At 41.4% G+C, this 209154-nt stretch overlaps 3 protein-coding genes and 6 long non-coding RNA genes across 18 annotated transcripts; 6 read left to right on the top strand and 3 right to left on the bottom strand.

Moving 5' to 3' along the window:
- Positions 1-18374: 18374 nt before the first annotated feature.
- vangl2 (VANGL planar cell polarity protein 2) lies at positions 18375-31051 on the top strand. The gene is made up of 7 exons (XM_088634019.1): positions 18375-18506; positions 20354-20474; positions 21508-22115; positions 23397-23533; positions 24365-24500; positions 25904-26135; positions 26874-31051. Exons 1-7 carry the CDS (start codon positions 18436-18438, stop codon positions 27132-27134), a joined length of 1566 nt encoding a protein of 521 aa, XP_088490145.1. The 5' UTR covers positions 18375-18435; the 3' UTR covers positions 27135-31051.
- A 402-nt stretch (positions 31052-31453) lies between these two features.
- LOC148659997 (uncharacterized) lies at positions 31454-55464 on the top strand. The gene is made up of 10 exons (XM_088638131.1): positions 31454-31608; positions 36298-36615; positions 36848-37114; positions 37454-37585; positions 38652-38701; positions 39322-39514; positions 52546-52881; positions 53573-53839; positions 54592-54709; positions 55345-55464. The coding sequence occupies exons 1-10, from the start codon at positions 31569-31571 to the stop codon at positions 55409-55411; spliced, it is 1788 nt and encodes a 595-aa protein (XP_088494257.1). The 5' UTR covers positions 31454-31568; the 3' UTR covers positions 55412-55464.
- On the bottom strand, positions 45153-50731 carry LOC148659998 (uncharacterized). 3 transcript variants are annotated; one of them, XR_015939348.1, is made up of 5 exons: positions 50068-50731; positions 48528-48637; positions 47604-47924; positions 47091-47369; positions 45153-46625 (listed from the first exon to the last, which is right to left on the bottom strand). It is a non-coding gene; the product is annotated as an uncharacterized LOC148659998 (long non-coding RNA). The 3 variants fall into 3 exon arrangements; XR_015939347.1 differs by lacking the exon at positions 48528-48637 and having other exon boundaries at positions 50068-50643; XR_015939349.1 differs by lacking the exon at positions 48528-48637 and having other exon boundaries at positions 47149-47369; positions 50068-50643.
- A 10498-nt stretch (positions 55465-65962) lies between the features above and the next one.
- LOC148659996 (uncharacterized) lies at positions 65963-69356 on the bottom strand. The gene is made up of 2 exons (XR_015939356.1): positions 67836-69356; positions 65963-66921 (listed from the first exon to the last, which is right to left on the bottom strand). It is a non-coding gene; the product is annotated as an uncharacterized LOC148659996 (long non-coding RNA).
- Positions 69357-78782: 9426 nt separating this feature from the next.
- LOC148659995 (uncharacterized) lies at positions 78783-93304 on the top strand. Its single transcript, XR_015939357.1, has 4 exons — positions 78783-80297; positions 83622-83960; positions 85496-85622; positions 93007-93304. It is a non-coding gene; the product is annotated as an uncharacterized LOC148659995 (long non-coding RNA).
- Positions 93305-100503: 7199 nt separating this feature from the next.
- LOC148659994 (uncharacterized) lies at positions 100504-112078 on the top strand. 2 transcript variants are annotated; one of them, XR_015939354.1, is made up of 3 exons: positions 100504-100839; positions 102186-102524; positions 111317-112078. It is a non-coding gene; the product is annotated as an uncharacterized LOC148659994 (long non-coding RNA). The 2 variants fall into 2 exon arrangements; XR_015939353.1 differs by lacking the exons at positions 100504-100839; positions 102186-102524 and adding exons at positions 105086-109549; positions 110265-110600.
- Positions 112079-112082: 4 nt separating this feature from the next.
- LOC148659993 (uncharacterized) lies at positions 112083-113782 on the top strand. Its single transcript, XR_015939355.1, has 2 exons — positions 112083-112177; positions 112800-113782. It is a non-coding gene; the product is annotated as an uncharacterized LOC148659993 (long non-coding RNA).
- Positions 113783-124753: 10971 nt separating this feature from the next.
- LOC148659992 (uncharacterized) lies at positions 124754-188477 on the top strand. Of its 5 annotated transcripts, XM_088634014.1 has the most exons (9): positions 124754-125106; positions 125633-125905; positions 126197-126311; positions 174536-175580; positions 180669-180989; positions 181688-181975; positions 185540-185638; positions 186999-187015; positions 187422-188477. In XM_088634014.1, exons 4-9 carry the CDS (start codon positions 175508-175510, stop codon positions 188100-188102), a joined length of 1479 nt encoding a protein of 492 aa, XP_088490140.1. In that variant the 5' UTR covers positions 124754-125106; positions 125633-125905; positions 126197-126311; positions 174536-175507; the 3' UTR covers positions 188103-188477. The 5 variants fall into 5 exon arrangements, 4 of the variants coding, with proteins under 4 accessions (XP_088490140.1, XP_088490143.1, XP_088490141.1 ...); XM_088634017.1 differs by lacking the exon at positions 180669-180989; XR_015939346.1 differs by lacking the exon at positions 186999-187015 and having other exon boundaries at positions 124755-125106.
- A 3188-nt stretch (positions 188478-191665) lies between these two features.
- Positions 191666-208649, bottom strand: LOC148659991 (uncharacterized). 3 transcript variants are annotated; one of them, XR_015939351.1, is made up of 8 exons: positions 207644-208649; positions 199122-199460; positions 198145-198414; positions 197922-198056; positions 197537-197595; positions 196659-196718; positions 194463-194975; positions 191666-193874 (listed from the first exon to the last, which is right to left on the bottom strand). It is a non-coding gene; the product is annotated as an uncharacterized LOC148659991 (long non-coding RNA). The 3 variants fall into 3 exon arrangements; XR_015939350.1 differs by lacking the exon at positions 191666-193874 and having other exon boundaries at positions 193907-194975; positions 207644-208638; XR_015939352.1 differs by lacking the exons at positions 191666-193874; positions 198145-198414 and having other exon boundaries at positions 193907-194975; positions 207644-208629.
- Positions 208650-209154: the final 505 nt, after the last annotated feature.

Below are 209154 nucleotides of genomic sequence, written 5' to 3'. Positions count from 1 at the left end.
GTCTATCACAGGCACACAGACACTCACACCACGGCCAATGTTTCCCAGAAGCCAATTAACCCACCTGTATGTCTTTGGACTGTGGGAGGAAACCCACACAGACGTGGGTTGGGAAAGCATGGAGAACATGCAAACTCCACACAGACGTGGATCCAGAATAGAACCCAGGGCCCCAGTGCTGTGAGGGTGCACTGCTCACCACCGCACCACCATGTTACCCTTGTCTGGCTATATTAAGCGTTATTGTAAATACATGCCTAATATGCTCATGTGAGTTATTACCAAATTGACTAAAGAACTGAGATAAGATGGATAAGACTTTATTGATCCCGAAGGGAAATTGAGGTAAAATTGAGATAAAAACACCTTGCGCTATTATGCCAGGCCACTCCTATCCAGGAGTCTCTGTGCCCGGCCTTAGCAGCTGTTCATCTTAATTACACTCCCAAATAAGTGCATTACGTGGGCTGGGAGTGCAGTTTTATTGCTTATATGAAGTGTTTAAGCCTGGTGCACTGGAGAAACTAAGCTGATTGATTATCGCTTTAAACTTTGCATTAAATATTTAATCCATTCTATTGTCTGTCCGACCACATAGGGTTCTGTGGGTTAGATTTCCAGAAAAAAACGGTGTAGGCTTTTTCTAATTCTAGTGAAAGGAGAGAGATCACGATCGGGGATTAATCTCCCAGGTGCACTGATGTTGTCCCGGTCTTACCCTTAGTTTTTTTTATTATTTTAAATTCCGGTTTCAGGATGATTGAAAAAGTCATTAAAGCCCACACTGCTTCATAGACTTTTTAGTTTTTGCCTGCGGATGATTAACATTTCCTTTTGTAGTAAGCAAGACAAAGATAGAGTAGAATACAAAAATGAAAGCTTAGATGTCCCGCGAGTTGTGCAGTATTGCCCATGTCTTTTTGCAGTGAGTTTTTAAAGGCCAGTGGGCGATGTTTTAGGTGCCTCTCCGGCTGCATACAAGCTACACGTTACCAAGGTGAAACAAGGTCATTGTAGGGTTGAACAAAACTGCCTAGTTCAAATGTCTGTTCCATGTGGAATGATGACAAGGGCTCAGGACCAGTGACAACAGGGCCAAACGTTCACGTCACCAGTGTGAACTAGCTGGATCACCCATTTGCTCCTGGCCAACCAGCTGTATGAAGATGGGTGCCGTTTTTTGGCAAAGAATTATAATCCCAGTCCCGATGGGGTCTCTCACTTTGGTGAATGCCTCAGGACCTAGGATGTACACTCCTCTGGTTAGCCCCAATGGTAGGAATGGTTTTAGAACCTTTCAAACTAAGACCACAGCCGAAGGTAGCCTGACCGCTTTCTTCCATCTTGTGTAAAGGTCACTGCTGGCGTGGCAACGCTGCAAAGCATGCTGGTTCCTGCTGTGCCATGGGTCAGGCCTGCCAGTTCCTGGAGAGTTGTAGTCTACAGGTCAAATACTAGGATACAAAACAATAGAATGGGTCATACATCCAATAACAAGTAACATGTTGCTGAAGTGGCTTCTGTCTCCTTGTAAGCAGAATTGAGGGGCAGCACTATGCACAGTGTTTAGCATTGCTGCCTCACAGCCCAGGGGCCCTGGGTTCAATTCCGGACCTGTGGTGCTGTCTGTGTGGAGTTTCTATGTTCTCCCCATGTTTTTGTGTAGGTTTCTTCCCACAGACCGAAGACATAATAATAATAATAATAATAATAATAATTGCTTACACTTTTATATAGCGCTTTTCTGGACACTCCACTCAAAGCGCTTTACAGGTAATGGGGACTCCCCTCCACCACCACCAATGTGCAGCCCCACCTGGATGATGCGACGGCAGCCATAGTGCGCCAGAACGCTCCCCACTCATCAGCTCTCACTGGGGAGGAGAGCAGAGTAATGAAGCCAATTCATAGAGGGGGATTATAAGGAGGCCATGATTGGTAAGGGCCAATGGGAAATTTTGGCCCTACTCTTTTCGAGAAGCGACCTGGGATTTTTAATGACCACAGAGAGTCAGGACCTCGGTTTTACGTCTCATCCGAAGGACGGCGCCTGTTTACAGTATAGTGTCCCCGTCACTATACTGGGGCATTAGGACCCACATGGACCGCAGGGTGAGCGCCCCCTACTGGCCCCACTAACACCTCTTCCAGCAGCAACCTTAGTTTTACCTTACATACTGGTAGCTTCTGAAAAACATTGGCCCTGGTGAGAGTGTGTGTGCCCAGTGATTGACTGGTGTCCCGTCCAGGGACCCAGCCTTGTGCCCATTGCTTGACGGGATTGACAGTGGCTCCCCTGTGACCATGAATTGGCTGAAGCAGTTGGAAGTGGTGCAAAATGGAAATGCACTCTGAAAAAACATCAGTTCCATTGAGTTGGAACGGTTTCATTGTTTCTCAGACCCGCTTGTGTTGGCTGTCACTTAGAAAACAGTCTACCAAGGCGCACATCTTGTGCAGTGAATGATGGGATTGATTGCCCACCTCGGGTCAAGGTAAATAGGCAGGCTTTTTTTGCCGCAAGATGATTTGCGGTAGCCTCAGTTTGAGGTGATCGGGTGTCCCTTGATCAGTGCAAGCTGATGCAGGGGCAAAAGTGAGGGTCGCAATATCATTTAATCCTCCCTGTTATGGGAAATTAACTCGACCTGCGTTAACCTATGATATTAACCGTTGCTACACGCTTCATCTTAGAGATGCACATAGCCATCACAGATGGCTGGGAGCTTCTTTGACAGCCTGATAAAAAGATGGGAATCTCAGGACAACTCATCTCGCAGTTATGGGCGTTGGGATTGGATTCTGTCCACTTGAGTGTCACACCTGTCAAGATTGTCACGCTGAAGAGGATTATGGTGCTCAGACCAACGCTGACAGCCTCGAGAGACGCTATACAAAACTGTCGTGGATGAAGGAGCTTCCTGTCTTTTAGCCTCAGGGAGCTCGTACAGTATATTTCTTATCTTGGTGTGAAACATTGGGAACGGAGGAAATTTAGAAGAGTGGTCGTTTGTGTGCGTGACGTTAGACTCTCCATCGCGCAGTCTTCCTTCCTTTCTTTGCTGCTGTCTCCTTTATTAGATGTACAAGGGGCCTTTTCAGAGTTTGGACATTTTTAATTGAACATTTTAAAGCCGCGCATCTGGCTAGGGAAGGCACAGATGCAAGAAAACAATCTCTGGTTTTCAGCTCTCCCCTCTTCTCGAGGTCTGGAGCCGTGCGGCGATGTCAGTGTTGTTCAAAAGTTGATTCGTTTTAACAATGATCTTGTTTGAGGTTTCCTAGGTTATGATCTCCATATCTGCCAGGTAGCTAAAGAGGCTGAATTTGTAGTCAAAAGTTTAAGAACATCAGATGTTAGGCTTCAGGTAATGATCTTTTTTTCATGCTTAAAAGTTTTAAGTTTTATTTTCTGCTTATAAGCAGCATTTCTGGTAAGAAGTGGCAGCCAGGATCAGTCTGATCCTTCAAATAGGAGAGTTGTTCCCCCTTTAAGCTGAACACAAACCCACAATGGAGCCGACTCCCTCTGGTTTCAGGATGGGCAGGGGAGAAGCTGGAAGATCTGTTAAAGCCCAAGTCCTCCTCTCAGATCCTTCCTAATTGTTTTTCTCCTCAAAAGCCTTAATCCTTCCACAAAGAGCCCAGTTTTGTGGGTTATCAAAGGGAAACTGCTGCACTATTTTTATATTTTGGAATTAAAAAGAATCTAGAAATAGGTTTTCTGCTTCATCTGAAATGTGTACATTTTTTTCTTCTATAACGTCGATTAATTCATTTTGTGACCGAGATTTAATAACCGGTCTGAGAAACTGGAACTGCAGTACCCCTTTAAGGGGGTGCTTCTTGACCACACACATTTCTGTGGCGTTAGACAAATCTCATTGGGAGCAAATAAAGGTTAAAGATATGCTATAACACAATATTATATGTAGAACACCATCTCCTTGTTAGCAATTTGCATATTACCTGCAGAACTCCCTACAGTGCGTGAGCTTGCAGCCAATCAAACGGCAGACCAATCAGGGCACAGCTCAGCGGGTTAATGAAATGTGCTTCATTTCCTTTGTTTCCTGTTGAGGAAATATTTTAAAAAGATGGGGTTTCCAAGCCTTCTGCTTTCAATGGATGCCATCAATGATTACATTTAGTATAATCGGCGATTGGAACGTTTAGTCTGGTTTGATCAGTTGCGACTGAAGCTCTTAAGTCTCGCTGTGCTGTGATCACCCATTGTTTTAAGTTTAAAGGGTGCAAGTGGATGACATTCAGAATATCCCTGTTGGGGTATGGAAGCCCAGTCATTAAGCATTGTGCCTCCCACACTTCGAATGGAATCCATGAAATTAGCTGAATTAGCAATCAGATGTAATGACTGATGATAACTGGTGGCAATCAGCCGTAATGACTTATAATTGCGTTTTAAAGAGAGATGTTTAGTTATAAGCACCGAACACTACAAATAACACTATAATGGTTAAGCCTAATATTTCAATAGATGATGGCACGTGTCCCACTTGAAGTCCATTTAAATCACGTGGCCCCCCAGATAAATATTGGACACCTCTTAATCCTCCCCCAGCGCGCACACGCGCGCACACACACACACCTTCCAGATCAGTGGGAGCACCGCTGGGTCATTTTAGAGAATCATGTTGCCAAAAGACACCATGAACCAGGCTATACTAAAATAAAAATAAAAAACAGGTGTTTGATGGGGTTAATGGCCTTCTGTGTTTACAAGCCCTTTTTATGTTCCTAAGGAATCCCTAAGGAAGAAAGTGCTTCCGATTGTTTGCTGGAGAAACGGATGGAGGTGAGGCAGTCGGACACTGGCCCTACTCCTGGAAGGGCCTTTCCAGCGCCCTGTCTTTCACTCATCCTTGGAAGCGTATCCGTTACGTCAGACAGAACTAGACAAGTGGCAGTCGTTCTCGAAAGGTGCCCCTGAGTGTTAGAAAGATATGGCCGGTACCCAGCCTGTGAGCGGCCGTACCTGTTCCCTCCTCTCTTTTGTCTTTTAGAGTGTGGACCGGCTGAGCGTTTCATCACTGCCTCTTGCCTCAAGGGGAGACGCGACGCACGTTTTCACATTTCGGGGGTTAGAAAGAATCTGCATCGCTGAGTGCGTTTCAAGCTGCAATCATAGCAAAATGTACACAGTAATGTGTAAAATTCCAGCAGCCATATCACCCTGCAACTCACAACTGGCAACCCACTAAAGCTCAGCAGGTGTGAGCCTGGTCAGTACCTGGATGGGAGACCTCCTGGAAAAAACTAAGGCTGCTGCTGGAAGAGGTGTTAGTGGGGCCAGCAGGGGGCGCTCACCCTGTGGTCCATGTGGGTCCTAATTCCCCAGTATAGTGATGGGGACACTATACTGTAAACAGGCGCCGTCCTTCGGATGAGACGTAAAACCAAGGTCCTGACTCTCTGTGGTTATTAAAAATCCCAGGGCATTTCTCGAAAAGAGTAGGGGTGTAACCCCGGTGTCCTGGCCAAATTTCCCATTGGCCCTTATCAATCATGGCCTCTTAATAATCCCCCTCTGTGAATTGGCTATATTACTCTGCTCTCCTCCCCACTGACAGCTGGTGTGTGGTGAGCGTTCTGGCGCACTATGGCTGTCGTCGCATCATCCAGGTGGGGCTGCACACTGGTGGTGGTGGAGGGGAGTCCCCCTTACCTGTAAAGCGCTTTGAGTGGAGTGTCCAGAAAAGCGCTATATAAGTGTAAGCAATTATTATTATTATTTTTATTATTAAAACCTCCAATTTACACCACAAAATAGACAAAGGTATGCACAGCATCATATCCTGCAATTCACAACAAGGCAACAAAACTTCCGCTGGTGTGTTGTGACCCCATGACACTGTAAACAGGCAGGCTTGCGAATCCATCTCTTTTATTCCAATAGAAATATTGCTCTCGACTTCGAGACGGTTCTGCCAACAAATACTGCTCGTTAACTCTGCAGATCGCACGTTGGAACATTTCTTTGGTGAAATGTCCGCTGCACAACCTGGACTTATTAGTTTGAACATCACATTAGTCATTCCGGTGAATAGTGAGCTGGAAGGGCCACTTCACAGCGCGGTTTGTGGGAACTCGATTGCGAGTTTGTGACGACATGGCCACTTGCAGGACTTTCACGAAAGATCGCGAGTTTGTGCTTCCTTCGAAGTCTGTATGTTTTTTTTTTCTAAACTATCAATGAATTTATTTTGCTACTGAGGTTTAATAATAATAATAATAATTGCTTACACTTATATAGCGCTTTTCTGGACACTCCACTCAAAGCGCTTTACAGGTAATGGGGTCTCCCCTCCACCACCACCAATGTGCAGCATCCACCTGGATGATGCGACGGCAGCCATAGTGCGCCAGAACGCTCACCACACATCAGCTATTAGTGGGGAGGAGAGCAGAGAGTAATGAAGCCAATTCATAGATGGGGATTATTAGGAGGCCATGATTGGTTAAGGCCAATGGGAAATTTGGCCAGGACGCCGGGGTTACACCCCTACTCTTTTCGAGAAACACCCTGGGATTTTTAATGACCACAGAGAGTCAGGACCTCGGTTTTACGTCTCATCCGAAGGACGGCACCTGTTTACAGTATAGTGTCCCCATCACTATACTGGGGAATTAGGACCCACATGGACCACAGGGTGAGCGCCCCCTGCTGGCCCCACTAACACCTCTTCCAGCAGCAACCTTAGTTTTTCCCAGGAGGTCTCCCATCCAGGTACTGACCAGGCTCACACCTGCTTAGCTTCAGTGGGTTGCCAGTTGTGAGTTGCAGGGTGATATGGCTGCTTTAATAACCGATCTAACTTAAAGTGACGGCCGCCACTGGAAAGCAAACCAGTGAGACCCCAGGAGCCTGGGGTCTGTGACCCAGGCTGGGGGAGGCCGAGGCACAGCAGTGGAGTGACTAGGAACCAAAGTCCCCCTTTTTTTTTCCCCCAACACCATGGATTTGCCAATCCTCCTTCAGGACGAAAGGATTACCCGAGCTCTCGAAAATGAAATCGAGACCCATGACGGACTTTGACAGCCACGCTTTCCGGAAGAGTCTTGGACCAACGACGTGGAGAGACGGCGGGGGTTGGGGAAACGTTGGCAGTTTCTGCAGTTCCCATCTTAAAACGTTCAGGAAGATAGGAACTGCCGACGGTTGGGTTCTTGTAAATGCTAAAACTGGGCCGCGACTGAACCTGAGAGTCACGGGCTGCTGGGAGACCTCGCTTTTAACGGAGCTGGTCCTGAAGTGACCGGGGTCCCGGCTGCCGGACCGTTTGCTCCTTACACTCCGGGCCCTAGACGGCAGGAAGAGGAATGCTGGGGAAAGAAACGTCAAAAGAAACTCGGGCCTTTGTTTGCGGTGGGTGTAGCCCGGCTAGGCCATTGTGTGCGAGGCTGCTGTCGTCCGGAGAGCAGGTTATTATAGTATAGCCTTACAGCAGGGCAGTGCTGCTCTTTCCTTGCTGCTCTCAGGAGCAGGGGGGGCACCATCGTGCTAACAGGATATTCCAGGAAGAAGAATGGGAAACTTTATAGGCCTGCTTGAAAAGCGACACCCGTTTGCTCCATTCTGGCAGAAAGCTTCACAATAAGGTTATTCACTTGGGGTATGAAACTGTATTGGGGCCCCCTCCTCCTTGTAGTATTCTTCTCCTCTTGGAGCACAAGAGTTCGTACCACAACTACGAGCTCCCGTTTCAGTTCGTATCTTTTGGCCTAAATATTCGGGCTACAGGTGTCACGTTATGGACTCGAGTAAAAGAACCGAAAGCTGTTACTTCCATAAGCTGGTCTGGATGCCTTTGGGCTCACTGTACGGAGGCTTTCATTCACCTAGATTCCGATTTTCTTCTTATTTGTGTCTTTCATTTTAAAAACGGTGCTTGGAGCTCCAGCTGAATAAATACCGTGCGTTGGTCTGAACTGTTGATGTGGTTTCCCCGATGATTCCTGGTCTGTTAGCGGGATTCGGATAGGGGCTGTCAAAACGTATTTCTGCAGCTCCACTGAGATGAGCTATTGTTATAATGTTATTAATAATACATAATAATTCCTTATACTTATGCAGCACTTTTCTGGACACTCCCCTCAAAGCGCTTTACAGGTCATGGGGATCCCCTCCACCACCACCAGTGTGCAGCCCCACCTGGATGATGCTCCAGTACTCTCACCACACACCAGCTCTCAGTGGGGAGGAGAACAGAGTGATGAAGCCAGTTCAGAGAGGGGGATTATTAATAGGCCATGACTGGTAAAGACATCCTGGTAATACCCCTACTCTTTTTGAGAAATGCCCTGGGGTTTTTAATGACCACAGAGAGACAGGACCTTGGTTTTACCTCTCATCCGGAGGACAGCGCCTTTCTTACAGTATAATGTCCCCTTCGCAATACTGGGGCATTAGGACCCACACAGCCCGCAGCGTGAGTGCCCCCTGCTGGCCTCAGTGTCACCAATAACCCCACTAATACTAATGGTGCAATTATATTGAATAAATATTTAAATCATATTTGATTTCAGCTGAAGGTTTCCGTTGCACTCTTACGAGACAATATACAATACAATATACGAGAGGGGAGCCCAGCTCGGGTCCTCAAGTGCAGGTGTCCAGCAGGGTGTATAGGCTTTTCTTTTGGAAATCTCCCAACTTCTCCAAAACGAGGGAAGGCTTCAACTCGTCCAATTATAAGCAATTACTGAGTTCAATTAAGTAACTTTCCTCTCCACCCCCCGGAGGGTTGGTATATCCCTTGCTCACAGCCTGACTATACTCGGCAAAAGACACAATTGAAAGTTTGAATATGCTGGGCGATGTTAAAGCTCACAAACTTCTGAGTACACAGTCATTTTCCTGAGGGTTTCTGGTGTGTTAGTAGGATTCAGATATGGGAACTTGTACATATTTCTGCAGCTCCAGCTGGGAGCTCAGTGGTTATGGTATGAGCACAGTGCAAGGTACTAGGAGTCCAGCACACTGTCCTTGATGTTTCAGCACTGTTTTTTTCTAAGAAAGACCAGTCCTGGAGCTTCACAATCTGCAGTGCAGCAGGTGTAAAGCCTAGTTACAGTTCGCCCCTAAAACATCCCGTTCATTGCCTTAGCTCTCTCTCGCAACGCAAACGGGAACATTATTAACGTGTGGAATGTATCGCCAGCCTGTGTTCCTCCGGGTGGTCTGATGTCCTCCCGCAGTTATTTGGCTGCTGTGAAAAGTGGCCCTTGTGTGAGCGTTTGTGTTTGTGTCGGCCTGCCCTGCGCTGGACTGGCGTCCCACCCAGGCTGTGCCCTGCCTTGTGCCCGTTACTCTCTGGAGCTGGAGCCTAGCCCCCCCCGTGACCCTGCACTGGATCGAGCAGTTAGAAAATGGCGGCATGCGTCACCAGAGCACTTAGTGAAGAGCTGCTGGCAGCGTGCGAGGCCGGGCTCGATGCGGCGATCGATTTGGTCAGTGAATTGGAAAATGACGGTTTGAATGGGTTTTAGTACAATCCTGTGAGCACTCTAGCTGAAGCCCTGCAGGAACCAAAAGGGGGGGGTAATTTGCAATGTGGCTGAGCAAATTTCCTGTTCTGCAACAAACTGACCTTTATGCCGATCAAAGCTTCGAAATTGCTAATGAAGAATATCCCGTGAAAACCCGTAACACTTCTGTCATCTAGTACAGCAGGGGAACCAGAGAGTGTCATAGTAACTTACATTGATTTCTGTGAAACTGGCGTCTGTGCTGTAGCACAATGCACTGTGTCCCTCCAGGTGCCATCCCATAATCCCCGTCAAACGTGTTCTAATACAGCCCCATAATCTGATTATTCACTTAGTGGGATTGAGCTGTCTGGGAGATGGGTAGATTATTCCTGACTGGGGTGGTGTCTTAGCTCCTCGAATAGAATAGTAGATAGCCTGTACTAGATGACAGAAGTGTTACGGGTTTTCATCTTTGCGACATCTTAATTAAAATTGCCCTCTCTTCCCATGAGCGTTTGGCAAAGAAAAACGTCCGCTCGTGGACCGAAAGAGGGCCATGCTACAGAACATGTTGCAAATTATCAAATTATGCCCCGAGGCCTTGTTCTGTAGCATGGCCCTCTTTCAGTCCACAAGCGGACGTTTTTCTTTGCCAAACGCTCATGGGAAGAGAGGGCAATTTTAATTAAGATGTCGCAAAGATTTTTCAATAATGCGAAGAAGCAGAAACGACGGGGGTGGGGTTTCTGGCAGAGATAAAGATCGAGAAAGGAGAAACAAATCCCGCAGTGGACTTGTCCTACAAATCAACAACTTTGTAATGAGCCGTGTTGTGCTGATATGTGGTGATGTTTCTGCGTAGTACATGTTTGGCAATGGGTTATGTCTGGAAGTGTACAAACACTAAAAAGAAACCGCAGTGACTTCTCTTTTGGATCCTCTCCATCACTGTCAGACAGCTGTGCTATCCGATACACAGAGCTGTGATGCAGGTGAGGCACAGAAACCTGACCTGATAGGACCAGTGACCATGCTTTGGCCTGAGCTAAACCGGTCTGGCTAAATCTGGTCACCTTGTGACAGAAATAGACCTAAGTCTTCTGTGACACCTGTAATAATGAAGACACACGCCATCTGGCCTTTTTAGCTCAAGCAAGAAACTGCTGTAAGAACCTTTGACCCCCAGGTATTTGTAAACTAAACAGTTGCGCAAAGCATTTTTAAAACGCTGTAAGGCCTCAGGCGTGACTTTATTTACTGGAGCAGATGAATGACTCGGCACTTTATGCTTAATGGGGTCTGTGTGAGGCGCACGCTGATGGCTGTGTTCAGTGTCGTACAGATTCACAGATCGGCTCGTTTCCCCCACGCTGTCTGCAGAGAGGCAGGTCACACACACCTGCTGGGTTTCTCTGCGCAGAGCATCAGGATGTGCTGGTTAACGTTCCTCGAGGCTTTCTTCTTTTTGTTTTGGTTTTGCTGGTTCGTTTCACACAGTTCCCCAGAACGTTTTCGTGTCCTTCACCAAAACAAAGCCCTGGCGCACAGAATACCTCTGAATTTAAATGACTGAAATCTCGCCCCTGTCTTTCTGACGTGGAGCCGGTCGAGCAGTCGCAGAGATCGATGTCGTGGTTTGATTAAGGCAGTCATCCATTTTTTTTTTCTTTCAGCAAGCGGAGTTTCAAGGGACTCGGATTTTGGATGTTGAGCTGTGAAAAAGAGAGGCAGGACTCTTCCACAGCAAAGAGAGTTCAAACCACAAGGTAATGGCAGCTTATGGGGTTTTTTTTTGGTGGGGGGAGGATAGGGGATATTCATCTGGTCGTTTGCTGAGCCCTTTGTTTTTCTGGTACAGGCGTGTCCCTCCCCATATTTTTTAGGATTTAATTCATTATTAAAAGCGTTCCTCCCAGCAAATCGACTGCCATGCTTTTGATGGAAGAGGACATTTTTTTTTGGTCTAGTCCATCCATCCATTTTCTAACTGCTTCTATCAATTCTGGGGTCACGGTGGAGTCGGAGCCTATCCCAGCAAGCAACGGGCCACAAGGCAGGGTGTACCCTGGGCGGGACGCCAGTCCACCACAGGGCACACACAGTTCACACCTAGGCTAATGGTCCCAGAAAGGAATGAACCTAACCAGCATGCCTTTGGACTGTGGGAGGACACCAGAGCAGCTGAAGGAAACCCACAAGAACACACAGACCACACACTCAGGAACTGAACCCAAGGGCCAAGCACTGAGTGACATCAATGCTACCCAGTGTGCCGCCCAGTTGCCATAGTGATTTTCCTCACTATTGCTGAAACATTTTATAATGTGAATTCTATTTATTGATGCACCACTTTTAATCCCCAAAAATACCAAAGATCCATCCTAAGGGACAAATCTGCTCATGTGGTCCCGCTCTAATAATTGTTGCTTGATTAAATTATCTCCAAGGGTAGCAGCAACATGTTTTGTTCAACACGTGATTAAATGCCCGTTAGTCTTTCTACTGCAAGACGCAACCAGCAGGATAAATTCTAGGTCAAAAAGTACACGCCGATTGTTGTCGCTTTGCCTGCAGCGTCAAGTCTTCCTCTCTGCAAGCTCTGCTATCAAGTTCTTGTACTCGGGTTTGATGAGATCTCTTTCTCAGTGCACAACGTGCCTGGACCACATCGGACCTGCCCTGGAAGGTCTGGCTTTATAGGAATGAATCTGTTTTCAATTTCAGTGACCAGTCCTCACCAGCTCTTAAGTCTTTTATGGTCAATCATAATACCGTTCATTTGCAGTTGTCCTGTAGGTGCGTGTGAGTAGAGGACGGGGTGTTGCTGTCTGTTGAGGTCGGGTTTTAGGTGGAGCAAATGCAGATTCTGACATAAGAATCTGTTGGCTTTTATAGAGCAAACAGCCCTGGATGAAACCGGAGGAGGTTATAAATGTGAGGGGGCTTTCAGCTCATAAAGCCCGTGTGGTAGTTAGGAGTTAATTGCTCTGAGGATCTCATCCAGCTGTTTCTTGAAAGAAGCCGCAGTACTGGCTTCAACAATGTGGCTGGGCAACGTGTTCCACACACCCACCTCTCTTTGTGTAAAGAACTGCTTCTTGTTCTTGCTTTTCGATGCACTTCCACCTAGTCTCCTGAGTTTGAATAACCCACCATCCCTCAGATCAGCATCGCACTTTTCCCTGTGTTCCTGTGCCTTCCCCTCTGGGAGATGTTTAAAATTTTAGGTTTTGTTTTGGAGCCTTTATCATGGCAAATGGCCAAACCTGTCTGGATTGACAGCCGTGTTCCCCAGCAGGCATGTGTAATGGATTGCAAAGTGCACAAGGGAAAATAAATGTGTTTGACGCAACCCGAGAGAAAAAAGCTCCTCTTGGACATATGTCAACACCGAAAGCACCGTGTTTTGATGCCTGTGCCGTTTAGTCAGCTGAGACCGCTGGCCGGCCCCTCCCCCCGTGCAGAGAGGCCAACACGCTTTAATCTTTGAGCGAGATCGTGCGAGGCGATTCTCTCGGAGAATGCCACCTGATCTCGTGGTCTTCGGGCCGGGCTCTGAAAGAAGGCCGCCACCATCTTTGATGGCTGGGGTGGCGTTTTCCGCCTCATCTGGGCCAGAGACTTTCGCTAGTGCTCTTCAAGAGACTCTGGCGTTGGACTTCCAGCTGAATCTAAGATTTTAAAATGCAAAGTTTGGGGAGGGGTTCCCTGTTGCCTCTGGATTGCTCAGCTAAATAAATTTCCTTGTCTGATTGCTCCATTTCTTCAGCCGCAGTGCTTCTGTCTTGACTCAGGTGTTTTACAGGTGAGCGTGCTTTTAATACAGTGAATGTTTTGAGTGATCAACTGTTAAAAACCCTCAGAAAAGACCTAGAGGCATCCTGTATGTGTATAGTTAAGCAATATCTGATTAATTGGCGGTTCAGTTGACTACTCAGACAGCATCGGAAGACAGGAGAGATTTGACCCTTGGGGAGTTGGTGTTTACACCAGGAGTTACATTCCCTGGTCACCTTTAATGTTTCTCTGAGCAAACCACCTTTTTTTTAACTAGTTGGCATATTTTCAGCCAATTGCTAAGCGCCTGTCGGTTTCCCTGCAAGGGGAGGGAGAATTGAATCGGGGGTTAATTTCCAGACTGCTTTCAGTCTGGGTTTGAGCTAACCAGAGCAAATATTGCTTTTAAAAAAAAAAAAGAGGACTGAAAGTAGTTTCGTGTGTGGCTGTCCTTTCCCCTTTCCTGCGTGGGGAATTCCAGATCCGTTTTCCCCGATGTCGGTTTTTGCCACCCCTGCAAAAGAAAAGGGAAAGGAAACTGGGTGAGAAAGGGACACCTGAATCTGACCCAAGGGCCTGAGCTTTGTTGTCGGCTACCTGCACTGTTTTTTTTAATTGGGTGCAAAAAACCGGGGGAGGTGGTCGCTAAACGGGCCTGCTGTTTGATCGTCGTTTCTGAGCAGGATCCTCGCCATCGGGAGAGAGCCTGAAGGAGTTTCGTGGCAGGCCGAATCGCACGTCTCCCTTCCCTTGCCCCCCTCCTCTTCATCTCTTCGCATTGCTCCACTGTCTGATCTCGTCTCCTGGGTGACGGGGCCTCCTGGTTGCCATGGCAATGAAAGGCCTGGTTTTTTGGGGGGTGGGTGGGGGGGGGGACAGGGGAGGGTTTGTGCGGTTGCCGGGCCGACGTGACCTTGCAGCCACCCTCCCAGCTTTGTGCGGCCCTGTTTAACGATGGGGGCGCCTTGTGGAAAAGAAAAACCTCTTCGCCTTTATTTTGTTCACCTTTCAGGGGGGGTGCGTTTCTGAAAAGTTAAAAACGGGGCCTTTTGTGAGGCGATGTCCCGGCGTAACTGACCAGCCAAGAAAAAAAGCACCAAAATGTGTTTCCAACAAGCCTAATCAGGTTGTAGGCCTCTTTAAACAACAACTGAGATTTTTGCCATACATTGACGCTTCTAAAATGCTGTTCAAAACACGTTTGTTCAGCTGTTCCCACTCTTGTCTGGATTTATAGAAATATTCTCCTGCAATTAAAATATGCCACTGCCTGATTTTCTTTGAATATAACTTTGAATATGCGCAACATCTCCCAGTCAATTAACCCACAGTCTTAAGTTCATAAGACGGGTATCAGATGAGAGGAGCCCATCTAGCTAGTTTGGTAATTAATAGCTTATTGGTGCAAGGGTGTCGTGTCGTCCAGTCGTTCCTTAAAAGAAGGCAGATTTGTTGCAGTCTCCCGCCACTCTTGGCGTAAGAAAGCGCCTCCCATTCTCGATTTTGAGAAAAAAAACATCCCAACGCAGTAAACTGTGAAGGCCCAGATTGACTCACCCAGCACGACCACAGGAAGCCGATTAAATTTGCCCCTGTACCCTGAGGGGCGACAGGCCACCGGCACCTTTTGCTCGTAGCGAGCTGTGGAAAGCTGGGCCCACTCAACACCTCAGCGGGGGGGATGCACAGAGACGCTGCAGAGCGCCGATGTTCCAGTAGGTGGCTGTTTCTTGTGGTCAGGCCCAAGCAGCGCTGGGGGGCTTTGACGCTTTCTAAAAGCAGTTTGGTGATGTGTGTGGGCAAGGTTTCGTTCCACCAGCAGGGCTTGGAAACATAGGTGGGAAATAAGTGTGGAAGGTGAGACAATTAGCACCTTAGTTTCTACACGTAGCAGCAGGCTGTTTTTTACCTTCCGATAACATCTCTTTTTTTCCATGACTGTCTCTTTAAACCACTTCTAAAAGGATTCTTTCTGGGGTCCGGGTGAAGGCCAGTACTGACATCTCAATTCCCCCCCTACACTGGATGTGCACCTCATTTTCCCCACAAGTTCTTGTGGGGCCAAAGCAACAATAACGGTTATTTAGAGCCCCCCGGTGTGTGAATAGCGCTTAATATTTACAGAACGTGTGGTGCATTTCAGCTTGAACGCATGTCTTTGCATGCATGAAGTGCATCTGCGTACATGTGTAGTACGCTCTTAGGACCTCTTAAGAATATCGGTGGCGAAATGCTAGTTCATGAGGTCACTGATCTCTCTTGCACACGTCTCCTTCGGATTCGTTTTTACTAGTTTACGATAATTGTTTTTAGTCTCCCCTCGTGCTGCGGTCAGTGGACGACCCCTTTTTGCAGCCTCCGAGCAGCTGTAAGATCGAAAGCCCCAGGTGCAGGCAAGTTTCGGCACCAGAAGTCAGCTGACTTTACCGTGGCCCTGACTGGCGTTTGTAGGACTGGGGTGCCTTGATCTAACAGGTGGATGTTGTGCCACTGTTGGGCTCCGTCTCCCTCTGCAGATGTCGGTATCTCCCCCCTCTGGGCTGAGAGCACCCAGATATATACGGCTCATGTGATAAGCCTGGCACAAGAGCGGGGAATTCTTAACCGCCTGTCCCTAGGGATTTATTTTATTTCTTTTTTTTTGAGTGAACAACTGCAATTCTGTCAGAAATGGACCGCCAGACTTTTCCGTCCCGGCTGTTAGATAGGCTTGTTATCTTTTCCCTCCTCTGCCAGCAGTAGGATTTCTCCCGCCACTGTTAGTTGTTTTTCCAGTCCTTGATATTTTCTCAGCTCGCCCCCAGGGGCAGTTAGTGCAGCACGGTGGTCGGGACCAGCTGACCTCGTGCATTGGATTACACAGGAGAGGAAGCAGCAGCAGGAGTGAGCGAGCCAGGTTTCCAATCACATTGACACGATGTGCTGAGCCATGCAGGTGGAAGCTCTGTGCTCCTCTCCTGATGGGTTGGATGGGCAGCACAGTCTTCTTGCAGTATGAGCTTTTGTTCAGTCTTCTTTCCTGATGAAAAGGGTTCCAGTAAATAGGGCGGCATGATGGCTTCTGGGATGCTGTCTGTGTGGAGTTCATATGTTCTCCCCGGGTTTGCGTGAGTTTTTTTTCCCCCCCCAGAGTGCTCCTTTTTCCTCCTGCAGTCCAAAAACATACTCATAGGTTAATAGGCTTCTGAAATTGGGCCTTGTGTGTGTGTGTGTGTGTGTGTGTGTGTGTGGGGCATCCTGTACAGGGTGTTACCCTGCTTTGCGTCAGTTGCTTGCTGGGATAGGCTCTTACTCCCCAGCAGCCCTGAATTGGGAGAAGCAGTTTAGAAGGTGGATGCATAGATGGTTCCAATAAATACTGAAACATTGCTGCTCAATGCTTCTTGTTTTTCTTCCAAAAGCCTTTTAGAATCTTTTCAACCCTTTTTTTTTGCGCTTATTTCAAAGCCATCATGCATGCGGGGCATAATATTGACCTATAATCCTGGACTTGGCTCAACGTGAAGGGGGAGGACTGCACCACACAAGGGATGTTAAGTCCCTCTCTCCGAAAGCTATAGCTGTTTGCGGTTCCATAACAGCTCAGACTCTTCACTAGTGGAGGGCCTAGAAGTGGTCGTCAATTAGGCCAGTTAAGTCATTGAAGAGGTTCGAGACGGGGGAGCTGAAGGTAAAAGGTTCCACGCTGTAAAACAAAGCAAAAAGCGTCCCAGCTGTTGGACTTCTTCACACACTTCACCTTTGCTGTCATTCAGTCAGACGTCGGCTGCTCGTCTGTCCTCGACATTAGAAATGCTTCTTGTTGGACGAGGCTTTTTTTTTCCTTCCCACTCCCACCTCGGTGCCAAAGCACAATTTTTTTTGAAACAATTCTTTTGTTAGCTGTTTTTTTTTTCCCCCCCATCTGCTGCTTTCTCGACTCGGCCCCGGAGGTGGTCAGTCGATGGCTCCCAGCTGGTCTTGTCCACTCATTTCAACGGCAGAGGAAGCAGTGCTGAGTGAGCCCCCTTCCAACCACACTGGGTGAGAGTGACGTAGACAGTGTCCTCGATAGTGGCATCGCTGTATGGTCCAGCATTACTGCTGTTCATAACAAAGAGACACTACAAAGGCTTGTGGCAACGGCACAGAGGATTATAGGGTGCGATTTACCATCGATCAGTGAGATTCACACGATCCGCTGCCTCAGTAAAGCCCGGTCCGTCATTCAGGATCCCAGCCATCCCGGCCACAAACTGTTCTCCCCCCTGTGCTCTGGCAAGCGGTACCACACTATTAAAGCACAGACCACTAGGCTGTAGAACAGCTCCTACCTTAAGGCAGTTTATATCCTTAACAGCTAACTGTAAGGCCTCCGAATTCAATGCACCTCTGCTCCTGTTGTGTGGACTGCCATGTTTAATTTCCCCCCACTAACACGTTTATTGTTCTCTCCAACATATTTATTCTGTTGTTACTAGCTATTGTGCACAATCCTGTAATGTTCTGTCTTCATTGTGTTGTTGTCTGTCATATTGCCGTCTTATGTACTGTGTATGTGCCGAGAGACTGTTTGAAACAAGAATTCCAGGGTACACATACAAACTCCAAAACACTCCTCTCGGCTCTCTCTCCTCTCTACAGCTGCTACCCACTCGACAGTTCTCGTACACCTTTTCTGCGATTGCCTGTTACTTGTTCCGTTAACTTGTTGATTGATTCAGTCATGTCTGAACTCTGAAGTAGAGGCGGCAGCTTAAGATCAGGGATCGAGAGTGAGGGGTGCTGATCCCCCTGAGGTCATACAACACAGGACCTTGAGTCGCATCTAAATCCCACCTGGCTTAATGACCACCCCCCGCCCCGCTTCTGTCTTTTTTCCAGGCTCGTCCCCCGCTCCTGGGATTCTCCGGCCCCAGTGTTCGCCCGGGCTTCAAAATAGATTCTCTCAGGAGCAAAGTCGACCTCCTGAAGCTGCCCCTGTCCCTCTCTGCCAAGGCGGTCGGCACTCGGAAGCTGAAGGAGGGGGGTCCGCCGGGGCGCAGTGGGAACGGCCAGAGGGAGGAGGGAGGCAGAGGAGGAGGAGGAGGCGGCGGCGGCGGCGGCGGAGGAGGAGGGGGAGGCGGGGGGACCGGCCACCGCCCCCGCAAGCCCACCTTGAGCGAGGAGAAGTCTCGGAGCAGCACCATGGACACAGAGTCGCAGTACTCGGGCTACTCCTACAAGTCCAGCCACTCGCGCAGTTCACGGAAACACAGGTAAACGCGGGCGAAGGCCCCAAGACCGCGGGTTGACCCCCTACGTCATAGAGCCATCCCGTGACACCGCTGCGGCTGTACATGCCGCCGGAGGTAAAACAGGATCTCGCACACGGGGACCGAACGGCGGACTTCACTTCGTTCCGCTGGTTCTGGGCTTCTCAACGTTTTGAGGCCTTTGTGACAACGTTGTGCGTTAGTGGAGCTTTTCAGTGGCAACCTCTCGTCTGCGGAATATTGTTTCGTTAAAACCCCTCCTGCAGCTGACGTTTCGGAATTTCACCTCAAGACGTGCTGGTTTCTGATGGCCTTCAATTTACATTCGGTTCCTCTGTTTTCATTTCATGTTCACACATGGTTTCACTTCCTTTTCGTTTTTGTTTACTGTCCTCGACTTGCAACTGTAAAGTACCAGTATAAGAGTGCAGTCGATTGGACGGAGATGCTTTGCAATACAAGTGTGTTGCAATTGCTGTTTAAATACTTTTATCACCTGACTGGTGGAATTCATCTAATAACCAATTTCTACTGTAAAATAATTGTTTAATAGAAACGTGGTGTAAGAAAACCCTGATTGTCACCATGTGACACTTCTATGCATTTCCCATTGTTATGTATCCATCCACTTTCTAACTGCTTTATTCAGTACAGGGTCATGGGGAAATCTGGACCCTATCCCAGCACGCAACTGGTGCTATTGCAGGGCACACACACAAACACAGACATACACACTCATACACAGGACCTAGAAACCAATTAGCCTACCAGCATGTCTCTGGACCGTGGACAAGAAACCCAAGTGAGCACAGGGAGAACATACAACCTCCATGCAGATAGCGCCCCAGGAATTGACCCCAGGGTTCCATATCTGGTGCCACTGTGCTGCCCACACACTTGTTTCTAGCATCATTAAAATACAAGTAGTTTAACGAGGTTAAACTTAAATAGGTGAACCTGCTGCTAAATAGTCCATCACAAGACTAAAAGTGCACCCAAACCTTGGGTCACGCTGTTCCCGAGCTGCTCCCCACAGCCAAGGGTGCTAATAAGTTGCGGTGCTGGATTGGTGGCAACATCCTGATGTGTGGATTGTCAAGTAAAGGTTCTGAAGAAATAAGAGGAGAATGCAAGCTTTCGAAGGCTCACAATCTTGTAGGGCGTGTGTCAGATGTTTTTGACATGCCTTGTCTGGATTGGCGGACCACTAAAAGAGCACAGAGTCTTAGTAATGAGCTGACGTGATCAATCACTTGGGCATCTCTTGGTGCTCCTAATTGGTTTGCGATGAACTCTGGAGACATCCCTGGGAATGACCCTAATTAGGTTTTCTCCCGTTTCTGTTGGACGCCAGCTGTTGAACACAAGGCGTTGTAGCAGCAGCACCAGCTCAGCAGTAGGGAACCTTCCAAATTCTTTCATCTCTGGTATTTTGCAGACCCCCCCCCCCCCCCCCACCAGTGTGAGCACCGTGCAACATCTGTCCGGCCCGAGATTAATCTTAGGCGGATTAGGGCATTACGTCATCTGGGGAGATCTGATCGTTTCATCCATCAAGCATATGAAAAAAAGTGTCTGGTTCTGTAAAAAAAAAAAAGGCAGTTTTAGACTTATTTTTTTCAACTGAGACAGCACAGTGGGGTTGCAGTACAAATACAGGATGGAGCCAGGTTAAGGTGCAGTGGGGATTGGCGTCTCATCATTTGTCTCGTGGATTATGTGAAAAATCTACGAGTTTAAGCTTAATTAAGCCCTTAGTCGAGGGGAGAAGGCTACAGCGAATACAGGGGATACGTTTTGAGCCAGAGTTTCTCTTTTTTCTCTTTCTCTCTCCTCCCCCACCCCCTCAGAGAACGGCGGGACAGACATCGTTCGAAGAGCCGAGATGGTAGCAGAGGCGATAAATCTGTGACCATCCAAGCCCCTGGAGAGCCACTGCTGGACAATGAGTCTACCAGGGGGGACGACCGGGTGAGTGCTTCTTTGGGTCTGCTCTCCTCTCTCTCTGTGCGGCCCATGAGACTTGGGTTTGGCTGAACAGAAGTAAAAAATGTCCCCAAAGGAGGGCATCGGTCTTTCACATGGCGAAGATAACGTAGATGCCTACGATCAATTTTCTGTTTCTCCGATTTAGGTCTTTTCCTTGGTCTCTGTGTCTCTCATTCCTCTTACCTTTGTCACTCTCTCCTCCTATCCTCTGCTTCTTTCTCACTCATCGCTGATTCTGCTCTCTTTACCTTTTGTGCTCATCGGTTTCTCTCTGCCTCTAAAAATAAAAAGCCGGAGAGATGAACTGTGGGATCTCAGCATTGTGAGGCAGCCTTTTTATCCCTTGGTTTTGTCCCACGGTGTCAAAGCTCAATGCACGCCGGAGATGAGACAGCGGGGCGAAGCTCTCTCTGAGGGAGCGAGCGCTGATTAATGATCAGCTGCGGGCCCGGCGACAGCATCGGTCTGGCTCTCTTTGTCCGGCGTCTGGGCGGCCAGAAGCTGCCAGGCTTTTCCCGGACAAGGGGGATCAGCCGGGGATACTGCCGGGATTCTTCGCCAGCTGCGAGCGCAGAGGGGCGACGATGTCGCCATTGTCGGGTCTGCAAACCTGGTGATGCTGCATGAACCTGTGGTCCCCAAGCACATCCCAGGAGGCGCCTGCGCACGCAGGAGTGAAGAGGCTGAACTGCATTGTTCTCGCAACAGACGTGTACCTTTGGTGTCCTCTATTGCAGCCCGAGAGAGTGCTCGAAACCAGCACCTGCGATTGTGTTCTTGGTATTGTTAGAACTGGTTAGCTGGAATGATAAGTGGTTCTGCCAAAGGCCTCGAACAGCTCTAATGGATTAAATCGGGATAAATGTTCATCTGAATGAACTTTGGTCCAGTATATATGGACCGTTCCCACGTTTAGACCTACTTCCTCTCTTCCTCCTTCCCTCACTGCGCTCCGTCTCCTTCCTCTTTCCTCTGCTGTCTCTTACGGTCTTGTCCTCTCCCTCCTCCATGCTAGGATGACAACTGGGGCGAGACGACGACCGTGGTAACGGGCACCTCGGAGCACAGCGTCTCTCACGAGGACCTGACCCGCATCGCCAAGGACGTGGAGGAGTCGGCCGCCCCCGACTGCCGCCGCTTCCTGGGGCCGGCCCTCTCGGGGGCCCTGGGCCTCTTCGCCTTCCTCACCCCGCTGGCCTTCCTGCTGCTGCCCCAGCTCCTGTGGCGGGACCAGCTGGAGCCCTGCGGGACGCCCTGCGAGGGCCTCTACGTCTCGCTGGCCTTCAAGCTCCTGGTCCTGCTCATCGCCTCGTGGGCCCTCTTCCTGCGGCCCCCCAGGGCCACCCTGCCGCGGATCTTCGTCTTCCGCTCGCTGCTCATGGTGCTGGTGTTCCTCTTCGTCGCCTCCTACTGGCTCTTCTACGGGGTGCGGGTGCTGGAGCCCCGCGAGCGGGACTACCGCGGCATCGTGGAGTACGCCGCCTCGCTGGTGGACGCGCTGCTCTTCATCCAGTACCTGGCCATCGTCCTGCTGGAGATCCGACAAATCCAGCCGGCTTTCTGCCTCAAGGTGGTGCGGTCCACGGATGGGGCCAGCAAGTTCTACAACATCGGACATCTCAGGTATTTACCGTGCTTGGAACCCACCCCCCTTCCCTCGGTTGTGGACAAGAAGGGATCATCCGCCTCAAGCAAGTTGGGGCAGAAGCACAGCTAAAGCGATCTTCCAGATTTCCATTTTGCTTAGGGGGGGCACAGGAGAGTGTGATGCTACCCAGCGTGGCCAACCCGCTGGAAATAACACGCCAACTCTTACCAGCCCGCTAGATTGTGGGTACCACTGATCATCACTGGGTGAAACGGAGAGCTTCCCATGGATATTTCAGGGGTTGGTCAGGGCACTGTGGCCGAAAAAGCCATCGCTGGGGGGGTAACAAGTTTGTCGGAGCTTTAGAACAGCACAGCTCGTGGTTGCAGAGGAAAAAGTCCGACAGCTCCGTGTATTCCGCAGGAGTGGGTGCCCACAGAACTAGTGACCCATAAAGGAAATAAGTAACTATGAGCTCATGCAGAATGACCAGAAGTCTCTGGAGAGGAAAGCGTGGTTCCAAATCCGCATAAAAACACAGCTCTTTCTCTAGAGTTTTTCCACTTCAGTGCGTTTAGACTTTAAAAGGAACAGCAGGTCCAATTTCTCAGACTGCTTATTAAATTTCAGTAACAAAAGAAATTAATTGGGAGAGGAAAAAAAAGACCAATTTTGAATTAAGCCCAAAATCGCGAATCTTGTTGAAAGTACAATGAGTCACCATGCTGTTGCAAATTGGGACGAGATTGGGCCCTTCTTGCTCATTAGTCACTGAAATGTGATGTATGAACGAAAAAGTCAAGGTTGAGCAGCAGGCATTTCACCACAGAAATATTCTGACTTGATCTGCAGGCAAAGTTAATGAGTTTTTTTTTGTCGAAAGCGATATCTCTATTGGATTAAAAGAGATGTATTCACAAACCTGCTTGTTTACAATGTAATAAGGTTGCTTAAGATCACTTCACAGGCGTTTTGTTGCGTCGTTCTGAATCGCAAACTTGTAAATTGGAATATGAGTTACTGTGTACCTTTTTAGCTTTACTGTGGTTTGAAACGCACTGATCGATACCGAGTCTTTCGGTGTTGCTAAAAATAGTGTTGCAGTTCCTCTTCAAGGGGAAGTCTAAGAGGGGGTTTTATCTTAAGAGTTTCACATCGAGACCATGAGAGCATGGCTTTTAGGCTTGAAATCCAGTTTTAGGGCAGTCAAGTGCTCAACCCCACCAAGCTGTTTTTGTGCCTGTTGCTTTAACATTTGAACATTTCAGAGCCCAAAAGGCATTGAAATGTGTTGCTTCTCTCTGTCCCGGTTGCAGTATCCAGCGAGCGGCAGTTTGGGTTCTGGAGCGCTACTACAGCGACTTCCCGGTCTACAACCCTGCCCTTCTCAACCTGCCCAAGTCCATCCTGTCCAAGAAGATGTCTGGCTTCAAGGTGTATTCTCTAGGAGAAGGTAATGGCTAAAATCGAGCAAGTTCCCGAGCAGGTAATCACAACTGTTCTCGAGATTTGGGCTCGTAATGTGACTGGACGATGTTGGGTCCTGTTGCTCTTGCGGTATACTTTCTGTAAGGTATAGATGCATGATTTTCACAGTATGCGATCCATCCATCTGCAAACTGCTTCCTTCAGTTCAGAGTTGTTGGGGGAGACAGAGCCTATCAAGTTCAAGTTCACATTTATTTGTCACTCCAGTCATATACAAGTATACAGTGGAACGAAATATCGTTCCTCCTGGTCCATGGTGCTAAAACAGACAGGACACTGACATAGACATTGTAGACAGGATACACATAGTGCAAAGTGCGGATAGAGTAAATCACAAGGCAATACATAGTACAATATACACAACACACTGGGGGGATTTAAACCCTGTTTCTGGAATTGGAGTGGGTGCAGTTAGATATCCTGACAGCCTGTGAGAAGAAGCTGTTACAGAGTCTGGTGGAGCTGGCCCGTACACTGCGATATCCTTTCCCAGATGGAAAGAGTTTATGGGAGGGGTCATCTACTATAGTGGAGGCCCTGTGTATCCCAGCAAGCAAGGGGCACAAGTCCATTACGTATATTAATATATTAACCCAGTTAACCCCTAGTTAGGATATTTTGCTGCTTAATGCGTTTTAAGAAAGGATCCTGGGCATCGCTCCAAATGGGTCCATCTGTTAACCGCTGGGGGGGGGGAAACATTTACGGCCGCGCGCTTTGGGTTTTCCCGCGGAAATCTGCAAGGACCGTCGCACTTCCTGCTCATCGTGTGCGCCTGCACTTCTTGCGCTTCCAGAGAACAGCACCAATAACTCGACCGGCCAGTCCCGCGCCATGATCGCCGCGGCCGCGCGCCGGAGGGACAACAGCCACAACGAGTACTACTACGAGGAGGCGGAAATGGAGCGGCGCGTCAGGAAGCGCAAAGCCAGGTAGCGTGCGCTGGCGGGCTCGAGCGCCGACTCGCTGAAGGTCCCGCGGTATCGGGGACGGAACCGGTTCCCTCCTGAAACTTAATCGGGACAGAATGCTTGGTACCCAGCCGATGCAGCATTCGAGCACACCTGAATACGGGCACGTTACAGCTAGGCCACCATATGAAAGTGGAGCTGCAGAGCTAATTTCTCAGAGTGGTCATGAAATCTCAGTTCGAAGAGTTAATTCACGTTCTAGAAGAAACTTAACAGATTTCACATTATGCACAGAACATTTTACAAAAGCACTGCAAATTGCCATGTTGCTGCAAACTCGCATTCAAGTTCCTACGAACATGAAGCAGCCCTTCCTGCTCAATAGTCACCTTAATGACTGATATCATGTGGTTTTTATAATCTGTTCGATTAAAAGATGTGAAAAGAAAATAAAAAAAACGACATTGCAGTTCCCCTTTAAATAGTTAGTGCAACGGATTCAAATGACTTTTTCCCTTTCACCTCTCAAAAATCTGATTGATCTTTTACCGCTTTGTATCTAGTGTTTTATGGGTGCACACGTGCAAATGAACTGAGGCTGGATACACTGCTGTGTAAAAGTAGAATGTGTGTCCAATTAACAGATACTTCCACAGCAAACTAACGGGCTCTGCAGCAAAATCCACCATTTTCCTGGTTAAGGCCCCAGAGAAGCAAGTCATCTGGACTAAGCTGTCTTTATAGGTGCATTGCTGCACAGAAAGCGTTTTCACAGGAAGGCGTAGTATAGAACAAAGTTGTCTCTCTTGCAATAAGGTCAGATCAGTTTGGAGCTGAGTGTGGGAGGCCACAGAATGCGGTTATATACTCGACTCTCCGTTGAGGGTATTTTTTCATTATATCTTGTATTAACAGTGCTTAATATGGACTTTACCACCTGGTGTTTTTTTTACATATTTGGCTTCAGAGAGTTGAAATCCTTAACATCCCATTGTGTTCAAGGATTATTTTTACCTTGATGGAGTGATGGTCACTCACACTTTCGTTTTGCGTTGTCACCAACCATGCTACCAACACCTCTGGTGACTATACCGCTTAAAATGCTTTATTTAGATGTTTGAAAAGGAAATGTGAGGGGGGCCTCTTAAGTGTTTTAACCTATAAAGTTGCCCAGAGCTCGGTGACTCAGATCTCGCTCATTTGAGCTGGTAGCCGATTGTGATCAGATTTCCAGGAAAAGAGGTAATTGGCAGGCTGATTTTTACTTTATTAACTTTAAAAAAAAAAGAAAACCACCATTCATTTTGCTTTATTTTCGAGAGGGTGCTTTGTGCTCATGAGACAATCTCAGAAGCAGATGTGACAAACCTGCCGGCTTCTGTCTTTTATTCAAAACCAGTTCTTGTTGTTGTTGCTCCTCCAAGGCTGGTGGTGGCGGTAGAGGAGGCGTTTACCCACATCAAGCGCCTGCAGGACGAGGACCAGAAGAACCCTCGGGAGATTATGGACCCGCGCGAGGCGGCCCAGGCTATCTTTGCCTCCATGGCGCGGGCCATGCAGAAGTACCTGCGCACCACCCGCCAGCAGCCCTACCACAGCATGGAGAGCATCCTGCAGCACCTGCAGTTCTGCATCACGCACGACATGACGCCCAAGGTACGGCGCTCGACCCTGCAACCGAGGCCCTGAACCTCGGACAGAGGGGCCGAGAGGTTGACAGAACCGCGTAGAGACGGGCTCGGAGAGAGACCGGCTCGTGGGTGGTTAACATAGACCTGCTGACAGACAGGCTAGGTGTTATCATATGCAAGGCAGCAATCTGTCTGAACGAGAGCATGTTGGGAATTCTAATGCGGTTAGGTTCGGCGACTGACCAGATCCTCCAGGACTAACTGTACCGCTCAGGCGACAGAGATAGGTGGCGAAGTAAAACTCATACATGGCCGTATAGAAGTCTCTTTGACGTGCCTCTGCGGTTTTCTTGTTGACGCAGGTCATAAATGAGAGGAAAGGACGATATTGTAGGCCCTTGCTTGGTGGCATCCTCTGTCCCACAGACCGAGGTAGACCCGTTAACAGATGGGCTGCGTGTTATCTTGTTCAAGGCAGCTATTAGTCTGAACAAGAGCATGTAGGGAGTTTTCATGAGCGACTCGCCAAAACCTCCTGCTTACCATACCTCTCTGAGGTTAGAGATAACCGGCAAAGTAAAACACATCCTGACGTCTCTTTTAAGTGCCTCTGCAGTTTCCTCGTCCGTACAGGTAATGAATGAGAGGAAAGGACTGCCTGGCTTGGTTGCATCCTCTGTCCCGCAGTCGGAGCTGAATGGACGAGTTCCGGCATTGGGAGGGGTTCTTAATACTTTTTCCTCCCCTTCCTTCCTAAATTCAGGCCTTCCTAGAGCGCTACCTAACCCCGGGACCCACGGTGCAGTACCACCGCGAGAACACGGCGGGGCGCGAGTGGACCCTGGTGAGCGAGGAGCCCGTGACCTCCGCCCTCAAGGAGGGGGCGGTCTTCGCCCTGCGGCGCCTGGACTTCTCCCTGGTCGTGACAGTGCGGCGCATCCCCTTCCTGCAGCTCCGCGAGGAGTTCATCGACCCCAAGAGCCACAAGTTTGTCATGCGGCTGCAGTCGGAGACCTCCGTCTGAGACCTGCCGCCAGGAAGAGGCGGGAGGGGCTGGGGGGTGGGGGGGTGGGGGAGACGGGCACTGGAATGGGGGCGCAAGGTGAGCTTGAGGGGTTTGGGGGCACAGAGGTGGAGAGGGGCGCCCCGCGTGCCCGCTGCCGCCTGCTTTTTAACGGAATCTGCCGCCTTGTCTGCCTCTGTAACATGGCAGCCCCACAATGCCATGCGACTTTCCTGTGGCTGTAGCAGTGAGCGGGGAGGGAGGGGTGTACCACTTTTGGAGTGAATCGAGTGTGTGTGTGTGCGCCAGAGTGTATGCAGAGTGTATGCATGATTCAAAGAGCCCGCGGACTCAACCTGAACGCAAATGTACTTTTTCTGCAGTTTTAATTCTGACTGTGTGATGGGTTCCGGCAGATCTTTGAGTGTGAACCCCACGTTCCTAGACTCAAACGCCAGCCACTCACACTTCAGATTTCTGCCTCCTCGTATGAGGGGACAAAAAACCATAAAAACTTAAGGACGTTTGTAAACCTGCATTCTGATTGTAATGCCATGTTTGAATAAGCCTAGCTACGTCCACTGAGAAGTTTTGAAACTGCATTGTTGCTCTGTATTTCTGTAAAACAAATCTTGAGTTGCGTTCCACTGACACTTTGGGACTTTTAATTTCTTCCAGGGCTGTGAAGTCCAGTTTTTTCTGAGAACTGGATGACAGTACTCTATGGCAATTTTTAATAGGGACTGTATTGCACACTACAGCAGTTTTTTTTTCCCCCAAACTCACTCTAAACCTCAGACTAATTGTATTCGGTGTGCGTCTTACAACAACAGTTGGTTTAGTCAGAATAGGGAGGATGTGGAGAAATGCTTGCTCTTCAGGCGGTTGATATGAAGTTGCACGCCAATACATTGGCTTACGGCGTGAAATCTTGTCCCTCTCTGCTTTGGCTAGCGTGCACACAAAAAAGAACACTAAAATGTTCAGGTATATACTATTGTCCTGACGCTGCCAAACACATGCTTTGTAGAAGTGTACAGTATGAATTCCAGTGCTGCACTTTATGTGGATTTTAAAGCATTCGTTTACAGAAAAGCTCTCTACAACCGTTATCACCTGTGACGCTAATCAGAAGCACCCTTTACAGCGGTGTGCTGCATGAGCTCATGGGCTGCACCTTATGCCAGTCAATTTAAAACCCAAAATTACTGTTTCCTGGAGTCTTGATTTCACACAGAGGTTTGCGGGTTCGAAAGAATGCAAGGCACAGTTGGGTGGGGGGGATTTTAAGGACTGCACTACGGTTTGAGAGGGCAGCGGTCCACTCAATTGAAAAGAGATGCATCATTTTTTTTACAAACCCCCTGAAAGAATAAATTGGGAGAAGCTTCATATCGACTCTTTTGACTTGCGATTCTCCTAGAAAAATGCTGATCGAAGGTTCTAGTGAAAGTTTTGGGAAGTGTCTGATCTCTATTCTATAGGCTTGTTTGGTTTTTAAAGTATTGTTTTCCAATTGTTTTGACTAACCCCATAGGAAAATAAGCACAGGATTAAGTAAGGATGGGGAGGAGATATACGGTGGGGGGATTGGGTTTTAAGAAGCAGTGTGCATCACGCCTGTGACTCAGCCCTTCGCCTGCAGTGGGCGACGTGTGCAGAAAACTAGCCGAATATCGTCGTTTTTAGTGTGGCAATGATGGCGAATTTCCGTTTGGAAACCGACCTCGGGGAGAGTTTTTGAAAAAGCCCGAAGCGAGGAACATGAATCTGCTGTCATTTAAGCGAAGGGAGATAGAAATGCCTTACACAACCGCTGCCGCCTCCTTCCTCCTCGTTGGTCAGTTTCCTTTGCCCAAGTCTTCCTTCGCCTAAGTTCGGTATCCGCTTGGGAAAACAGACAACTGGTGTGGAGATCGAGCGGTCCTTCATATTGGTTTGGACAGCTGCCCGGGTCCAGCCGAATTCCCCCGCAGAGAAGAGGGCACTGCCCCTGGTGTTGAGGAGCCAGAGGGAAGGACGAGTAGTATCAAGCAGGTGGAAGTGTAACCAAAGCCCGGACTCCTGTTTTAAAACTAAGTGGGGTACGTTGGGGGAGGTAAAGGGAATACGGGGTCGGGTGGGAGCGTTGTGGATTTTTGTGCTTGCGGTGATGGACATTTTGTGGGCTATTTTTATGTAAGCAAACCCGGAGAAGAAGAACGTTGATCCCCGGTGCATCGTGTCGCCTTGTGCAAGAAGTGCGCCATTTTTCGCAGCCCCGGCCTTCCACCCGTTGTTTCGGGGAATGCCAATTGAAATTAGGCTGTTTTTTTTGGGGGGTGAAGAAAAAGGTCGTTCTTCGCCATTACTGCTGCCACGGCGATGTCGTCAGGGTGTTAATGGTGCCTCGGGCCCCAGCTGTATCCCCCTGCTCCGTTTTTTTCCCAAAGAATATCGCAAATATCAGCCGCCTTGGCTGGTGAACGGTTTTTTTTTTTTGCAAAAGCCTTGAAGGTGGCGAAAACTAAACCCTGGCTTTAACGTTGAGGTAAGTCGTCAATGAAATAACGGCCTGGAGACCCTAATAAGAAGCCGACAACGGCCCGTCGTGCGGATTTGACGCTACGCGCTGAGCGGCGCAAGGGATTTTACTTGTTCTTATTTCACTGTTCTTGGGAAGTTTACAGGTGTCCCTCTTAAGATTCGGTTCTACCAAAATAACATCCTTTCTCTCTCTCTTTATTTTTTGCGACCTCCTTATCGAAGTAGGTCCTGCATTTAGGCTCTGCTTTCAGACAGTTGAGAACGAGTCATGGTAAAAAAAAACCCGGCAGCTTTTCCAGGTCTCCTTAGATTATCTTGTGTCCCCCCGTGAAAGGGTTACATGGATCCAAGTCAAGCTTAACTGGACCGATTTGTGGAGAGGGGATAAGTCTTCAGCCGTCCAATATCTAAATATATATATATATGAAAACTGGCTGAAAATCCCAAGCGCTCTGATTTCGAAAGGGTTTTCTTAGGGACGTGTGAGGCACCTGCCCATTATAAAACCCAACATTTTGACTGCCGTACTTAGCTTTCCTTTTTGTGAACTGATGATTAAATTGTGGGATCCTTTAGCGGTTTAATTTTTTTTAATATCCCCCCCATCTTGGGCGTCATAGGATACAGTCTGAGGTCTTTGAGCGCTGGAAGAGTCTGGTGTCCCGCGTCGTGCCAAATAAATGCCTGACATTCCATTACCTTGTAACTTTTCACAGCTGTCCACCAGTAGCAAAAAATCATTGCTGATCTGAATGATGGAGCTCAATACCTACAGTGCTTACTTTGAATTCATGAATGTACCACGAGCTGTGCGTAGTGTTGAGACTGAACACTTTTAGTCTCGTGGGCTATTTGATATTCCCGTCCTCTCTCATGTATCTCAATGGCGTGTGTGGGCTCTTTCTAGAATTTTCCTCCTCCAAATGACAATTTGGGATGGGGAAAACCGCAAAAAGACTGGAAGAATCCAAATTGTTTAAAAATGTTAAAGTCGCCACTTTGAGCCACTGTGTGTAACCGTCACGCATTGTGTATATAGTGTTTGTTTTTTTTATGATGTCGCATTCTGTGAAGCATTTCAAAGGCGGAAACGTTTTTATAAATACTGTAGATTGTTTTAAATAACGGGAAAAAAAGAAAACTTGCATTTTGTTCAAAAAGGTTTTAATGCATGCAAGTAGTATAACGAGAAATGACACTAAGCTTTTCTTGTGTTTTCGTTTTCTATTTTTTTTAATTCTACAAATGTTTTTAAAATGTCGGAAAAAAAAACGTTTTTACATCCACCCAGCGGAAAGACGCTGGCTTTATGATATTTGTAGATTTTTTTTGTGAGTGTGTATGTTTTTTTTTCTTTTGATAATGATAGAACTAAAAGTGTTACCTTTTTTAAATAAACTTTCTCCCTAGAATTCGTTATTTCCTTTTTTTTCATCTGGGCTCATGTAAAGTATTGTAGCGTTTGCAGGTTCTTTTCAGAACAAGGACGAGTGGAGACGCGAATGACAAACAAGTTTAAGCTTTATTCGTTTACAACCACACAAAACCAAACACAAGATCTCCACACACATGAGGAGACTGGCGGAACACGTACACATATTTAGGGTGGTAATTACCTAACAACACACTACACTTTTACAGGACTACACAGGGCACTAGAATTACTAGGACGTTATTTACACAGGTAGAGTCAGCCGCTGGTCATCGTGCTGACCCTCCTCAGACTCTTCCCGGCTACCACTTCCAGCATGCCCATCGCTACTACGAGCCCCCAGGGGCGCTTCCTCCTCACCACCAGGCGAGGGCGTTACAGTATAATTTCCACTCCCCCCGCCCCCAGATAATAATCTGCAGCCCCCGCAGAAGAAACGATAGTACTTTTTTATTGCTTGTAGTTGTCACAAAGCTGGGACGTCTGACTTCAACACAATGCGCTTTCTATCACTGCTTATGATCCTTCGATTCACAGGTACCGTAAACCTTATTTTCTGTGAAAGTTTTCAACTAAAATCACATCTTTAGACGGAAAAAAAAACACTTCTGTGAAATGTACCAGACACGACAAGATGTCTGCGTACATGTTGATGTAGCAGTGTTTGGCTTCGAACAGTGTCTCATTCGCTGACTTTATTTAACGGTTTTGAAAGAGTTTGAGCTCTTGGTTGATAAACCAGTCAGTCAAAATTCAGGAAGCTCAAAGGGAAATAAGTACACGCTATAATCAAGGACAGACAATGGAAAACCTGAGACCTGACACTCCACTGTGGTGTAACTGCTGTATAAAAAACTAATGTACTTAATTTTACTTACTAATTGTACTGTCCAGATACAGTAAGAATCATGTTTAAAATCCAATGTTTTTTTCACATAGGCAGAGTGACTATATACCCATATAAACTTCATTAGGAAAAAGAATCGGAAGACTTTCAAAAGTTAACAGACAGTTAAAAGGAGACCTGATGGTGTTGTGTGCACATAATGTAAACATTTAGTATTTGTAAAGTCAGAAAGACATGTTTTAAATCCATTTATGTTTTGCATTGATTTATGTTTGCAGAATTGAGAGTGATTAGTATACAAATATCTTAACTAAAAATTAAGTGAAACTTAATACCACCATTTTTCCAGTCTTTCTGGACAAAAAGCATCTAGTTCAATCCAAAATACTTTACCCCACTGGGGATGAATAATTTAGTGCTGGAGGTTGCTGATTTCTGACTCTGTCGGAAGCTCTTGAGGGGAAGAAAAGTTAACTGCCAGCACAGTAAACCCAAAATTACAATCTGTTTTGAAATAGTGATCTACCCTATAGGAGCATGTTTAAATAAGTCATTTTAAAATGTCGACTGAAGAAGTCACATCTATAAAGAATTCACCTTTTTAAAACGTCGCTCTTTATAGGACGGCGAAGCTATGCAATGCACTGTTCCTCCTCTCCGGGTCTTGGTTCTGTGCTCCAGCAGCTATTACAGGGCTTCTAGTTATCAACTACACGCTTAGTCCTGCAAAAAGGGCTCGATAAACCCAATTGAATAATTAACTGGCTCGGCCGCAATGAAAAACAAGGTGCTGTGGAACTCCAGAGTAGGCTCGAGGGATGAGGTTTGGGGGGGGAAAAGACCTTCGTTTCTTCGTTCTGTTTGCAATGTGTGGCTTGACTCCAGTTAAGACCTACAGTATTTTGGTTTTCGGTCCAGTAAACCTAGGTTCAAGATTTAGATTAAGATCTTGGATAGGGTGAAAACTCCACAATCACGGGCGCTCTGAGGCTGGAGCTCTAGCGACAGGTGTCTCAAACTCAGTACCCTGAAAGTCACAAAGTCTCGGGGTTCTTCTATTTCTTCCAATCTGGGCAGTCTACCAACTGATTTAACCTGACTCTTTTTGAAATTTCACGTGTGTTAGAGGTTTTGTCGGGTCCTTCCCAGCACCGAAGACATGCATTCACTCATTATCTCCAAATAACGGAGAAGCTCCTTCTAACTTAAATAGTAGCCCTACGGAGAATGCAGTTGATGAAATGCTTTGACCGGCTTTGTAACTAAGTGGCTCTGCGACCTGTCGATGAGCCTACCTCGCAAGCTCTCCCGCAACAAAACTTAACACACAAATAAATGTAAGGGTGAAGAGCTTAATGTTTCAGTCATTCCAGATAGCAGCAAAGTCACCCACATGGTGCTGTCGGAGATGTGACTGACTACATTATTTAAAGATCAATGGTATCTCTATTAATACATTTCTCAGAATTCTCTGACTAACTTAAGGGAAGTTCTTCAGCTCTTAATTAATTTCCAGCTGTTAAATCTGTTGACTGTTGCCTTTCTACTAAGTTATTTCAAAGTTCCAGCTCCCTGCTACAGAAGCTTAAGTGCTTGCCAGAGCTGTAGTGTGTTTTACTGGGTGAAGAGTCAGTTACATCCATCTGAGGTCCCCAGGACCAGGATCGTGGTCCCCTGCTCCAGAAAATAACATGAAAAGTAGGTGTCGAGGGGGAAGAATGATTTTTACAAAATAATTACTCTTCTCCTTTCATTTCTGCCTCACACATAATATAACATAATGACGAATATGAATGCAGAAGTGTTACTGTGGGGCAGCCCTTGGTTTCGGCAGTTCTTCTTGGGATGACCAAGAGAGTTTCTCTTCTGCTCATTCAAATAAAAAGCTATGGCACAATTAAGAAGGCAGAACCGAAAGGCTTGAGCTGTGATTTCCCGCAAAAATGTATCATGTTACCCAATGTAAGTTGAATAGCATGCTTATCAGAAACCTGGGACGTAATTTACTGAATGTCGGGGATAGTAATTTCCCATCCTGGAGGGAGCTAGGCCCTTCTTTATCTTAATCCATTCCTCCACGTTCTCACCCATTCATCCAATTCAGGGTTGCAGGGGAGCCGGACCTATCCCGGCAACAACAGGATACAGCCTGTACGGGCCCCCAGTCCCTCGCAGGGCGCACTCAGACACAGACCGCTCACACTCGCACTCGCACCAGGGTCCGTGTTCCCAGACGCTAGTTTACCCACCAGCATGTCTTCGTACCTTGAGAGGAAACCGCAGCACCCGGAGGAAAACTCCGGCAAACCCAGGGGGAACATGCAAACTCCACACAGACAACACCCCAGCAATCAAACCTGGGTCCCCAGCGCTGCAGGGCAGCAATGTTCCACTGTGCCACCCTGTACCTTAAGAAATCAATTGATTATGTTTTCACAATGTCAAGTGATGCTGCAGAACAGAATTTATACATAGGAAGTATATTATTATTATTATTATTTTTATTAAATGGAATAATGAAATGTCCAACTGGAATTAAACATGTACTACTTCTGTGTTAGGTCAAAGCTGGTCCCGTGATGGTTAAGTTTTTGGTCACCTGCTCACAGCATTCTCTGTGCTGTCTCAATGGAAAATGGACATCAAATAGTGGATTTTGTAGTGATGGGTGGAAAACACTGGTTTAAACAAACACAAATGCTAGATCTTGCCATGGCTAAGATATTCATTTCCTTGACTGGACAAGACTGCTCTTTGCTCCTACAGATATGCTTTACAGCAACCTGCGTTTTGTACGTTAAGGTACTTGTGTCTTTTATTTGAGCCATTGACAAAAAAAGTAAATGTCAATAAACTACATGATACGAAATTTAAGGTTTTGCAGTGGGGAAAATCTAGGTCTTCCCCAAACTTTTAATAAATACGATTCTTTTCTCAATATCACCTTGTAAAGCATTTTCAGCTTCTAGGTTTCTTATTTAGACCATTTTGTGTTTTTTAGATTATTTAGACTCAGGCTGTTAGTGATCAAGGAAGAGAGCACAGCGTGCAGCAATGTCAGAAGACAAAGGGTCTCACACTTCTTGCAAAATGAACTACAAAGGCAGTATAGCTGTCAACAGGAAGCTTGAGGGGAAAAGTCGACATTTCCTGTGTAGCTTGGTGGTCTTGCTGGGGCTGTTAATATGGTGCAATTAGTTCCTTTCTAAAAGCAGACATCAAGTTATAACCTTGATAGCATGGGTGACCATCTACACATCCACGGGAAGCTGTGTCTCATGAAGTTAAGGCTCCCTTTTCTTCCCGCGTTTTCACAACACATTTCTTGGTCCTCCTCAGAAGGCCGGGGGTCTGTCTGTGTTACCTCGAGATCTTGTCCGCAGAGGCGCGCAATGCCGAGTGGGACTGATCTTTAGAAACAGTTTTGTTCAGAAGCCACTTCCCCACAGAAAATCTGCCGAAAATTGAAGGGGCTTAAAAAAAAGTGCGAAACACAGAAGTGCCAAATCTAAACTGTGCCAACATGCACCATGGAGGCCCTGAATAAAAAAAAAAACAAATGTAGAAGGTTGCTGTCTTCTAAGGTTGTCTGAATGAGGTTAACCGGACAAAAACGAGATATTGAAGAAGCTTTACCTTCACTCAGCGCCTCGTGTTTGCATTTAGTTGGTTGATCTCTAAATGAAACTGAACTTTGACAGCTATCAAATTTTAGAACACAGGCGAGCTCTTTGGCGACTACACTTACTCACCGGCTTCCATAAAGCCGACTTTTTGTAAAAAGCTGTGTGCAGTCTCGGGCTTGTTCCACGTTGCCCTGTGTGCGTCTTCACTTGTCGGAATTAATTTCCACTTTGTTTTTCCACAGTGTCACCCTTTTTGAGGTGGCTGAACAAAATGCTGGTGTTGTGAATATTTGCCAACTACACTTGAAAAGTTCAGTTTTCTTATTAAATTACTGCATGGTATACTGTAATAATAATAATAATAATAATAATAATATTGTAATATCTTCATTTTATTGCAATATTATCACTGTCCTCTTGTAATAATATTGACAACAGTGGTCAGTGTGAAGGTTTTAAGAGTAAGAGTGCCTTTCGACGTATGGAAATTGTGTCCTATGTAAAGTTGTGTGGAAAGTGTACCTGAAGTAAGTAGGGAGTTTACTCCCCTTCAGTGTAAACAGCTAAAAAATTCTAAAAATGAGTTCTAAAACTAGCTAATAATGAATTGTGTATTAATTATGCTAAACCTTTGAGAGACACAATTCAGTGAATGCCTCTAAAAGACCTGAGACTGGTACTGTGTTTACGACAAAGACAAAATAATCGAAAAGGCCCCGAATTATTGGTTAATATGTTTCTTTCCATTTGCAGGTGTTGTTACTATGGTTCCTCAAGAGCTCGTCAGATTGAAAGGGGAGTCAGTTCTTCTGACTGTTCCAGGACACAAGCAGCTAAAATTCATCAGAATATCATGGAAGTCTGGAAACAATAACATAGTGGAATACACAAACAACACAGACTCTGTTTTGTTTTACCCAAAATATAAAAATAAGGCGCAGTTTGAAAAGAAGGATTACTCTTTACGCATTGGTCACCTGGAGGAGGGGAACATCGGGCTTTTTAAAGCAGTAATGATTGATATAAATGGAATTGATACAACTGTGGCAGAGTACAGCATAGTAATACAAGGTACATGTCTTCAGCTTCTTATTTTGCTTGACTTTAAAACATTGATCCAGAAACCTTATTGATCCTGGCCCTACAGTACCCTAGGCTGCCTTATTTTGCCTAGTGCGAAGAAGGGACAGTTTTTATCTAGATTGTAATTTCTGTCTGATTGTATTTACAGTCCCTTTATGTCTGCTTATTCATACGACGGTTACTTTTAAGTATGCTTGAGCTTTCAGTATTTCTGTTTCAGAGAAAGTGCGCACCCCAGAACTACTGGTGAATTACATTTCTAACATAAGCCATTCCTGCAATGTATCAGTAACATGCTCCATTGGTAGAGAGGTCTGGGCAACCTACTCCTGCAATCAGTTTAGTTGTCATGCGGTTTTGGAGAATTACACCAAAGCTTCAGGCCTGCAAATTGATGTCTCTCTGGACGGCGGTGCCATTGTGTGTAATGCAAGCAACAAAGTCAGCTGGAATACCACATCTGTGGCACTAAAAGACTCCTGCACAAGTAAGTGTAACAGTACAAGCAAGCATGACAGCACACGTAGGTATGATAGCACAAGTAAGCATGATAGCACACGTAGGTATGATAGCACAAGCAAGCATGATAGCACACGTAGGTATGATAACATAAGTAAGTTTAACAGCACAATTAAGCACGATGGCACACGTAAGAGTGACAGCACAAGTGTGATAGCACTAGTAAGTGTCTGGTGGAAGACTTTTTATGTCTTCTAAAATTTTATGTCTTCTAAAATTCACGTTTTGCCTGACACATCATTTTGTTCTAATCAAGCCTGTTCCCTTCGTTTGTGCTGTCACTGATGAGATTAACCCGTCGTTCCAGGCGAGAAAAAGAATTTCATCTCTCAAATCATCATCATCGGCATAACCCTGGTCATCATCCTCCTCATCATCGTCATCTTAATGTGCATCTGCGCTACAGTAAAGTTCAAAAAGTTCAGCAAAACAAATACAGGTATTCATTCTATAGACAAAATTCAACAGGCAATAGAACTAGAGACAGACATGTTGCCAAATACTCCTTTGGGCTTCTGCACATCAGTATCAGAGATCTAGATTTTGTTATGGTCAATAAACCCTGTTAGATCTGCACCAGCACGTGAAGAACAGAGGACTTGGACTTTCCAGAAGCAGGTGATATTTCGTGCATGATTCTGTAGGCTTTCAATTGCTTGGGATTACAACAGGAAAGTACAGAATGTACTATACAGAGTCATGTCTCTTTAGGGAATGTAGTCATGCATGCACTGGTGATTTTTGTCTCTTAACTTTCCCTCGTAACCATGTATATCACATGGGCTTTTCGAAAAATACACATGACGGTAACACGATTTTCATTTCACGAACATTCTGGAAGCTAAATACAGTCTTGTTATTTTATCAGTGTTTGTAAAAAAAAACCTGATCTAATCCAAGTGATCAGATGAGATCAAGACACTTCTTGAAAGAAAGCTATTTAATTTTCCTTTGTTTTGTAATAGAAGAAATACATATTTTCCTAAAACATTGCATATTTCAATAGCTGTAGACTTGTTTGAAAAAAATCCAATTTTTAAGTGCTGTCTCATTGTGAAAGCGGTGACCAATACATATGACAGTATTTGTTTTCACTTAATTACTGTATTGTCATTCCCTGTCATATGTCCCTAAGCTTTTTAAGAATCAAACTCTTTAATACAAACAAAAGTGATTACACTTTAAAAAAGGAGTCCTTGAGCACTAGATCTTGGGGTTTGGTCCTGTTTTATCTCAACTGGATCAGTTCAACATTTTTCTCAGGTGAAGAGCTGTTTATGACTTAAGGAAACAGAGAAAACCTGCTGGAGTCTGAACCCCAAAGACTAGAGTTGTGACGTTTCCTACTTGGAAAGACTGTCTCCATTTTTGATGAAAAAATAGAATCCTGATGTCAAAGCTGTTTGGAGTTATGGGGGGTATTTCTACAAAAAGTCTTTGTTTCTCACACAGAGTTTCTAACATTTAATACAAATTCAATGACCTCTCTCTTTTTATGTGAATAGACCCAGAGCAAACCAGCAGCATGTATGAAACAGTGAAGAACAATGGGCAGGTAATGTTGTCACTATCGTCAGAACCTTCTCCCCAGACTAGATTTGAAAAACTTTGTATAAGAAAACCAAAATATATATATATATTATTAGAAGTATTGGGCAGCATGGTTGCTCAGTGGTTAGGTTCTAAAGGGCCAGTGTGTCTGCAAGTGCTTTATTCCAGCTCATCATGTTAATGGCTTTAATGGGACTAGCTTGATAACATCGGGTGCTGCCCTTTACAGCTAAAAAACAGCACTCCAGCATCAGGATCGGATACCCCTGCTTGGAAGAGTTATGTGATTCTTATTTACAGTACTTATGTGTTCATGAGCGGGGCCAACCACATGGGGGCGCTGTTGTACAGTAAATGGAGGACACACCAGCTGACAGGAGCCCACTCTGCCCTAGTGGCACAGTTGACAGCTGAGCTCCAAGCCTCTGTGCCTCAAACGAGTGCCATCCATGACTCTCGCCCTCGATTCTTCTGGCTGTTCACATTTACCGCGCAGTTGGCTAGGTGAATCAGGACAGAAGACAGCAGATTTCTAGATTAGAAAGAATGTGGGTCACTTGCTTCTGCCTTTTTTTGTTCTCATTTTTTGGCTAAAGGGTTTCTTTTGTCTCGCCTTTTTTGCAGGAAAGACCTGGGAACCTCCCCTCCTCTGGAATTCAGACTGTGTATGATGTGATGCAGGGGAACAGATACGTTGGAAAGCCACAGAGCCTGGAATCAGATCCCAGAAGTATATACAGCACCGTGCAGAAATTTAATAAAAGAGACAGCCATGCAGTCCTCATCCAGAGTATTGAGGCAAGCAACGCTACTGGGTGACACAGCTGCTTAGTTCCTGGAGGTGACGATACTCTCTTGACCAGGTTGTGGTGCTGGGAAATTCCTAGTGCCTTAAGGAATATACCAAAGCTGGGATGGCAGTATAATAGCATCAGGTATGTAGTCTGTCCAGACCAGACCTGCCAAGTTGTTTCACATCTGATGAAGAGGAGTAGATCTGTGCTTTAATGGACAAGAGGGAACACTGCAGAATAGAGCATGTGATGAAGACGGCCAGGGATGATCACTGTCACACATCATGGCACCATCTGCATTGTGAAGAGTGATTCTCTTCCATTAGTGAGAGATCAAACCAATAAGGGATCCACACACCCTCTGGCTGGTGGGACAGGTGTCACTGCGGGAGATAACCGCTTGTGCTCTGCAAAGTCCGATCATGGTGACCCCAACACTCTTCCTCCCTGATTCGTCCGCCATTTGGTTTGATCGAACAGTATATTCTCCCCGGAACTACCATTGCTCTTTAAATTTGCTTTGACTATATCCCCGGAAGTTCCACTGATGTTGCAATTCTTTAAGATTGCTTTGACTATATCTGTGGGGTTCTCTGGGAGGACAGAACCCTATTTGGGAATACTTTTCATCTTGTCAAGAAAAGCATTTGTGCTGACTTCCCGTTAATAGTTGTGTTGGACAACATCCAAAAACATAGGGATAAATTTGATCTATAAACTTTACCCCTTAAATTACTAACAATACAAATGCAGATGCCAGAATGTACAGTAAATGCTTTCACTGTGACTGTAGCTGAATGATACATACTGCTATTTCTATGCAGTATTTCTTTAAACCGTGTTGTGGTTCACCAGAACTGCATCACTGTCACAATTTTTGCAGTTGCACTTTAATTACCCAGGGGACAGGGGAAACCCACAGAGAACTGAAGACCTGAAAGCTGAAAAGTCCACTCAGAAGGGAGAAATCCACAGTCACAACGCGCCTTATGGACAGCGTGTCAGTAGTATCCTACTGTACATTAGGACATTCCCATACCGGTGGAACTAATAGAGTCTGTGCTACTGAAAACAGCTATAGTACCAAAGCCTGCAAAGTTTTGTCAAGAGACTTATATTTATTCCTCTTCCCCTGTTTATCACTTTTGTCTTTTTAATTTATAAAAATAAAATATTTTTCTAACAAACGTTAGCAATCCCTTGGGATGCCGGCTGATTATTAAAAGGTCTGTTTTGGTGTTAAACCCTGTGGTACGGCCAGGCAGGGAGTAACGCAGCAAGCTGTGGGGGTGACTGTGATTTCTGCTGTCTGTCGAGTTTGCTTCATCTTTTTTCCAGGCTTTGCAAGCTCAACAGTTTTGATTCCCTGTTTTCTAAACAGAGACGTCTTCTGTGGTTGAGAAGTGCAGTTCCCATCCGTACATTGAGCTGTTCCTCTTTCTTTTCCTACAGCTCGGGGATTTCCCAGCAGAAGTGCTCCGTACTGCTTCCCCAACTAAACCTTTACTGAAACCCGATCAGGCAGCTGAGAACAAAGTTCCTTTTCGCCACATCAGCCTGGCGGAACTGTAAGAGTCAAAATCAGTTAGTAAAATAGACACTACAGCATATACACGAATACGGCACCAGCAAGCGCAGGTATCAGTCGGAATAGATTTAATCTCACAACTCAAACCACTCAAATACAAGAGCAGACAGTCTCAGCTCACTCTGCCAGTCACTAGAGCAAACTGTAGCGTCATGCCATACACATACTGTACATTCAATTTCTTCCCTACAGAATGTATATAATTATATATGCATATGCGAGCAAATGTTTATTCCATGCTGAAAAGAGAAGAAAAGAAACACAACGTTTCACTTTGTACAATGCCTTGCAGTTGTACAAAGTGTACAAAAGTGTACACAACGACAATTGATGATGCGTGTAGGACAGTCACTTCAATGGTTCACAGGCAGAGGCCAATGGCGAAGCAGTTATTACCCTCATTAGGGTGATTTTTTTTCACCTTTGGAGCTGCCAGAGCACAGGGGTCTGAATACTTACGGAAGCAGCATATTTCAGCTTTTGACTTCCTTGAAGATACGGCTGACAAATCTTTAAAATCTTTATGCTTGCAGTACAAATAATTGGAGAAAAGACGTGCAAGTCATCATTTGTAATCCAGCAACATTTGAAAGCTTTTAGAGGGTCTGAATACTTTTGCAAGGCTCTGTATATAATATACACACGTGTACTACCATATAGAACTATTTAATACTGAACCCTGACTCTTTTGCATCATTTTACTGTGCTTTTGTGCACATTACCTTCCTTTGACTACAGTAAATGTGGATGAGAACCATGGCATTTTCCTTTAGCTCGTTGACACTACTTAATTGACTATTTTTGTTGCTTTTCTAAGGTATTTTAAATATTTATGACCATATGAGAAATCCATAATTCTAAAAATGAAAAGGAATAATTATGAGAAAACAGACCTCACTTATTTCCCCCGAATTCTTGTTTTCATTTTGATTGAGAGAGAGATAAGCACTAGGTGGCAGCAGAGACATACAAAACTCTGGGTTAGCGCAGGGACCTCCAGCACCTGAAGTGTTTACAGGGCTGTGATGCCTGGGGGGATGCAGGCCTCTGGACCACCCCTCTCTCATACCCCAGTCGTATCACTGCACGGCCTGAAACCACCGCAGGAGCCGTCACCGTGAGGACTGGCTGATTGGCTCAAACTGTTGCCAATCACCTCATTTCTAGAGGCGTTTCATCCTGCTTCCCCGGCTGTGGAACGGCCAATCATCGATGTCTTTCCCTGCCAGTCTTCCTTCCTTCTTTCCTTTCTTCCTTGCTGTCACTCTATCGGTCCGTCAGTTTGTGTCAGTCTGTCAATCTGTGGGTCTGCCAGTCAGTATTTTGATTGACTTTGACCTTCATTTTTCCTCTTCCTGCTGCCCTCTCCTGATTTTTGCCTCGTGGCCTCATGGCCACTCTTTTCGGAAGACCAGCTGTTTGGGGTATATTGGCTTTTTTTGGACAACGGTTTGGGACAACGCTGACTGTACATCCAATCCGCTGTGACCTTAACACTTGGATTTACGTCTCTTCTCCGGTCGCCACATCCTGACCGGTGAGCACAGTGACATAACACGGGCACTATAAAGTCTATATGGAGGCAGTGTAGTGTGGTGGGGATGTTTCTGAACCCATGGGTTGTGGGTTCGAGTCCTCACTGCCAACACTGCTGAATGAGGGACTGTACCCGTTGCTCCCGTCTGCCCAGCTGTGAAAAGGGGGACCACCATGTGCAGAGTCTGATGGGTAGTTGGATAGGGGGCAACACGCTCTCTGATCGCTTTGCCAAAAAAACAGTATAAGTTATATGGGTAATTCAGTTTGACCCACCTATTGGATAATTATTATTTCTAAATACTTGGAACAATTTAGGGCAGCACAATGGCAACGTAGCTATCATTTTTGCTTCACAGTGCTGTTGGGTTCAATTTCTGGGGTGCTATCTGTGTCAGGTTCGCGTTCTCTCCGTGTTTGAGTGGGTTTTCTCTGGGTGCTCCTGTTTCCTCCCACCATCCAAAGCCATGCTGGTAGGTTACTTGGCTCCTGGGAAAATTGGCCCTGCAGTGAGTGCATCTGTCTGTGTGTGCCCTGTGATAGACTGGCGTCCCGTCCAGGTCGTATCCTGTTTCCTCCCACCGTCCAAAGCCATGCTGGTAGGTTACTTGGCTCCTGGGAAAATTGGCCCTGCAGTGAATGCATGTGTCTGTGTGTGCCCTGTGATAGACTGGTGTCCCGTCCAGGCCGTATCCTGCCTTGCACCTGTTGCTTTCTGGGATAGGCTCTGGCTGGCCCTTGACCCTGTATTGGATAAACTGGTTAGAAAATGGATGGATGGAGCAAATTACCTGTGATTTGTTAAACAGATGATTTGTTATATTAAAGTCATCTAGAGATCATTAGGAACACAAATCAGACTTTTTTTTTTGTAAAGCAAGAACACCATTTAGAGGTTAGATCCCATTAAGGGGTAGAGAAAGGGTTCCATTTCAGAGATCAGAGCACAGTTGTTGCTTGGAAAAGGAACTGTAGATGTTGAAATGTTCTCACTAAAGACTGGTTTACTGATTAACATGTTGGCATTCTCCATTCAGGTACAGTATGCAGAAACTTACAAGTCTCAACCAGATAGATTTCACTATGTTTGCTGAAGACAGTCTTATAAGATAGTATCAGATCACTTTATTAGCCCTATACAATTCCTTGCATTAGGAATTGGTCTGTTGGCATACCCCAGCTTGCTCTCCATGAGACACACAGGCAGGGAGAGAGAAGCTGGGGGTCAGAGCGCAGGGTCAGCCATTTATACAGCACCCCTGGAACAGTAGGGGTGAAGGGCCTTACTCAGGGGCCCAACGGGGTATGATTCCTCTGCCGGCCACAGGATTTGAATCGGCAACTCTCTGTAACGGACAGTTCTTTCCGGACCCTATGCGGATGACACGATCCAGGGAAAAGTCATGCAGGAAAAGGGGATGAAAACAGGGAGCGTGTCGCTGGTGTTCGGTGGAGGTGTGGCCGAGGCAAACAATCCAAATGCATAAGTCCAAAACCGGGTGGTCCTTCGGAGACGAAGACAAAAGGGGATTAAAAACAGGGAACCGGGTCGGAACCGGCAGGGGGAACAGGAACAGACACTTAAAACCTTAACGGGACCAGGCGCTTCCGGGTCCCGGACTGGCCTGGTGCAAAAACCAGAGCAGAGCGCTGAACTGAGTGGGCGTCTGGCGTTTAAGGTGGACTGGGAACGGGCTGAAAAAGGGGACAGGTGCACACAATCAAGTCCGAAGTGAAAGAGCCGGAGCGCCCTTAAGGGGGAGGGACTACAGTCGTGACACTCTCTTTCCACAGGCGCAGATCCTTAGCCACAGAGCCACCGTTCCGCCCTGGAACAGTGGCCAGTTCTGTTCCCTGTGAGTCTGGTCGCTTTGTTCGCTTGTGTCTGCTTCAGGGAGAACATTTTGGTCTCCAATTGCATTGAACAGCATAACTCCAATTGAATCGAACATGTGAGCTGAAATCATCTTGGTGAGATAAATACTTCCATACTGTAAGCAATCTATCAAAATTAAAAGTAACAAAAACTACATCCTGAAGGATATTTTTTTCTGTATGCAACTAAAGAGATGATGAATGTCTTTAAGTGTCTACAGGAAATGTTAAAAGACAACAGCATCAATAACAACAGACTAAATTAAATGTTTTAGTTGAATGTAATTACATAATAGTGTGTTAGCATCAGTTTACAATCAATTAATTAGAAATGTTGTATATTCCTTTTGATCTTTTAAAGCTCTTTGCAATTTAATTACTATTTTTGAAGTTTTTTGTTGTGGATATGTTACAGATTTCTATATTGCTTTCTAAATGTGTTGTAATGTACAATATTTAAGCTTATGTATTCTGATAATTTACAAAATAACACTGTAGAAAAAAGAACTGTATACTGTCAAAAAGAAGCTGTGTATCTTTTTCAACGTCTGGCTGCTGGTAATTATAAAATTCTAAAATAACACGTCTGTTGATTTCTGTCAATTTCCATTTTCAGGTTCTGTCTACAAAACACTTTCCTAAATGATCACAAAAAGGCAGAATTGTTAGTAAATTAATTCATAATTTTATTCATTTGATTTGTATTTTCCAAGAAAGAGGAAGAAGCATCATCTATATCACGCTGTGAAATTTGTTTCACAATCTTGTAAGCTGCTGTTTGAACTCACAAAGTACTCATGATGGGAAAAATATTACAACAGTGTGTATACAAACTTGTTCCTGGATACAGTCATTAACAATTAACCTATGAGACACATTTCCAAGAGAAGTTAAGTCTAGTGTCCTGGTCTTTGAAATAAAAAAAAGAACAGATGCCATTAAAAAAAGAAAAAGTACAGTACTAGAACCTAAATACCAATTTCAAATTGAATGCAATAATTTAACATGGTAACCAAAATGTATTACAATTTTAAATTGTAAGACCCCTAGGCCTGACTTCCCCTTTCCTTTTCTACCTCGTGCCCTTGATTCTAGTCTGTTTTCTACATCCTAGACACATTTTTGTGTCAAGCAATAATTCAGATTCTTAGATACTTTTTTGTAAAATTGTAATAATTTATTACAATTTTAAATTTGGGCGACTGTGGCTGGACTCTGTTGCCATTCGGGACACTGTGGAAAATACACCTTGTGTGTCTCTTTAGTGTTCTCTGGAAATAGCCTTTTTCCATCAGTATTAAGCTCATCTCAAACCTTCACTGGACAGTTCCTTGACTCTTTGCATCCCTACAGAGGGACAGACAGTTTAACAACTTGAATGAAAACATACAACAGCTGTCAGGTAACAGTTCTTTTCGTACCCTATGCAGACGACACAATCCGGAATAGTGAGAAAACACGGGGGGATAAGTCATGCAGGAGACGGGAATAAAGACAGGGGGGCGTGTCCAATGGAGTGCTGGTGATCCAGGGAGGTGTGGCCGAGGCAAACAATCCTAGAAGAGGTCCAAAGAAGAATCCAAACGAAAGCAAAAGTCCATGGGTGGGTGATCCATCCAAAACAAGGGATTAAAACCAGGTGCTGGGTCGGGACCGGCAGGGGGAACGGGAACTGGAACGGGAACGGGAGCAGGGGCAAAAAGTTAAAAGCATAACAGGGCCAGACAAATCCAGGTCCCAGGTTCGCACGATGCGGGAATCAGATGCAGAGCCTCGATTGGCAACTGTGTCTGGCTTTTAAAGGGGGACAGGAAGGAGGCTGGAACAAGGGACAGGTGCGGGGAATAAGGCAAACGAGGAAGAGCTGGAGCGCCCTTCAGAGGAGGAGTAGCCATCGTGACAACAGCCTGCATTCCTTGAGATGGGATTGTTGACTTCCAATTCAGACCTTATTTTATTATACCTGGGGCATCTACAGGTGTTTCTGCTTCTGTAAGATGGTTGATTCATATGTACTCAGCTTGATTTAATGCTGACCCAGACATGAACTCCAATAACAGCTGCCACCATGAAGACCAGCCCCACAGAGAGCACGATGATCTTCATGAGACACAGCGGAAAACCAGTAAAGGTGTCTGAAAGGAAAGGGACAGAATTGTATACATTAGTTAATGGGAATCTTTGATCAAAATAGACGTCTGCACCATGACTGATACACTGTCATATTGTCCAAAATTCGGCAGCTAGAATCCTGACCAGGTCTAGTGCAAGTGTTCACATTACTCCTGTCCTGGAGTCCTTGCACTGGCTTCCTGTCAAATTCCGTGTGGACTTCAAAATCCTCATGCTCACCTATAAGGCTCTGCATGGCTTGGCACCTCAGTACCTGTCTGAACTATTATCGCCTTACTCCCCACCTCGCAACCTTCGCTCTTCTAATTCATGTCTCCTAACTGTCCCCCAAGCCCCAATTGTGTTTTATCTTGTGTATTCTTTTTATTTATTGTTGTTGTCATTCTGTAAAGCGCTTTGAGAAGCCATCTTTAAAGGCGCTATATAAAACAAAATGTATTATTATTATCCTGAGAATTCACCCTTACTTCTGGCAGTGAATGGACAGCTGTCGCTCACAGCCACTGAACTGATGCTCCAGCTGACCTGATTGCTGACGTTACACACCACTGATCTCCCATCCGTAGACACGTCGATGAGCAGAGCAGGGGACCTGCTGTAGTTCGCTGTGATCTCAGTGCAGTGAGATTGCCTGCAGGAGTAGGTAGAAGACTCTGCTCCATCAGTGGAGCACATGACTAAGAAGCTGCAGAATTCACTCTTGAGGGAAGTAGAATTGACCAGAAGGGCTGGCGGGGACACCTTCTCTGTGAGGACAGAGAAACAAGCAGTGTAGTGCAGAAATTTGAAGGCTTCATATGAAGCAGATTTTTGTGCCTTGACATAACAGTTTCTTGTGGTCCATATACAAATTTTATTGAAGTGAATGTCCTCTTTGAATCATTATGTGGCATATGCACGATGTACAAGAAAGAAAATTGATCTTATAGATCTTATTCATTACCCAGAATGAATGAGAAATAAAAGTTAAATGCACTTACCACGAACATATACAATATACTCTGCCACAGTTGTATCAGTTCCAAATATATCAATCACCACTGCTTTAAAAAGACCATTGTCCCCCTCCTCCAGGTAATTGATAAGTAAAGAGAAATCCTTCTTGTTAAACTGCACCTTGTTTTTATACTTTGGATACAGCAAAACACGTTCTGAGTCTTTCGTGTATTCGGCTATGTTACTGAATCCAAAAGACCATGATATCCAAAAGAATTTCAGCTGCTCGTTTCCTGGAACAGTCAGATGAGCTGAATCCCCTCTTACTCTGAAGAGCCTGACTGGAAGAATGTCAGTAATGACACCTAGAAACAGAAAGACATACAAGTACTTAAGAGAAAGAAAGTTAATAAAAGACCTTTTCATTTTTACAGTTACTGAACTTAAAACTTAAGAGACTGATTCTGCACCTCAAAGAATTATTAATAACCATACGGAACCTCATGATTTTGTAGTGTGGATCTTAAATATGTGCATAAAAATGCTCAATTATGCTCAATTTAATAACTATTCAAAACAAAGGGCTATCTCTCATACACTGCTAAACTCAGAGTCTGCTAAACCATCATGTTCTCATATAGTCCTCATATTAAACGTAAATGTTTTAGTTGTAAAAATGGGACGCGTCTTTAGAGAATCATCTCCATTAACATAGAGTGATGTCAAACATTTATTTTGAATGGATGATCTCTCTTGTTTTTACATTTGATTCTCATAATAAATGAGAGTTCTGGGAGCTGTAAATTAGTTTCACTAAGTATATTTAAAAAGAGTTCATGATCATTTCTCTCAGACTTTATATGGTAAGGTTTTGCTGTGGTCAAATTATTTTATGAAACAAATGTAGTTTTTAAAAGAGCAGATAGGAGAGTGTAAAATAAACTATGACCAAGTAGCTTAAACATTACCTTGTGCAGAGAAAAAACAGCATTTCAAGTTTTTTCTGAAAGGAGCAGTTTTGTAGCTTATTGAATCAAGTGGAACAGGCAAAGATGATACAGATTCTTAAACGATTCATCTATGTATAAAAAATAAATGAATATTAATTTAATTAATTTTACAGAAACATTCAAATTCCTTTGTGGATCACAGATCTAGTCTGTTCCTTTAATGCAATGCAGAAGAATAAGTCCTTGAATGCAAACACATTTTATGGTATCCGTTTTTAGTGTGTTTCCTTTGAGCAAGGATCTGTGCCCACACACAACTAATTATTCCAAACATTGTGCATACGATGTTGCTCCTGAATACAGTGTCACTAATCACTAACCTGCGAAACACATTTTCTGTAAGTTGCAATGGAAATAATAGAGATTCATTCCAGGTGGAAAAGTGGGAAGACCTAAAAACACTTTAGATGCGAAGCCTCTTAAGGCCACCTGATCACTGTTGTTACAAACGCGAGGAAATGAACATGGAGAAAGTTAGGAAATGACTGAGTGGGTTACTTAATAAGTACAATAAATAATCAGATCCTTGAACTTTCTCCAGGAATATACCCACCCCAGAGGTTGGTATTGTTAGAGACGTGTGAATTCTTTGTTCTCTTGCACAACTTTGGTGAAAGGAGCAATAATTCAGGCACGCTTGGTTAAACAAAAATTTATTAACAATGACAGTGACACACGCTACACTACACACATATAACACAAAAGCTTTCCTATGTACAGTATGTACAGACAAGGCAACCTAGAGACCTACATCTAGACCACCCAGAAAACCCCAGACAGCTACCAAGTATTTGACTCTTACATAATGCCTGCAAAGACCAAAGAAGAGATCATCTGCCTTCTAAACTAAATAGAATACAACCTATGAATGAATCTCTCTCACTCCAAAGCCAGATGTCACAGAAAAAATGTGAATCCATCTCCCTATTTTGAAATACATGTACTAAAAAAGGAGTGGCTGGTTTAAACTGAGCGGTTCTTCACTCAGGAACTCCAAGTCCCCTAAAAAACACAGAACAGCGAGCTATTTTAGCCAGGCTCAAACAGTTAGCTCCAATCAGGTCCGTTCGGATGATCTCGAGCATAGACCTCTCGCCTGGCCCATGCTTTACGTTCTGTCCTCCTGTCTGCCTCTTCTTGTGATCTGTTCTTTTTTTCTCTGTCTTTCGGGACTGTTGATTAGCGCTTAATCATTTCTCCAGAAATCAACTAAGTTAAACCAAGGTCAACTTTACGATTGCTTTGATCCCAAAATCTAGACCCCCTATATCTCAGCAAACATCCGTCCTACTTTGCAGCTGAAAATCTTTACACTGCCTGCTGTGACACACTTCACTGAAACTCTTCGGGACACTTCTTTGTCATTTTACCGGTTAGACTACTGATTACAGCTTTTTTCCCAGGTCATACTTGGAATGTATTTTTCCACAAAATACATTTAACAAGCACTAAGAAAACGTTGTGACAGTGAAAACGGTTAAAAAAATAGTTACATTACCTGAAGACGCCGAAACTACGCTGACAAGCAAAAGGAGAATCATACTTCTGTATCTTAGCATTGGCAAACATCTCAGTGGTCAAATGGAAATGGGCCTGTGAACATTAATCTTTAATTTTTTATATGCTCACCACATCCTGTGTAAAAAGTTGCATTTCTTCTTTTTGCTTTTGAGGGTGATGTCAACCTTCACTCGATTCTTTGCAGCCAACACATGCTGACACAGCTCCCCTCTCAAACCGTTTGTCAACTCTACTACGATTTCCGATACGATTTAGCGTGCAATCTCACACTTCCGCTCGCTGAAGGAGCTTCCCGCATGAAGGTACTATACATGTCTGCTCCTGGAGTAAGAAGTTTCTATGTAAGGTGTAGGAACAGGAACACTCTTCATTCTGAGCACAGTAATTAAAATGTGGTGACGCAGTCATCAGTAGACAAGAGAAATCAAAACGCCTGAAACTAGCATGTCGCAAAACCCATGTTCTTTGTAAGTTACACGTTACGTTAGAGGTGTTCTCTATCATAGTTGAAAAGGGAACACGTAACCGTCTGTAGGAATATTAATGTACCCAATGCCAGTGCTTCATGGTGCACATTTTGTCATGATGCTATCCATGAGGGATAATATTAGCCAGCAGCCATATCACTCTGCAACTCACAACTGACAATCCACTGGAGCTCAGCAGGTGTGAGCCTGTTCAGTACTTGGATGGGAGACCTCCTAGGAAAGCTAAGGTTGCTGCTGGAAGAGGTGTTAGTAGGGCCAGTAGGGGGCGCTCACCCTGCGGTCCATGTGCGTCCTAATGCCCCAGTATAGTGAGGGGGACACTATACTGTAAACAGGCGCCGTCCCTCTGATGAGACGTAAAACTGAGGTTCTGACTCTCTGTGGTCATTAAAAATCCCAGGGTGTTTCTTGAAAAGAGTAGGGTTGTGACCTCGGCGTCCTGGCCAAATTTCCTATTGGCCCTTACCAATCATGGCCTCCTGATAATCCCCATCTCTGAACTGGCTTCATTACTCTGCTCTCCTCCCCACTGAGAGCTGATGTGTGGTGAGCGTTCTGGCGCACTATGGCTGCCGTTGCATCATCCAGGTGGGGCTGCACACTGGTGGTGGTAGTGGGATCCCCCATTACCTGTAAAGCACTTTGAGTGGATTGTCCAGAATATATAGCACTATATAAGTGTAAGCAATATAGAAACTTAATATGGAAAACAGTATGGAAACTTCTGAATCCGCCTGTAAGATAAAAGATAAAGGCATGAGGCTTCCTCTGCCACCAACCCTTGTAGAAATGCAGATCTAATAATACACCCACTTTGAAGAAAGCCCACAGGAAATACTATGGTCTTGCAAAAAGCTGATGTACTGCGGTAAAACAAGGGAATATATGAGACTTGCAGTGTTTTTCAAAGCTGACAGAAGCAGCCAAAGAGGAACTAACAACTAAGAAACTGCGCTGGAAAATGTGTGGGGTTCATCTTGTTCTGATGATGGGACTCTATGTAGTTTTGTATGGTGAGTCCCACAGTTTATTTTAATAACGCTCTTGGAATGTAGGTTTTTCATAACATGCAAAGCAATTCAGCTGCGGACGTCTGTGCTAAGATGTGATGATTGTTGACATATTTAATGATAACGATAACGGTAAAATAAGTTATTGTAAATATGTGAATTACAATATAATCAAATCTAATTTACCACCTTTCCTGGAAAGCACTTGGAAATAAACTATTACTGTTAGAGTTTTCAGAATTTTTAGAATTTTCAGTGTGTCAAAAAAAAGAAAATAAATTAAATAGTTATCTAGATGTGAGAACTTAAAAAAAGAAAATAAAAGCAAAAACACATCCAGTGCTGGGAAAATGTCTACGAACTTTACAGAGTTTTTATAATGAAAGTTCGGGAGGGATGACAACAGCCACACTCAATCATTCCCAGTCGTCAGCGATTAGCAACCACTCCCTTCGTCTTTCCTCCACAGAACACTATAATTACCAACGTGATATCTCTCTCCCTCGCGTGCGACTTTTGCATCCCACCTCCGCCCCAACTCCACCTCTGCAGCTGCCCCTTGGTCACCCTGCGTGGGGGTCCTGGCCTCCTCGTCCTCTGGCCAGGAGGTCGGCCCTCAGCCAAGCGGGTTAAGCCGATATCCGCTCCAGAACAGTTCATCATGCTTTGATCTTGGGCGTTGCCATTCCTAGTGAAATACAAGTATGTGAGTTACAGAAGCTTAACATGATACCCCTAGCTGAAACTGATCTCAAATAAATAACCAAAAGATAAACTAATATGCAATTGACTACTGAAATTCGCAGTCCCCTTAGACTTCATTTGGTTGTTAAAAAATAGGTCATTTATGGATAAATGATATATAATTTTTGGATATATGCAAATAAGCTAATTAGATTGTAACTAACAGTTATTAAAATCATATGAAATCTTTTTTTTTATTTGATTTTGCTTGAGGTGTGAATCTGCCCTTGTCAGTGTCTGCTGAGCAGAATGTCACAGGCGCTGTGGGAGGAACAGTCACTCTGCCTTCTGGTGTGCAGAGTGTGTCTGTCCAAGACGTTGTCTCAATGGATTGGAAATTCAAAGGGAAAGCTATTGCACAGTTTACTGGTGGGAAAACAAACCCAGATCTGTCCCCTCAGTTCAGGGGGAGGATACAGGTGAGTGATCAGAGTGGAGATTTAACACTGACTCAGTTACGCCTGGATGACTCTGGAACGTACACGTTCACTGGGATCAGTCAGGAAGGACCTCGGATCCCTAAAAAGATCATTAACCTGCAGGTGTACGGTAAGAAGTTACTTTATTTTCTTTTTTGATTTTATCTGTTCTTGCAGACATTTAGAATATAAAATGAATTGTTCATATTTTAAACCAGTTATAACTGATATTACACACAGTGAACTTCGTTTTACTAATGGGTTTTAAATGCATCATGACATACTGAGTAAGTGAGGAACAACGCTGGTATTTTTAAGCTTTAAGTTGTTTATGTTTGTCATTGTCACTTTTGTTGCTGCTAAATTAAAATGGTCACAATTGCCACAAACATTTTGCTTTGTGTTTTTGACTACTAATTGTAGTGGAAATGGATTTTGGAATAACTACATTCTGAATCTTTTTCTTACCATGTTCTGTTAAATTATATTGCTGGCAAACACTTCATCTAGTAAGTGTAAACCTAGAAAAATGACAAATTTCACTAATGAATGTTTCATCAGTGTATGTATCTCTTGCACAATCACGTATAGACCAGATATATGTCTGTATCTCATTTCCAGGAACAGCGGCATTTATCTTGCAATGACGTTGGAAGTTTTCTCTTTTAATTTCTCTTAATTTCATTAGGGAAATGACACAGGTCAGCACCTCCAGCCAGGAGAATCTAAATTTTATATTGTTCCAAGATAACAGAAGAAACATTTGAAGACAAACTTGATCATGGGCTGATTGTAATGGCTAATTCTAAATTTCTATTTAGAGCTGATCCAAGCAGTGAGGATTCAGACAGAGGTGGTCTATAGGGATAATGGCAGATGTCTTCTGACTCTGACCTGTCAGGTGACAGGGGGCGGCCATGTTTCTTTTTGTTGGCTGAAAGGTGGGCGTATCATTCCTGGGACAACCAGTGTTGCTGTTCTAGAGCACATAGCTCATCCTACAGACAGTGCTCTCAGCTACAACTGCACAGCCTTCAATCCTGTGAGCAGTCTGTCTGCTTTTGCACTTGCAGACTGCAACACACTAGGTAAGCATCTTAGCATATGGGACTGATGGTCATTTAAGCTAATGTTTATAAGAGCTGTAAAGAATGGATAATACTGTGTGGAAGTTTTAAATGTAGTTTCAACACCCTACAGTATTTAAGCAATATCGAAGATAGTGTGGTAATTGTATATAGTGTGGTATAAGGTATATAGTGTGCTTTGTACAATAAGGCGAATTACAGTTAGAACTCTTTGATTTTACTAACTACAACTAGACAGACATGTTAATATTCACTAGGAGCTTCTGCTCCTGATAATGTACATGTGCCAATGTATTTGTATATATACAGAAAGGTAACACATACTGTATAACCTGTTTATTCCATGCGGTTAATCAATCTTCACATATCTAAAATACGTTTTACACACAAATTAGTTTTAGCTCCCTATGCTATTTAAGTAACATTGAAATGATAGGATATTTCATATTTTGTGATATTTGTGATATTTTCCCATATTTCTAAGTGCAGTTGGGAGGCAGTTTACCAAAATCTACACAGACATATTAAAATAAGTCATTTCAAAACTGGTTTTCTGCCCTCGTATAACGTAGATAGGGTGTTGTTTTTCAATATATACAGAAAAGCAGCATATGAAACCTATTCATTTCATGTCCTGTCGATAACCAATCTCCATTTCCAAAATACATTTTAGATACAAACTGATGTCAGATCAAAGTTCAAAGGCCGTCTAAAGTGTTTGTTCTCCTCAGTGTATTTGTATTTTACTTCAGACTTCAGAACAACAAAAATATCGCTGTGTGTGTGGAAGACAGTTCTGTTCTCTGTAGGTCTGGTCATGATGGTGTCTGCTGTCATTGGCGTCCACATCAGGGAGACCCTCAGGAACAGGTGAATGATACTGTGTCTGAAGTTCTGATCTAAAAGGAGCTCATTAGTATTAATGTTCTATTAACCTTATACAGCACACTGAAATAAAAGGCAAGACATTATTTCTTCTTGGGGAAACTGTTTTCATACTGTACATGAGACAGAAGTATTTTCATTTTTCATAAATATTGGTTTTGGAACTCAGAAAAATGAGTGTAGAGTTCCTTCTGTATGTTATTAAAGTTGTTAGATTGGAGTTTATAAAGCAAAGTTTCCACTACCCTAATCAGACCTACAGATAGTACTTTGACAGATATGACTCCAGATACTGTACTTCACCTACCTAAGGAAGTCACAGAGCAAGAGTTCTTTCTAGTTTCCAACACTTTATGTGCCCAGAGAACTCAGGAGCCCCGATTCTATGGGCCAGCAGTCATGATGTTAACTCCAGGTAAAGACATCATGTACATGGATGGGTTGAATAGAGTGATCAGTTTACAGTATCTTCTGTTAACATAAGAGCTGTGACTGTTCAGAAAGTGTAGTACAGTCTGCATAATAAACAAAAACTGAAGAAAAACAGAGTAGGTACAGAGTAATCTTTTACAGAACAGAATGTGTTATGATAATTTTCTTCTTGGATATTTGTGTTTCAGACCTGAAACTGACCACAAACAGGAAGTGAGGGGTCAAGAACTCAGAAAGGCAGAAACTTCTTTCTGACCACCAGACTCAAGCTGAAACAATCTGGACACTGTGCTCTTAACTAAGGACTTCTTGAGTTTCAGGTTGTTTCATAACTGGTTTTCATAACAGATTTATGGGACGTATTTTAGATCCTACTGTCAGCTGCTTTCACTCTTGTACATATAATATACATTGCATTTACCTTGTATTCTGGACTTCCCTTTGGGCATTTCTCTCACACCTCTACCACCACCCCAGCTTCACCCTTGCAGCAGCTCCCCAGCTCATTCCTTATGAATGTGAGGGAGGGGGGGGTTCAGTCAGATTCATCCTTCAGCCAGGCTGTAGTTCTCTCATCTCTCATCTCAAACCAACCCTAATACATTAATTAAAGGATCTAACCAAATTACTTTGCTTTACTTTGTACCGAGTCCATTTCTTTGCAAGACAAGGTAATTGAACCCCCTTGTAAAATAACTGTTGCTTTACATTTGTAATTTAATATGGGATATACATTACATGTCAGTGTGTGAAGATGTACAGCATCTGGTGCTCTTTCTGCACTGTGTGATGGGATGGGGAGTGAGAGCTCAGATGACTGTAGCAGTGGACTGCTGTGTCCTCTGAGGAGGGTGGCTGAAAGTATGAAGGTTACAATGGTCCTGCACTAGAACTCAGGAGCCTGTGACCAGGCTGTGTAAGGACTCTTCTCAAGACAGAATGCATGATGATGTGGTTTAAAGCAAGTTGTGGTTTGAATACAGAACACCAAGTACAAGAGTACTGGGTGTATAAACATCTTTATTGCACTAAACATTCTACATATGTTTCATATATATTTTTTCTATGAAAGAAAAGATATATTGATTTGTGAACTAGTTACCAATTACTACTCCTCAAAAAAGAAGAATGAACCTATGTCCTTATTGTATACAGTCCTGAAAATAAACACATTTTTTTTATTTCAATAAAGTTCATCTGTCTCTTGTCTCATTTGATCTCTGGCATCGACATCAGGGAATGTCTGAATACGGAGTTGTATCTAGAGTTGTCAATATACCAGTAAGGGAGTTGTAGAGTCTCCCTGTTAAGCGGGGAGTCTGAAATTATTTAGAAGTTGTTCTTGTCAATTGTAAGGACATGAATATTTGTTCTGCTTGTAGACAAGCAAACCACATAGACTGAGAGGAAGTGAGCAGGTCAGACACAGGCCAAGAGCCTCATATACCTTTTCTGCCCCCCCATGCTGTAGAAGATGAGCTTGAACAATGATTTTTAATTCTTCAACTTTAATTTGAAGTCACATTTAGGGCAATTACAGGAAATGCAATGAGCTGCAAGTCATCTTTTAAAACAGCCAATTTTAAAAGCAGTTTTTTCACTGGAGTAAAACAGAACTAAAGAGGAACCTTTCAGGCTCATTCTGCATTCCAAACGTGAATATTCAGTTGAAGAGGCTTTGTTTGATCTGTTTGTTCGTACAGAATGTGTGGAGTTGGAGAATTCCCATATCTCACACGTGCACTGTCAGTCTGTCTTCTTCTGCTGGGTAAGTGACTCACAACCTGTACTCCTAATGCACAGAGATTTGCTGTGTGTAATAACCTGGAGATGTGTACTTTTCTGGTGTTCTAGTGTAAAATCATAATGTATCAAGCACCGTGCAAGAAATTAAGTCTGTTAAAATGATACGAATCTCAAATTATTTTTTTCCCTCAACGTTTGCTATTTAGTGAATAAGTCCTTGCATTCTTGATGTCTGTCTTTCCAATTATGAATGAGATTTTCCCTTCATATCAGCCTTCTTTTGAAAGACACTGCTTTGTGCATAAAAGCAGTTATTATTCAATGATGTCAGTTTTAATAGCGCATATATATACACAAAATATATCAGATCTATTTTATCCTGTTTTGTTCAATTCCTTATACAGGGAGAAATGCAGTTTTAATGTGGTTATCTAGATATGGAAAACTTAACAGGTTAAGTTTCATTAAATTTCTTTTTAAATTTATCAGTGTTCCACAGGGTTTGCTTCTTTAGAAGCTTCAGCTGAAATATCCTCTGTGTGAAGGTACATGTATTTGGCACAAGTCTCATATTAATTTTCATATTAAGGCTTTACACATGACCTCGCGATTTATAAGAGATATACAGTAACTTCTTGAAAAAAAAACTAGTTCTCCCATTTCTAATTAGTCCTAAATACTTTTATCTTCAAGTTGCATTATGCTTTAAAAATTTGTAAAAAAAAAATTAAAAATGTTTCTCTTGGAAAAAATATCACTAGCATGTTTTTTGATTTGAAAGGAATGTGACAGCAGACTAAAAATCATTTTTTACATGCAGGAAAATAGTTAACTTATGTATTTCCTTAAGAAACTCTCCAAATGTGTTTTAACTACAGGTTGTATTATTATAAACGTGCCCTCCATTTGGGAACAGAAAGCCTTTGGAATTTCTATTCAGTAGTAAAAATGAAAGTACACATTTTAGGATGACCATGAAAGTGTTATTATTATTATTGCTCAACTTCTGTTACTAAAATTCTGATCAAAATCAAGAGAATATAACAGTTCTGTTAGTCTTGTTTTTGTTTAAAAACAGGAAAATCATTTTTTTCTTATTTTTTAACCCACCTCCACCCCCCCAACTTTGGAGGACATCTTTAATTTTATTTCACTCTTTCATTTTTGTTCTTCTTAGAAAATAACAAAAAAAACATACATTCACAAAAAAAAATCAAAAACTTCCTACTAATATTCTTAACATCCAGTGCTATTCAAGTATATCTCTAATGGGCCCCAAACATTCCTATAGTCACTAAGTTTCCCCTGTAAATTATATGAAATCTTTTCAGATTTAACTTGTGATACAGCGTCTTTAATCCATTCTTTGTACGACGGTCCTGTACTGTCCACCCATTTTCGCAATATTGTTTTTTTAGCAATAAGTCAAGTCAAAGTTTATTTATCAAATGCACAACAATACAGCGTGCAGCAGTAGTTGCTGGCAATGAAATGTATTTTTCTGCGAGCTCACAAAAATCACAAGAATCACAAAAATCACAAAAATCACAAAACTAAGGTTACATTTTTTAAATGGAATAAAACTCAATATGAGTAGAGCTGTTATGTGTCCATGGTGTGTGCAATATATACAAGTAGTGCAGTTATGCTGAATACAGTGAAAACTGTGTGTCCATGTAACCATTACAGGTGATTTGCTAAAGGAGCTGCAGGTTGGCTATTTAGCAGTCTTATTGCCTGGAGGTAGAAGCTGTTCTGTAGTCTGTTGGACTTGGACCGAATGCTTTGGTACCGTTTACCGGATGGTAGGAGGGAAAACAGTTTGTGACTGGGATGACTGGGGTCCTTGAGAATGGACCTGGCCTTCTTAAGACATCTAGCTGAGTAGATATCCTGGATGTTTGGTAGCTCACAGCTGGTGATAAGCTGCGCTGACTTCACCACCCTCTGCAGTACTTTGCAATCCCGTGCGGAGCAGCTCCCATACCAGGCAGTGATGAAACCAGTCAGGATGCTCTTAATAGTGCACCTGTAGAAGCTGGCCTGGATATGTGAAGGCATGCCGAACTTCTTTAACCTGCGGAGAAAGAACAGGCACTGCCGTGCTGTCTTGACCACGATGTTGGTGTGGTGGGTCCAGGTTAAGTCCTCTGAGATGTTAACTCCCAGGAACTTACAACTGCTGACCCTCTCCACTGAAGTCCCATTGTTGTAAATAGGGATGTGGTCTCCTCCCTGATGTTTCCTATAGTCCACAATATCAATACAGAGAGTCAAAAAAGTAATTTTATATTGAATTGCTACTTTAACCTTTGATAAATCACCAAGGATACATGTAATGGGAGTAAGTGGAAGAGATATTTTGGTGCCTGAGAGCTTTCCTCACCATGGAGGTCCAGAATGACAGTATGTACTGACAATACCATAATAAGTGCAATAGTGATCCTTTATGTGTATTACATTTGGAACACACTCCTGTATTGTGACACTTCATCCTTTTCAATTTTTCTGGGGTATAATAGACTCTGTTTAAAATTTTTTACTGAAGCAGTTTCTTATGTATAGCTCTAAATGGATAATTAACATTATGCCACACAGTATCCCAGTCTATATCATCTGAGATAAAAATATGATGATAATAATAATAATTGCTTACACTTATATAGCGCTTTTCTGGACACTCCACTCAAAGCGCTTTACAGGTAATGGGGATCCCCTCCACCACCACCAATGTGCAGCCCCACCTGGATGATGTGACAGCAGCCATAGTGCGCCAGAACGCTCACCACACATCAGTTATCAGTGGGGAGGAGAGCAGAGGAATGAAGCCAGTTCTGAAATGGGGATTATTAGGAGGCCATGATTGGAAAGGGCCAATGGGAAATTTGGCCAGGACACCAGGGTAACACCCCTACTCTTTTCGAGAAACACCCTGGGATTTTTAATGACCACAGAGAGTCAGGACTTCGGTTTTACATCTCATCCCCCTCACTATACTGGGGCATTAAGACCCACATGGACCACAGGGTGAGCGCCCCCTGCTGGCCCCACTAACACCTCTTCCAGCAGCAACCTTAGTTTTTCCCAGGAGTCTCCCATCCAGGTACTGACAAGGCTCACACCTGTGAGCTCCAATGGGGCTGCCAGCTGTGAGTTGCAGAGTGATATGGCTGCTGGCTATGGCTATTATGAATAATAATCTAAATAACATCTTCTCCTGAGGCTATCAAGGTGGGTAAAATGTACTGTAAGTTAAATGAGCTTTAAGTTCAAAATTGCTTTTGGAATTAAACAACATTTGCTTGTTTCTCCCTGAGGTGTCAATTTGCCCCTGCCAGTGTCTGCTCAAGCGAATGCCACAGGTACTGTGGGAGGATCAGTCACCCTGCCTTCATGTCTGTTAAATGCTTCTGCTGAAGATGTGCTCATAATGAATTGGATGTACGAAGGAAAACTTATTGCAGAAAAGTTGAAAAAAACAAATACAGATTTCTCCCCTCAGTTCAGGGGGAGGACACAGATGAGTGATCTGAACGGGGATTTAACACTGACCCAGTTACTCCTGGATGACTCTGGAACATACATGTTTGGGGGGTTATTAAAAATAAGAAAGAAGATCCCTTCAAAGATCATTAACCTTTAGGTGAACGGTAAGAGCTTTCTTTATTTCTTTATTTGTACTGATTATATATCCAACATAGAAAGGAACAAAAGGTATTTAAATGAATGAAGGAATAAACTCCTGCTAGAAGTTGCAAAAGCGATCACATTACTCCTACTCTGGAGTCCTTGCACTGGCTTCCTATCCAGTTTGATTTCAGGGAAAGGTACATTTTGGGGAATAAGCTCTTTGTAGGGGTTGCAGTAGACATGGAAATGCATCATTGTGCCATATTAAACTATCAATTAAGGTCCACAGCAAGGAAATAAACTGTAACACTTCAAGTTTGTAAAAGTTCAGGCTGCCTCTTAATAAGGGAAACATATGTCCTTACAATTAAGGAATATAAATATCTTTAATGTTTTATGAAGAAATTAGTAAAGGTTTATTCCATGCTGAAAAGAGAAGACACTGAATCCTTCTTCGGGAGTGTCAACATGGTATAAACCTTTTCTTGTTCCCTTGCAGCATACACATGCTGACGCAGCTCCCTACTTTAATATTTCATTACAATTAATTCAGACTCTTCAATTATTTCCTAACCACAAGGTACACAAGTTGGGCATTCTCTGTTTTAAAACAGCTTTGTCTTCAGTGTTGTTGCATCTGCTTTTCACAGAGTTGCAGCACCGGTTCATCCTTTGGGATGGAAAGTACTGTACAAATACGATTATTATAAAAGTTGAAAATATGCTGTGCAGGAGAAAGTGGGAGGAATATAAGTAATTACTGACAGCAGCACTAGATTCCACTAACCAAAAGGCTGTTTCCATCTCATTTGTAATGCTGAGTTACTGTGTGTTCTGGATACTGTAACGAAAGCGTTCTTTCAGGACCCTATGCAGACGACACGATCTGGGGTAGAGTGAGGAAAACATAGGGGAAAAGCATGCGGGAGTCAGGAATGAAAACAGGTTTGCCTGTCCATGGTGCACTGGTGTTCGGGGGAGGTGTGGCTGAGGCAAACAATCCAGAAATAAGTCCAAGGGGGAATCCAAGAGAAGGCGAAAATCTGAAACCGGGCGATCTATCCAAGATGAACAGAATTAAAACAGGAACCAGGTTGGAACCGGCAGGAACAGGAACTTAAAAGCTTGATGGGACCAGGCGCTTCCAGGTCCCGGACTCACCTGGTATGGAAACCAATGCAGAGCCCAGAACAGAGTCTGGCTTTTAAGGGGAACTGAAAAGGGGGGTGGAAGAGGGAGTAGGTGTGGGGAGATGAGTAAAGAACAAGGAAGGGCTGGAGCGTCCTTAAGAGGAGGGGTTTACAAATGTGACCGATACTGTGAGAGGGATAACGTAAGATGAAGCAAGGTATTTTACATGCCTACTAAGGACAATCCTCTTCTCTATTAGAAATTACCGGCATGGATCAAATTGGGATTTCACTATCCCTGCTGAAACTGATCTCGTTCTCTGTGGGTGTGGTCATCATGCTGTCTGTTGTCTTTACGATCCATATCCGAAAGACCATCAGAGACAGGTAAATATTTGTCATATTATATATATAAATTAGGAAGCTGTTGGAGTTTTGGGGTATTGATTTCTGTAATTACCTTCTGTATTAAGTAAAACTTATACGATCTCTTATATATAACTCCTATAACAATTATATCTTGTGTTATTACAGAACAAATAGTTGTCCTACTTAAACAAAAAGAAATGGACTGCTACATTGTCAGTCAGTTTTCTTCTTAATTTTTTTCTAATTTCTTCTGAACTGCAAGCTTTAACTGATTTAACGCCCCTGTGTGACAGTATCTGCTTTGATGAGCAGATTTCATGAAGATGTCCTGTATGATGGTGCCTTGTTTAATTTTTTAACAGGAAAACATGTGAGGAAGAGGGGGAAACTACACAGAACCTGAGGGCGAGCGAAATCATTACATGATCAACTGGTCACACAGAGACACAGCCCAACTCTATTGTCCTTTTGAATCAGAAAAACTGTCCGATCAATATTTTTTACACATTTTTTAGAGTAGATTTTTAGATGTTTTATTTTGATATCTTGTTCACATGACTGCAGTTTAAAGGAAATGACTTTTTTGTATAATGAGATTGGATTTTGTTTTGTTTCCCGTTTCATTTATCTTAAATGGAAATCTAAATAAAAATCAATCAATACACACAGATAAGATTATTAGATTTAAACACAAAGAAATGAACTATTAACTGTCAATAAATTGAGTGCCATTTTATATACCCTAAAGTCTGCTCCTGGCTCCACTTGATGGACTGGTAAGACTCCATTTTCAAACCATAGTCAGGGTCTGCAGACTAACAGAAAATGGCGGAAGAGACAGGAGACAAGGACAACACTGTGGATCCACAACAGGGACGACACAACTACAGAAACAGCCCCTACAGATATGAAACTACCAATACTTATTAATGCTAACAATAGTGAAACAAAAGAAAACGTCCTTTTTTTCCTGTATTCCTGGGATGACGATACTGAATCAGGTAGTTGAAGAAGGATTCTGACAGGTCACACCAGGCCAAAATCGAATCCAGGAGCTATGAGTCAGCAGTGGTAACTGCTGTTGTAAATAACTGTAATTGGAAAAATGAGGGAAGACCCAACACAACGCCAGAGGGCACACAAACACACTCCCTACCAGCACAGCGTGCCTCTCTGAATTATTGTCTTCCTCTAGTACAGCTGCTCTCCGTTGTTTTCTTGGAACTTCAAGGTTATTAAGCTCGAAGCAGTTTGCACAACAGGTTCCCCATGGTTTCACCACGCCCTTACTGTGCAGTTAGTGTGCTTTTCCGTTGCTAACCACAGCCTTTCTTTTCTGTTCCCATTCACTGCTCATTTACTCTGCCTTTACAGAGCACTTTGCAAACATGGGGAGAACATACAAACTCCACACAGACAGCACTCCAGGAATTGAGCCCAGGGCCATAGAGTTTGCGTGAATACAGGGAGGACATGCAAACTCCACACACAGATCAAATCCCAGGGCTTTAGGGCCTTAGGGCCTAAGTGCCGCAGTGCTGCGAGGCTGCAAAGCTGACCACAGCATCAGCGTGCCATCCTATTTATAATACATCAGTAAGAGGGCTCATTACTTTTGAGAGTCCTTATATTTTTCCATTGTCACTCACATGCACATCAGAGGATGTTAGATTGATGTGTTTGCAGTTCAGCATCTATGGTGACTTTCACCAATGTTGTTATTTATCAAGAAACTGTGTTTCATGCTTTTTTTTCAGAGCACAGAGGACTCACAGGAAGTGAACAAGATGACATCACAAGATCCAAAGCCCGCCCTCTCCACCACGTTCTTTGGAAAAGATTTGTGAGACAGAAACAAGTCTCAAAAAACCTGCCCGATCTATGTTTTGGTCGAATTGCATAAAACTCAGAAATGTCTGGGATTCAGGGAATTTTTTACTTGAACTATGTACTAGCTATTAGCACACTCTTACAGGGTAAGTGGCCAGCTTGCTTCTCTAATGGGCATGCATGAATTTACTGAATTATGCTGAATTTACAATGATGTTTTGTTAATTGTTAATGCAGAGCTATATGCATCATGAAATTTAAAGTAGTTAATTCTTTTTATAATCAGTTTGGAAAGAAACACATTTTTTACCTATATGTCTCTGGTAATTTCTGCATATTGCATTTTCAGAACTCCTCCTCCTAGACAAACAAGCCATTTCAGCATTACATGTATTGTTTGAAATATTAGAGTGATTTTTAGTCTGTAAATTGCTAGGTTTTGGTCAGGCAAAAATCAGCATATTAGACTGTAACTTTCCAAACCGATGAACTACTTTGTATAAAGCGCTCTATGAGTTTGTGTTCAGATGTTAGATTCTGTCTTTTTGGCTGAAACTAGAAACCTGCTGCAACATGGTTGAGACTTTTCCATTTTGCTTAACTGAAATTTATTTGATATCTTCTATATAAAAAGTTTAAAACAATAGTTTAGCAAGTCTTGATTGTAAACTTTGATAGATTCATAGTAGATTCTGCACACAGTTGTTACATCATATTGCTTTAAAGCTTGCAGTCACGACACTTTGAAGTAGAATAGAAAAGTCATGATTGCATAAGTATTTAAACCTTTTTCTCTGGCAAATCTAATTTAATTTAGGTGCATAAAATATCATTAAGGAGTCATACAGCTAGCTGAGTGGCTTCTGTCTATATGCAATAATAGTGGTTTACATGATTACATAAATACACTTTTTATGCAAAGTTCTTCAGCCAGGTAGGGAATTTAAAGCAAGGATTCAATGAAGAAGGACAGGGGGCTTTTAAAATAGCTCAGAGATAAAGCTATAGAAAACCACAGATCAGGATAAGCCTATAAAACAGTTGAAAATCCCTGAAAATACCTTTGAGCGCTTAATGAAGTTGATCATGAAAAAGTGGAAAGTCTATTGTACCGCCAAGATACAGCCTACACCTGGCTGTCCCTCCTAACTGAGCAGCCAAGGAAGGAGGAAAGTGGGTAGGTTTTAGGCTTTTCTGAAATTATATAATTGAAGAAAGATACAAGATGTTACCTTTAAGTCCTTTCTGCATGAAGATTAGACTTCTAAGCAACAGGAGTTTATGGCAGGGAAGGGGGTTAACTGATAAGGATTCCAGATGCGAGCTAGGAGAGCTAGGAAACCCCCTGGGGAATTAATCCCTGACCATTTGGCCAAAAAGCTGTAAACTGGTCAAACACGTGACCTCCCCCCTTTACCATAATAACGAGTGACGTCAGAAGTGGAAAGGAAAGGATATATAAACCTAAAGTTTGTACCAGCACTTATTTCGGTTTTGTTGTTTCTTGCGGGAAACAAGACTTCTGCTTTATTGTTCCTTGCATGCAATAAACTCATATGTTTAACTTCATCTCGGGATCCAGAACCTTATTCTTTCTGTTACAACATGTATTCTGATAATTTACAAAATAACACTGTAGAAAAAAGAACTGTCTACTGCCAAAAAGAAGCTGTGTATCTTTTTCAATGTCTGGCTGCTGGTAATTCTAAAATTCTAAAATAGCACGTCTGTCGATTTCCATTTATGGGTTTTGTCTACAAAACTTTTTCCTAAATGATCACAAAAAGGCAGAATTGTTAGTAAAGTAATTCATAATTTGATCATTTGATCTGTATTTTCCGAGAAAGAGGAAGAAGCATCATCTATAGCACGCTTTGAAATATTTTTCACAATCTTGTAAGCTGCTGTTTGAACTCACAAAGTACTCACGATGGAAAAATGATTACAACAGTGTGTATACAAACTTGTTCCTGGATACAGTCATTAACAATTAACCTATAAGACACATTTCCAGGAGAAGTTAAGTCTAGTGTCCTGGCTGCCTTTGAAATAAAAAAAAAAGGACAGATGCCATTAAAAAAGAAAAAATACCAAATACCAATTTAAAATTGAATACAATAATTTAATACGGTAACCAACATTTATTACAATTTTAAATTAGATTAGATTTTAATCTAATAAGAATTAATTCGAATTCGATTTTAAATTAACTGAGAAACACAGCAATGTCTTAACTTTATACCACATCAGCATAACTTAACCAATTTACACAAGTCAAAAATCATGTTGAGATACTCTTTGTCATTCTCACTTGCCAGCTTCATTTATTCAGTTGATAGTCGTAAGAAAAACTGACTCTGGTGTGAGTGTGTGCCTATCCGGCCTGCGTTCGGCTCCCCCCAGGGTTTTGAGCTGGAAGAAGAGGTTAGAAAATGGATGTGTAGAAAGCTGACTCTGGTCTGGGGTCATTAATCCTGATCTGGCTGCTGACTGATGTTGTATGCAACATCCCAACAATGGCTGAAAGGAGGGATAACATCACCAAGAATAGACACCAGGCCTTATGTAGAAGCATTTTGGCAATGGTCAATCAAACACCCATTCATGATAATAGCATTGGGTGACTGTGGCTGGACTCTGTTGCAATTCAGGACACTGTGGGAAATATACCTTGTGTGTCTCTTTAGTAGTCTCCAGAAACGACCTTTTTCATCAGTATTAAACTCATTTCAAATCTTCACTGGACAGTTCCAGTTCCTTGACTCCTTGCATCCCTTCAGAGGGACAGACAGTTTAAGAACTTCAATGAAAGAAAACATACAACAGCCGGTATTCCTTGAGATGGGATTGTTGACTTCCAATTCAGACCTTATTATATTATACCTGGGGCATCTACAGGTGTTTCTGCTTCTGTAAGCTGCTTGATTCATATGTACAGTACTCAGCTTGATCTAATGCTGACCCAGACGTGAACTCCAATAACAGCTGCCACCATGAAGACCAGCCCCACAGAGAGCACGATGATCTTCATGAGACACAGTGGAAAACCAGTAAAGGTGTCTGAAAGGAAAGGGACAAAATTGTATACATTAGTTAATGGGAATCTTTGATCAAAATAGACGTCTGCACCACGACTGATACACTGTCATAATGAGATACACAGATCATTCTCTAATTATACAAGAGGGCCTCCTGTTACGTGACAAAGCTTTGTGCATTTAATCCCCTTCATGCGTGAAAAATCGCACTCCTGTAATCACAGCAGTATAATCACATTTCAAATAAAGAAATAAAGCTCGACATAAAATGTGAAAAATATGTAAATCAATAAATTTTTAGTCTAATAATCTAGACTATAAATCTATACAATCCTTCTTTGTCCCTTAAGTGACTAGAGTAACTTTAGAAATTTGTGACTTTAAGAAGTAGATTAGTAATTGGGAATCTTTGATCAAAATAGAAGTCTGCACCACGACCCATTTTTCTTATGCTTTTGTTATTGCAATACACAGATCATTCTCTAATTATACAGAAAGGCCTTCTGTTGAGTGAGAGAGCATTGTGCATTTAATCCCTTTCATGTGGGGAAAATTGCACACGTGTCACAGACATAATCACATTTCAAGTAAAGACATAGCGCCACAGAAAATGTGATAAATATATCAAGATTTTTTTTATTGTAATAAACTAGACTATAAACCTATGCAGTCCTTTTTTTAGGCTCGTCTTTACATCAGGGACTAGAGTGACATTAAGAAGTACTAAAACCATTAGTCATGAAAGCTTTACATGATAAACCTAATAAATGGAGAAACCAGGTGATAGTCATGAAGAAGAAAGAATGGGCACATTCAATTTTATATGTACACATTGGACAAAATAACGACAATGTCACAAAACATCGACTTGACAAGTTCAAATTAGCGTAGCAGCTTAAACCTCTGCAGCAGGGCATTCTGAGAATTCACCCTTACCACTGGCGGTGAATGGACAGCTGTCGCTCACAGCCACTGAACTGATGCTCCAGCTGACCCGATTGCTGACGTTACACACCACTGATCTCCCATCCGTAGACACGTCGATGAGCAGAGCAGGGGACCTGCTGTAGTTCGCTGTGATCTCAGTGCAGTGAGATTGCCTGCAGGAGTAGGTAGAAGACTCGGCTCCATCAGTGGAGCACATGACTAAGAAGCTGCAGAATTCACTCTTATTGACCAGAAGGGCTGGTGGGGACACCTTCTCTGTGAGGACAGAGAAACAAGCAGTGTAGTGCAGGACTTCATCCAGCCATCCATTTTCTAACTGTTTCTCCCAGTTCATTGGGGGAGCTGGAGTCTATCCTGGCATGTAAAAAATGGGCACAAGGCAGGGTTCACCCTGGATGGGAGGCCACTCCATTGTAGGGTACACATAGACACAAACACAGGAGCGCACTTGCTCACTGCAGGGCCGGTTTTCACAGAAGCCAACTGATTTACCAGTATGTCTTTGGACTGTGGGAGGAAACTAGGGCACCAGGAGGAAACCCATGCAATCTTGGGGAAACATACAAATAATAATAATTGCTCACACTTATATAGCGCTTTTCTGGACACTCCACTCAAAGCGCTTTACAGGTAATGGGGACCCCCTCCACCACCACCAGTGTGCAGCCCCACCTGGATGATGCTCCAGTACTCTCCCCACACTCCAGCTCTCAGTGGGGAGGAGAGCAGAGTGATGAAGCCAGTTCAGAGATGGGGATTATTAGGAGGCCATGATTGGTAAAGGCCAGGAGGAAATTTGGCCAGGACATCAGAGTAACTCCCCTACTCTTTTCAATAATTTTTAATAAAATGGGATTTTTAATGACCACAGAGAGTCAGGACCTCAGTTTTATGTATCATCTGAAGGATGGCACCTTTTTACTGTATAGTGTCCCCGTCACTATACTGGGTCATGAGGACCCACACAGACCACAGGGTGAGTGCCCCCTACTGGTCCCACTAACACCTCTTCCAGCAGCAACCTGAGCTTTCCCAGGAGTCTCCCATCCAGGTACTGACCAGGCTCACACCTGCTGAGCTGAGCTACTGCTGAGCTTCAGTGGGTTGCCAATTGTGAGATGCAGGGTGACTGCTGACTAACTTTTACAGTACTTCCTGTACTTTATGATTCAGTTTATGGGATATATACAATTTACAAATCAAGGAAATTTGTCTATTGCACAGTTTATATTACCAATCAAAATTACCCTGATTACCCAAAATTATACAACATACTCTGCCACAATTATATAACTTCCATTTATATCAATCATTACTGCTTTAAAAAACCTGTTGTTCCCCTCCTCCAGGTGACCAATGTGTAAAGAGAAGTCCTTCTTGTCAAACTGCACCTTGACAGGCATACTTAAAAATAACCATGGTATGAATAAACATGCCGGTAAAGGACTGTAAATACAATCTAGATAAAAACTGTCCCTTCTTAGCACTAGGCAAAATAAGGCAGCCTAGGGTTCTGTAGGGCCAGGATCAATAAGGTTTCTGGATCAATGTTTTAAAGTCAAGCAAAATAAGAAGCTGAAGACATGTCCCTTGTATTACTATGCTGTACTCTGCCACAGTTGTATCAATTCCATTTATATCAATCATTACTGCTTTAAAAAGCCCGTTGTTCCCCTCCTCCAGGTGACCAATGCGTAAAGAGTAATCCTTCTTTTCAAACTGCACCTTATTTTTATATTTTGGGTAAAACAAAACAGAGTCTGTGTTGTTTGTGTATTCCACTATGTTATTGTTTCTAGACCTCCATGATATTCTGATGAATTTTAGCTGCTTGTGTCCTGGAACAGTCAGAAGAACTGACTCCCCTTTCAATCTGACGAGCTCTTGAGGAACCATAGTAACAACACCTGCAAATGGAAAGAAACATATTAACCAATAATTCGGGGCCTTTTTAATTATTTTGTCTTTTTCGTAAACACAGTACCAGTCTCAGGTCTTTTACAGGCATTCACTGATTTTTGTCTCTCAAAGGTTTAGCATACAGTAGGTAATGCAGAACTCATTTGTAGTTTTTCAGCTGTTTACACCGAAGGGGAGTAAACTCCCTATTTACTTAAGGTATACTTTCCACACAACTTTGTGGAAGTTGAAGAGCTGAAGAGCTTGACTGGAGGAACACCTAGAACTAGAAAGAAGTACAATAAATTACTTTTGAGAAAGGAAATAAAAAAACGTCTTTTTTAACTCAAACAATGATTTAACCCTTTAAAGACTTATTATAAATCACATGGAACCTCATGCTTTTCTAATCTGTCTTAATTATCTGCATAAAAAAATAACTCTCACAAACTGCTAAAGACTACCAACCCATTATGTTTACAAAGACTTCATTTACAGTGTTTCAGACTTTGTAAGGTAATATTTTGTTGTAGTCAAATGGTTTTATTAAACAACTGCAGCTTTTATAAGGACCAGACAGGAGAGTGTAAAAAAAAACTAAAGGCAAGTGGCTTTAACATTACATTGTGCAGAGAAACAATTATTTCAAGGTTTTCTGTAAGGAGAAACTTTGTACGTTACTGAATCTAGTGCTATTTATATCAGGCAAGGATGATACAGATTTATGCTAACCTAAAAATAAATACATATACCCCGTATACATCATACCCCGGTATCCAAACCTAATTTTTTCCTGAAAACCTGTTCGGAAGGCAGGAGATTTTAAATGGAAAATAAAAATTCCATTATTCTTCTGGGGAAAATGCCACCCCGTTCTGAATCGAAGACAAGTTCACTCAAAAACCACTCTAAACATATAGTACCATACAGACCATTATAACAAGCTTATTGGAAAACGCAGTTCTACTCAAATAAGCTAACTATACTGTAGCTGTAAAATAATAATTATATTGTAACGCCCTCGCCTGGTGGTGAGGAGGAAGCGCCCCTAGGCGCTCGTAGTACCGCTGGGCATGCTGGGAGTGGTAGCTGGGGAGAGTCTGAGGGTCAGCACGATGACCAGCGGCTGACCCTACCTGTGTAAATAATGTCCTAGTGATTCTAGTGCCCTGTGTAGTCCTGTAAAAGTGTAGTGTGTTGTTAGGTAATTACCACCCTAACTATGTGTACGTGTTCCGTCAGTCTCCTCACGTGTGTGGAGATCCTGTGTTCGGTTTTGTGTGGTTGTAAACGAATGAAGTTAATGCTTGTTTGTTAATCGCGTCTCCACTCATCCTTGTTCTGTAAAGAACCTGCAAACGCTACAATATCATACTGTATTTACATTTTTCATTCTTTCCTAAGCGATCGGCTAGAACAAGGTGCATACTGTTGTCGACTGTTACGCTAAAGAATCCTTTTCCCTTCCTCAAATCCCCATAATGAACAGCAACTAAAAAACAAACACACAAAAAAAAACACTTTCAAAATGAGAGCACAGGCTTTCCCTGTAATCGTAGACAAAGTACTGCTGCCTCACAACTTCATTAACTCCAAAGCCAAAGAAACGAACTGCTGTTTCGGTGACGGTGAATTCAGATGTTCGCAGAAGGTTCTCGTAAAAAAATCGGTCACTTTCGAACTTCAAAGTTCCGTTAAGCGAAATTTCGATTTTATAACGAAATACAAGGTACAAGTTCTTCATGTTCGGATTAGCTAAAATTCGTATACCGAGCTTTCTTATACCAGGGTATGAGTGTATTAATTTACATATGTTCAAACTCCTTTGTGGATCACAAATCTAGTTTACAGTGCCTCTTTGTAGTGTGTTTCGTTATTCCAGTTTATTCCAGTGGTGTGCATATGATGTTTCCGATTAACCTATGAAACACATTTCCCCTAAATTGCAAAGGAAATAATCTAAAATAATTCCAGGTTGAAAAGTAAAAAGACGTAAAAACAGTTTTGCGCAGCCTCTTAAGGCCACCTGGTCACTATTGATGATCAGAAGCATTCATATTTTTTAAAATAAACGTGCACAGTTATAGTATGCCTACTTTTGTGTGATAAGAGTGTATTTTGGACAAAATAAGAATACATTTAATTTAATATTTTTAAATAGACTGAAATTTACATATATATTGCATACAGTCTACTCGGCATATGACAATAAATAATTTTCTATTTGTTCTGTTCATTTAATGTTGTAGCACTTCTGAAAATTTCCATTTGCTGTCCAAATAATTGAATGAAATACAACTTTTACTATTACTATTACTTTTACATTACTATTCATGTATTACTATTCCATACTTAGAATGTATATTCCCACTCCTACATTAAATAAGCAGTAAGAAAACTTTGTGACAATGAAAACTGTTTCAAAAAAGAGTTACATTACCTGAAAACGCCGAAGTTGCACTGACAAGCAAAAGGAGAATCATAGTTCTGTATCTTACCAGTGTGCAAATCTCTCACTGGTCAAACGGAAATGGACAAGCAAACATTAATCATTCATTTTTTACATGCTCACCACATCCTGTCAAGCTGCTCCTCTCTCAAACTGCTTGTCAGCTCCACTACAATCTCCGATACGACTGAGCGTGCAATCCCACACTACTGCTTGCTGAAGGAGCTTCCCGCATGAAGGTACTGTACATGTCTGCTCCTGGAGTAAGACGTTTATATGTAAGGTGTAAGAACAGAAACACTCTACATTCTGAGCACAGTAATTCAAATGTGGTGACGCAGTCATCAGAGGACAGGAGAAAATTCAAAACGCCTGAAACTAGCATGTCGCAAAACCCATATTCTTCGTAGGTTACACGTTATGTTGGAGGTGTTCTCTACCATAGTTGAAAAGGGAACACGTAACCGTCTGTAGGAATATTAATGTACCCAATGCCAGTGCTTCATGGTGCACATTTTTTCATGATGCTATCCACTAGAGATAATGATATAATAATAATTCCTTACACTTATACAAGGCTTTTCTGGACACTCCACTCGAAGTGCTTTACAGGTAATGGAGATCCCTGGGGCTATACTGGGGCATTAGGACCCTCAAAAACCACAGGGTGAGTGCCCCCAACTGGTCCCAGTAACACCTCTTCCAGCAGCAACCTTAGCTTTCCCAGGAGTCTCCCATCCAGGTACTGACCAGGCTCAGCTTCAGATATCTGGAAATTAGAGGCATTTGAGAAGGTTTACTGAGTTTTTAGCTAGAGTGAGATTTGAAATAATCTACTTGTCTGGGATCCAGCCATACTTGGTTAAGGGGCCATAACCTGGCTATAGAATAATTCTATTCAGAGAGAAGAGTTCATGAAGGAGCAGCTGCACACTAGAGGAGGGATATGTGTGGCCAAATTGCTGCTGGAAGAGATGTTAGTGGGGCCAGTAGGGGGCGCTCACCCTGCGGTCCATGTGGGTCCTAATGCCCCAGTATAGTGACGGGGACACTATACTGTAAACAGGCGCTGTCCTTCGGATGAGACTAAAACTGGGATCCTGACTCTCTGTGGTCATTAAAAATCCCTGGGCATTTCTCGAAAAGAGTAGGGGTGTAACCCCGGCGTCCTGGCCAAATTTCCCATTGGCCCTTACCAATCATGGCCTCCTAATAATCCCCATCTCTGAACTGGCTTCATCACTCTGCTCTCCTCCCCACGGATATCTGATGTGTGGTGAGCGTTCTGGCGCACTATGGCTGCCGTCGCATCATCCAGGTGGGGCTGCACATTGGTGGTGGTGGAGGGGATCCCCATTACCTGTAAAGCGCTTTGAGTGGAGTGTCCAGAAAAGCACTATATAAGTGTAAGCAATTATAATAATTATTATTATTAAATGTGAAGAGAGAGATTTGATTATTATATATACAGCTTTGAGAAATGACGTTTGAATTGAGAGCTGAGTCAGCATCCGTAGGCTACTAAGGAACAGGTAATCTTCCGCGCTGAAAGGGAAAGTAAACCACAATGTTTTTGAACAAAGAAATACAATGATGCAGCCTGAGGGCTCCACAGCCGAAACGTTGTGTTTCATTTCTTTTCTCTGCCTTTCACCTTCCACTTTTCTTTACCTTCCCGGGTGGAGTGAGCCTTTACTTGTTCCTTTGAGACACGTCGTCGGGAGCGAGTATGACGTCGGGCAGCTGGAATGAAACAGGCTTGGTTGTGGTCATCCCTCCCGAACGTCAGTGAAGAACTCTGTGGAATCCTTCTGGAAACTTCTGAATCCGCCTGTACATTTACATGTGAAAGATAAAGGCACGAGGCTTCCTCTGCCACCAACTCTTGTAGAAATGCAGATCTAATAATACACACACGTCGAAGAAAGCCCACAGGAAATACTATGGTCTTGCAAGGAGCTGATGCACTGCGGTAAAACAGGTGAAGAAATGAGACTTGCAGTGTTTTTCAAAGCTGACGGAAGCAGCCAAAGAGGAACTAAAAACTAAGAAACAGCGCTGGAAAATGTGTGGGGTTCATTATCTTGTTCTCATGATGGGACTCTATGTAGTTTTGTATGGTGAGTCCCACAGTTTATTTTAATAACGCTCTTGGAATGCAGGTTTTTCGTAACATGCAAAGCAATTCAGCTGCGGACGTCTGTGTTAAGATGTGATGATTGTTGACATATTTAATGATAACGATAACGGTAAAATAAGTTATTGTAAATATGTGAATTACATTATAATCAAATCTATTTTACCACCTTTCCTGGAAAGCACTTGGAAAGAAACTATTACTGTTAGAATTGGAATTTTCAGTGCGTCACTGAAATGGTGCTCCAAAAATGTCCATTAGCTTCAGTAGGTAAAGAAAATAAATTAGGTGGTTATCTAGATGTGAGAACTTAAAAAAAAAGAAAATAATAATAAAAAAACATATACAGTGCTAGGAAAATGTCTGTGAACCTTAATATAAGTATGTGAGTTACAGTACCATGATACCCTTAGCTGAAACTTATCTCAAATAAATAACCAAAAGATAAACTTATATGCAACTGACTACCATGTGATTAAAAACAAAAGAAAATTCGCAGTCCCCTTAGTCTTAATTTGGTTGTTAAAAATAGGTTATTTGTTGATAAATTGTATATCATTTTTGGATATATGCAAATAAGCAAATTAGATTGTAACTAACAGTTCTTAAAATCATATGAAATCATTTTTTTTATTTGCTGTTGCTTGAGGTGTGAATCTGCCCTTGTCAGTGTCTGCTGAGGAGAATGTCACAGGCGCTGTGGGAGGATCAGTCACTCTACCTTTTGGTGTGCCGAGTGTGTCTGTCCAAGACATTGTCTTAATAGATTGGAAATACAAAGAGAGAGCTATTGCACAGTTTATTGGTGGGAAAACAAACCCAGATCTCTCCCCTCAGTTCAGGGGGAGGATACAGATGAGTGATCAGAGTGGATATTTAACACTGACTCAGTTACGCCTGGATGACTCTGGAACGTACATGTTCACTGGGATCAGACAGGAAGGACCTCAGATCCCTACAAAGATCATTAACCTGCAGGTGTACGGTAAGAAGTTACTTTATTTTCCTTTTTGATTTTATCTGTTCTTGCAGACATTTAGAATACAAAATGATTCGTTCATGTTTTAACTGATATTATAACTGATATTACACACAGTGAACTTCGTGTTACTAATGAGTTTTAAATTTAAAAATGCCACATTTTGCTTTGTGTTTTTGACTAATTGTAATGATTACACTTACATAGCGCTTTTCTGGACACTCCACTCAAAGTGCTTTACAGATAACAGGGACTCCCCTCCACCACCACCAGTGTGCAGCATCCACCTGGATGATGCTCCAGTACTCTCACCACACACCAGCTCTCAGTGGGGAGGAGAGCAGAGTAATGAAGCCAGTTCTGAAATGGGGATTATTAGGAGGCCATGATTGGAAAGGGCCAATGGGAAATTTGGCCAGGACACCAGGGTAACACCCCTACTCTTTTCGAGAAACACCCTGGGATTTTTAATGACCACAGAGAGTCAGGACCTTGGTTTTACATCTCATCCATGTATCTCATTTCCAACAGCGGCATTTATCTTGCAATGACATTGGAAGTTTTCTCTTTTAATTTCTCTTAATTTCATTAGGGAAATGACACAGGTCAGCACCTCCAGCCAGGAGAATCTACATTTTATATTATTCCAAGATAACAGAAGACACAATTGAAGACAAACTTGATCATGGGCTGATTATAATTGCTAATTCTAAATTTCTATTTAGAGCTGATCCAAGCAGTGAGGATTCAGACAGAGGTGGTCTATAAGGACAATGGAAGCTGTGTTCTGACTCTGACCTGTCAGGTGACAGGGGGCAGCCATGCTTCCTTTCATTGGCAGAAGGATGGGCGTGATATTCCTGGGACTCCCAGTGGTGCTGTTCTAGAGCACATAGCTCATCCTACAGATGGTGCTTTCAGCTATAGCTGCACAGCCTTCAATCCTGTGAGCAGTCAGTCTGCTTCTGCACTTGCAGAGTGCAACACACCAGGTAAGCATCTTAGCATATGGGACTGTTACGTCCCAGTGTGTGGTCTGTGTGTGTTTTTTTGTTATGTTCTACACTGCTGACTTTTTATTGTTCTCCCTTCCCCATTAGCCCACCATTACACCACTGTTCCGTATGACATCATCAATCAGCCTCTCAGCCAGAGTGCATCTTATTCACTATATAACATGGAGGTTTTCAGGAAGGAAAGGCCTTTCGTTTGACTTTGGTCCCGCTTGGTTTTGCTTTGCTTTATTTCGCTTTGGTTATCGCTTCGTTTCGCTTTTGCTTCAGTTTTGTGTTGGTTTGTTGTTTTGTTTGTGTGTGTGTATTTTCATATAGCTTTGGCTTTGTTGGTTTGTTGGTTTCTGTTAGTCTCTTTGTACTTTTGTTTGTTTGTGTATTTATCCTTGTTTTGCCATTACCTTGCCCTACCGTGTTACATGTTCAACCTCTGTGTTCTTTTGTACCCTGTTCCTGTTGATTACTCTCGTTTTCCCTTATTTGTATTCCTGGTTCACTTGTGCTTTTGTGTGAACTTTTGTGTATAAGGTTAGTTTAGGTTGTTGGGTACATTCTACACACTTAGTTGATTTTGTATTAGTAACAGTAGTTTAGTACGGGTGAGTGCCGTTTGTCTTGTATGGTTTTGGGTAGTCAGTGGAGGTTAGCTAGGGTGTTGAAGATGCCGAAGACCGTGTGTTTCGGGTTTTCTTTTGCAGTCAGGTTAGCTTCCCCTCACTTTCCTAGCCAGCTCCATTTTAGTTTATTTTCTTTTCTTTGGCACCAATCTAGTTCCTTATCCCTGTGTGTTATCGTGTCTTACCAGTCACTTATTCAACTTAAATTCATCACTTTTGCACCCACCTTTGTTATCACGCTCCCTAGTCCCTCACCAGAACCTACCTACCTGCTTCCAAAAGAATTATCCTAAATGTTACACCCCTTTACCCCTAGACACTTGGGGTCGTAACAGGGACTGATGGTCATTTAAGCTAATGTTTATAAGAGCTGTGAAGAATGGATAATACTGTGTGGAAGTTTTAAATGTAGTTTTAACACCCTACAGTATTTAAGCAATATTGAAAAAGTGTGGTAATTGTATATAGTGTGCTCTGTATAATAAGGCGAATTACAGTTAGAACTCTTTGATTTTACTAACAACAACTAGACAGACATGTTAATATTCACTAGGAGATTCTGATCCTGCTAATGTAGATGTGCCAATGTATTTTTATGTATACAGAAAAGTAACACATACAGTATAATCTGTTTATTTCATGTGGATAATCAATCTTCACATATCTAAAATACATTTTACACACAAATTAGTTTTAACTCCCTATGCTATTTAAGTAACACTGAAATGATAGGTCTGATATTTTCCCATATTTCTAAGTACAGTTGGGAGGTAGTTTACCAAAATCTACACAGACATATTAAAATAAGTAATTTCAAAACTGGTTTTCTGCCCTCGTATAACGTAGATAGGCTGTTGTTTTTCAATATATACAGAAAAGCAGCATATGAAACCTGTTCATTTCATGTCCTGTCGATAACCAATCTCCATTTCCAAAATACATTTTAGATACAAACTGATGTCAGATCAAAGTTCAAAGGCCGTCTAAAGTGTTTGTTCTCCTCAGTGTATTTGTATTTTATTTCAGACTTCAGACCCACAAAAATATCGCTGTGTGTGTGGAAGACAGTTCTGTTCTCTGTAGGTCTGGTCATGATGGTGTCTGCTGTCATTGGCGTCCACATCAGGGAGACCCTCAGGAACAGGTGAATGATACTGTGTCTGAAGTTCTGATCTAAAAGGAGCTCATTAGTATTAATGTTCTATTAACCTTATACAGCACACTGAAATAAAAGGCAAGACATTATTTCTTCTTGGGGAAACTGTTTTCATACTGTACATGAGACAGAAGTATTTTCATTTTTCATAAATATTGGTTTTGGAACTCAGAAAAACGAGTGTAGAGTTCCTTCTGTATGTTATTAAAGTTGTTAGATTGGAGTTTATAAAGCAAAGTTTCCACTACCCTAATCAGACCTACAGATAGTACTTTGACAGATATGACTCCAGATACTGTACTTCACCTACTTAAGGAAGTCACAGAGCAAGAGTTATTTCTAGTTTCCAAAACGTTATGTGCCCAGAGAACTAAGGATCTCTGATTCTATGGGACAGCAGTCATGATGTTAACTCCAGGTAAAGACATCATGCACATGGATGGGTTGAATAGAGTGATCTGTTTACAGTATCTTCTGTTAACATAAGAGCAGCGACTGTTCAGAAAGTGTAGTACAGTCTGCATAATAAACAAAAACTGAAGAAAAACAGAGTAGGTACAGAGTAATCTTTTACAGAACAGAATGTGTTCTGATAATTTTCTTCTTGGATATTTGTGTTTCAGACCTGAAACTGACCACAAACAGGAAGTGAGGGGTCAAGAACTCAGAAAGGCAGAAACTTCTTTCTGACCACCAGACTCAAGCTGAAACAATCTGGACACTGTGCTCTTAACCAAGGACTTCTTGAGTTTCAGGTTGTTTCGTAACTGGTGTTCATAACAGATTTATGGGACGAATTTTAGATCCTACTGTCAACTGCTTTCACTCTTCTACATATAATATACATTGCATTTATCTTGTATTCTGGACTTCCCTTTGGGCATTTCTCTCACACCTCTACCACCACCCCAGCTTCACCCTTGCAGCAGCTCCCCAGCTCATTCCTTATGAATGTGAGGGAGGGGGGGGTTCAGTCAGATTCATCCTTCAGCCAGGCTGTAGTTCTCTCATCTCTCATCTGAAACAAACCCTAATACATTAATTAAAGGATCTAACCAAATTACTTTGCTGTGTACCGAGTCCATTTCTTTGCAAGACAAGGTAATTGAACCCCCTTGTAAAATAACTGTTGCTTTACATTTGTAATTTAATATGGGATATACATTACATGTCAGTGTGTGAAGATGTACAGCATCTGGTGCTCTTTCTGCACTGTGTGTGATGGGATGGGAAGTGAGAGCTCAGATGACTGTAGCAGTGGACCGCTGTGTCCTCTGAGGAGGGTGGCTGACAGTATGAAGGTTACAATGGTCCTGCACTAGAACTCAGGAGCCTGTGTCCAGGCTGTGTAAGGACTCTTCTCAAGACAGAATGCATGATGATGTGGTTTAAAGCAAGTTGTGGTTTGAATACAGAACACCAAGTACAAGAGTACTGGGTGTATAAACATCTTTATTGCACTAAACATTCTACATATGTTTCATATATATTTTTTCTATGAAAGAAAAGATATATTGATTTGTGAACTAGTTACCAATTACTACTCCTCAAAAAAGAAGAATGAACCTATGTCCTTATTGTATACAGTCCTGAAAATAAACACATTTTTTTTATTTCAATAAAGTTCATCTGTCTCTTGTCTCATTTGATCTCTGGCATCGACATCAGGGAATGTCTGAATACGGAGTTGTATCTAGAGTTGTCAATATACCAGTAAGGGAGTTGTAGAGTCTCCCTGTTAAGCGGGGAGTCTGAAATTATTTAGAAGTTGTTCTTGTCAATTGTAAGGACATGAATATTTGTTCTGCTTGTAGACAAGCAAACCACATAGACTGAGAGGAAGTGAGCAGGTCAGACACAGGCCAAGAGCCTCATATACCTTTTCTGCCCCCCCATGCTGTAGAAGATGTACTTGAACAATGATTTTTAATTCTTCAACTTTAATTTGAAGTCACATTTAGGGCAATTACAGGAAATGCAATGAGCTGCAAGTCATCTTTTAAAACAGCCAATTTTAAAAGCAGTTTTTTCACTGGAGTAAAACAGAACTAAAGAGGAACCTTTCAGGCTCATTCTGCATTCCAAACGTGAATATTCAGTTGAAGAGGCTTTGTTTGATCTGTTTGTATGTACAGAATGTGTGGAGTTGGAGAATTCCCATATCTCACACGTGCACTGTCAGTCTGTCTTCTTCTGCTGGGTAAGTGACTCACAACCTGTACTCCTAATGCACAGAGATTTGCTGTGTGTAATGACCTGGAGATGTGTACTTTTCTGGTGTTCTAGTGTAAAATCATAATGTATCAAGCACCGTGCAAGAAATTAAGTCTGTTAAAATGATACGAATCTCAAATTATTTTTTTCCCTCAACGTTTGCTATTTAGTGAATAAGTCCTTGCATTCTTGATGTCTGTCTTTCCAATTATGAATGAGATTTTCCCTTCATATCAGCCTTCTTTTGAAAGACACTGCTTTGTGCATAAAAGCAGTTATTATTCAATGATGTCAGTTTTAATAGCGCATATATATACACAAAATATATCAGATCTATTTTATCATGTTTTGTTCAATTCCTTATACAGGGAGAAATGCAGTTTTAATGTGGTTATCTAGATATGGAAAACTTAACAGGTTAAGTTTCATTACATTTCTTTTTAAATTTATCAGTGTTCCACAGGGTTTGCTTCTTTAGAAGCTTCAGCTGAAATATCCTCTGTGTGAAGGTACATGTATTTGGCACAAGTCTCATATTAATTTTCATATTAAGGCTTTTCACATGACCTCGCGATTTATAAGAGATATACAGTAACTTCTTGAAAAAAAACTAGTTCTCCCATTTCTAATTAGTCCTAAATACTTTTATCTTCAAGTTGCATTATGCTTTAAAAATTTGTAAAAAAAAATTAAAAATGTTTCTCTTGGAAAAAATATCACTAGCATGTTTTGTGATTTGAAAGGAATGTGACAGCAGACTAAAAATCATTTTTTACATGCAGGAAAATAGTTAACTTATGTATTTCCTTAAGAAACTCTCCAAATGTGTTTTAACTACAGGTTGTATTATTATAAACGTGCCCTCCATTTGGGAACAGAAAGCCTTTGGAATTTCTATTCAGTAGTAAAAATTAAAGTACACATTTTAGGATGACCATGAAAGTATTATTATTATTGCTCAACTTCTGTTACTAAAATTCTGATCAAAATCAAGAGAATATAACAGTTCTGTTAGTCTTGTTTTTGTTTAAAAACAGGAAAATCATTTTTTTCTTATTTTTTAACCCACCTCCACCCCCCCAACTTTGGAGGACATCTTTAATTTTATTATTTATTTTTTCACTCTTTCATTTTTGTTCTTCTTAGAAAATAACAAAAAAAACATACGTTCACAAAAAAAAAATCAAAAACTTCCTACTAATATTCTTAACATCCAGTGCTATTCAAGTATATCTCTAATGGGCCCCAAACATTCCTATAGTCACTAAGTTTCCCCTGTAAATTATATGAAATCTTTTCAGATTTAACTTGTGATACAGCCTCTTTAATCCATTCTTTGTACGACGGTCCTGTACTGTCCACCCATTTTCGCAATAATGTTTTTTTAGCAATAAGTCAAGTCAAAGTTTATTTATCAAATGCACAACAATACAGCGTGCAGCAGTAGTTGCTGGCAATGAAATGTCTTTTTCTGCGAGCTCACAAAAATCACAAGAATCACAAAAATCACAAAAATCACAAAACTAAGGTTACATTTTTTAAATGGAATAAAACTCAATATGAGTAGAGCTGTTATGTGTCCATGGTGTGTGCAATATATACAAGTAGTGCAGTTATGCTGAATACAGTGAAAACTGTGTGTCCATGTAACCATTACAGGTGATTTGCTAAAGGAGCTGCAGGTTGGCTATTTAGCAGTCTTATTGCCTGGAGGTAGAAGCTGTTCTGTAGTCTGTTGGACTTGGACCGAATGCTTTGGTACCGTTTACTGGATGGTAGGAGGGAAAACAGTTTGTGACTGGGATGACTGGGGTCCTTGAGAATGGACCTGGCCTTCTTAAGACATCTAGCTGAGTAGATATCCTGGATGTTTGGTAGCTCACAGCTGGTGATAAGCTGCTCTGACTTCACCACCCTCTGCAGTACTTTGCAATCCCGTGCGGAGCAGCTCCCATACCAGGCAGTGATGAAACCAGTCAGGATGCTCTTAATAGTGCACCTGTAGAAGCTGGCCTGGATATGTGATGGCATGCCGAACTTCTTTAGCCTGCAGAGAAAGAACAGGCACTGCCGTGCTGTCTTGACCATGATGTTGGTGTGGTGGGTCCAGGTTAAGTCCTCTGAGATGTTAACTCCCAGGAACTTACAACTGCTGACCCTCTCCACTGAAGTCCCATTGTTGTAAATAGGGATGTGGTCTCCTCCCTGATGTTTCCTATAGTCCACAATATCAATACAGAGAGTCAAAAAAGTATTTTTATATTGAATTGCTACTTTAACCTTTGATAAATCACCAAGGATACATGTAATGGGAGTAATTGGAATTGAGATATTTTGGTGCCTGAGAGCTTTCCTCACCATGGAGGTCCAGAATGACAGTATGTGCTGACAATACCATAATAAGTGCAATAGTGATCCTTTATGTGTGTTACATTTGGAACACACTCCTGTATTGTGACACTTCATCCTTTTCAATTTTTCTGGGGTATAATAGAGTCTGTTTAAAATTTTTTACTGAAGCAGTTTCTTATGTATAGCTCTAAATGGATAATTAACATTATGCCACACAGTATCCCAGTCTATATCCTCTGAGAGGAAAAAATGATTATAATAATATTAATTGCTTACACTTATACAGCGCTTTTCTGGACACTCCACTCAAAGCGCTTTACAGGTAATGGGGACTCCCCTCCACCACCACCAATGTGCAGCCCCAATGGATGATGTGACGGCAGCCATAGTGCGCCAGAACGCTCACCACACATCAGCTATCAGTGGGGAGGAGAGCAGAGTGATGAAGCCAATTCATAGATGGGGATTATTAGGAGGCCATGATTGGTAAGGGCCAATGGGAAATTTGGCCAGGACACCAGAGTAACACCCCTACTGTTTTCGAGAAACACCCTGGGATTTTTAATGACCACAGAGAGTCAGGACCTCTGTTTCACATCTCATACGAAGGACGGCGCCTATTTACAGTATAGTGTCCCCCTCACTATACTGGGGCATTAAGACCCACATGGACCACAGGGTGAGCGCCCCCTGCTGGCCCCACTAACACCTCTTCCAGCAGCAACCTTAGTTTTTCCCAGGAGGTCTCCCATCCAGGCTCACACCTGTGAGCTCCAATGGGGCTGCCAGCTGTGAGTTGCAGAGTGATATGGCTGCTGGCTATGGCTATCATGAATAATAATCTAAATAACATCCTCTCCTGAGGCTATCAGTGGGTAAAATGTACTGTAAGTTAAATGAGCTTTAAGTTCAAAATTGCTTTTAGAATTAAAACAACATTTGCTTGTTTCTCCCTGAGGTGTCAATCTGCCCCTGCCAGTGTCTGCTCAAGCGAATGTCACAGGCACTGTGGGAGGATCAGTCACCCTGCCTTCATGTCTGTTAAATGCTTCTGCTGAAGGCGTGGTCATAATGGATTGGATGTACGAAGGAAAACTTATTGCACAAAAGCCCGGACGAAGAAAAACAAATACAGATTTCCCCCCTCAGTTCAGAGGGAGGATACAGATGAGTGATCTGAACGGGGATTTAACACTGACTCAGTTACGCCTGGATGACTCTGGAACATACATGTTTGGGGGGTTATTAAAAACAAGAAGGGACATCCCTCCAAAGATCATTAACCTTCAGGTGAATGGTAAGAGCTTTCTTTATTTCTTTATTTGTACTGATTATATATCCAACATAGAAAGAAACTAAAGGTATTGAAATGAATGAAGGAATAAATAATAATAATAATAATAATTGCTTATACTTATATAGCACTTTTCTGGACACACCACTCAAAGTGCTTTACAGGTAATAGGGACTCCCCTCCACCACCACTAATGTGCAGCATCCACCTGGATGATGCGATGGCAGCCATAGTGCGCCAGAACACTCATACACATCAGCTATCAGTGGGGAGAAGAGCAGAGTAATGAAGCCAGTTAATAGATGGGGATTATTAGGAGGCCATGATTGGTAACTCTACTGGGGCATTAGGACCAACATGGACCACAGGGTGAGCAGGAGGTCTCCCATCCAGGTACTGACCAGGCTCATACCTGCTAAGCTTCAGTGAGTTGCCAGTTGTGAGTTGCAGGGTGATATGGCTGCTGGCCTCTTAGTAGAAGTTGCAAAAGCGATCACATTACTCCTACCCTGGAGTAAATATCTTTCATGTTTTATGAAGAAATGAGTAAAGGTTCATTCCATGCTGAAAAGAGAAGACAGTGGATCCTTCTTCGGGAGTGTCAACATGGAATTAACCTTTTCTTGTTCCCTCGCAGCCTACACATGCTGACACAGCTCCCTACTTTAATATTTCATTACAATTAAATCTGACCCTTCAATTATTTCCTAACCACAAGGTACACAAGTTGGGCAGTCTCTGTTTTAATACAGTTTTGTCTTCAGTGTTGTTGCATCCGCTTTTCACAGAGTTGCAGCACCGGTTCATCCTTTGGGATGGAAAGTACTGTACAAATACGATTATTATAAAAGTTGAAAATATGCTGTGCAGGAGAAAGTGGGAGGGATATAAGTAATTACTGACAGCAGCACTAGATTCCACTAACCAAAAGGCTGTTTCCATCTCATTTGTCTGATATACGTAATGCTGAGTTACTGTGTGTTCTGGATACTGTAACAAAAGCGTTCTTTCAGGACCCTATGCAGACGACACGATCTGGGGTAAAGTGAGGAAAACATGGGGGAAAAGCATGCAGGAGTCAGGAGTGAAAACAGGGGGCCTGTCCATGGTGCGCTGGTGTTCGGGGGAGGTGTGGCAGAGGCAAACAATCCAGAAATAAGTCCAAGGGGGAATCCAAGAGAAAGCGAAAATCTGAAACCGGGCAATCTATCCAAGATTAACAGAATTAAAACAGGAACCAGGTTGGAACCGGCAGGAACAGGAACTTAAAAGCTTGATGGGACCAGGCGCTTCCAGGTCCCGGACTCACCTGGTACGGAAACCAATGCAGAGCCCAGAACAGAGTCTGGCTTTTAAGGGGAACTGAAAAGGGGGCTGGAACAGGGAGCAGGTGTGGGGAGATGAGTAAAGAACAAGGAAGGGCTGGAGCGTCCTTAAGAGGAGGGGTTTACGAACGTGACCGATACTGTGAGAGGGATAACGTAAGATGAAGCAAGGTATTTTACATGCTTACTAAGGACAATCCTCTTCTCTGTTAGAAATTACCGGCATGGATCGAATTGGGATTTCACTATGCCTGCTGAAAATGATCTTGTTCTCTGTGGGTGTGGTCATCACGCTGTCTGTTGTCATTACAATCTATATCCGAAAGACCATCAAAAACAGGTAAATATTTGTCATATTCTAGATATATAAATTAGGAAGCTGTTGGAGTATTGGGGGTATTGATTTGCCTTCTGTATTAATTAAAACTAATACGATCTCTTATATATAACTCCTATAACAATTATATCTCGTGTTATTACAGAACAAATAGTTGCCCTACTTAAACAAAAAGAAATGGACTGTGTAGATTAAGCCGGTTCAGGGACGCCAAATATGTAATCATAGTGGCTCTCTGAAGGCACCAGTTCTGTAGGGTTTGGGCATTTACTGAGACAATTATTAATTGTAGCAGTAAATCACAAAGTTGATTCTTTTGATGGCTTTAGAATCCAACCATGCGACATAACTCAAACAACGCGCACACACAGGTACTAATACACGAGGATACATTTATTAATACATAGAATATGCATATAAACCTAACAGATCTTAGCGAGAGGGTTATCAGAATACAAACGTTATATATTCAATCAGTTACAAAGAGTTACACATCAAGAGGAAATACGTTCAGTATATCATTCATTAAGACCGTTTCGTAAAGTGAACTTGGTTACAACTTCTACATTAGATACTCAAACAAGTACATAACTCTTAGGAATTAAATTGATATCAACTGGTTGGGATAACAATTGAATTCTCGAGCTGTAATGCATTGAAGTTGAATACTCATCCAATTTCTGGGGATTCAGATCTCCTGCGGGCACAAAGAAACAGTTGCAGGCTGTTGCTGTCCAATCCGCGCTCTCTGGCTCGGTGCCAGGCTGTGCTGTGTGGCTTGCGACGGTGTGCTGCTGATGCTCACTGTTGGCTTTAACCAGCAAAGTTTGTGCACAGGAGAAAAGATGACTGTGGGTCCCAGCAAGTCAGGAAGAGGACCGGTTCATTCCTGATGAAGAGCTAGTTCTGAATAGTGATTCAGCTGTCCACAGTTCTGACCTGTTGATGAGGCTTGCTGCTGGTTACTCTCTGGCAACCTCCACTCTAGACTCTTAGAACAAAGGAAAGTTCTGGCACTCAGACACACTGGCCGTTCCGTGGTTGTCCGGGCTGAGTCTCAGGATGGTCAGGAGGCACGCTGCGAGAATGTCCTGCCCTTGGGAGCCTTCTGCTCCTGGGCCGTCCTGCCCTGGAATTCTCTTTGAATTCCCTTTAGAATTGTTGAATCTGAATCTGAATCTGAAAACTCTCAGGCTCTCTGTGTTGCCTGTTTTTACCTGGAGGAACTTCAGCTCATTGATTGGCGGAAAGTTCCATGGGCATCAGAGTCCCACGTGGGTTACTCGGCCCTACCAGTCCCTGATTGGTTGATCAAGGTGAGATATGAGTCACTTACTCCTGACACTTAGTAATGCAGTCCAGATGTCCAACTGGCACTCCCTAGACAGATAGGCACCAATGGATGACCATTGATCATGATAGCCAGGCTTAGCTAAGTGCATCCCCCTTTGGGAGCTGTCCTTGGACCTTAAATCACCTTGCATGAATGGTTTCTCTGTGGCTGCACCACAGAGATGAACAGAGAAATGAGGCCTAATTTGGGAAAGCTCAGAAACACTTAATTCTGCCTTATTATTAAGCCTCGCCGCTACATATCCCCCCTTTTTGAAGGTCACGAGGTCCTGAGGCGTTGTTGCCTTCAAAACAAAACAGAGTTAAGTGATGTCCCTTGCCATTAGAACATTAATCTTAAATGTCTACATTACTCCTCGAGAATTCATACCGGAACCAGCATTGGATACAAACAGGATGAATAACATCTGGAGTATGTATAAACACGGTAGGAGACATTATCTCAGTCTAGGAATTACACATCAGGAAGTTCACTGTCAATATCTGATACCTCTGTGGTAGATATTTGGGGAGAAGTCACTTCCTTTCTTTTGACATGCTACCTTTGACTCATTCATGCTACCCAGAGTACATCTTGATGTGAGAGTACATCATTCAGAGTACACTGTCAGTCATGATCCAGCTACCTGGCAGTAGTGTTACAATAACAACAGTTCCTGTTCCCAGCCCCCCGATAAACCACAACACCTGTGTTGTGTATCTGCTAGGGTGATTTGGAGGTTTGTTCCATTAAAGCAAACTAACTACCTGTACCTCTTCAGGGCTTACTCTTTCTTGGATTTCTATCCAATTGAATAGTGTGGCACCTGAAGGCATCTTAGACCTCAAGTTTGGTCTTATATTGTCTGGTTCCAGACCGTACAGTGTTAAGTTACCATGCTGTACAATGGCCTCCTCGGGAACTTACAGGAAAACTATTGGTTAGGTAGCTGCATTGTGGTAGCTGTATCATGCCTGTCACAAGTCATGGTGACAGTTAAATGTGGTGTGCTGACCAGCCATTTACTTCCCACCTGCTCTTCATGGGGTTCATTAACCTCCCTCTGCTTGTTAGTAGCTTTACACCCTTCATTGGTGAATCGTTTAGACACAGCCAATGGATAGCTTTGGTAGCCATACCCATCTCAAGATTTGGAACCGAATTCAATCTTGGATTGCCTTCTGGGTGAGCTTTGAGCGATGGGGTTAATGTCACATACTCCTCTACTGAGAAGAGTGGAATCAAGTGGGTTGGGAATTGTGCCATAGCTAGGCTGGCTACAGTGGCACTAAACTCCCTTAACAGGTCTTGTGTCAACATTCTGGCCTGTTGCACACAAGCATAAACCCACTGTATAACCCCAACAATCATGTCCACTGTTTGGGGAATAAGGTTTAACCCTGTTGCATAGGAAATTGCCTGTAGGGTTTTCCCTAAGCTTTCCAACTTTTGCTGCTGTCGATACAGTCTGTCACTACCCTCTGGCATCTCTGACACCTGCCTTCTTGGGGCAGTCAGGGTGAGAGTGCCAGTAGCACACAAACCTACCAGAAATAGCAAATGCACAACAGTGGTGGCAGCAATCAGTCCTCCCAAAAGTCTTTTCGGGTGTCTGATCCCAGTCATCTCCTTCTGAGTGACTGTTGCCTTTCTAAGCTGGTGCAGCATGTACATGGTGTCTTTCTCAGTATGCCCTGTGGCATCTTGGGCACCAACATCCTGGAAATCTGGGGAGATATGACGCAGCGGCTGATGCTGCTCCTCCGTTTCCAGGGCATCTGCTTTTTCGATTTGTTCATGCCTGTGCTCTAGGAACCCTGCAGGGGGCGGTGCAGCGGTGGAGCATGCCTGACCCTCGGCTGAGTGGTCATCTGGAGCACCTGAGTGATCTGGGATTGTTATCCCATTCTCACTGTTCAGGTCCACCCTGCACACCTCCTGATTGAGGAATCCCTCTATCGGCATGTTTACAATCGTTTGCTGGGGGTAGATGTAGGACACCTGCTCGCTCCCCCCTTCCCTCGCTAGGGGTTCAGGGAGCTGCCCCAGCACTGGGATAGCTAGTTCACTGTCTTTGAACTCACTATCACTCACCAGGCCCATGTCAGTGCAGGCGGGGATTCTGACACCTCTCTTTGCGATGTCCTGCACTGGCAGGCGGGTGACTTTACCATCCAGCTCCAGTCTGGCTGAACCACTGTTGGTCAGACTCAGACTGACAGACTGAGCTGGTGGCTGTAAGAAAACCGGCTCGGCTTTCATTCTCTGTCCCTTCTGGGGGACTGGGTGTGTTGGCAACCCTGCCGTTGAGGCAGGAACAATCAGGTCAGTCTCACTCACTACCTGGTAGTTGTGAGAAATAATGTTACCTGACTGCAGGTTCCCTGGGTCAAAGCAGAGGGAATCGGCATCTGGGATCAGGTGTGTCCACAGCGCAGTAGTCTCAGCGTCGAGCTGGACCTCCTGTCTAACCTGTGAATGTTGCACCAAGGGCACCTGGCGGTGGCCCTGTGACAGCTGCTCAAGCAGATCCTCACTAATAGAGGACCTCTCAGGGCTAAGGGTGAGGGCTACATCACCAACCTGCTCTCCTGCCATCTGGATCCCTTCCACCACTGCGGGGTGGTGTTCCTGAACCCTCTTGGGTGCCAGGGTGCACAGGGAAAGCTCCTTCTCATTGCCAGGTGGGGAGATCTGCTCCTCTTTAGGGATGTAAAAGGGGTGTGCTTTACCTGGTGGATCAGGCGGCTGCTTGGAGCACCGCTCCTGTGGCAGGGAGGCTGTTGGGACCTCAGCCGGGACACGACTTCCCTGTATATCTGGGGAACAAGGAAATATTTTTATTTCTTGTCCAGAGGGAACAGAAGGAATCTCCGCATAGGCTTCTGTGTTCGGTGGGCACTGTGTGAGCACAGTCTGCCTCTTGGCCCCCCTTTCCTTCTGTACAGAAGGCTTAGGAGCCTTGACCTGTTTCCACACCTTGCCTTTCTGGTGATTCACCAACAGTTCCTCTCTGAGTCGCATGCCCTTTCCTTTTTCTACCCGTTTGAGCTTGACGTGTGACATCAAACACCTTTCAACCTCAGTGTCAATCAGTGTCTCACTGGGTAAGACATCTCCCATGGCAGCCTTGAAGTAAAAGCTTCTTGCTTTTCCTCTGCGTTTTACTGCCTGCTCTGTGACTTCAGGGGTGGAGTCAGCACTCGCTTGGGAGTGGCTGACCTTATCCAGGCAGGAACCCTTCCGCTCAATCAGATAGACTGAGGGAGGGAGAGGGGGCGGGTCTCCGCCTCCTCCAGTGGAGAGTATCAGCTCATTCACGCTTCCGGCAGCCTTGGGGAGCGGTTGTCCCTGTCCTAATAAAACTTGTTCAAGCCTGGCCAGGCGGGCGGCTACTGAATCCTTTTGTTCAGCCTTTTCTAGCCCTTTCCCTGCCCCGGTGTTCTCATGGCACTTAGGACGCTAGGTGCGGTCCTGTGTGAGTGCTTTGGAACGGGGCTTAGCCAGCTCAGGAGCCTGTGCTCCTTCGAGCAGGGGGGAATTAACCCTCCTGGCTCTGACGGCGAACACAGTCGCTTTAACAGCTTTTTGCTCAGAGCGACTTTGGACATCATACTCCCAGGCTTTCTGCACGAATCTTAATGTCAGTCATTTTCATGGTCTGTGCATCTGCATGCATTAAGATCATCTTTCTGACTGACGGGTGGAGATTCGCAATGAATAAACCCTTGAAATGTGTGTTCTCTTCGCAACCCTCATCATTTCGCCCTGCAAAATAAGTTCGTCTAAGTCTCTCGTAATATTCGCGAGGGGACTCTGCTCTCTCGTGCTTAATGTTAAGAGCGACGGCTATCGCGGCAGTCGGGTCAATAAACGCATTGTATTCTTCGATAAGTGCTTGACAAAGCTGCTCAAAATCATTACAGACTTCTTTCATCTGCCTAGCCATCCACTCATGTACAGCTCTGCTGGTAGTTTTTCTAACCAGAAACACTTTCTCCTGTTCTGTGGCGTTTGGCAGGTACTGCAGGTTATACCTGAGGTCCTGAATATAACTCTCGATATTATTCTCTGACACTGTGGGGTCAAATCTCTCTATGTCCTTCGCTAGCTCTCTCAGAGAATGGAGGTTTATTCTCCTAGCTTCTCCGCTGACGGAGATATGGAAGAGATCGTGGTCAGACCTGTCGCTGCTAGAGAGAGTGCTTAATAGCGACTCGAATTCAGACCTTTTAGCAACCATCGTTAAACTTAAAGAGTATTACTTTTAAGTACGAAATCACAGTTTTACCACAGAAAACCACAAGATCAAGTATGCAATCAACCCGGTAGATCGCAAAAGATCACAAAACAATCAAGCACTGCTTAAAGAGCAAGGGGAACTTTTTTCCTTTCGGCTTTCAGCACACTGTATTGTCGTGTATGAAACCCGCGGCGTTTTATATTGAATTATTCCGCTTGGTTGACTCATTTCAGTCTTGCCACGCCCACCCAGGGACGCCAAATAATGTAGATTAAGCCGGTTCAGGGACGCCAAATATGTAATCATAGTGGCTCTCTGAAGGCACCAGTTCTGTAGGGTTTGGGCATTTACTGAGACAATTATTAATTGTAGCAGTAAATCACAAAGTTGATTCTTTTGATGGCTTTAGAATCCAACCATGCGACATAACTCAAACAACGCGCACACACAGGTACTAATACACGAGGATACATTTATTAATACATAGAATATGCATATAAACCTAACAGATCTTAGCGAGAGGGTTATCAGAATACAAACGTTATATATTCAATCAGTTACAAAGAGTTACACATCAAGAGGAAATACGTTCAGTATATCATTCATTAAGACCGTTTCGTAAAGTGAACTTGGTTACAACTTCTACATTAGATACTCAAGTACATAACTCTTAGGAATTAAATTGATATCAACTGGTTGGGATAACAATTGAATTCTCGAGCTGTAATGCATTGAAGTTGAATACTCATCCAATTTCTGGGGATTCAGATCTCCTGCGGGCACAAAGAAACAGTTGCAGGCTGTTGCTGTCCAATCCGCGCTCTCTGGCTCGGTGCCAGGCTGTGCTGTGTGGCTTGCGACGGTGTGCTGCTGATGCTCACTGTTGGCTTTAACCAGCAAAGTTTGTGCACAGGAGAAAAGATGACTGTGGGTCCCAGCAAGTCAGGAAGAGGACCGGTTCATTCCTGATGAAGAGCTAGTTCTGAATAGTGATTCAGCTGTCCACAGTTCTGACCTGTTGATGAGGCTTGCTGCTGGTTACTCTCTGGCAACCTCCACTCTAGACTCTTAGAACAAAGGAAAGTTCTGGCACTCAGACACACTGGCCGTTCCGTGGTTGTCCGGGCTGAGTCTCAGGATGGTCAGGAGGCACGCTGCGAGAATGTCCTGCCCTTGGGAGCCTTCTGCTCCTGGGCCGTCCTGCCCTGGAATTCTCCTTTGAATTCCCTTTAGAATTGTTGAATCTGAATCTGAATCTGAAAACTCTCAGGCTCTCTGTGTTGCCTGTTTTTACCTGGAGGAACTTCAGCTCATTGATTGGCGGAAAGTTCCATGGGCATCAGAGTCCCACGTGGGTTACTCGGCCCTACCAGTCCCTGATTGGTTGATCAAGGTGAGATATGAGTCACTTACTCCTGACACTTAGTAATGCAGTCCAGATGTCCAACTGGCACTCCCTAGACAGATAGGCACCAATGGATGACCATTGATCATGATAGCCAGGCTTAGCTAAGTGCTAAATCACCTTGCATGAATGGTTTCTCTGTGGCTGCACCACAGAGATGAACAGAGAAATGAGGCCTAATTTGGGAAAGCTCAGAAACACTTAATTCTGCCTTATTATTAAGCCTCGCCGCTACAACTGCTACATTGTCAGTCGTTTTTTTTTCTTAATTTTTTTCTCATTTCTTCTGAACTGCAAGCTTTAACTGATTTAACGCCCCTGTCTGACAGTATCTGCATTGATTAACAGATTTCATGAAGATGTCATGTACGATGGCGCCTTGTGTAAATGTTTCATTTTTTAACAGGAATATGTGTGAGGAAGAGGGAGAAACTACACAGAAACTGAGGGTGACTGAAACCATTACATGATCAACTGGTCACACAGAGACACAGCTCAACTCTATTGTCCCTTTGAATCAGAACAAAACTGTCCGATTAATATTTTTACACATTGTTTAGAGTAGATTTTTAGATTTTTTATTTTGATATATTGTTCACATGACAACAGTTTAAAGGAAATGACTTTTTTGTAAAATGACATTGGCATTTTTGTTTCCTGTTTCATTTATCTTAAATGGAAATCTAAATAAAAATTAATCAATAGCTAATGTCTTTTCCATAAGATTTTGTAACGTGCTGTTGCAATTCAATGAAGCAACCATCTTATTGCAAACAACAATTTTGAACCCTTCAAGTCTGGTTCAGACAATTCCACAGCACAGAAACTGCCCTTTAACTGGTTAGTGTTAAAGTCACTAATCATTTTCTTATGTCCTCTGATACTGGTTCTCTATCCCTATCCTTCTTGAGGTCAGTGCTGCTTTTGACACTGTTAACCAAGACATCATACTTTCTTTCCATTTGGAGTTTCTGACGTTGCCCTTAAATTGTTTAACTTGCCTTACTGATCATCGACACTTTGTTTCTCTTCAGAGTTTCTGTTCTAAAGTTGGGTTCTTTAAGTCTGGTGTTCCTCAGGGCTCGATACTGGGCCCCCTACTATTCAACAGTTACATGTTTCCACTTGGAAGAGGTAAAAGGTCTATTCCATTAGTTTTACATCAGTTGTAGATATTCATTCAGCTATCTCCAATTGCAACTTAGTCCAATACCCTGGATATACCCTGGCTAGGATGCCAGTACATTGCCGGGCTCATACACACTTTTTCGGAGGACAGATCTATGAGAGCTAGTCTTTGAACTGTGGGAGGATTACAGAGCAGCCAGAGAAAGCCTATGTAAACACAACACAGGGAGTTCACTGACAGTAAGTCCAGGGAAGTCACAGAAAAAAGTGATACACAAACCTATGGTTGTTTACTTAGGTGTTAAGTGCTCTTTGTGTTAGGGAAAAATCACAAAACAAAACAAAAAAACCCTTTCTTCAGGGATTTCACTGCAAGGAGTTTATAAGAATACCATGCCTCTGTGTTACAGCACACAGATAACATTATTAGATTTAAACACAAAGAAATGACTAATTAACTGTCAATAACAGACCCTAAAGTCTGCTCCTGGCTCCACTTGACGGACTGGTGAGACTCCATTTTCAAACCATAGTCAGGGTCTGCAGACTAATAGAAAATGGTGGAAGAGACAGGAGACAAGGACAACACTGTGGATCCACAACAGGGACGACACATCTACAGAAACAGCGTCTACAGATATGAAACTACCAATACTTATTAATGCTAACAATAGTGAAACAATAGAAAACGTCATTTCTTTTCCTGTATTCCTGGGATGACGATACTGATGAATCAGGTAGGTGAAGAAGGATTCTGACAGGTCACAAGTAACTGCCGTTATAAGTAACTGTACTTGGAAAAATGAGGGAAGAGCCAACACAACGCCAGAGGGCACACAAACACACTCCCTACCAGCACAGCGTGCCTCTCTGAATTATTGTCTTCCTCTAGTACAGCTGCTCTCCGGTGTTTTCTTGGAACTTCAAGGTTATTAAGCTCGAGGCAGTTTGCACAACAGCTTCCCCTTGGTTTCACCATGCCCTCACAGTGCAGTTAGTGTGCTTTTCCGTTGCTAACCACAGCCTTTCTTTTCTGTTCCCATTCACTGCTCATTTACTCTGCCTTTACAGAGCACTTTGCAATCATGGGGAGAACATACAAACTCCACACAGTTAGCACGCCAGGAATTGAGCCCAGGGCCACAGAGCTGCAACCACTGGGCCACCGGGCCACACTCTTTGTGATCTTTTTGTGTGAAATATTTCTCACCATTACATTGCTAATTTGAACATTTGAGACCTTAAAATGTATATGTAACATTCCTCAAATGATTCGCCTTTTCCAGACCCTTGTGAATCACCAGTTTTGTTATTCACCAGATGAGCACACATGTACATAAAGCTGCATTGCACTGAGACCAAGGAATCAATAGGGATTTTCAGGCATACCTAACCGGAGAGGAATATAACACCAATTCCAGTGATGGCACTTCTACGTTTTGCACAGATAATGCAATACAATCACTGATCATAAAAGAGGAATCCCACATGGATTCCTACATCACACAGAACCTGGTGTAATGTACATGTACTAATCATAGCACAGATATATTGATTCTATGCCAACCTATAGGTCAGTGGTTCTCAAACTGTTTGGACCAAGTACCACCCCTAATCCAACCAAACTATCCAAGTACCACCTACAAGTCATCATCTCATAGGAACCCCAGAAATTATCAATGACCAACTTGAGCGCATGTGCACACACACTCACACATACATATAATAAATTTTATAATAATAAACTTTGTTTGATATATTAAAATGTGGCTTCTCAAAGTGTTTTACAGAAAAAAAAACAACACATAAAAATAAAAAAGCACCATTTCAGTGAGAGGGGTGAGCCTGTTTAGTCGAGCAAAGCAGATGTGAATTCATTTTTCGAGCCTTGATACAATTCACAACAGTCTAACAGATATTAAATCGTCAGGCATTTTCTTGATGGCAAAGGTCTCGCGGTGAATGTTGCAATGAAACCATTAATTTCTGGAGCAACCTCTCTAATTCATGCAACTACACCGCTGTGTCGGCTTGTCATTGCTCTAGCACCGCCTGTACAAACTCAGATGCATTTTATCTAGTCGATGCCATTCTCTTCGATAAATTCATTCAGAAGCTGAAATATGTGCTCTCCTGTAGTTCCTGTTGGTAGCGGCTTACAGAACAGAAAGTCTTCATGGGACATGCCCTCAAACTCGTATCTAACGTAAGTCTTATTACGTAAGACTCATCTTATTGCAGTGAAAAACATCTGCTCATCTTAACGCGCTCTGTCAGCGTACTTTTGATATAATCCTACATTTCAATAATTCTATGAATGACTGTGTCTTTCGGGGAGGGGGAGGCAGCAGGTCGAGCTGTTCAGCAGCTTTTTCTCCTCACATAATAGTGTGGGGCTTACCTGCTTTAGCAATCCGCAAGCTTGCATTTTTCCACGTTTCCGTTTTTATTTCAGTGTTTATTTTAAGTATTTATTTAATGCGCATGGGAGAGAAACACAGAGACGCTCGGTGTATTTTTCTCAAATTAACTTAGAACAGTTCTTAAATATTTTTCTGTTATTTTTCACGCTTTCCTGTGCTCACAAGATCACCAGCGTACGTAGCACGCATTTCTATGCATTCCTGTGTTTACAACGTTGGCATTGTTCCAAAATCACGCACATTCTCCTTTCTCCCTATTTGCTGGAGATACAGTAGCTTTTTTTAAATACAATTGGTCACTTGCGTCCGTAGCACGCATTCCTATAGAGTGGTATAGAATTACAGAGTATCTCTTGTGTCCACTGAAGTATTAGCGCGCACTGTATCGTAGTACGTAGGCTGCGTATTCGACACGTATAAAAAGACAAAATATGAAAACCCGTCCCGATTTTTTCAGCGCACACAACACAGTTCCAGGGTCATTTGGCGTACCACCTGGCGGCACGCCACGTACCACTGCCGGGACGCGTACCACAGTTTGAGAACCACTGCTATAGGTAATTGCAACGACATAAACTAGTAGTCTGTGAAGACATGACCTGTTATTGATGTAATGCTACAGTGTAAATAAGATAAGGTCACTTTATTAGCCACCTACAATTTCTTGCATGAGGAATTTGTCTTTTTGCATACCCCAGCTTGCTTTCCATGAGACACACAGACAAGGAGAGAAGCTGGAGGTCAGAGCGCAGGGTCAGCCATTATACAGCACCCCTGGAGCAGTTGGGGTGAAGGGCCTTGCTCAGGGGCCCAACAGAGTAGGGTTCCTCTGCTGGCTGTGGGATTTGAACCAGCAAACTTCCAGCCACAGGCAGAGATCCTTTGCCACAGATCCACCACTCTGTTAGTCTTTCATTTGAGCTAAATAATAGCTGTGCTCTTTGGCACTGTGTTCAATGATAAAACCACTGAACCAGAGTAAGGTATCTAGTGCTTTAACTAACATACCAGACCAAATTCACTGCAGATTTCACATTTTTGAGACAAAAACTCACGGAAAATCTGCCAGTCAGTGGTAGCAAAACAGTGATTTAATATAAAATCTGATTCATCCGACCAATGTTGAATGGTTCTTAATGCTGGCCTCTCCTGTTTAAGTTTCTGCTTGTAAATGGGAAGTAGCAGAATGGAGGCGTGATCAGATTTGCCGAAAGAAGGTTGAAGGAGGACTTTGTAACCATCCTGGAAGAGAGTGTAAACATTGTCCAATGTGTTTGCTCCGCATGTTGGGCAGTTAAAGTATATTAGGCATTGTTTTCTTCAAGTTTGCACCGTTGAAATCACTGCTATGATGAATGCCACCATTGTCCCTGTTCCTAAGATACCCAGAGCTGCCTGAATGACTACTGCCCTGTTGTACTTACATCAGTTATCATGAAGTGCTTCGAGCGGTTGGTCAAAGCATACATCACCTCCTCACTGCCTGAAACCCTAGACCCACTGCAATTTGTGTATCACCAGAACAGGTCAACAGAACATGCTATTGCAACTACCCTCCATACTAACCTCTCACACCTGGATAAGAAAGGAACATATGTGAGAATACTGTTTGTTGATTACATTTCAGCATTCAATACCATAGTGCTCTCAAAACTTGTCATCAAGCTCCAGGACCTGGGACTGAACACCTCCCTCTGTAATTGGATCCTGGACTTGTTGATGGAACGTCAGCAGGTGGTGAGGGTGGGCACCAACATATCTTCTACCCTGACTCTAAACACTGGAGCCCCCCAAGGCTGTGTGCTTAGCCCTGTCCTCTACTCCTTATTTACCCATGTAGTGTAAATTGTAAGTTTATCTGCTTACCTTGCCTGGTTAAGGAATTTAATCTATCCTCCTAACGCAGCAGCATGGTGTGAAGGACCTACACACATAAACCCCCTGTTTATTAGAGAAATGCAGAATTGAGGCATAGGAACAACCCTGATGTTATCCTTCCTAAACCTAACTTGATTCATAAACTTCTGGCCTTTCACCAGAAAATACGACAGAAAATTAACCGGAATCTCCCTTTTTACCTAAAGTCCTAACCTAACCAGCTGATCCTGTTTGGCCAGGAACATATATCAAACAAGTATTATTAAGATCAAGGGCATCACAATATCATGCTTGCCTCATTGAGTCTGACTGGGCAGGAGACTAAACCTTTGGATATCATGATGAGGCAAGTGTAGAGAATAAGAAAAGTTTTTGAGATTTTGAGAGTACAGAGAAGGAGTTAGACTACAGTATATACTTGCTGATTTTGAAATTGAATTGGAACATTAATCCTATGCTAAACATAGTGAATACTAGAAGAACGTTTGTATGGCTTGTTTTTCCTGTGATAGATGACAATTATTTTCAATAATAAATGAAAGATCCTGGCCAGTAGTGATGTGGCACCCTGAAACTGTCACACAGTGTAAATCATACAAGTGTAAACAGTGTAAAAAACTAAGCCTGTTTTTATATTCACATATGCGCATGATTCACATCATGTCCACTGCACCTGCTGTCGAAACTACAAGCTGTTTGTACTTCTCTCTATTTTCCTGAAACATAATAATATTTCATTAATTTCAGCAAATGATTATCTTGCATGTTGCAATGAGACATAATTTGTCTGCTCTCTACAAAATCCATCAGAAAGACTTCCCAGTTCCCATTCTCACAGAGCAGTATGAGAATTTTCCTCTTCTGGCAGCGTATAGGTTTCTACATGCAGAAAATTATCCACTGGTTTAATAGTTCCCACTGTTCCTTCACCATTGTCCTTCTGAGATGCCACCGCATTATTTCTTAATTTTCATCAAATCAAGACAAAAAAGAACAGGTGAAGAACAGATGAAAGCACAAAAACACACAACAAACAGTGAAGGTGCTCTCCTGCTTGTTTTTTCTTCCCTTTGTTGCTTTCTGCTTTTCCTTTCCTTATTTCTAGGTGATTTCTCCTTTGTCTGAGAAAGGAGGCATGTTCCCAATCTTCTATCCCCTGGGAACTTTCTCCTTTAGCAATTCTTAGAAAGTTGGAAAATCTTCCCTGTGACCACTGAGTGTTTCAACCTAGCCACTACAACCGTTTGTATCGCTGCAATGGTTAATTTGCACAGGTAGTATGGCGAAAGCATAATACCTCACATCTCTATGGATAGCTGATTCCTAGTTTTGGGTTAGGCTTATGTTGTTTTCATTGTGCCACAGCAGATGCAGTCACAAATCCAGAATATATGAAGGCCGGGACCATATGTGCATTGGCTTTGGTACTAAATGTATCTCAAACCCAAACACGATCTTCCAGCCCTCTCCACCATCTATCATTCCCGTGTTTTACAGAAAGCAAATCCATCTGTGACAATCCTTCACCCCTCTTGATTAATCATTTCCAGTTACTCCCATCAGAACGCAGATACCGACTCCCCAATTCCAAAACCAACAGATTCAAGTTCTCCTTCATACCTGTTGCCATATCGTTACTTAGCGCTTGACTTTCTATGCAAATGTGTATGTACATTGTTGTACTTTTCGTGTTTTTCTTTTCTGTCTGTACACCAACACTGCTGCTGTAAAACAAATCCCCCCCTCAGGGAAAATAAAGACTATTTCTCTCTAGTTAGATGTTTGAAATCTGCATCTGTAATTTGAGGATTCTCTGGGATGCACTGATCTCTGACCACCACTGCTCTTTCTGGAGCCAGACAAGTTAAAAACCAATTATTGAGCATGCTTTTCCTCCATCTTCATCTACTCCTTTTGTCATTATTAGATTAATGACTGAAAACATGATAAAGTGCTTCTACAAAATATTGAGTCAGGAGAATTAATATTTCAGCAAACAAGATATGGGCTTTTTTCATTTTGTTTTCATAAAGAGTGGGCAGCACAGTGGTGCGGTGCTGCCCAGCAATAGCATTGCTGATTCTCAGCACTAAGCCTTTGAGTTCAGATCTGGACCTGGGATGCTATCTGAGTGGAGTTTGTATGTTTTCACTGTGTGCGTGTAGGTTTCCTCCTGGTGCTCTGGTTTCCTTGTAGTCTAAAGACATACCAAGGTTGTGACTCGGAAAACTGGCCCTGGCGTTCACTAACAAACCAATCAGAGAAGGTCTGAATTCAGTGTGGGAGCTGACATTGTATTGATCCAATGTATCAGCAAGGAAAGTTAATGTACTGTTCAGCAGAGACTCTGATATTACTTAGAAAACTGTTATTTGTCAAGTGTAGGCACATTAATTTTTATGCTTCCTGTAGAGAAGCAAACCACAGCAGACTCAGAGGAAGTGGACAACTCAGACACAAGCGCCCTGCTCAATATACTTCTCCCCCCGCCCCCTTGGTGGAGAACATATGCAGCATGAGCAATCTCTATCTAAGCAAAATGTAATTTGAAATCAGGTTTAGGACAATTGCAGGAAATGGAATAAGCTTGCAAGTCATTGCCACTTGCCACTTTTGAATTATTTCGTATTGAAGTAAAGCAGAATTGAATGAGGAACCTTTCAGTCTTCTGCATTTCAAACGTGAATATTCAGCTGAAGAGGAAGAACAACTGCCAAGTGTTGTTTGATCTGTTCGTATGTACAGAATGTGTGGAGGTGGAGGATTCCCATTTCTCAGACATGCACTGTCAGTCAGTCTTCTTCTACTGGGTGAGTGACAACCAGTACTCTTAATGCACTTATAGTTTCAGCTGTGGGTGAGTGAAGTGGAGATGTGTGCTTTGGACCTGTCATACTGCAAAATTGTTTCAGCTCCAGCTGATTTCTAAGCACTTTCTCAAAGGCATTTTAGTATCACATTTACTTTTCCAAAACTCTTACTGTTGCGATCAACTGGCTCATACTGTATGTCATGCAATATTCAGATTCTGTCTTAGCCTTTCCACTTAATTCATTAAGGCTCTCAAGGGTGAATAAAGAGTTAATAAGGAGTCATTATTGCATATGTATGAAAATAGAAATAAGGAGGCCAAATCCCTGGAATGTCTCTAACTTTCAGGTGAAATGTAAGAAATTATTTTTCATTTTTTAGAACATAAAACTAAAATGCATATTTGTAAATCAATTGTAATTGACTACCTCAACATTTAAGTAGACACACAGAGAATCCTTTGCATTTCTCATGTATTTTATGAATAATGATAAGCCGAGTGTGAAAAGAGTGGCATGTCATATTCAAGCTTGACAAACCATTTTGCTGTGTGTTATTTTCCTTAATTGTTTGAGAAAGTACATTAATTTGACATGGGCCACGAGCGTAGAGATAAAAAACAATCCTGCCATAATCACAAACATTTTATGACTATTTTTATCAAAACTGTTTGAAAGAAGATTTTTTTTTTGATGAGAGACATTGAACTACTTGTAAAGTACTTGAAACGAACGTCCTATTACTTCTAATGTAACATCTTCTTTGACCTGCATGTTTATCATAATAATAATAATAATTGCTTACACTTATATAGCGCTTTTCTGGACACTCCACTCAAAGCGCTTTACAGGTAATGGGGACTCCCCTCCACCACCACCAATGTGTAGCATCCACCTGGATGATGCGACGGCAGCCATAGTGCGCCAGAACGCTCACCACACATCAGCTATCAGTGGGGAGGAGAGCAGAGTAATGTAGCCAATTCATAGAGGGGGAGTATTAGGAGGCCATGATTGGTAAGGGCCAATTGGAAATTTGGCCAGGACACCGGGGTTACACCCCTACTCTTTTCGAGAAGCGCCCTGCGATTTTTAATGACCACAGAGAGTCAGGACCTCGGTTTTACGTCTCATCCGAAGGACGGCGCCTGTTTACAGTATAGTGTCCCCATCACTATACTGGGGCATTAGGACCCACATGGACCACAGGGTGAGCGCCCCCTGCTGGCCCCACTAACACCTCTTCCAGCAGCAACCATAGTTTTTCCCAGGAGGTCTCCCATCCAGGTACTGACCAGGCTCACACCTGCTCATGTTGGTAAAAAGCTTATTTCTTGCCCCTCCAGTGTGTCAGGTGTCTATCAGTGGCGCCTCTCCATTGGTGCTGAACGGCACTCTGGGACAGTCAGTTAATCTGCCCTCGGGGTTTGATGAGAAAAACTACAGCAGCAGTAATATAACACTACTGGAATGGGAAATGAACAGAACTGTTATCATGCAGTTCCTAAATAAAAACTGGTCTGCTCCTAAGAATGATCACTTCAAAGACAGACTCTTTGTAAACACAAGGGATGGCTCTTTAACAATCTCTCAGCTAAAAGGAGGAGACGAAGGAGAGTATGTACTCAGTGGCTTCGGATCTGCAGGGAACCTGCCTCAACAAAGGATAACCCTTCATGTTTTTGGTAAGCAGCTTGTTCCTCAGAGATTTCATTGGATTTTAAACTTTGTTTTTTATTAAATTGAAAAAGAGTATTTGTAAATACTGTACTTGTTAAAGTTTCCTCATTCCAAAATAAAACAGAGAAGAAAGATTTCAATTGTATTTGAGGATTTAAGGAAATCAGGCTTTAGTCCTTAGTGGAAAACTCTGCATAGTGTTTACTTATCCTTTTACATAGCTTAGCAAGCCTGCTCATGAATCACCCTTGTTGTTCTATTAAGTTTACAGTAATGACAATTGTATAGATCTCAGCTATACAAAGGTCTAAAACATAGGTCACAACTTCTGAATCAATGAAGCGCTCCCAGTTGCACCGTGGTTGGATCAGTCTATTGCTGAACGTGCTCTTCATTCTCACAAGCATGTCATAGAGGGGATGGGAGACGTTGTCCATGATGGGCATTAATTTGGACACCATTCTCCTCTTAGCCACTACCTCCAAAGGGTCAAGATCAGACCCAAAGACAGAACTGGCTCTTCTGATGAGCTTGTTCAACCTGTTGGCATCCCCTGCTCTAATCCCAGAGCCCCAGCACACCACCACGTAGAACATGGCACTCGCTATAGCAGACTGATAGAACGTATGAAGCATCTTTCTACACATGTTGAAAGACCAGAGCCTCCTCAAGACATAAAGTTGGCCTTGGCCTTCATGTAGATGGCCTCAGTGTTCTTACTCCATTCCAGTCTATCGTCAATGTGAACACTCAGGTACTTGTATGAATCAACTATCTCCACACCACTCCCATGGATACAGACAGGAAAAACTAGTTCATTTCTTACATGTATCTTGATAATTTGTTTTGTTAATCCTCACCGGGTGGCCTATTTTTCACTTCTAAAATGTTAAGAACAACTCACACAGTAAGGAAAACCTTCAGAATGCATTTAATCTTAAATACAAAGCAAATCTGAAATACAAAGCCAATACAATATATTACAAAGCTACATTCAAGCTAAGTTTAATCATTGCAGTTAATAAGACCTATTACTGTATTTATACTGTGTGTAAGTTTTAACTGTAATTTGAATCCCTTACACCGTTTAAGTTAAATTGAAATGATGGGATTTGTTTCATATTCAGAGTGTGCTAATTCTCCTTTAATTCACCAAAAGGGTAGGAAGGCATCTTACAGTAAGAACTCTTTTAATTTAATTGATTATGACAAGACACAGATATCTGTTGCCAGAACGCTTCAAAACTGGTATACAAGGCGTTTCTGCCTCCCTGATTAAGGTATCTCGACCATTGTATTTATTTGTAACACATACAGAAAAGTACCATATTGTGTGTAATCTATTTAGTTAATGTAGATAACCAATTTCCATTTCAAACCTTTATTTTAGACAGGTGGGTAGCTGCGTCAGCATGCGTAGGCTGCAAAGGAACAAGTAATAGGTTTATTCCATGCTGAAAAAAAGAAGAAAGAGAACACAACGTTTCGGCCGTGGAGCCTTCTTCAGGTGTGCAATGACCCCCTTCAGGGTCCCATGACCCCCAGGACCCACACCTGAAGAAGGCTCCACGGCCGAAACGTTGTGTTCTCTTTCTTCTTTTTTTCAGCATGGAATAAACCTATTACTTGTTTATTTTAGACATATACTCTACAGGGCTTGTGAGACACCAGGTGACTTTAAAGTGTTTGTTCCTCTCAGTTTCGATTTCAGACTCCAGACCCATGTTTTCGCTGTGTGCGTTGAAGACAGTCCTGTTCTCTGTGGGTCTGGTCATCATGGTGTCTGCTGTCATCGGTGTCCACATCAGGGAGACCCTCAGGAACAGGTGAATGAAGCTCTGCCAGACTCCGAAAGCAGAGAAGGTCTGAGCTAAAAGGATATCATTTGTATTCTAAAGTCTTCTAATAACCTTATACAGCACACTGAGATGAAAGACGAGACATTGTTTCTTCTTAGGAAACTGATACAAGGGAGAAAACTATTTTCAAATTCTAAAATTACTGCTTTTTCAAACTCACAAAAAATTAAAGTGGATATTATTCTGTGGTTTATTAAAGGTGCTAGTCAAGGTTCCTGCAAGACCATTTCCATTAATCTGCTCAGACCTACAGACAGTTCAGTGACAGGTGTCTCTCCTGTTACATTCTTTCAGCAGCCTGAGTAGTTCAACCCTGAGCTTTATCCCCCACACCATGTCAATTCCTCATACAGACTAGTTGATTTTTCTAGTTTCAAATGATATGTGCACAGAGAACTCAGGATCTCCCTTTATGGGATACAAGTTATAATGTTAAATCCCATTATTTTCAAGGCTGAGTTGAAGAGAGTGCTCAGAGTACTGTACCTTGTGATAATATATGACCACTGTGTTCAAAATGTGTAAGAAAATCGGCATGATGTACAATAACTGAAGAAATACAGAGTAGAAATAGAATAAACTTTGTAGTATAGAATCCATCATGCTAATTTTGTTCCTGGATTTTTTTTGTTTCAGACATAAAACTGAGCACCCAGAGGGTGTGGAGGATCAACATCTCAGAAAGGCAGAAACCTCTTTCTGACCATCAGACTCGAGCCAAAACAACCTCAACACCGTACTCCTAACCAAGGACTTAGGGAGTTTTGGGATGTTTAGTAAATTGAGTTTTATAAGAGAAGTGTTGGAGGAAGATTAGGTCCTAATGTTGCCTTCTTCCACTCTCCTACTCTCACACCTCTCCCACCTCCCCATCTTCACCCTTGTAGCAGCTCCGCAGCTCATTCCTTGTGAAAGTGAGGGGAGGGGGTTCAGTAAGCCTCATCCTTACAGGCAGGCTGCTTCTCTAAGCTAGGGGAGTCTCTCCAAACAACCATTTTTGCTGAAATATCATCTCTTATCCCCCACACCATTGTTGGTAAAGACAAATAAGTGAAATCATATTTCAGTTAGTTGGTCAAGCTACAGTATATAAATAAAATAGAGCAGGCTAAAAGATCTTCACTTGGTACAAAGTTCATACGTATTAAATTTTAACATGAATCTACAAATTTGATAGGTTGTCTCCTTACATTGCACATAGTTTTTTTCCGGTGTACAATATGACAAAAGCTCATTCCGCCATTTACTTAAAGAAGGCAAAAAATGTGTTTTCCAGTCTCTCAATATACAGTATTTTAACTGCAGTCATTGCCAAAAGTATAATATGTTTACCTTTATTTTCAAAATTTGATATGTTTAAAAATATATATTTATATAACCCAAAATGGTTAAATGTGTGTCAAATTGTATTTTATTTTTCTGTTATTGATAATAATTCAAATGTACATCTCAATTTTTTTTTTATATATAATTTCAAAACATATGCATAACATCAACCTTTTCTGATTTTGCAATGGGCACTCAGATGATAAAGTAGCTTTAAATTGCTTCATTCTCAATGGCATTTAATATATATGATGGAGTATATTAATACTGTATATATTAATTAAACATTAGCAACAATCTATGTGTAATTCTAGTGAAAATGTTGTGTTCAATTCTCTAAGAACGTCTGCCGCTCTTCTACTAACTACTCAGATTGAAAATAATTTTCACATTTTTCCTTTTTTGTATAAAACTACACTTCAATTCTGTATTCAGCACATCATGTAGTTTAAAGATAAAACCATTAAGGGAATAAATACCTTGAATGGCTTTCTCTTTTGGTGTGTGAGTAGGAATTGAGAATTCTTTTTTAATGTTATTGTAACCAAGTTGTGTATCTCCAAACATTTAAAAAATGCTCATCAGGTATATTGTGCATTTCCTTTTGACTGATTCAAAGTGTGAAAAAGTATCATCATGACATAAATCACATAATTCAATAATACACTTCTCCTGCCATTTAAGTGTGATGCCATCTGAAACAAGTGGTGGAAGAAACAGGTTATCCCATAAAGCAGGAAATGTAGTCAAAGTTTGACCTTTTTCCAAAAATGTATCGTGTTATTGCCATCATTAATAGTAGAGGTATATAATTGGATTACTGGTTATCATATGTACGACTTTCAAGGCTTCCATATAAAGTACGGCTCTCGAAGAAGTATTCAACATCTGTTGCTCCAATAATAACCGAGAAGGTATACAGTAACTGTGTTAGCTTTCAACCAACTGAAAACACTTCCAGTAGACCAGCCAGATAAAATAGATCAAATTTGTCAGATTTAATAAATGGCCTTCTTCATAAGGACCTTGCAACATTTAGATTTTTATCTGTACATTTGCTGAGCCCAAATACATTTAGAATTCTATTTATGAACATTTGTGGCAAGCATTTTACCAGTAGTCATCTAAATACAGAAATTTAGGTAAAACAGACATCGTGATCACATTCACTGTTTTGATCATTAACAATAGTAGATGAGCCCATGTCTCTAAATGTAATTTTTATATTCATAATTCAATTTATTGATTTGGTTCTGTTCTGCTGTTACATGAATACTTAAATATCTAAGCCAATGACACAACCCTTTGAAGTGTGTCTTTGTCATGCATGGTAGCACTGCGGTACCACACAGTGATGCCACTAGTGAGGACACTTTCTATGGTGCTGCAAAATTCATGAGCAACTGCTTCCCCATACCACATATATTTAAGCACTGCAGAAAGTGCAAGTGCTGTTGTGCCTTTTTGGGACTGGCTACAGTGTTGTGAGACCCAGCCAGGTCGGTGGAGATCTGCAGGCAGAGGAACCGTAAGCAGCTGACAGTTTCCACTGCGGTGCCATCGATGCTGACTGGGGCGTGACTCCCTCTGAGTCTCCTGAAGTCCACAATGAGCTCCTTTGTCTTGTTGCCATTCAGGGCCAGATTGTTGTCAAGGCACCATCTTGTAAGATGCTCCACCTCACTCCTGTATGCGGACTCATCGTTGTTGTTGATCAGTTCAATAATAGTGGTGTCGTCTGTAAACAATGATGTGGTTGCTGCTGTAAGTGGCTGTACAGTCGTAGGTGAACATGGACTATAGCCTAGGACTGAGAGAGCAGCTTTGTGGCCCTCCAGTAGGATTGCTCTAGAGGAGATATTGTTGCCAATTTCTACCACCTGAGGACTGTCCATCAGGAAATCCAGTATCCAGCTGCAGATAGAGTTGCAGAAGCCCAGATTCCTGCGTTTTGGGACCAGCTTGGCAGGAACAATTGTGTCAAAGGCCGAGCTGTAATCAATAAACATCATCCTAACATAGGTGCCCCATCCGTCTAAATGTTCTAGGGCAGTACGAAATGCTAGAGAAATGGTATCATCAACTGACCTATTCATGCGGTAAGCAAACTGAAGTGGGTCAAGGGAGTCTGGGATAGAGCAATTTATATAGGACAATACTAGTCTTTCCAGGTACTTCATGACCACTGCAGTGAGTGCCACTGGGCGGTAATCGTTCAAGCAGGTTACCTTGGTCCTCCTGGGCAGTGGCACAATTGTGGTTTTCTTAAAGCACTCTGGGTACAGCAGACAGGGATAGAGAGAGGTTAAAAATGTCTGTGTACACAGGAGATAGCTGGTCTGCACAGGTTTTAAGGACAAGAGGGAAGACACCATATGGGCTGGCTGCTTTACAGGTTTTCACTCTCTTAAAGGCTCCATGCACCTCATGATTACAGAGCTGTAACACAAAGTCCCCTGGTTCACAGGGAGCCTTGAGAGCAGCTCGGTGTTCTGAGCCTCAAAACGGAAGTAAAAGGTGTTCAGCTCAGCTGGTAGAGATGCTACAGTGGAGAAAAATGCCTCTAGTGTTATCTTTATAGTTATATAGAGAATAGGCTTTATAGTTTTATAAATTAAGCTTATATAACTTTAAGTTAATTAAGTTAATTAATTAAGCTTAATCAACTTTATAGTTTTATAAATTAAGCTATATATAGCTTATATTATATATAGAACAGGTTTTTCTGTGTGCTGAGAAAAGTTAATTTCTACACACTCAGAAAATATAATTGAACCTCCTTGTAAAATAATTTTGCTGCTCTACATTTGTAGCTTATGATGTGAGATACATTACGTGTCTGTGTGTGCAGATGTCCAGTAGGCGGTGCTGTTTCTGTATTGTGTGTAATGTGGTGGAGAGCGAGTGGTCAGTTGACTGTAGCCATGGAGCTCTGTGTCCTCAGAGGGGGTGTCTGAAAGTATTAGACTGGTACAAGACCACAGGAGCCTGTGTAAACTCTTCTCAGGACACGGTGATGTGGAGTAAAACTAGGTGTGGGTATGAATGCAGAGAATGACACCGAGTACAAGTGCATTGGACCTTTCAACTATATTATTGCACTCAGATGGAAAACGTTTCATATATATTTTGTGTATATTTATTATGAAAAGATGAATCAGTAAGATGAACCTGTGACTCACCTGATTTTACATAAAAATTATAATAAATCTATCTCTTTCGCTGTATTAATGTTCATCAGTCTCTTGTTTTGTTTGATCTCTGTCATCAGCATCAGGGAATGTCTCAATTCAGTGTTGGACCTCAGTTCCATTGACTCAGTCTTCCAGAAAGGGAGTTGTATAGTATCTCCATTCAATAGGAAGCCAGAAACTACTTAAAAACTGTTCTTATCAACTGTAAGAATCTGAAGTTTTCTGATAGCTGTAGAGAATCAAACCACAGCAGACTCAGAGGAAGTGAGCAAGTCAGGCACAAGCCAAGTGCCCACAGTACCTCTTCTGTCCCCCTCCTCCCCTTGCTGGAGACAAGTGCTCACTCCAATGTGCCACCTACAACACCCACTTCAGCATGAACGGTAACTTTTAATTCTTCAACTCTGATTTGAAATTTGGTTAATGGCAATTACAGGAAATAAAATATGCCTTCAAGTCATTTCCACTTAAAAAAAAACAGAACTAAATGAGGAACCTTCCAGGCACCCTCTGCATTTCAAAGTAAATATTGAGCTGAAGAGGAAGAAGGTGTGTCAGGCTTTGTTTGATCTGTTTGTTCGTATAAAATGAGTGGAGCTGGAGGATTCCCATATCTCACACGTGCACTGTCAGTCTGTCTTCTTCTGCTGGGTAAGTGACAACCTGAACTTTTAATGCACAGAGCTTTTCTATCAAGTAATGACATGGAGATGTGTACTTTTCTCATGTTATATTGTAAAATCCTAATGTATCAAGCACTGTGTAAGAAAATCTGTAAATCTAAAACTAACATTAACTAACATTCTCTGTTTAATAAACACTTACTTGCAGACAATACAGGTGTTTTAGTATGGCTTGTCATTTAGTTTTCAAATTTTAATTATACTGAGAATTGCCTTTATATCAACCTTATTTTGAAAGACACTGCCTACATACATAGAAGCAATTATTATTCAATAATGTGGGTTTTAATAGTACACACATATTCAAAATATTTCATATCTATTTAAAAAAAATGTTCAATTTCATGCAAGGAAGAATGTGGTTTAAATGTACCCTGATAACTATTACAATCATCAGTGTGCCTCCTCTCTTGCTGTTATCTAGATATGTGAAAACTAACAAGTAAAGGTTCATTCCAAAGGATAAAGAAACGAAAACACTAAGTTTAGGCTGTGGAGCCTTCTTCAAGCATGAGGGAGCAAGGGAAAGTAGTAAATAAAATGAATTTTGTTCAAGTAAAATTGAAAAATGAATTACATTTTGAAATTAATTAAAATAAAATATGTGAAAAATAACTTAATTAAATTAGCACGAACTATTTCTAATATTTTATTGTATCCTGTTTCATTATTTGTTCTTTCAGGTGTCAATCTGCCCCTGTCAGTGTCTGCTGAGGAGAATGTCACAGGCACTGTGGGAGGATCAGTCACTCTGCCTTCTGGTGTGCAGAGTGTGTCTGTCCAAGACATTGTCTTAATGGATTGGAAATACAAAGGGAAAGCTATTGTAGATTTTAGTGGTGGGAAAACAAACCCAGATCTGTCCCCTCAGTTCAGGGGGAGGATACAGATGAGTGATCAGAGTGGAGATTTAACACTGACTCAGTTACACCTGGATGACTCTGGAATGTACACGTTCACTGGGATCAGAAAAACAGGAGCTCAGATCCCTACAAAGATCATTAACCTGCAGGTGTACGGTAAGAAGTTACTTTATTTTCCTTTTAATTTCGTATGAATTTCAGATATTTATATAAAATGATTCAATCCTCATTTTCAACCAGGTATAATTGATTTTATCAAGGTTTGGGCTCATACACAGTGAACTTAGTGTTTAAAGCATACAGTATGTTAAAAAAACAATTACATTCTACGTCTGTGAAGAGCCACACTAGTATATTTCAGTTTTTGGTTTTGTGGTTTATGTTAATTATTGTTACTTTTGCTGCTGGTAAATTAAGGTCAACACTTCTTGCCACAAACATTTTGCTCTGTGTTTGAGCACTGATAGTAGTGAATTTGGACTGTATTATTTTTAATTTAACTCCAGTACATTCTGTTACTTTATATTTGTGACAGTCTGCTGCTGATGGGGAACACAGCAAAATACTCTGTTTCAATACTCTGTTTAAGAAATGTGTAACCAGTGTGTGTAGCTGCTACCCAAACCATGTGTTGATAAAATACGTGTGTTTATTTCCCATCATGTGTCTTTATTTCCAAGTACAGTGGCAAATCTGATGCATTGAACTTCTCTTAATTTATTACATGCTATGAAAGAGGTCAGCTTCTCCATATAGTAGACCTTAAATGTTCTTTCATTTAAATCTGTCAAAATAATTTTTTGGAAACTAAACTTTATCATGGGCAATTTGAAATGGGAACACTCTTCTGTTTTTATTGTCCACATATTTAGAGCTGATCCAAGCAGTGGAGATTCAGACAGAGGTGGTCTATAAGGATAATGGAAGCTGTGTTCTGACTCTGACCTGTCAGGTGACAGGGGGCAGCAATGTTTCTTTTCATTGGCTGAAAGGTGGGCGTGGCATTCCTGGGACTCCCAGTGGTGCTGTTCTAGAGCAGATAGCTCATCCTACAGACGGTGCTCTCACCTTCAACTGCACAGCCTTCAATCCTGTGAGCAGTCAGTCTGCTTCTGCACTTGCAGAGTGTTACTCACAAGGTGAGCTCAGCATCTTCTCATATGGAGTCAGATGGCCATTCAAGCTAGGTTTCATCATTGTAGTTAATAAGAGTTATTGCTGTTTTCATACTGCATGTGAGTTTTAAATGTAATTGAATCCGTTACACTGTTTAAGTAACATTGAAATGATGGGATTTGTTTCATATTCGGAGTGTGCTAATTCTCCTTTAATTCACCAAAAGGGTAGGAAGGCATCTTACAGTAAGAACTCTTTTAATTTAATTGATTATGACAAGACACAGATATCTGTCGCCGGAACGCTTCAAAACTGGTATACAAGGCGTTTCTGCCTCCCTGATTAAGGTATCTCGACCATTGTATTTATTTGTATGCAATACATACAGAAAAGCAACATATTGTGTGTAATCTATTTAGTTAATGTAGATAACCAATTTCCATTTCAAACCTTTATTTTAGACATATACTCTACAGGGCTTGTGAGACACCAGGTGAGTTTAAAGTGTTTGTTTCTCTCAGTCTGTGTGCGTTGAAGACAGTCCTGTTCTCTGTGGGTCTGGTCATCATGGTGTCTGCTGTCATTGGCGTCCACATCAGGGAGACCCTCAGCAACAGGTGAATGATACTGTGTCTGAAGTTCTGATCTAAAAGGAGCTCATTAGTATTAATGTTCTATTAACATTATACAACACACTGAGATAAAAGGCAAGACATTGTTTCATCTTGGGAAACTGTTTTCATACTGTACATGAGAAATATTTTCAGATGGCAAAAGTATTGGTTTTTGAACTCAGAAAAACGAGTGTGGAGTTCCTTCTGTACAGTATGTTATTAAAGTTGTTAGATTAGTGTTTATGAAGCAAATCTTTCTCTTCCCTAATCAGACCTACAGATAGTACTTTGACAGATATTACTCCAGGTACTGTACTTCACCTACCTAAGGTGAAACCTTTCTAATTTCCAAAACATTATGTGCCCAGAGAACTCAGGAGCCCTGATTCTATGGGACAGCAGTCATGATGTTAACTCCAGGTAAAGACATCATGTACATGGATGGGTTGAATAGAGTGATCAGTTTACAGTATCTTCTGTTAACATAAGAGCTGTGACTGTTCAGAAAGTGTAGTACAGTCTGCATAACAAACAAAAACTGAAGAAAAACAGAATAGGTACAGAGTAATCCTTTACAGAACAGAATGTGTCATGATCATTTTCTTCCTGGATATTTGTGTTTCAGACATAAAACTGGCCACAAACAGGAAGTGAGGGGTCAAGAACTCAGAAAGGCAGAAACTTCTTTCTGACCACCAGACTCAAGCTGAAACAACCTGGACACTGTGCTCTTAACTAAGGACTTGAGTTTCAGGTTATTTCATAACTGGTGTTCATAACAGACTTTTGGGATGAATTTTAGCTCTGATTGTCAACTGCTTTCACTCTTCTACATATAATATACATTGTATTTATCTTGTATTCTGGACTTCCCTCTGGGCATTTCTGTCACACCTCTACCACCACCCCAGCTTCACCCTTGCAGCAGCTCCCCAGCTCATTCCTTATGAATGTGAGGGAGGTTCAGTGTGCCTCATCCTTACAGCCAGGCTGGCGTTCTCTCAAACCCTAATACATTAATTAGAGGATCCATCCAAATTACTTTGCTGTGTACTGAGTCCATTTCTTTGCAAGACAAGGTTATTGAACCCCCATGTAAAATAACTGTTGCTTTACATTTGTAATTTCATATGGGATATACATGGGATTACATGTCAGTGTGTGAAGATCTACAGCATCTGGTGCTCTTTCTGCACTGTGTGTGATGGGATGGGAAGTGAGAGCTCAGATGACTATAGCAGTGGACTGCTGTGTCCTCTGAGGAGGGTGGCTGAAAGTATGAAGGTTACAATGGTCCTGCACTAGAACTCAGGAGCCTGTGTCCAGGCTGTGTAAGGACTCTTCTCAAGACAGAATGCATGATGATGTGGTTTAAAGCAAGTTGTGGTTTGCAACAGAAACAGAACACCAAGTACAAGAGTACTGGGTGTATAAACATCTTTATTGCACTAAACATTCTACATATATTTCATATATATTTTTTATGAAAGAAAAGATATATTGATTTGTAAACTAGTTACCAATTACTACTCCTCAAAAAAGAAGAATGAACCTATGTCCTTATTGTATACAGTCCTGAAAATAAACATTTTTTATTTCAATAAAGTTCATCTGTCTCTTGTCTCATTTGATCTCTGGCATCGACATCAGGGAATGTCTGAATACGGAGTTGTATCTAGAGTTGTCAATATACCAGTAAGGGAGTTGTAGAGTCTCCCTGTTAAGCGGGGAGTCTGAAATTATTTAGAAACTGTTCTTGTCAATTGTAAGGACATGAATATTTGTTCTGCTTGTAGACAAGCAAACCACATAGACTGAGAGGAAGTGAGCAGGTCAGACACAGGCCAAGAGCCTCATATACCTTTTCTGCCCCCCCACCCCCTCCCCATGCTGTAGAAGATGTGCTTGAACAATGATTTTTAATTCTTCAACTTTAATTTAAGTCACATTTAGGGCAATTACAGGAAATGCAATGAACTGCAAGTCATCTTTTAAAACAGCCAATTTTAAAAGCAGTTTTTTCACTGGAGTAAAACAGAATTAAAGAGGAACCTTTCAGGCTCATTCAGTATTCCAAACATGAATATTCAGTTGAAGAGGCTTTGTTTGATCTGTTTGTTCGTACAGAATGAGTGGAGTTGGAGGATTCCCATATCTCACATGTGCATTGTCAGTCTGTCTTCTTCTGCTGGGTAAGTGACCCACAACCTGTACTCCTAATGCACAGAGATTTGTTGTGTGTGATGACCTGGAGATGTGTACTTTTCTCGTGTTCTAGTGTAAAATCATAAGGTATCAAGCACCGTGCAAGAAGTTAAGTCTGTTAAAATGATACGAATCTCAAATTATTATTTTTTCCCTCAATGTTTGCTATTTAGTGAATAAGTCCTTGCAGGACTTTATTCCAAGCATTCTCAATGTCTGTCTTTCCAATTATGAATGAAAGTTTCCCTTCATATCAGACTTCTTTAAAAGACACTGCTTTGTGCATAAAAGCAGTTATTATTCATTGATGTCAGTTTTAATAGCGCATATATATACACAAAATATATCAGATCTATTTTATCATGTTTTGTTCAATTCCTTATACAGGGAGAAATGCAGTTTTAATGTGGTTATCTAGATATGGAAAACTTAACAGGTTAAGTTTCATTAAAATTCTTTTTAAATTTCTCAGTATACCACAGGTTGCTTCTTTAGAATCTTCAGCTGAAATATCCTCTGTGTGAAGGTACATGTATTTGGCACAAGTCTCATTTCAATTTTCATATTAAGGCTTTTCACATGACCTCGGAATTTATAAGAGATATACAGTAACTTCTTGGAAAAAAAACAACTAGTTCTCCCATTTCTAATTAGTCCTAAATACTTTTATCTTCAAGTTGCATTATGCTTTAAAAATTTGTAAAAAAAAAATTAAAATGTTTCTCTTGGAAAAAATATCACTAGCATGTTTTGTGATTTGAAAGGAATGTGACAGCAGACTAAAAATCATTTTTTACATGCAGGGAAATAGTTAACTTATGTATTTCCTTAAGAAACTCTCAAAATTTGTTTTAACTAGAGGTTGTATTATTATAAACGTGCCCTCCATTTGGGAACAGAAAGCCTTTGGAATTTCTATTCCGCAGTAAAAATTAAAGTACACATTTTAGGATGAGCATGAAAGTATTATTATTATTGCTCAACTTCTGTTACTAAAATTCTGATCAAAATCAAGAGAACACATCAGTCCTGTTAGTCTTATTTTTGTTTAAAAAGAGGAAAAGGACTTCTTTAATTTTATTTATTTTTTTACTTTTTCACACACAAATAACAAAAAAAACATACATTCACAAAAAATAAATAAAAAACTTCCTACTAATATTCTTAACATAAAGTGCCATTCATGTATATCTCTAATGGGCCCCAAACATTCCTATACTCACTAAGTTTCCCCTGTAAATTATATGAAATCTTTTCAGATTTAACTTGTGATACAGCCTCTTTAATCCATTCTTTGTACAATGGTCCTGTACTGTCCACCCATTTTGGCAATATTATTTTTTAGCAATAATACAGAGAGTCAAAAAAGTATTTTTATATTGAATTGCTACTTTAACCTTTGATAAACCACCAAGGATACATGTAATGGAAGTAAGTGGAATTGAGATATTTCGGTGCCTGAGAGATTTCCTCACTGTGGAGGTCCAGAATGACAGTATATTTGGAACACGTTCCTGTATTGTGACACTTCATCCTTTTCAATTTTTCTGGGGTATAATAGAGTCTATTTAAAATTTTGTACTGAAGCAGTTTCTTTTGTATAGCTCTAAATGGATAATTAACATTATGCCACACGGTATCCCAGTCTATGTCCTCTGACAGGAAAATAATTTGAAAATGATTTTGAAAAATAATCCAAATAACATCCTCTCCTGAGGCTATCAAGGTGGGTAAAATGTACTGTAAGTTAAATGAGCTTTAAGTTCAAAATTGCTTTTAGAATTAAACAACATTTGTTTGTTGCTCCTTGAGGTGTCAATCTGCTTCTGGCAGTGTCTGCTCAAGCGAATGTCACAGGCACTGTGGGAGGATCAGTCACCCTGCCTTCATGTCTGTTAAATGCTTCTGCTGAAGACGTGGTCATAATGGATTGGATGTACGAAGGAAAACTTATTGCAGAAAAGAAAAACAAAGACAGATTTCTCCCCTCAGTTCAGGGGGAGGACACAGATGAGTGATCTGAACGGGGATTTAACACTGACTCAGTTACGCCTGGATGACTCTGGAACATACAGGTTTGGGGGGTTATTAAAAACAGGAATGGAGATCCCTTCAAAGATCATTAACCTTCAGGTGAACGGTAAGAGCTTTCTTTATTTCTTTATTTGTACTGATTATATATCCAATATAGAAAGAAACAAAAGGTTTTAAAATGAATGAAGGAATAAACTCTTGGTAGAAGTTGCAAAAGCGATCACATTACTCCTACCCTGGAGTCCTTGCACTGGCTTCCTATCCGGTTTGACATCAGGGAAAGAGAAAGTTTGGGGAATAAGCTCTTTGTAGGGGATGCATAGGTGTGCACATCCTTTTTTAATGGGGGCTGTAGCTGTGTTCAGAGTTAACCAATCACATTCAAAATCATGTGCAAAGGTAAGTAGCATACACCTGCCATCAATGAAAGTGATTCTGATTAACCCCAAATAAAAATCAGCTGTTCCTGGAGGAGTTACTTGAAACCTTCGTGGTTGCATCCTACTAGGATAGCCATGGTCCGCAAGGAGCTGACAAAACATCTACGGGATCTTATTGTTGAAAGGTACCGATCAGGAGAGGGGTGTAAAAGAATATAAAAGGCCATGGAGCACTGTGAAGATTATCATCAGTAAGTGGAGAAAATGTGGCACCACAGGGACATTGACAAGATCAGGACAACCCTCCAAAGTCGATGGCAAAACTTATCAGGGAGGCTTCCAAGAGGCCTACAGCAACATTAAAGGAGCTGCAGGAATTTCTGGCAGGTATTCTGCACATAGTGCACTCTACCCTATAGTCTGGGCTATAGGGTAGGGTGGCAAGATAGAAGCCATTTCTCACAAAAAAGAACATCCAAACCCGTCTAAAGTTTGCAACAAAATACATTTAATCACCCTAAAACATGTGGGAAAATGTCTTATGGTCTGATGAGACAAAGGGAGAACTTTTTTTACCTTGATTCTAAAAGATATGTTTGGTGCAAAGACAACACAGCTCATCATCCAAAGAACACCACACCTACTGTGAAGCATGGTGGTGGCAGCATCATGCTTTGGGGCTGCTTCTCTTCAGATGGGACAGGGGCTCTAGTCAAGATAGATGCGATAATGACTAGCTCCAAATATCAAGATATTTTGGCACAAACCCTGCTGGCCTCTGTCAGGCAGCTGAAGATGAAGAGGAATTTCACCTTCCAACATAACGACCCAAAGCACACATCCAAGTCAACCAAGGATTGGCTTCAGAAAAGGAAGATCAAAGTCTTGGAATGGCCCAGTCAGAGCCCAGACCTTAATCCTATGGAAAAACCTGTGGAATGACCTAAAGAGGGGTGTGTACAGGAGATCTCCTGGCAATATGAAGGAGTTTGAACTTTTTTGCAAGGAAGAGTGGGATAAAATTGCAAAGTCCAGGTGTGCAAAGTTGATAGAGACTTATTCAAAAAGACTTACTGCAAAAAGTGTTTTCACAAAGTATTAGCTGGGGGTGGGGGTGTGTGCACACTTCTGCAACCAGGGTGTTGTAGGTTTTTCAATTTCAATTATTTTTCCTAATTATTTGTTTTTCTCTTGAAGTTTATTGGTTTCAAGGTCACATTAAAGATGGAAAAATGTCTGACGTGATTTATCTTGATTTCTGGCTTTACATCACAAAAACCTGCAATTCACGGTGTGTGGACTTTTTATATCCACTGTATATATTATACTCCTCTGTCCATTTTCAAGCTGCTGAAGCCTATGCTGGCAACCAATGAGTGCAAATCAGGGTACACCCTGGACAGGATGCACACACTCGCACCAGGGCCAGTTTTCCCAAAAGCCCATTAATCTACCAGCATGTCTTTGGATTGTGCGAAGAAAGTGGAGCACCCAGAGGAAACCCACGTGAATACAGGGAAAACACGCAAACTCCACACACAGATCGCACCCCAGGGCCTCAGGGCCTGGATGCTGTAGTGCTGCGAGGCTGCAAAGCTTACTACAGTATCAGCGTGCCATCCTATTTATAATACATCAGTCGTATTTTGAAGGTGACGAGGGCTTACTTTTGTAAGTCCTTATATTTTTCCACCGTCACTCACATGCACATCAGAGGATGGCAGATTGCTGTGTTTGCAGTTCAGCAGCTATGGTGACTTTCACCAATGTTGTTATTTATCAAGAAACCTGCAAGAAACCTGCTTTTTTTTTCAGAGCACGGAGGACTCACAGGAAGTGAACAAGATGACAGCACAAGACACAAAACCCGCCCTCTCCACCAGGTTCTTTGGAGAAGATTGGTGAGACAGAAACAAGTCTCATAAGAAAAGCCTAGTCTGATCCATGCTTCCATTGATTTGCGTAAAAGTCAGAAATGTCTGGGATTCGGGGACTTCTTGATTTCAACTATGTACTAGCTGTTAGCACACTCTTACAGGGTAAGTGATACAGCTTGCTTTCTAATGGGGACGCATGTCAGTTAGGCTGAATATACAATGATGTTTTGTTAATTGTTAATGCAGACCTTTATGCATCATGAAATTTTTAATTAGCTAGTTATTTAACAACTTTTTATAGACAGTTTGAATTTTTTTTGGAGCATTTTAGCATACTGCATTTCAAACCTGTTCCTCCTAGACAAACAAGCCATTTCAGCATTATGTCTATTGTTCGAAATGTGAGAGTAATTTTTGGTCTGTAAATTGCTAGGTTTTGGTCAGGCAAAAATCAAAATATTAGACTGTACCTTTCCACACAGATGAATTACATTAAACATTTATTTTTGATTTTCTATATCAAACCTCTTAAGCGAATCTTTAGCAGGTCTGTGATGGATTTATACTAGATTCTGCATACAGGGACTTCAAGAAGTATTCAGATCCTCTCACAGTTTTCACATGATATTGCTTTAAAGCTTCCAGTTACGACACTTTGAAGTAGCAATTCATATTTGTTATACACACAAATATTAACACACTTAAGACAAAAACCAAAAAAAAGGAATAATTAGACAACTAACATGAAAAGAAAATAGAAAAGTCATGATTACATAAGTATTTAAACCTTTTTCTATGGTATATCTAATTTAATATAGGTGCACAAAATGACTTTAAGGAGTGGTGCAGTTAGCTGAGTGGCTTCTGTCTGTGTGCAGTAAGAGTAGTTCACATGATTACATAAATACACTTATTATGTGAAGTTCCATAGTCAGGTAGGGATTTTAAAGCAAGGATTCAATGACGAAGACCAGAGAACTTTCAAAATATGTCAGAATAAAACTGTACAAAATCACAGATCAGGATAAACCTATAAAACAGTTAAAAAACCCTCAATATCCTTTTTGAGAGTTGATCATTAAGAAGTGGAAGGTCTATCATACCACCAAGATACTGCCTACATACGGCTGCCCTCTTAACTAAGCAGCCAGGCAAGAAGGAAACTGGACAGGCATTAGGCTTTTCTAAAACTATATCAGCATGTGTTTGACATTTTCCCTGGCTGTACAGTATTAAGAAGCACAGATAAATGTTTACCTGACACTCGGTCTCCCTGTCTAATCAGGAGTCTGATTGATTATAACAATGCATGTCAAATATATCTGTGCCAAATTAATTCTATCAGAGTAAACTTCAACACTTTTCTGGTTTTAGTTTATGCGACTCATTGCGAAAAAGTGTTGAAGTGTTAAACTTCCGCTTTTGTAGGTATTAAATTTCACTTGCACGAAGTTTACATTTTGAACACTACAAAGTCATAAAATTACACTCCTGTTTATGTAAAAAAAATGTTCTTTGGTGTAAAATAATGAATATAGTCAGAGTTATATGTTTGTTTCTGGGAAGAATGAAACATTCACCTTTGTTGTGTTGGAAGTGTATTTCAGAATAGTATAATTTCATTAAGATTTACATCTTAACCTATTGAATTAGTAAAATTAGTTTTGTTATAATGATCAAAGTTTACAAACTTTAAATTAGTTAGCATTTTATTGGCACCAAAATACTTGCCATAGATTAAAAACAGTTTCACACTAAGCAGCCTGAAGGCACTAAATAGAAGCAATCTTCCTCAAAAACATATTCTCTTCGAAAAATCAAATGTTGTTAAATATTTCAGGTTTTCAATGTGCAGCATTAAAACATTTTTAAACATTGGTTTTGTACTTTAAAAGACGTGGTCAGGAAAGCCAACTTTATGTTCTTCTGTTATTAAACAACATTTCTGTACAGTTATTTGTAACATTTTGCGGAACAAGGGCATTTCTTTCTCAGTTGTACTGCAATTCATTCCCAACCTACAGTATACTTCCTGTACACTGTAATACTGTATATAGTGGCCATTTTGTATTTTTTGGCAAGTGATTTGATTGATTATAATTTTGACATTTTTCAAAGTGGTTATGAAAAAATTGTCAATCTCATACTCTAAACATAGCAGTGGGCACATTTTAATATATATTGTTATGGTTGGCATCCCCGCCTCCAGAGTGCGCTCCAGTCCTTTTAATTATTACTTGTGTTACTTCCTGGTGTGTCTAGTTAAGGTCCCCCAGTTAAGTTTACTTCCTCCTGCCTACGGGGCTCAGCTTTGGAACATTGTTGCCTTATGGACCGCCAACTACCAGGCTTCAGGGGAAGCCTGAAGGCATAGGCCTGTTATAGTTACATTGACCTTCTGAGCATGGAGCCAAGCCCTGTATTTTCTAGTTCCTGTTCTTCGTGTGTTCTTGTCCCCATTTGTCTCTGGATGGATTTCCTGTTAATGGATCTATGGACTGTTTCCTGATTCCCCTTTGGACCTGCCTGGATTTGGTTGCTATCGGATACCTACCCTTCACTACTGCACAGACTTCCCTGTTACTACTGTGAGCACTAATAAACCTTGTGTGACTTCCCCGAAGTACGTCTCCAATTCCTTTCCGGATTTACAGCCTCACATAGGGTCTTAACCACACTTTCCACAGGAGGCTGACTCAGCAAAGTGACGATATATACTCGACAGATATTGAATCATGAAGTTACGCTTCGGTTGAAAACAACTTTGTAGAAAAAGTTTCTTAAAATGCTGGTGAGATTCTGTTACAAATGTTTAAGATGGGCTGCTATATGCTGAGTTACACAAAAAGAAAAGACAATGTTTATGACATGCCATAATATCAACAATAAATGCCAGTGTTTGACTCCTTCTCTAACAGCATCACCAAACATGGAATAACCAGGTTATTTCTAATTAAACAAAATGTCGGCATTTAGTCCTATATTACTACCTGTCTGTTGTATGATTCTTTCTCTCTTCATTAATGATAGTTCATTAATGAGTAAGCAATATTAAGAGAGTAGATTCTAGAATAGAAGTTAAGATTCTCAAAACAATTCACCTCATATTGGCCCAGAATGTCTTGCATTTCTTACCTTTGCTTCTGCAGTGTCACTTGGTCTGCAGTTGCCCTGGAAAACTGGAGAATTTGCAGGAGGGCTTACAGTTTCCAATGGCTTACCACTGTAACCTGACCTTCTCCTGGCCCGGTCTCCATCATCACTAATTGGGACTCCTATTAATCCATTATGCTATTCCCCTATATAGTTCAGAAGTGCCTCAGCACTTATCATTATGGTTTACCAGCAACTACTAAGATACCCTTCCACCCCAGCTTCTGACTGTTTTTCTCAGGTTGACTCTAATAATAATTGCTTACCCTTATATAGCACTTTTCTGGACACTCCACTCAAAGTGCTTTACAGGTAATGGGGATCCCCTCCACCAGCACCAGTGTGCAGCCCCACCTGGATGAAGCTCCAGTACTCTCACCACACACCAGCTCTCAGTGGGGAGGAGAGCAGAGTGATGAAGCCAGTTCAGAGATGGGGATTATTAGGAGGCCATGACTGGTAAAGGCCAATGGCAAATTTGGCCAGGATGTAGGGGTTACACCCCTATTCTTTTTGAGAAATTTTTAATTACCCCAGAGAGTCAGGACTTTGGTTTTTACGTCTCACCTGAAAGACGACGCCTATTTTACAGTATAGTGTCCCCCTCACTATACTGGGGCATTAGGACCACAAAGACCACAGGGTGAGCGCCCCCTACTGGCCCCACTAACACCTCTTCCAGCAGCAACCTGAGCTTTCCCAGGAGTCTCTCATCCAGGTACTGACCAGGTTCACACCTGCTGAGCTCCAGTGGGGCTGCCAGCTGGGAGCTGCAGGGTGATGTGGCTGTTGGCTCTTCAGTGGCTTTTCTCTGAGCACTCCATTCCTACCTGGAACTGTGGAAATCTTCATTCTCGTCACTACCTGGCTCCATTTTTGTGCAGCCTGGATTTTCGGAGTCACTTCCGACTTTCTCCGCCTTACCCCTAAGCATCCATCCAGTGTTGTCCTGCCTGGTATCCCAGTGTTCATACTGAACTATGAACAGTGAACAGTGGCTGAATCAGCCTTCAGTCTATGCAATCTTTCCTTGTCTAGAACCCCGGACAACTGTCTGGCTCTGCCATCCTCATCACAATACGGCTGCATTCCTGAGCATCATTTGACCTGATTCCCTTGGGTCGTTTGGACTGCCACCGATCAACAGCTGACTTGGCCTCCTTTCCACGCAGTCCCGTCTAGCTAACGCCAGCACTCAACGTGGACTGCCCCTGAACAGCTGCTGAGTCAGCTCTCACTTCAAGCAGTCCACTTTCACCTGGAACCTCAGACATATCTCGCATGCTCTCTCATCTTTGCCACTGGATCAGATCACTTTATTAGCCATATACAATTTGTCGCATTTGGAATTTGTCTAGCAATATCTATTCTCGGGCAGCACAACTCATCTGGAATCCCAGGGCATCTTGGACTGTTTTCGCCCTGCTGCTAGAGCAGTCTTCACTCCAAGCAGTCCTTTCTGGTCCACTGTGGACTGCCTTCACTCCACCTGGAATCCTTATCCTTATCATCATTACACCTAGCCCTCTTTTCCAGGTCACCCCTTCACCTCACTTTTTATTTTCTCTCTCCATGATCACTCGACAGCTTCCCAGTGGAACCTCTCTTGTTCCTGGGATTCTGTTCCCTGGGCTCCATCTGGGAGCTCTGCCTATGACTGTACAGTCTGGGGCAGCTTTAGTATCTTCCTTGAGAAAAAGAAAATTGTACACACAACCCCTTGGATCATAACTTGCTGAAAACATTTTGCTGATTGTTTCTAAAAATGAATTTTAATACCATATAGAATAGTATGCAAACTTATCATTTACAGGGATTTTTTCACACATTCTAGCCCTTTGATTCTACCTGCTGTCATACCTAGGGGTATCTCAATGGGCTCAAGAACTCCTTACCTGAGTCACTGAACAACATGTTTCTTTTACATCATGTTTGAACTAAAAAAGGATTCTCCAAATTATCTAAACAATATGAGGGAGGAGATTCAGTAGCAAAGTTGGGACAAGCCAGGTCAGGAATCCAAACAAGCACTAGAGAGGAGGCACAGGAACACAAACAGCAGCTTGGGAGTTTGGTAGTACAGGAACATGGGAACAGAGGTAGCAACCAGGGAACCAGGAACTACAGAACTAAGCAGGAGAAAATTGACATTACCATGGCAACCGGCCAAACGTGAACTCTCCTGCCAATGCCAGTTACCATGCACGCATAATCAGACAGACAACCTGATCAACTGGCAGTAGGGTGGTAACAAGAGGTGTACTGCACAGCTCCAGCATGTCCCACAGAGCTGGAGCTGTGGTAGACATGACACACCTTTATATGATGAACAACAATATCGTAGGTAGTTTGCAAGATCCTACGGGATCAATAAAGTCTTATCTATCTATCTAAACATTGGTCAGTGCCTCATCGTAGGAGATGCTAGACACAATTTGGGCTTCAAAAAGTTATTTGAATGATGCCATAGTGCTGCTTGCATGATATGAAATGAGGCGTTTGCTCATTATAATGTAGAAGTCATGGATCCTGGCTCATGTTGTCCCTACAGCCAAGACGTAAGGCTGACATCTTTTGCTGTGATGTACATGTTCATCAAGATAGTAGCATGACTCAGGGAAATACGGGACCAATTAGAACTAAAGTCCCATCATTTAGCACAGAAGAGGTAAAACAAAGATATTAATTGGTCTCAAATTCTTAATAGATGGACACTAGGCTTTCACATACAGGGGTATTATTCTTGTGTGCACCCACAAATGAGCAATTGAGACAGGTGGTATAACTTTAACAGATTTCAGAAATCTGTTATGGTAAAAAAAAACATGTAGTGTTGTAAGATATTTTTCAAATTTACATTGCATATATTGATGAAAGCATTACTCTTTCAAACACCTTTAAATACCGCATCTTGCAGTCAGTTACACCACTAACTAATCCCTTTTCTCAGTTTTTCAGCTGTCAGTCAAAGTGTCCCACTCCTTGGTGGTGAATGGAACTCTGGGACAGTCGGTTGTCCTTCCTTCAGGTGTGGATGAGAAAACCTACAACTCTGTCAATCCAGATATCGTACAGTGGGAGAGAAACAGGGAATATATCATCCAGTTCTTAAATCAGGTGAAGTCTCTTGAGAGCAATAATTTTAAAGGCCGACTCACTGTGAGCCCAACAGATGGGTCTTTAACTGTCAGCCCCCTGAGAGGAGAAGATGAAGGAGAATATGTGTTCAGTGGAACCGGATCAGGGTCCTTCCCAGAGCACAGAGTTACTCTTCGGGTTTATGGTATGATATGTTTCCTTAATTCATTCACCTGTACTTCAAAAATTGCATTTGGATTTTGACATTTCCTTAATTTTAAGGCATACATTTCTGGAAGTTAATACAATGAGTATAACATCCCAGTTTCAGAATGTGATATCATTGACATATATTAAGAAGCATTTCAGAGCTATAGAGATCATATTCAGACGTTAGGTAGCTAGATGTGTTTTGAGGTTTTAAATTGTATTTTTTAAAATGGACTTTATAACAAATTCAATTAGTAAACAGAAATGGTAAATGGACTTTCAAATAAGTAAATGGACTTTGAACAAATTCAATTAAGAACCATTTTATTCAAAACAGAATTGTGCCCAAGGTTGATTTTAATTAAGAGGAAAACATTTGGCTGTTTCCTATTAAGCTACAAATTCTCTGATAGGTGTGAATTAAAGTTGCTGTGTACAGTATATATGTAGAAGACAAGATTTACCGATTATTGCAAGTAATGTTTTATTGTGAAAATATTCTGATGATTTATTCTGAACAGAGAAGATCAGAGCAGTAGAAATCCATCATGAGAAGAGCTACGGGGAGCAAAACACATCCTGCAATCTGACGTTGCACTGCAATGTGACGGGAGGCACTGATGTCACCATTCACTGGCTGAGAGACGGGAGTAAGAACCCAGAGGAGCTGGGCAGTGCAGCCGTGAAGCTGGTGCTTCGTCCCACAGACGGTGATCTTACCTACACCTGCGTGGCCTCCAATCCAGTCAGCAGCCGGTCTGCGACTGTAGATGCTAATAAGTGCTACACACAAGGTTAGTCAACTGATCACCCAGTGAGAAACATTGAATTATCAATGTTACTCTTTGCGAATAATTGTATGTATTTCAATTTTAAATCCCACACCTAAGGAATGGATACAAAATAAACAATACTTGTGTAATGCCCTCAGATAGTTTACAGAACACAGGGCAGGAAAAATACATCACAAATACAATGCAGTATCAAATCCAATGAAGGACATTAAAACGTATAAATATACTATTTATAGTTATCTTATATACATATACTATACACAAGAGCTATTATTATTATTTTACTTCCAGATTCCAACTCAGGATTTTCAAAATGTCTGCTGAAGAAAGTCCTTTTCAGCTTGGGTCTGATCATCATGGTCTCTGCTGTCATTGGAGTCCATGTCAGGGAGATCCTGAGGGACAGGTGAGCCTTCATTACAGCCTTATATGCACATACTGAAATAATACTAAATAATACTTCAATTATATTTTAAATGTCCAAAATATGATCTTTTTGTGATACTCTGTTTATGTAGTATTCAAATACTTTTGGTACTCTTACAGACATTTAAGCACAGTTGCTGAGCACTTTAGTTCTTCCATTTCAAATCAAGACAAATATCTCTGCTGAATCTTCTGTTCAAATCCAATGGTGTTTTAGTCTTTTAGTCCTGTTCTTGCAGGAAACTAAAGATTTTAAATTCTGAATTTCAAATTCTATAGAACTTCACATAGTTCATATAGTGTTCATATAGTTTTCAGGGATCAAGAAGAGAATACAAAAAAATTAAAATTGTTTATTTTCTCTTAGATATTGTATAAAATGTAAACAATAACAAAGTGTAAACTCCCGCGGCAGATACTGTAGTATGGACGCAGTCCTATGGTAACCAGTTCAGTGTCCAGGTTACAGAAGCGCTCCTTAACATGAATATGTCCAGGATTACACCATCTGTTGTTGACAAGCACTGCGATCCCCCCTCCTTTCCTCTTACCGCTCTTGGTGTTTCTGTCCGCCCGCACCGTCTGAAAGCCGCCGATGTTAACGTTCGAGTCCCGAATAAGTTCCTGCAGCCACATCTCAGTGAAACATGCATTCTCTATACTCCCTCTGGCTCCTCACCAATGCTCCCAAGTCGTCCATCTTGTTCGCTAAGGGCCTCACATTTCCCATAATGATCGAAGGAAGATAGGGTTTAAATCTCCTTCTCTTCGCATCACACCAGCCCTACAGCCTCTTTTCTCCTCAACTCTGATGGCTTCTCTCGGCTGAGCGGAGTCGGCCGCGCTAGCGCGATCAGCTGGTCATGCGTGTAAACAATGCCTCTGTAGCTATTGGGATAGCAACCGAAGTAAACTGTGGTCCAAGTAGCAGAAAAAACAAGAAGTATCACAGCTCCCTAGTATCCATCGTGTTGTGATCGCAAGTCTAGTCGCCGGCAAAGATAAGAGAGTAGATAAGAAATTAGAGACAGATTAATCTGATTAGTCTGATTTAGAGAACGGAGACTGGACTGAAACTTTTCATGGTCAAATGTCTTCATAATCCTAACAGATTTTGATAATTGAAAAGAAAAATATCGTCTGAATTAAACATGAGCTATTGCCATACTGATTATACTACCAAGAATACATTTTATTATTTTATTTCATTGTTATTCACAACATTCTTTGTTATATCTCTTGTAAATAGAACATCTTTTAGACAAGAGGACATTTTGCAGCTTCAAAGTTCATTTTGTCGAGTCCTGATTTCCAGGAACTGGTATTGTTTGTGGCAATATTGTTGTCAATATTGTATTTCATTATTGTATTTTAAAAAAGTAGGTTAAATATGTATATTAATGTAAGTGGTGACAAGGAAAAAGGGTAGAGTAAGCAGCTCAAGACAAGTCTCACATGAGCCCTGGGATCCTGAAAAAGTAATGCTGCTCTGGAACAGCATCAGATAGGGCAGTCCAGGCAAAGGGGGTTGCTGAAGAATAGGATGACTCAGCTCCGAGTGGAGGCGTTCCAAGTAAGAAATTCGTGCTCAATCGGGGTTCTGGGAATTAAAGACTGGAGGCACAGCTCACTGTAGCAGTGTAGCTGACACTATTAGATTTTCCCTGTTGCATTTTTTCCTGCTTGTGGGATTTGTCTCCCCTTTTTGTGTCCCTCCTACTTCCAGTTGCTCTTAGGCATCCACTGGCCAGCCCTTTTCACAGCCAGTAAGGTGACAGTCTTTTTCTCCGGGAGTCTCAGCCTCAGATGTGGACACCTCATGTTAATTCAGCTCACAAGGCAGTTTCCTGTCTCTCCCCATCATAAGCCTCCTTCATACTGTACTGTATATGTTTTAAATTTTTTTCATGCACATTCTTCTTTATTCCAGTAAAATCGCAGCCAAACTGCCATGCCCTTAGGTCTGATGGATTCTATGTCTGTTAGGAGTTAACAATTAGGTCCTCAAGAACCGTTTTACTGTTTTCTGCAGCTGGCCTAGGTTTCTTATGGCCTTTTCTTTTGAGTGGTGTAACTCATGTATCCTACAATTGATTCAGCAACAGAAACAGAAAAGACACGGGTAAGAACATGGATAAGAACAGCCTGTCTTGCGCCTGTCTCTCACTAATAATAATTTCAATAATACCTAGCTGGGGGTCTTGGTTAAAGGCTGACTTAACTGTCTAATGTTCTGAACTTATATGATAAACTGCTACTGAAACAAAATAAAATAAAAGTCTTAGGAAAGTGAGTGAGAGATGAGCTTAACCTGTGAACTTCTTTTGTCCTCCTTTCGTTACTGCAATAAAGAAATCTCCAGCTTGATTTACCAGAGTTGTATAGTTTACTAAGATAAGGGTCTAACAGGTCAATGTTCAAGATCTCCATTTGGGTTTCGAGGATTCTTTTGGGTGGATATGACAATGTTGATCTCCAACCACTGCTTTCCATTTCATCGGCCAGGCAAGTTAAAACTAACTATCCTTTTATATTCATTGGCTCTTTTTGTCATGATTAGAATTTGACTGAACAACTGAAAAGGTGTTTCTACAAAGAACTGACTCATGGAGAGTGAATATTGCAGTAAAGAAGATATTTCCATGTTTTTTTTCATGAACTCAGAGCCTCACAGTGGTGCATTGGTTAGCATTGCTGCCTTGCAGCTCTGGGGCCCTGGGCTCAGTTTCTGGGGTGCTGTCTGTGTGTTTGTATACTCTCATATGTGTTCTCCTGTGTGTTTGTACACATGAGGTGCTCTGGGTTCCTCTCACAGTCTAAAGATGTGCTGGTAGGATAATCAGCTACTGGGAAAACTGGCCCTGGAGTAAGTGTGTGCGTGTGTGTTTGTGTGTCTGTCTGTCCTGCATTGAACAGGTATCCCATCAAAACTGTGTCCAGTTAAGTCTCCTTGCTCAATAATACAATCTTGTCAGGTCCTCAACCCACCATCCCCTAGTGAAGTGTTTGTTGTTTGAACCTGTATTCTAAATGAACTTTCCGCAGAGGTCACTGATAAAAATGAATGATTCTTTCAAATGGCAATATCTTCTGACAAACACAGTTTGGATCATTTTGGCACCCGCTTTGGAGATTCCCTTGCACAGCTGGTAAACAGAGCACACAGAGCAGGACCCTTTTTTTCTTCTGCCCTCTTTTGTAGCTGTTGGTGCAGGAATCTAGAAGGGTTTTAAATACAGGGTATATAGAGGGCTTCTGTGTAACCAACTCTTCATGGGTATTTTAAAAATAATAATCTAACCCTTTTCTAGTATTGCATTCTGCATTCTTATTAACAGCTTTGTGCGTAATATGTTTGCTATGTTGACCTGGAGGTAAAATCAAAATTGCAGAGTCATGGTCAAGCACATGGTGAAAGGCTCCTCCCTTGGTCACTACTTATGGTCCATGGAATCATAAGGTATTTGCATATGTCCAATGCAAATAAGGAGGAGGAGTCTTCAAGTTTGTAAAAAGCAGTGGAGAGAGAAACCTGCAAAGGAAGAAGTAACAGGTTTATTCCATGCTGAAAAATGAAGAAAGACAACACAACGTTTTGGCCCGTGGAGCCTTCTTCAGGTGTGAAAACTTAAGAATTGTATGATTTGTGAAAATTAAAGAATTGTATCATTATAGCCACTAGATCTAGCCAATGATAGATCTCTAATCTGGTCAAATTTACATTTAACAAACTCAGTAATTAAAGTTCTTTGTTTATTCCTGTAAATTAAATGGTGTAAGCATGTGGTGAGTAGTAGTTTTTTCCCCTTACATCTGTATGTCCTCCATAAAATGTATTTGCAGGACAACCTTTTAAAAAATCTTTTGTTGTTTTTTTTCTTCTCTTATACAGCATATGAACTGCAAGAGTAAAGATCAAATGCAGAATACCTTGTAGGAGGCATATATCAGAAAGGAACAAGTGACAGGTGACACCTGAAGAAGGCTCCACGGCCGAAACGTTGTGTTCTCTTTCTTCTTTTTTTTCAGCATGGAATAAACCTATTACTTGTTCCTTTGCAGCCTACGCATGCTGACGCAGCTACCCACCTGAACATATATCAGAAAGGTTTATTATTATTTTGTCTGTGTTCTAGGAGGGAAGATTTACCAGAACAAAGAAGATGGGCAGACCTTTCAGTATCTGAGAAAGAATAAAATCTTTTTTAAGGCCAAATCACTCACACAGAAATGTCTTTTAACACTTCCATGTAGATTGCTATTCTTATCAGACAACAATTAATAATTTTAATTTTTAGGCCTTTAATTTAATGTCTTTGCAAATAAATCTGAAATTAAATCTTTCAACGCTCTTAGACACATTGTCACTGATATAACCGGGGGTCAACAAGCAGTTCAGGTCTTACAACAAATATCACAAATGTTACCCAGGCAATTTAACTGAGACCGATCAGTGATTGTGTTCAGGTGGAATTGAACTGACCCTGATAGGTCACTCCTTCAGATCCAGATCCATTTTGAGGCTTTCTCTGCTGCTTTTGTGCCATTCCTTCTGAATCGTCCATTAACACCTGTTGTGCCTAACACACCATAGACCTTGCCAGCAAAAGCCCTACAGTTTACCTAGATGGACATACTCCTGATTTTCTAGCGTCACCTGTGACACACACTGTGCCATTCCGCATTCTTAGTCCCCTTCCTCTCATTCACCTAATCCAAGCAAACTTCCCAAGAAACTAAACTGTCAGCTCCAGCATGATGAGTTGCTTGTTTGTGTTTGGGACTTGTATAATATCTGGTCTCAAGGTAGTGCTACTGATGTATTGAGGTAACTTTGACTGCTTTCTTGTCTACTAACACCTCTCAGTCATTTGCGATTGCAAGAAGACCTATAGCTGATCTTGATGTTTGCCTCACTTGTTCTTCAGCTCTAATAAAAGTGTTCCTTGTCCTGCACACAGTGGGAAAGTTGGAGACTACTCTTTAATCCCACGAATAAAAGACAGGTTTTAACCAACCCCTATACCCCACTTCCTCAGTTGGTGTCCAGATGGTATTGTCAGGCCTTGACTCCTTCCCATCCCAAAGTTTCTATTTGAGAACATCTGATATTTTTTCTTCCTTTGAATGTAGCACATGGAGCCTGTCCTCATTGTTTTATTCTATCAAACTCTATCAAGCCGTAGCTCTCTAAACAAGTCTTTCTACTTTCTTGTCAGGCTACTCTTGCAGGCAGGACCGGCCCTAGCTTTTTGGGAGCCCTTGGCAAGATCTTGGAAAGGGGCCCCTCCAGGTCATGATTTGCTCTTACAATATTATTATCAGCTTCCAACACAACTATTCAACTCTGACTTTTACTATTTTAAAACAATTAAATAAACGTAATATATAACTAGAAAACTTGAATTGACTAAGAAACTGTCAGCTCCACCATGACAGTTTAGAAGAACACATAATAAATTACCTACAAACAAGAACAAGACATGACTTCCCCTTAACTTCAAGCGAAACACCTCCAGTAGTCTAAGTGTGCAGCTAGAAAACAAGGCTTGTCTACCATTTGCTTGTTAGATGGACCTGTCAGACTCAAAACCAAATGGAATTCAAATGAAATTTTCAGATCACTTATCCTGCTCTTCCTTTTCCCAGCACCTGATATTGAAGGTCCGTCCTTTTTGGAGGACGATGTGCATTTACAAGTTTACAAATACACGATTTTCATTTTAAACCAATAGTATCACATCACAAGTAAAAGGTTGCTTGTACTGTTTCATTTTACATTAGATGTAATGAAAGATTAATGACATTGACCGCCACAACATTTACGACTTTTCCAAAATTTGGTGTAGCAGCAGTTGCAACTGCTCTGATATCGTCATCTTACGGTGAAGATGAGAGTCATTTACTACGATGAAATAAAGCACTACACTTACATTCACAGCATATATATATTCTCATTTTAATTGATTGAAATCTGATATAATATTATTATAATGTATAACTAACAAACTTTAACAGCCAAGATTATCACAACAGAAATAGCCGAAGGAGGAAATTTTTGGCTCACATTTGAATGGGCCAAATGTTGTGTTGCACATTGAGGGGGTCCCCTGGTGGCAGTGATTTATATTCTTATATGACTTAGATATTGCTGACTGACTTTTTGCCCCAAAGTTGTGGAGTTTTATTATGACATTCATAAACTTACAGAGGGCATGGCATGCTTTTTTTCCTTTTTCACAAACAAGGGCTTAGATGAATTGGTTTACTTAAGTTCTCTGATGCCATCTGGGGTCAACTGTCAAGAGCAGAAAAAACTCAGGAAAGCCACACAAACACTGGGAGAATGTACAAGCTCCACACAGATAGCACCGCACATCCCCAATTGAAAATAGGGCCCCAGCACTGCACGGCAGCAATTCTAATCATTGCATCACCTTAAACCAAATAAATCATCCATCTAAAATATATTTTAACTAGTAAATGAAGAAACCAAGGTGAGAAAACATCATTTTTAATTAATTCAATGAATAAATCAAAATGTTACTCTGCTACAGTGGTGAGTGTTACAGACTTCTAATAGAGTATACGGTATATATTGGACAGCCTCACTGTATACTGTATGCAAAGTGGGTTTATTTTAAGAGCCATCAAATAACCAGTATTATGGAGCATTTTTTTGTGGATTCAATACTTGACATCTTTACAAACTGAGGGAACCCCATAGATACTAGAGGTAGGGATTTAATTAAAATACTTCTGTTAATCCTTCCAGTTCCAACATAAACTCTGATAATACTGCTGTGGATTTCCTTCTTCTTCTTGTCAAAGAATGAGTAGTATAGATCAATGTCTCTCAACCTGTTTTGATATGTCCCAATCATTATAACTTACCACTTTGGCTCTGTCAGTGTGAAACTGGTATACACATAAAATCCGCCATCTCATATACAGAGATTGTCACTGAAGTATTGTGTCAGAAAGAAGAAGGAAGTGGTCTTTTTTGCTTGCCGCCGTGAAATAACTTTTCATTCAGACAAAAAAGAAGAAAGAAGTTATCGAACAAAAATGACTGAAAAAAATCAAAAAGATAATTTATATTTGGCAATAATATTAACACTGGGGATTTTTGGTGAGTTTTACATTATTACTAGCACTATTTAAACTCAAGTTTGTTTTGGTGTTGTGTTAAATGGCAGCTTGATGAATAATCAGGAAGTAATATTTCAGAAAGCTCTCCTTTATAAGAAAGTTCTGTGTTTTTCGCATTAAAATGTATATTACAGTGAATGATAAATCCATCCACACATACAGTAATACATAATGTTCTGAATTGAAGGTGGTCTTAAGTGAAGGAGGTGAATAACATTACATTGGGTATTTTTTTATTTTGTCATTACAGTTAAAGTGCGCAAACTCAAAGCATTTCAGAATGGCAACAGTAAATTGAATTGTTTTTGTTTTAATAAACATTGGATAAAGAAAATGAGCGGAAAAGAACAGTGCCACAGAGGCAAAAAATAACAAAACTTTGTTCTCAAATGCAGTAGTAGACGAACTGTAAAAGCAGAAATAAATACTTCATAAAATAACAAACAGATATAATCAAAGATATTAGAGAAGTATATAACTAGCTAAATAAAGGTTTCAAACAGGTTTTTAAATAAAAGATGTCAAAAACCTCTGTAACTGTACTTACAGAGTCCGATGAGTATTGGGTAGAATTAGCAAATTAGCACAATGAAACCAGGAAAAAGTCTTACTTCTGTGACAGGTAAAGTTACAGACTTAAAGGTACCTTTAACAACACGGAGCAAACAATTAACTTAATAATCACAGAGCAATAAAAATGAAAATGAATGCATTTAAAACTGAGAATAAGCAGCAGTTTTTACCGTGGAACAAGCTGCCCAGCCATGTTGTTGAAATTTGATACTCTGGCTTCCTTAAAAAAGCAGGTGGAAGAGATCCTCAAATCAATTAACTACTGTATTATCTGCCAAAATGCATCATTTGTAACCTTTCTTATATTCTTATAATCATTTAATAGACAGAAACATTCTTTAGTGTGCTAGAGTTCAAATAAGAATCAAAGTGGCTGATGGCACTAAAGCATATGACATGATATACATATATATTGTTACAAATGGGGGGTTACGAAACTGGTGAAAGTCAGTATTTGATTTAGTCAATCAGTGAAATTATTATTCATAACCCCCAGCTTGTATGTGATTTCTAACTATATACCTGAGTGGCTAGTATAACTAGAGGCACGTGAGTTCTTCATATGTTTTAGTTTTAATAGTGAGTGTAGCACAGTAAATACTTTAAAAGGAAACTGCGTGGTTGTTCAGTGTATCTGGACCTCTTACATATAATTACAATATAATATATCAGTGTCCGAATTCAGTATAGAACTAAAAGTAAAGGGAGAAAATTGTTGGGAACCGACAAGCAACAATGACATGCATCACTTACCGATGCCATTGACTATTTTCGGACATAAGAGTCTAACCAATTTGTATTTGATCAATGGCCATTAACATAACGGGTTACTATATGCATATAGATCAAGACCTGCTTACAAAAAGAGAAAAATAGAATGCTATGTTATGGACTGATGCATGCAGTGTGCAACAGGGATCTATTTTAGGCCTATTCCTGATTTCTATAAATGATTTAGATCCTGGTATACAGTGCCTTGAGAAAGTATTCTGGTCCTTGCACAGTTTTCATATTTTGTTGCTTAAAAACTTGCATTTAAGTTGCAATTAATGTTTGGGATATACCTATCCATTCAAAGAAATATAATAAATATATAAACATATAATATGAAAGAAAAATTGAAAAGTCAGGATTGTATAAGTATTTAAACCCTTTGCTGTGGCAAACTTAAATTTAATTTAAAGACGCACCTGAACTACTTAAATTTAATTAGATGCACTAAATTATCTGAATGAGCCACACAATTAACTGAGTGTCCTCTGTGTGCAATAGAAGTACACCACATGATTTCAAAATAAACCCACCTGTCTCTGTAAGGTCCCTCAGCTCAGTCAGGCAGTGAATTTCTATCAGAGATTCATCCATGAAGACCATGGAGCTGTTAAAACAGCTCAGGGGTCAGGTACAGATTAATGGAAGCGTGTAAAACATTTTAAAGACCCTTTGAAATGTTTTATACATTTCAGACCTGAATACTGTACCTCTAAAACATCTCCCTATGTCAATCATAAAGATGCAGAAGGCACACTGGATCAGGCTGTCCCTCTAAACTGAGCATCATGTAAATGAATAAACTGTTTCAGGATGTCACTGTAAAGCCAAAGCTGATTTTGAAGGAGTTACAAGGTAAATGGCTGAGATGGAGGAAAATGACCATATGGTTAGCAATAACCCAGTTTGCAAACACAATACAGTGCACCACTCAGTCATCACCATTCCTACTGCCAAGCGTGGTGGTGGCTGCATTATGTGATAGTTCTGCAAAGACAAGAAATGTTGGAAGAGAGATTGAGAGCTCGAGTGGTTATAGAACAGGATGAAAAACAGGAAACAGTGGTTGGTGATGATGGAGAGAGCAGTGAGAACGGAGAGGGGTGGAGAGTTCGCGAGATGGTGAGGGGGCAGAGAATGTAGAGCAAAAGGATGACAGTGATGTGGAAAGCAAGGTGGAATCAGGTTTGACTGGTAGTATTTCTCCCGATAGTCGGAAATCCTTGCAGATTTTAGAGAACATAAGGTGCAGTCTAAAATATCAGCTGAAGTATCAGATTTAGAGAAAGATTTTTCCACTGAGTGGAAAAAGAGGGATGACAGTTGGCAGAATAGTCAGAGTCCAGAAATGGCCGTTTCTCCCATGGATTCCGAGGACCAGTATGTGTGTAGTCCTGCTGATCAGGTTATAGGGCAGGTTGGTGAAGGAGGGCGGGCCGAACTATGCCTTGGGTAGTGAAGAAAGAGAAAGACAGCGGAAAAAGAAATGAACCTGAGTAGTAATGTCATTGTTGATTGTAGGATTATTTTTGGAGGTTTTAGTCGCACTTAATCCTGTTTTAATTATGGTCCTTAATATTGTGTCAAATGCGAGAAGCATTCTCTCCAAGTTAAGGGGCTTTATGACTATATTATTGTTTTTGAGTAATTTGAATGCTGATATTTTTGTTAGAGGAGTGTGGATTACCTTAAAACCAGCTATAAGGATATGCAAGAATTGTGGAAGTTCAGCCCGCTAATTTTGAATGGGTTGAATGAAAACAATCTGATGGTGTTGCTGTTTTAATTAAACATAAGCGAGTGGGTTACACCACGTTGTGGTGAAACTGGGAAGACCACTGGTGGTGCTTCTTTCTCTCATGGAGTTTAAATTCAACATCTTAAATGTGTATTGTCTAAATTGTAAAGGAGAGATATATCTCAGGATTTGAGGGAGTACTTACTGGGGATTTTAAATCTGTTCTAGAGAAAATGGTAGAATGAGAGTAGGGAAGCACGGTGTATCTGATAAATCATTAATCTTATTGCAGACAGTGTGTAAGGATTTTAATTTAAAAGATGTTTATAAAGTTCAGGTAAGAGTGGAGCAGTTTTCATGTGGCATAAGGTTCATGAATGGACTTATATACAGGATTTTACTTGCACATTTGCTCTTTTTTTTTGCTCTTTCCATCGTTAAATACCATGTATGCTTTCAATGCCAGCAGCTGTCACTGTAGGGAAGGGTGTGTGGAAGCTGAATATTTTGCTTCTGGAAGATGAGTTAGTGATGGGTAGATTTAGGGTAAATTATAGGGAATGGTAGTCTTTGTACGGCTGCCATGATACAAGAGCACATTGGTGAGGAGCGGACAAAATCATTTGTTATAGAGATGGAGAGGATATTGAGGGTTGAAAAAGGATTGCAAAGGAGATTACAGAGGTATTTTAGATTGACGGATGAGGGGTGGGACTTCAGTGAGGAAATCAAAGAATTACAAACTGACTTGTTGAAAATCTCTAAAGAAAATATTAAGAAAATCATGTTTCGAAGCAAAGTGAAAGAGCTAAAAGAGGGCAAAAAAATGACAAGATTCTTTTTTTAGGAGAATTGTGTCGGTGCTATAGCAATCCTGCTATATGTCAGGATTGAAGGAATGTGATGGTGATTTGAAGACGTTGACAGAAAACTGTAACTGACGATTTTTATGGGAAATAGTTTGGAAAGAAACAGGTGTCAAAAGAGTTGTCAGAAAACTTGTGAACGTGATCCTGAGGAGTGTAGGGGACAGTTCGGTTTTGTCAAGGGATTTTTCTGTAGAGGAGAACTTTCAAAACAGGCTAGATTCTGGGATTCAATGGTTTATCCATTGAGTTTTATAGGACTTTTTGTGATATTTAAGCATTGGCTCCTTTTTAAAGTTTTTTTAGATATAGTTTTAGAACAAAAGTTGTGTTTTATTAATTAAAAAGAATGATCAGACAGACATGAGTAACTGGAGACCCATAGCTTTCTTGAGTTGTGTTTTTACATTTTCAAAGTGTCTAATGCTTAGATTGAAATCTGTCTTGGGGGAGGTCATTCATCCAGATCAAGCTTATGGTATAGCAGGGAGGAAGATCACGGACAGTCTGATACTGCTCAGAGATACCATTTATGTGAGGGAAGGAGAGAGAGGAATATAAGGTTAGCGGTTCTCAATTTGGAATCTGAGCAAGCCTATGATTTATCACATGAGTTTGATTGGGCTTTTACCCAAGTTTCTTGCCTGGGTAAGGTTATTGTATAAGGGTATAGAGAGTAGGATAATGGACTTACTGTATATAAAAAGCAAAAACTGCGAACTGAGGAGTTCGCCAGGGCTGTCCGTTATCTCTGCTCCTTTTTTGTTGTACGGAACTGGCACAGGCTTCAGGAATATGAGAGATTCCTGGGAGCAGGGGCTTAGAGGTGAGAACTGTACAGTACATGGACTATGTAAATGTTTTTGTATAGACTGCATGTAACAAATCTATTCTGTGGAGCATCAGTGTCTAAACTGAATAAGAATAAATGTGAGTTTATGCACTTCAGAAATTGGTTTGAAGAGGAAGATGTGGAAGTTACAGTACACGGAGATGAAATGAAGATTCTGGGGGTAAGATCTGACAGTGATGGAACGGGGAGCAGGAGTTGGGAGAGAGTGGTGCCGAAGGTCAAAAAGACGATTGGACTGTGGAGTTTACGGCAGTTGACTATGGAAAGTAAGATTTTGGTAGTTAGGGCTGTAATTTTACGCTTATTGTTTATTGGTGTTGTCTTTATGCCATCAAGTCTGTTTTATCGGTTTTAAAGAGGATGATTTTTTTAGAGGTCAAGATGGCAGAGGGTGAGGGGGGAGGTTGTGACAAGGAGGATGGAGAAGGGTGGGAAAGGGATGCCTGGGTTGTCTACTTTCCTAATGTACTAGTATGTGTTGGTGCATCTGATCTGTGGGGAAATATGAGTAAGGTATCCTTTTATGTCTCATTTTCTGTGTTCTTTTTTTCTGTGTGTGGAAAATGTGGCACCGGTTGTGTTGATAGATACAAGGAGGCTGGAAGTTGTTGTGCAGGACAGAAAGAAAGTGTCAAATTTTTAGCCTCGTAGCTGGGGACTACAACTGTGTTTGGAGAGGTTGGTCATCCTGACCTGTTGAACAAACCCAGAGTCATGCCCTGGCTGATATGAGGTTTTGCCAAGAAGGGCTGTGATGCACTCCAGGGGCAAGTAGAAGACATCAAGGTGCCCGGTGGATAGATAAAGGCAAGAAGAAACCACTTGTCATGTGCTGTGGGAGTGTGGGGCTTCAAAACAGGGGTGGACCATGGCGGAGAGCTGGATAAGGTGTTATCTAACACCTTATCCAGCTAACAGAAGCTAACAGAAACAAAAGCAAAGCCTGGCTATCTAATGGAAGCCTTATGGAAAACCAGAAATGTGCTGGTGTACAGAACAGATAACATCCCGCCTCAAGCGGTGAAGCAGAAGGCTTCACACTCTGAGGGACTATATCCTGATCCATCAGAGGAAGTTTGGGGAGAGAGAGACTGAGAGGTTTAGATGTTGGCATTACGACCCAATTATATTACAATCAGTTTGTGATTTGTCGCAGTTATGTTTCAGCAGGTCAGGTGGGAGACGCCCTTATTATGTGATGCATTCTGTCTTGCACAAGAAATGTAGAATGTTTTTATTTATTATTTTCATTTTCTTTTTTGGTTGTGTATAGAATGTTGTAATACTTTAAATTGTCTTTGTATCAATACAATAAAAAGAAAAGGTTAGACTTCTGAATTGTAGAGTTCAGATGGCACTGTAGTGTTTAACACCTGTGCTCTAACATCAGCAGTCCTATATCCCCATGGTTCTCAAACTATGGAGCGCCCCCAGGTGGTACGCCATATGACCCTGGAAATTTGTTGTGTGCACTGAAAAATTGGGACGGGTTTTCATTTTCTATTTTAATAAAATGAGTTTATGTGTCAAATACGCAGCCTACGTACTACGATACAGCGCGTGCTAATACTTACAAGAGCTACAATGTAATTCTATTCCATTGAATAGGAATGCGTGCTACGAACGTAAATGGTCAATTGTATTTTAAAAAAGTTATCTCCAGCAAATAGGGAGGTAGGAGAATGTGCGTGATTTTGGAACAATGCCAATCTTGTAAGCACAGGAAAGCATAGAAATGCGCACTACGAAGGTAAGTGACCAATCGTATTAAAAAAAAGTTATCTTCAGCAAATAGGAGAATGTACATGGTTTTGGAACACTGGCAATCCCGTGAGCACAGCATGATAGATAACAGAAAAATATTTAAGGATTGTTCTAAGTTAATTTGATAAAAATACACAGAGCATCTCTGAGTTTCGCTCCCATGCGCATGAAATCGTAATAAATAATAAACTTCTGAGACGGATTCCTGAAAAGTAAATGCGCATGAAATCGTAATAAATAATAAACTTCTGAGACGGATTCCTGAAACGGAAATGAGGGAAAATGCAAGCTTGCGGATTGTTAAAGCAGGTAAGCCCCACACTACTTGTGAAGAACTTTGTTTACCGTTGGCAAAAGAGCTACAATTAGATGAGTTTATAGATGCCTTTGATTTGACCAATTTGCTCGTTTACTTTCGAGGGTACGTCCCATGAGGACTTTCTGTTCTGTAAGCTGCTACCAACAGGAACTACAGGAGAGCACGTATTTCAGCTTCTGAAAGAATTTATTGAAGAGAATTGCATCGACTGGATGAAATGAATGCATTGGAGTTTGTACAGACGGTGCTACAGCGATGACAAGCCGACAAAGCGGTATAGTTGCATGAATAAGAGGTTGCTCCAGATATGAAGTGGGCGCACTGCAGCATCCACCGCGATGCCTTGGCCGTCAAGAAAATGCCTGAGGATTTAAAATCTGTTAGACTCTGTTGTGAATTGTATCAAGGCCTGACCAATGAATTCACATCTGCTTTGCTCGACTGAATAGGCTCACCCCTCTCACTGAAATGGTGCTTTTTTATTGTTTATTTTTAATTGTTGTTCCTGTTGTCATTCTGTAAAACACTTTGAGAAGCCATCTTTAAAGGCGCTATATCAAATAAAGTTTTTTATTATTATATTGTAACGCCCTCGCCTGGTGGTGAGGAGGAAGCGCCCCTAGGCGCTCGTAGTACCGCTGGGCATGCTGGGAGTGGTAGCCGGGAAGAGTCTGAGGGTCAGCACGATGACCAGCGGCTGACCCTGCCTGTGTAAATAATGTCCTAGTAATTCTAGTGCCCTGTGTAGTCCTGTAAAAGTAGAGTGTGTTGTTAGGTAATTACCACCCTAAATGTGTGTACGTGTTCGTCAGTCTCCTCATGTGTGTGTAGATCCTGTGTGGGGTTTTTGGTGTGGTTGTAAAATAAAGCCAGTGCTTGGTTAATCGCGTCTCCACTGTTCTTTAGTTCTGAGAAAGAACCTGCAATACGCTACATTGGTGTCAGAAGCGGGCAGAATGAACAACTCGTGGCAGACACTACCCGATTCCATAAAGCGCCGGCTGACGCTGGAAGACGCAGAACCCATCGGCGGCGCACATAAGGAGCCTGAGCAACTCCTGGGTGCGACAGGTGGCCACAGCCCTTACCAGGGCTACCCAGTAGTGGTCCCGCCAGTGGAATTGGGGCGGCCGCCCCGGAGAGAGGATGCCCTCCCTGCCGGAGCCGATCAGCGATTCCCACACCCATCGGCGCGGGTGCGACCAGGTCGCTACGATGGTGAGGCGCCTTGGGAGACCTATAAGGCGCAGTTCCAGCTCGCGGCCCGGACGAATGGCTGGAGCCGGGCGGAGATGGCCGGCCACCTGGCGGCGGCGCTGGAAGGAGCGGCCTGCCAGGTGCTCCTGGACGTCCCGGAGGAGGACAGAGGCGACTACACGGCGCTGGCAGCAGCCCTCCAGCTGCGCTTCGGTGTAGAGGAGGCGCCGGACTTGATGCGGGAGAGGCTGGCCCTGCGGCGGCGCCGACCAGGAGAGCGACTGGGCCCGGTCGCCGCGGATGTCATGTTCCTCGCCCGCCGAGGATACCCAACTTTCCCCCGGGAGGCGCAGCGGGAGATGGCTCTCCAGGCCTTTCTCAAGGCCCTCTCGCCCGAGGAGCTGCGGCGCCACGTGCAGCTGGCCGCGCCAACATCGCTGGAGCAGGCCTTGGCCCTTGCTACACGGGCTGAGGTAGTGTTCGGGGTGACTGGCAGCGCCAGCAGACGCAGTGCGCCCTGCCGGCTGACCGAGGCGGCGACGGAGGAATCCAGCGAGGGGGAAGAGGAGCCAGCCCGTGCAGCGACCGCCGCGGAACAGCCCCGCACGCTGATTTGCGTCCGCTGCGGGAAAAGAGGACACCGAGCCCGGGTCTGCCGGGCACCCGAACCTCGCTCTCCCCGATCGGCGTCGGGAAACGGGAACGGGGCGGCTCAGCGCGGGGAAGGCCGTCCTTGAACACCTCAACCCCCGCTCCGGAGAGCGCTGTAAAAACCGGCGCCCCTCACGCCACCGTGGGGCGAGTCGGCTGTAGCCGGGGCCTGTACCTCCACTGCCGGATTGAGGACCAACCCTGCCTGGCCCTACTCGACACCGGTTCATCAGTGACCCTACTTCGGCCGGGCGTCCTCCCCGACACCGAGGGCACCAACCCCCCAGGATGGGAGGCCTCCAGCCTGCGGCTGAGGACCGTGACGGGACAGCTCGCTGCAGTCCGGGGGAAACGGGTGCTTGCCTTCCGTCTGGGTGCAGCGACGGTGCGCCACCCCTGCTACCTTGCACCCATCCAGGAGGACTGCATTCTGGGGCTGGACCTACTGCAGCGAGTGGGGGCCAGGTTGGACTTGGACCGGCAGGAGTTGGTGTGGCAGGGGGAGCGACTGCACCTGGTGGAGGGCAGGTCCGGCGAGGGCCGAGGGACGCGGGCTTGCCGGAGCCGGGGGAACAAGAGGCAGCGGCGGCGGCGGCGGCGTCAGTCGCCGGGGCAGACCAGGCCTGCGAGCCGGGGAGCGAGCGTGCCGGATCCTGCCCCTGAGTCGGCCGGGGGGCCAGACAAGGCGGCGGCGGGGGCCGAGCGTTGCGTGGAAGCGAAGCGTGCCGTTGAGGACCTCTTCCAGCGGAGCTGCGAGGGCCTCGATCAGGACCAGCGGCAGCGGCTCCAGCAGCTACTCGCCCAGAACGAAGACCTCTTTGCGGCGAGGGATGAGGACTGCACCCGCACTGCCCTGGTCCAACACGAGATCAACACCGGCGACGCTCGGCCCATCCGCATCCCACCAGGACGCATGGTCCACGCCAAGCGGACCGCCGCCGAGGAAAAGATCCGGGAGATGGCCGCAGCGGGGGTGATTGAGCCCTCCGCGAGCCCGTGGTCGGCGCCAGCCGTACTGGTTAAAAAAAAAGACGGCTCGTGGAGGTTCTGCGTCAACTACCGCAAGCTGAATGAGGTCACCCGGAAAGATTCCTACCCCCTGCCGAGGATAGATGACGCCCTGGACTACATCACCGGGTCGACCTGGTTCAGCTCCATGGACCTCCGCTGCGGCTACTGGCAGGTACCGCTTGCTCCCGATGCTCGCCCGAAGACGGCCTTTTCCATCGGCCAGGGCCTCTGGCAGTTTACTGTCATGCCTTTTGGCCTGTGCAATGCCCCGGCGACGTTCGAGAGGCTGATGGAGAGGGTGCTGGCATCGGTCCCGCGGAACCAGTGCGTGTTATATCTGGACGATCTGCTGGTTCATGCACGGAGTTTTGACCAGGCCTTGACGAACCTCCAGGCGGTGCTGGCCTGCATCCGCCGTGCTGGCCTGAGGCTCAACCCCCGCAAGTGCGAGCTCCTGCGGCGGGAGGTGACCTTCCTGGGACATGTTGTTGGACCGCGAGGGGTGGCTACGGACCCAGGTAAGGTCGCCGCAGTGAGGGGCTGGCCGACTCCACGCACCGTCGCGGAGCTCCGCAGCTTTCTGGGGTTGGCCTCGTACTATCGGAGGTTCGTCCGGGACTTTGCCAGCATCGCCGCCCCGCTGCACCGCCTCACCGACAAGGGCCGCCGTTTTGACTGGGACTCGGGCTGTGAGACTGCCTTTGGCCGGTTGCGCGAAGCTCTGGTGGGAGCCCCCGTGCTGGCCTACCCCGACCCGCGGTTGCCGTATATACTCGACACCGACGCGAGTGACTCGGGGGTGGGGGCGGTGTTGGCGCAGGAGGGGCCGGATGGGGAGCGCGTAGTGGCTTACTACAGTCGGGCTCTGACTAGGCCTGAGCGGAACTACTGCGTGACCCGTCGCGAGCTGCTGGCGGTGATGGCGGCGGTCCACCACTTCAGGCCGTACCTGTTCGGGACCCGGTTCCGGCTGAGGACCGACCATGCGTCCCTCACCTGGCTGCTCCACTTTAAGGAGCCAGAGGGACAGATGGCGCGATGGATAGAGATCCTGCAGGAGTACGACTTCACTGTCGTGCACCGTGCGGGGTCTCGCCATCTCAATGCCGACGCTCTCTCGCGGCGCCCCTGCGAGGCCGCGGACTGCCATCACTGCGCCCGGCGGGAGCAGCGTGAGGAGGCTGTCCGCACCGTGGCGGGGGTGAGCGCCGCGGCCACGGCCCGGGAGGGGCCGCTGGGGGTGGGCCTGCCAGACCTGGCGCAGCGTCAGGCAGCTGATCCTGACGTGGGCCCGGTGCTCCGCTGGAGGGCAGCAGGAGTGCGGCCTACACGAGAGGAGCTCGCCCCGCACCCGAAGTCCGTCAAGGCCCTCTGCGCCCTGTGGGAGGCCTTGGAGGTAAAGGACGGGGTGCTGCGCCGGGGGTGGCGGGTACCCTCCAGTGGCGAGGTACGGTGGCAGCTGGTGGTGCCTCGGTCGCTCCGCGGGGCGGTGCTCCGAGCGGTGCACGGCCAACCGGGTGTGGGGCACTTCGGCGGTAAAAAAACCCTGCAGCGTCTCCGAGGCCATTTTTATTGGGGTCTTTGCCACCGGGACGTGGAGCGGTACTGCCGAACGTGTGCGGTGTGCGTGGCGCAGAAGGGTCCCCCCGAGCGCTCTCGGGCCCCCCTCCAACAACACCAGGTGGGGGCTCCTATGGAGCGGGTGGGAGTGGACGTTTTGGGCCCGTTTCCGCGCACCGAGGCCGGGAACCGCTACGTCTTGGTGGCTATGGATTACTTTACGAAGTGGCCGGAGGCCTACGCCCTCCCGGACCAGAGTGCCCCCACGGTGGCCGATGCACTGCTGGAGGGGATGTTTGCCAGGCTGGGGGTGCCGGAGGAGTTACACAGTGACCAGGGGCGTAACTTCGAGTCCCAGGTCTTCGCCAGAGTGTGCCAGCGCCTGGGGATTACTAAGACGCGGACCACCCCGCTGCATCCCCAGAGCGACGGGTTGGTAGAGCGGTTTAATCGGACGCTCGCCACCCAGCTGGCCACCCTGGTGTCCCGGCACCAACGGGACTGGGACCGCCACCTCCCCCTTGCGCTCTGGGCGTATCGGACCGCGGTCCAGGAATCCACCGGGTGCACCCCGGCCTCGCTCATGCTGGGCCGGGAAATGCGAACACCGGTGGACCTGGTCTTCGGCCCGCCGCCCGGAGACGGGTCGGCACCGCCGGCTGGACCGGACTACGAGTGGGACCTGCGGCAGCGGATGCAGCGGGTGCACAGCTTTGCACGGACCCACCTGACACAGGCGGGGGTCCGGCAGAAGCGGTACTACGACCTGCGCTGCAGGGGGCCTGCCTTCCAGCCCGGGGACTCGGTTTGGGTGTACAACCCGCGGCGCCGCAAAGGCCTCAGTCCTAAGCTGGCGCCGTCGTGGGAGGGGCCCGCTGAGGTACTCGGGGTGGTGGGCGAGGTCTGCTACCGTGTCCGGTTGCGAACACGGGGGAGAGTGGTGGTCCTACACCGAGACCGCCTGGCCCCCTACCGGGCCCGGGAGGAGGAGCCGTGTGGGGAGGCTCCAGAGGAGCAGCCGGGGCCGGAGCCGGCCGATAGTGGGGCGTCCGTGGATCGCCAGCCGTCACCGCGGCGCAGCGGCCGCTCACGCAGGGTTCCGCAGCAGTTGGCCGAATACGAGTACAGCCTGAGGGGGGTGTTCGACGTCGGCGAGACGCCAGACGCTTCAGGTGGGGGCAGTGTAACGCCCTCGCCTGGTGGTGAGGAGGAAGCGCCCCTAGGCGCTCGTAGTACCGCTGGGCATGCTGGGAGTGGTAGCCGGGAAGAGTCTGAGGGTCAGCACGATGACCAGCGGCTGACCCTGCCTGTGTAAATAATGTCCTAGTAATTCTAGTGCCCTGTGTAGTCCTGTAAAAGTAGAGTGTGTTGTTAGGTAATTACCACCCTAAATGTGTGTACGTGTTCGTCAGTCTCCTCATGTGTGTGTAGATCCTGTGTGGGGTTTTTGGTGTGGTTGTAAAATAAAGCCAGTGCTTGGTTAATCGCGTCTCCACTGTTCTTTAGTTCTGAGAAAGAACCTGCAATACGCTACAATATTTATTAAATGTCTATGTGAGTGTGTGTGCGTGCACGCTCATGTTGGTCATTAAGATTTTCTGGGGTTGACTTGGATGGGTGGTACTTGGATGCTTTGGTTTGATCAGGGGTGGTACTTGGTCCAAAAAGTTTGAGAACCACTCCTATATCCAGTTCAGGTTTGAGAAATCAGAAAGAGAAAATAAAAATGTGCAAGATGTCCTTTTTCAAGGGATTTAGTAAAGATGAATTCACTAGTCTTTCTAGTGTGTACTATATTCCTGGATTAGTTTGAATTCTCTGTAGTTTTTATAGTATACAATAGTACATTAATAATTTTACTAGTTGGAAAATAGGCACCAGAGGATAAGGTGCACCAGTTGGGCTCTGAAGAGATGAAGAACATGTATCTTCCAGAGTAAGGAAGACTGGCTGTAGAAGGGGGAGTCCAATTTTACAGTATATGCCAGGGGTTCCAGGGAATGAGAGGAAGGAGTTATACTTTATAAGGAATAATTTGGGAGTTTGTCAGGAATTTGCCTATTGCTCCAGTTCCCTATTCTGCCGCAAGGACAGAAGACTTGCTCCATGTGAGAAGAGCGACCATGTTTTGGGGATTAATCTCTGTGAAGGACTGTTTTTTGGGGCTGAGTAGGCTTTTGCTGAAAGTCAAACATTAGTACATCTTCTGCAAGCCAACAATGATAGATCACTGAAATGTGCCCTCTTAAAGTGATTAATATGCTGGTTCAGGGCTGCAGTCTGTGGCGGGGGGTTGGCATACATGGCATACATACTGTAGCATTTACAGGTTCTTTTCAGAACAAAGGATCAGTGGAGACACGATTAACAAACCAAGCACTAGCTTTTTTCATTAACAACCACACAAAACCAAACACAGGATATACATGCACATGAGGAGACTGACAGAACACGTACACATCTTTAGGGTGGTAATTACTTAACAACACGCTATACTCTTATAAGACTACACAGGGCACTAGAACTACTAGGACATTATTTACACAGGTAGGGTCAGCCGCTGGTCATCGTGCTGACCCTCAGACTCTCCCCGGCTACCACTCCCAGCATGCCCAGCGGTACTACGAGCGCCTAGGTGCTTCCTCCTCACCACCAGGCGAGGACGTTACAATACTTTAAATGGGTTCATACAAATCCTACTTCTCAGTCTGCATAACTGAGTCTTCTATATTTCCTGTGATCATGTTAAAGTCTCATTGAAGTAGAAGGATTCAGCCACTCTGTGAAGTAACCAGTATCAATTATACATTTACTTTTGCTTATACCAATTCCGCACATTCTGAAACAAGCTTTCCAACCATATTTCTTTGTCTTCATCTACTGTAGGTGATAACTGCTGGGCAGAGCCCCCAAGAATAATCAATGGAATTTTGAATGGATCCGTTATCTTGTCTGCTAGGAAACAGATACATAGTCCTTTTCAGATCCAGTGGCTGGCTGATGGCAAGATAATTGCAACCTTCTCCAATGGACAAGTGAATACTGATAGAATTCCAGAATTCCAAAATAGGTTGAATCTTTACAAAGAAAATGGATCTTTACAGATTAACAGACTGCAAATGAAAGATGGGACCAACTACATAGTAAAACTTCTAATAAGAAACGATTCCAAAGATGACGTTGAGAAGTATGATGAGGATATGAGACTTGTGATATATGGTACGTATGATGTATTTATTGTAGCGTACATCATAAATATAAACCCAATTTCAATTCTGAATGTTTATGGATGTCTGATCTGCAGGTTTAGTGTTGGTACCACATAGTATTCAGCAGACCCTGTAAAACTAAAATCTTTTTTGACCTTGGAGTGCCTGAATTTATATGTACAGTATGTAGCACAATTGCTAAAGTAAAGAATGATAAAGGAATGTTAAGTAGTCTACCACAAAATGAATTCACTCATTAGTAACAAATTACTGACTCATTACTTTCTCAAATATTAAATAAAAATAGAGGTCATTTTCCAATGTGCAAATATTAAAAGTTGTGCACATGTAAATTAATAAATTACATGAATCCCATTAATTTTAGCACAACTTTTGACTTTTGCGAAAATGTTAATTAACTTTGAGCAACAATTTTAACTTTTGCTAAAACTTACATGCACATTTTGCAGTTCTGGTATACTTTAATATAATTGCACTAACTAGTACCAAATTACTACTATACAGCATATTGTTCAAGAGATACATGAAGCTTGAAACCACAACACTCTCGAAATATATCCAAAACTGCATGTTGCCTCCTTAACTGCTTGCTTTGAGTGTCTGTTCAAATAGGTTAACCTATTAAATTAGGTTTTTAATTTGCTAATCAAATAAAATAAAAAATGCGCTCGGCAAAATTTTATTTTTCAAACCCTTCACTCTGAACTTTTAATTTGAAGCCCTGGCTATACAATTGTGGCAACACAATATTAAGTACCTCCAGGTAAATCACAAGTGTTAAAAAGTAATTCAAAAGTGAAAGCACATTTGTGCTTTGAAAAGGTGACTTACTTCAAACACCAATAGATGAAATGCTATGTTTGCTCTAATAACTATGACTTCATGTTTCTTACAGAAAAGATAAATAAACCTGTACTGGAAGTGAGACACAATTTCTCAACATCAAGGATATGCAATTTTTCCATAATTTGCTCTACAAATACAGAACTTTCCACTGTTTCTGAGTGTGACAACATAGAGGTTTTCCAGTGTTCTAAATCTTATGTAATGGATCCAAGTTCTACTACTTCCCTTACAATTACTACAAATGGCAGCTCCATATTGTGCAATAGCAGTAATGTGGTTAGTTGGGACTCTGACACAATTGTTGTCAACGATGCCTGCTTACATAACAACAAAGGTAAGTGGGATGAATACGTATGCTTTTCTTATACTTTTTTTTCAATACTGCAGTTTTCATCTTTAAGATAGGGGTATTGAGGAACCAAAATAATGAGTGTCATTAATTATTTGACATGTTTAGAGCATTGGTTCATAACTGCAATCCTTGAGCTATAATTCAGTAGTTTTAGGTCCAGGGCTGACATTGTACTCCACTGGGTTTGAGTCATGGATTTATGGCCCAAAAGCTAATAATATTTTGTATATCTCCAGTATCAAACTCATATCTTATAGTAAGGAAGTATAAATAAAGGCACTATAACATTATGAAGGTACCATATTTAAAGGATAAACCTTAGCCTAATTACAGTAGGATCTATTTATAAGAGTGCTTTACCAACAGTCATTGTGAATTGAAGTTGAATGAAAACATTAAATTTACAAAGAGTGCTATTTATAAAGTGAATCCTGGTGACTGTCAGCTGTCTCTTAATTATAGCTTTATAGATGGGATGAACAAAACTAAATTCTATTTGACAATATCAGCTCTACAAATGTTTTCTGCATGCGATATGTTGAAACGAGCAAAGATACGAACAAAAACAGTTGATTATACAGTTAGTTGAAATAAACAAAATATGCTTCTTAATAATTTTAGGATAAAGGGATAATATTTGTGAGCATTCTTTTAAAAATATAACAGTCACCAGTTAAGTTCCAGGATCAGGTTAGGCTGAGAAGAAAAGTGTTGTTTCTGTAGTCTCTGAAAGCTTCTAACGATGATGACGTATACTTTCACAGTCTGTTCCGGGTTGTATACATTGCGGAATTCTATTTGGTTAAAAGTTGAGATCTGGTATTATAATCCAATTGTACATTAAATGAAACTGAGTCAACATTGCATATATGTTTAAGAATCAACAACAATAACTGAAATGCACAAGTTGTTCTACATTCTGCTTGCATTTGACCTCTGTTACCTAGTTGTGTCAATGTTTTAAATTAAGTGCCCTTTTAAATTATCTTATCAAAGTGTTTAGGCTGCATACATTGCCTTCCAGATTTATTCACAATTGGGTTTTCTGGAATTCAATTAATTAATTATTTGAATATTTGGAGGGCACTCTATTCATTTCAATTGTCAGAAACTATAAAATAACAAATCCTAAATTTCAAAAGCAATGATGAAATGGGCAAAAATAAATGAACCTTTGAAAAATGGTTACCTTTTATGACATAACCTTTGGATAAACCTTTGAATATTATCAGTTGACTTTAACTATTAACTATTTCAGACTACTTGTCTGTTGCTAGGTTAAAATCACTTATTTTTAAAATATTCTTTTTATTATTAATTACACACATACACAATATTTACTGATTACCATTCACTGATTTTCTAACCTCTTAATCCAATTCAGAGTGATGGGGGCACCTAAGCAACAGGTGTAAGGCGGGGTACACCCTGGATGGGATGCCAGTTAACCTGCCAGCACATGTCTTTGGTCTGTGGGAGGAAACTGGAGCAGCTAGAATAACCCACACAAACACAGGAGGAACATACAAACTCCACATAGATAGACCCCACGTTCGGGATTGAACCCAGGGCCCAAGCGCTGTGAGACAGCAATGTTAACCACTGTGCCTCCATGTTTTTTCCCCAACGTACTTTTGACTGACTACTGGCATTTTTATTACAGATAATGGAAAAGTAAATCCATGGAAAAATACCCGTTCAAGACTGGCGGTAGTCGCATGTGGTGTCATTTATATTATCACCCTCAGTTTGTTGTGCTTCAGAGGTAATAAAAATTTTAATTGTACACAAACGTGTAGTTCCTGACCAGAAACAGAACACATTAAACAATGAATGTTTTCATATCATAACTGTTTTGCTTTGTCAACTGTATGTTCTTCACTCTTCTTTGCGGTCAGAATATTTTCCTACAATCAGCATATTTATTATTCTGAACCACTGAACGGAGAGGTTTTGCACTGGACTTATAGTTAACTTCTATTTCAATTTCCAAATTTGCTTAGCCTTCTACAACATTTGACAGGTCTGCTTATTATTCATGCCTCTTGTGATATTTCTGCTACCTCAGATTGCCATTAGGTAATAATCCTTATACAACTGCGAGCGATGGAAATTCACAAAGCATGAAAGAAATGTCAAATGAACAAAGAATTAAAGTCTAATGTCATGCTAATAAACAAGATCAAGTAGGTAGAATCTGCATGCATGGGTACAAAGGAACAGGTAAAGGTTTTTTCTATGCTGAAAGGAGAAGAGACACAATGTTTTGGCAGTAAAGCTTTCTTCAGGTGTGTCATACTAGTTATAGTTTCCAGCTCCTGCAACTCCATAGCCGGCTGTCCAGTGTAGCGTTGAGGCTTATTAATAAGGCAGAATTAAGTGTTTCTGAGCTTTCCCAAATTAGGCGTCATTTCTCTGTTCATCTCTGTCGTGCAGCCACAGAGAAACTATTCATGCAGGCTGATTTAAGGTTCCTTTGATAAGGACAGCTCCCATAGGGGGATGCACTTAGCTAAGCCTGGCTATCATGATCAATGGTCATCCGTTGGCGCCTATCTGTCTAGGGAGTGCCAGATGGACATCTGGACTGCATTCCTAAGTGTCAGGAGTAAGTGACTCATATCTCACCTTGATCAACCAATCAGGGACTGGTAGGGCCGAGTAACCCACGTGGGACTCTGATGCCCATGGAACTTTCAGCCAATCAACGAGCTGAAGTTCCTCCAGGTAAAAACAGGCAACACAGAGAGCCTGAGAGATTCAGTAAGATTCAGGAGAATTCTGTGGACTTTTCTAAAGGGAATTCAAAGGAGAATTCCAGGTCAGGACGGCCCAGGAGCAGAAGGCTCCCAAGGGCAGGACATTCTCCTCCTGACCATCCTGAGACTCAGCCCGGACAACCACGGAACGGCCAGTGTGTCCGAGTGCCAGAACTTTCCTTTGTTCTAAGAGTCTAGAGTGGAGGTTGCCAGAGAGTAACCAGCAGCAGGCCTCGTGAACAGGACGGAACTGTGGACAGCTGAATTACTATTCAGAACTAGCTCTTCATCAGGAACGAACCGGTCCTCTTCCTGACTTGCTGGAACCCACAGTCATCTTTTCTCCTGTGCACAAACTTTGCTAGTTAAAGCCAACACTAACTAGCCGTCCAGTGAGCATCAGCAGCGCACCGTCGCAAGCCGCACAGCACAGCCTGGCACCGAGCCAGAGAGCGCGGATTGGACAGCAACAAGCCTGCAACTGTTTCTTTGTGCCCGCAGGAGATCTGAATCCCCAGAGATTGGATGAGTATTCAACTTCAATGCATTACAGCTCGAGAATTCAATTGTTATCCCAACCAGTTGATATCAATTTAATTCCTAAGAGTTATGTACTTGTTTTGAGTATCTAATGTAGAAGTTATAACCAAGTTCATTTACGAAACGGTCTTTATGAATGATATACTGAACGTATGTCCTCTTGATATGTGTAACACTTTGTAACTGACTGAATATATACCTTTTGTATTCTGATAACCCTCTCGATAAGATCTGTTAGGTTTACATGCATATTCTATGTATTAATAAATGTATCCTCGTGTATTAGTACCTGCGTGTGTGCGTTGTTTGAGTTATGTCGCATGGTTGGATTCTAAAGCCATCAAAAGAATCAATTTCGTGATTTACTGCTACAATTAATAATTGTCCCAGTAAATGCCCAAACCCTACAGAACTGGTGCCTTCAGAGAGCCACTACATTTACATTTTGGCTATGGCAACGTTACATGCTTAACTGAAATTTATTTGATATCTTCTATATAAAAAGTTTAAAACAATAGTTTAGCAAGTCTTGATTGCAAACTTTGATAGATTCATAGTAGATTCTGCACACAGTTTTTACATCATATTGCTTTAAAACTTGCAGTCACGACACTTTGAAGTAGAATAGAAAAGTCATGATTGCATAAGTATTTAAACCTTTTTCTGTGGCAAATCTAATTTAATTTAGGTGCATAAAATATCATACAGCTAGCTGAGTGGCTTCTGTCTATATGCAATAATAGTGGTTTACATGATTACATAAATACACTTTTTATGCAAAGTTCTTCAGCCAGGTAGGGAATTTAAAGCAAGGATTCAATGAAGAAGGACAGGGGGCTTTTAAAATAGCTCAGAGATAAAGCTATAGAAAACCACAGATCAGGATAAGCCTATAAAACAGTTAAAAATCCCTGAAAATACCTTTGAGCGCTTAATGAAGTTGATCATGAAAAAGTGGAAAGTCTATTGTACCGCCAAGATGCAGCCTACACCTAGCTGTCCCTCCTAACTGGGCAGCCAGGGAAGAAGGAAAGTGGGTAGGTTTTAGGCTTTTCTGAAATTATATAATTGAAGAAAGATACAAGATGTTACCTTTAAGTCCTTTCTGCATGAAGATTAGACTTCTAAGCAACAGGAATTTATGGCAGGGAAGGGGGTTAACTAATAAGGATTCCAGATGCGAGCTAGGAGAGCTAGGAAACCCCCTGGGGACTTAATCACTGACCATTTGGCCAAAAAGCTGTAAACTGGTCAAACATGTGACCTCCCCCCTTTACCATAATAACGAGTGACGTCAGAAGTGGAAAGGAAAGGATATATAAACCTAAAGTTTGTACCAGCACTTATTTTGGTCTTGTTGTTTCTTGCGGGAAACAAGACTTCTGCTTTATTGTTCCTTGCATGCAATAAACTCATCTGTTTAACTTCATCTCTGGATCCAGAACCTTATTCTTTCTGTTACAACATGTATTCTGATAATTTACAAAATAACACTGTAGAAAAAAGAACTGTCTACTGTCAAAAAGAAGCTGTGTATCTTTTTCAATGTCTGGCTGCTGGTAATTCTAAAATTCTAAAATAGCACATCTGTCGATTTCCATTTATGGGTTTTGTCTACAAAACTCTTTCCTAAATGATCACAAAAAGGCAGAATTGTTAGTAAAGTAATTCCTAATTTGATCATTTGATCTGTATTTTCCGAGAAAGAGGAAGAAGCATCATCTATAGCACGCTTTGAAATATTTTTCACAATTTCACAATTGTAAGCTGCTGTTTGAACTCACAAAGTACTCACGATGGAAAAATGATTACAACAGTGTGTATACAAACTTGTTCCTGGATATAGTCATTAACTATTAACCTATGAGACACATTTCCAGGAGAAGTTAAGTCTAGTGTCCTGGCTGCCTTTGAAATAAAAAAAAAAGGACAGATGCCATTAAAAAAGAAAAAATACCAAATACCAATTTAAAATTGAATACAATAATTTAATACGGTAACCAACATTTATTACAATTTTAAATTAGATTAGATTTTAATCTAATAAGAATTAATTCAAATTCGATTTTAAATTAACTGAGAAACACAGCAATGTCTTAACTTTATATCACATCAGCATAACTTAACCAATTTACACAAGTCAAAAATCATGTTGAGATACTCTTTGTCATTCTCACTTGCCAGCTTCATTTATTCAGTTGATAGTCGTAAGAAAAACTGACTCTGGTGTGAGTGTGTACCTATCTGGCCTGCGTTCGGCTCCCCCCAGGGCTCTGAGCTGGAAGAAGAGGTTAGAAAATGGATGTGTAGAAAGCTGACTCTGGCCTGGGGTCATTAATCCTGATCTGGCTGCTGACTGCTGTTGTATGCAACATCCCAACAATGGCTGAAAGGAGGGATAACATCACCAAGAATAGACACCAGGCCTTATGTAGAAGCATTTTGGCAATGGTCAATCAAACACCCATTCATGATAATAGCATTGGGTGACTGTGGCTGGACTCTGTTGCAATTCAGGACACTGTGGGAAATATACCTTGTGTGTCTCTTTAGTATTCTCCAAAACGACCTTTTTCATCTGTATTAAACTCATTTCAAACCTTCACTGGACAGTTCCTTGACTCCTTGCATCCCTTCAGAGGGACAGACAGTTTAAGAACTTCAATGAAAGAAAACATACAACAGCCGGTATTCCTTGAGATGGGATTGTTGACTTCCAATTCAACCTCTGTGTTCTTTTGTACCCTGTTCCTGTTGATTACTCTCGTTTTCCCTTATTTGTATTCCTGGTTCACTTGTGCTTTTGTGTGAACTTTTGTGTATAAGGTTAGTTTAGGTTGTTGGGTACATTCTACACACTTAGTTGATTTTGTATTAGTAACAGTAGTTTAGTATGGGTGAGTGCCGTTTGTGTTGTATGGTTTTGGGTAGTCAGTGGAGGTTAGCTAGGGTGTTGAAGATGCCGAAGACCGTGTGTTTCCGGTTTTCTTTTGCAGTCAGGTTAGCTTCCCCTCACTTTCCTAGCCAGCTCCATTTTAGTTTATTTTCTTTTCTTTGGCACCAATCTAGTTCCTTATCCCTGTGTGTTATCGTGTCTTACCAGTCACTTATTCAACTTAAATTCATCACTTTTGCACCCACCTTTGTTATCACGCTCCCTAGTCCCTCACCAGAACCTACCTACCTGCTTCCAAAAGAATTATCCTAAATGTTACATCCCTTTACCCCTAGACACTTGGGGTCGTAACAGGGACTGATGGTCATTTAAGCTAATGTTTATAAGAGCTGTGAAGAATGGATAATACTGTGTGGAAGTTTTAAATGTAGTTTTAACACCCTACAGTATTTAAGCAATATTGAAAAAGTGTGGTAATTGTATATAGTGTGCTCTGTATAATAAGGCAAATTACAGTTAGAACTCTTTGATTTTACTAACAACAACTAGACAGACATGTTAATATTTACTAGGAGATTCTGATCCTGCTAATGTAGATGTGCCAATGTATTTTTATGTATACAGAAAAGTAACACATACAGTATAATCTGTTTATTTCATGTGGATAATCAATCTTCACATATCTAAAATACATTTTACACACAAATTAGTTTTAACTCCCTATGCTATTTAAGTAACACTGAAATTTTAAAAGCAGTTTTTTCACTGGAGTAAAACAGAACTAAAGAGGAACCTTTCAGGCTCATTCTGCATTCCAAACGTGAATATTCAGTTGAAGAGGCTTTGTTTGATCTGTTTGTTCGTACAGAATGTGTGGAGTTGGAGGATTCCCATATCTCACACGTGCACTGTCAGTCTGTCTTCTTCTGCTGGGTAAGTGACGCACAACCTGTACTCCTAATGCACAGAGATTTGCTGTGGGTTAGTGACATGGAGATGAGTACTTTTCTCATGTTCTAGTGTAGAATCATAATGTATCAAGCACCGTGCAAGAAATTAAGTCTGTTAAAATGATACGAATCTCAAATTAATTTTTTTCCTTCAATGTTTGCTGTTTAGTGAATAAGTCCTTGCATTCTTGATGTCTGTCTTTCCAATTATGAATGAGATTTTCCCTTCATATCAGCCTTCTTTTGAAAGACACTGCTTTGTGCATAAAAGCAGTTATTATTCAATGATGTCAGTTTTAATAGCCATATATATACACAAAATATATCAGATCTATTTTATCATGTTTTGTTCAATTCCTTATACAGGGAGAAATGCAGTTTTAATGTGGTTATCTAGATATGGAAAACTTAACAGGTTAAGTTTCATTACATTTCTTTTTAAATTTATCAGTGTACCACAGGGTTTGCTTCTTTAGAAGCTTCAGCTGAAATATCCTCTGTGTGAAGGTACATGTATTTGGCTCAAGTCTCATATTAATTTTCATATTAAGGCTTTTCACATGACCTCGTGATTTATAAGAGATATACAGTAACTTCTTGAAAAAAAAACTAGTTCTCCCATTTCTAATTAGTCCTAAATACTTTTATCTTCAAGTTGCATTATGCTTTAAAAATTTGTAAAAAAAAATTAAAATGTTTCTCTTGGAAAAAATATCACTAGCATGTTTTGTGATTTGAAAGGAATGTGACAGCAGACTAAAAATCATTTTTTACATGCAGGGAAATAGTTAACTTATGTATTTCCTTAAGAAACTCTCCAAATGTGTTTTAACTACAGGTTGTATTATTATAAAACGTGCCCTCCATTTGGGAACAGAAAGCCTTTGGAATTTCTATTCAGCAGTAAAAATTAAAGTACACATTTTAGGATGACCATGAAAGTATTATTATTATTGCTCAACTTCTGTTACTAAAATTCTGATCAAAATCAAGAGAATATAACAGTTCTGTTAGTCTTGTTTGTGTTAAAAAAAAGGAAAATCATTTTTTTCTTATTTTTTAACCCACCTCCACCCCCCCAACTTTGGAGGACATCTTTAATTATATTTATTTTTTCACTCTTTCATTTTTGTTCTTCTTAGAAAATAACAAAAAAAACATACATTTACAAAAAAAAATCAAAAACTTCATACTAATATTCTTAACATCCAGTGCCATTCAAGTATATCTCTAATGGGCCCCAAACATTCCTATAGTCACTAAGTTTCCCCTGTAAATTATATGAAATCTTTTCAGATTTAACTTGTGATACAGCCTCTTTAATCCATTCTTTGTACGACGTTCCTGTACTGTCCACTCATTTTCACAATATTGTTTTTTTAGCAATAAGTCAAGTCAAAGTTTATTTATCAAATGCACAACAATGCAGCGTGCAGCAGTAGTTGCTGGCAATGAAATGTCTTTTTCTGCGAGCTCACAAAAATCACAAGAATCACAAAAATCACAAAAATCACAAAACTAAGGTTACATTTTTTAAATGGAATAAAACTCAATATGAGTAGAGCTGTTATGTGTCCATGGTGTGTGCAATATATACAAGTAGTGCAGTTATGCTGAATACAGTGAAAACTGTGTGTTCACGTAACCATTACAGGTGATTTGCTAAAGGAGCTGCAGGTTGGCTTTTTAGAAGTCTTATTGCCTGGAGGTAGAAGCTGTTCTGTAGTCTGTTGGACTTGGACCGAATGCTTTGGTACCGTTTACCGGATGGTAGGAGGGAAAACAGTTTGTGACTGGGATGACTGGGGTCCTTGAGAATGGACCTGGCCTTCTTAAGACATCTAGCTGAGTAGATATCCTGGATGTTTGGTAGCTCACAGCTGGTGATAAGCTGCGCTGACTTCACCACCCTCTGCAGTACTTTGCAATCCCGTGCGGAGCAGCTCCCATACCAGGCAGTGATGAAACCAGTCAGGATGCTCTTAATAGTGCACCTGTAGAAGCTGGCCTGGATATGTGACGGCATGCCGAACTTCTTTAGCCTGCGGAGAAAGAACAGGCACTGCCGTGCTGTCTTGACCACGATGTTGGTGTGGTGGGTCCAGGTTAAGTCCTCTGAGATGTTAACTCCCAGGAACTTACAACTGCTGACCCTCTCCACTGCAGTCCCATTGTTGTAAATAGGGATGTGGTCTCCTCCCTGATGTTTCCTATAGTCCACAATATCAATACAGAGAGTCAAAAAAGTACTTTTATATTGAATTGCTACTTTAACCTTTGATAAATCACCAATGATACATGTAATGGGAGTAAGTGGAATTGAGATATTTTGGTGCCTGAAAGCTTTCCTCACCGTGGAGGTCCAGAATGACAGTATGTGCTGACAATACCATAATAAGTACAATAGTGATCCTTTATGTGTATTACATTTGGAACACACTCCTGTATTGTGACACTTCATCCTTTTCAATTTTTCTGGGGTATAATAGAGTCTGTTTAAAATTTTTTACTGAAGCAGTTTCTTATGTATAGCTCTAAATGGATAATTAACATTATGCCACACAGTATCCCAGTCTATATCCTCTGAGAGGAAAATATGATTATAATAATAATAATTGCTTACACTTATATAGCGCTTTTCTGGACACTCTACTCAAAGCGCTTTACAGGTAATGGGGACTCCCCTCCACCACCACCAATGTGCAGCCCCACCTGGATGATGTGACGACAGCCATAGTGCGCCAGAATGCTCACCACACATCAGCTAACAGTGGGGAGGAGAGCAGAGTAATGAAGCCAGTTCTGAAATGGGGATTATTAGGAGGCCATGATTGGAAAGGACCAATGGGAAATTTGGCCAGGACACCAGGGTAACACCCCTACTCTTTTCGAGAAACACCCTGGGATTTTTAATGACCACAGAGAGTCAGGACCTCGGTTTTACATCTCATCCGAAGGACGGCGCCTATTTACAGTATAGTGTCCCCCTCACTATACTGGGGCATTAAGACCCACATGGACCACAGGGTGAGCGCCCCCTGCTGGCCCCACTAACACCTCTTCCAGCAGCAACCTTAGTTTTTCCCAGGAGATCTCCCATCCAGGCTCACACCTGCTGAGCTCCAATGGGGCTGCCAGCTGTGAGTTGCAGAGTGATATGGCTGCTGGCTATGGCTATCATGAATAATAATCTAAATAACATCCTCTCCTGAGGCTATCAAGGTGGGTAAAATGTACTGTAAGTTAAATGAGCTTTAAGTTCAAAATTGCTTTTTGAATTAAACAACATTTGCTTGTTTCTCCTTGAGGTGTCAATCTGCCCCTGCCAGTGTCTGCTCAAGCGAATGTCACAGGCACTGTGGGAGGATCAGTCACCCTGCCTTCATGTCTGTTAAATGCTTCTGCTGAAGGCGTGGTCATAATGGATTGGATGAAGGAAGGAAAACTTATTGCAGAAAAGAAAAACAAATACAGATTTCCTCGCTCAGTTCAGGGGGAGGATACAGATGAGTGATCTGAACGGGGATTTAACACTGACTCAGTTACGCCTGGATGACTCTGGAACATACATGTTTGGGGGGTTATTAAAAACAGGAAGGGAGATCCCTCCAAAGATCATTAACCTTCAGGTGAACGGTAAGAGCTTTCTTTATTTCTTTATTTGTACTGATTATATATCCAACATAGAAAGAAACTAAAGGTATTGAAATGAATGAAGGAATAAATAATAATAATAATAATAATTGCTTATACTTATATAGCACTTTTCTGGACACACCACTCAAAGTGCTTTACAGGTAATAGGGACTCCCCTCCACCACCACTAATGTGCAGCATCCACCTGGATGATGCGATGGCAGCCATAGTGCGCCAGAACACTCATACACATCAGCTATCAGTGGGGAGAAGAGCAGAGTAATGAAGCCAGTTAATAGATGGGGATTATTAGGAGGCCATGATTGGTAACTCTACTGGGGCATTAGGACCAACATGGACCACAGGGTGAGCAGGAGGTCTCCCATCCAGGTACTGACCAGGCTCATACCTGCTAAGCTTCAGTGAGTTGCCAGTTGTGAGTTGCAGGGTGATATGGCTGCTGACCTCTTAGTAGAAGTTGCAAAAGCGATCACATTACTCCTACCCTGGAGTAAATCTCTTTAATGTTTTATGAAGAAATGAGTAAAGGTGTATTCCATGCTGAAAAGAGAAGACAGTGGATCCTTCTTCAGGAGTGTCAACATGGAATAAACCTTTTCTTGTTCCCTCGCAGCCTACACATGCTGACACAGCTCCCTACTTTAATATTTCATTACAATTAAATCAGACTCTTCAATTATTTCCTAACCAAAAGGTACACAAGTTGGGCATTCTCTGTTTTAAAACAGCTTTGTCTTCAGTGTTGTTGCATCCGCTTTTCACAGAGTTGCAGCACCGGTTCATCCTTTGGGATGGAAAGTACTGTACAAATACGATTATTATAAAAGTTGAAAATATGCCATGCAGGAGAAAGTGGGAGGGATATAAGTAATTACTGACAGCAGCACTAGATTCCATTAACCAAAAGGCTGTTTAAATCTCATTTGTCTGATATACGTAATGCTGAGTTACTGTGTGTTCTGGATACTGTAACGAAAGCGTTCTTTCAGGACCCTATGCAGACGACACGATCTGGGGTAGAGTGAGGAAAACATGGGGGAAAAGCATGCGGGAGTCAGGAATGAAAACAGGGGGCCTGTCCATAGTGCGCTGGTGTTCGGGGGAGGTGTGGCCGAGGCAAACAATCCAGAAATAAGTCCAAGGGGGAATCCAAGAGAAGGCGAAATTCTAAAACCGGGCATTCTATCCAAGACGAACAGAATTAAAACAGGAACCAGGTTGGAACCGGCAGGAACAGGAACTTAAAAGCTTGATGGGACCAGGCGTTTCCAGGTCCCGGACTCACCTGGTACGGAAACCAATGCAGAGCCCAGAACAGAGTCTGGCTTTTAAGGGGAACTGAAAAGGGGGCTGGAACAGGGAGCAGGTGTGGGGAGATGAGTAAAGAACAAGGAAGGGCTGGAGCGTCCTTAAGAGGAGGGGTTTACGAACGTGACCGATACTGTGAGAGGGATAACGTAAGACGAAGCAAGGTATTTTACATGCTTACTGTACTAAGGACAATCCTCTTCTCTATTAGAAATTACCGGCATGGATCGAATTGGGATTTCACTATGCCTGCTGAAACTGATCTCGTTTTCTGTGGGTGTGGTCATCACTCTGTCTGTTGTCATTACAATCTATATCCGAAAGACCATCAAAAACAGGTAAATATTTGTCATATTATATATATATAAATTAGGAAGCTGTTGGAGTTTTGGGGGTATTGATTTGCCTTCTGTATTAATTAAAACTTATACGATCTCTTATATATACTCCTATAACGATTATATCTCGTGTTATTACAGAACAAATAGTTGCCCTACTTAAACAAAAAGAAATGGACTGCTACATTGTCAGTCGGTTTTTTTTCTTAATTTTTTTCTCATTTCTTCTGAACTGCAAGCTTTAACTGATTTAACGCCCCTGTCTGACAGTATCTGCATTGATAAACAGATTTCATGAAGATGTCATGTACGATGGCACCTTGTGTAAATGTTTCATTTTTTAACAGGAATATGTGTGAGGAAGAGGGAGAAACTACACAGAAACTGAGGGTGACTGAAACCAATACATGATCAACTGGTCACACAGAGACACAGCTCAACTCTATTGTCCCTTTGAATCAGAACAAAACTGTCCGATTAATATTTTTACACATTGTTTAGAGTAGATTTTTAGATTTTTTATTTTGATATATTGTTCACATGACAACAGTTTAAAGGAAATGACTTTTTTGTAAAATGACATTGGCATTTTTGTTTCCTGTTTCATTTATCTTAAATGGAAATCTAAATAAAAATTAATCAATAGCTAATGTCTTTTCCATAAGATTTTGTAACGTGCTGTTGCAATTCAATGAAGCAACCATCTTATTGCAAACAACAATTTTGAACCCTTCAAGTCTGGTTCAGACAATTCCACAGCACAGAAACTGCCCTTTAACTGGTTAGTGTTAAAGTCACTAATCATTTTCTTATGTCCTCTGATACTGGTTCTCTATCCCTATCCTTCTTGAGGTCAGTGCTGCTTTTGACACTGTTAACCAAGACATCATACTTTCTTGTCTTGTGACTCCATTTGGAGTTTCTGACGTTGCCCTTAAATTGTTTAACTTGCCTTACTGATCATCGACACTTTGTTTCTCTTCAGAGTTTATGTTCTAAAGTTGGGTTCTTTAAGTCTGGTGTTCCTCAGGGCTCGATACTGGGCCCCCTACTATTCAACATTTACATGTTTCCACTTGGAAGAGGTAACGGGTCTATTCCATTAGTTTTACATCAGTTGTAGATATTCATTCAGCTATCTCCAATTGCAACTTAGTCCAATACCCTGGATATACCCTGGCTAGGATGCCAGTACATTGCCGGGCTCATACACACTTTTTCGGAGGACAGATCTATGAGAGCTAGTCTTTGAACTGTGGGAGGATTACAGAGCAGCCAGAGAAAGCCTATGTAAACACAACACAGGGAGTTCACTGACAGTAAGTCCAGGGAAGTCACAGAAAACAGTGATACACAAACCTATGGTTGTTTACTTAGGTGTTAAGTGCTCTTTGTGTTAGGGAAAAATCACAAAACAAAACAAAAAAACCCTTTCTTCAGGGATTTCACTGCAAGGGGTTTATAAGGATACCATGCCTCTGTGTTACAGCACACAGATAACATTATTAGATTTAAAAACAAAGAAATGACTAATTAACTGTCAATAACTGTCAATAACAGACCCTAAAGTCTGCTCCTGGCTCCACTTGACGGACTGGTGAGACTCCATTTTCAAACCATAGTCAGGGTCTGCATACTAACAGAAAATGGTGGAAGAGACAGGAGACAAGGACAACACTGTGGATCCACAACAGGGACGACACATCTACAGAAACAGCCTCTACAGATATGAAACTACCAATACTTATTAATGCTAACAATAGTGAAACAATAGAAAACGTCCTTTCTTTTCCTGTATTCCTGGGATGACGATACTGATGAATCAGGTAGGTGAAGAAGGATTCTGACAGGTCACACCAGGCCAAAATCGAACCCAGGCAGGAGTGGTAACTGCTGTTATAAGTAACTGTACTTGGAAAAATGAGGGAAGACCCAACACAACGCCAGAGGGCACACAAACACACTCCCTACCAGCACACCGTGCCTCTCTGAATTATTGTCTTCCTCTAGTACAGCTGCTCTCCGGTGTTTTCTTGGAACTTCAAGGTTATTAAGCTCGAGGCAGTTTGCACAACAGCTTCCCCTTGGTTTCACCATGCCCTCACAGTGCAGTTAGTGTGCTTTTCCGTTGCTAACCACAGCCTTTCTTTTCTGTTCCCATTCACTGCTCATTTACTCTGCCTTTACAGAGCACTTTGCAATCATGGGGAGAACATACAAACTCCACACAGTTAGCACGCCAGGAATTGAGCCCAGGGCCACAGAGCTGCAACCACTGGGCCACCGGGCCACACTCTTTGTGATCTTTTTGTGTGAAATATTTCTCACCATTACATTGCTAATTTGAACATTTGAGACCTTAAAATGTATATGTAACATTCCTCAAATGATTCGCCTTTTCCAGACCCTTGTGAATCACCAGTTTTGTTATTCACCAGATGAGCACACATGTACATAAAGCTGCATTGCACTGAGACCAAGGAATCAATGGGGATTTTCAGGCATACCTAACCGGAGAGGAATATAACACCAATTCCAGTGATGGCACTTCTACGTTTTGCACAGATAATGCAATACAATCACTGATCATAAAAGAGGAATCCCACATGGATTCCTACAGCACACAGAACCTGGTGTAATGTACATGTACTAATCATAGCACAGATATATTGATTCTATGCCAACCTATAGGTCAGTGGTTCTCAAACTGTTTGGACCAAGTACCACCCCTAATCCAACCAAACTATCCAAGTACCACCTACAAGTCATCATCTCATAGGAACCCCAGAAATTATCAATGACCAACTTGAGCGCATGTGCACACACACTCACACATACATATAATAAATTTTATAATAATAAACTTTGTTTGATATATTAAAATGTGGCTTCTCAAAGTGTTTTACAGAAAAAAAAACAACACATAAAAATAAAAAAGCACCATTTCAGTGAGAGGGGTGAGCCTGTTTAGTCGAGCAAAGCAGATGTGAATTCATTTTTCGAGCCTTGATACAATTCACAACAGTCTAACAGATATTAAATCGTCAGGCATTTTCTTGATGGCAAAGGTCTCGCGGTGAATGTTGCAATGAAACCATTAATTTCTGGAGCAACCTCTCTAATTCATGCAACTACACCGCTGTGTCGGCTTGTCATTGCTCTAGCACCGCCTGTACAAACTCAGATGCATTTTATCTAGTCGATGCCATTCTCTTCGATAAATTCATTCAGAAGCTGAAATATGTGCTCTCCTGTAGTTCCTGTTGGTAGCGGCTTACAGAACAGAAAGTCTTCATGGGACATGCCCTCAAACTCGTATCTAACGTAAACGAGCAAATTGGCCAAATCGACTACAGACTCATCTTATTGCAGTGAAAAACATCTGCTCATCTTAACGCGCTCTGTCAGCGTACTTTTGATATAATCCTACATTTCAATAATTCTATGAATGACTGTGTCTTTCGGGGAGGGGGAGGCAGCAGGTCGAGCTGTTCAGCAGCTTTTTCTCCTCACATAATAGTGTGGGGCTTACCTGCTTTAGCAATCCGCAAGCTTGCATTTTTCCACGTTTCCGTTTTTATTTCAGTGTTTATTTTAAGTATTTATTTAATGCGCATGGGAGAGAAACACAGAGACGCTCGGTGTATTTTTCTCAAATTAACTTAGAACAGTTCTTAAATATTTTTCTGTTATTTTTCACGCTTTCCTGTGCTCACAAGATTACCAGCGTACGTAGCACGCATTTCTATGCATTCCTGTGTTTACAACGTTGGCATTGTTCCAAAATCACGCACATTCTCCTTTCTCCCTATTTGCTGGAGATACAGTAGCTTTTTTTAAATACAATTGGTCACTTGCGTCCGTAGCACGCATTCCTATAGAGTGGTATAGAATTACAGAGTATCTCTTGTGTCCACTGAAGTATTAGCGCGCACTGTATCGTAGTACGTAGGCTGCGTATTCGACACGTATAAAAAGACAAAATATGAAAACCCGTCCCGATTTTTTCAGCGCACACAACACAGTTCCAGGGTCATTTGGCGTACCACCTGGCGGCACGCCATGTACCACTGCCGGGACGCGTACCACAGTTTGAGAACCACTGCTATAGGTAATTGCAACGACATAAACTAGTAGTCTGTGAAGACATGACCTGTTATTGATGTAATGCTACAGTGTAAATAAGATAAGGTCACTTTATTAGCCACCTACAATTTCTTGCATGAGGAATTTGTCTTTTTGCATACCCCAGCTTGCTTTCCATGAGACACACAGACAAGGAGAGAAGCTTGAGGTCAGAGCGCAGGGTCAGCCATTATACAGCACCCCTGGAGCAGTTGGGGTGAAGGGCCTTGCTCAGGGGCCCAACAGAGTAGGGTTCCTCTGCTGGCTGTGGGATTTGAACCAGCAAACTTCCAGCCACAGGCAGAGATCCTTTGCCACAGATCCACCACTCTGTTAGTCTTTCATTTGAGCTAAATAATAGCTGTGCTCTTTGGCACTGTGTTCAATGATAAAACCACTGAACCAGAGTAAGGTATCTAGTGCTTTAACTAACATACCAGACCAAATTCACTGCAGATTTCACATTTTTGAGACAAAAACTCACGGAAAATCTGCCAGTCAGTGGTAGCAAAACAGTGATTTAATATAAAATCTGATTCATCCGACCAATGTTGAATGGTTCTTAATGCTGGCCTCTCCTGTTTAAGTTTCTGCTTGTAAATGGGAAGTAGCAGAATGGAGGCATGATCAGATTTGCCGAAAGAAGGTTGAAGGAGGACTTTGTAACCATCCTGGAAGAGAGTGTAAACATTGTCCAATGTGTTTGCTCCGCATGTTGGGCAGTCGATGTGTTAATGTAGATTAGGCATTGTTTTCTTCAAGTTTGCACCGTTGAAATCACTGCTATGATGAATGCCACCATTGTCCCTGTTCCTAAGATACCCAGAGCTGCCTGAATGACTACTGCCCTGTTGTACTTACATCAGTTATCATGAAGTGCTTCGAGCGGTTGGTCAAAGCATACATCACCTCCTCACTGCCTGAAACCCTAGACCCACTGCAATTTGCGTATCACCAGAACAGGTCAACAGAACATGCTATTGCAACTACCCTCCATACTAACCTCTCACACCTGGATAAGAAAGGAACATGTGAGAATACTGTTTGTTGATTACATTTCAGCATTCAATACCATAGTGCTCTCAAAACTTGTCATCAAGCTCCAGGACCTGGGACTGAACACCTCCCTCTGTAATTGGATCCTGGACTTGTTGATGGAACGTCAGCAGGTGGTGAGGGTGGGCACCAACATATCTTCTACCCTGACTCTAAACACTGGAGCCCCCCAAGGCTGTGTGCTTAGCCCTGTCCTCTACTCCTTATTTACCCATGTAGTGTAAATTGTAAGTTTATCTGCTTACCTTGCCTGGTTAAGGAATTTAATCTATCCTCCTAACGCAGCAGCATGGTGTGAAGGACCTACACACATAAACCCCCTGTTTATTAGAGAAATGCAGAATTGAGGCATAGGAACAACCCTGATGTTATCCTTCCAAAACCTAACTTGATTCATAAACTTCTGGCCTTTCACCAGAAAATACGACAGAAAATTAACCGGAATCTCCCTTTTTACCTAAAGTCCTAACCTAACCAGCTGATCCTGTTTGGCCAGGAACATATATCAAACAAGTATTATTAAGATCAAGGGCATCACAATATCATGCTTGCCTCATTGAGTCTGACTGGGCAGGAGACTAAACCTTTGGATATCATGATGAGGCAAGTGTAGAGAATAAGAAAAGTTTTTGAGATTTTGAGAGTACAGAGAAGGAGTTAGACTACAGTATATACTTGCTGATTTTGAAAGTGAATTGGAACATTAATCCTATGCTAAACATAGTGAATACTAGAAGAACGTTTGTATGGCTTGTTTTTCCTGTGATAGATGACAATTATTTTCAATAATAAATGAAAGATCCTGGCCAGTAGTGATGTGGCACCCTGAAACTGTCACACAGTGTAAATCATACAAGTGTAAACAGTGTAAAAAACTAAGCCTGTTTTTATATTCACATATGCGCATGATTCACATCATGTCCACTGCACCTGCTGTCGAAACTACAAGCTGTTTGTACTTCTCTCTATTTTCCTGAAACATAATAATATTTCATTAATTTCAGCAAATGATTATCTTGCATGTTGCAATGAGACATCATTTGTCTGCTCTCTACAAAATCCATCAGAAAGACTTCCCAGTTCCCATTCTCACAGAGCAGTATGAGAATTTTCCTCTTCTGGCAGCGTATAGGTTTCTACATGCAGAAAATTATCCACTGGTTTAATAGTTCCCACTGTTCCTTCACCATTGTCCTTCTGAGATGCCACCGCATTATTTCTTAATTTTCATCAAATCAAGACAAAAAAGAACAGGTGAAGAACAGATGAAAGCACAAAAACACACAACAAACAGTGAAGGTGCTCTCCTGCTTGTTTTTTCTTCCCTTTGTTGCTTTCTGCTTTTCCTTTCCTTATTTCTAGGTGATTTCTCCTTTGTCTGAGAAAGGAGGCATGTTCCCAATCTTCTATCCCCTGGGAACTTTCTCCTTTAGCAATTCTTAGAAAGTTGGAAAATCTTCCCTGTGACCACTGAGTGTTTCAACCTAGCCACTACAACCGTTTGTATCGCTGCAATGGTTAAATTGCACAGGTAGTATGGCGAAAGCATAATACCTCACATCTCTATGGATAGCTGATTCCTAGTTTTGGGTTAGGCTTATGTTGTTTTCATTGTGCCACAGCAGATGCAGTCACAAATCCAGAATATATGAAGGCCGGGACCATATGTGCATTGGCTTTGGTACTAAATGTATCTCAAACCCAAACACGATCTTCCAGCCCTCTCCACCATCTATCATTCCCGTGTTTTACAGAAAGCAAATCCATCTGTGACAATCCTTCACCCCTCTTGATTAATCATTTCCAGTTACTCCCATCAGAACGCAGATACCGACTCCCCAATTCCAAAACCAACAGATTCAAGTTCTCCTTCATACCTGTTGCCATATCGTTACTTAGCGCTTGACTTTCTATGCAAATGTGTATGTACATTGTTGTACTTTTCGTGTTTTTCTTTTCTGTCTGTACACCAACACTGCTGCTGTAAAACAAATCCCCCCCTCAGGGAAAATAAAGACTATTTCTCTCTAGTTAGATGTTTGAAATCTGCATCTGTAATTTGAGGATTCTCTGGGATGCACTGATCTCTGACCACCACTGCTCTTTCTGGAGCCAGACAAGTTAAAAACCAATTATTGAGCATGCTTTTCCTTCATCTTCATCTACTCCTTTTGTCATTATTAGATTTTGACTGAAAACATGATAAAGTGCTTCTACAAAATATTGAGTCAGGAGAATTAATATTTCAGCAAACAAGATATGGGCTTTTTTCATTTTGTTTTCATAAAGAGTGGGCAGCACAGTGGTGCGGTGCTGCCCAGCAATAGCATTGCTGATTCTCAGCACTAAGCCTTTGAGTTCAGATCTGGACCTGGGATGCTATCTGAGTGGAGTTTGTATGTTTTCACTGTGTGCGTGTAGGTTTCCTCCTGGTGCTCTGGTTTCCTTGTAGTCTAAAGACATACCAAGGTTGTGACTGGGAAAACTGGCCCTGGCGTTCTCTAACAAACCAATCAGAGAAGGTCTGAATTCAGTGTGGGAGCTGACATTGTATTGATCCAATGTATCAGCAAGGAAAGTTAATGTACTGTTCAGCAGAGACTCTGATATTACTTAGAAAACTGTTATTTGTCAAGTGTAGGCACATGAATTTTCATGCTTCCTGTAGAGAAGCAAACCACAGCAGACTCAGAGGAAGTGGACAACTCAGACACAAGCGCCCTGCTCAATATACTCCTCCCCCCGCCCCCTTGGTGGAGAACATATGCAGCATGAGAAATCTCTATCTAAGCAAAATGTAATTTGAAATCAGGTTTAGGACAATTGCAGGAAATGGAATAAGCTTGCAAGTCATTGCCACTTGCCACTTTTGAATTATTTCGTATTGAAGTAATGCAGAATTGAATGAGGAACCTTTCAGTCTCCTTCTGCATTTCAAATGTGAATATTCAGCTGAAGAGGAAGAACAACTGCCAAGTGTTGTTTGATCTGTTCGTACGTACAGAATGTGTGGAGGTGGAGGATTCCCATTTCTCAGACATGCACTGTCAGTCAGTCTTCTTCTACTGGGTGAGTGACAACCAGTACTCTTAATGCACTTATAGTTTCAGCTGTGGGTGAGTGAAGTGGAGTTGTGTGCTTTGGACCTGTCATACTGCAAAATTGTTTCAGCTCCAGCTGATTTCTAAGCACTTTCTCAAAGGCATTTTAGTATCACATTTACTTTTCCAAAACTCTTACAGTTGCGATCAACTGGCTCATACTGTATGTCATGCAATATTCAGATTCTGTCTTAGCCTTTCCACTTAATTCATTAAGGCTCTCAAAGGTGAATAAAGGGTTAATAAGGAGTCATTTTTGCATATGTATGAAAATAGAAATAAGGAGGCCAAATCCCTGAAATGTCATTAACTTTCAGGTGAACTGTAAGAAATGATTTTTCATTTTTTAGAACATAAAACTAAAATACACATTTGTAAATCAATTGTAATTGACTTCCTCAAGATTTAAGTACACACACAGAACACAGAACACAGAAGTAAACAGAATCCTTAGCATTTCTTATGTATTTTATGAATTATGATAAGCTGAGTGTGAAAAGAGAAGCATGTCATATCCAAGCTTTTTTTGATGAGAGACATTGAACTATTTGTAAAGTACTTGAAACGAATGTCCTATTACTTCTATTGTAACATCTTCTTTGACCTGCATGTTTATCATGTTGGTAAAAAGCTTACTTCTTGTCCCTCCAGTGTGTCAGGTGTCTATCAGTGGCGCCTCCCCATTGGTGCTGAATGGCACTCTGGGACAGTCAGTTACTCTGCCCTCAGGGTTTGATGAGAAAAACTACAGCAGCAGTAATATAACACTACTGTTTTGGAAAATGAACATGTTATCATGCAGTTCCTAAATAAAAACTGGTCTGCTCCTAAGAATGATCACTTCAAAGACAGACTCTTTGTAAACACAAGGGATGGCTCTTTAACAATCTCTCAACTAAAAGGAGGAGACGAAGGAGAGTATGTGCTCAGTGGCTTCGGATCTGCAGGGAACCTGCCTCAATAAAGGATAACCCTTCATGTTTTTGGTAATCAGCTTGTTCCTCAGAGATTTCATCGGATTTTTAACATTTTTTTAATTTAATTTGAAAAGACTATTTGTAAATGCTGTACTTGTTAAAGTTTCCTCATTCCAAAATAAAACAGAGAAGAAAGATTTCAGTTGTACTTGAGGATTTAAGAAAGTCAGACTTTAGTCCTTAGAGGAAAACTCTGCATAGTGTTTATTTTATATCTTCTATATAAAACGTCTTAAGCAATAGTTTAGCAAGTCCTGGTTTTTAGCTTTGACAGATTCGTAGTAAATTTTGCACACAGTTGTTACATCATATTGCTTTAAAGCTTGCAGTCACGACACTTTGAAGTAGAATAGAAAAGTCATGATTGCATAAGTATTTAAACCTTTTTCTGTGGCAAATCTAATTTAATTTAGGTGCATAAAATATCTTTAAGGAGTCATACAGCTAGCTGGGTGGCTTCTGTCTATTTGCAATTATAGTGATTACATGATTACATAAATACACTTTTTATGTAATGTTCCTCAGCTAGGTAGGGATTTTAAAGCAAGGATTCAATGACAAAGACCATGGGACTCAGAGATAAAACAGCACAGAGATAAAGCTATGGAATACCACAAATCAGGATCAGCCTATAAAACAGTTAAAAACCCTGAATATCCCTTAATGAAGTTGATCATTAAGAAGTACTGTCTAAAGTCTATCGTATTGTATCGAAGATACAGCCTACACCTGTCACGAAGCACAGATCAGGAACCTATGCAGACGATAGAATCCGGATGGGAGTGCAAAAAACATGGAGTAGAGAAAACTAGGAGCGGGGCCGGTAGAAGAACAGGGGGGCGTGACGACGGTGGGCTGGTGCTCACGGAGGCGTGGCCAAGGCAAACAAGTCCAAAGGGAGTCCGTAGGGAGTCCAAAGGGAGTCCATAGGGGAAGCCAGGGTGAACAAGAGGTTCAGAGCCAGGTAATCCATCCATGACTGATGTTAAAAATGTTAAAAGCCGGAGCGGGATCCGGTGAAGGGTCGGGGGGCTAAAAAAGGGGTAACGGGGCCAGGCACCTCAAGCCCCAGACCCAGATGGTCAGGACGCCGTGTTGAAGCCTGTGCCCTCGGGCCACTCCTGCACTCACTGGTAGCCGGGCTTCCAAAGCTGAGCCTGGAATGGTGGGAGCGTCTGGTTTTTGTAGGGAGGGGCTGGATAGGAGTCAGGTACAGGAAAATCAACACAAACAAGAAAGAGCCGGAGCGCCCTTAAGAGGAGGGACTTACGATCATGACAACACCTGGCTGTCCCTCCTAACTGAGCAGCCAGGCAAGGAGAAAAGTGAGTAGGTTTTAGGCTTTTCTGAAATTATGTAATGTTTTCACATTTTCCAATATTGCATAGTATTAAAATGGAACAGAGAAACAAATATTTACCAGTCGGTCAGTATGCTGGTCAATTCGGGAGTCAGGCAGTTTATTCAATGAGCCTGACTGTAAAATATATACAAATATATGTTCTCAGTTTTTCAGCTACCAGTCAAAGTGTCCCACTCCTTGGTGGTGAATGGAACACTGGGACAGTCAGTTGTCCTTCCTTCAGGTGTGGATGAGAAAACCTACAACTCTGTCAATCCAGATATCGTACAGTGGGAGAGAAACAGGGAATATGTCATCCAGTTCTTTAATCAGGTGAAGTCTCTTGAGAGCAATAATTTTAAAGGCCGACTCACTGTGAGTCCAACAGATGGGTCTTTAACTGTCAGCCCCCTGAGAGGAGAAGATGAAGGAGAATATGTGTTCAGTGGAACCGGATCAGGGTCCTTCCCAGAGCACAGAGTTACTCTTCGGGTTTATGGTAAGATATGCTTCCTTAATTCACCAGTACTGCCAAAAACTGCATGCTGATTAGGACATTTCCTTTGGTACAAAAAATAATTTAGGTGCAATCAATATAATAATAACTACAACGACTCCCAGAGATTAAGGGTGTGATATCATTGCCATACAGTATGTAACAAGAGGTTCAGAGCTATAGGTATCCTAGTCAAAAGTTAGGTACATTTTGAGGTTTTTAAAATTATATACCCCTTTTCCGTAAATAGTCTTTGAACAAATTCAATTGTTCAGACCCATTTTTATCAAAAGTGACTTGTGACCCAGGTTATTTTCATTTTAAGGGGTAACATATGATAAGGTAAGATCACTTTATTGGCCATATACAATTTCTTGCATTAGGAATTTGTCTTTTCCCATGCCCCAGCTTGCTCTCTATGAGACACACAGACAGGGTGAGAGAAGCTTGGGGTCAGAGCACAGGGTCAACCATTTATATAGCACCCCTGGAGCAGCTGGGGTTAAGGGCCTTGCTCAGGGGCCCAATGGAGTAGGATTCCTCTGCCAGCCGCAGAATTTGAACTACTGTAGCAACCTTCCAGCCACAGGCACAGATCTTTAGCCAGAGTGCCACCGCTCCACCTAATATAGTTGTGTCCTATTACACTATGAATTCTCTGACAGGTGTAAATTCAAGTTTTTGGATATATAGAAAATAATTTGTTAGTGCAAGCACATTCTTCAGTGGCTCATTGTGAAAATGCTCTGATGACTTATTCCCTAATAGAGAAGATCAGAGGAGTTCAAATCCATCATGAGAAGAGCTACGGGGAGCAAAACACATCCTGCAATCTGACGTTGCACTGCAATGTGACGGGAGGCACTGATGTCAAGGTTCACTGGCTGAGAGACGGGAGTAAGAACCCAGAGCAGCTGGGCAGTGCAGCCGTGAAGCTGGTGCTTCATCCCACAGACGGTGATCTTACCTACACCTGTGTGGCCTCCAATCCAGTTAGCAGCCGGTCTGCGACTGTAGATGCTAATAAGTGCTACACACAAGGTTAGTCAACTGATCACCCAGTGAGAATCCTTAGATTAACAATGGTGAATGCCGTGTGAATGATTGTTTTCATTTTCAATTTCAAATCACACCACCAAGGAGAGACATCAGTTAAAAAAAATAGTTATGTAATCTCCAAAAATATGTTTCCAAAACAGAAGAGCAGGAAGCAAAATATCACAAAGTACAGTGCAGTACAACAGTTTAAAGAAGAACACTACAATGTATGAATATACTGTATACAGTATATGTAGGAACAGGTAAAAGTTTATTCCATGCTGAAAAGAAAGGAGACACAACATTTTAGTTGTCACACAGGACAGGATGAACATTAGACATCAATGGAAAAGAGTCTGAATTAAAGATGAACTACTGGTGGTATTACCAAGAATACAGACCTATATTTTCTGTTGTTATTCATAGCATTCTTTGTTAACTCTTTTGTAAACAAGATGTATTGTAGCTTCATAGCTCAATCTTCAAAGATTTCCAGGAACTGGATTTATTTGACAACGTGGCAATATTGTTATAGCTATTGTATTTTAAAAACATAGCGTAAAAATGTATTAATTTGGGTGATCTCTTTAAATGAAATTTTGTTATTTTCTTGGAAATTCTGTTCTTGCAGAAATCTGGAATCTTCTGTGTGTTAATACAATTTTCAGGGATGAAGAGGAGAAAGAGGAGTGGTGTGATGAGAATGTTTTAAAACTGTGTTTTATTATTTTCTCTTAGATCAACTGGAGAAGTAAAGAGCAGATGAAGAAAAACTTATGGGAAGCACTATATAACTTTTCTAAGAATGATTTTTAATTAGACACATTAGTCTGCTTTAGAGAGGGAACACTGGACAGAATGTGAGAAAACCCTTTTGTGGCCACATGTTTCATGTTAAAAAAAAGCCTTATTCTGCCATCTTCATAATCCTATTTTAACAGATGTTAATGATTGAAAATAAAAATATTTTCCGAATTAAAAAAAATTAGCTATTGCCATGCTGGAAATACTACTGAGAATACAGAACTATATTTTTCATTAAATATTGTTCATAGTGTTCTTTGTAAACTCTCTAAATAAAACACCTTTTTGGACAACGACGTATTGTAGCTTCAAAGATCCTGTTTCAAAGATTTCCAGAAACTGGTTTTGTTGCTAGAAGGTTGTGACAAAGTTGCAATAACGCTGTATGGGGTACGCTACCACCGAAAAACTGAAAAGCATAACGGAACCAGACTCATCCAGGTCCCGGGCTCGCATGATACGAAAACCAATGCAGAGCCCGGATTACCGTCAACGTCTGGCTTTTAAGGGGGAACTGAAAAGGGTCTGGAACAGGAAGCAGGTGCGGGGAACGATGCAAACGAGGAAGGGCTGGAGCGCCCTTAAGAGGAGGGGTTTGCGATCGTGACACTTTATGCTGCGTGTACATCTGTAAACCACTGCAGAATGAGAGGAGGGGGACAAGTCAGACACAAGCGCCAAGCGCAACGTGTCAGCCCCTCCCGCTTGCAGGAGAAGATGCAGAAAATGTGTGAATCATTACTTCTAAACCTTCAGATCTCTTATTAAATTAGGCATAAAGCAATAACAGGAAATGGCGTAGGCTTGCAGGTTATCGCCACTTTAAAACAGAATTAAACGAATTACTTCCGATTTCCTTCGGCTAAAGAGGAAGAATGTGTGTCAGTCTTTGTTTGTTCTGTTTGTATGTACAGAATGAGTGGAGTTGTAGGATTCCCATATCTCACACGTGCACTGTCAGTCTGTCGTCTTCTGCTGGGTAAGTGACTTGTAGTTGCACTTATAGTTTCAATTGTAGGGGATGTAAAGATGTGTGCTTTGAACATGTCATAGTGCAAAACCATTGCACCATAAACACTTAAGAGTAAATTGAATTTGTAAAAAAAAACAGCTGTGATTGAATTATTATATAAATTCTAGCAAATTGCAATGCAGTTTCTCAAAGGCAACACTTCTTCAAACCTTTTCCAATACTGTTTAACTGGCTCATATGTATTGCATATGTATTCTGATACTGTCTAAGCCTTTTGACTCAATGCATTAAACCTCTCAAAGATGATAAACTATTTTGAATAAGGAGCCATTATTGCCTACAGTATATACTGCATGCATGGAAATGGAAATAAAGAATCCCTCTAAAAGTCCTTAACTTACATGTGTACTGTAAGAAGTTTATTTTCCTTTAAACTTCCATGCTGAACTTTCAAATATTTAGTACATAAGACAAAAATGGATATTTGTAAATTTAAGTACACACATAGTGACTTTAGTAGCATGTCATATAGAAACTGGTCAAGCCATTTTCCTTTGTGTTATTTTCCTTAACTGTATGCAAAAGTCGAACTACATTAATTTGAGCTGATTAATGTGTTTAGTCATAAAAAGTAGTTCTCCCATTATCACAAATGTTCTATAACTGTTTTTATTAAGCTTGTTTTAAAAAGGCCTTAGATGAAAAACATTAAACTACTTTTTAAACTAATGTTCTGAAAAACTATTTAATCAATTGTAGCATCTTTTTGTTGCATATTTAGTGTGTTAAAAAGCTTTCTTCTTGTCCCTCCAGTGTGTCAGGTGTCTATCAGTGGCGCCTCTCCATTGGTGCTGAACGGCACTCTGGGACAATCAGTTACTCTGCCCTCAGGGTTTGCTGAGAAAACCTACAGCAGCAGTAATATAACAGTACTGTCTTGGAAAATGAACACAACTGTTATCATGCAGTTCCTAAAAAAAACTGGTCTGCTCTTAAGAATATATTTCTTTGGATTCTGAAAACTGTTTTTATTTTATTGAAGAGGGGTATTTAAATATAAGTATGAAAGTTTCCTTATCTTTAGATAAAACTGAGAATGAAGATCCAAATGATCATTTAAAAGCATCACTTTGGTCCTTACAGGAAAACTCCACATAGAGCCTAAACATCCTTTTACATAGTTTAGCAAACCTGCTCATGAATATCTCTTGTTGACTTTTTAAGCTTACAGCTTTGATACAAAAGTATTGAGCTCATCTATAAAATGATCTAGAACAGAGATCTCAAACTCTCCTTCTCTAGAGCCTAGTGTCTGCTGGATTTAATTGTACATGAAATCACAGTTACATAATTGGTCCAATTATCCAATAAATTACATCGTTATAATTGTGAGTTAAATGCTACATACAAGAATATGTATAGAGTACTTGGTGTGACTCTCCTCACTGTGTGAATGTGCGAGGACTGAGCTAAGGAATTTACTGCAAGAATGCAGGTGGGAAGGCAGGGTGGGGGTGGATGAAAGAGAGAGAAAAAATACATAATAAAAATAAGAATTGCTTACACTTATATAGTGCTTTTCTGGACACTCCACTCAAAGCCCTTTACAGGTAATGGGGACTCCCCTCCACCACCACCAGTGTGCAGCCCCACCAGGATGATGTGACGGCAGCCATAGTGCGCCAGAACGCTCACCACACACCAGCCATCAGTGGGGAGGAGAGCAGAGTAATGTAGCCAATTCAACATAGGGAAATCCTAGGTGCAAGAATTATACATGTCCAATTTTCATATCAATACTGTCAGGCAGTATAAGCTACTTACTGTCCTCAAAAATTAACTTTTAAACTTTAATCTCTGAGATATTTTTTTAAATCTTCCAAAAATAAATTTTCCTGTGCAAGTCTTAAATTTCCAACAACCCCAAAACCTCATATTTCTGTAGTCTCATACTGTAGCTTTCTTTGTGCCAGTCACTTCCTTCTGGTAATCTTCACTTCCTGCTTCTTAAACTGTCACTTTACCAGAAAAATAATTTAAAAAACTGTCACTTGACCAATTGTCTTCCAACAGCTGGTCAGGTGATAGGATAGCAGGTCTTCCCCCCCCCCCACAGCTTTGTGGGAAATGTAGTCCAGATGAGGAGTGCCATCTTGTCTGAGCCATCATACTTCATTCTAGCAGCACCTGCAGCCAGACTAGTGTCAAATGCATGGTTCTTCATTCCTCATGTGCTCTTAGTGTGAATTTTTAATGTGAATAATTTATATAAAACTGAAATCTACTGTAGCATTTGGTATCATAATAATGGTAATTAAAATTGCTTTTTGAATCTTTTTTTTATAAGCCTACAAAGTCGATCATGAACATCAACCCTACAAATGTCTCAGTGGAATTTACCTCACGAGGAAGGGGACTAAATTCAGCTTTCTTGCAGGCTCCAGAAATACATTACATTCTCACCAAGATGCAATTGTTCTTTTTGTCACACATAGGAAAGAACTGTTAAAAATGCTCAGAATTTTCCGTGAAGTGGAAAATAGCAGAATGAGTCATACAGTCATATGCAATGACATCGCTGTAGTAATTTGAGCATCAGGTACTTTACAATGAAGTAGTTCAAGTAAGGACAGTAGCGGCGTCAGCATGTGTAGGCCGCAAAGGAACAAGTAAAGGTTTCTTCAGTGCTGAAAAGAGAAGAAAGGAAACACATTTGGGCTGTGGAGCCTTCTTTAAACCTTTAGTTGTCCCAAGTAGTTTACAATGTTATGTTGTATATATCAACATGTTGTATGTTCCTCTGAATCTTACTAATGCAACTTGCTTTTCACTGTGGTTTCATATATTATGACAATGTTACAAGCATAACATGTCCATATACTGTAGATAGTATCAATAACTTAATGCAGATTAATTCTCTTTAGTTTTATCCAAAAGAATCTTTTGGGTCGCCAATAATTTTGACTCTTATCTTTTTGATAAATAAAATTACTTGTTAAGAAAAACTTTTTTCTCTGAGCAATGACATTAAAATACAAGACTGTGCATTTCCCATATTTTTTAGCATAAAATGTAGCTCATTACATGTGTGGTGTATTTTACACTGCCTTTCTTGCTCATCATTATCAAGGGTGCCAATAGTTTTGGAGGTGACTTTACATAACATCTTTTAAATATAATGTCATCATTGTTTTCTAATATAGAAAACTTGCTTTATTTGACATTTTACTGTAATAAAACACACATGAATGGCATTATTCAATCAACACAAAGAATTTCAATGTCTATTTGTATATTTAGAACAATGTAATAAAAAGGTTGAAGTTAAACTAGAATTGCTTGTGAATAATATAGAAATTAAGTATAGATTTCCGGAAGTACCTCGTGGTTAGCAAATGCAGCTTTTGCTTCCTCTTCTTATCCTCTTACTGTGTGAAAGAAACGCGTACAAAAGGATGATTTCACTACCTTTAAAGGTTTTTTTGCTGTTTCTTGGTGAGTTCTTACTCTATTATCATGATAAACAAAAGTTGTATTAGTAATACTGTATATTTTCTTTAGTACCTAATTAATGATATTGTAATAACGGTGACTTATACATTTTACAGTCTCAGAAGGGGGTTGTATAGAACAATACAGGAAGAAGCCTGCAAAATTATGTTTTGAAACTCAGTTCAGCTGCGACATTTTAATGTTTTAATGTAGTAGTACAATTTTGTTTTAGAATCCAGGTTTTATCATTTTGTCTGTTTGAGCTGATGGATTAAGAACATATTTCTATTTACATGGTAGTCAATCATTTCGCAGATGTGTAATCTTTCATTTTGAGAACATTAGCTACAATGTTAATCACTTTTAAAATTCCTCTCCAATTGTGAAACACTCGTTATGGAGAAAGCAGTGGCCTTTTTGTCGAATTACAGAAACAAGTGAATGAACAATTAGCCAGGTACCATCTCTACAGTATAATGCATTTTGTTGCAAAGTTTTTAAGGAATTGGCATGGATAAAACAAACCGAAAATGAGCATAAAAGCAATTTTTGGATTATTTATTAATTTGAGTTGACGATAGTGCAGTGGTTAGCATCGCCGCCTCTCATCTCTGGGGTCCTAGGTTCGATTCGTTGGGTTTCCTCTGGGTGTTCTGGATTGCTCCACAGACATACTGGTAGATTAATTGGCTTCTGGAAAATCTGGCCCTGGTGTGAGTGTCTGTGTGTGTATAGTTGTATAGGGTCTAACAGTCTCTCTTTTGTAGTTGTTACTACCTTCTATTATTTTTCTTGATATTTAAAACATTTTTTAAGAAACAAAATTAAGAAATTATTGGTTGGAATGGATATGGATTATATCTCGTTTTTGGAAGGCAACCAAACCTACCTAATTGGACTTACAATGTGTACTACGATTTGATCTTCTATCCTAATTTGATTTTTGGGATAGAAGCATTAGAAACATACCAAAGAAACTGGTGCTTTTGCCATAGAGTTTCTCCTGTGACTGGGCAGACAGGATTCCATTCTTTGTCATGGCTGCATTCTATCCCTTTAAATGATCGTACATTTCTCATAGGTTTCAAATAATTAAAGTATAAAATAATTTCGGGTATAAGATAATTTCATATCTTCTTTTGCTTATTTGCTTGCAGGCTGGGTTTATCCCAGCTGTTTTTTTCTTTAATTTAGCACCTGTATTTGTTATCTCCAATTAAAATGACTAAGGTTACACTATACAGTTGTCCACCCATCCATCAAACTCCTTTATCCAATTCAGGGTACTCTCGTATGTCAGAGCCTATTCCAGTAAGCAACAGGTGCAAGTTCCTCACAGGACACACACAGACACACACACACTCAAACTCTGGCCATTTTTCTCAGAAGCTAATTAACCTAGCAGCATGCCTCTGGGCTGTGATATGTATTTTATATAAACAAATGGTTGAGGCAAGTGGTATATTCAAAATATTCCAAACATTACATTTACAATTTTGTATATATATATATGTTTTTTATTTTAGAATTTTTTTTGTATGATAGGAAAAAAAGTTTGGATAATGTAAAAAATATAAATTCTAACATGTTATCTTCACTTAGTGTCTTACAGCTGTGGAGAGGCTCTGCCAACAGTGCATGGGATTTTGAATGGATCTGTCTATTTATCATCAGGGTTCAAAAACAAAAGTGTCTCACTGATCAGTTGGAGAGTTGAAGGAAATAAATTCATTGCCACGTTTGATGGCAAAACATCGAACACTAATATCGAAAGCCGCTATTTCAACCGGTTATATCTTCACATCAACAATGGATCTTTACAGATTAATAGATTGCAAATGGGAGATACACTTACATACAGTGTCCGTATATTCTATGAAGATGGCTTACAGGAATCTAATGAGGTCAAGCTTGTGGTTCATGGTATGCATCACTTAAAATGTTTCTGTGGTTTGCACTATATTCACTATGATCATATACAGTACCTTAAAATATAGATAACTCAACAATAAAGTTCTTTAATGCATTATATTGTATATCATACATTACTGTGTATATTATGTACTATGGAAGCCCTATAGGAAAATGTGTTAAAAATACTATTTAGTCCATGTAAAAGCAATAATCCCAACCACTAGTAGGCAATATTCTCTGTTTTGATCATTTTGAAATTGTATGGGGTGCTACTGTAGAGTTAGTGGAAAAGAGGGGAAAATAAGGGGAGCCTTATATTAAGTCTCTGTGATTATAGTCATCACAGTTCTTTTTATTCTTAAACTAGAGCTATGAAACCTATACACCTTTCTCTTTCTACAACAAAAAATGAGACAACTCAAGGTGAAACACTTAATTGGAAATCAATATTGTTAATAGTCTAACTACTTTACATTTTGTGTTTTAAAGAGCTTAAAGCGTTGTAGTTTAAGAAAGGTCAATTAAGTGGCAGTACTTGTAGGTGTTATAAGACATACATTTCTTCATTTTGCTGTGTAAAATAGATTGAAATATGCCAGCAGAAAGCAGATGTAGAATGTGGATATCAGTGGTGTTGTGGTCAGAACAAGTGAGAGCTGTTAAAATGAGAAAATCATAATCTTGACCTCTGTGTTTTTGTCTGACAGAAAAGGTTAATAAACCAAAACTGGAAACAATTGCTAACTTCTCTACCATCAACACCTGCAATGTCTCTGTCATTTGCTCCACCACCCAAGGATTTTCTGCTTCTTCTGACTGTGACAACAGATCAGGTGTCTTTCGATGTTCCGAGTCTAATGTGATCAATTCTTCCATCGGCACATCAATCACTATTACGTCAAAAGGCAACACCATTGTGTGTAACAGCAGCAATCTGGTCAGCTGGGACACAGACACAATCGAACAGGCCTGCCAACACGGTGATAACAGTACCAGTAAGTGGAACTAAGTGATTTTTCACTTGAATTCACTTTATTTTAATTCAACATTTTAATGCCCAAAATAAAATATTGTTCTACAAACCTAAGATATTGTGTAAAGAGTAAGCATTGGGACAGTGAAGTAAAAATAGTCATTTGCTGTATAGTAAGACATTTATATTTCAGAACAAAAGCTTAATATGAGGCAAAATTATGGAATTTCAGCTTTTGTTTCTTGGTATTATTTTGCATATATGTTTAGCCATGTTAGAACAATGTAGTTTCTTGCCTTCAATCCCCCCATTTCAGCCAAGTATAAATATTGTGCCTCTTTTGCTTCTAATGGCTCTGGTGTTCAATGTTACATTAATTGTGGAAACAGGAAAGAGCTGTGAATGTATAACCTTGGTTCTAGTCTTTGTAGTAAAAATCAGTGATATGGAATATCTTGAGGTGCGTGTCCAGAAAATTTTGAGCAAAAGAGAAAAAAACAGATTAGAAGTACAAAAATGATCTACAGCAGTCCCAAATAAGTTTTATGCAAAGATCCAATGGAGATAAACACAAAAACATTTGTTCTAACATGGTTTAACATGTATACACAAAACAATATCCAGAAATAATATCTGATATTCTGTATTTCAACATCTTCTTTGTATTTTGATCTGAAATACAGATTTCAATATTGCTCAGAAAAAGACAAAATTCACTTCATTGCCTCACTGACCCTTTTCACTGTATGTGAAATATATGATCTACATTATTTGCTTTTTGCTTGCAGTACTCAAATTATTCAAGATGGTGACTACTTGGCATAATTTAATTAAGGCCACTGAGTGGCTCAGCTGGTTGCGGCTCTATTTACAGTGCATCGTGAACCAAATAGTGTAAAGATAGCTTTTTCCAATCTGCATTGTCATTAGCTGACAGAGTAGAATTCCAAAATGCACAACTGCCTCTACTGGATTAAATGGAGGTGAAACTCTAATATCACACCTCAACATATACCGTATATACTCTCGGCTGCCCACAACTCTGCACTCACCTTTTCTTAGCTGCCCTCCCTTCATCCCAGTTTCATACCTGTACTTACCTGGTTAATTTCCTCAGGCTGGTGAGTTAACACCACCTAGTATGTAGTATGTAGTAGTATGAACTACTTTGAGATGCATGCAGAGTTGTGGGCAGTCAGCAAGTATTATGTAGGTGTATTATGCGTGGTTCCGCGCGGGCTCATGCTCTCCACCACCCGTTTCGTCCCGCAACACCTGGGACACTAACCGGGGTCTCCGGCGTAACGCAATAGGGAACAAGCCGCATGAGCTAAAGAAGACCTCCCCCAGCCCAGAAAGCTGAGGTCCCTGCTACGCGCAGGGAGGGTGATGACGTCACCGTATCCGAACTAGCTCCGCTACATAGGGAACACGAGATCAGAATTTGAGCTCCTCCCAAACTTTCGTTAAATGCCTGTTACGGGAGCCAGTTCCGACTCCCGTGGAGTGCTTTATTAAAGACGCTATGCGGATGGTATAATCCGTAAAAGACGACGGGGAAGGTACAACGGGGTTAGGATGGGTTGACAAGACAGGGGGCGGTGACTGTAGCAATCAATTGCACAGGGGAAATGCGGAAGCAACCAAGTCCAAAGAAGTTCAAAAAGGGAAGTCGGGGCGCAGTCCGTAATCCAAGAGCTGGGAGATCTATCTAGAACAAACAGTTAAAAATGGGAACCGGCACAGGTACAGGAACTAAAAACATAACGGGACCAGATACTCTGCATCCTGGACCCAGGCGGTCAGGACACCGGGGAAAAGGCCTGCCTTCGGAGAACCTGGAAAATAGGCAAGCCTTGTGGAGTCCATCTTCCAATACTGAGCCCAGAACTGCAGAGACGCTAGGCTTTGAACCAAAAAACAGACGAGACGCACCAGGAAATAAGAGAAATTAATCATAATCGAAAGGGGTAGGAGCGCCCTCTAGAGGAGGGATGTGGAACATAGCCGTTTGCCACATCATAACACTATTAATTCAACTATTTAAATCAAGCTAAATTTGTTTTTAAGACCAGACTTGGTGTTTTAGGTGAAAAAAGGTGATAATTTAATGTACAGTAGTCTTTTGTCATTTTTTTTATTTCAAATGAACACATTGCTTGTTTTAATATATTGTTCCTATGTTCATGTTTTCCCTAATTTTGTGGAAAATATAGAAACATACTTCATGATACTTATGAGAGAATTGTGGTATCCATGCTGTGCTCAGAAGTGAACACTGTACTGGATTCATATCAGTTTGCATATAAACACCGGAGGGGCACCGATGATGCAATCATCAGCATAATGCATCTTGTTCTAAAACACCTAGAGGACCCCAATGCCTGTGCGCGGCTGCTGTTTGTGGACTTCAGCTCTGCATTTACTGTAATATGCTGCAGCCCCATCTATTGATAAGCACGTTGAAACAAATGTCTGTTAACCATAACATTATAAGATGGTACCGTTCATTTTTAACAAATCGCACACAGTATGTCAGAGTCAACAAAACTCTTTCCAAGTCAAGATCTATTAGCACAGGTGGCCCTCAGGGCTGTGTGAGCTCTCCAGTTCTGTTCACACTTAATACAAGTGATTGTACAAGCAGTAGTCAGAGCAACTTCATTTTCAAATTCTCAGATGATACAGCTGTGCTCGGCTTAATGCATAGAGGTAGCAGCTCATCTGTGTACATGTCAGAAATCCAAAGGCTTGTGCAATGGTGTGACTGCAATAGCCTTATTCTGAATTAAAAAAAAAAACTAAATAAAAAGTTTTCGATCCCAGAGCAGTTGGTGATCTCTCACATGTAGTAATCCACAAGGAACCTATCACTCAGGTTGATTCATATAAGTACTTAGGAGTACACATAGACCGTAACCTGTGCTGGACTACTCATGTTGAGAGTGTTTGCTCCAAAGTTCAGCAGCGCTATATTTCCTGTGAAGACTAAGAGTGTTTGGGGTTCGACAAGAAATAATGTTACTCTTTTACCATAATCAAGAGCATTATTCAATTAAGATTGCAAATTACCCGCCTCATCCAGACAGCTTTGAAGGTCATGGGAGAGAAACAGCACCCCTCCCTGCAGACAATCTTTTCCAAATCCATAATCAATCAGGCAGAAAAAAATTAGAGCGGATCTTTCCCACATCCTCAATTCTGAAAACCAACTTCTTCCTTCTTGCAAATGTTTAAGGGTTCCCTAATGTAAGTCAAACAGATACAAACATTCCTTTGTTCCACTATCCATTAAAGCTGTCAATGCAAATGACAAGGATAAACACAATGTTTTACCTTTACAATCCACGTGTGTGCAATGTGTTTTGTTATGCGTTATAAATGTTATATGATGTTATTTGTTATACATGTGCAATAGAGTGATGTGCAATGTTGTTGGTTTTTTGGGTTTTTTTTGGGGGGGAGTGCATTATATTTAAATGTACAGAAGTGTGTCGATAACCTGAAGTTTGGAGTAGAATTCTTTGCACATATTCCAGCAGATACAATTCATTTTGCTAAACTTTGGAAATATCTCTCATTGCAGAATCTGAAGAAAGAAATAATGCCAACAATAATTCCCATTCCCACAAGAAGTACTGGTTCATTGGGGTACTTCTATTCGCCTGCCTGATTCTTTATCTCGGTAATTAACTCAAAAGACAGCATATGTTTTACATAGCATTTATTAGAAACAATATGGGCTAAAAGTGATGAATTATTCATTTTAATATTCTACACTGTGTTGGTGGGCATTCATATTAGTTAAAGATGACTGATTTTTGCTCAAGGGAGGTTATGGGTGTGGGCAATAGCAAGTGAAGATGCTTCTATGGCTTAAAAAGTTTGTGTTAGATATCACCTGTTATAAGTGACTGTCCCAACTGTTTTTCACGGTTTTAGAATATGTTTGCTTGCATATGATAAGAATTTTTTAACAGTACAAACTATCCAGTTTTAGGAAAATACATGTTATTTAAATCAAATATTTAATGACATGACAATAGCCAACTTTATTGACTATAATTGAAAATATTTACCTAACGCACAAATGTTGTTGACATTTCTCGGAGAAGGCAACTGCACAGATATAGTATCTTGTTAGTATATTTACTGAAAATCAAAGTTCGTCTCATTATTACACTAGGTTTATATTCAAATATATACATTTGGTCAAATTAACACAAGCGTGAAAACGGAATGCATTCTCTCTTGTCCCCATCTACACACTACTTCCACCTTGGTTAGAGGTTAATTAAAATTTTACTTTTACAAATTAAAATATAGCAGTAAAAACAAATGTCCATTATAACATAAAATGCAAAATACTGCATAGAAAAATTTGTTGTATTGATAAAAAACAAGAAGATGCTTTATTATGTAACATACAGTATGATTAACCAGAGGCTGTTCCATTTTATAACGTTCTGATCATGTGGGGATCAACAAGGGCCTGACAACAGCTTATCAAGAGTTTTCATTATCTTCTAGAGACATAACTGATCTTATAAACACTAGATTCCTTTCTCATATGCTTAGAAGGCATTTTTATTGCATATTTTAATTCTGCATACTGTATATTTTTGAAGAAATAGTATAACTTTATTTTAATCACTACCGCTGCATGGAACAATTCATCGACAATGTGAAATGTAATATCATACTCTATTCATGAGGCACAGCACAGCACATAAAACATACTCTTGCGAGAGGTAATGAACAGATTTGCAAGTCTGGCATGTATAGGTAGGTTGCCGCAGAACATAAGAGGGTATACAGAAATACATTTCATGGGTACTCAAATTCGTGTTTGGTAAATTAGCGTTTGGGACGGGATTTCTGTATGAGGAAACTGCTATAAAACTTTTGTTTTAGTAATTACCAGCTTATTTAACAGATTTAGGGAAGGTACTGCGATACAGTGGAACATTTAGGAGTTATTTACTGCTAAAACTATTTACACTTTGTTATTCTAAACAAACCTGTAACTATTTCATTTTTTACAGGCTACAAAATATGGAAGGTAAATTTTCATTGTTTATTTTATTATTCATCTTGTAACAATTCATTCATTGGTAAATTAAAGAACCTGGATATAATTATATATTTTTATGCTTAATATTTTTGATGTTGTGAAACAAAACATTCTTCTTCTTCAAAATCAAGTTTAATACCTAATATTGTTACACCACCTCTTGGGCCCAGAACATTGTTTTTGCACTGATATATTCATACCATACACATTATTCTTCCTTCAGAAAAGTCCTGGAATTCCTATAATGTTACAGTTGCTTGCTAATACAGTTGTTTATGTATTTGTTCCAGGTATTCTTGGTAGTGAAACACTCATCATGTGCTTTTTAAGTGTTCTATTTTTTTGCCTTAAATGTTTTAAGCAGTATTTTCAGTTTATCCCCTCTCTACTTAAGGTGAATGAAACCAAACAGAGAAAATCACCGGATAGAACAAAACAGAAGGATTCTCCGGAATCTTACGATGGAATGAAACAGAAGAATTCTCTGGAATCTGACAATGGAATGAAACATAAAATTTCTCCAGAATCTGATGATGGAACGAAACAAAATAATTCTCCGGAATCTGACGATGGAATGAAACAGAAGAATTCCCTGGAATCTGACGATGGAATGAAACATGAAATTTCTCCAGAATCTGATGATGGAACGAAACAAAAGAATTCTCCGGAATCTGACAATGGAATGAAACAGAAGAATTCCCTGGAATCTGACGATGGAATGAAACATGAAATTTCTCCAGAATCTGATGATGGAACGAAACAAAAGAATTCTCCGGAATCTGACAATGGAATGAAACAGAAGAATTCTCTGGAATCTGACGATGGAATGAAACATGAAATTTCTCCCGAATCTGATGATGGAACGAAACAAAAGAATTCTCCGGAATCTGACAATGGAATGAAACAGAAGAATTCCCTGGAATCTGACGATGGAATGAAACATGAAATTTCTCCAGAATCTGATGATGGAACGAAACAAAAGAATTCTCTGGAATCTGATGATGGAATGAAACATAAGAATTCTCCGGATTCAGATGATGGAACGAAACAAAAGGATATTCTAGAATCTGACTAAATGAAACATACTGAATGAATTCACCAGAACCTGATGATGGGATAAAAAAAGATTCTCTGGAATCTAATGATGGAACAAAACAAAAGGAATTATCAAAGAATTGTTTGGAACATATTGATGAAACATTTCAGAAGATAATTCCTATAACGTTTAATAAAGGATCAACCAATGATAAAGGTTATCAGTTTGGTTTTCTTATTTTTGTTAAACATTTTTTTAAATAAATAAAAATGTGCCACTAAGTGTTCTGATGCTGTATTAAAAACAATGTAAACAATAACAAAAAACATTCACATTTTCTGTGTGTTCCCTGAACATCTTTATTTTGCTTTACTTTGTTAAACACTGTAAAAAAATAAATTCTGCTTTTTAGTATGTCCTTTTTTTGAAAGTATTACTTTAAAATACAAAAAATATACAAAAACATTCTTTACAGTGATAGATCTATGTAAAATATATATTTTCTGTATAAAATACAGTGGTGTGAAAAAGTGTTTTCCCCCTTCCTGATTTCTTATTTTTTTTGCATGTTTGTCACACTGAAATGTTTCAGATCATCAAACAAATTGAAATATTAGACAAAGATAACACAGGTAAACACAAAATGCAGTTTGTAAATGAAGGTTTTTATTATTAAGGGAAAAAAAAATCCAAACCTACATGGCAATGTGTGAAAAAGTGATTGCCCCCTAAACCTAATAACTGGTTGGGCCACCCTTAACAGCAACAACTGCAATCAAGCATTTGCGATAACTGGCAATGAGTCTTTTACAGCACTGTGGAGGAATTTTGGCCCACTCATCTTTGCAGAATTGTTGTAATTCAGCCACATTGGAGGGTTTTCGAGCCTTAACCGCTTTTTTAAGGTCAAGCCACAACATCTCAATCAGATTCAGGTCAGGACTTTGACTAGGCCACTCCAAAGTCTTCATTTTGTTTTTCTTAAGCCATTCAGAGGTGGACTTGCTGGTGTGTTTTGGATCATTGTCCTGCTGCAGAACCCAAGTGCACTTCAGCTTGAGATCACGAACAGATGGCCGGACATTCTCCTTCAGGATGTTTTGGTAGACAGCAGAATTCATGGTTCCATTCATGGTTCCACAGCATCTTCCAGGTCCTGAAGCAGCAAAACAGCCCCAGACCATCACACTACCACCACCATATTTTACTGTTGGTATGATGTTCCTTTTCTGAAATGCTGTGTTACTTTTACGCCAGATGTAATGGGACACACACCTTCCAAAAAGTTCAACTTTTGTCTCGTCAGTCCACAGAGTATTTTCCCAAAAGTCTTGGGGATCATCAAGATGTTTTCTGGCAAACTGAGACGAGCCTTTATGTTCTTTTTGCTCAGCAGTGGTTTTCGTCTTGGAACTCTGCCATGCAGGCCATTTTTGCCCAGTCTCTTTCTTATGGTGGAGTCATGAACACTGACCTTAACTGAGGCAAGTGAAGCCTGCAGTTCTTTGGATGTTGTTGTGGGGTTTTTTGTGACCTCTTGGATGAGTCGTCGCTGCGCTCTTGGGGTAATTTTGGTCGGCCGGCCACTCCTGGGAAGGTTCACCACTGTTCCACGTTTTCGCCATTTGTGGATAATGGCTCTCACTGTGGTTCACTGGAGTCCCAAAGCTTTAGAAATGGCTTTATAACCTTTTCCAGACTGATAAATCTCAATTATTCTGTTTCTCATTTGTTCCTGAATTTGTCTGGATCGCAGCATGATGTCTAGCTTTTGAGGATCTTTTGGTCTACTTCACTTTGTCAGGCAGGTCCTATTTAAGTGATTTCTTGATTGAGAACAGGTGTGGCAGTAATCAGGCCTGGGTGTGGCTAGAGGAATTGAACTCAGTTTTCCAAAGATGTGATAAACCACAGTTGATTTATGTTTTAACAGGGGGGGCAATCACTTTTTCACACATGGCCATGTAGGTTTGGATTTTTTTTCCCTTAATAATAAAAACCTTCATTTAAAAACTGCATTTTGTGTTTACTTGTGTTATCTTTGTGTAATATTTCAATTTGTTTGATGATCTGAAACATTTCAGTGTGACAAACATGCAACAAAATAAGAAATCAGGAAGGGGGCAAACACTTTTTCGCACCACTGTACCTATGATCTATATGATGCTACAGATCAATGATATTTTCTGTTTATTAAGCACTTAAGATTCATAAGTTGGCCATTCTTAGGCCAACATACCAGGCGAACATATCTATGAGATCTGAATTCAGGCATAATATTCCTACAAAAATAGTGAAATCACACTTAATGGTGTTATTGAACAGATGTTTGGATGAATGTCAAATTCAAATCTCGCACTTTCCCTTCTCTACACATAAAACCACACTAGTTAAATATGGCTCGGTGCCAATCTTTTCTTGCACTCTATATCTTAATTAGTTGTAGAGGGACGTGTCTTGTTTTCAACATTGCTGGGGTCTTACCTTCATCGTGTTTACTTAGGACCAGAGCTGCTCTTGCATCTTCAGCCTCAACTCTCCACAGAAAACAAGTGGCTTTGTGCCCACCATACCATTTTATTTCAAATTTCCTGATCTCAGCAAACCAGAAATTCCATTTATACAACACCCTGGAGCAGTTGGGGTTAAGGGCCTTGCTCAGGGGCCCAACAGAGTAGGACTCCACTACTAGCTGTGGGATTTGAACCAGCAACCTTCCAGCCACAGGCGCAGATCTGGCTTGGATCTAGCTTGTCTGACCTCCTTTCTTCGATTCCCATTGGTGCTTTGGACAGTCTCTCATCTGCCTATTCTGGTTTCAACGCCCACTTCTATGACCTCGAATGGGAAGGTTGCTGTTTGACTCCACGTTGGCAGTTGGCATGCATTTTCAAACCTCACCCTGCTTCACCATTGCACTCTCCCTGCTCCATTCCTGGCTCCTGTTTCACTCATGCTCTGCCTCTGCCTCTCCCCCAGTTACCACAGCATCCTTCCAGCACTTGGACTTTCTTCCTCTCTTTTCTCTCTGTTACTACTCAAACATCCAAGACTCTATAGCCCTAGATTCTATCTGTTAATTCTTCTCCCCTCTCCCCTCTCCTTTTCTCTGTAAGCCAAAGGAAAACCCAGTTGCTGACTTCCACACTGCCCAGCTTGTGTGAGCATATGACATCAATCTGCACCAGATCCGGGCCTCCTTAATCACCTCCATGCTGTTCCTGACACTTGGAAGGCAGTTACATTGATGGGTTTCACTCCCATTTCTCCCATCTTTTCAGTAGTCTTCCATCTGGTTGGTTTGGTATTCAACTCTTCCCCCCCCAAAACATCCATATACATAGCTGATATTCTTTCAAAATATGTTCTTATCGTCTAGCTAAATTGAGCAAGAAACAGCTCCCATCAACCTACACTTCTGGGCCACCACAGTGTCTTCTGGTGCTCACCACAGAGTCCCAATCTCAAACTAGCCAATTCTACTACTGCTGCTGGCTAATAGTGCAGCCTCCTATTCGCTGACCTGTGTTTTGTAATTTGCGGCATTCAACTTTTAATGCATTTCATATCTGAATCCACTAGTTCAAACAAGCATAAGCACACATTGTACACAGTTTTTATTTGTTACACACAGGTTGTCCTTGGTTTTGGTGAAACCAAAAAAAAACGGGCTGGGAGTGGCTTGCATCCTTGCTGTTGCCAGGGGTAACATGAATGTTTGCATAAGTTCTCAGCCTTCCTCAGACCCTAGGCAAACAAGATTGGAACTTCACTATTAGAATGCCTGCCTTCCAATTAGGCAGCGAATCTACCTCCCAATCATCTCATTACGCAGGCTTTCTCACCAGATCAGTGCTCTGACATTGAGCTTCCTGATTTGCTCAATCTAGCTGCTTCAAACATCTTTTCCACTAAAGGAACAAGTAAAGGTTTAACCCATGCTGATAAGAGAAGAAGCACAATGTTTCAGAAATTAGCAGCCAATAAAGCATGGGAGAACAAAAGCTGGGAGTGGAGAGGAGGAGGGAGCAGGGGGAGGCAGAGAGGACACTCTGGCGGTGTGAAGTTGAGAGAGGGGAAGAGAGGTGTGATGTCAAAGCCTGCAAATGAATGGAGAGGATTAGAAGTGAATGAGTCTTTTGTTGAAAGAAGGGGAAAGATGTGATCCTAGTTTCAGGATAATTTTGATTTAGGATGTCTTTTTGCAATACGAGTTCCTCTTTGAGAATGCAGATGGAGAGATCAGTATGATCATGGCCATTAGAGGTGAAATGGGAAACTATGGGTTTGGGGAGATGTTTGATCCTCTCAGCCCTAACACGTTCCCTGAAACAGTCACTCAGTCTTCTTCCTGTCTCACCAGTGTAGATGGCTGGGCATTTTCTGCAACAGATGCAGTAAATAAGGTTGCTGGAGATACAAGATGTCATCTGAGTGATCTGGAATTCTCCAGAGGGACTTTGAACATGTGTGGTATTGGATATATATTTACAGGTGATGCAGTAAGTTCTGTTGCAGTGGAAAGTGCATGGTGTGGATGATTGCTGAGGGCGGTAAAGGGAGCTGTGAACAAGAAGGTTATGGAGATAAGGTGGTCAGTGATATGGGATGATGGGGTAGTCAGAAAAAGGGTACCAGTGGAGGAATCATCAGTTACAGTCACATTAAAGTACTAAAAACACTAGCCCTTTACATATGTATGCTTATTCAACTATTTGACCAAATTTGAATTAGAATTTGACCAAAAAAAACTAAACTTACCATTGTAAATTAAAGGGAATATGACTAAAGTCCCCATTGGAGACACGAAAAGATTTTGACAAAAGGTTGTGCTTCACAAAATCATAATAAACAATCTAAAATTTCCACAGAATTTTATGTTGAGTGACTTCTACTCTACAACAGAATCTGACCACAATTCCAGGATGAAGGATGTTACTTGCTGGAAATGTAGTATTAAGAATTATTTTCAGTTTACTATTTTTTTATTTTTTGGAAGTAACAAGGAAATATTGTTCCATACAGTTTTTAGTTGTTTATCTTAAAATAAACTACAGTACCTTAAATATATAATGTATTAAATGTTCAGGTGGGTACCAGCGTCAGCATGCATAAGCTGCAAAGGAACAAGTAATAGGTTTATTCCATGTTGAAAAGAGAAGAAAGAAAACACAACATTTCGTCCGTGAAGCCTGCTTCAGGTGTGAGAAAGACAAGGCAGTAAGCAAAGGTAATGTAGTGGCTGGGAGAGAGGAGGAGTGAGAGGCAGGAGCAGGAGACAGAAAGAGAGGCCAATCAGGAGGTGTGAAGTCTGGATAGGTGAAGAGAGGTGTGAAATGAAACCTACAATGAATAGAGAGAATTTAGAAGAAAAGTAGTCTGTCGTTAAGAGAAGGGGGAAGGTGTGATCCTAGCTTCAGGATAATTTTGGTTTCTGTAGTCTTTCTGATGTATGAGTTCGGAAAATCGTCTTTGAGAACACAGATGGAGAGATTAGAGTGGTCATGGCTGTCAGAGGTGAAATGAGAAACAATGGGCTTGGAGAGATCTTTAATCTTCACAGCCCTGACGTGTTCTCTGAATTGGTCTCCGAGTCTCCTTCCTGTTTCTCCAATGTGGATGGCTGGGCATTTACTGCAAGAGATACAGTAAATAAGGTTGCTGGAGGTACAAGATGTCTGAGTGATTCGGAATTGTCCTGAGGGGCCTTGAATGAGTGTGGTGTTAGATGTGTACTTGCAGGTGATACAGCGAGCTCTGTTGCAAGGGAAAGTGCCTGGTGTGGATGGTTGCTGAGGGCGGTCAAGGGAGCTGTGAACAAGAAGATTACGTAGATTAGGTGGTCGGAGATAATTTAATTTATTAAATGATAAAATACTAACTCAAACTAACTAACATGAATGTTTCTTTTTTCTTAACGTGAACATTTATCTTATATTTTGCTTGTTTCATTCTTCAGAAATTGGAATATAGTGAATGGAATAACATTTTGTGTAAATACAGCAAAGTCATGACAACATATGCATTCATTCAGTTCCTCTAAAGAATTTAGTAACATTTGCCATAAAACTTATCAGTGTTTTTCCTTGGTCTCCACTATTTCACATATTTAAACTCTAATGAAATATTTCAATTGAAAACGTAATTAAACATTAATGGAACAATACAATTCAATACAATTATTGTATAGCAATGAATGAAAAAAACCTACACATGGAAACAAAATAAAATGTATTTCAAGAAATATACAGTACATGCATATTTAAATACAATGTAGATATTTTATACAGTAAGCAAACATGTCATGATGTACTCGATATTAAACGTCAATAAGATCCTGAAGCAAGGAAATACATGTTATATATTTATTTTTTTATATATTTTTAATTTTATACTTACACAGTTTGGAATTTCCAAATCGTTTTGACCTCTCAATACAGCAATGATTCTTGGGAGAATGAGCAAGCTTCTTGAATTGCCCTCCTATTTAGTCATTTAGTCAATTTTGACAGGAGTGGCATGCTCCTCTCTATTAAAACCACAAGCCTGCAGGCACCCAGGAGATTGCTGTAGTTGCTGGAGTGTCAGGAAAATGCTGGCTGACTTATCCCAACCCTACTGTACAGTACTGGCGTTCTCTATTTGGGCAATATCACATGTAGGGTGCCGGTTACATTCAGATAGTGGCTAATTCACCTCAACTTGGTGAGAGGGTCAAAAACCTTTGCTGTTTAAGGTAATACAATGGACTCGTGCTGTACACCAAGTCTATTTACAACCTATATTTGTGTTCAGAAATAAAAATGTCCCTATAGTTCCATTATAAATTTAGAGGACTTCCTGGTACTGTGTGGTCTCCTTCTTACGATTAAAGTTCACGGTATCATATAGAGTCTTGCTGGGTGTTTCACACTTGGAAAAAAAAAACAAAAAATAAATAGATTACAACATTGTAAGAAAATACACAACTATTTCTCTCTGAAAAATATTTCTTGAGATTTAAATAGTTAAGTAGTTCAAATAGGTAGCTGTGTCAGCATGCTACACTTCTGCTGCGACCCACTGTGCCTTCCTCCAAATCTTTTTCTAGATCTCGTCGTCATTCCTTCTCTTTCCCCCTGGGCCACTTGCCTCCCTTCTCTCACTAAACCAGCATTCCGTCTCTTCACAGCGATCTGTTCCAAGACCAGGCTTTCTAACCACCTCCTGTTCCTTTATAGATGTTGTCATTGAAATATCATCCCTAAAGGACTTTGTCTGAAATGTAACACCTTTTCCTGGATCCTGAAGAAGGCTCCACAGCCGAACGTTGTGTCTCTTTTCTATTCAACATGGAATATACCTTAACTTGTTCCTTTAAAATTTAGTTCAAAATAGAAACTGCATTTTAAAATTAATATTGTACCAAATTTAATTATAGTTCTAAATTAACTCACGGGCCATTTCAGAAACAGTGGCGGGCCGCAATTGGCGGGCCATAGGTTGAACACTCCTGCTTTAAATATTTATACTTATATACTAGAATGCACAGGTAATTGTAGATTTTAACTAGGGTAGGTTAAAATCTTACAGTACAATAGACTGATTTAGGTCACCATGTTAGAATATGCTTCTACTCTGGAAGAGCAAGTAGCTTCAGAGGTAAAATAATTTCCTATACTTGCAGACTTATGGATTTAACAACAACAAACTATTGTTAGATAAAACAACAAAAACAAAAAGCACAGGGGAAGGATATATAGTTTTGTTAATAGTTTTCTATATTAAATATGTTAATATTGTATGATGCAGTTAGGCACCTGTACAATAATGTGGACAATTTCAGTCACCATGATATAGAAAAGATATTGCTGCTGTGGAATCAGTCCAGAGATGAGTAACCAGATACATTCTGACCAGCAGGGAAGTGCAGAGCGGGGTGGCTACAGTGCCCCATTGCCCTCATCGGCCAAAGTGCTCTTTTTTGCTTGTAGAAAAAAAGTCCAACCAATTTCATTTTTTTTTCGCCACTTGAGGATTCTGCTTCTGTATTTAATAAGGATCTCCCGTTAGGAAAAAAAAGTTTGGACCTAATTGATATAATCTGGGCACAAGTGCCCACCCCCTTGTTCATTGTAAAAAATAGTGATAAGCAATGTAGGCTACTACACCTGTGAAGGTCGTGTTAAACATTTTTGAACAGTAAGAAGATAAACTGATTTTTCAGAAGGGCTGTACAAAAGTAACACACCAAGGGTGTCATATTGAGCACTTTGTGTTTAAGAAAGACTACTCTCATTCACCTATTCTAAGCTTCGAACCGAGGAACTCGCAACATTATCGTCTGCATGGCAACTTAACTAGCTAGATTTGAGATTTCCTTATGAAAATGTAGTTAACTGAGTAGACAGGCCAGTCTTTTGTATTTGATATAAACAGCTAACATGCATATTCTTTGTTCTATATACTGTATATGGTTCAGTCACAGAAATGGGAGAGCATCACTATTTAACTGAATAAACCTCTTACAATTTTCCTGTTAAACAGCTTTCATTTTAATATTCTATATTATGCAAAAATATAATTGAACTACAGTATAGAACATAGAAATCCTACCTTTGACTTATTGACAACATTGTAAATGGTCTGTGGGTGTCCACTAACGGGAATATTATCCTGGAACATTCAGTAAGACAAACAAATTAAATCGAAATTTCTTGAATGGTAAAATTAAGCAGGAGTTATATACAATTAGTTTGTTTTATATGGAATTACAATACATAAAATTGTGACATATGGTATGTACCACAACAATGAAAAATTACAGGTTTCTAAGATTTATTTGTTATTTAATGAAGTTGTTTACTTTTAATTCAGTACTGAATTCGGGCGATCATGCAATTATACTGGGCAATCAAAAGTGCTGGTATTAACACTGAGATCTTATATGCCTGGTCGGTGACAATAAGCCATTTATTGTTGTTTCTTCAAAAATTAGAAAGAATCTGGGATATAATCACATCTTAACATTACTTACCTTTCTATCCTTAACAACATCATAACAAGAGATGACATCACCATTATTTGTGTTGGAAACACATAATGATATAAACTTTTCATTATGAACCTTTTGGGTTTGACATACCACAGAACAATACAATACCATAGAAGCTCACAGTTATAAAAGATAACATAAATATGTAATATAAAAATACAAAACACTGTTACAACTGACTACATGATGTCACTTGACTTTACTGTATGTTACATAGCGCATCCAAGATGTTGTGAAATACAAATATATACAGTATAATGGCAACAATACAAAAATACAACATAATTTCACACTAAATTCTGTCCATCGGGTATGATACAGCATTTTTACAAATCAATCTGCAGTTACTGTACCATAATTCTTTCAATAGTGTCTTTAGAGCTGTCGTAAACTATAATAATTTTCAGGATTACTATAGTTCTTCTTTTGCTTTACTGACCTTTAATGTGTTCACTCTTTCGATTTCAGCATAAAGCGTAGAAGCTGTGTCTTCCTTTTCTATGAAGGCAATAAAAACTAAATTAATTTAATGGCTCAGTGAAAAAAACAAACACAATTAATATTTTATATTCTGTTTTGACTGAACGTTGCTGAAACCTATTTGATTTTTTTTCTGGAGGGGGTTAGGGAAAAACTCCAGTATTATAATGTTTTTTGTTATGTGATCGTAATAAACTAAAGCACTAATAATTGTATATTCGGTGTAGATTCTGTTCTTCTGTATGCTTTTGTGAGAGAAATTGCAATCAATTGTTCTGGCTCAGCCCATTTCTAGATTATAACAATTCTGAACTGAAAAACTGGTTTGTTTTTAGTAGACAAACCTTTTTTGTTCTTCCTTTTCATGCAACAACAAATTAAAATGGCAAGAAGAGTCATTCCAAGAGCTCCACCTCCAGCTGCAGCAGCAATTATGATTATTTTGAGTATATCCTTTTCCTTTTTTGTCCTTGTTTCTTCTGTGTATTCAAACAGAAAAAAATGCCATATTTAATATTATACATCGCATGATACCGTAGTCTTAAAATGATCCATCTAACAGCTTACCTTGTGTGTTGCACTTAATATGACTAGAAGCTGACTGATTGCTGATGGCATTGAAGGCTGTACAGGTGTAGTGAATTTCACCATCACCAGGATGAGCTATCTGCTCTAGAACTGCACCACTGGGAGTTCCAGGAATGTCACGCCCATCCTTCAGCCAAAGGAATGAAACATGGCTGCCCCCTGTCACCTGACAGGTCAAGGTCAAGTTGCAAGTTTTATTATCTGCTCCATAGCTCTTCGGTGGTAGTATTTTTACTGTATTGATTTCCACTGTTTGGGAAGAAATCATCATAATACTTTGATAATACCATGCTGAAAATCATTGATATATTTGTTTGTTTTGGGGCATGCTGGGAATAGAAATTGATTCTCAAGAGATAGATGTTTTTCACTTTTTCAAAACAAAGCAGGATATTCTCTGGGCAAATGGATGAAATTGAGATATGTTTTTCAAGGACATAAAGTTGGACATCTTTCCAAAGTTTATATTAAATAACATAAATCTCTATGAAATGGACTGGGGGTAATTGATAGACAGTATTCTTCACATTTTGCTACAGATTTAAGGCAGGACTCAACAACATTCACTTTCTTCCTGCTGAGACACTTAAGTCTAGCTTTGGCCTTGTGCTTTGGATCACTGTTCTCTTAAAAGGTAGATTTTCATCCTAGCTTTCGCTGTTTAGCAGACTGAAGCAGGGTTTCCTCTAAGATTCGCCTGTACTTTTCTCCACTCATTTTCTCAAATATTTTTTGGCTAAATTTTACATCAATGTAAAATTATGTTTTTCTCATGACTTTATGACTCCCCTGGAAGCACCTCAAAAGTGACAGGTGTTGTTAATTACTGATTTAAATCTCATATTCTTTACATTCAGATATTTTGTTTTATTTGTCTTGTTACACTTACATGCCCTCCGGATGAGGATTGAGGGGGAATCTAACAGACCTTCAAATTAATGTATGGAATTTCTTACCAAAAACATGAAGGGTTATCCTTTGTTGAGGCAGGTTGCCTGCAGATCCGAAGCCACTGAGCACATACTCTCCCTCGTCTCCTCCTTTTAGCTGAGAGATGGTTAAAGAGCCATCCCTTGTGTTTACAAAGAGTCTGTCTTTGAAGTGATCATTCTTAAGAGCAGACCAGTTTTTATTTAGGAACTGCATGATAACAGTTCTGTTCATTTCCCATTCCAGCAGTGTTATATTACTGCTGCTGTAGTTTTTCTCATCAAACCCCGAGGGCAGAGTAACTGACTGTCCCAGAGTGCCATTCAGCACCAATGGAGAGGCCCCACTGATAGACACCTGACACACTGAAAGAAAACAAAACAAAACAGTAACTTTTTGTGTTGGAGTACTAACTGAATAAAATACACATTTTACCAACTGAATCGGGGACTCATTCTGTGAAATTCTTTTTTTTTGTAAAGGAACAAGTAAAGGCTTATTCCATGCTAAAAAGAGAAGAAAAGAAACACAACATTTCGACCGTGGAATCTTCTTTAGGTGTACTTTTTTTTTCAGCATGGAATAAACCTTTACTTGTTCCATTGCAGCCTATGCATGCTGATGCAATTACCTACTTGAATTTCTTCATACCATATAATAAGTATAATACTGTATAAGCTGAGGGAGACTCAGTGGCACAGTGGCAGTGCTGGGACCCTGGGTTCAATTCTGGATCTACTATTTGTGTGGAGTTTGCATGTTCTTACTGTGTTTGTGTGGGTTTCCTCCCTCAGTTCAAATACAGACTGTTCAGTTAATTGGTTTCTGGGAAAATTGGCCCTGATGTGAGTGTGTGCGTGTCTGTGTGTGCCCTGCGATGGACTTATGTCCCATCCCGTGTGCCCTGCCTTGCACTCATTGCTTGCGGGGATAGGCTCCGGCTCCTCCGCCACCTTGGATTAAAAGAAGCAGTTATAAAATAGAGGGATGTGCAAAGTGTGAGTGTCAACATATGTCAATCACTAGCACAAAATAAAAAATAATCTGTCAACATGAACAACAAGAAAATAAAAGTAAAAGTACAAAATAATTAATTAATTCCCAAGGCCAATTGCAGCAAACATTCAGTGTCTCTACTAGCAGTGCTAGGATTATGGCCGTTCTTATGTTTATTTTCTTAAGAAAATGTTTAAATATCTAATATTATCAATAATCTTACTGTACGTCTTCTCAGTAGCTCTTTGAGGTGAGAGGTCAATGCTTCTTAAAAGGTTTTAAATATATTACTTATTCCATAAATATTTTTAAAGCTTTGGGATCTATGAATGCCATCCAATTATTTTTTTTCTAATCTAAGTTTTCTGTGCTCTCACGGGTAATAGGAAAAGTGACTTCTACACATCTTTAAGGTGTCATCGGGCTACAGTTTATTACTGGTAAAATGAAATGGATTAAAATTAAAGCTTACAATAAGGGAGATTCAGGGAATCTAAAGTACTGTTCAATTTCAACAGTACCTATATGCATAGTATATGATGTTTTAAATGATAGCATTATAATAATAAGTACAATCTCAACTATTACATTATCAGAGTCAATACAACAATACAGTGCAATGATATTATATTGCCTGATCTTGGATTTAAATGGAAAATCCTGCAGTGTTGGAAGATCCTAAGAGTCCCTTCTTGATCTTTATCGATGAACACACACTGCTGGGTCTACTGAAACTCTTCGGTATAGAGCTTATATAAATAATTGGCATGTATAAAGTTTTGCAAATTATATAATATTGTTTTACTTGTTTACAAACGCACATCTACAGAGAGAAAAAAATAAATTAGGAGAAAATCATTAGGAAAATCAAATATTACAATATATACAATATATTTTCTCTTATTTGGTCATTGTGCTTGTTGTGATCATAATGAAGAATACTATTTATTTATATTATGAAGAATCAATTTTCCATTCTAGAGTCGCAGGGAAAAATCTCACATAAAAATGTAAGAAAAAACAGAACTTACATGTGCAGTATATTACTTTATTATCCATCCAAAAGGCTAGAAATTGTCTTTGGCACCACAGAAAATACTTAAAATAAATACACGTTAAAAACAAACAATTTTATGAGTCATACACCATACAGATACATCATTCTCACTGCCCATATTCCACTATCATTACACTAATTGGGTAGCTTCATACAGGAAATATTCACTTAGCTGTGTTTAATATACTGAAATATACTGCACAGGGAACAGAGGATGTCTTATATACTGTACATGTTTCTTCACCACATGCATTCTAAGCCACTTGTAACACCAAGGTACATTAGCAGCTGGAAATGAGAATGAAAATGGTGAGAGAGGTCATCAATGATAAGCCGAGCTTTGTTATGAACTGCAATTTAATACAGCTCTTTAAGCTGTTTCTGTGGTTGATCAGTTATTTTACTTGCAGTATTAACAATTCTGGTCAGCTTACTCTGGCTACCATACCACATGGTCATGGTAAAGTAAAGATGCTTTCTACTAAACTTCTATAAACCCTCTCTAAAATGCTTTGACTCACTCCAGACCCTTTCAGCTTCCTGATCAAAAATATATACTAACTAGCCTTCTTGAAATTGTAATTGTAATTGGTATTTTCTGCAAAGTTTAAATGTTAATCTATTACTGTTTCTAAGTATCTGATTCACTGAACAGCCTTCCCAGGCTGATTAATAAAGGAGGGAGGTTGAAAATACACAAGTAGCCAGTTCTTTGGTTTCATCAACATTAATACGAAGCATGCTCGACTGACACCACCTTTCCAGTTTACTGGAATATAAGACAATTTCATTAGAAAATGTATTGTTCATAAGATCCCACAATGGACAATCTGGTAGAAAATCCTTAATCTATTTTATAAGCCTCCTATTGGCTTCCAAACACAACAACTGTTCCAATAGTATATGGATCTGGATTGTATTAAATGCTGAACTAAAAATGATAAATAAAGCATGTACATATAACTTTAACTGTTGCTGATGGCTAGCTACTAAATTCACTAAAGTCAAAGCTGCATCTTCAGTCCCACTATGTTCTTTATAGGTAAAATGCATAGAATCCAGATGATCTGCAATCAAAACGGTATGGTGTCTATAAATAACCCTTTCCAAGCCAAATGAGGGGTTAGTGCCACTAGGCAAAAGTCACTTAGTGCTTTGGCCTTGAGTTTTTTTAGGTATAGATATAATAGTTGAAAGCTTCCATATACTGTCCCAGTGGGCAAAAGACGTATAATATACGTCTATTAAACGCATACCCTAGACGTCTAAATGTGGTCCGCAATTCGTCTAGAATGAAATTCTAATATACGTCTATTGTTAAACGTCAATTATACGTCTATGATTAGATGTTCATTATACGTAAATGGTTGGAGTTCTATTATACGGGTAAATTTAGAGGACTATTATACATATATGGTTGGAGTTCCGGATAACTTTAGAGGACTGTTATACAGATAACTTTAGAGAACTATAATACGGATAACTTTAGAGGTCTATTATACGTATATGGTTAGAGGATTATTATACATCAAAGATAGGTTTTACAGGTGTAGAAAAGAGTAAATCAAGCTAATGATTTGGTTTAGAAATTTATTCTGAAAATACACATTCACACCTGAAAAATATGTATTTCAAATTATACATTGTACACAATCAATCAACAATCAACATATGGGCAATAATCATAAAAAACACAACTAGTCTTAAACTTCAGCAACAAATTCTGGTAACATGGCAAGTATAGTAATACAGTATAGTAATGACAAACACAAACAAATTACATTAACACACTAACTCAAAACCACATTTTGATTCAAATATACATTTTAAAATGTACAACTTCTATATTTTCAAGAAAAAAAATATAACAATGGAAGTTAAGACGATTTTTGTCCACTATTTGCAAACCGTCTAATTGTCCTAACAGTTAGAGCCAGAAACCTATTATTTTCAGTGTCCAGATCTCCTGGCCCCCTGCCTTGCATATGCATTCTTCAAGTAACGCATTGCGTGCTCCTTTATTTCTTTTTCTGTTGATGTAGGGTGGGACTTCAGCACCACAGCTAGGACCTGCCTGACAAAGTGAAGTAGACCAAAAGATCCTCAAAAGCTAGACATCATGCTGCGATCCAAACAAATTCAGGAACAAATGAGAAACAGAGTAATTGAGATTTATCAGTCTGGAAAAGGTTATGAAGCCATTTGCAAAGCTTTGGGACTCCAGCAAACCAGAGTGAGAGCCATTATCCACAAATGGCAAAAACATGGAACAGTGGTGAACCTTCCCAGGAGTGGCCGGCCGACCAAAATTACCCCAAGAGCGCAGCGACGACTCATCCAAGAGGTCACAAAAAACCCCACAACAACATCCAAAGAACTGCAGGCTTCACTTGCCTCAGTTAAGGTCAGTGTTCATGACTCCACCAGAAGAAAGAGACTGGGCAAAAATGGCCTGCATGGTAGAGTTCCAAGACGAAAACCACTGCTGGGCAAAAAGAACATAAAGGCTCGTCTCAGTTTGCCAGAAAACATCTTGATGATCCCCAAGACTTTTGGGAAAATACTCTGTGGACTGATGAGACAAAAGTTGAACTTTTTGGAAGGTGTGTGTCCCATTACATCTGGCGTAAAAGTAACACAGCATTTCAGAAAAGGAACATCATACCAACAGTAAAATATGGTGGTGGTAGTGTGATGGCCTGGGGCTGTTTTGCTGCTTCAGGACCTGGAAGATGCTGTGGAACCATGAATGGAACCATGAATTCTGCTGTCTACCAAAACATCCTGAAGGAGAATGTCCGGCCATCTGTTCGTGACCTCAAGCTGAAGTGCACTTGGGTTCTGCAGCAGGACAATGATCCAAAACACACCAGCAAGTCCACCTCTGAATGGCTTAAGAAAAACAAAATGAAGACTTTGGAGTGGCCTAGTCAAAGTCCTGACCTGAATCCGATTGAGATGTTGTGGCTTGACCTTAAAAAAGCGGTTAAGGCTCGAAAACCCTCCAATGTGGCTGAATTACAACAATTCTGCAAAGATGAGTGGGCCAAAATTCCTCCACAGTGCTGTAAAAGACTCATTGCCAGTTATCGCAAACGCTTGATTGCAGTTGTTGCTGCTAAGGGTGGCCCAACCAGTTATTAGGTTTAGGGGCAATCACTTTTTCACACAGGGCCATGTAGGTTTGGATTTTTTTTCCCTTAATAATAAAACCCTTCATTTACAAACTGCATTTTGTGTTTACTTGTGTTATCTTTGTCTAATATTTCAATTTGTTTGATGATCTGAAACATTTCAGTGTGACAAACATGCAAAAAAATAAGAAATCAGGAAGGGGGCAAACACTTTTTCACACCACTGTAGAATAAGAATAATTAGAGAAACGGCAAAACAATTTTGTGTCATCTTCCCCATTCACACTATTTTTATGTGCCATTTTTTGCTTATTCACGTACTATTTTAATCAAAATAATATTAAGAAAGATCTGTATGTATTCAGATAGTATTATTATTATTATTATTATTATTATTATTATTATTATTCATACTTACTTGTCAAAAGAGGATTGCTGAGATATTTGCGGATAAATACTTCAATCTTCTACGTTTGAAAAACGTCCAAAATGGTGACCAACGAATACTAGCAATGCATTGTGGTAAATAACCGGAAAATATGCTGGGTTAGATATTTTCTCAACGTATGCATTTATTAATGTTGTCGATACCGTAACGCAACGGGGGCTCAGGCAGGCGCCCTTGCCGCATTAGGTCGGCCCGCCACCGTCGGGGGCTCAAACCCGGGACTCCCACGTTATTCAGCAGGGACCCAGCCCGGTGAGCCAAAGAGAGATCTCTCTACAGGTCAGTAGCTGTAGTTTTTTTTTGTATAATTAATTCTTTTTTTTTAAAGAATTTTTTATTAAACTTGTAAATAATTTACAAATACAAATACAATCAGAGGATCAAATTAGGTATAAGAGAACAAACACAAACAGAAAAATAAACAATTAACCGCCAGAGGTAATAGGTAAGTTATATAATTAACTTGTATTTTTTACATATATCATATGTTTTCCGTGCTTTATTATTTCTCACATTTTTAATAGAATTTAAATAATGTTTCAGCTCCACCTCAAAAGAACTAAACAGGGGAGTATTATTAGACCATTTGGATTTATGGATGTGAAATTTACCAAGAATGATTAATAAATTGACTATAAATAAATGCTCTTTTTCCAAATTTTCTACTAAACAGTACAATAAAATGTCAAAATCCTTCAATCTAAAAAACACCTTTAACTGCCAGCAAACAAAACTCTGTAAATCCATCCAAAACAACTTCACAAACCTACACCTAACAAATAAATGCACCAGATTCCTTTTCCGCCCGACAAAAAACACACAGATCATCCTGCTCATGCTTAAATTTAAAGAGTACTAATTTCACTGGATAAAACTTATGAAAGATTTTAAACGATATCTCTTTAACTTTATTTGTAATACAAAATCTATCAAGAATTGTCCAAACTAACTTCCAGTTTATATTTTCAAACATTGCAGTCAGTAGCTGTAGTCCTGCTATCACAGGGAAGGGCGGTGACGTCACCTGCTCTGGTACGCCGGCTCTTACACAGTGCCTGTCGCAAATACCAGATTGCTAGTCGTTATCTTCTATCATGAAGCACTAATCAATGGCATAGCTGCGATATTTCATTTGTGTAGCAGCACCGTACAGCTCCGTTTCAACCGAAATATCACCCCCCCTTAGAATTTCAGACGCCCCCCTACAGATTTTTTCCGGGGCACCGCGCACTGATGGGGGACGGGGTGTCCAGGAAATGGTATAAACTTTTCTCAAGAAAATAAAAATAGAAAATCTATAGGCACTCAAACATGTTACTGTTTTTTTCAGGCAGGTGGCAAGACCCCCTCTGCAAAACCCTTGTATGCGAAGCTGTGGGCGGTGATTCTCGAATATACGTATATTCAGGGCGACGTACTGTGTAATCAACGTCGAATTGCAACCGTAAAATCGACGACATTAATAAACGCATATATAACGTCAAAAACACATCTAACAAAGTGCCTGAGGCTTTTTACTGTATATATCGTGTGTGTCGCAACTAGGAGTATACGGCACTCTGCACAGTGTACTGAAACACAACGGGGGCTCAGGTCGGCTCGAACCCGGGACTCCCGCGTCTCTCTGCAGCGACCCAGCCCGGTGAGCTAAAGAGAGATCTCTCTACAGCCCACTAGCTGTAGTCCTGCTATCACAGGGAAGGGCGGCGACGTCACCGCTCTGGTAAACCGGCTCTTACACAGTGCCTGTCGGCCGTAAGCGTTACATGGTGTGTTTTAATATTGTCTTGTGATCCTGCAGTCCTTAATGGCTTCACTGCACCATTTATCCATAAAGTGAAATGAGCAGGATTAAGTATCCACTCCACTCCTTATTTTAGAAACAATTTAATATCAGTCCTCTAGAAAGGACGCGTTCAGCAGCTTTCATTTAGAAGGTACTATATGAGTTTTCTCTTGCACAGACGAGACGAAGCAAATATTAGGAGAGAAATAAAAGTGGGCATCAGGTCATACAACAGGAAACATGAAATGCAAAAAAAAAATGAAATGGGAGGAGAGGAATAAAAGTTGAATCATTGAGTACATTCATGATTCTTTGACATGATCAAAACAAATTATTGGACATACTGTAGCATGTTGTTGATGAATAATCGCAACTATTCCCTTGCATGTTTTAAAATATTTTTATTGCGGTTGAAGTTTCTCGAATGTATAGCTCTGTACAAAGAACACTACATTTACATATTTATCTGAAAATGACCAAGTTTACAAAATTTCAAGGAAGACACAGTATTTCTTAGTATTTAGTAAAACATTATTTATTCAGTCCCTGAAGCTCTCTAATATATATTTTCATTTCATACTTCACCATAATGAAACCTGGTATTACTCAATTACAAATCTTAATAAACTAATGCATCATGAACAACATAAAGTATTACAATGAATTAAAAAAAATAATGCTGCTATTTCCCATTCACTGTACTGTAGTAAATTATATATTAATATGGATTACCTCTCTTGAATGATTTTATTATTAATCTTGTACAATGCAATAATAATGCATATTCTAATTTTATAGGAAATATAGCTTTAATTGTTTAAATACATCAAGTTAAATGATGTATGGAAAATGAGAAAACCAACAAGATAAAAAAAAACAATTATCTGTATGTTCCACACATGTCCACTATGTAAATTACTAATAATTTAATGTGAATATTAACTTCCGGAGGACATGCATATACTGTTTTCTGGCATTGCTCTTCTTCCATCTTACTGATTTTTAATGAGTAAGCAAGCATGTTGAAAATTGTATTTTGCTTGAAGCTACTGTATGTCAGAAATCCCTGTCGTTGCCTGACATACACAATACCAGTGTAAGCAGAGAATTCAAGCTACTGTACTTACCATACAAGAGTGTGCAAACTTGTAAGGGCAGAGTAAAAGGATAGAATGTGTGCCGTCCATGCATTTTAATTTGATGTTTGAGATCGCTGGAAAACTCAAAATCCAGAGATCCGTTTTTCTCTCGCTTAAATCTTTGAGTTTTATCTTGGAAAAAAAAAGTGTCCGCTTCCTTTCTGCCCGGCTCTATTGAGACATCCAGTTAGATTTCACTGTGTTTGTGAGTCATGTACAGCATTGTTAAGTTCCCTTTTCTTCTTAAAATTCTGTAAAACTAGTTTATTTAATACTCTCCACTAACTTGTTTCCTGACTGATATTTATTTGTAACTCTTTCCTTTGTGAGCTGTGCTGCGGCAGGCAGCATGTCGATGCTCTGTCTCGGTGAGTCTGCGTGTCTGCAGCGCGGGGGGTGCAGGGCTGTGGCTTGGGGTCTGCGCCTGTTGGTCTGGTTGCACGTAAACGACAGGGCAGAGACAGCCTCTCGGTTCTGTGTGGGTTGGCAGGTTTTCACACACTTGTTAAGCAGCTTTTGCATCTCCCAAATGGCAGCAGTGAAATCATCTCCATACCATTCCTCAGTGTTTCTTTACGCATGAGATTGTCATTCTTGGTTTCCCTCTTCCACATTTGGGGCTGTTTCTGTTTCGTCACCAGCTCAGCTCCGAGTTTCCACAGAACTGAACTGAATGCCACATCCTGCTGAGTGCAACTTCTCCTTGCTCTTCAATGTAAAGCCTGCTTTGGAGACACGTCAGTAATCCCAGCCACCTCTGCACTGTGATAGCTGGGTGGGGAGTCTTGCATGCTTGCCAGAGGTCGGCTGTTATAATGTCAGATCATGAAGGATAATAAGGATAATTTAAAGCAGCTGTGAAACTACTCCCTGCTAACAATGTCCCACTTATGTAAAGCATATGTTTAATACAGTCATTTTCCTTGGATAAAATACATATACAGTATACAGTATATATAAATTAGAGTAATGTTGAACCATTTATCCACTCTTTCAATTCCTTTATTCAGTACAGGGTCACGGGGAAGTTGGATCCTATCCCAGCAAACAAGGCAGGGTACACCCTGGATGGGACGCCAGTCCATCAGCCATCACAGGGCACAAACAGACACACACATTCACAGCAGGGCCAATTAACCTACCAGTATGTCTAACCTATTACCAGTAGGTTACCTAAGTACCTAGAGGACACGCACACAAACATGAGGAGAACATACTGACTCCACACAGATAGCACCCTAGGTCCAGCATTGAACTCAGTACCCGAGCGTTGTGAGACAGCACTGCTAACCACTTTGCCACTGTGCTGCACTGAACTATTGATTTTTATTATTATTAAATATATATATAAGATATATACAGTAAATACTAATGGGGTGATACATATCTAAAAATACATAATCAGAGTTCTGGGTTACTGGAATGATAACATGAGTAGTTTTGATCAGAGGAATCCTGTTTTTTGGCTACTGTAGCTCACACACTAATGCAGCTCCACC

The sequence above is a fragment of the Lepisosteus platostomus genome, chromosome 6 (assembly GCF_059453375.1).
Source record: "Lepisosteus platostomus isolate fLepPlt1 chromosome 6, fLepPlt1.hap1, whole genome shotgun sequence".
Classification (NCBI taxonomy): Eukaryota; Metazoa; Chordata; class Actinopteri; order Semionotiformes; family Lepisosteidae; genus Lepisosteus; species Lepisosteus platostomus.
The sequence above is the reverse complement of the archived record's forward strand: the minus strand, read 5'-3'. Positions and strand labels throughout refer to the sequence as shown.

Coding starts and splice junctions, on each gene's coding strand:
- vangl2 (XM_088634019.1), top strand. CDS start 18,436: ATGGACACAGAGTCGCAGTACTCGGGCTACTCCTACAAGTCCAGCCAC. Junction 23,534..24,364: donor GGTGTATTCTCTAGGAGAAG/GTAATGGCTAAA, acceptor TTGCGCTTCCAG/AGAACAGCACCAATAACTCG. Junction 26,136..26,873: donor CGCACGACATGACGCCCAAG/GTACGGCGCTCG, acceptor TCCTAAATTCAG/GCCTTCCTAGAGCGCTACCT.
- LOC148659997 (XM_088638131.1), top strand. CDS start 31,569: ATGCGCTTTCTATCACTGCTTATGATCCTTCGATTCACAG. Junction 52,882..53,572: donor CATTAACCTGCAGGTGTACG/GTAAGAAGTTAC, acceptor ATTTCTATTTAG/AGCTGATCCAAGCAGTGAGG. Junction 53,840..54,591: donor TGCAGACTGCAACACACTAG/GTAAGCATCTTA, acceptor ATTTTACTTCAG/ACTTCAGAACAACAAAAATA.
- LOC148659992 (XM_088634013.1), top strand. CDS start 178,970: ATGCAGCTTTTGCTTCCTCTTCTTATCCTCTTACTGTGTGAAAGAAAC. Junction 180,990..181,687: donor GGTCAAGCTTGTGGTTCATG/GTATGCATCACT, acceptor TTTGTCTGACAG/AAAAGGTTAATAAACCAAAA. Junction 181,976..185,539: donor ACACGGTGATAACAGTACCA/GTAAGTGGAACT, acceptor CTCTCATTGCAG/AATCTGAAGAAAGAAATAAT.